Raw genomic sequence first — 266,989 nt, forward strand, 5'->3', positions numbered from 1 at the left:
CAAGCTGGAGACAGCACCTCCTCACTTTCCTGCATTTATAGAAGTAAAGCATAGAGGTCTTCAGCGCTTTCCTGGACCTATAAACCTTGTAAAAATATTTTTAGATAGCCCAGAACCAGAGGTGCAGGCGCACCTTGGAGGAGCAGGCGCGAGGGCACCCCAGCTGTAGTGCTCCTGTACAGCCTCTGCTCCCCTCCTCACCAGGGGCATTTTGCCTCTGCCAGCAGGCTGCCTTTCAGTGTGCCCTCACGCAGCTTGCCAGGTACTTGGCTCCAGAGCCATCCTTGAACTGCTCAGAAGACACCGACTGGCTGTGCCCTTGAGGAGACCCATTAACATCACAAGCTGGCTGAGCTACTGCAACAGCTAAGGAGGAGTCTTACTCTTCATTTTAATCTTGCTAAGGAGTTTGGTTGTTTTAGCTTCTTATAATTTTGCTCCACTATGGCAAATCCATGTTTCTAAGTAAACATATTCCTTAATCCTGAGATCTTCTGTGGCGCTGAACCTGACTTTGAGTAATGTAGCAGGGGACAAGGCTTTGTAGTCCTGCATATGGGATGAACCTCACAGAGGAGTAATAGCTTCTCCACTGGGGCTTGTAGGATGATCTGGGAGACTTCACAGACTGACTCTGTGTGTGCAAGAAGAAATATCTTCCCGTGGTTAGCACTAGCTGGAGGAGGTCTGGCATATTGCCAGAGTGGGCACCTAAACCCTATCGTTCTCCCACAGGTCTGTGACCACTTCACTGGAAATTTGGGCTGATCTCCCCAGGCAAGATTAGGCCCTGCAAAATGACAAGATCAGGCAGTGATCTGATCAGTCAAAGCAAAGCTGTGCCTATGGTTCATACCAGAGCTAGAAAGCAGAGAACTGGGGGATTCTGCCCTGACATCTTTGGTGTTCTCATTTTATAAAAGTGTACTACTGCATGGATATCAAAACCACACCATGAATTTGTGGTTTCCTGTCTACCAACAACTTCTGGAACAATTTTTACACTCTTTCCAAAAGTGAACAACTATATTGGCAACCACAAAATTAAAAGTATCCTTCTCTCCAAATAACGTAGCAGAAAACACTATAAGGAGCTCAAAAGATTGTATGTAGATGGGGCTTGCAGTAGCTAGATCTCAAAGCTTCTCTTACAGTGAGAAACAGAGACTTCTCTTGCAGAAAGAGACAGAAAGGTCTGTCCCTCTTCATTTGTCTTTCCCCTGTCTTGGCTGGCCCATGAACAAGGAGACGGAGCAAAAGATGCACTGCAGGGGACACAGTCCTTTGCAGAGTCTCTGGCCTCTGTCTTGAGGATTAATTTCCTATGACCAAAAGCAATGTCAGAGAGTCTGTCATGTGGCAGGTTGCCTGCGGACTGGAAGGAGCAAACCACTGCTGTAAAGCATCTAGCTCTGGGCTTACTTGTACTTGGACTATGTCTATACTAGTAAATAAACAGGCCAGGGTTCATGAGGCCAAGTGGCAAACAGAGCTTGTATCCTTATATACTTATAAACTTTCTTGCCCCTCAGAAGTGTGGTTCCATCCATTCTGCATTTTGGAAATGGGACTAAAACCATGATGGTGAGCAACTGGGCAGCACAGAAGATCATGGAAGTGTGACCAAGCGCAGCCCCAGGCCCTGTTTAGCTCACTCATAGAGACGAGGCCTTAGCAGCTGCAAAGCCTGGTGCTGAGGGATGCGAGCAGGGATCCTGCAGCTGGTCTGGCTGACGCAGTTGAAGCAGTGGCTGTTCAAAGTGCTCAACCTCCCTCCATCCCCATGCGCCTCAGCAGCGCTGCCAGCATAACTGCATGCATTATTAATCCCTGGCCCAGATCAGCCAGAGTAACCCAGGTCAGTTTAAACAGTTTCGGTAGGAGGTTCTTCTAAGATCAGGGTCATTCAAAGAGATGGAAATTAAGCATTGCTTTTACGGTCAGCGATGATGACAGAGCAGGCTGCAGGAGGGGAAGTGAGAGGCTGCCAGTAAAGAGGGTAGGGCTTCAGTTCAGTCTGGAAATCCTCGGGGGAGGAGCAGGAGGTAGAGGCAGAGAAAAATGGTTCTGTTTTTTATATTGCAGGGCCTTTTGCTACAAATTGTAGCACACCTCTATATCTTTCTCAATTCAGTACTCACAACTGCGTGAGCTTGGCAACAGCCTTCCCTTGCTGCCAGCCACTCTGGTTTTCAGCCAGGGTTGCACAGATCAGCCTAACAGTAAATCTCAGAGACTTCAAGAGCTACAAAGCGTAGGTCTGGTGCTGTCCCAGAGCTGGGGGCAAGCTGCCCTCTGGTTCTGCAGAGTCTGCGGAGCCCCAGCTCCACTGTCAAGCATTGTCTCTCTGTTTGGCTTGCGTTTTATTTATGAGAATTAGCCTGAAGGTTGAGAAATTGCACACGGACTGGCCAATGTTTGGGAGCAGAGTTGGGCAGAGAGGGGATTATGTAAAGCAGGAGTCACTGGAAAATCAAATAAAAGAACCATCCTGAAAAATGGGTTGCATAATACTAATAACAATGAAAAAAAAACAAATCTGGTCTCTGGATACAAGCCTCTATGGTCATTTTCTGACTCCTGCTCACCCAGCCCTCGAGGAGCTGTGCAGACACAGGCGATTAAAGGGAAGGAAAGGAGACCGTTTCTTCCCCAGCGGAGCGACAGCCGCGGCAGCAGATTCCCGCAGCAGCAGAGGGGCCGAGGGCGAGGAGGGCTGGCATGGAGGCGCCAAGGTGCGATCACCCCGCAGAAGGCCGTGCATTGTGCGCGGCATAGCAGCCTCACCGCTCAGTGCCAGCCGGGGAAACAAATGCTTTCCCGCTGTCTCCTGGAAATGCTTCCACCGCTCCTGCTGCGTGAGTCTATTTCAAAGCCGACTGACTTTTTGCCCTCTCTAATAGAGCTTAAAATGTTTCTGTTTTAAAGCCCCCCTACCCTGACCCTCAACTCGGAGGCATTAATATTGCAGGTTTGTGAAATGCCATCAGAGTATATGGCAAATCAAAAGGATTAGGAGGGTGAATGGTATCTGAGGAGGCCGTCAGGGTATTAAGATTCTTCCCCACAGTGCTAGTGAAATGCTATAAAACCGCAAATCTTAAAAGGTATCGGTTAAAGCCAGCAAAATCCTCTTTGGAGCCTGACCGCTACAGCTGTGGGGCTAAAATCCTGGCATGCAGGCCTTTCCCATCCATCCCCGTTTTTTTTTTTTCCTTTTTTTTTTTTCCCCGCTCTTCTTTTCAACAGCTCGGTCTGCCCCGAGCCGCCTGCCGCGCCGCGGGCTCCCGGCCCGAAGCCTCGTGGCTCCAGGCGCGGAGGATGCTCCAAACGCCGGCGAGCCTCCGCTGATGGAGCTACTGCGCGGCCCCGGGCCCGGCACCGCAGCTGCCCGCCTCCCCCCGCGGCCCCGCGCGCCTGTGTGTGCGTGTGTGTGTGTTTAGGAGGTGCCGTTTCCCACAGCTCTGATCTAATTCAGCTGTAATTCAATCTCCGTGTGACCAGCCCTCAGCCTGCGCTCTCCCACCCGCCGGCAGACTCCTCTCTCACAGGCTGTGTGTTACACATTTACACTGTCAATCTAACAGACTCCCCTCAAACAACCCCTCTGTATAGATTTACGGTGTCAATCAGCCCGGCTTTGGGGGCTGTCTGCAGCAATAACTCTCGCCACTACCCCCGGTGCACGGATCCCGGTCCTCCCGCCCCCCCAGCATCCTCAGCGCTTGCAGTATAGTTACCCTATACCTGCCACTCAGCCGCTGCAAAAGGACTTTTGTTTAATGGCATTTGTGTGCAGCCACAAAGAGTAAAGGCAGCTGAACCAGATAAGACTGAGAACCTGAAACAGATGTAAAAGAGATCAGACCTAGTTTTCTGTGGATCTTCAACTCCTGTAAAGATTTATGACCCCTTTTAACCCCATTTTAAATAGGTTAAACTGGGTTTGTTTTATATGGACAAAATGAGACTGGCACTTGTATAGAAATTTACCCAGAAGAATAGATTGGCCCCTGAATTTTGCTCCATTCCTTATCACTAAGCCAACCCATTCAGCCACTGTATTGCTTGTCGTTTGAACGCTTTACTGTGATCTCATTATAACTCACATCCTCCAAAATATCGCAAAGCTACCGGTTGACCTTTCACCCCTGAAGAGTCCTAATTTTGGGTTGGCAACTCAAAGCTCCACAAGTAAGGCAAAGCAGACAGACAATAGCGGAGGCTGAGGACAGGGAGCCCGACACAACAATGAGCCGTCCTTGGAATCGCTCAGCCCTAATTGTCCTACGAGACACAATCATGGGAGACTAAGTTGGGATCATTTTCTTTTGGCAGACAGCTTTGAACTCTGCTTTTCACTTCCTGCTTTGCTGTTAATTATAAGTTTCTGCTTCTTCCCAATGACAGATGAATACTCCAGGGGTGAGAAAAACCAAGGGTACAAATTCTACTCAGTTAACACTGTTGAACCTCCATTGACTTGCACCCAAGTGGCTCCAGATTTACATCAGAAAGCTTGAATTAAGAGGACAATATAGCTTAGTAGTTTGGCCAGTGGTTTGCGCAAAAGGCGCAAACTGGTCTTCCTCGTAGAAGGTTTGGCAAAGCATCACGATGCTCACTACAGATAACAGCATTTCTGCTCATTTGCTACCACAGCGCTGCTGCTCACATCCTCCAGCAGGCACCAACAGCACCAGTTTCTAGAGGATCCCGGGGTTTCTTTCTTGAGGGCTACACCAAAGTAGGAGCCCCCAGTAAAGCCCGTCTGTTGCTGAATGTCACATCCTTGCGGCTGGGGTGCATGCCAAGCTTTGGCAGGGGAGTAGTGCTCTCCAGGCTGCGTTTTGGCAATTGCTAGCCAGCATCCTTGGGCTGAGCTTCCTGTGGGAGCCCTCAAATGCCTGCACTGCCCAATGGAAGTGACTGCATGGATCTGCAGCCCCCTTACAGCTGCAGTAGGTTGCACATAACTGTGAAGTGATTAAATGGTTTTTTTTAAACAACATTCAGAGTTTCACTGATACTGGGAAGGGGGCGTTTTAAAAACAATATTGTAAAAGTGCTTTTCTCACTGGTCACTAAAATGGAGGCTCAAAACGTAGTAGATCTAAAACCATTATCATGAGAAGAACCATGTCAATTATTGTCCTTCCATGGACATTGCTGACTCATCATAGTTTTCTAGTGTGCTGAGCTTTTGAAGCAAGCAGTAAGAGGGGAAACATTATATTTCATTTCTGTCATATAGGGCTTGTTCCAAATCCCCTTGTTTTCCCTGGTTGCAGGCTGTTGGATACAGAGGTAAAAGAGGAAAGTCCTCTAACAGTGAAACAAAGAGTGTTCGACTTGTGGCAGTGTCTCCACACACACCTGTGCCCCAAAGACTCTCACAACAGCATCAGAGACAAAAAAGGCTTTGCTGTGCTCAGAGGAAAATAAGAAATGCGACCACCCTGCCTGGAGGGGAGAGAGGGAGAGAGAAATCATATAGCTGGAGGTTATGTCTCAAATCAGTATTAACAGGGCACAGGCTACTTCTTCTGGAGAAGAAGCAAGGAACCACACAGACAAGAAAAGACGTATCATAAACTAGAAACGGAAGTCTCCAGTTTCTCCCACTCCTGGGACAGGTATTTGCTGCTGGTCTCTTCTGCCCAGCACCTTGTCTATGACTGCAGATGCCAGTATTTTTCCCTATATTTTTCACATGCAGAAGAGGTTTCAGCATGCTCTGAGGGGGCAGAAAACCACGTGTTTGTCACAGCTGCCAGTGCTACTGGTCTGTGTCCGTCAGCAAACATCCTGTCTGGGGGCAGAGGAGGCTCTACGCTCAGGCAGCTGCTCCCCGACGGGGCACGGACCTTGCCAGGAGGTCCCACGTCTGGCAGGCAGTGCAGAGCCGGAGCAGCGTCCCAGCTGCCTCCTGTCCCTGTGGGGCTGGGGGGGTCGCAGTCCTTCTGGCAGCGTGCAGACAATGTCCTAAGGGCCACGAGCAGGAGGGTGCAAGGAGAGCTTCTTGCTTCTTCAGCGGGAACCTAGATAGAGCTTAGCCTAACTCCTTACTCCCATCATCTCTGCCCCAGCCTGCAAATTAACACCATTGTCCTAAATCCACAAACTAAGCAGAGGAAGTTGTTTTTATTTAAAGGCAACATAAAAGGCCTATAAAAAGAGTTAAAAGCCCCATATAATTATCTTATTTCATTTTATTTTCAGTCCCATGGTATTAATTAAAAAAACATTATCCAGCTTGAAAATTTGATTCCTTCTGCCTGATATGGGGAAGGAAAGGAATCTCTCTTGAGAAAGGTCTCCAGAGTCCTTAATCACCATTTAGGGGCCCTGTTCTTTGAAGGGCCATAGAGGAACAAAGTGGTTTGGGGATTAGCGAATGGCTTTTATTTCTTCCCTAATGATGAGAAAAGTGCAACGAATGCCTAGGGCAGATGATAAATTGATTCAGAATATGTTGCACGAGTGCCCTTTGCTAAGCTAGAGGATCAGTGTCAACAATATAAAAAAATGCCTCTGTTTGCTCATAAGAAATAATGTTTGAATCATTAAACAGTAGAGACGGTATTGGCCATATTTAACTGCATCGTACCTGCAGCCCCTTTGCAAATATCCCCTTTGAAGTGACATCAAAGGGTCTGTGCACATAAGGAGAGGCTGCAGCATCCATCATTTCATTGGTTATTCACAGGACTGCGGAGCAGAGCACAACAGAACTGAGCTGCCTGTGCCCCACAACCTCATTCAGGGATGGCACTGAAAAGAAAGGCCATCCAAAAGCCCCTAAGACATATTTTTTTCCATAGGAAAGAAGAAAATACACTGGGTTCCTTTCAATGTTGTCCCTAGACCACTTTGAGCAGGGGCTTCCTTCAGTCATGGGAAAAACAAAAAGCTTGGTTAATTTTAGGAAAATATATTTTTTAAGTAGATGCTCTGTGGCACTTTTCTGAAAGCATCTGTGGTGAGGGTGAGGAATCCAGGACTGAACCAACATCCACGGAAGTCACTGGAGGCTCTCACTGATTTCACAGAGTGCCCAGCCAGGCCTGAGGTTTGAGTCAAGACTAACAGGAAGCGGAAGTTAGAAAACTTGGTTGGCCAGAGAGATATGAATCAGGAGCTGACTGAATGGAAAACAACCAAGTCTGCAAACCAGAGTATAAAAGCTTTTCATTGATAAGGCTGAGTACAGTTCTGTCTCAGAATGTAGACAGGACTTACCTCTTGAATAATACTGCAGGATTTAAGGAAACCTCTTTTCTTCTTTCTTTCTTTTTATAGACTTTTTTTCCTCTTTGCACAGACACCATATGAGTCCTAGAATTCAGGCTGTCCATGGTGTCTGGACAGGCAAAGATGGTTCCATGAAGCCTTCTTGACTCCAAGGAGAGCATGGGACTCACAGTGTCTAGAAGTGCCAAGACCATTCATCTGGCCAGTGGAGAAAGCAAAGATGGGTTGGAGAAAAGTGCAATGTTACTGAGCTTGAGACATCACAGTAACGCATTGCTTTTTAACTTGGAGGAATGGTATGAGTTAGTTAGCAAGTCAGCTGTAAAAACCTCTTGCAATGCACCATCCCTGCTTGGGATGCCTTCACTCAACCCAAATCACCAGGTTCTTCCATTATAGGCAAGCTCCTATGAAACTCCAAGGTGAGGACGCTTCCTTGGTGTAACTCTCCTACCTTCAGGGAGGAATTTTAGCCATGCAACCCACTGCAGAGCCTTATTTATATCAGGAATATACCCACACATGAATATACCCATGAAGGAGCTCTTGGAATTGAAGAAAAAGGCAGATATGGAGCTCTAATTACCTCCTTTGAAACTGGTGAGATACTGACAGGAACAGCTGAATACCATCCAGTCAACAACATTGCCAAAATTTTCCTGTGTTCAGTGAAGATCAAAGACAACAGCTCCTGTTCTCGTGGAATCTCAGTCATTTCTAGAGGGACTAGCCTATTTACAAATTTGTCTAAAATGAAGAGACAGTTGTTCAAAGCTGACACGGATCCTGCAGCTATCTCATTAGTGTAGCAGATGAACAGCAGCCTGTCCTGTGTGTAGCTGAACTCTGGCAGCGTGCTGGGATCATTCTGCTGCTCTCTTTTTACTTTCTGCACTAAACTTGTGACATGAGATTGTCAAGCCATCAATGACTGTAGAACCATCTTTGCAGAAGTAGCTCTTTCATCCCTGGTACTTGGACTAGATCCCAGGTGATTACCTTGCTGCTGAAGTTTTGGTCACTGCAAAAGGATACATTATTTGCAGCTTCTTTGTAGGACAGTGATGTCTATTCACAAAAACTAATCTTGGATGAAGCGAGGGGTCTCATCAGACAGGAGGTTAATGATATGTGCTTGTTCTCCCTTTCCATTGATAAAAGAGGAAGTAAAGGAAGATAAGATGTTCAAAAGTGCAGTGTTTTTATGTCCAGGGCTATGCATTTCAGTGGTGTCTGGCATCCTCCCCCGACTTATTGTGGCCATTTATAAGGCTCTAAAGCACTTTATGAGGAAAGACACAACCTAAATACATACTACATGATTTTATTCCACAAGATATTTTTAGTAAGTAACCCTCACCACAGATGTATATTTAGTATAAATGCTTTAATATAAATATATTTAGAATAAATACTTTTTTAATGTAAAAACATTTTTATGCTTTTTATGCTCAAATGATTTCATAAGATGAGCTTGGGAAGGATGAGGAGTAAGGCAAAGACCTCAGGATTTCTGAGATAATTAGTAATGTTTTAATGATGAAGCAGCATGAATAAAAGTGCCAACAGTTTATCTCCATGGAGACAGATAAATTACCTGCTACTACAGAAAAGCAACGGTTAGCACCTTAGATATTTGTAAGGAATGAAAAAAATAATGATAGGGGAAATGCTCCCCAATTAGCAGAAGGGAGAGAAAGACAATATGTCCTAATGGAGAATGAAGATTAGCAACATGGTTTGCTGCACATTACATGAATACACAAAATAAATGCTAAACTAACATTATTGTCTGCATTAAAATGCCTATACTATGTAGAGGACAGAGAAATGGATTGAAAGGGAAGATTACTGAGGTATTTTAAATATAAGGAGCTAGCAAGCTTATATTTGCTTCTCTTGTATTAAAAAAAATAAACGAGTGTGGGAGCAACAGCTTTTTGTTAAAGTTGAAATAAGAAGCAAATACTTTGACTAAGTCAAGGAAGAGTAGAGATTAGGAAAGTATTGTGGTCAAGAAATGTAGGGATGGATGCAACCTCCAAAGAAGCTGAGGAGAGAAGATTAGGAGATGGTTTTTACATATGCCAAGAATGTAAGACTGCCAGTCTCTGCATCTATGGAAGGGAACAGCAGGAATATGTATCAATGGTTCAAAAAGTCTTTTACAAAAAGAAAAAAAAAAAGGGTTCAAAAAAGGTTTCAGGCAGCTCCTGAAGCCTTTAGTAAATGGTTGGGTGTGCTCCTGAGCTGCTGATTTCTGGAAGTGTCAACCACTAGTCACTTTCAAATATGGGACTGGGATCTATGGACTTTTTGTCTGTCCTAATGCAGTTGCCCTTAGAGTCCTACCTCAGGTACCCACTTCATAGCCCTACCCCAGCCATGCACCCCATGAGGCACTGCATGGTGGGGCTCAGCAACAGGTGGGAAGCCTCTGGGACCAGCAGCTGAATCCTCCCCCACATGCCTAACTACCACTGCTGGGAAGGAAGAGGGAAGGCTTCACCATGAAAAGCAATGCCCCAGCTTATTAAACCCTCAGGTCAAGGGAAGACTAAGAACAGAGACTTGATTCCCAGAAACAAATTTCATTGTGGTCTCCTCACAGGCCAGAAAAAAAGGGAACGCTACCCTTCATCACGAACAAAGTGGAGGGTGTCAGCCTCAAACACAAGCAGCCCCTGCGGCACAGCCAGAGACAACTCTAACTTTGGAGCTAGTGTGAGGAAAATCCTTCTGAAATGTAACAGTGAACACTGGAAGAACACATTGCAACTAGTCAGAAAATCTACATACACCAAGACAGAATGGATCCAATAAGGAAAGTGCTACTGAAATTAATTCTAGTAAAGTGGAGAGAGGGAAGAGGGCAATAGGTTCAGTGTTGCTAAGTAAAGATGTGAGAGATTAGGATGAGCAATAAGCAGAAGGCCCTCCAACTATAAACAAGCTGGTAAAAGAAGACCATAGGAAAGCTGTACAAATAAGCAGAAGTGATTTTAAAAGATATTCAAAGGAGCAAGAATAAATCTTGAGTACAGTCCTCCAGATAATGCTTTTCTGCACCACCGTAATGTCTCACCAGACATTCAGAGAAGGGCACGCTGCCCCAGCACACACTGTCACCTCTATCAGATGGGCAAGGCCATAGGCTGGCATCCCTACAGAACAGACTGAGGTTTGGATCTCTTTTCTGCAAATGCTGGAGGTTGCATGAGCTTTCACGGAATAAATATAGGAAACATTTGACTAAAGAAGGATATCACAGGCATTTCCAGGGCATTTGGGTTTTGATTTCATCTGAATGAAAGAGAAATAATGAAATAAAAAAGAGAGAAGCCAGTTTTACTGTATCTTTTACTAGTTTTTCCAAATGATATTTATGCATGAACAGGTTAATAGAAGATGAGCTGGGGTAGGACACTTTAATGTGTAAGCTACCCATGTTTCATAGAGAACTTGTCAGCCCTCCCAGTCATGATGTTTTATGTATTTATATAAGAAAACATGAAGTAGAAAACCCTGCAAAAATTTTAATCTTCTCCTAGCCAGAATTGCTGCAGAGAAAAAGAGAGAGAAAGATGCTTTTTGTTTATTTCCTTTGGGGAGAAGATCAGATACCACATGGTCATAAAGACCTGAATTGAGAGCAATAACAATTCCCCTTTCCCAAAGAGCTTACAGTGTGTGTATGGGGGGGGGGGGCTCTTTTTGTGTGTAGAGGGGGAAAAGAATGGGATAAATGGTCTTTTCATATCCAGAAATGCTTTATTTTCTTATGAGTCATAGCTGGTTTGAGTAAGTCTTTCTAAATACCTCACATTTTGGCTCTGGGCACAGAAAGCCTCTGTCAGAAATTGAGTTTCTTAAAGTCACTCTGAGGATTTATATAAGCTAGGGAAACTCGTAACCATTTCCCACGCCGCAGACACTGTTCCAGCTCGTTGGCTGTAGCAGGGCTGGGGATCCTATAGACCATAGGGACCATTCGGAGGTTTAACATTTGCATGCAAGCCTGCTTGGATTAGATCAAAATGATATGTTTTTTGAAATGTGAGCAGTGACACAGGAGCCCATCTGTACAGGTGGAGATTAGCTGGTACTAGCAACAGTTTTGGGGGGTCTGGGGTTTGTTTGTTTTGTTTTTATGTAGAAAACATCCCTAGGGATGCAGAGGGTGGCTGCTTTTAGGGAAGTCTTTTGTGCCAGCATTTAAACAGGATTTGTTCGGGATGCTCACACTTAATTCATAGGGTTTCACATTTTCAGAGTCTTTTTCAGTCCTTTACCTAAGCCTGAAAATTTTCAATTGTTTCCTCAACATTTCAAGACTGGAATCAAATCCTGTCTTTGGGTGGAGATATCCTCTGGGCCAAAATATTGTTGCCCCCTCCCCCTTGAGCAACCTTGCTTGCTAGGACATTCAGCCTTGCCAGAGCCAAGGCTGGTAGACCTGTTATGTGGGTACGTGGCCAATTTCAATCTGAGGATTTTTAGAGCATGAGAGAAAGCAGCAATGATGGGAGGCTTTGTAGTCCTCTTGGTTAACCTTCCATCAGCTGAAAGTATTTTCTCATCCATCTCCCTGCAAGTGGTGGAGGAAGAGATGTGGGAAAAGCCTTCAGCAGTACTAATATCCGACACAGCTTTTGTTACAGCATTTCTGGATCACTTCACGTGTTTCCTTCTTATCACTAGGAGTCATGCCTGAGAAATGGAGAAGCCCTCAAAGAAAACCTGCTCTGACTGGCTTTCTGGAGGCTGTCAGATTTGCTCTGTGTTATTCTAGGGAAAAGAGGGGATTTTCAGGCAGAGACTTTGGAGACAGTGCTTTGGATTATGAGAATAATTTCCTTACCCACTGCAAGAGCTCTGCATCTCCCCTTTGGTCTGCTTGGCTTGTTCCAAAGTTAAATAAGAATCATTAAAACTTCTAACACTTTGTTGCAAACCAAGTCTAATGTTGAAGCAAGGCTATCCCAGAGAATTTTATTGAACTACATATAAAAAGAAATGATACAGTCAGTACACTACTAGCCCCACATTGTCTGTTTTATACTAAAATCAGCTTTCTCCCATCTATTCATCTTCTAGTGCACTTTGAATATATATATCGACATATCTCCACCACAGAAATGATCAGGAGAGGTTGTCCTGTTGTTGAGACACCTTTCTCTCATTGTAGCCACAGGTCTATGACTTGATTTATTCCTGACAGTTTGTTCCACACATACCACATATTCACAGCCATTAATGAGCCTCTTTCCTATTCTGAATGTTACTTGTCACATGAGGAAGGTGAATCTATTCTGAAGGGAGTCAGGAAACAGTCAGGACCAAGCAGGAGAAAGCCAGAGATTTCTTAACAAGCAATGGCCACACGATGCAGCCTACAAAAGGGAGACTTCAACAATTATAATGAAAAATCACAGCCAAGACACAGGTCAGATCTGAATTTACCTCCTTATCTCACCAGGCTGCTCTGCAGCTATGATATCATCTAATTTAAGTCCATCGTTCCCTCGCTTCTCACACAGCAATTAGGCCCCGGCGAGAAGCTGAAGTTAACCGGAAGGGCTCAGCACAGCCAAAAGGGAACTCTGCGAGGGGGCATTTGCTCCATTTGATCAAACCAATTTGCTGCCAGGCCACTGTGTGTGTGACACACTGCAATCCCTTTGACCTGCATGCCCTAAGAAGGCAGTCCTTGAGTTTATTAGGATATTGCATGGGCCAGTCACGCTGGTATTTAATTGCCAGCACCCTCCATAGTAGGTGCCTGTGCCTGTACTGCAGCCGCAGTCACATTTCCCCACCTGTCAGCTTAACCGAAAAACAAGCAGTGGGACTCCTCATCCCGCAGGGCATCCCACTGGAAAAAGTCCAACCAGAGGAAGCAAATTGCAGTTCAAACTGGGGCCTTCTGTGGCTGCAGTCTATGAGGAGCTGTGCTAAATCTGCCTCTCTTGGCAAACAAATTGTTCAGCTTCAGACCTGTCAGCAGAGTCAGGCAAGCCTCTAAATTATTTCAGAAAGCAAAAAATGTCTAAAATTAATATAATTTGGAGACCAGATTTGCCAGAAATATGAGAAGAGAAAAAGGAAATAGGTTTTCATAGTACTGAGGCCAGTCAATGATCATCTTTTAGGAAGACACCAGAATGCCATGGGCATGTCACAAACCTCCAGCAGTGCTAGTAGTTTCCTACTTGACTCCCTTGTGGAGTCAGCTAAGCTCCCTGCATTCCCATTCAAATGCCTCTTTCATGAAGGTGCATGACAAATGTCTGTGCAGGCTGCGCCCTCAGCCCACAAATACCACTCCTTGCATCTTGGTCCCCTATTAAAGGGACTTGCCCATTCTCAAACTACCCCCCTACTTGCCTCGCCATGCCGGAAATAAGGCTCACTCTCCACCCTTAACACCCCTTTGAATTAGGGAAGAGACCATCAGCTGAAGCTGGAGCCACATTCGGTGCTGGGGAAAGGAGGCTGTAGATTAGAATTTCAGAGCATTGGGAAAGTATCAAGGGCTGTCTTAAATAGCAGCACTAAGCACAATGCTTAATTCAAAGCAGAATGGCGATAAACCTGTCCTGTCAGATCACAGCTTGTTCCCCATGTCCACCTTCATCTGGCACACCAGTCCAGTCCCTTCAAGTTTTCCAGTCATGGCCCAAAGGCCAGAAAACAAGCCTGTGATAAAACAGATCCCCACAATGCTGCGAGCTTGTGGAAAAATCTGTGGTTGGACTACAGCTCCTGCTGGACTAGTGCAGTCTGTTGCGGTGGTGGTGGTGGCGGTGGTGGTGGTGGTGGAAGTGGCAGTGGTGGTGGCATAGGATTGCCTGAGCTTGGGCGTCATGCGATCCAGGGGTGCTCTGGTGGGAACAGAGCACGGCTGGCACAAATGCAGGGATTTAAGTCAAAGAGGATGTCAAGAAATTGTAATGCAGCCAACAAAGCCTCTGGGAGAGCTGGTCTCCCCCACCATGGTTGAGGGGCAGCACTATAGGTTGTTTTGGTATCTGGAGAGGGGGAAAGAGCAAGGCAGTAAAGTGAGAGCAGAATTAGCCACGTCAGGAAGTGGGAAGGAGAAAGAGGCTGTGGCTGAGCCCGAACGACTGCTGTACTTTTCTGTTCTTTCACTCAGTTCCCAGGCACGGCCTAAAGAAATCCTTCTCCAGGCTCTGCAAGCTGACATACTAATCAAGCTCTTTCACATCCATCTGTTAGCATGCACAATTGGAAAGAAATTTCAGAAAGATGGAGTTAAACTTGATGTAAACCACAAGAGTCATATTTTCTATAAACCTCCCACAAAGCATTTCCAACCTAACCTAAATTTAAAATTGCCAACTCTCCAGATATTTTCTTGAAGTCTTGTGATAATGGGTGTTTCTCCTAAAGCCTCAGCTCCCAAATGGAAATGATTACGTGAGAATATTAGCTGTCATTAAAAAGTAAAATTCTCTCCCTCAGGGCCATGAAAGAAAGCTTGAAACAAGGAAGCAAGTTATCGTAATGGCCTAAAAAATAGAAGACAAATAAAAAGAACCCCACAGTAACTATTGTCTCTAAGATTTAGCACAATTCCTGATTTTGTAACATCTAGGGTTAGCAATTAAGTAACTGCATGGCCATGACTCCATTTTCAGGTGAGCTGCCCTGTACTACCAAGAATTGTAAAATAATAATGTATAAACTTTTGTTTGGTAGTTGTTTCGTGGTTGGACACCTTTTTTTTTGGGGGGGGGGGGATGCATAAAGGTAGAAACAGATTCAGCAATATAAGTGTAAACACACACACACACACACACACACGCAAGTCAGATTCCAGGTTTCCTGGTGTAGACACAGTCTTCATGATTTCAGTTACGCTGATGGGAAACCCAGATAAATTCATCAGCCTCACAGGAGTCCCACGATAGGTATTGTTCTGTTACAATGGTGCTACTAAAATAGGATGCAAGGATTCTTAGTTTTCTAATCACGGTATTACGAATAAAGGTTACACAGCAAAAAATAGCGTGTGTTTATACATCCCCTCCTTAGTTTTCTAAAAACTGAACTCCAAATACAAAAAAAAGCAATAGAAAAAATAATTTAATCCACATCCTAATGTGGAAACACGTTCAAAAGGAGCAGAAAGAACAGGAACTACATCTTAATCTTGGCATCTCTGTTAGCTTTTCATATACAGATTTAGCTTCAGTGCACACTTAAACTTTTACATTTTATTTTTGAAAAAATAAATATTTTACTACAGTACAGAAAGAACTGCACCATTTGACACAGGTTGTTTATATTCTTTAGATCAATGCTACCATTTCTTTCGAATTTAATTGCAATACTGCCTGAAAGATCAAAATTCGCAGGACATTTCCAGTTTGTTCTCAACCATGAATAGTTTGAGGATTCCTTTTTGCCAATGAAGGAGAGCATTTTTAGAACAAGTACATAACTGACTGTTGCCCAGATCAAGTGAAACACAGAGATAGGTGCTGCATTAATGCACTGGTATTGTTTTCTTCAAGATTGAAGTGAACTATGGAAAAGGAGTAGGAATAGAAATTCCAAATTGATCAAAAGGGCAGTGTTTTGTGACCTTTGAAATAACATTGCAGAAATCCAACTATCTCATAAGCAAGCAAGAAACACAGCATCATGAACAACCTCTGCATCAAGCAGATCAGTCCAAAAGTTCATTTGGAGGAGAAAACATTGTTTTAAAGGTTTTTGAAAGCAGATCACATGTGCACATACACTGTTAGGCAAAATATATTCTGAGCCTTTTCTCTTAACACTTTTCATTTTCTAACTAAGATAATTGAATGACTCAGTGAACATGGCTGGCATTAAAATCTTGGGGGAGGGAAAAGCAGAGGTAGCAAGCTCTAAATCCTCTGCCAAATCCCCTTTTCATAATTTATAGTCTGTCACCAGTTTATCACAGAGAACTGTCCCTCTTTTTCTCATTCTACAGGCTCCTTTCCCAGTGGACAGTCCATGCCAGCTGTCTCGGCAGCAGGAACGTCCTTTTTTTCCCAAGCCTCGACCTGTGGGAAAATCTTCATTGGCCAGTAATTGATTCCACCCTGCCAGCTCCATTACTTTAGTCTACAGTCAAACTGCCAGCAATCTGGAGACAGGCAGCCGCAGCCCTCCCCGGCTCCCACTATTGAAGCCTGCTCCTACCAGTGCTGTTAGCTACCGGGTCCCGGAGTTGATGTGTCAGCCCGCCCTGCAATTAGCACTAATCTGAAAATTGGCCTTTGCTAGCAAAGCCAAGCACCTGACAGCTAATTGTTTATGTCAGATTGATGTGCATTTAATATGGAAAGGTTATTTATCAAAGGGTACTTTTTTCTGTTTGTCTTAGAGCAGGCAGAATTGCCACAGGCACTTAGAGCCCACAAACCAATAAAGATCTTATACTTCATTTAACTTAAGAAGCCTTCTAAATACCCTTTTTAAACTCTCAGTGTAGTGCAGTGCAGTACTCATCTATTTATATTGCTTATAAAGAAACTGCTGCTAACCAAGCAGTTATTGTTTTTAGTCTCTTTTTTTGTAATCAAAATATTGAGAGGTGAAGAAAGGTTGATAACAGAATAGCAACTGCCAGCCAGCACTGGAATTAAAAATGCACTAAGTTTTGACTCATCCTCAAAGTCTTGCCAGTCTTTCCTTATACCAGGTTACTTTAGTATTTACAGGATTACCTACACTTTCCCTCACTGCATTGTATCATAGAAAACATGCAGGGTAAAATATTGGTCGTGCTGAATTTAGCACAGGTTTTGCCACTCTCTTCAGCAGAACCGGGACGTCACCGGTGGTAATGAAGAGACAAAAGGATGAGGTTACCCAGGTCCTGATCCGGTGATCAGCTCACAGCAGGCTGAGCCTCGCACCCACATGAAGCCCCGCACGCTGTGGTGGAGCTGGCTGATATTCATCTACTGCAAAATAGGGTCCCTGGTCACCCAATGCCTCATCTAAATGTTTCCCAAGGTTGTAGTGCAACCACTAGACTGAAAACAGGGTGCACTACTAGCATTACAATTGGAAGCACCTGTCTGATGTTGAACAGATTACCATTTAGCTGTGCTGTAAATAGCTTAAAAAAGCAAATCCGCCAAGTATTTGACAAGAAGCATGTTTGTTCTGATTGGGCAAGCACATTTCATGTTGTGTTAGAAGTCCTCCTAAAAAACATTAAGTGTTTGCAATTGCTCAGAGGAAATTAATATATCCTACCCAGAGTCCAGGAGGTCAACACAGGATAATAGTGGTGTACATGCAACTCTAGCACACAAGCAAGAGTAAAAAAAAAAAAAAGAAAAAAAGAAAAAGATGCTTTTAAATGAAGCAAGAAAGAAGACAGTCTCCAGTATGGAAAGAGTGTATGAAAAGTAATAAATCAGATAGGACACAAACACAACAACTGTTTGATACAAATCATATTCTGACAAGGAAATGAAAAGTATCAGTGTGATTTGTATGAAACTCAGATTCATTCCACAGATGGAGGAAAACAATTTCCATGTATTTCAAATGTATCTTCTTTTTAAATGAAGGTGGTCAAATATTTCACAAAGTATCTGTTCTCTAAATACTGTATTTTAAAACAGAGAAGTACATGATTTATAGTCTTCCCCTAACTTCCTACCATAAAAATTTAGGCTGAAAACATCCAAATATGCAGGATCTAGAAAGGACTTTCACACAAAAACCTCTCAAAAGAAAATATTAATTAATTTTCATTTCATCATTCATTAGTCTTTGCCTGGATACCAACATCTATGCATTACTTCCAATATTAAGTTTTAGTCTCTACAGTGATATGTCTAATAAATTCGATAAATTAAAAACTTGGAGGTGAATTAAAAGCACAGTCAAGTTTACTCAGAGCAATTAACTGAGCAATGCGAGCAGAAGAAATGGAGTTGCCTCTGAGGTACACAGCTTACTTGGTTTGGGTTTTGGCGCAGGGAGGAGTTGCTTTCAGAGCTACAGTTGCCCATGCTCTGGCTTCCAGCAGAGCTAATGGCAAAAGTCAACCTTAATCCTGTATGATCAGGATTAAGAAAAGCAAGCTGCTAGGCAAAACTTTCTGCAGTATAAGACCTATGGGTTGCCGCTCTGCCACTTTCTAGCCAGCCTGGTCTCACCCAGCTGAGACCAGGGAGGTCACATCACCTGCTCTGACGGGCCCAGACACACTGAGCCTCCCGGGCAAAAAGTCCAGGGCCACTGCGCTTTTTAGGAAGAGCAGCTCTAACCAGAGCAAACATCACATTTGTCAGCACCGACGCGCATGAGCAGCCTCATGCTCCCCGGCCCGTAGCTGCAGTGCGCAGCATGCATAGTGCAACGGGCGGGCGGCAAAGGCTGGGTGCATCCGGCGCAGACTGCAAAGGCTTGTCAGCCTGCTGCAGGAGTGCACGCCGCCGACACAAAATGCTCCATCTGGCACTGCTGCAGAGAACATTTACACTAAGCAAATGCTTAGTTTTAAATATATGCTTAAACCCCTCTGGGTTGGTGCTTGACGGGGATTTAAAGATGTGTTGGAAGTTTTGGCAGCACTGGTTTCAACTTGGCCGGCTAGGACATGTTGAAAGCTACATTACTGCATCCAAACTAGAGTTCTGAAATGTGTTAATTAAGACAGTCTGTTACCAGCCCTTTCCTTCCTACACAAGACAAAACCCGCCAGGTTATAAACATGTCTGAAGTGATTCGTATGTTTTATTGCTTTCCTGAATATGGATCAATTTTAACACTTTTTATAATACTTGTAGCCTAGCCAAGACAAAGCCAATGACTTCAGTGTGATCTGAGCACACATTTAACGTCCTCTGTTGAACAGGGTCCTAGGACAGAAGAGAGTTCAAGAAGTCATCTAGCTTATTCCCTGTCTCAAGGGAGGAGAAGTGTGGGGTAGATGTTTGCATAAGAGGTCCTTAAAGATTTTCAGTAACTAAGATTTCACAAATTCCCTCAGGTAATTTATTCTACTCCTTCATTTTCCTTACTGCTAGTTCTTATTCTATAAGGCTAATACAATTCTTCCTTACTGCAGTTTAAGTAAGTCTTTTTCCGTCTTCCACAGACAAGGAGAATGTTGTTCCTAGCACCTGACAGTTTATGTATTTGAAGCCCCCAACACCTTCTTTAGCTTAAACAACCTTGATTCTTTCAACATTTCCATAGAAATGTTTTCCAGGCCCCTGAGCACTGTTCTCTTTTGCACTCTCTGCAGCTGGCCCCCATCTTTCTTCAAGTACTGAACCCATAACTGGAACCAGTGCTGAGCAGAGGGGAAGGCTGAACTCGTATGTCCTACAAGCTCTTCTCCTATTACTTGGCCGTGTAGGACACTTGACACTTGCCTTTTCTGCAACAATGTGATAATGCTGAATTTTTATCTGCTGCAAGTTTTTTTCGCAGAACCATTGCCACTGCTCTATCTGCACTTCATTACTCATCTCAAGTGTAGAGCCTTGTACTGGCTCCTGTTGCCTGTAGCATCCTTTTCCTTTTTTTTGATATTTGCCTTCCATTTAATGATATAATATTGGACTCTGCTCCTACCCACGGACACAGGGGCATGGTGTCCCCAGCAAGGCAAGCAAGTGGGTGTACAAGGTTGGAGAGCCGCTGGGCTCCCTGGTGCTGCCCCACCGCCCTTGTGTAGCACTGAGGTTTTAGGGAAGATTCCCACAACCACAGCTATTCCCTCTCCTCCCAAGGGGCAGCCTCACCTCACCTGTCCTTCCCCCCTACCCTGATATCTCTCCACAGAGTCTCACATCACGGGGACCAGCCTGCCAAAGGAAATTTCCACCTGGACCTGCACCCCCTGCAGAAGTCCCAGTCCAATCCGCATTCCTGCACCGCTCTCCTGGCAGGTGGAGGATGGAGCTGCTGCTGAATCTGTCTGTCGAGCACACCCAAGGCACAGGCTCCTTCCTGCAGAAGTTTCCGACACAACAGAGCTCTCGAGGTCCTGTCAGGCCTCTCACTTAGTGAGTCCAATGGCCTGACTGGGGAAGCACCACGGGGGTGCAAGCATGGGGTGGCAGCCCCACCTACTATGGTGTCCCATATGTGGTCAAGTATCCCTGGGCCCATGAAGGGGCTCTTTTGGAAGGTAAAGAGAGTCTTGTTTCTGTCTTGGAGAACATGTCCCTTCTGCAGAGCTCCAGGGCCACAGTCTGGGCCCATGGGACCCGCAATCCTGAGAACTGCAGTGTGTGCTTGAAGGACAAATGCAGGAGCCTGGCTCTCTTCCACCTTTGAAATACAGCAGAGTTAAGAGCCCTGTTCCCTGCTCTTGCACCACTCAGTCAGCAAGCATAGGCACTTCCCTAAGGGACTGCAGGTGAGATTCATCCAAATTCCTCCATGACAAGTCTCCCTCTTGCCCCAAAAGATGGCTTTGATGATGGACTCTTCCAGCATCATTCTTGTCTGCAATTTACACAATATAAATGTTATTAAAACACCTATCTGCATGCATCCTGGTATGGTATATAACAGCTGCTAGTTCAGCAAGAGTTTCAACAAAAATAAAGGAATTTTTCATTATATAAAGTTTTCTCTTACTCAAGTATTAATATCACTGGATAATATACATCCCTGTAATCTAGAACAAGGGTTTACTTCTTAGGATGTAAAAGCCTCTCTCTATCAGATGGGAACACATATGTGTCCTGGTTAGCTTATATCTTGGATTACTTAAAAAAGAAGGAAAAAAACACAACCATTTCATCAGCTAAAATGAGAAAAAGATCTCAGCATGTCCAACCAAAACAATGACTTGATGCAAGCTCAAGTATATCAGGTAAAGCTCAGGGGAACATTTTAAATAAGGAAAAAGAGTGGAAGTGAAAAAAATATCATCATTGTATTATTCAGTAATGTTCCTCTACTAGCATTAACAGCTTATCTTGCCATCTAAGCACTTGTAGATAACAGACTCAGTTTTATGTTGAGTACAGGCTGTACCAAGTCACTAAAAACCTTCTATTGTTAAAGCTTATGTAAAATGGTCAATCAAAGTGTCACTTTTTCCTGCCCATCCCCCAAACTATTATGCTGCCTAGTTCCTTATAAAAGCCATGCACAAAGGAGGAAGGCTGGGAGCAAAGCGCTGAAACATAGAAAACTGCCCATTGCAGATCTGACACATGCATGGAAATCAGGGCACTGAGGCTCCACAGAGCTAATTTCAGAGGACTGCACTGCAAGGTCACCGAAGTGAAGAGAGGGAAATATCTCAATTAAACTTTATCAGTGAATTTGCCCTTGTAAAAAAACTCATGTTTAACAACATGCTCACTTGAAGAGCTGCTGAGGTCCCTTCCACTCCTTAGCCAGTGCAATAGGTCCCAACTACAACACAGAAGTGGAAAATGTAACTGGAATAGGCTCAAGAGAAGTAAACTTTCCTAGTGTTTCAAATGAGATTTCTAGTTATCTACTCCAAATCCATCTTTCTGAAATAAACCATGCCAGATCTGAGTAATGACAAATCCTGAGATTTGATAACGGAATTCAGAAAGTTGCTTGTTTTTCTTTTCAAGTAGGTTTCCATACACATTGTAGTGCAATCTTAAAAGACCTCTCTGAGGAGACATTGACCACCCCAAGGTGGTGGCTGCAGTTGGGAGCTCCATGTTCAGTGTTTGAGTGCGGCAAGAATTGTTTCCTCTGAAACACAGAAATCCCACAGGCCTCGTGAGCAGCAGAGCCTTAGAGACAAGTTCCTACTAGTAAGGCCCATGCAGTCACCTCAGCCATAGAGATACCAGGAGACCCGACAACTGCTTTGATTTAGGAAAAATTACTCGGAAGAGGTGTGTGTGCCAGGCCTCAGAAAGGCAGGAAGCTTACATAAACAGGATGTCAAATTCAATATGTTGCAAGCTTTTTTTTTTTTTTTTTTTTGAATATGTATATTCTCCTTCACACACAGGCCAGCACAAGCAAAGTGAATTTTTAGGCCAACCGCAATGCCTAGGTTAAACTTTCCTAATAGATAGGTACTAAAACATTCCTTAGGGGATACAATGCAGATGCAGAGGATGGTGGGGTTAGATAAAATTCAATTTTAACCAATCTCAGCTGGCTCATGCGGCACGTAGGATGTGGCCCACACACCTCATCCAAGAGCAGTTACTTGGCTTGGAGTACATGACTGAGACAAAAACCGTAATGCTGGCTATCCTGGGTCAGACCAATATTGTCCAGCTTCCAACCATTTGCTGCTCAGATTTTCCTCAGCCAGCACTGGCTTCTGTGCATGCAGAGACCCTTGAAGGCTTCCTTTTCCTTTGATTTGTCCAGTCCCCCTCCAACCCACATAAACTTTTAGCATCCCCGGCATCCCACAGCAAGGAGGTAACTACACGTTGTCTGGAGGACCTTTTTTCTTCCTGCTTGTTCTGAGCATGCTGCTTGCTGGCTTCATTCAGTGCCCCTTATTTTTTATCCTGGAAGAGGCTGTAAGCAGTCAGTCCCTCTGCACTCCTTTCAAGCCTCTCATGATGTTATAGACCTCCATCATACCTGCTCTCAGTCATCTCTTTTCCTCAGCACTGGAAGGAAGGGAACCTGGTGCATCCCGCACCGAATGCTCATATTCCTGGGAAAACTGAGCAAGCAGGAGAGTGGGATACATTTGTGCAGGGTTCAGATAAGCATTTGATAAGCATTTGCTTAACATACAAATGTTTATCACATTTCAAGATAGACAAATCAAGCAGAAGTTCTAATTAAGGAAGGGACCATATGACGTGCCTTCCCCCCAGCAGTGATTTTTCAAATTTTTTGTCCAGATTCAATCACCTATTCTAACCACACAGATTGACACAGAGGGAGATGGGTAAGATGCTACTTGTGATTTGTGGCACAGAGTAAATAAACGGAGGGAACAAGGAAAATAGTTCCTACTTCTCAGATGTCCGAGAGCAGATCAAGTCTAAATGCAGCTTATATCAACAAGAACAGCAAACCACCAGCGTGTCTCATTTTCATTTGATATACATGGGAGCCTGACATAGATTTAAAGGAAATGTGTGTATCACTGCACCCTATATGTCTCCCTATATACAGTACACACATGCACATAATACCCTTATTAACGAGGATATCTACATCATGTACTGGCAAGTAACGGAGTTTAGCAAACATACCTGAAATATCTCAAATGCTTAAAGATGCCCAACAGGCTCAACACATCATTTCCAGAGGTTTCCCCCTGCTCGCCCCCCAGCCCTCCACATCCCTCACCCATTCAAACTACAGTTACTCCTTTTGGCTTGCAGTCTCAAGCACTCATCAGTTAGGAGAAGATGACTTTAAAATCTACCACTTGTAATTGCCAGCCAAAGCAAAGAGCCAGGGATTGCCTCTCCCCGCCAAGCGCTGAAGAGCTGCTGAACTTCCCCTGGGCCCTTGCTGCCGTGGGGCTGCAGGCATCCCCGCTCACCCACCGGTCTCTGCTGCTCCTCTTTCCCCCCTGGCTCTCTCCCCAGCGCCTGGCCTCACTCCCTCTTTCCTCCCACCGTGCCGTCTTTCCTTCCACCCTGCCCTCCCAGCCTTTCACAGAGAAGAAAGCTTTTGCTCCTCTTTGCTGAATCTCCCCCTTGCTCTGAGCTTTTCTGCTACTAATCCAGCATCCCAGGCAATCACGAGGCTCAGAGCACCCACTGCTACAGCAGTTGAACAGTAGCTAAAAATACCCGGTAAGATGGAACTGCTGTATTTTGGAGTATTTTGCCCCACTGCAAAAACATGATTAACCCACACAAAACTGCAAGCTAGTAAATACATGTGGAGGAAGGGAAGAAGGAATGAGGCAACAGACAGTCTTTTGGTGTGATGACCCTCCGCAGTGGCGCTGGGCGCGCGCCCAGCCCTGCGCTGCGGTGCGAGACCTGGGGGCAGCAAGCCAGCTCTGCCTCTCAGCAGCCAGCATGAGATAGCACCATCACGGGAATTTGGGGCAATTCAACTCTAAAATCACAAAGAGGTGACCGACCAATGGCTTTCCCGTAAATGAAGGCTGAAGACCAAATATGCTCTGTAGAGAAATATGAAGGCATTAAATAGCAGAGAGGGTACCTGAGAGATTGCACAGGATGATCCAGCTAACTAAGAGCAGGGACAACGGATTGGAAAGGAGAAAAAAGAAAAGAAAAGTTGGGCTCTCATGGAAAAGCTCCTTGACCGAGAAGGGGAAGTCTCAGCTATGTCTCAGCCATGAGGTGAGAAGGGAGGTGGGTGCTACCTTGCTGTGGACATGTGAAACCGGACTGAACAAAGCATTAGAGGCTTCAGCACAAGGGCCCCGGGCAGCCCTGGCATGCGAGCCCACCTCGAGCCCGCTGCCTCTGATGACCCCAATTCCCTGAAACCAGCCGTGCACTGAGGAGCTTTTCTTCCACAAATGCCTGGCGCCCACCCCAGAGCCAGCAGTCGCACAAGCCTCGCGGTCCAATTAGGCCAGCAAGTGGCCCAGCTCCCCCGGCGCAGGAGCGTCTGCTGGGGTTTCTGGGGAAACAGCATATGGGAGTCACTTGGTTTGCCCTTGTGGTTCAATTAAAAAGGCAAAAAAAGCAGCAAAACTGCTTTCCCATGGGGAAGGGAGAGGAGGGGGGGGGACAGTCTCCCTTGTAGCTGCCTAATTGCTCGCAGGGCGCCTGCACTAGCACTGTCAGCGCAAACTAGCAATTACAATTAACGGGCCGTGGCAATCGGAGCCCGGGTCGAACATAGGCGGCGGGTCCCACCATTTGTGCGCAGTAAATTATTCAGGGCTGTCAGCTGCTCAGACGGGAATAGGCAATGTTGTGGTTAAACGCCGGCCACATGGCTAATTGGAGGTGCGCCTGCCTGCCCCGGCCCCGGTGCTCACTCAGCACCTCCGCGTCGGCGTGGGCAGCTTGCACCTGCGGCACCAGGGCGGCTCCGGAGGTCCCCGCGCCGCCTGTGGTCGCCTAGACCCCGCGCCGCGCAGCAAGGCGAGGCAAGGGCGCAGCATTGCATTGAGAGCTGGTGGGATGCTGTTCCTGGAGCAAAAAACACCCGGAAAAGTCCTCAAAGTCCAACAGAGGCTCAACTTTAACTTTGCAATTGTGTTATGCATATACTGGAAAAAACTGCAGTTCTCATGTTTGCAAACCTGACAGCTCTTTAGGCTCAAATAGGCCTAAATCAGAACTCTGAAGAGCATATTAAATTACAAAGCACACTAATAGCCTTATCTTGAAAGATGAGCACGCCGTGAATACCTGGCATGACTGATCACAGACTTGTGCGGTTGAATTAGACGTGCACTGCAAACATCCCCTTTTGCTAATCTGGCTGTGAGAGATGTATTTTAAGGTACTGACCCTTGTGCAAAAGATAGTTCTTTCAGAATTACCCTTTAGGGTGGAGCGAAGGGAGACTGTAAACACTCTTAAGCTAAACTACTGTATGTCAGGGGCACAGCACAAAGAACAGTAAATGTGTGTCAGATGAGAGTAATTTGAAATGTAATGGGAAAAAAAATGGCATGGGCAGTTTTCTACCCACATCTCCATCCAGTCCTTAATCACTACTTTCCCAAGAAGAGAGAGGACAGAAAGGGAAGTGAAACAAGCATAACGTTTTTTTTCTGGTCTCAGAATGACCAAGCTGTTTCTTCACTAGCACCTCGATGTGGACAACCGCAGCAGAATCCATTCATTCACATTCAAATCAGACTGTTGGTTTACACAGAGGTCTACATACATTCATTGGTACGCAGCCTCAGGGGGGATGTATTTCATGTCAGGAGCTTGAAATGGTTCAGAGGTGTCCCACACGGCTCAGTCTCCCAGAAGCCCCTTTACCCTTGCTAACTATATTCCTCTCAGCAAACATACTGGACTGCATTATTGGCAGCTTTCCTGGGAGCGCTTGTCTTAGTTTCTAATATGCAAGTTTTTTAGCTGTAAGAAAATATTTGATTAAGGAATATACATAGGAAGATATAGGAATTCTTCTGAGAAAAAGAAAAAAAATGTAGATCAACCCTCAGACTTTAAGAATTTGAAATTTAAAAAATGAGAAATAGAAGGGGAATGGCAACCCGTGATACCCTGTGAAAGCACAGTAGCATAGCCAGGGACTAAAGTCATGACAATGAACAGCAGAATGGGCATTAGGTCACTTTGCTAAACAAGTACCTAAGCTGAACCTATGGGCAGAGTGAGGTGCCTCAGTCAGTCCAACCTCTTCATCACTGAGCTCACACATATTTGAAAATGCTGGGTATGCCCCATTTGGCTTGTCTGTATTTAGGATGAGTAATTAAGAGAGTGTGATTGTCAGAAGGTCAAGCTATTTCAGATCTACGAAGACTTCAAATCTACTCAAGTACTCAAATGTATGCACTGAATAGTCCCATCACAACCAATGGGCCATGTAGCTGCATGGAAATTTAGACAGCAGTATGGGTTTTCGCCCACCAGAGCCATATTTTTATCCTCATTGAGGACCAAAGTACTTATGCATATATACACTAGCTGAAAAACAACAGAGTGATCCTTTATGACAGTATGACTATAATCTAACTTGACAAATGCAATTGTCAGCATCCCTTAAAGTAAATTACAACTATGCCCCCTTGGCTAAATCCTGAGCCCATTCAAATAACAAAACAAACTGCCCTCTCCCAAGAGTTGTGTTCTCTGCATTGTGTTTTCTGACATGCTTTCCCACCATCAACCTTTCATTCTGTTGAACTAATTTATATTGTAAGCTCCGGAAGGCAGGGAGGATAACTCCCTTTCATCTGCTGGGGCAGTGCGTGCCTGCCCTGAGCAACAGCAATAGAGGGGGCATATCCCTGCAGGGCCGGCAGCACAGCTCGGTGTTGAGAGGATTGAAGAGAATAATATGCTATGCACAGTTATGCTTTTCTACAAATAACAGGTAATGGGAGCTGGGAAAAGGTGCTCACCGACCAGCTCTCTTAAGAGCTTGTGGGGCACCGCTGTGGTTTGCAGCAGCGGAGCACCGCAGTGCTTGGCTGCAACACCCGGTGCTCCACCCTCGCTGCTAATATCAAACAAGGCGTCCAAAATAAGGTCAGAAACTTTGCAATTGAGCTTGGCTGCTGCACAGCCCCTGGAGGAGTTGTTTGGTTCTAGACCTCCTCCACCCTCCCCTCCAACCAGCTCCACAACATGCGGTGCCACGGTTCCCCAGCCAGCTCTCTCAGTCACCAGCAGTCCAGGCAGCCACTGTCTAGGAGTGACACAGCTGAGTTTTGGGTCTTTCCAGAGCTTTGAAAAGAGATGCAGTCAGGTGCTGCCAGATGCACTGCTGTGATACGGCCAGCAGGACACTTCTCTTTCTGTCTAAATGGAAGAAATAATAAGCCTTCTACGCCCTGTTTTCTCCACGCAGTACCAATGACCCAGTAAATGCACTTTTGTGCTATATCCCGGACACTGCACACTAGGCTGGGTTGCACAAGGGACGGTGCTGTTGGTCCACACAGTTTTATGCACTTCAGAATCAATCCAGGGACATCTCATGACCTTTTAATACAACTTAATAAACATCGAAAGATAACAGTACTTCATTCTTATGGAGACAAGACCCCTTGCTCTGAGCTTACCACTTCAGCCTGGCTTTGCCATACAGCAGGAGTAAAATGGCCCTCAGGGACAGGTAATGGCTTCATCTCAGCAAGACTTCCCATGTATCACGTCCTATTTCCACAGTACAACTGCAGAGTGGATAAAACCTGAGATGAGCAGGAGGTTTGTTTGTTATGTTTTCACTTTGTTTTCCGCATTTTTCTGTATTCTGACATTTTGTTTTTTCACCTTTACCTGCCTTCTGGTTTGGGGCATGCTGAAGATTTGTGGGTCAGTCACAGAAATGTGCAGAGCTGTATTGACATCAGTATAACTCACACAAAATTAAGCTCCACAGCCTTGCCAGTGGCTAAGCCAAGGCTGTCTGGGCTGTCACAGCTTGGATGGATAGGATAGTTCAAGGGAAATCATTCTCATAATTGGTGGTGGCAATTCATTAGGTGAACTCCTCTTTCTATGTTGACACTGGATCTCAGCCCCAGCCTATATGCATGTGCTGGTGACATTTTTAGGGGAAGAAGAAAGGTCCTGCTCCCACGTACAACTCGTTTCACCAGGAGACGGGTTGGGCCAGCCAAATCCCATCCCTGGCATTGCATCCCACCTCCTGGGCATCCCTCCAGCTCAAGTCGGGCAGTGCTGCCTGTGGGTGTCCTCCGATGTGCTGCTCCGTTGTGTTGTTCCCACCGCGGGGGAAAAGGCAAGTGCCCTGTGCTGGTGCCAAAAGCACCTTCCTTCATCCTTCCCGTTCCCTGCCCCTGCACCCATAAGCACATCTATCCAAATGAGCTGCCAGAATAACCATCCTTAAACTGTATAAACTGCAGGGGTCCTTTTGGCCAAAGTTTGTCAGAAATTTGCCCGGGAGTGAATTTCCAGGGTGGCGAGGCAGCAGGGAAGCCATGCAGCAGCAGCAGCCTCATCCAATGGCTCAGCAGGGGCCAGGAGAGGATGTGTGTCCATGGCTGTAGTAGCCTGCCTGTGCCTTAAGGTATCAGATGTTGACCTTGAAAATCATCTTAGATATAATCCTCTCCTGCTCATGTGCTTCATGTGTGGAGCTTTTAACAATAGGATAAAATTCCCAAGGACTAACAGGTTTAGTCCCTCCTCTTGCAGCTGCAAAACCCAGTGGCAGCATTTGTCAGCCCACTCCGCTCCTAACTCAGCTGACTACCAAAATGTATGGCAGAAACAGAGCCTGCACGGGCAGCAAAAACAACCCCCGCATGCTCCCAGGGAGTCACCGCATCCAGAGCCCTCGGCCAGCAGCCACAGCTCCCCGCTCCTGTTAGCAGAGGCAATGAAGGAATCAGTTTAAATCCTTCTTCCTTGTCCTCAGAGCCAAGGATAAACAAGAAAGTCTGAGAGTCTTAGTGTGTTCAATTACCACTTCCTTTAACCCGTTAGAGGTCTCAGAGGGACGGTGCCCAGACCCAGAATGAAGGCATACGGCATTTCGCCACGCAATCTAAGCAGAGTTAGAAATGGGAATCGAGAAGGCAGAGATCGCATCTATCCACATAACTGCAAGGTCTGATCCTGGTCCAAGCCAGGAGGAATTCGTTCGTCTGTCCTGGCCCTACAGGCATTACCCCCGCGAGCCATCCCAGGCCTCCGCCGACAGCTGGGCAACAGCAGCACCAGAAGCCTTTCTGCTCCCACTAACACAGGCAGAAGACTCAGAGGGTGCCAGAGCCCAGTGGGTCGGACCCAGGTGCCAGCGACCGTGAGCGTTCACACGTGCAAGACCACTTCTCATTACTACTGTTTTCAGAAACGTAAAGCATCAGTAGGACAGAAAATAACAAGTATTTTAAGTTCTAAAATAAGATTGTAACATGCTGTAAATTAAAATAAGCTGTATGCAGCAAAATAAGGAACAACAAAGAAATACAATCAGGGCTCACATTCATGTATGAGTGATCACTCTCATGGACAATAATACAATTTCACACACACAAATTAAACAATCTATCTGATATGAAAGATCAGACCTTTCTGGTTTTGTTTTTTGTTTTTAATAAAGATTTCCAAGGTGCTGAAACTGTTTATAATGAATAAAATAAAAATTCCCCAAGAAATTATTGGCATGAACTTTGAGGGCTCTAAATTAAGGCAAGCCTAATTTTCCAATTAGGCAGCTTGATAGGCAAGATGACATGTGCGGCGTAGAAGGGCAGGCTTTAAACTGCATTTTTATGAACATTTCTCATGACTACAGCAGCCTTTCTATAACTAACAGCTGAGGAGTGCACTTTCCCATGCCGTCAGGGGTGAGGAGGTTACGACTTAAGTATTGTGGCAGTTGTTTTTCACACAAGACTCCAGTTCACTGCAGCTCGCTTGAAAGAACCCAGCGCCCTTGAAAGAGACGGGCACCCCCGCGCCTCCCTTGCGCGCGCGTGCACACACGCGCACACACACACACACACACACACACACTGCTCTCCCTCCCCTTTGCCCAGCCCGACGCCCACCACTTGAGTGGGCAGCTTAGTTTAACCCGCCATTGAGCCGGACAACTTGCAACACTAATTGGGACCGTTTTCAAAGTCGTTCAGTCGGTAAATGAAACTTCAGCTCCCCTGTGATCCCGCATGCACAAAGAAGCTGCAGCCCGCGCTGCAAAGGGCACAGCGGAAAGATTTCAAGCAGGCGCTGCTCTTTCACAGCTTGTGCTCTCCAGGTAGCTGCCTGCCTTTGGTGGCTCCGTCTCTTGCATCCTTGCTGCTCCCACAAAGGGAAACCCCGAGCGCTCGCAGGCCCCCAAGGCCAGCCTTGGGGTGGCACGTCCTCACCCTCCAAGGCTGGCCTTGGGGTGATGCGTCGTGGCCTCTGAGGACATGCTAACAGCTTTTTGAAGACCTTGCCACCCCAAATCATTAAGATCGCAGTGGTGGGTCTTCTGGGGGTGAACAGGGATTTCCTGCCAGCACACAAGCTGCTCGATTGTAGTCACTAGAGACAGCAAAGTCTAGCATTCATGGCACCAGACAGCAAGAATGAAGTCACACACCACCTTCTGCTGTGCACTGTTGTGATTTCGAGCAAACCATAGCAGGCCTATTTAAATGTCCTCTTCTGGTATGCTTCGAGCAATTTAACACTAGTTCTATGCTAGCTTGCAGGGAGTTGGGGAGAGCTCACCCAAGTGCTTCTGGCAGATGGGAAAAGCAGAGCACAAAAATACTAGTATAAAAATAGTATAACATTTATTATTTTATACTACTATAAAAATAATGATATCCACCATACCAACAAGTTGTCCCTAGGGTGGACTAACATATCAACACAAGTTCTCCCCCTCACCCCAGGTGAAACCATCTGTACCATTAGGAGTGGTGCTGCCTGCACAGCCCATCTCTGCAAGGGGGTCTGCAAGAATAGCCTCATCAGTCAAGGGCCATCCTCAAAAACCAGCCATGCCAACTGAAAGAAGCTTGCGGCAGCTACATTAACAAAATCGCCCTTTTACTTGGTGTGGCTGAAACCAGAGTCCACGCTGATGCACACAGCATAGTGTGTGGGAGCCTGAATCTGAAGGAATCTGATGTTGTCTTTGCCTGAGCCTGTTCTCTGTTGGCTCATACACACAGTAGGAATAAACCAGGAGGGACGATTCATTTTGTGGAAGATAGCAGTATAACACAGTAGCCACAATCATCTCCCTTCCACTACAGGGCAAGGGGAGGCAAACTGAACAAACAGCAAACCAGCCACACGTCTGTGCAGAAGGCACTGATTTACACCTCAGCCACTTCTGGAAAACCCTAATACCCTGCAGCCTTTTAGCAATTGCATTCCAAAATGAAGATAGTACCTGCCAACCTCAGGAGCAGATGATCTCCGTGACAGTGTGTTTAGAAGAAGTTTAAAGTTTTGAGAAACTTGGGAAAACAAAAAGAGCCAGTGCTCAGACTGAGTGGCTTCAGAAATAAGATACCAACAGATATTCAATATGATACCAGTACACTCATTTGTCAGGATGTTCAAGATGTATCCTGAACTCTCTTCTCCGATGTCTCTGTTTGGATGTTTTGGTAATTGGCACATTAGTTTGTGGCCTCTAACTTTAGAAAGTATTGTGCTTTACTTGCATTTGATTTAGTCATTTTAAAGAGAAGATGACAAATCTTCTTCCTGGGAATAGAAGTATTAACCTCTCAGCTCCCTTATCCATGGTCTGAGACCATGAAATAACAAGTTCCCGTGTGTGTTGTGTCTTAAACACAAACCAGATCTGAAGCTAAGGAGAAAAGTAAAGATTTCAACCTTTTTAGTTGTTGCATGAAAGAAAGGCAGGTAAAAAGGAACTGCTATCTAACAGAGCTGATTAATGAGATGTAAAAGAACTACTGAAATAAAGTCAGGAGAAAAAGGACTTCTGTTACTACTTTAAATTTTCAACATTTGCCTGTAGCATTTCCAAAGATGACATTGAGCACAAGTATCACTTCTCAGAAGTAAATGAGATTTTTAGTGTTACACAGGTAAACTGCTTATAATACAAAATGAATTTCTTTCTTACACTTTCAAAATAAGCCATAAGAAACCCTCCATTTGCTTATTAAGTCAAAGCTTTATGTTTTCTTTTGCAATTGGACCAGGTGCTCCCTACATTAACACTTTGTCACTATATTCCATTAGCAAAATGGCCATTTTTTAATAAATTATCAAGATCCATATTTCCCCTCATCATGTTGTACAAAAGATATGCTTCTAATTAAGTGAAAAGTTACCAAAAATATACTGCTACTTTCAGAAGTTATCCCAAAGCTGCAGACTGACTACAGTATCTATCTCAAAGGGCATATATGCCTGGGAATGATTAATCTGTTTAGGAAGTTTAACTCTTGGCTGCATTTTGCACCCAATGTATTGCAGACAGGCTGAAATGTTAACAAATGGCTGATTTCCTCATTATAGCTGCAGTGTAGAGTTCATCAGCGTGCTTAATTCTGATTGAACAAGACACAGCCCAGAAGGAAAGAAGAACATTTAAGAGTATTTAAGAACTTACTGATGTTAGACTAATGCAGTCATACCAGAGATAATATTTATTTTGGGTTAAGGCCAGATGACAACGTAATAGCCTCATTTGGGCAGTCTACACCCTTCATATGTGATAAACACTTCCCCAGAATGCATAATTATTTACTAAAAAACACATGTAGAGTGCATGCGTCTATCTAGCAGAAATGGTGTCTAGCCAAAACAGAAGACTTGAAAAGCTTTCCCAGAATAAGGGAATAATGATGTCACAAAAAAGCTTAAACAATAATTTGCCTGATTTATAAATGTGACAGTGTTAAGAAATGAGGAGGAACCCAAACTTTCCAGAACGCCCTAAATAAAAGTAAAATGTTAAGCTTTCTTTTCTTTAGAAATGAGTTCAGTGCCAAAGCTTTGGTAGCAAGATGCTAAGTTGCTCTCAACAGGCAGGTCTGATTTCTTCAGCATTTCTTTTTCCCCATCTCATCACCTAAAGGTGGAATATGGAAGGGCAGACAAGCCCAGGGGAATTTACCAGGTCCTGTTATAGCACATCAGCCATCAAAAGAACATTTAACTATGCTCTTTTTTCTTCCAAATCTACACTATGATAAAGCTATTTTGCTTTTCCAAGTGTATATAAGGTGTTTTAATGTTCTATTCCTGAAATACAAATAAAAGGTACAACTTTAGGAAAACTTATTGAACTGGTCATAACAAGACACAAATAAAACAAAAGCCAAAGTATTTGTTAACCTTGCTTCAGCTAAAACCCAAACTGGTTTTGATTCAGTTTTTATGAAAGCTAGCTTCTGCTCACAAGCACATCTGTAAAACCAGAAGGCATTACCAACATCCAGGTGTAGTATTTGGATGTCCTGCCAGAGGAGTGAGAAGTGGATGTGGGGTAAGGTGAAATTTGGGAGCATTTCAGTTACCGGCCTAGAAAAAGAAAGTGCCTGTTCTTCTAGCAGAACACATGGAAACTGTTAAAGTTGCATAAAAGTTGAACATTCATACCTGCCCTCAGCTACTCGCCACTGCATCACACAGCTTGCTGCTGGCCCTGCAAACGCGGTGCGCGGCAGCTACGGAGGCCGGGCTATCAGCGCAGTCCCTGCATCTCTTTCGTCTGCTGCAGATGAATTTCATGCTACTCTCCAAGCATAAATTTTACACCATACCAAGTATGAATTACAACTGGTTGAAGTAAATCTGTCACAGTTATCCAAATTGAGGGATTTGCCAATTAAGAGATGCAGGCAGGATACAAAGCAGTATCTGATAGAGGGAAAGACAGAACTGAATTTCTGCTAATGAGCTAGGGTCTGTGCTGTTCCTTGAGAATTTTCAGAGCAAAAAGCCTTAACCTCATACAAAAATCAAGAGAGTTATAGAAAAAAAGCCTCTGAAAAGCAGATCAAGAAACAAAAACTGAGATCTGCTAAAACCAAATGTCTTCTCAGCTGTGTAATCCAGAAAAAAATGAACTGTTAGATTAAATCCATGTGATTTTTGATGATGACCTGTGATAAGCTGATCAGAGTAAGACAAAATAACAAAATTTAAAAGAAAAGCACAAAATGTTCTGTAGAGGAATTCCTCATTTTAGCAATCAGCTAAAACTAGGCATAGAAGTCAGCTTTTACCAGCCTAAGAATTCTCAGCAAAATTATGTATTTATACTTACAGCTATACGATTTTAAGTGTCAGTACACTGAATCAGTGGCATTGCTTTGGTTAACGTAAGTAACACACATAGCATACTTAAGGAATAAGAGTGTTGCTGTGGGCTAGGCACAGTGTCACAGAAGCTGGTGGCGTGACTATTACCCTTCCTTTATGTTAGTAGAAACAACTGTCCTCCTATATGAAATAATAATGACCTCCAAACAAAAAGCCAGATTCATGCAACTGCCCAAACAAAAGCACATGCAAGGCCACTCAGGAATCTGAACTATGCGGATGAAGAGACTTCACTGTGTATTGTTCAAGAAGAACGGGTTGGATGCATACATGTGTGTGTGTAGCAGCAGAAAAAGCAAAGCAAAGGGGCAAAAAGGCATATGGCCATGAAGTTAGAATTCCTAGGGATAGATAGATGAGAAATGGCAGAAAAGAGGTTACTTTTGTTAGAATTATTCTGTGTTCAGGGACACAGAGCTTTGTAAATAAACTGGAAGGCACCAGAAATACCTGTTTGCATTATCAATTTCTCCTCTTACAAATGATTTGAGTCAGAAAGGAGAACAGCCTTATAACTTCTGCAAGACACATTGCCATGCGAGTGTGCCAGCCTGCTTGTTTAATATTAAACACATTGGTCGTTCCTTACACCACATCAAATAAAAAAGCATGTGCATTCTACACAGATTCCTTGGAATATATAAGTATGACAAATATAAAACACAAATTATACAAACAACCTATCAAGGAGACATTTCAAATTCCCTGCCCTATCATTCTAATTCTTCATTTGGGAGGCACATAGAATTGAGACTATGTGTAACAAGCATTGGCTACCCCAAATGGAGGCTCCTCTACTGGGTGACTCCTGTCTGAACAGCCCTGCTAGGAGGATATTCAGAGTTTAGAGGTCCCATAACTAACTGCCTTGAAAGGTCACCCAGGATAAGCTGGGGGCATGAATAAAGAGTGGTTCTCCACAAGCCAGAAAGGCTAGCAGCAGGCTTCAGCCTGTGAAGGTTCAACCACACAGTTAATGTCAGTGGAACTTAAAGTGTAGGAGACCAGCTTGAGCGCCTGCCAAGTTACTGCCCTCAAACGAAGGCAAGCTCACTTTGTAAGACTGTGTTGGTTCATGTGAACCTGTGGATTTCCAAATAAAATACTAAGCTGGTTTTGAACAAATCAGATTATACATTTAGCAATCACTACAGTCTTTAAAAGCCACTTCTCTAAGGGTTATCCAGAGGAAGCTTTGATAAAATCGATATATGATACTCTGCTGTAAAATAAATCTTAATATCATAGTATACCCCTGAAAAGTTAATGCATATATTTTCTCCTGAATCATTCTTGTTTAAGGTTGATCAAACATGTAAGATGGGTTACTTTTAACAGGAAGGATTATCCTTGATATTTTAAATCCTTTCTGGTTTCTTACAAAGGCCTTCTTTTTCTATTTCAGTGGTAGTATAACTCTTTACCTGGAGGCTAACACCCAACGAAATTTATGTTCAAACTCCCCTGACTAAGATCACTGAGATGAATGCGCAAATTAAGGCAACAAAATAAGCTCACATGGCTCGTTTCCTCTCTCTTGCTTGGAGCCCTACTGATTTCAGAAACACAACTTCAGTTTGCAAAACTATGAAAGGATCTGCTAAAACATGTCCATTCCCTTCAGAAAGATTATACATTTTCCACGTGATTCCTCCTAGTATTTTGGGCAAATAAATACCTTATTTTAAGACATTCTTCTTGACAGATAATGCATAAGATGTATTTTGGAGACTATCCATAGCTGCTGACATCTGCACAATAACTGTTTTCTCAGTGTTGCAGAAGGGCAAAGGAAGGAAAGGAATCGGGTCTTTCTTTGGGTAGGAGAGTAAGGAAGAACCACACGATAGTATGATAGGCCTCTGGTTCTAGGTGAAAAGGAACTTAAATATAAGCTTTGATTTCCCTTTTCCTTGTGTATGCTTTCAAAGGAAAGAATAAAAGAAGACAACCTTTAAAGTAAAAGAAAAGAGAGTGTTTTTGGAAAAGATCTCTAAAAAGATTAAAATCTGTTTAACCTGTTATGTATGACAAAATTTTGTTCAACCATACAAAGACTTTTAAAGTTGGGGTAGCAAATTTCTGACTCACAGGCCAGTTGCAGCTTAACAGAATTATTCACACTTTCTGCTCTCTGATGACCTCTTATCTGAGTATCTAGATACAGATATAGATCTATATAGGTCTATATAGATATACCTATAGATCTATATCAATATAGGTCTATAGATATAAATATAGACAAGGAAAGTGGTGTGTGAGTTGTGGCAGCTGAAGGCTGGCTCTCTGGTACCCTATTTTTTATGGATCCCATATCGCCTCATGTGACTGAAATACAGAAATACCTAGTCATGAGACACAAAAAGAGCTATGCCATCCTTTAGTGCCTCCATCACTGCTCATGTTGCCTGCTCCAATGGAAAGACCATGTGGATTTGAGTAATACATGCTTAAGTCAACGCACAATTTGCTAGATTATTACAAATAATTAGAAATGATTGTCACTGCAGGCTGGCAAAGCATATGACCTTAACAATTCTCATTTTATTCCAACATTTAAAAAATACATTTTAAGATTTAAAGGCTTTTTTTGGTAATCTGGCAGTATAAATGACAAATTTCACTTGCCCTCACCACATCTGCTAGGCACTATACAGGCGCTATACAAATGAGTATGCAGAATTAAGACTTGGATATACCAGAAATCAAAAGAAAAGTTCTCTGATAGCAAATGTTCCAAAAAGATGTGGAAACACCAGAGCATGATTCATTGATTGTGAATTCAAATATCCATTATCTCTATCTTTCTTAACTTTACTTACAGAAATCCAAGGACCTACACTTAGCCTACTACATTCAAATGGTTTCTTTTCATTTATATTCATGACCAGACAAAATTTACTAACACGCATTGGAAATGAGAGCTCAAATTAAAGCAAAGAATAATCTCTGTTTCTAAATGTATCACCATGACGGAGATAAAAGCATGAGGTATTATAACAGAGATTAAGGGCAGTATCTGCCATACAAATTCTGCACCGTAACTTTGAAACCAGGAATCCTCACCATTGTTGGTATGAAACATCTTACTTGAAGGAGCAATGCAACAGCCAGCTCTGGAATTCCTCCATGGAAGTACAACGATTTTGATCAACATTTCTTCAGGATGGGAGGACAAACTTTGCAATTCTTTAAGCAAGAATATGCAAACATTCAGCTCATGTTACCTAAAGAAGCTTCTTCAGATGTAAATATAAAAGCATATGGCTAGATATGTGAGTGAACAAAAAATGAGTAAGAACCAGGTACCATGTACTTACTGTCTTTTATTGATCTCACTATTTACATAACCAAGAGGAAAGAAACTTTTCATTCATTTCCCGAGGGAACATTTCATTTGTGTAATTTGCTCGAAGCATATAGAGTGGATTTATTTACATGAAATTTACTCCTTTTGCTTTGTTTGCTTGCTTTCCACAAGCCCTAAAAGCACTGCATCAGCTTCCAGCAAAGTTGTATCAGTTGTTGCGCCCAAGAATCTAGATGTGAGTTCAAGATCCAGCAGTCTCAGACGTACTCGGGATCCTCTCTGATATTTTCTGTGGAGAAAAAGGGAGAGGGAGAACAAGATAAGCTTTGATAAGCAACAGTCTTGCATCTTCTGAGGCATCACTCCTGTCTGCAGACTGCAGTAGCAGCCCCATAGAAAACAACGTGTTATAATGGAATTTAATCATAATGCAGCAGCACTAAAACAGTGAACTTCGGATACAAACGCAGATTAAATTCTGAGTTTCCCAAACACTTCAGTGTTTGGTTTTATGACTTCTCTTTCTTTTAAATCATTCACTTTCATGCATATAGTATTATCCTGTGAGCCTTACTTGTCATTGACAACAGCTTCCACCAAAAGGAAAGACAAATACTAGACAGGAAAGCTTTACAGGTTAGTGATTGAGAAAATATTTTTAATGGACCAATAACCCTACACAGAGATCCAAGGACATACTCTACAACACAGCAGAGCCAATCTTTGTTGATAAAATCCTGTCCATGGAACAGCAGGCAACAACAGATCCCACTAACAGAATGGAGGCTCTACAGAAAAGCAGCTATTACATAGGAAACTTTTTTTGTCTTCTATCAAAATATGTTATTGTATAATCTGGTATCCTGCACACAATTATCTGCAAGACAATGTATCATTAAAGGGGAGGACAAGTCATCATTAGATCACTGGTGACATTGCTATTATCAAAAAAAACCATAATGCCAGCTAACTGTGGCTTGTATTCCCAGCTCTGGGCCTCAGGCAAGGAACTTTTCTTGTCTTTTTCTCTCCCCAAAAAGTGCATATTGTCTGCAACTTTTTTAATACATATAATTAAAAAGAAACCCCACAACTATTCTAATGAAACATTCCGCCTACAGGGTTGGGGTTTATTGTTTTACTCTTCTTTCTTTTGTTTTCCTTTTAAGTCAGAAGGAGATGTGAGTGCTCAAAATGTTTTAAAGTTAGACTGTATTTCAAGCTCACCATGCCACATTAGTGAAGATTTTTGAAATACTAACATCTTTTATAATGCACTTGGAGAGCTACTGATCAAAAAGTGCAGCGTTAAAACTGAGGATTATTCTTATTTTTAAAGTTTGAGCCAAACACATTTTTCCTTGTTAAAGAAAGAGCTGGAAATGTATCAAGCCTGACCATCCTGAGCAAAAGCAAGAAAATAACCACTGAAAATAACCAGCCTCCAGTTACAAACTGGAGAAAACAAAATAGAGAAGTTTGTTGCATGACACTTCCACCTTGTTCATTTTCATCTCCAACTTAGGCAGACAATCTTTGTCATTTGGCAACTGTTTACTGACATGGAGCAAAACCGAACTGGGTCTGAACTTGCTTCGGCACATCAGCCAAGATCCCGTTGGAAAACTTAACATCTTAAGAAAAGTTGCTGGATTTGCACATGCTTATTTTTATTTTCTGGCAATTCTATTTTATATTAACTTCCCATGGTTCTTGGTTATCCTGTGCAACATAGTCGTTATATTACAAACAGAAGAGGAAGCTTGTTTTATAGCTCTACACTGAACAAGCAGCTTCAGAGGGTATTTGTGGGGCGAGGGTTTCTGCAAAAGTTTGTCCTGATAAACCCTTTCTCAGTTTGTATGAATCAACACAGTGGAAATGTCACACACTTTCTTAAAAACATAAAGACACTGATCTGTCCCAAAAGTGAGTAAACAACTGCTGCAGTGAAGAGTACGGCACAGCTAACAAAGACAGAGACCGGCTTGTGCGAGGTTATTACTTGTGTAGCTGGAAAGGATGAGTTTTGCCCCTTTCTTTGTGAACTACTTGCATTTCCCAGTGGGACAGTTTCAAGACTGATGATAACAACTCATGAAAGGTAACACGCAACGTTTCTGAGGACTAAGACAAGGGCAAAACAAAATCAAAAGACAATGCAAAAGACCTTGAAAATGGAAGGTAGCTTCTGGGATTTGTTAGGCTTACTTAAAAGAGAAAGTTCCCTAAAGAAGACAGGATGCTTTGAGATAAGAAGAGGAATAAAGAGCAAAGCTCTTCATTCCATCCAGCAGCCAACAGCTGAAGAACCTTAAATGAAATACAGCTGCTGGCTAGTGATTTTAGGCATTTGAGCGTATGGGACAAACCTACAGAAAATTCTCTAGTATGAATCAAAACATCTAGCCAGTACCTTTGACAGCTACCGGCAAGAAAAATTGCCTTAGCATCCAATCATAAATTATCCTGATCCCTAATCCTCCCTTTGGCATAAATTAACAGACTTTTCAGCCTCTATCTCTGAGTGCAAGGAGTGGATGGAGAGTGAGCGAAGCCAAATTTAAAAAATAAAAGTTAGAAAATAGTTTTGAGGAGACGGCAAAAGAAGAGGCAGAGAAGGAACTCAGAGGGAGAAATGGGCTATGGAAACAAAAAAGGAGCAGGAGCAGACACCTTATAAAAAGAAAAAAAAAGAGACTACAGAAGATATGAAGGGGGGGATAAGTGATAAGGCAGGTGACAAGTAAGCGTGGAAAACAGTATTGGCATATTGTCTAGAAAAGAAAGAAACTTCCAAGTAGAGCCACAGAAGAGAAAGTCACTGAAAAGTCAAGATATACTACATAAAACTATTAATGCTTGAGTGACATTAAATTCAAATCTGTAAAGCACAGCATTGCTCTATTTAAAAAAAAAGGGGAAGGACATGTTTTTAACTTAATAAAACTTAATACTAGAATTACTGGGTTTGTGATAAATTTTAAATCCCAATAATCTCTCTGCCTTTTTCTTCTCCTCTCCTTTCTCCTACAGAAAAAAAAGCTCACCGGTACTATAAACTAGAATGCTATTGTGAAAACTCTTCATAATCCAACACGTCTACAAAATATTAATATGAATGAGGTTTACACTGAATTAGAAGTCCCCTCTAGATATGATAACAACTACTTGTGCAGAGTAGGAAAGATATTAAGAGCTACATATTTGTAACCAAAATACAAAATATTACTTTCATCATGCAACAGTTCCTTTTGGTCTTGTTGCTAGACAATAGTGTAAGTGTTTTGCAACTGAATAGAGGAAATTAGTTTTTTTCTAATCAGAAAGTGTTATACAGCACCAGGAAAGCCTCTGAGGAAAATCTGTGAAGGAACTGTACTTCTTATGATTAATAAGCAAATTTAATGCATAAATCTTAAGCACAAGTCCCCGTATTTCATAGCATTAGAAAGACTTTTTGTTCGTTGTGAAGTTTGTGAGAACTTTGCTCAAGTTTCCAGACATGACTTTAGCATATATTTGTAATGCAAAAGCCAAGCAATTGTATTTTCATAAAAGCCCCACAGTCTTAAAATGTTGCTGCAGTAACTCAGACACAGATTCCAGATACTTTAATCATACTTAATCCAATTATTAAAGAAAATTTTTCAGTCACTGCACACCTGCTTACAAATGGATCCTGAAGAACATCACTTTCAGGAGCTGACACAACTGTCTGTTTGTGTGGATATAAACATTTGTTGTTGTGACAGAAATTCCTTACAGCTAAAAAATTTTAGGATAAATGATCAGAGGAAGAGGTATAAAAAGTAGAATCCTAAATACAACTCGCAGTGGTGGTCTGTCCAACACATTTTGAAGCCAAAGGAAATAGTAGGTTGCTCCAGGCATGGTAATCGTATTCTACCCATGGCACAAAACAATTCATCCTTAAACAGATGAAACTATCCTATGTTTAAAGCAGAAGCTTTAAGCAGGGCCCAGAGACAAAGCAGGCATTTTGTGAGTTCCAGAAACGGCGCTCTAGGAGATGCACAACACCCGCGTAAAAGGAAAGAGACTGTCGTCCTCATTTTGCAAAAGCACTTGCTTTATTTTTACGTGACAATGCCAGCATTCAAGCTCACCCTGTGTCAGGAGGGAAGGCAGGAACCCTTAACCTCCCCGCAGCCCCCAAGCACTTCATTTGTCAAGGACACACATGCTTTTCTCCTGCCACTTCTCCTATCGACAGGTGACAGTATTAAATTCACTTGGAAGTAAACAAAGATAGTTTGGTTGCAAATATAAATTAAGGTACAGGAATCTGCTACAAAACTTTAAAGAATGTATTTTGCAAGTAGACTCAAAGCTTTCTCCACTTCTTTATTTATAAAACGGTTATCGGAGAGGCAGTAATGGAAAGATAGAAATGAATTTATGGAGGTAACACATATGGAATACATAATTCATTCAGGCCCTTGTATCCCACAGTATTTCTACACATAACCCAAATCCTACTGTGAAAGCTTTCCTCTTGTCTCCTTCCTCCTGAATGGCACTACCCCAGAGCAGAGCTGGCCTCTCGAGCCCCCTTGCTATTCAGTTATACTTTATCAACATCCTAACAACCTCAGAGCAGGTTCTTTGAAAAAAAAACAGGAGCTCTATTTTCTTGCCCAGAGCCTTGAAAACGTAAACAGAGAGCTGGGGCTTAAAGCCCACTCACTCTTTTTGCTAACAATCATTTCCCCACGAGAGCTATCCGTTTTAATCCTTCGGGCATGCCAGTTTTGGGTGGATGGACACAGGCTGACGTCCCGCTTCGGAGGCGGGGGTCGAAGGCGATGAAGGCAGGTGAGGTTGCCTCGGCAGGCACCCGGCTGCAGCCACCCGGCTCCCTCGTCCCCTGCCGGCCGTGCTCTTTGCATGTCTTGGACTACCACCGTGAAGAATTTGAGAAGAAGCCAAAATAAAGCCTTTCTCATACTTGAACCTTAAGTCTGTACAACCATATTGATTTAGTTAAAATGTATCAAAAAGCATGCCGTATATCTTTGTTAATGCTGCTTAAAGAAACTTTAAAAGCAAATCAAAAAATTAAAGTCGATGTGCTGTCCTTACATTAAAAGCAGAGCTTTTTTTCTTTGTGTGTAAATATCAAACTACTGTGTCTTAATTTACACAGAAAGTAGGTCCTTGCTTTGCGGAACACACATAAATAGCTTATAATGTTCCCGTCTAAACTTAAGCAGCTCAGAATTTTCTTTCTAACTATCTCCCTTTCACTGAAACCTGGTTCTTAACCTACCCTTTCACTTCTGCACTGAAGCTGTAAGTCTCTTAAAACTTTAAAGGAAACAACAACAAAAATAACTTTTCAGTCAAGTTCTCAACCTTTAATTTTTAATAAGCTTTAAATATTAATAGACATTACATTTTAATGCCCCCTTAAAACATACATATAAACAAAAAAACTGTAGTATTTTTACAAAATAAAAAAAAAAATGGAGGGGGATTACATGGAATGCTATATTTCAGCTCTTGCTAACTTTCCAGACAGCTAGGGGGGATCAATCTTTTTTTTTTTTTTTTTTTTAAAGTCATTTCAGTCTACAGCAAAAGGTTTACAAAGCGAGTAAACTTGGAAAGCAGTGAGCATGTACAAACTAGGAGGCTGTAAGTAAAAAATTTTTTTTGATTATAATTATACTGTTTGCTACAAAGAAAACAGGAGAGTAGTTTTGCAGGTGTGCAATTTCACATGTAGGGGAAGCACTCTTATTACTAAATGGCATCAGGAGTTTTATTCAGACTCTAAATTACAGGCATTTTGTCAAACTATCCAATATTTAAAACTGCATGCAAAATTAGCAAGCAGTCCTTTTTCTATTAATAATACTCAAATTATTATTTTAAAGTTAATAAACCTTTTATTCTTGGAAATAGAGCTACAAAAATAACAACACAATTATAGGAATGGTCGAGTCTCACCAGGTGTTGTTAAATATTTCCCCATCATTTTAAAAGTGCATTCAGAGATATCTTTCTATTCCATACGACAAAAATATAAGACCACTGTTTTGAAAGACCAACAGACTATCTTAGCTTACATGCATTCTCTTTTGTTACTGCTTTTCAATTTCCATTGCTTTCTTTGGAATGATCAGCTGTGAAATTTAAAGCTAAATGAGCTAACTCCTAGGGCTTGCTCTGACCACTCTCACCCACCCTTCATTCCTCCATACCATCTGTTCCACACCTAATAAACCTGCCTGTCTGTATGGAATAGGAAGACAGCAATCAAACCTGTTTTTTTATTCCTATACCGAGGCCATGATTTAGAGAATTTAATTTGGATTTTTTTTACATTTTTTTCATTAGTATTTTTTACATCTCCTAACCCATTTTAGTGATGACTTTCAACAACAGAAATAAAAGGAATCTCTGGATGTATCATCCATATAATATATATTGATATAAAGCAATCCAAAGATAGGGTTAGAGAGAATCTACAGAGAATGCCATTAGAAGCCTTGATTTCTCTCATTTTTGTAATGTGAGAATTTCAAAATATGTTTTTCACATCTATTAGTCAAGAGTTTTTATTTCAGTATGTTAACATAGTACAGTACAGAACAGTTTAAGATTCTTAATTGTTTCTTATCATTCCTATTTTTAAGTGGAAGACATTACATTATCAATCTCATAAAAAAATACAACAACAAAGATGGTCATTAATTAAATTTGACAATCATTTTTTCTCCATTTTTTCCAGATTTTTCATTCACCATTTTCACCACTGCTCACACTCACTAAATATACACATCTGTAGCTCCTCACTAGTAATATAGAAACTCTGATGCAATACTAGAGAGCAAGCCTACCTCTAAATGAACCTACCCAGTAATAAAGCAGTGTAAAGCAGCTGTGGTGAGACGGACTTGTGTGTGAAACAACTCATTTCGTTTCTCAAAATGTTTTGAAGTGTTCACAGATGCATCCTGAGCCTACAGCGGTCTCAACTTTAGCAGCAAAGGGAGGCCACATGGCTGGCTCAAGCAGCTATCTAGATATAGGTCCCAGCTGACCAGATCCGTACTTCTCTTGTACAGAACACTCACTGCTGGCTTAAAGGAAGGGAATACAGTAAGACTGCACCAGTCTCCAGCAATCCCTCATTCACTGCCAGTGTACAAACATCTCTTGTTTTCCATAAAAATTCTTGTTTTCCATAAAAAATATGGATAAGACACAGATTAGCAGATTGCTTAATCAAGTTGAAGGCAGGATAGGCAGACACAGCAATCTACAATCTGGTAAAGTGGACTTACTCAGGCAAAACACACATTCTCCATCTAGCAAGGGTGGAACAGCAATCCTGCTTACAGCAACTCTGAATACAGGAGTCTTAATAGACACACACTCAACATGAGCTCCTGTGCAACACGGGGGCAAAAAGACCCAACAGTAGCTTTGTACATATAAACAAGACAGTGGAAAGTGGCAGCAGCAAGGTAGTGTGAACTCTGCAAAGAATGGAAACCTGGACAAGAGAGATACTAGAACAGCGTGCTGTGTGCTGCTGCCTACCTTTTTTTAAAGGCAGCTAAAGAGAGGACTGAAAACAAGCAGAAAACTGAATAATCACTTAAAGATCCCAATCTGTTAAGCTATTAAAAAAAAAAAGACTGAGTTATCTATACCTTCACAGCAAGAAAATACTGATATAAAAGACTCTTAAATCTATCTGGTAAAAGCATATAATGGCAGGAAACTGAGGTCAGACAAATGCAAGTTGGAATAACCTTTTTATCAGTTATACTGATTAACAACTGGAACAAATCACCAAAAGGAAACTCTTTAGCCATTGATGGCTTCAAGTGAAGAGATGTCAAAACAAATGCTTTACTTCGCTTCTAGGCTACCTGCTGAAATTTCATGTCTCCTGATCCAGTGAAGTTCAGAGAGATGACCTGAAGGTCCCTTCTGCCGTAAATTCTGTTTCTGTGTAATTTATTATCAGCAGCCAGTCATTCAAAAGAAAGATGGATGCTCTAAATAGGATTTTCAAAGCATCCCTGTTCTCTGCAATCAAATACTTCACAAAAATGCTCCAAGGTTGCTGGTGACATTCCATCAGAAAATATAATCTTTTTTCTCATAACTCATCAACCCATTGCCACTTCAGCTGTATTTGTTTCCCACTCAATTAGTTTGTTTTCATCTTTCCATGAACTAAGCAAGCAAATTTCTTCTTCTGATTTCTTCTAAGCATTTACTGTTTCTGACATTTGCTTAGCCAGTTTTCAGAATATTTTTGCTCCATATGCCATGATAAATGTGTCAAAACCATCCTTTTATATGCAAAAAGGATATACTCTGCCAGATAAAAGCTCTTTATCCATCTCAGGTTCTTAAAAGTGTTAAGTAGAGTGCTTAAAACTCATATGAAACCATCAGCTTAAACAACATTCATCAGCATACAGTGCTTTCTAACAAGAGCACCTGAGGAAAGCCTATGGCAAGCACTATTAAAGCCAATCAGTGTTTTATGCACCTGAGGAAGTCCAAGATAAGCCCTGCTTCGTTCTGACCACTGCTAAAGCAGAAATTTGACATGAATCCCAGAAAAAGTTTGGGGGTATTAGCTAGATCCTGACACACAAAAAACATTCTGGAGCACTTCAAAATATGCACAGCCAGCCAGAGCTTACAGAAACATGCACCCACACAAATGTCACTGCATGTTCTTAAAATCTTCCCAACGACTTTCAATAATACTACCAAACAGACTGATAAGAGTAGCAGAATTTGGGGGTCACCCCATGTTTAGAGGCTATAGTGCTATCTCCATTTATATTTACAGAGCTGACCAAAACTTAAATGTACTGGTCAAGCCCTGACATCGTCATTCGGTGAGACTCAAAGTTCAGGAGACTTGGCCTCTTTATCTGTGCTTCCGTTGCTGGCTATTAAGATGACTGGCAGCTAATTTATAATTCAACAGACACCAGTATAGTTGAAACATGGAAATTTTCAAGTGTCGGTAGCTAAAACAAGGTAAATACAAAGCCTTACAACAATTTTCATTGTTGCCATGCAAAATACCTGTGCAAACCATGGTGAAATCACTGTCATTCTCTGCTATTATAACGGTATCAATCAATGGCATTTGTTTCTAAGACAGAAAAAAACCACAGTCAAAGGTGACAAATATTTAAACCCAAATTCTACTGCACTTAATGTGGACATTATGACTCTAAGCAGACGTTTCTGTTCATGAAGAACTTCCAAAGTGTAACATGCTTGCTTTCAATTCAGACAAAATCAAAGTACCTGATACTCACAAGAACAGACAAAAAGTAATTTTTGCTACAGCCTCTGCAAGAATCAGTTTGCTTCATAGAAAGCTCTTCCTAAAACTTTTGGGAAAGCATCTTTCTTTTTAAGAGAAAGGATAATCTATATTTTAAAATGCACTTCACATCACAAAGATGAATGCTATAACCTTTTCTCTACGGCACGGTGAGGTAAGCTTTGACAAATGAAACCTGCAAAAGGTGGCTCCTGTCATCTAAGACTTGTATCAGATACAGTTATGCCATCATACAACAATCTATGCCTGTTCCTTTCTTGGTCTATAAGATAAAACATATCCTTTAACTTGAGGAAACATCACTCCAAAGAAACTGAATAAAGGAAGCTGTGTCTTTAGCTCAGATTGTCTTATATTTTTTCTGCTAAGTTATGTAAGAAATTATTTTGATGAAAACATTGTTTCAAAACTTACAAAATGTTTAAAAAATAAATATTATGATGTCTTTAAATAGAAAACAAGATCCCCAGTTATACTACAAAAGATTAAAAAAAAAAACGCCCTTCATGCATTATGGGCACCAGAAGCCAGGCAAACTGCTCAAGACACAAAAGAGAAAGGTACTCAAGTGAAAAAAAAAATCAAGCAAAAGATCCCAGTGTTCTGGATTAATTCCAATCAAAACTCTGAACAGAAGCATGCTCTAGCAGATAGTCATCTTTCTGCAGCTGACTCCCATCACAGGTCCTGTTCTTTCTCTTACTCACTCTGGGAGCTTGTCTCAAGTCAGATACTCTTCAAGTATATAGTCCTAAATCTTCACTGCTCCAAATTTCAAATACAGTCTCTACAATATTGGTTCTAGTGTTTTTCTTGACACACAAGCTCTCAGTTTCTTTCTTTTTCTACATTTCTCCCTGTTTCCCTAAATCCATCTCCTCATCTGATCTCTCACCATCCTCCCTGGGATCTGATCAGGCATTTCCAGTTCTCTTTTTCTAACCCAGAAAAAACTGTTACATAATTTTTTTTGTCTCCCTCCCCTTACCTACTGCCTCCTCCTTTGTTCCTGGTCCCAACCTATTCATCCAGACATACTTATCTCATTCTCCTTTCAGTTTCTTACCCCATCGCAGTATACTCCTTCACCAGTACCAGTTAAATTCAGTCCTCTTCTTTTCCTTTCAATGCTTCTCAACTCTCTCACTCAGCCAATTCCATTCCCTTTGCACCAGCAATCTTGGCAGGTCTCTCATAAGGCGGCAAAAGTAGTGAGTTTTGATAATTCGGACATGGTATCAAAATTCAAATCAGCCTGTCTCTCCCCTTTACTGTCCATGTAATTATACTAGATAAGGGAGCAATGACAATGCATGAAAAAACCTGCTCAGCCTACGTGCTCAACCCTCAAGCTTGGAGAAGCTGTTACAGAGGAAAAACTTCAGTACGCCAGGATTATTCATGCACTGTCTGCAGGGTTTTGCACATGTGTCTTCTATTCCTGCTCCAGTGCTCCCATCTGAATTGATGGTAAATACTTTCCATATCCTTTCTTTGTCTTTAAACCCCAACATAGATACACAGTTGGAATTATTCTTCTCTTGGGAGAGCTGGACTGCAGAAGACTGGGGTGGTGATGATGACTAGAATGGCTCATCTTGTGGCAATGAGTGCTGCAAACCATACGAAAGTAAGGACTGGCATATCCAACCAGACTGAAAAGGGAGTTGCTGAACATCTGAAGCAGATACTCAAATTCTCAGTTGCATGTGAATCCAGTAGGAGAGCTGGGAAGGCGTCTAAAGGGAGGTTGGGGCACTAATAGTTGAAGGGTCTCTAACAAGGGAGAATAATCAGAGAAAGACTAGGAGGGGTGAGGTAGCTCTGGAGGAGAAGCAGATTGAGAAAAACAACTTTGGGGAAGATGGGTGAAGCCTTTGGAGAACAGGGGGTTGGTAAAAGTTGGTGTGCTTGAGGGAGAAGGAAGCTCTAAGGTAAGAGGAGCTGGAGTTACCGTACAATTCCCCTTTATCAAATAACTAAGGCCACACACTGAGGACCGCTCCTCCCAAGGGACTGCTGAAAACCACCAGTCTCTTCACCTGTCCAACAGAACCTCCCTAGTCGCACGTTTTCCCCCAGTTCTCCTTTATGGGTATTGGTATTTACATAGCCCTATCCATAACATCTGCCCTCTGGCTTGCTCAGTCACTTTTCTGTTCACCTGTGGCACAAGCTGAGTTGCATTTAGACAATACACAGTTGTTCTATAAGATGCAACATATGCAGATTGCTCAGACAACAGCATGAGGCTCAGAGAAGAAGAAATCAAAGATTTTAGCTTAGAATATCTGATAGTATCAATATGATGGCTAAAGACTGACAAAGTTAAAAGCAGTTAAAACAGGATCTTACACAAAAAAAGCATTACCATAACAATAGATTATTAACTTTACTACTTTAAGTGCACAAAGACCATATTGAAGCATCATTGAGCGTGCAAATCTCAAATAAATACCTGTATTTAGAAAACAGAGAATATTACCCAACATTTTAAGGTATGTCAAGTTACACTTTTTTTAGTTTCAATTACTTGTTAGTGTGCCTTTAATCTGAACGTCCTAGGAGCAATCTTAGCTCCTTATATTTTGAATGCACAATACAGATTAGTACAGAACAGACTTTCTGATGAAAAAGAGGTCATGGTGCCCCTGTAAAGGGGACATTTTCATATTTCGTCAAGAGCATTTCTTTGTAAGCTAGCTAACACTTATATTATTACTCATTCAAATGGCTTTCCTGATTAATAAAAGCCTGTTCAGAGAGAACATAAAATTTTTACAGGGAACTTTAAAAATACAAATTGTTTGACACTGTCACTTGTATTTTCAAGAACTGGCAAGAAAGAGTGCGAAGCATGGGACAAAACTATCCACAAGGCTGTTTTCACTTTCTTCTAAAACTAACATTAGAGGCCTTAACTGGAGACAAACAGTTCTGGGAAAGATATGTTTTAGATTAAAAAAAAAAGTGTTTCATGAAATAGAACAGGAAAATGCATAAAGAACATCTATGAAGAACACTGTGGCTCTAGATAAGGCGCTAGCAGTGAGATAGCTCACCCAGCAAGGCACCGACCTGTTGCACACAGTGATGTCAGGAGTGAGCAGAGACTGCTAAGGGCAACTTTTGGAAATACTAAAAGGAGAAAAGGCATACAAATAGCAGGAAACAAGGCACAATTAAAAAAAAGATATGAGAAATGACGAAAATTATTCTAATGCTATAATGCTTGAGGTTACAGAAATACAGAATCCGTCACTGAGTGTACCTGTCAAGAGGAACTTAGAAGGAACAGCAGAAAATTTAGTTTTGGAGGCAATAAAGAAGGAATGAGCAGCTGGATATCTCAAAAGAGGTATGAAGGCAAATCTGAAGTTGCAAGTTGGAACTAGACAAGGACGGACTTAAAGAGGAAGCTAGAAAAGAAACTGTGTCATTGGATACAGCAGCAGAACATGTCTTGGATTATCGAACCAAAAGGGAGCAGAAGTATAGGAAGGACTGCAAAAGGGAATTCTGTTCAAGGGACACTGACTTCTATAACAGCAGAAAGAAGACCATGTTCATATTTTAAAAACAGGGGGCTAAACAGAAAAGGGGACTGAAAGAAGTGGGAAAAGATTAGAGTAAGTATAATCAAAGCAACTCACTGAAAAGGGAGAGAGAAACAAGAAACAGGCCTCAGGGCTGAAAAAGGTTGTATAAGAACAGTTAAAAGTTGGTGTATTCCTAACAGCAGAACTGGGTGCAGTATATGAAGAACACCTGGAAATGAATTAGCAGTAATTGCCATGACACTTTATAAGAACCACCACCTTCCCGATCTAGTTGTTTGGATAATGCATTTTTTATAACCACTTACTCATCTTTTGTTGCTTACTGGTCGATAGAGAAGCACTGATAAGTTATCATTAAATGTAATACAAAACATCAAGTGAGAAAACAAGTAATGAATGAGGCTGTGGTTCTTTTTGCATAAATGTGGAAAGATGAAAGCTCCACAGAATATTAAATCATTTCATCTTTCTCCATAGTAAGGAAACCAGTGGTAAAAAAAGATCTGGGTAAAGAGGAAGAAACAGAGCTTCCATCATTAGAAGAACAAATTGAGAAACAACATAATTGAAGAATTGTTATCATACACACTCAAGTAACCTTTTGTCCTCCATAGTCTTACCTCCAAACTCTCCCTAAAACCAGCTTCTTCCAGGAAACTTTAATTTAAAAACCTTCTTTTCTGAGCCATTTTGAAAATGAGCCATGCCTCATTTTATCCATCTTAAGTTGTGTAATCTTTCAACTGGATCTGCATGAACAGACCTTCCAACTCAAAACATATTTATTCTGAGGGTATAAAGCTGCCAACCAAAACAGTTAAAGTCAGGACAAAATCTGTGCATATGGAGATAAAAAATAAAGTGGTATGGACAAAAGGAACTTAATCAAGACCCCAGCTGACAGGTCTATGTTTTTCTTGCTCAATATCACCAACAACAGAAAATATGGATTCAGTGCTTTAGGCTGGCAATGTCATCAACTGCTTCCAAAGAAACACAGTGTTCTCTGATATGAGAGGTTGTAATGCAAGAACTAATTGGAAAGGGCTTTTTTCCTTTTCTGTATGAAAGCTTAGACATATACTTAGGGCTATTAGTTTCTAATTTTGAGTTTTTTTACTTAGAACTATTACACAGAAACCCAGAACAGATGTCCTAAAAATGATTTAAAAGAAGGCATGTATAGTGTCAGATCTTCATACAATTAAAAAATAAGAGCTGAAAGCTCTACCTTCGTAGCCAGGCCACTTCCGTTAAATCATTAAATAAGGTTATTAAAACTACTACTCAATGCAGCAGAACTGCTGCACATGCTTGGGACAAACCCCGTGACCGTACAAACCATGCCAACCATACCTTGCAGGACTGCTTGCCAAGGAGAGTGTGTTATTAGCCAGGCTTGGCTCAAACAATTCACTGCCCACAAAGCTACTTTAATGTACTGTCTCTATTGAAGAAGAAGGAAAAAAAAACCCAAAACACAGTAATCCAACAATACATTACGATACTTTCCCATCACTGCAGCAATTCCCACCACAGGCAACACTTTGTCTCCAACAAAGAAGCCTCACATTCTGCGCCTGCAAAAAAACCTATCCATACTGTAAGGATGCCAAGAGGAACATCTGTGTGCTCAGAACTACACAAAACTGGCTTTTTGTGTGTGCGCATGTGTGTGTGCGCGTGTGTGTGTATGCCTGTGTGAGAGAGATGGGGGTGGGAAGCTCATAAACAATAGCTCGTGTGACTGCCTGCTAAGGAAATGCTCTTTCATTCCCTTCCTCTTTCCTTTAATTTATTTTTTATTTCAAACAAGGGAGTCAAACAGCCACAGCAGTTATCAACGACTTCTCCGAGTACAGTGAAAAGGGTTAAGTTTCTCCCATGTTACTGGTTTTAGCCTAGATTTATTTTTACAATAAAGAATTTCTTTAAACGTTAAGCACATATACGTAATTTTCAACCAAATAATCTGAGGATTCTGGGTCTACTTTTCTATTTAGCACAACTTATTATGACCATAATGTAGATCACAGCCATTAAATGCGGAACTACAGATAGTAAAATGTCTCCTATAATATGGATACATTTGTGGGGTTGTGATTATGAATATGAATCATGAAATTTAAAGGAGAAAAAAAAAAGACAAAACCCCACAAATCCTGTTGCCTTTCTGAACGTTGGGTCAATCATTCAGAGAGCAGCATAAGAGACTATGAGCCAGGAACTTGCAGGACTGCAAAGTTCAGGCTGTAACGCAATAAAAAGTAGTCCAACATAAAGTGCTCACAGAATGGCCCTCTCACCATGCAGGGCAAAGACCATCCCTTGGAGTTGAGCATTTATATTTTCTTTTGGTAAGATCTAACAAATTATTTAAATAATACAACAAATCTTTGTCGATGATCTTAAACTTGCTTTTTTCTTCTTCACTTTAGAAAGTACTTTCTGGTCATGGGAATTGTCCTGGCCCAGTGACTTTTAAATATGACTTCTCACTTGTTTACGTTCCAGGCTACATGCAAAATATTAGAAGAAACTAGAAGTTTTTCCTGGAGCTCTGCTTACTAATGCCATATCCTTACTTTCTTCCTGCCCATTCTCCAACGGCTCCTTCCTCAGTCTCCTGGGTGGTGCAATCTAATAGTCTGACAGAGATCATTAACTGAGACTGTTTCATGCCTCATCTTTAATACAGGCATTACCTTCAAAACTGGGAACAAGTGGTCCAGAGAATCAATTAGCAGTGACTGATCTGTCTCTCCAAATATTTGTAACTCATTAACCATGGGTCTGAAATTACAACCCCCCTTACTTTGGGGGAAACGGAGATGGGAGATGTAAATCTGGAACAATTCTCAGCTTTTCAATCAGCCTCTGAAATGCTCACCTTACTGGGAACTTGCTCAAGTCAAACAAATACCTGTTGTACGTCAGACAAAGAATATGACATTTGTTGCTCTGAATGTGCAGTGTTACCTTCGTGAACCTTCTCTAGAGAGGAAAACAAGTTTTAGGAGCTCCTACAACTCCTGTCAGTGGGGAAATGGAACAAACCGCCTCCACTATGCGAAAGAGGTACCCATTGCATTTTACTCTGGGTTTGGAGACACCGGTCCAGCACTTCCACTTTCGGAGGTGCAATACAGAGATACCTCACCTCAGCCGCACCGAGTGCAGGTCTAGCAGGGCCCATTAGCTCTGTCACACCACACGAATGGGCACACTTTCTGCAGGGCTCCCTAGGTTTGGAAGCAGTCCAAGCACCCTTGCAGTGCAGATTTTGACTACTAAACCATGCCAACTGGTTCTCTGTGGTGCCAAATCGGATATGTCTGTACTAGACTCCCAAAATCAAGAGCTTTGAGGGGCATGATAAGAGTGGCTTTTCAGGGAGTCAGCTAAGGACAAGTAGGGCCTTGTTTAGCCTGGCCCCTGCCAAGTTTATATTGCTTATGCATTTCTGCACTAGGCTCCAATTTCCAGGAGGTCATATTAGACCAGGCCTAATGCTACTCGGGCAGAGAGAGCCTGCTCTAGTTCAGCATTTCACTTTAGTGACTATGCCCTGCTGGAAGGCAGGGTGTCCGGGGCCATGGCACGGCTCTTCAGGCGGCACAGCATGAAACCAGCCCGTGTCTGACAGGGCAAGAGACGAGCTGCCACTAAGACGTCCTGCTGATGGCATGGAACTGCTTGGATGTATTTGCTCTGTCCTTTTTAGCACATCCTGCTATAGCTGTGTAATCTTGTGTAATGGAATAAACTGGATATTTCCATCCCAACTACCTTGGACTAAAAAACAGAGAAAGAAGTCACTACAAGTTTCTATAGGTGGTGCCATAGGATACAAGCACTCAGTGAGAACATTACTTCTTAGCTGCTGCTAGTACCAGTTCCTGGTAGGACCGGTCATCCTGGCCTATTTCCTGCACTAGTGGAGAAAAAAAAAGAAAGCTGCTGGATGCTGCATCTCTTTTTCACTCTGTCTGCTATCACTGCTGTACATTTTGTGCCTGAACCTTGCTCATATGCAAAAAAGTCAAATACCCTGTACCATGATCTCCTTAATTCATCACTGCAGTTCCTTTGTAGTGCATCCAAGTCCTGACCTTTAAGCCCTCCTGCTAAATTGCTTGCTACTTAAGAAAATAAAAGTCTGCATCCACTTTGCTGGCATAAATTCTGCAAGGATCTTCCCTTATTTGATCAGAATTTATTTTCACTGTGGCGCTGAAAGTTTTCCCCAAATTATCTGCTAAATCACAGGAACGGACTTAAAGCTCCTCAACCCCATTTTTCTTTTAAAAAGTATCTGCAAAATACCAGACATTTATGTTTACATCCTTAAAAACACTGAAAAGATATTTCAAGACTCCAAAGACTTCAAACGCAGTTATAAAATACACTGTGTTTTTCTATAAAACAGGGAAACATTCGTTTAGCAAACTAAAAATGAATGTTTAATATGTTCATATCTAGTTACTGAAAAGTTTTGTATTTTAATGGGTTTAAAACTTTTGGGGAATAGTAAATAAAATAAGTCCTGCCAGTGAATTATTGCAGACTTACAGGTAGTGGAACAGATGAACAAAACTGAATGGCTTTGGAAATACTTGCAGAGAAGCACAACACATTTACCCATCACCCTTCCATACACTTCTCTGGGTCAGAGGCCCCCTTGTTTTCCATTTTTGATCTTTCAGTCTCTTTCCTTTCCCAAGCTACTTTGAAAACCTAAGGCTGCTCAGCCTCTCCCCCTCAGCTTTCCTAGGACCTGCTCTGAAGCCTACAGAGTTGTCGTAGAGGCTGTGAATCCCCTGGCTTGGCAGTGGTGAATTATCTCAAGAGAGCTGAAAGAAAAGGTTGCACTCCTTTGCAACTCTTGTCTTTCTTCTGCCCTGCAAGTAGAACAGTCTGTGAGGCTAGTACTACCTGATTTTATTAATCCATATTAATCCAGCATAAATCTGAGGTGCTAAAAGGACAGTCTGACCCATCTCCCTTCACCCTCGCCTGCTCACTCTTGATGTTGCCCTCCTAACAGCACAAGCTCTCTGCTACCAACCAGACCAAGGAACTGATCAGTGGGAAAACTAACCAAAGCAAAAAAAGGTCAGTTTTCTTTTGGATCAGCTCCCCAATCTGGCTCAAAATATGGTTGCACAAAGGAGAAGTGCAAGCAGCTGAGGATGAAGTGGTACTAGCTCTTTTTGCAAGAGAAAAAATTTGCCAACGTGGATTCTACCTGCTTCTGTTCGCAACAGAAGACAAGGCCATAAAGATGATTTGGGACACGTGATTATCCCTCTATCCACTACTGAATGAGATCAAGAGGAATCAGTTAGACAAAGAACAGAATAAAAGAGAAGAGGCTTTGCAGATGTAGCAGACTGGAGGGATTTCATTAAAACAAATGAAGACCAAAAGAGAATTTATGATTTAAAAGCCTAGAATAAAAAGGACACCTGAAATGTTAGAAACTAGTCTCATAGTAAAAGCAGCTCTTGACTTATAGGCCAGCTTTGTAGTAAAGATTCAGCAATATTACTAAAACAAAGAATTGTTTTGTCTCAATCAATGTTCAAATAAGTACAGTAATTGAAAAGGGAACTACTTATCATCTTCACCTATCTCAGAATTCAGAGCTTGTGGTTATATTTGTTAGCAAAATGAAAGAGAGCAAGATTTCTTCTCTACCTTTTACTTCTTAAATTTTTCTCTCTCTCTATCGTTCAAGAATTTCAGCTCCTACTATTGCTTACATTCTGGTAAAGTATGGTCAGACCCGATTAATCACGATAACAAAATCCTATTCTCATTTGTGAGTAAAACTAATTGTACTACAGTATTTCTTTCCATCATCTTAGAAGGTGCCTTAAAGCTTTCCCACAGTATCAAGTTCCCAATACATACACACACAGAGTGCCTAGGTGACAATTCATTCCACTTTAAACTACTTTTTCAAACAAACTTCTCCAAACAATGTATTATCTACATTTTAAATGAGGGGTGAAATTCTACCACAATTTCTGTAAAAAGCACAGGGAGGTTTATTGTACTTAACAAAAGATTTAAGGAAAGTATTGACAGTAAAGCAATCTCTAATACTCCTGGAGTGGAAAGAATTGTTCTAAAAGTTTTCTCACAAATAGAAAAGGAAAAAAAATATATATATATAATTGATTTTGTCTATTAACATGCCAATCCCAAAATACTTTATTCACTCTGAAAAAATAATTTACATGATATTTTAAAATATCATGGCTGTAGCACAGGAAAAAGCTTTCGAAGCTGATGGTGTTAGTCGTAACAAGAAGGAATAAAGAACATAAAGACAAAACCAGGCATTCAGTCACCGAGTTGTAATCAAAGAGGTCAAATTAAGTTGCTCTCACACTTGGGAATAAACTCAGATTACTTGACTGATAAAACACCCACATAAACCAGAGCACAATTTACCACCAGGAAGCAGGTACAGGTTTACGTTATTACAGGACTGATGCTCAGGATTCGCTCAGCTGTTTATCACTTGCAGAAATTTAACCTGAAACCAGGATACACACTCTACTTCCTTCCACAGAGGCATATGTTTCAGCAGTGTTACCCCCACAGTACATCAATGATTATGTATCAAACACTTAAATTTGACTCCAATAAGGCTGACAGAAATTCCGCACCACATCTATCTATCTGCTTCTTTAAGCATATTGGACCATGCCTCAGTCTTACCTTTTGAATCTCGTCTTAACCGTATCTCACATTTTTTCCATTCAAAGTATTATTAGCTATCTGTACTTAAGTGAACTATTAGAAGAAATTTAAAAGAAAGCATTCTGGCTGAGGTGAAGTTATTTAATCCCAGTACAGATGGATGCATACAACTAATACACAAAGAAAAACACTTTAGTTAAAAAGTCAGTATTTATTCCACTCCATAAGTAAAATGATATTAAAAGGAAATGTTTAAATATGTGAATTACCTTTCCTTTTACAACACCTGATCAATTTGTTATGCCTTTCATCTATGGGCAGAATACTTAAAATGTTGTTTACTAGTGACTAGTCTTTGAATAACTGATCAAGCCAAATTGTCTTAATAATATTATGTGACAAAATAGTTTAGGAGTAATTAACTAAACCTTAACACATCACTTTTTGCTCAGGAATCATTTTCATACATGGGAAGTCAAGCTATTCATTTAACTTACAGGATTTTAGCAACATGCCGCACTTACAACAAAACAGCATATGAACAAAAGAATGAAGGCTCTTCCTCATCAAAAAAATCAAAAAGAAACCACAAAAATGTTACAGTTCATCTAGCACTGCAATTATTGTTAGATAGGATGTGGAAAGCCCTGGCAGGATGTATCAGTCTGCGCATTGGACTCTCTGTGCTCCAAAAGCAATTTTTGATGGACAAGAGAAGCAGCGGAATTTTTGAATCCCTATCTGGAATTAGCAGCCAGGTTCACCTCTGCAGAGCTGAGGCAATGATAAGACAGCAGCTACTCTACCGCTGCAAAAGTGATAGTGAAGTGGCTCTGAAAAGTCCAAGGGTTCCCCTTCACCAAGTAAAAAGTTCATTCTTCACACTCTTGTCATGTAATGATACAGAGAACAGATTTACCTCCAGATCATTATTTCAGTGCTCTCCTTCCAGCTTTTTAAGGTGTAATTCCAATGTTTCACCCTTACTTAATAAACACAATGTATTTTGCCTGATGGACTGGAGAAGAGACTGGGGAAATATCTACTGAATGTCGAGAAGTATTTACCAAATATTCTTGGAATGTCACTATCACAGTTAGCAAATCAAATAAACACATCCTCATCTGAGCCTTCTGAAATATCAACCATCTTTCTGATGGAAGAAGAACATTCGTAACATTTGTGTCATTTTATATTGCAGTACAAGCAGTGGCTGCAACATACATTCTCTGTTACGCTCTAATATAACAACAACTAAGGTAACACTGGCTAAAATATCTTAACATAATAATCCTTTGTAGCAATTTGGATTTTAAAAAGTACAAAAAAATAGAAAAAAATTAGGAAGGACTAATCAAACTAAAGAATTTAACATTCAAACTCCTGGATTTTTTTTCTGGGTATGTTCCTGGGATGTTGCAAAATAAACGCTTCACAAGAAAATGCTTTGTGCACTGATTGACTGTATGTAGGTTAGTATGACACTTTTAAGCACAGGTAACTAACTTGCATATCTAATAAGGCTTAAAAAAAACGTAATTTCTCATTGTAGCACTATATTAATCTTAAAGATAAAGATGCCATCTTCCAACTCAGGAGAGTGAAACTGTTCTAACTCAAGCTGCTAGCATGTGTCCTACAAAGTGACTGAAAATTTTTAACTCTTAATTATGAACCATTGAGAGTTTTCAACACTATTTTTTCCTGATTTCAATATCCAAGTAGTTTCTATGAAATGACTGATTGATATATGCAGTGGTAACAAGATACCTTCTTAAAGACTTTCCGTTTCAGGAATAAACTGTTTTGTGCATTTGCACACACGCAAGCAGAAAAGCAATGACAGAATTTAATTGAACTATACGTGTGTGTAGGCTTGTACCGGATACTGCTGTACCATGGCAATAGTACCAGATACATGCTGTACCATGTTCACATGTTCCTGTCTTTAAATTTATTTTTCTAATGTTTCCTGTCTTAAAAAAGAAAAAAAGGTACAAAGCTGCAAGCAGTATATTCATTCTTAGGTGAACAACACACATTTTTTTCATAGCATGTATGAGCAACAGACAATTAGAGGGACAGACGTTGGGAACACCATCATGTTATTTTGTTGATAAATAGTACAAGACCATGTTGAGCCAGAAAATGTATTCAAATTACAGTTTAGCAGAGCCTGCCAAAATACTGTTTAGAGCTACTTCTTACATGCACTCCAAAACTCAGTCTCTTCCAACAATTATCTAGCAAATGGAAAAGAATGAATGCTAGGAAGACAGAATGAATGAAATTTAGGTAACAGAATCAATTCTGGGCAATAGTTGCATCAATATTTGGGCCAAATACTTCCCATCAAGCTCCAAATTATTTCATGGTCATTTACAAATGCAGTTCAGCAGATTAGTCTGAGATTGAATTTACAAGTATTTCTCATCCACCTGGGTCACTTGTAAGAGAACGTAACATTCTCAGGGAAAAAAAAATCCAGTATTTTATATACAGCATGCAGAAATAATTATTTCAAGAATTTTGAAGTGATTTTTGGTGCTTCTTCTGTGGAAAAGCTGGATTCTCTATAGTATTTGTCATAGTGTGTCTCGAAAACAAGTCACCTCTAATGACCAGCCACTTTTTAAAATCTTGACCCAAATCAGAAAAATCAAAGATGCAAGAAGACATCCAGCCCTACCTTTTACACTGAAGGAGATTATCCCTGACAAATATTTATCTAAACTGTTTTCAAAAACCCTCTATGGAGGAGAGAGTTTTTAAACAGCCCTTAGGCAAGTCCTCTTAGAGTTTAAGTATCTTAATGTTAAGTTTGTTTACCTAATATCTAACATAATTGTCTATGCTAATTGTATAACGCAAGACAATTTTTTCAGTTCTGCCTTCAGCAAAGATCAGCAGATATGAATGAATCATCTTATATATTGAAAATAAGTTCTGAATATATGCACAACCTATTTTAATATTAAAATGCTTTTAAAAAAGAACTGACTAAAAGCAGATACCTTCCATATCAACCCTTCCTTTAATACTTCATTAATTCTGGTATTTACACCATGAAGGAAAATTATAAGAAAGTTAAGGTGGCAAAAAGCATTCAAAAGCTAAAAAATGAAAAGTAAGATTCTCCAGCATCCTTAATTCAGCCATAAGTTCAAGTTTCATTCAACATTACTGCTATAGGAAGCCTCCTGTAGAGCTGAAAATAGAGCATAACTTTTCTGAATCCCCATTCAGTGTGCTAATTCTCTTCTTCCCTAAAAAGAATCAGCAGTACTACTACCTGCTACTCTGGGCTCTGACAGAAATCAACATGTGTAAACTCTTCATTATCCAATTAAAAAAAAAAAAAGATACTTGATTCTTTAAGTTTAAGATTGATGACTGACATAGTGATAAAGGGACCATGAAATGCAAATTGCTATTACACTGTCCAGGAAAAAGAAATACAGAGCCTGGACATCACTGTTCCTGACTTACTGTTCATCCTCCTTCCCTGGGCTTTAGGGACATGAGTTTCCACTGCCACAGCTCAAGCTGCCTTTGGTCTGGGAGAACAATCAATAAGGACTAAAGGGTATTGAGAGCTCTCTGGCGATAGAGGAGCTGATGCATTCAAGAATCCCAGCCAGGAGCCCCTATCAAATCTCAATGCATGTCCAAACACTTACTATCTTGGCCTAGGCACCTCCCTGATGAAGGTTATCCTTGTCAAATTTCAAGGTTTTTCCCTGAAGCAGGGCAGGATAACTACTCCATAAAAAATACCTAAAGCAACATATTTCCAGAAATGCTTGAAACATCTCTGCAACAAAATAATGTAACTAGAAAACTCTCAGAAAAAAAACACAGTGATAGATAATTTAATCCCAAGCATTCAACATCTGACAAAATTCCGAGTGACCAATAACAGGAGACACAAAATAAAATATATGAGGCAAGCTCACCTGGGAAGCATCACAGTGCCTGTGTAGTACTAACAGATGCATTCATTTAACAATTGCTTGCTAATAATGTGTTGCACTGCAGAATTGCTTTGCTATGGGAACAACTGCCCCACATCACAAGAACCTCATTTGTACATCAAAGTAGAAGTTATGCTCAGTGATAATGCCAAATAATGCTTCTTTAAATATCTGCCTAAAAATAGCATAGAACAATCTTATATTTTGGTCTGATGACATCCGAAAGGAAAAGAGATTTTCCCTATGGTGAAAAAATGAAAGAAAATATTTTCACTTTGCATATTACAAATATCATAGGACAATACAGAAACTAATTGTAGCTCTATGGCAGTGGGAGGAGGTGGGTGTGAAAAAGAGGAAGACTACTTCTTACATGCACTCCAAAATCTCTCAGCAACATCAAAGGAAAGTCTGCCACATTCTTCAAGATGGTGTTTGTTTATGCTACTAGAGCAGCTTATGGTGTGTAGGCCTCCCAATCACATGAAGGAATGCACTTTCATCAATACCAAGATCCTCTCATGCTTTTCTATTTACTCCTCAAACACCTTCTTTATGGCCTCTAGGCCTCTATTAAAGCTTGCAATAGACTCAAAAAGTGCACAGTACTGTGCCATTGAAGTCTGATTTGCCCACTGACTGGCATTATCAAGCAGAAAAGACCACTACAATAGAATATTAAATATCTTCTTGCTCTCTTTCTCTCTACTACTCCCCTCTTTCAAGAAAAACCTTGGTGTTCTCTGCAGAATTTTGCTACTTCATTCAACACTGTCCACAAAGTCTGAAGTAGCTTAGTGGTGGGCTTTGTGTCATTCACTGATGATGGCATGGCTTTATGTCACACACAGCACTTTCAGGCTTTTCACTAATCCCCATTCTTCTTTTCTTCTAAGCTTTATGTTACTTGAGAATTTGACAGGAGGAAGTTTCATATGGACAAGGCTTTCCACACACAATCTGCTATTGGCTGCTGATGACCAGATCAAATACAGCAGAATGGAGCTTTCATCTGTCAAAGGCTGCACGAACTGTAAGGTAAGCTTTCATTCTTTTCCTATAAATAAGGGCAGAAGTAAAAGCTCCAGGTTCAGCTGTGCTTGGGACTTTTAGCCCCACAGAAGTGCATTTAACAAATAGCCAAGAGTGGCAAGCAAGAATGGCGACAAACTATTTTCCCTTTTACCTGTATCATCTGTATGAAAACTGTAGAAAATGCTGAAACTCTTGTGAACAGCACCCTAACTGTAGAATTAAAGGAGATAATATTACAAGATTTTAAATGCAGTACAACACCTCAACTGGTTAAAATGAAGCAATAAAAACATTACTGCTAAAAATTCAAGTTACCCTGCAGTGACTTTGTCACCAGCCTAAACCCATAAAATGCAGAAGAAAAAGAAGCTAGGTAACTTCAATGTACTCAATTACTTCCATTAATTGTTTACACTTCCTAATGAAATCAAACAGTTTCGGAGCCCTAAGCAATATAGCTTGGAGATGAAAAAGCAGGCCATACCCTCCTTGTTTTGAAGTCTCTCTAGCCCTATTAGCTGTTGCTACTAGGAAACACCCTTCCTCCAGCTGTAAAGACAGCCGAGCAGCTGCCTTAACAACCAATGCCAATTCTACATATTAATACATAAGAGCAGCTGCCTGCCTGCCTATGCAGCTGAAGAAAAAGTGCTAGAGGCACAGGCCAGTATCTAATACTGGCACTGATTGCAAAGGCAGCTGTTCTGTTCATACAGCTGCAAGAAGAGTGCTAGGTATCAAAGTTTGAGGAGAAATGGAAGATGGAATGGCTGAAGCTGTGTAATCATAATTCCCAGAATTTATAATAGATACTTGCATCCTTATCTCTGATCTTCAGTTGCCCATTTGTGAATTGGGGATAATATGTCCTTCTGCTCACAGGATCCCAAAAAAATAAATTCATTTGTGACTATGAAGCACATTACTATAATGATGAGACCACAGCAATGCCAAGAAGAAATAAGTCATTCTGTCTTCCTACCAGAATTTACTATTTATTTCACTATTCAAAGTGAAAGGAAAACAATGAGCTATAATGAGAATACATATTATTGAATAGCTGTTCATTACATAAGTACCATTCATTCTGTGCATTAAACAAACAGATTTTGTTAGCTAAAATTAAAATGAAAACTAAGAATGGACAGGCAACTTAAGCACTTTTCAGCTTCTGAGTGCTAGATTTTGCAGACAGTTCTAAGGGTCTTTCCCCTTTGGTTGCTTTTCAAGTGCATGTTTGCACATGAAAAAAGAGTGCACTTACACACAACACACATATCAGAAAAATCATGCCTTGGTTTCCCCGTTCTGATTCAGCAGGCATATGTAGTAGCGTATACTTCATTGCATAACATAAAACCATGGGGAGTTTATGATACTATCTTTGGAAAAAAAAACTCTATTGATATTCTGTAGCTAACAAATAGTGAGTAAGCTATATTCTCTTATTTCTGATACAGAAATTGCTCAAAATTACTAGTGCAACAGGCTTTCAGATTCCCTTCTTTGCTGAGAGAGCGACTACAGAGTTAGCAGAACTGACTATACTGTTACAGCTGGAAATGGAGAAGAGGGAAAGAGGTGCACAGAACTGAAAGATAACTGATGTCTCTCAGAAAAATTGAATCTACACTGAAATACAATTCAGTATAGCAGACACAGGAGTGGGCCAAAACACAGAACAAGAATTAGAACTGGAGGGAAATTTGGGGGCAGGAAGACGGGAAGGGATGAGGAACTTTGTACACCGCAGGTTCTTCCAGCGTAGCACCACATCTTAATTTCCAGAAGGAGAACAAGGGGGCTGCTCCTGGGTTAACAAGCTCCGATTCAGGTGCCAGGAGTCTAAAGTACCCCTGTGGGAACCAGCACAGGACTGGAAAGACTGGTAGGCCAAACCAATGCCATGCAGTCAGGTATCTCCGCATCAGGCTCCTCACATACTCCACAGTTCCCCTATAGGGAACCAACACTTCCCCTATAGGCTCCCCCTATTCTCCAGAACATCCCAGACTTTAATCACCTTGAGCTGACTGTCCCTTCTTCCTATCATTTTGGCTCAATTTCTGAACAACTGTCTGGGAGAAAAAAGCAACCTCAGCCACTTGGAAGTCGTACAAAATTACTGGCCATGCAATGGTATAAATGCAATTTAACAGCTACTCTATTCTGCCTGCAGCCGTATTAGTGGCCAATACCTGCACACCGACTTAATAGAAACTGTGTCCTTCAGTGGTGCCCTTAAGAAAGAAATACCTGATACATAAAAGAAATTGGCTACCTTCAAAACATCAGAAATACTGTACATCCTCTAGGATTATTCAGTATAATATTTTTAAGAAAAAATAAATCTATCAAGAAGCTTTTTGGATAAAGAAGTCCTACATTTTTATTCAAACACACTAACTAAATTTAGATGACAAACAGAAGAAAAATATATGGAGAAAGTGAAACCTTACATTTTTACAGAACAGCTTTTCCAGCTTATGTAGGCTTTAAAATCTAAAGTTCGAATACTAAAAATGACACACGAAAAAAAGTGATCAAAGCTACTTTGCAGATACTTAGTGTCCCCACCTTGGTGAGCAGTAAAACAGCCTCAAGCAATTTTACTGTAAAATCACTGCCTAGCAAGTCACCTCTGTAGGCTGCTGCCTCAGACAGCTCACAGCTGCTTGCTGACACATCATGTAAGCTACTTTGGCTGCTCTTCACCTTTGACAGGAGTCTCTTCTGCTTGGGTCAAGTCCCACATGCAATGATGGGATTCCACCCAGTGCTGACACCACAGCGTAACACCATGGAGGTGTGACATTGTTGGAAAAAAATGCCGTATTTCAGATTAAACATTAATATTCCCTTGCCTGCATGCCACTCAGGAATACTATTACTGCAGATAAACTGGCTCTAATATAAATGCTAAGAGCTTTATACAAGATATTAGTGAATACATGGCCATACTCATGGCCACCTACATGCCACCTATGTGTAACCACTGTCCAAACAGTGTGGAATTCGTTCCACTGAAAAATCACTCCCCATCAAAACTCTGAAGGAATACAGACCAGACAGAACTAGCACATGGCATAACCAAAGTAACTCAGATTTTTTTGTTTCAATATCCTGTACTCCAATCCTTTTCCTTTCTTCCCCCCTTCAACTGATGGGGGGGATGATACAATTTTATGTATTGTATAAAATGTACATTTAAATGACTGGTACTATTATGCATGACCATAATGTACTGTTCTAATATCACCAATTTTAAAATTGGTGTCAAATTTACTTAAGTTATTAAAACAGCTTTTCTGTGTGTTGCTGGCAATGTTTTTATGTTTCATAACTGAAGCACACAGTAAACAAAACACTCAACACATGGGCCCAATTACAGGCCCAATTATACACAGAACTCGAGTTGATAATTAGTGCTTCCTACTCAATTGGCTATCATTCACGCAACACCTCTAATGAAAGGGAATACATCAATTTTTGATCCAGTGTGTTTAAGTTTATCAATACCCTACATGCAACAGTAAAATTAATTCACTACCAATAATGTTATCTTCCACTGCTTTAATAGCCAAGAACTTTCTTGCCTCCTCTCTAAGATTCCAGTAAGTAATGAGATTCTTCTGATTTCCTCCGAAAATGCTGAAGGCATTTCTTTCTTTCTAGGATGCATCAGTTAGGTGGAAAGCCAATATTAACTGAAATAGCTGAGGAAATAAAGCAAAAACTTTCAAAATTATCTAATTAAAAAAAAAAAAAACACAAGGGAGAAGATATATAACAAGCTACATGTGCCAATTGAGAATATCAGCAAAGTTTTCTCTAAGCTGAATGCCAGACTCCTAACAGGGCAGCCAGCAAGTATCAATGCTAAGAAAAAGATTATTTCCATCATTCACTCAAAACACCAATGAGCAAGCTGGAGTTTAGTGTATTTTAGAATTTTGTTTAGTTTAGTTAGGCTTAAAGGGAAAATGGCTAAAATATCTCCTGGTAAGTAAAGTTCCTGCAGAAAGTGCTGAAGACTCTCCATTTGATTTCCATCAGAGAGAAGACTCGAGTATCATATCTATAGTATCTCAGACACAACAAGAGCAGTTGATATGGAATCGGAGGGCATATAGGATGTGGAAGAAATAAGAACAAAAATTTCTGCCTATCTCTAAAACAGTGAATGTCAGCAAAATGTCCAGTCCTAGAAAGTAAAGCCTCACAGAAGAAATGCTCCCATATGCTCTGAAGACAAGGACCAAATCCATGAAGACAGTATACACAGGCAATATGCACATGGTGGAGAAGATAACAGTCTTAATTATGCTACGAATAAAAGAGTAATAGTTTATTACACCACTTCTTACAAGTTGTCTGCATTATATTCTACCAGCAGTGACTACGACCAGTACACAGACTGTGAGAAGAATTTGCCTTTCTCCATTTTGTTTCTCTAGGTACTGTATGTTTCTGTGTATCGCAGAAGAGTTCAATACTCTAATTTAGCTTTTAGTTTTCCAAGATGAAGTAATTAAGGTTTTAACTGGAACCTTTTCCTACAGACAGTTCTTAAATAGAATGAGCCCACTGATCAACTGCAACCAGGCAATACTGTTATTATAGCAAAATCTGTAGTTTTTCAAAACATGCAATAGAGTACATGTCTTTATCCAAAACACTAAAAATCCTGTTTTCTGCACCATTGACAGTATTTTGATCTCAGCATTCAGCAATATTTGTTATCTCATGCAAAATACCAATCATATGTTTAACTCTAGCAACCTAGTGAGGCATGACAGAATAATTATACATGTACATCTATGTAACATGTTACATAATGTAACATTTGCAAAAATAAATACTGATAAAAGAATGTAACATTTAAATCTCAATTAAGCAAGGTAAGAATTTAAACACTAATGAAGAGATCAATCAAGTTTTAAGCTTTTCTTCTCACTAGCAGAAAGAGGAAAATAATCCTGTTTACAACCTCCATTACAACACAGTTCTGCAAACACTTAGAAAAACAGAGAGGAAAATGCTTCACTGGCTCCAAGTTGCTCTTCAATTTGACTGTCAGAAAATGGATTCTGGGAAGCCATAGTAAGGGTTATGTCATTTATCAGAAAAATTCTTTTCAATTGTGATGTGAATCACTAAATCTTAGCCAGGAAGAATAGTGTCTCCTTGTTAAAAGACAGAAATAATAAATCCAGTTACCTCCAACTCCTGCCAAAAGAATCTGTAGTCATGGGTGTCTTTCCATTTCCATGCCTTAATTTTTTCTTCCAAAAATAGGAAGAATACTTTATTATTGCAGTTGAGAAACATGTTTCATTACTACTTATTATTAACATTCCTCTTGAGGATCCCAAAGTAAGTGACAGAAATAAGTAATCTGTTACCACAATTTGTACAAGGACACATATGTCTTATTGATGGTCCCTCATACAAACTAGAATGTGTACATGTAACAGATTATTTCCGCAATAGTATCATCTGCTCTTCATACAAACCTAAGATCATAAACAGGAACAAGAATTTTATTACAAAGATGTACAGAACAGCCAAATGGTACAATTCCTACCCTGAAAAGCCTACAAACTTATTTTTAACAAGAGAGTATATTAGTCTAAAATGGCAGGGCAGAAGGATGCATGAAGATGAAAACAGGGTAAGCAGGTCCCTTGAAACATGTTAAAAAGTACAGATCATGCCAATTCAGAACAATTTCAACACACAATAAATGAGGAGCTAGGTTCATTGTAGGATGATCCCTACCACGAGGGGGTTACAATTAAAATGGTAGGAAAAAAAACTTCCTATGAACAACAGCCAAAACAATAAAGGTAGGAAAAAAGGCAAAAGGGACAAGGGTCAAAAAAACCCCCAACAAATTGTTCAGTAGTAAGGGTAGTTGGGCATGTGTCATTAGGGTTCCTCTAAACACGTATATCATGTATTTCTGTATTGCCCCATGCAATCACTGATCGTCTAATGTGACCTAAATATTCAGCAACCTATGGAGTAGCCCAGTCGGCTCACTTTAGTCTCCCCTCTAATCTCCTGGTGGGAAAATGCCTTTGGCAGGGAACACCAGTCTCCAGGGCTTTGGCGGGGTGGGAGCCCTAGCTGCAGATAAGGGCTGGTACACGACCGTGAAATGTGATGAGTGTTACCACATTTCAGCTGTGGTGCCCCTGCTCCCACCACCAACAGTGCAGCTCAGCACTGCAGCGGGTGAAAAGGTTTTTACACTTCAAACGCAGTTTGTTTTCTTACGGGAAGCCTGCAAACAAAGAAGTGGATGTCTATACATTTTGTACAGTTTAAAAGCTATTCAGGAAATAAATGGTTTTCAGGAAATATTTCAGCATACAGCAGACTCACAATTCACAGTAAGACACAGTCAATCCCAGAGGAAAACAGGAGAGATCTAACGCTTTTATCTATAATGAACTCTCTAGACTTGGCTTAGGCTAATAACAAAAATTGGTGAGGCAGGCTAGCTTTCCACATACAACAGTACTTGTGTCTTTCTAAGTCTCCTCATGTTCCTATGAACCTCTTATTTTGTGGTAGAGAACAACAGCATATTTGTTCACTTAAGCATACTTTTTCCATTAGGGATGGAATTCTGATTCCAGTGGATGTCTCAAAAATGATAATATATAACAAAACAGTCTCTTTAGTTTGGGATTACTGCCTACGGAAACTTTAAACTTTACTTCCACGTACCAAAACACAGACCATGTAGAATATAATACCAGATGCAATGCTTAGATTACAATTCAAATGCTTGAAATTAAATCTGCTTTCACTAAAACAGCACAATAAATTAGCTGCTTAGACCCCAAACTAAAATTAAAAAAAAAAAAAAACATAAAACATTAAAACATGCAAAATCAGAAGCAAAGTCCATCAAGCCTATGGCAGATATTATTCATAATACTTTGGATGCCAGCCTTCACCAGACCCTCCAGTACATCTTCTCCAATTCCAACATGTGCTTGTGTCTCTGCCTGAGATAATTTCTGATAGTGGGCAAACTAATTAAACATTCTTCAGAAGCCACGGAGTTGAAGTCACAGCGTACCGACTAACCGGCGCAGCTGTCAGCAGAGGCAGAGCGGGTTCCCATCCTAATCCTGCTCTGACCTCAGAGCCGAGCCTGAGAACCTGTCAGAAAGGTGCTCTCACAGTGCGAGACAGCAAGCAGCAGCTGCTTACGCTCAGCAGGCTGCAGCCAGCCTTTTTTTTTTCTCTCTTTTTTCCTGTCACTCTGGATACACACCGCACAACGCTCGCACACACATCCTCATTCCTTCGAGAAGGAGCTGCCAAGGAGCTCAGTATTTCTCAAGTTCAAAAGCTGCTCGAGCCCAGGTCTAGATGAAACCCAATGTTCTCCAGGCAAAATACGGACTGAAAACGTGCAGCCACCTTGCACATGGGCTGAGGAGCATGAAGGATATATTTAAAGATATATTTTTCAAATTCAATTAAAAGCGGGCATTTGACAGTGTTCATTCTTTTATGCAATTAACAAAAGCATTAAGCTATTTTTTTCTTGAATAAAAGGACAATTAACTGCAAAAGCACATCCATAATTAAAGCAAAAGAAAGCCTCTTTAATGCACTAGTTGCTAAAACATAACTATGTGGCAGAATATCTAAACATCCTTTATTTAAGGGTGTGATTTTTAAATGCAAATTAGAAACCAGAGAAAGCAAAGATTTTTTATATTTTATTTTTGAGATGCAATTGCTCTATGAAGATAATGCACATATTAAACCAAAAGTGACAAATGACAGGGCCAACAGAGAAGAAACCCCCCCAAAATGCCTCTGAATTAGGCATTCATTCAGACAAACAAATCTCAGCATTTCAGCTAAGTCTGGCCTGTCCACAAAGACTCAAATTCCTAAATATTTTAAAGGACAGCAATATTCTATCTGCAAATCAATAAAGGATGTGGTTTATCACTACCATGCACTTGTCACCATGCTGACTCTCTGATCCCCAGTGATCTATCTCCTCATGGCATCTTAGAGCTGCCTAATTTTCTGAGAGAGAAAAAAAGAGAATGGAAATATGATTGCTGCTTATGGAAGACTAATTCTGAAAAGAAGAGGCTGAAAAAGGACATGTTTTTATATGAGTTACTAAAATACAGTTCAGAGAATTATTCAGCACAGCAAATTGCTTCATCAGTTTTGCTTCATTTGCAGTTTACTGCAGATTCTAGTACAATGCACTGCAAAGACCTATTCTCATCATCTGATCAAATAAGAAAATAAGTCACATGTATTCCACATTTTCCTTTGGTACCATGATCCCATCTTTTGCTGCCAATTAAACAATCTGGCAAGTTTTCTTCAGTTCAGTCCTTGCACGCACAAGGAAACACTGGACAAACCTAAAGGCTTTGCTAATTTGACCCTTGTGTTTCCTGGTTTTGCAAAAGTATTGGCTAGAAGAGTCAATACTTGTGTCAGTGAAGAAACGCTTCTCCGTTACAGACGTAAAAGTAACACCTGTACTACAAGTGTCACAAAATTTAGAATAAAACATATTAAAATTCATAACCACATATTGAAAAAATACCCTATCATGAGTGATACCTGCCTGACCTCAGAAATAAATACATCTTCACTACTTTTAGCCTGGACAATCAAGATTACTGCTTTTTGCTGGAGTCATTTTCAGAGGCTTTGCTTTCTTACTTTTTCTCTCCTCTAAGTGATGGGAATTAAAGACAGTGTTTGGATACCAACTTCTTCTTTCTCTCCTGTGAACAGCCTTCCTGTTTATTTATGAGACTATATCGAACCAGCCAAAGACTCAATTTTCCAACTGTCAGGGTAATAGGAGACAAGTGAATATCAGACTTTTGGGCAACAGCAACATCACTTCTCTGGGCATCAAGCTATTCTTGAGGAAACTACAGCTGTAAATGCACCAGTTCCTTGGCAAAACTGTTTACCATGAACACATCAAACCTATCCTTTGATCATCACACGACCTTGTAAAACATAGCCATCATATTCCAAGCTCTTTGTCCCTTGGACTTAAAGGTATTTCAAGACACAGAGCTGGGATATACAAAAGATCTAGTATACTGATTTCTAGTTTTTGAATGTATTTTTGCAGCTCAAATACATGTAGTTATGGACTACAAAATGAAAATTTAGATCCTCAAGACACTGACTGTTTTCTAAGGCCAGTGCATAAGCACAAAAAGAGTGCCTGCATCAATTAGGAATCACCCCAAAGCACACCACTGTGTTCCATTACTTCAACTTGGGCTCCTTATATGGAACAAACTTAACAAATCAGACATGAATTAAAATCTGCAAAAACAAAATTCCATATGAAATTTTACCCCTGGGAAAAAAAAGCAGAAACAAAGAACGGATTGCATGTGACAGATGTTAGTCATGCTTCTTACTGTATTACTGGAATGTGCATGAATATATGGTGATGGGTGCAATAGATAGAACCTAACTAGAATCAAATTCCACCGTCTTTACAGAAAGACATAGGAAAAATTTTGCTTTTAATATCCAAAGGGTCAATTGTGATCATTACGCCATCTTCTCTAACTAATATTCAAAATGACTAAAACTTCAATGGAATAAGTTTACAAACTATGAGGGGCTGAACCTAAATACACTGACTGCACAATATGAGCCCCACTGCCATGAACAGTCCATAAAACATTTATTAGAACTCTGTGTAGAAAGTTTTAGGCTTGGCAACAAAAGTGAGCAGAGATAAGCTCTGTCAAATAAAGAATTTTGCTTGTCATAAATGAGAACTCTGCATGAAGTAGGCAGACATGTTTGTTTCTGACTTGGGATTTTTAACAGCTCTGTTATTATCTGAATTACAAGAAGCCATTTTTATGAATCAAAATTCTGACTGTAGCATCTTTTCTTTTTTCCTTATCCTAGAAAATTACCAAATTTATTGATATGAATATTGGGGAAAGAGCTTATATTTTTGTCAATACATGCCACACAGTTCTTTATATAAAGAATACTTCCTGCTGTGATAAAAGCTGACTATGAAACAACATTTTACAAAATGACTAAAAGTTGTACCTTCAAATAAAGAAAGAAAGAATGCCAGAATAGAAGATACTCCATTAGAGAAATGATTGATTGATGGATAAAATGGTATATCTGCTGGTCCAGGTGTCTGACTTGACAAAGAGGCTGTACCACTGTTCACATAAATATAATCATTTGTCAATTTATAGCTGACAGGTGCCAATTTCAAGCCCAGTTAAAACAAAAGCATTCTTACCAGCAGTAGTTCTACGATGTAATCATCCTATCAGCTGCAGGGTGACAAAAGCTAAATAAACTATTCAGGTACAAGCTAGCCACACAGCTGGACTATATGTTATACGCATTAATTGACAATTTGCCAAGGTGCAAAGTTTTCAGTACATTTAATGTTTTAAGGGAGAAAATAACTGATTTTTTCTTGAAGGACAGCAAGTGTGTTTTTTTTCTTTCCAAAGTTTAACCTTCTGAAACCTGATTTCCCATTCATGGTATTGATTGGGCTAATTGCATTTTATCCTCCTTCCTCCTCAAACAATACCAATTTCTTATTTCATATTCACATAGAAAGAGTAGCGTTCTTGTTCTCCATCTGCTGGCTCTGCAGTTAACCATGATTTCCAAAATACTGACACAGCTGATAAGGCCACAAGGAAGAGCAAGGAAACAAATGAAAAGGTTTTACCCCCCACTCTTCACTATTAATATTTGATGAAGTTGTGTCTGTAATGAAATAAAAACAGACATAACAGAACCAGAAATCATTCTGAAACTAATCACAAAATATGAAGATGGCTTTATTACTGGGCTTTATTACTGCAAAGAATTTGCTGCCTTAATCATATTCATTTCTTCTGAGTAAATTCAGCTTTAACATCTGTTAATATTGGTATTTATTTATTACATCACTGTTTTCACTGATCTCACATTACTCTAGCTTATACTGTCATTGCCAGTAGTCCTTTCATGTGATCCACATTTTAATTTAACAAAGTTATCTTCAAAATACCCCCCCACACCTTCCCATCGTATTATAGAGAGCTAGTATCCAACCAGTTTCTGTCTGACGGAGTTTCTAAAAAACAGTACAGTAAGCTTAAATTCTTTAAAAAACTGATAAATTAAAAGTTGTAGATGCACTTGCAAGGGTGCAAAAGATACCTTCCGTCCTTAAAGACACACATATTCAAGCACACACATGTGCACACACACACAGAGCAGGATGTTTCAGAAGATGGCATTTTGGCAGGCTATCCTAAAACTGCAGGTAGCATTCAAATTTTTTTCCCTCCATTTATCCAATAACCTATTACGTGCAGCACGATTAAAGTTCCAATAAAGTTAATGGGACTAACTCATAAAATGACTTCTCAAGTTGCTCCAAATAGTCCTATGTCACACAACATTACTCAAACTCTGGACAAAAACAGCCCAATTGCCAAGAAAAACGTTACTCTTCAAGAACACTAGCAATGATTGCCAACATCCCACTGACTCCCTTGCAAGTCTTCACATACCTCATTACCCACTCACTGAATTTGCCCCAAATCTCCAGCTCTTCTTCCCCTAGCCCAGAGCATTGGTTACATTACAAGACTGACAGGGGCTGGTCAGGATGGTGGTACTGACAGCCACTCTGGCTCCTGCGGGGGGATGAAAGGCCGTCCTTAGACACCCTCCTGCCTCTCCTTTCAGTAAGGAACTTGAGGGAGATTATGTAACTGGAATCAGATGGCCTGGTGTGAGGCTGAAAGGAGCACGACTACAGACCAGTAGCACTCCAATGAAGTCTACTTGAATTTCCAGAAGCTTTCGTGAGGTACCTCGCCAGATGATCTTAAAAAAATAAATGAAAAAAAAATAAAAGGCTAAGTTGTCATGGGATAAGAAGGATAATCATGACACAGGTAAATAAAAGGTGAAAGACAGAAGATTAAAGCAAGACTAAATAGGTTAATTTTCTCAATGAAGGGAAATCATCAGTGAAGTCCCACAGGAATCTATACTGCAAGCTGTATATAAGCAATCCCCCCAAAAATGAATAATTAGGTTACAACATTTGCTCATAATACTAAGTATTTATGTTAGCAAAAATGAAGCTAATTTCAGAGCTGCTGTACCTCACAGAACTGAGTGAACAGGATATAAAGAGACAAATGAAATTCAATGCAGATAAATATGAAGTGATGCACATGGGGGCGGGGGAGAATCCAAGCTCTAGATACACATTGCATAGATACTGAACTAATTTCTATTGCTCAGCAACAAAATCATGTGGTTACATGAGATTAAAGAAAACATCAACTTCCAACTCTGTTTCAGTCAAAAAGCAAATCAAATGTTTGGCTTTAAGAAAGAAATAGAGAACTAAACCAAAAATATTTTATGCTACTATACAAAACTGTGACCTTATAAAGTGCTTGCTGTATTCACCCTCTCCTCTAAAAGGATATAGGTAAACTTGAAATGTTCAGAGTACAGTGAAAAAATTAAGACTGTTCAGGCTAAAAAAAGAGAGGACTGAACAGAAATACAGTAGAGGTCTCTAGAGTCATGGGAAGCATGCAGTGGATGAAATTGTTCACTGTTTCTTCTAATACAAGAGGTAAGGGGCATCAAATAAAGCTACTGTGAAAAATTAAGAAAAAGCAACTTCATTTATCACACTGATACTCTGCCATAAGAGATGGTGGATGCTAAAAAACTTGAGAGAAATTCAAAGAGTGTTTCCCTGGGGCAGGGGAAGTAATCAAGGGTTGTTAAATGTGGAGATATCACCTCTTGCTCAGGAAGTCCCTCCAGCCACAAGTTGCTGGAGGCTGGAAGAACATTTGGGAAAGCACTGCTATCTTATTGCCCTGTCCCTATAGCTTCCCCAGGCATTTGCCATTGGCCACTGCTGGAGACGAGGTACTGCATGAAGTATTTCTGTCTTACCCAATACAGCTGTTTTTCATTCTATGTTTCTGTCACGATAAGTGATGGGCAACCACAATTGCAGGCTCTTAGGACTACAAGCTCAGCCTCTGAGGAGGCCAGAGGGAGATGTGAACAGGAAACTGGAGTCCACAGCTTGAAATTCCTTGCTTTAGTCTCAATTCTATATTCTGCATTCATTTAATAACCAGTTAAAAAAAACTCAATTATATTCAAATATATACAGACATGACTTAAATAGTTGTGATGAGAGAGAAGTAAAGTCTCTAAAAGCTACGCTTATATTTAAACTAAAAAAAACTTAAAACTAGGAATCTCACTTACCTGAAAACTAAACCTACTTACTGAAAAGGAAGACAACAGATGCCCCAAAAACTCACTCTCATATAAATAATTATAAAACCATGTGAAAAAACATTGTTTTAAAAATATCGATGGAAAAAGTAAGTCTGAATCTGAATTGAAAGTAATTCAGCAACGAGTCGTTCTTCCTTCCTTCCTGGAATGTAACCTTGCTTTAATTTGGTTAAAGTTTTCATGCTTGTACAGTGTCTTTCATTTGAAGTAATAAAAACCTAAGAAGTGATTGAACATTACATGCTGAACAAACTGTTATTCCTTTCATGCATTTATACTTATTAAAATGCATACAACTGGCTCAGCACTTGTCTTAACATAATTTAATCAAAACCAGAAGATTCTACAAGAAAAATGTGCATTTTCTACTGCTGAATAGCTGTAGGAAAGAGAGTTTTTCCAGAGCTAATCCTTTTATATTGAGGGAAACCCACAATAATATACTTTATTCATTCAAAATGCATCACAATATTGTGACTGACTTTCATCTGACATGAGAGGAGGTCATGCTTAGTATCAGTACTTCAATGAATTAAAATTGGGCTCACAGAATGGTCTGAAAGGCCACAAAAGTTTCTTTTGACCAATGATTGATCTGTAACGACTGCAGGATATCACAGTTACTTTAAGACAATGACAGCTACTGTGGACTCTCCCTAACAAAATGTAGGCAGACTGATGTTGCATTCCAGATCCAACACATTTTATGACATCCAAGGCAGCTTGATTTGTCTAATCACCAGGCCTAAGAAATCCTCTAAACAAAAGAATGGATTCACTGAATTCTAAGAACATTGGAGGTGGACAGGGGTGAAGGAACGAAGGGAACTGTATAGATTACCAAAATGGTGAAAAACCAACATGGATCAAAATAATAAAACTAGAGAAAAAAAAATCTGTTTTTTAATTTTCTGGAAAATTCATTCCTGATCCCACTAATAGAGTATAAATTTATGCATCTCAAACTAATAACATCACTTATTATTACCCCTAATTAAAAAATGGGTTAAAAGTAGATTGGGGAACACAGAATCCAGGGCTGGAAGGGAACTCAAGATGTCACCCAGTCCATCTAGCAGGACCAGTTATATCCACGTCTCTCCTTTCTGATGCCCATTACCTGTTCCTAAGAACTGCCAGTAGCTGAGAGTCCACAATCTCAGGAAACCTATTATCACTAGCAAGGTTTTCTAATGCCTGTCCTGCACCTTGCTGCTGTTTAAATCCCTCACTTGAGGTCTTTTTTTTTCTTTTTTTTTTTGGAGAGGGGGGGGTGGGGAAGAGCCTGATTTTCTTGGCTCATATTTAGCTTCACATCTACAATAACATCCAGGCTTTATTTGGCACAACTGCTGCCTACTATCTGATGCCCATTTGCATAGCTGATTCCTGCAACACTTTTACACAACACTTTGTACAGTGCCTTTTGACTGACTATCTATTTTTTCGGGCCCTTTTCCCAACCGGTGAACTTAATTCTGAAATCTACAGCTATGTTACAGTTTCAAGCAATCTAAAGCTGGCCTCACAGTGCCTCTCAGCTTGGGATCACCTGCACGTTTAATGCACGCAACCAGAATTCCACCAGCCTGATCATTAAGGAAAATTCGGGTGGCTACCATTAGACCCCAGACAGCCTCCTACGGAAGCCAATTCAATGTATCTTTTCATTTAGACAATGAACCCCTCACTGATAATGATACAGTACGTTTTTACAACCAATGCTGCACCTTTTGTATATCTCCTGCCTTCCTAGTTGGCTTACCAGAAAGCCATTCAGATGGCACAAAAAAACACTTACTGACATCAAGCTTCAAACATGCACCGTTTCTCTTCTGTCCACAAAGCCTGTTAACCTCTTTTAAAAGGAAATTATATTGATTTTACACAACTTTTTAGTACATCCATAGTGGCTGTTACTCATTCCCTTGCTTTCTTCTAGGTCTTTGTAAGATATAAAGCAAAGAAGGAAATAATTTATTTTTATAAAACAAAAATTAGAATTAACATACAGTAAGAAAATTATACCTCTGAAAGTTTACGGTCACCTGTCATATGCTGAACAAGATTCTACTGTATTTAAAAAGTGAATGTGTTAAACATAATAGATTTCCCTATCTTTTCATACTCCAGCCCTTGAATTTTGTTTTTCTTGCTTCATATATCAGATTTTAAACAGAAGATAATCTAGACAGGGAAGAGTTCATTTTCTTTGTGGAGAGGAGCCTGCAGCCAAAGTACTATATAAAATACCGTGTAATTAAACAACAAAGCTGAAGAACACGTATTGATTTTCTTTTTACCCTTGAATTCACTTCTGCTCAACATTAACTGAAGTCACCTGAATGTGATACTACTACAAAAACCACAACTCTGCATAAGGGCCAGATCTGCCCAGATTTATATGCTGCAAAGCCTCACTGACATTGAAATGGTGCAATGACATTTAAATCAGAACACAAGAACAGCATCCTTCAGTGTTTAAAGTACTTGAGTTTGGTCTGTAACAGATTCACGCTCAGTTACACTTCTAGACATATTTATTCAATTAGTCTTTGAATTGCATATAATACATTATAACATATGCAGGAACCACCAGGCTTGCTCTTTGGTCATAACCTACAAAAGCACATTGCAGAAAGTACACAGGCTCTTTCCCAACAAATGTTTGCTGATGTCAGACATCCACACTGCACCCAGGATCTTGATTCATATTTCATTCTTGCAACCTTCTGTGCCCCGTTTTACCATGCCAAGAGCATCTGAAGATGGCACTAAGATGTGTTTCTCATCCCCCATTAACTTCTACACACATGTACAACAACACTTACACAAAGTGAAAAACATGAAAGTGGCCTATACTCTTACTAGGGCACAATTTGACCATCACAGTCCTCTGTTCAACTGAACTTGAAGTAAAATTACATAAACCAAAAAATATTTGAATCGAATTTATACACACATCATTTTCAGCCATTTAATAATCATAATTCAAATAACACACAACAAAACAATTCCCTTATAATGCATATAATAAAATGAGAAAAATCTACTTCACAGACACATAAATCTAAAAGCAAATACTGTTTTCAAATACTTACTTTACATTTCTCTTCAAGACATTTTAAAACTTAACCTCATTTCTTAATATATTTTACATGCTAAGGCTCAAATGTGAAGCTTTCTCCCTGGCTTATAAGTACACAAGCAAAAGGTTTTACTAAAAAAAAAAAAAAAAGAGAGAGAGAGAGAGATAGAGACAGAGAGAGCGACATTAAAAACTGAAAACATCAGTGAATATATAGCTAATTTTCAAGTAATTTAGATAAGGAATTTTCATTGTTAATATTCATTGTACATTCCAATATATATTTTCTCATGGTAGATCTTAATTGAGCCTCAGCAGTTCTTATAAAACAACTGCTCTCAGACAACTGGGTCAAGCTATTCTTTTTACAAGTGTCTAAATACAGATTTACATGGAGCTGTTACATTCCTCAGGATAAATAAACATTCATTCTTGTAAACTGCCTATAGTAATATAATAGAATATTGACTTCACTGTTCTATCTAGCTTTAAAATAACTGCACAAACATTTTGAAAAACAGAGCATATCATTGACTATCCAAATATTTATCCTGGAAAAGAAATGAATAAAATGTAAACACACAATTTCTAGAGCATAATTAACTTGGCTGTAGCTGCATGTACCCAACAGACACCAGTCTGGTCAGACGAAAAAATTTTCACGCTCAAGGACTTTTCCCCTGCTTTTTGCCCTGCTCTTTCTTTTGTAGAAATGCCTCATGTTTTCGCTTCAATGGGCAGGGAAGAGAGGCTCCAACTGTTCATGGCATACAACTAACTGCCCTTGCTACCAAACCACAGAAGATGAGTTAGCTGTCTCAAAGGCATAATGCAGGTGGATAAATCCAGAGAAGCTTAATTTCTTATACTCTAGTTAGGTACACTAACTGGAAAAGTCTTAGCTGCCTTTCTGTTATTCCACAGGAGACTAGAATTCTTTATTACCTGTGCTTATTATAAACTAAAACAGATCCTCTCTGTCAGCAGAAGGTAATCCTTCTTTAGGTAGTGAAACCTAAGCTGGTGTGCTGCTCCTCCCCAGAGAAGGCATTTCCCTCATCATGGTCTTTCTCTTCTGAAGCAGTCTGCATTATAAATGAACGTTACGGACACAGGTCCTTTTCTTGCTTTATAAGGTGGACCTTCACTGATGGAAGGATTCTGACCAGTTCCTTTGAAGTGATGCATGATCCAAGGCAAAAAGTCAAACTTGTAGGTAGAAAGCATAAAATGGGAAGTAATCTTTTCAGGGTCATTACCATCTTATTCCAAGCAGGTTTTTAGCACAGCAAACTGTGGATTGTAACTCAACAGCTGACTTGGTAGTTGTATGAAGACATGTCTAAAATCTACTCCAACAGTGCAGCAGAGGTTCATCATGACACCTACCAGACTGGAACATATGGAAACACCCGCACTGGCACTCTGTAGTCATTCGAGAGGATAGTGTGGAGTTGGGAACTTGAAAAATGCTCAGGTGAGGTGCTAAAGTAATAGATTATTGTTATGCACAAAGATAGCATGGATTAAATAAGCGATCAGCCCCTAACTAACTAGAAACTTCCTTTCCTCTACTACTATTTGCCACAGCTAAAGCTAAGGGCTTCTGCTCTGCAGTGACATGCCACAGTCTACTGTGATGTGATTTACTATGTACTACACAGTCCCACTGAAGAGAACAGGGTTTACCTGGAGATTTAAAGATAGACATAAACATGGTTTTGATTCAGTCTTGTTACCTATTATTAAATATTCATACTACTAAAGATTATTTTTGGTACTAAGGTTTTGTAGAGTCAGACTGCAATGCATTATTAATGTTGTCATACCTCAAAAGGAGATGGCTTTCCAACCTTCACAGACTTGATTTAGGCACTTAATTTCCACTGAAATTCAGTGAGAGATGGAAGGACTTAACTACCCTTTGTGCCTTTGGAAATTTCCTCAAACCTACAATGCTCATTTTTCTCTTTTTCAGATATAGGTATGTGACATGTCCACACTCACACTCTAGATATAACCTTACAACTTCTATTCTTTAAAAATGTTTTGTAAATTTTTTTTTTTGTAAAAATGCATGCTTTTGTACACTTCACAAATACACCAGATTGAGGAGTAGCACTTACCCTACAGTCTTTCTAATGTGCCTATACACACACAATGTTATCAGCTCTCAATTTTATCACAAGCCTTTATATACCTGTATTTCTTATTATAGGCTCCAGCAACCAAGTCCTGCAATTATAAACAGTTTTCTTGTTTACTTTTTAAATAACAGGTTTTGCTTTTTGTTTATTTATGTTTAAGCTGTATCAATCTGTCAATCTTGTGACAATACATGGTTAACTGGGCCACCTGATGTTGTAATATTTTTTTTCCGATCAATTGTTACTCCAGGACTGTAAACAGGCTATAACCTTGGGAAAGTAGTATCTATTAATAATTCTTAAAAATAAATCAACATTCTTCAAACTAAAAACAAACAAACCCCAATAATTCCCTATTTGAAAAGCATCACCACAGATCAATAGTTTAAAATCTTCTCAGCCTAAAATCTTCTCTTGATTTCCCATTTAATGGCAAATATTCTATTCATTCTCTACAGTCTGCAAAAATATATTTGCTCTACAGCTTTAACTAGCCTCTCCTTTAACTGCAGGCTGCTATGTGCAGTGATTCACTGAAAAAACTACATTTATTGACAGGTATCTCCCCCCTCCCCGCATCCCTGCATCCTTTCTTTTTAGGGATACAATGGTGAAGCTGGATGGGAAAATGCTTGGCTGCTTTGTTTCAGGTCTGGACAGCATCTTGCTTTCCCACAACAGGTAGGCACAAGCACAGAATGCTGCTGAATGCACAAGACCTCGCCAGAGGCTCCAACCACCAGCTGCTGTCTCAGGCACAGAGTATTTTCTACTGACCGTGGCTCTTTGCCAAGGTCTAATTAAGACACTTCAGAATGTCAGTGTGTTAACCCTCTACTGCACCTACCTTCTCTAGAAGAAACAAGGGCATATGCATCTTTCTGGAAATATCTGAATAGCTATGTCACCAGACTTGTGAAGCTCCAAGCCCTCTACATTTTTACCTCACTGATTCTTTACGTGAAGATGAATTAAATGGAGAGTTGGTACTATGATTTTATAACTGTTTCTAAAACTGAGTAAGTACTCCTTCTGCACAAATTTGGTGTGTACTTCCATATTTATTCTCCTTCTGTTTCAAAGAAGGACAGTAGCGTCTCAAATTTTCAAAAAGCAACAATTTCTCAAAAAATAAAAAAGAACGAATAGGCTTTGCAAATTCTTTGCTCTCTGAATAGTATTTTATTTCATTCTTTGAAGGCTGTACAGATGAGACTTTTTCAGGAGAGAGACAAGGAACTCTTAAGGAACCAGACTTGCACATCTGTTTTACAAGAGAGATCAAATGTAAAAACAGCATTTGCTAATCTATCAGTACTATCTATTCGTCTCATGCAAAGAACAACAACTACCAAACTGAATGACAGGAAGCTGTGACAAAAGTCACAGTGGGTAAAAGGAAGCTCATGTTGAGATTGACTTGTACCTTTTGTAATATATATATATTCATGTTTCAGAACCCTGTTTAACTATCGCATCCTGCATATATACTGAAACTTTCCCTAATGAAAAGCAGTACAGGTCACAATGTGACTGAGCCATAAACTGAAATCATTTGATTCTAGTAACTGAAAAAAAAAAAATCTAAATTTGAACATAAAAAATGTTTATATGCAACAAAAGCAATACAGAAAAGCAAACCGTTCTAATTTAAGTTACAAAACCATAGAATACTTAGTTGACTAGCCAATTACTCTCATTTTATGGGCTATCAGAAGACATCCATAATGGATGCTTTAATTACTTTTGGCCAATAAATCTGGATTTTACATAGTCTAAATGAGATCATTTGTAATGCAGTTCCACTTCTTTGCTCTTACTGTGCATTAGCTCCCATGGTAGGGAAAAGAGGACCGTATTCCAAAGCCATTACTGATCTGATCCTGGTAGTGCAGATGTTCTCCTCTTTCATAGCAAAATTCTCTGCTTTAGACAGTATGTTAATAACTAAAATACCTGATCTTCCTTATATCTCTGTTTCTGTAAAGCAGCATCTGAGCTCTTCATTTCAACACATCTAGAAAGCTACACATTACATAAGTATGCTTGTAAGTTTGTCCCAATACGAGATAACATTCTACATTTTTAAACTGCAATAAATAAGGTACCTAGTGGGTTTAAGATTTACTTTCTTCTTAAGTTAATAAAAAAAAAAAAGTGCTTTGTGCTCTTTCAGTCTTCTGCTTTCTGAGATAAACACAGCTTTTTTACTGAAAAAATGTTTATATGAAAATTGTAGAAGGTTCAGTTATGTTGCAAGTTCACAGAACCACAGATCATTTTCCACAGGCTGTACAAAGACAAATCATACAGGGGAAAAAAAGCAGTAGTGAAAGATTAGTCTTAATCTATAGGTATCTTCCATTCTTACATTTCTCTGCTGTACTTTATAGCTGTGATCCACAGAAGCTGTTTATCAGAAAAGCACACTGTGCTATTGGAACATAATTTCCAAAACTGAAAGGGTATGCCCTGGAATATATTTTTAGAAAGGTTATTTCAGTTTCCATAAAGTTCTTTTGAACTCACAGGGGCAACACGTGCCAAGTGTACTGTTGTTTTTACACACAGATTATAATATCCTGGGGCCCTTTGCTGAAACAAGCCAACTAATTTCTGTTAGAAAATTATTTTTTTTTTATGAATCACACTTCATTTTCCTCTTAAGAAAAGTACACAAACTATGCCCATTTAGATTATGGCTAAATAATATATATAAATATATTCATGGCTGCTTTTACCACACATACCCATTTCAGAAAGAACATTATTCGTTACCATTTCAAATGCATAAAGGGAGATGTTGATATAGATGATAGAAAAGTAGACAGATGTCACACTGTGAATTATCTCATATATGCTAACAAACTAAAATAGAAGCACAAAGATATATTAAAATGTAATTATTATCTAATCCATTATATAAGCAAATATCTTAAAAATAAAGTAGAATTCTTTGTAAAGGTATAAGGAATTACTCTTAGCTTTTTGGTTGACACATGCTGTTATTCTGAAAGGTAAAGGAAAAGCTGTCACCAGCCAATCAGAGACATCTTGTTTCCCCTTTAACACTAAGCATTTCAAGTATTACTATCTCAAAGATAAAAAAAAAAAAATTTCAAGTGGAATTCTTTATGCTTTTTCTTGTCTGTTTTTACTTCTGTAAACTATCACTGCTTCAAAAAATGAATTAGATCAATAAAATAATTAATAATTTTTCATTGTGGGATAAGCCAGGAGCCCACACTGAGGTTGTTCTTTGAGAAGAGTAAGCCAGGACATTAGCTAGCCATATTGCATATGCAGGGAATTAGTTTTCAGTGCATATGCAAGAATCCTATCTTTTTCCTGTTTTGTCTAAAACCATAAGAAGTTTGTCTATAATGCCTTGTTTGCTGAAATATGAAACAAAGCTACATATACCATGGTAGGGTTCCCCATGATTAGATTGATATTACTACCTTAAGCCTCCCTGATTCAAAGTTTTATGTCAGCATAGAAATTTAGAAATACTTCAAAATAATATAGTTAACAGTCTTGAAGTTACCTGCATGATCCAATTCATTGAGTTCATAATTATTTCTGTTTTATTTATATCTTTTCTATTCTATTTCTATCTTGTTTTCAACCTTCCTTTCATTATATAGCCCCACCTTTCAAAGGTATGAGAATGCTGCAGTCAGTGGTTAATACCTATTTCAGTAAGTTTGATGAACAGATAAGGAGAAGAATTCATCTTGCCTCTTCGTAAACGATAATCTTATAACTTCTTTTGAGTTACCAAAAGCGACAATTGCCATTACAGCAGAGGTATCAAAGAATGCATGCAGCATCAAAATTTGAGTAACTGAGTTAAAACTTTGCTCAAATTTTAATCACTAGGTAATCCAGGACAAAGCATATTTGACCAAAAAGCTTCTTGTTCTCTGCTGGGATTTCCTATTCCAAGTTGTTCTTGACTTGGAGTGGAACAGGGTTTTTCAGTTCTAGAATTGAAGTATTTTTAAGAATGTAAGGCCTTTACAGACTTTTACAGGATTAACCTTCAGTGTCACTTATCTCCTCTACAGCAAACTCAACTGAGGAAAACACTGTTTTAGAAGGACTTATAGGGACTGGGGACGAGTCCTTTAGATAAATATTATTCTTTGGTCTTCACCTTAAAGTAGGAAAAAGTGTGAGCACTGAAGAGGAAGTACTGCTTAGAATATTTTCTTTTTTTTAAGCACAGAAATCAACAAATGGTTTGGGAGAGAGAGCTACATAGGTAATCCTGAGAAAGAATGGTAGCTTCCTGGGATGTGTACTACTTTTGTAAAGTTACAATTCTACCAGGGAATCCACAAATAGAATTTTCAGCATATCTGGAAAAATTTTCTGTGACTCTCAGGAAGCAAAGAGAATGTATATAGACCAGGTATATCCTAGAAAAGTCTTTCTTATCCTAAGAAAGTTTATCCCTTTCTACAGCAATTAAGTAGCCTCAGAATCAGATAATTTTAAGAATTCAAGCCTAAATAATTTAGCTCAGTCTTCTGCTGGTAGGAGGACTTCCATGCTCTCCCTATCTGAAAAAGATGCTATTTCCAACTCTTTCTGGATGCATTTGAAATATTTTGGGGTTTGGCTCTTTGGCCTTTGCTTCTTGCCTAATAGAATCAGTAATTTTTTATTCTACATAGGCCTGTATGGAGCATAAGAGGGTAGAAAGCAAGCAAGAAAATGGAAAAAAACACAGAAAAGTTCTAAGTGAAATAGAACCACATTCCAGAAGCTTATCCTCAATAAGAAGTTAACAAAGAGAAGAAACTAATTGCACAACAGACGCCTGTACAAGACAGAATTTCAGAGATCCACATTACAAGCAGGTTCCTGTGCCTTTGAGGAGCTTTTTTCCCTCCCTGTCATATGAACGAAGAGCCAGACCTTTATTCAGAATCAGTGGACGTGTCTTTGTAGGAGAAAGTTTCACACTTTCAGTAATTGCAGTTGTACTGTAACTGTGAAGGATCTATTATACATTTTCCATAATACTAGTCTGTAGCACCTAGTCTCCCTGTTGCATTACATTTCATGTTGCACTTCAGCTCTTCAAAATAATTGGCTCCTAAGAAATGACATTAGGGTATAAATGCAAACAGAAGTAGCTAACCATTCATTCCTGCAAGAAATTCCTTAAAGTAGGGGTTTATCTACAGGCTGCATTCCCCTTCTGTCCTGCAGTCAGGGCTGCCTAGTACTGTGTGTGCTCTCAGCTTGCATGTGCTATGAAAGTCACCAACGGCTGTGTAACCCTCTCCCCTAACTTACATAGTGCTTGTTGTCCACCATATCCTTGAAAGTCGTACAGTTCAGAAAAGCACACTGTTTTAATAGTTATTTATGTATATATGTATAGACCTCTTCCCTTCCAACAGAAGGGGGGGGGGAATGTGTTAGACTAATCTACATGCAAATACTATGCATCAGTTCCAAAGTACATTAAAAGAAAAAGCAGTTGCCCTAAAATAATTTATGGCCAGCAATGTTTTATTACCCTTGTATACTTACTGCTACATTTTGAAAAGTTAGCCTACTGTTAATAAAGACTTGTTATCTGGAAATCCTGGCAACCCAGCCTCAGAGGATGATAGCCATTGTAAGCGTCTCAGTAAAAAAATCAGTTAATGCAGTCACTGTTTGCAGAGCTGTTCTGCACACAGATTCTGGAAAACAGGATCACGAAAATATTTTGCCATCTCTCCTGATCCAAAACAGCTAAATAATAACTGGATCTAGGGTCCAGCTAAGCTTGGAGTTATGGGGAAAATGTGATGTGTAAGGTTGAAGAAATGCACAAACAACTGATTGGATTTATTTTTGCCTACATGGATAAAGTATCCACCTTGTCGACCTGTCAGTCTCACTAATCCACCCTCTATTTTCAGTTAATATCATTAAAGTTCAGTCTTCAAGAGCCTAGACACAGAAGAGAAAACCACATATACTTTTTCCGTGGGGCGGTAACCAGATGTCAATAGCTGCAGCTGTGACTACATAATTACCTGTTTGCATTAACGCAGACCACAGTTTAGATTTAATAGGTCAGATGACAATGCAGCAAAATGCATTTAGCCTATGATTACCCCTTTTCAAACATTCTCTCACTCGCAACTTCGACCCTGGGAACATTGCAGGCACAGACTTAGGTCAATAAGAAACATTGGCCGGCACAATAGGCCTTGCCTCAAACAGCGCTGTTGACAGACACCAGCACAAAGGAAGTGAATAGAGTCCCCCTCAGTTCTCACACAGAGCGAAGAATGAGTCAGTGTACTGCTGCTTTGGTGCTCTGTTTGTACAGTGTATACAGCTTTTGTCCTCCGCCACTGTTCTCCGCTCAATGGGGGCTAAAGAGCCTAGGAAGTGAAGGCGGAAGAATGGCTCCGCGTTCTCCCTCGCAGCCAACAGCATATCCATGTGCACATGACAGGTCAAACGAGAAGCCTAAAGTCACTGGTCAAATATCTCCCACCACTCCACCATAAAGCAGCACAGCAATATTTCTTGTTTTGACCTCAGACCAACTAGATTCGTAACAGCATCCTGGTGGAGACAGGCTGTCAGTTTTTATTAGCATACTTTATCTCCTTTAGAAGAAACATCCCCTTACCCCTCAGTATTACCCAGCTCACTGCTGCAACTTCAACTATCAGGCAAGCAAACTGAACCCTCCATATGGGAGTAAGATAGGGCCACCTTCCCTGGGCAGGCAAATCAAAGACAGTAACAACGTATTCATCATTCTAAATTCCCACTGCAAAGACTTGTAACAGAACTGAAAAGAACAACTATAGCTGTACGTTCATGTTTCACACAAAACAGTTGTAGAGGCATACAAAGGGTCAGGGAAAGATTATCGTATATATAATATTGCACATGCATCTCTATATTAGCTACTCATTAGCACAGGAAAAGGAAACAATTCATACAGATTACTGGCTATTCTTCAAAAAATTATTTTTGTCAACTTTCACCTTAAGTAAACAGTACTTCTAACACTTATAATGCTATCTTTATAAACATGTTTAAGAAACGAAAGTAGCCCCTTTTTTAAACAATTCTGGCACAGAGTCAAAACTGTTACCTTCACCTGCTTCATATACTAGATTATAAAACAATATACTTAGTTTATTCTAAGGATCGAAGTCTTTGCTTGTAAAAGGTATTTAGACTTTGGTATGATTAGCATGAAGATTCAAGTGTAAGGGAATTAACAACTCCTCTTTAACTCAAACAGATAATACTATGGATAAAGTTATACATGATCAAGTTTGAGTTAAAGACCTGCTTAATATGATTTAAGACTCCAAACTGGTAAGAAAGAAAGAAAATGCATTTTAAATTGCACAAATCCCTGGATTTCCGTGAATGGAACAAAGAACATTGTTCATTTTAACACTAACAGCCAAGACAGTATAAATACTCTTTCTGTTGTTTACTCTTTCAATTTTATTTTTTAAGTTCCAAATACTGGAGTCCTGTTATTACCCAATAATAAAAATTAATCACATACAGAAGAAAGCCCCAAAATATTAAAAATGGATGTTTCTAATAACCGAAAAAAATTAAATCCTACAAACTGAAAGCTTCGTGATGTGTGAGCTACTCATAAAGACTTTTGGAGTCAAAAGCCATGACTTTTACTCTTGGCAAATGAGTTGTGAGCAAGTAACCTGAAAGATATGTGAAGACAATCACCTTATTTTCAGATATTTCATTTAAAACAACACAAGAACTTTTAAGTTTTATATTTACATATATAAATATATGTATATGCCTATATGCCTATATGTATATGCCTCATTTAAATAAAGCAGGCATATCTGCTTTGAACACTAGCTCTAAGACATATGATTGCACTTGAGTAAACTGGCACTGAACATGTAAAGTAGGCAAACGTTTGCATGAATGCCAAAGTATGCCTTCAAAACTACCATGAATCTGATCAATGAGAATCCCGAATGGACATTTTTAGGTCATTCTTTCAACTTCTATCAGGGCTATTACACTCCTTTGATATATTTAAATACCTATAGCACAGAAATATTCACATATAAAAGGGTGATAAACAAAGCAGGAAGAATTAACGTCTAGCACAATTTTTATAATGAATTGGCAAGTCACGAAAGACCTTCAAATTAAAGTTTGTCCTATGATCAGAGCAGAAGAAAACAGAAACATAAACCCTGCTGCATCAACTGTTTTAATGGAGTGCTTCTAAATCACTGCAAACTCCTTTTAAAGACTTTCTAATTTTATTTTTGTTTAGTTTAAATCACTGCTGAGCCAGTGAAACCTAGCCTAACCTATTCCAGGCATACATTCCTTTTCACTGGCTTACTATAATTTATAGTTTTAGATAAAAGCACAACTGATTTCTGCTGTAAACCAAGCCAAAGCTTAGCGTACTCTTAATATATCTTGCAGAAGCAGAGGATCAAGAATCTTCACGTTACAGCAATGTGTAATTCAAGTAACTGAAAGACCCCAAAAGGGATATTGTATTTTCTGCCACACATCATTGTTGCTTTGTATCTCATACAAAGCTGGCAGGAGCGGCAAAGCTATATCCTGCCAAGCAGAGGATCACAATTTGTTTACAGAATTCTGTCTGGAGGAAGCAGAGAGCATTTCATTCTGATCTCTAGCAACCCTTTCAAGACTGCTGCCAAGAACAGGCTTGAAAGGCTTCAGAGGGAGCAAAATCTAGTACTTTGCTATTAAAAAGACTGGTCGGATACAGGGCATCCAAAGATGAGTGACAGGAAGTAGGCACTGCCATATCTGAAAGATTAAAACACTTTTAGATAACTTCAAATGTATAAAGTTGTAGTAGTAAATGTAAACAAACTCAGTAAGTGGAGGACAGATTAGCAACCAATTTACAATAACCACTCAGATTAAGATCTCTACACAAATATTTGAAGTTAATGAGTACAAATTACAAATAAATTAAATCTGTATGCTACTTGTATTTCCCTAAAATGTACAGAAAAGGCTTAAAAAGTTTGACTGGGACTTCATGTTGTAGAGAACTATAGTTTAAATATTTTAATTTTTAAAATTAAGACTCCACTACTTCCAGAAGATTTCAGAAGTGTTAAATGTATGCTGTGCATTTTTATAAAGACGTCCTTCTGAAATATTTTGGAAAAGTCATTAAAATTGTGTATGTGTTGAACATGCAAGACTCTGAACGAGGTTAAAAAATTATTTCAAGTGTTTTGCTTCTACTTTCTTTATTCTTTTTTAATGTTATCACTTGAGTATTTCTATAATAACAGAAGCGGATCATCATTGGGTAGAATTATTACAGTATCACTACCTTCTAAAAGGTACTTAGATTTATACCAGCTGTGAAACTTGTTAATAAGATCTCATTATCTTCGGAAGAGCCCACTAACTATGAAAATAAAGAATAGAACAAGAGTTTTCATGGAAAACAAAGAAGCAAGCAGGCAAATCCTTCATTCCTTTAAAAATCATTAATAAAAGGAAAATTGCTTAAGCCCTTTTCTCTTGCCCTACTAATGTAAAGTCACCAAACATTAATAAATGAAACACATTTTGCATTGCATCCAAATGCAATGGTTATTTCCCTAGCTTTATAGTAACTCAGTTTCTCAGTTAAGTAGGTATGTGCTCACACAGGAACACCGTGATCAAATTATGTGACTTTTCCATGCGATGAGAGCCTGCCAAGTCTCAAAGCAGTTCATTTGAAATATATCTGCAGTATTTTTCAGAATAATTCCTTGGGATTTGGGGGGTGGGAGGGCATTATTATTTCTCACCCAAGCTGGGTGGCTAGATTTTCAGTTCTTTAGATAAAAATAAATTGTTGCAAAATGCTAAGAAAGAAAAATGGAAATTTGACTCTCTTGACAATTATCAAAAAAGGACAAAGTGGAGAGCTTTGGGGTTTTTTTTAGAAAAAATGTTCCTTAATTGACTATCATCATACTTTATATTTCAGTGTCTGTAAATCATGCCTATGCTCAGCAAGTCCACAAAACAACAGCAACTTGGATCTCTGCTGGCTGCTCTCGTTCCTAAAATGCTGACAGAACCATGGCAGCAGCGACCACACACAGACTGAAGAATTTAGTAAGGCAAGTTTTAACAGCTACTGAGTACTCTTAGAATAGTAAAACTTTTTTTTTTCTAATAAATAAATGAGTCTTTACTTAAACTGTACTTCCTCCAGTACAGCAACAATACCTGCCTAAGATTTTAAATTTAATCTTGCAAATTAAGTAAAATTAGGCAAACAAAAACAATAGTAGGGATAGCACTGTCAGAAGTTCTTTACTCAGTAAGGGAGATTATACATACCCTAGGTGTTGCTTTTAGTTCTTCTGTTATCTCTGTTCCTTACCTCCAAAACATTTGATATAAAAATCATATTCAATTTCTATTCCAATCCTAGTCCTACACAAATGCATGTGAAAACAAAGGCAACAAGGATACTGTGGTGTTTTTGTGAGCAATTTGTGAAGAGAAGAGAAAAGGAAAGGAAATTATTCTTAGATAATAGACATGCAATAAAATGCTGTTTGTTTTTTGCTTCAAACTACTTTTTTCTTGTTATTCAGAATTGATGAACTGCCTAGTAAGAGCAAAGAAACTGAATCCCCTGCTCTGAAACACTCAGCCTTAAAAGACTTATCTTTCTTAGAAGGAATCTACCTGCTTTTGTGCCCTGTTTGGATCATGGCATCTAAAAAGGCTGATAAAGAGTTAGAGAAAATGTCAGTGGAAGAAGAATATCCTTCAGGGGTTCTGTGTGGAGGAATGACAGAACTAATTTTATCTACCTTTTGGACCTATTCCAAGGGGTAGTCAATGCCCACTACTCTCTTTGATGGAACATCCCTCTGTACAGACAGTTGACTGCAAATACAAATGCATGACTAAATCATCAGTGACCACCACTTTTGGTCAGGCAGACAAATCTTCTACCAAGTTATTATCTTAGAGTTACAGAATAGTTGAGGTTGGGAGGCACTTTTAGAGACTGTCTAGTCCAACCCAAGCAGGATTAGCAAGAGCAGGCTGCCCAGGGCCATGCCCAGTCAGGTTTTGAATATCTCTAAGGATGAAGACTCCACCACCTCTCTGGGCAACCTGTTCCAGTGTTCAGTCACACGTCCAGTAAAAACATTTTTCTTATATTTAAATGGAATTTCATGTTTTTCAGTTTTAGCCTGTTGCTTCTCATCCTGTCTCTGGACACACTAAGAAGAGTCTGGCTCTGTCGTCTTTACTCCCTCCCATCAGGTATTTATACCCATTGATAAGATCCCCTGAGCTTTCTCTTCTCAAGGCTAATGGATCCTGTTCTCAGCCTCTCTTTGTTATGTCAGATGCTCCAATCCCTTAATGATTTTGATCGCCCTTTGCTGGACTTGCTCCAGTGTATTCATCCCCCAGTATGCCCATGACTTTCTAATACTGGGGAGCCCAGAACTGGACCCAGCACACCAGATGTGGCCTCACCAGTACTGAGTAGAGGAGAAGGATCACCTTCCTCAACCTGTTGCAACGCTCCTCCTAATGCAGCCCAGGATGCCACTGGCCTTCTTTGCTGCAAGGGCACATTGCTCGCCCATGTTCAGCTTGTTGTCCACCAGGACCTCCAGGGCCTTTTCTGCAAAGCTGCTCTTTAGTCAATTGGCTCCCAGCTTCTACTGGTACATGGGGTTATTCTTCCCCAAGGGCAGGACGTTGCATTTCCCTTTGCTGAACTTCATGAGATTCCTTTCAACCCATTTCTGCAACTTCCCAGGTCCCTCTGAATGGCAGTGCAACCATGTGGTCTACCAACAGCTCCTTCCAGTGTTGTATCATCAGCAAACTTGCTGAGGGTTCATTCTGTTCCATCGTCTAGGTCATTAATGAAGACATTAAACAGTACTGGACCCAGTACACCACTAGTAAGTGGCCTCCAACTGGACTAATCTTAATATTATAAAGCAGACTAAGAAGAACAAAATCAGTGACGTGAGTCTGCTGAACATCTCTAACTTTGCTACTATTAACATTTTATCACAATTTTATGTTTGATGTCTGTCTTAAAGTCTTGATTCTTTCAGTTATGCTATTATCCAAGAAACTCAATTGCCTTTTAAAAATTGTTGGTTTAATTAAAAATTACAAGACTGCAGAGTAAGAAAAAATTGTGACGTGAACCCAAACACTAATGAACCCAAGAAGATATTTAAAAAAAAAGCTTTTTCATACCATGATTGGTTTAAAAGCATCATGATTTGTGAGACGCTTGACTCATGATTTCTGAACAACTTGAGGTCGACATACTGTCTGCAGAATGTTCCGCTAGCTGAGTTAATTCCCTTCTTAGACCATCTTACTGAAACTATTCCAAAGGGATGAATAATTACTACTCCATGGTTTAGTGTTATATGATAGCACTAGTTTTCCTGAATAAGATCTATATCATATGAAGACATGTAATTCACATTTAGTCCTAACTGTAATTAATTCAATTTCTCAACCTAGAAACTAAATAGCTTCTGTCTCTGGGCAAGTCTACACCTCTCAATGGATTGCAATGCAGAGACCATAAGCTAGCACAGGCCAAGCTAGCTCCCAAACTGGAATCAAAGGCCCCATCAGTGCAGCACTGCAGCTGAACTAATTCATTATGCTAAGAAGAGGGTTTAGTGCACAGTTACGCCCAATCTAATAAAGCAGTTATATAGCTTCAGTAACCTGGATTGTCTTTTCATCTAGCACTTAGCTATGCTACAGGAATTGGTCAAACAGATCATAATCTAAGTCAGAAACATCTGTGCCTTGCTCTGCTCTGGGGTTTAGTCAAGTCTGTGCTCCTAGAAAGTAAAAGAAAGATGTCTATTTTCAATTAGCTCTACACCTGGCATGTTACTACTTCATCAGCTATCAGCCAGGAGTCACTAGCCACTGAAACATGTTGGGGAGGGTTAGGTTTTTTACTAAAATCATTATCTTCCGCATCTGGAATGGCTGAAATTCCTAGAACATTATCTAGCTATTGAGGTAATTAATTATACTTCACTAAAATATTTCAGTAAGAGAGCTTCTCCTTGCAAGGAAACTGCAAGGCTTTCTCAAAGCTGGGAAAAAAATGAATTTCCACATAGACTGCATAAGAGATTTAAGTCATATATTCTCATAAATTTCAAAACAGAATATTAGAAAATTTTAATTCTTCTGCCAAATCATGAGTTTATAATTCTATTTCCTACAGTTCTTGACATCCAGCACCTGAAGTAGGGCAAAAAAGAGAGTTAACCTACCTCATCTTCTACAGAAAACACTCAAGCCTTCAACGCAGTAATAAGTTTCCCAAGCTTTATTTTCTATCGTGTGTGTGTGCACGTCCACATATGAGAAAAAGTGTGGCTTAACGAGTATTTACAGACTTAGACACTGCCAAAAAAGCCCCAGGCCACCTATGGACTGCTTTGTTCTCCCAAGACTCTTTTTATACAGCATATTCCATCTCCCATATATCACAATGCCCTTGGAGGACAGAGCTGGCACAAAGCTTTCATTGGTGAAAAATGTTACTAGTTTCTTTCAAAATCCACCAAATCTCATAGCTCTCTGCTACTTTAAACTAATGACAGAAGTGAAAACAATGCTTAAAAAAAAAGTGATTTGCAGGCTAGCATGCACTAGTGTGTCAGAAATCCTAGGTCTGTAAGGTACACTCTATACTGCATGAAGCGCAGTGGGTATCATTAGTATGGATGAACTATACTTCTGATAACCAATACCTGTCCCATGCTATTACATTAACTAAAGTATCTATGATACAAAATTTACAATATCGCCCAAAAAATGTTTACAGACTTTGGGCTCCACGAACTCTGGAAATACAGTCTTTTTGTATTACAGAAATACAAAAAAACAACACCCCAATTTGTGGTTGAAAATAACCACTGAAGAACGAAATACAGTGGGTGGCAAAAACAGTCACAATTGTAAAGTAACCAAGCAAATAATAAGCTATGTCTATAGGGAATAAAAATGCTATAATTTCAAAAATGCATGCTGCTATAAATAAAGTTAGAGGTTATTTGCTGAAGCGCACAGACTAAGTTTGCAATCATATGGCTAGTTTGCGTACGTGTTGTTAAAAAGAAAAGCTGAAATTGTTTGACAGCAGACACAGTGGCACCGCATGCATTGTTTGGGCTAGGAGCAATGGCAAATTGCACTATATAGAAGCTTTGTAAAAAAAGAGAGCTCACGCTACCTCCTTGAGTTTAGCTGTCTTTAGCATAAACAATAATGCTTCCTTTTAAAGTTGCAGTGTTGGCATGTGGGAATAGGGCAAAAAGATCAATTCTGCTTACCACTTCTCCCTGGGATTAGAGCAAAGTTTGCGACCAAGGGGTGACCAGAGTGCCAAAAACCATGTTTGCTGATGATTAGTGCCAACCACCTTGGTCTTCAGAAAATTTCAACATGACATTCTTGTAATTTTAGTCACCAAGAAAGACTGTTTTTCACAGTGTGGACACCAACTGTCTGATTATGTTTGCCACAAAAGATACAAATTGGAAGACATTCAGGAAAGTGCGTGTGTGTTTTGTTTTATATTGCAGCACACTTGACCAGGTCATAATTACTCAACAATTCAGAATAGAGATGGTCTAAGTTCATCCTTCAAATTGCAGAGGAATTTTACCCTCCATTATGTAAGTTCTGACCTGATGGGCCTCGGAGGATGAGGAGGGCAAGGGAGAAGTGGGGAAGTACCAAGATTGCTTCCATTTGGTATGGCTATTTGACATCACAAATGCGGAAGTCAGCAATGTGGCACTGATGGACTTAAATCATTTGAAGTTATACCCACAAAGAAATCACAAACTTACTTAGGTTGTTTACCTACATCACCAATTTTTTTCGATAGTTAAGAAATACTTAAAAATATATATATATAGTTCATGATGGCAAAGGAATAGAGCAAATTTTGTGTGCATGGCCAGTTAAGTTTTCATGATAATTATGTAAGATGATGTTAATATGTATTTCTGTAAGCTATGCAACTGTATGTTTGTATAATTGTATAATAATTGTATAAAACTTGTATAATATTAAATAGATATAATAATATAAAAGTATAATTATAAATATAATTAAATATTAGAAATACATATTAGAGATCAGTATTGGGGAAAAAAAACAGACAACAAGGCTGGAAAGGGTTCAAGTATCAGTACAAACAGCAACAATGGAGCACATGAACAAGACAATGGCAGCAAAAGATGGAGGAAGAAGGTATTTTATTCCACCAAAGAGACTGGTTCCATATTTTCTGCATCTTATTTTAAAAGTTTTTTCTACAGCATAGTTACTATTAGGAAGACTTGTGAGGAAAACAAGCTAGCTACTGAGAACAAAAGCTACAGCAGAAGTTACCAGGAGGGAAGGCGCAAAGGAAGAAAACACAATTTTTATGCTGATGAACTATTATCAGCAATAATCTGAAAACACAAATAGAATGAGGAAATGATGTTAGTATAGTCATTATTTTCATTTTTCTCACTTACCAAAAGCGGTAGTTAAAAATACTTTTCAGCAGTCCTTGAGCCTTTTCTATGCAAGAACTACACCATGGAAATCAAATGCAATTCTGTACACTGACTCAGTAAGGTGTTCATTGTATCAGAGCAGAAGCATTATTAGTGGCAACTACTGCAACAGAGATTAAGTCCAATTTTTTATTGCTGCCCTCCTTTAAAGGCTTTTTTCTTTCTTCTGCCATATTTAAGATGCCACTAACTCAAACTAATGAAAAACTCCTCCATGCACATACATACCATGTGCAAGCTACTTTTTCTAGATTATTTTCCTCTCAGATACCATCATGAATTCAGTTTCAGACAGAGAAAAACTATGGCAATAATCAGTACAAGATTTTCAAGTGCAAACTAAAATTTACGTTAATAAGTAACCATAATTATGCTAGGTCATTTCCTGATGAAAATTTGAAATATCTCAGTGTTAAAAACAAACTACTTTCAAAATGCTTTAATAACAAAAGACATTATTTCTACAGGTTTTCAGTCCCTGTCAGTGACCTGTTTTCTCTGCATCCATAAGAGACTGAAAATTGTATTTGCAAAAAAATCACTCTTACACTGTTTGTTAGCAATTTCCTTCTTTTCCCTTCAAGAATTGCATATTACATATAGATGTTATTTTGCTGGCAACAGATAGCAAAAAGGAAATAGACTACTGTAAAACAAACAAGCAAAACAAAAGTCAGTATTACTGCAGCAAGAAATTTTTCCTTTATCTATCACATTAATTACTGTTTTTAGCAGGAATAGTTCCATCAAAACTAAAGTTTAACATGAAAGCCGTAAGATGTGCCAGGCTGCCAAAACAGCGTGATTTCCAGTCAACAGCTGTACAGAATATGGAAAATAAAAGTACTTAAAGAAAAATATTATTAAGCCTCTCCACTGTCACTACATCTACATCCTATCAATGGCCCATACTGCTACTAAGGGAGACTTTGCTCAGTTAGTTACAGACTCCAGGTTAGGTGTGAAGCCGCTGCTCACAACTCCTATGGCAGTGAAGGAACCAAGCACTTTTGGTATGGCGGGGGGGGTGTCAGGTTTCTCTATTGGGGCCTGGCTCCCCTGGGAAAGCCCTCATCTTCCACGTTTCACCTGACCCATGTGGGGCTCTCTGCCTTCCTCTCCCTCTGGAGCAAGCCTCTCTCTGTCATCTTCATATCTGTCTACATAAGGGTTTCATTATAGCCTTCCCCAACTCCAGACACATACCCTTCCTCTTCTCTTCCACCCTGCCCCCAAACCAGTATGCTTTTATCCTCTCTCCCTCCATCCACCTATTTACAGGGCACCTTTGTGATCATCCACTTGTGATGACTATCAAGTTCTCCTTTGCTTTCATGCTGAAGCTCTATTTTCTCCTATTGCAAAGGCCTGGTGTACCGCCCACCTCCCTCCTTCCTTCTTTCATACTGTTCTTATCTCCCAGGCAGAAAAGAGGTAAGTTACTATAATATCGATATTTTAAAGTAGAACATGATACATCACTATGCATGCCCAGTTAGACACAGACAAGTCCATGGGACCAGATGCAAGGCATTCAGTGGAGCTGGTTAGTGTCACTGTAAAGCTGCTCTCTACCTGAAAGATCATTATGACTGGGGGAGGTTTCTCATGACTGGAAAAAAGCAAACCTCACACCCACCTGTGAGAAGGGCAAGAGTGGATCCAGGGAACTACAGATCTGTCAGTTTAACTTCAATCCCTTGGAAGATTATGGAGCAAATTCTCCAGAAAACCATTTCCAAGCACATGAAGGAAAAGGTGACTGGGGACAGCCATAGATTTATCAACAGCAAATCATACCTGATCAACTTAACAGCTTTGCATAACAGGATGACTGGCTCTGCGGACAAAAGGAAAGCAGTGGAGAGCGTTTACCTTGACTTTAGCTAGGCTTTTGACAGTCTTCCATAGTATTCTGATGGTTAAATTACATAAACATTGACTGCATAAGCAGACAAAAGATGAGTGGAAACCTGGCAGGATCACAGGCTCAAAGAGCTGTAATAAGGAGTAAAAAGTCCAACAGATAGCTAGTCACAAGTGATGTCCTTTGGGGACTGATACTAGGGCCAATACTGTTTAACATCTTTATTAATAACGTGGATGATGTAATGGGGTGCTCTGTTAGCAAATTTGAAGATGACATCTGACCAGGGAGCTGGCAGGAGAGCAGGGATGCTATTCAGAGGGACTTTAACAGGTTGGAGAAATGGTCCAACACAAACCTCATGAAGTTCAGCAAAGACAAAGACAAAGCCATGCGCTTGGGATAAACAACCCCATCCACTGGTACAGGTTGGGCACTGACTGAATAGAAAACAGCTTTGCAGGGAAGGACCTGGGGGTCTGCCTGGACAACGAGTTGAACATGTGTGATTAGTACGGCCTTGAGGCAAGGAATGCTAACTGCGTTCTAGTTAACTGCATCCTGGGCTGCAGTAGCAAGAGTGCAGTCGGGAGACTAGTAAGTAATTATGTCCTTTTATTCAGCACCTGTGAGACCACATCTGTAGTTGTGTCCAGTTCTAGGCTCTGAAATTAGTTCAGCAGAGAGCCACCAAGATAGTCAGAGGGCTGGAATACACAACATACAAGGACATACTAAGAGATCTGGTTTTGTTCAGTCTTAAGAAGGGAAGGCTAAGGGAATTTATTCTTGCCTCCAACTACCTAATGTGAAGGTACAGGGAAGACAGACAGAGACTCTGTATGTATCCAGCAGTCCACAATGATGGGGTGAAAAGCAACAGACATAACTTGTAACAAAAATAATTCAGATTAGATATAAGGGGGAAAAAAAATCATGGTAAGGGTTGTCAAACACTGGAACAGGTTTCCCAGAGAGATGTGGAATCTCCATTCTCAGATATTCAGAGCTCAACTGGTTGTGTCCTTCAGCAATCTGATCTAGTCAAACCTGCTCTGAATGGGGTGTTGGACTAGGTGATCTCCAGAGGTTCCCTCTAACCTATATTATTCCATGATTTTAAGATAGAATGTATTAATGCTCACTCTCCTCTGAAGCAACTAGGTTTTTGTGCTTGTTTTTTTTTTTCCCCCCACCTAGAGACAGTTACTGATATGGTTGTAGGTAGTAAATATGCCGCCTTGTATGAACACAGAGCACCGTATGCTTCACTTCACTAGTGTTAGGAATTGTGTGTTTCCGCCCATGTGTTCCCCTCCAAAAAGTATGCAAGTAGTCACATACATCCATTCTACACATACCTTGTGGATTCAGTTCTTTGAAGAGGCTTTACTGGGTATGCGCCTGTTAAGCGCACAATACCAGCCCAATACACACAAGTTCAACACCATTCTTTGCATTTGGAATAGCTCTGTCCTAACTGCTGCTAGTCTGGGATTTCTAGAAGTGCAGATGCTTATCTATTGGGTATATATGGCAGATTCCACCAAATGTCTAGAAATCCCATAAAACTAAAATCTTAAAATAAATTCAAATAATTTCCAATAAATTATTTGGGAAACATCTGGGAAAGCCAGGAAGTACCACAGGCTGGCCCTTTCTTTGCTGTTGTTTGCCCACCTCCTCCTCCAAAATAGCAGAGTTCAAACCCACTGATTCTTAGAACTTTCCATGAAAAACTGGAACCAAAGCTAAACATGAATGGTCAGAAGTTAGGCTACATTCAAGTGTCAAAGTTCAATATGTGGACTTGCAGGTTGAACCAATTATATCTTGCTCTAATAAGCTTGGATATGCTGTTCTTTGCTTTTATCCTAGTCACATTTTACAGGTTTTGCTTTGGAGAAGCTGGAACACAGGATAAAAGATGGACAACTAAAAGACATACCAGATACACAAGAGGAGGTAATGAAAAAATAGGTGAATAGAGAGAGTAACAGAAAGGACAATAGGGTCACACGTTATGGTGTGCAGTTACAGCAGTTTTTTGTAGGAACAAAACAAACAAACAAAGATTTGAAGCAGAATGTACTAGAAAAGAATGAAATCTTCAGGATCAAAAAGAAAACAGGGACCCAGCAGGCTGGCATCATGCCCAGAGGTCTTGCCAAAGCAGAGGCAACAATGAAGACAACAGATGTGTGATGGACAGGCAGCCACAGTGGCAAACTTCTGCCTAATATTGCTGTGAACTTTAAAATAAGGTGCAAGTTTAAGTTTAAAAGTAACTGTAATCTGCACTTTACAATGAATAAAGTGATCCACGCGTACTGTATGAACGAATGACTGGAAGCATAGGAGAAAATTATTTTCCCACTTCTCCGACTGCCTGTTAATAACAGTAGGTTTCTATGGGATACTTCTATATATATTACTTTATGCTACTTTCCAGTAGCATAAATTACTCAGTTTGCATGGGTTATGAATGGCACTAGAGTTAATTAATTGGTGAAGTCTGATGATCTCTCTACCTATACCTGGGGCACAGGAACAGTGATAAGTATATTTACTAGTCTGTCACGCACCACCAAAAAGATCCTGCTCAGCTGCAAAACTTGCCATATGCTCTCCTCCTCCTGTTTAACTGGCAGGAAAGACAGAATTTACTTTACAGCTCCTGCTAGTAAAAACTGTGAAGTGTTCTGTACCTCTTTATATGCATGATACTATAAGAGTTAAAACAACCATTTATAGTAAAAGCAAATTATACTTAAAATTTTTTTCACTTCTCTGGCCTAAATGGATGATGTCTTCTTTTTCTAAGGTAACTGATGAATCAAGCAGCTACCATTGATCAAGCAAAAAAAAAAAAAAAAAAAAAAAATTGAAATAATTTTACTAAGAAAAGCCACTAACAAAAGAAAAGACACAAAGCATTAAATAGATTAATGAAGTTCAGTCAACAGGAGTACCTACAAACATTGACAGAACACCATTAGCTATAAAAAAAAAAGCTGGCTCCTGCCAGTTGTCTGGTCTTTACTTAATTTTCAAGTAAAGCGTTAGAAAGGTTATGTCTTTATCACTGTCTCTCTAGACCTTTCCATAGAATTTACCACATACAGACAACTTTCCCTGTGCAAACATCTTGGCCACACAAAGGTAACTTACTCTATGCTTTGTGTGAGGTAGTTCATTCTAGTTGAAAGACACACTAATTGTTAAAGACGCATACTCATGCAGAAGCATAATGGAGTAGTTAACTCCACATTCACCCTCTAGCTTAATGCTAGTGAATACACAGTCCCAAACTGGAACTAAACCAAATGTTGTCTTACCAAAATCCTCTCTCCCATGCAGAGTATCTTTCTCCACATACATCTGTTTTTTGAATTTTTTTTTTTAATCTTACAAATCTTTTGAAGTTTCACCTACCACTATTAAAAAAAAAGACAGACTTAATGAAATGAGTCTACTAGAAAACAGCCAGACTCATTTACATTACATAGTCTAAAAAGATGCTTTTATTTGAATTCCACTTCTCCCTTATCTATAAAATATTCTTAAAATAGGAAAAAAAACAAGAATTTAAAATGTTTCCCAAATAAAATTCACCCTGGCAACCATTCAAACAGCATAAATATTTTGATACAATTTACAGAAAAAACATTAGGTAATGTTTTATGGTGCTCATTAAGCTGTCATGTTCTAAATCACAACTAGCATCATATGATTTCTCCCCTCTCTACTATTTAAGTTTGGCAAATATGAGCTGTATAAAAGGTGTCAAGTAAAATTGCCACAGGATATACTGGAAATCCCTGCACCAGCTGCACACTCAAACATAAAGGAAGTGTCCTTCTGATCCTATAACCTGATAATACTGGAGTTGCTGCAGGGTTACAGCAGTCTTTGAAAATAAAGCTTCATTACACTGGCATGGGAAGGTGCAGTTTAATCCTCTTTGGAAGCTGGTCCTACAATCCTACATTTCAGAAAATTGCTGAAAGCCATTGCACTTTTACTGGGAATTGGTCATTAATCATACAGGTGCAGACCAAGCAACAGGCAGTGTCAGCACACCCCCTTCCCACACTTTCTGATTCTTAAGAATTCCATCCGATAATGGCAGAAACAGGTTATAACAGCACCTTTCGCCATGGATTAAAGTATTGCTCTTTTGGAGCTCTCAGACAGACAGTTTCTTCTTTAAAGTTTTATTTTCTCAACATGTGAAAAGAAAAAAAAAACATAAATACCACTTTTTTCCTCTTCAATATTTGAAAAATTATTTTACCCATATTTTTCTAGAGACCCTTTCTTCCATTCCTGTAGATGCTGGGTGATTTACAAATTTGCTATACATTGTTGGCATGAAACAGATTTAATACAGCATTAAAATGAATGCATCAAGAAATATGTTTTTAATAATTATGGTTTATTTTCACATATTAAAAATGACCCTGCAATCATATGGATAATAAATACTTGTGTCATACTAAATAAATCCCAAACCACAACCTGCTGTTGATACTTACACATTACATGAGAAAAAGCAAACTGTATTATAGTATCAAACAGAATAGTTGTTTAATTCTGGTGAGAACTCCAGAACAAAGTCAAGTGACCAAGGAAGGCACACATCCTTACAAAGTTGCCTCCTTACTTAATTGACAAGAGAGGGTTTTTGTTTTTCCCTCATTAAAGTCTCTAAAATAACATTTTGGTGGAGTTGCTAAATACCTGAAAAGGTATCACAGTTAAAACCAAACATCAGCATTAAAATACAGGTAACTAGGACAGCTATGCTCTCAAGACTGACCTGGCATCATGAGTTTCCATGTTTGAAGATCAAATTTGATTCTTTTGCCCTGAACTGAAGGCCTTCAAGAAATCATCTGTTATCCGTAAGTTAAAACGTCCTTTCTTCTCCTTGGCACAAATGATAAATAGTTTGCAAACAGTAAACAGTTCTACTGATACTGTGCAAGTAATAGATGAGTATAAAGTCACTTTAGTCAGCAAGTGGATTAACCAAAATAATAGAAACAAATCCTTATTACGTTCACCACCGTAAGGTACAGATCTAAACACACACTGCAAACGCTACTGAGTTACTTTTGTGTTTTGGGAGAAGATACTGCGGTACTGTTTTCATCTTTATTTTGGTTATCCAAAACTATTACTGTCTTCCAAACAGAAGTCTGTGCATCTCAGTTAAAGATGTATGAGCAGCCAAAGACACTAAGCCTTCACACTTACTAAGAGACCATTATATGAGAAGATTGTATTTGTTTTGATAAGGCAAACTTTACTTCATAAATCAGTGAACCACTGTCTTTACCAGTTAAGCAGACTAAAGCAATTGTACAAGCGAAGGCACATCTTTCCCACTACTTTTTAAATAAGCAGTGAAATCCAAACCCAGTACTATCTAAATACTATTGATAACTGCTGTCTAAACTAGCTGCATGTTTCTGATTTTGGATTCCAAAGTTACTTTGCAAACATGACACTTAAAATTCACTTAGCAATGGACTGGTTCAACTATATGCTATTATGAGAGCACCTCATGACAAGCTACAATCTAACAACAAATAACAAAAGACTGCAGCAGCATTTTTTGGTAAATCCAGATAAAATTTTAGAAATTCCAGCCCAATCAGAAACAGGTAAAATGAACTGGAAAAAGGCAGCAAGACTGATTTAAAAATTTTCCAATAGAAATACTTAAGTATTAGGTCCACAGGGCTTTTAAACAATTGAGAAGTCAGAGACAAATTCAAGCTCCTGGTCTTTGAGAGGAAAGGAGATTTGAATCGGTCTCCTACATCCCAGATGAATACTGTAAATCTATCAGAATTAGAGAAAGTATCACCACCACCACAACTTCCTCAATGTTGTAAATGATGCCTGTATCATTTTGTGAACCACCTTTAGTTCCAAATTTTATTTCATTAAAAATGCTGACACCATTTATTTCCCTCTCTCCACTGCCACCCAAAAGAGGGGAAAAAAACATAAGAGAACCTTATTTAAATCTACTTATTTTTATCATCAGAATAAACAGCCAAAGAATTATTGGCATGGATCCTCTCAGTCCCGTGTTTACCTTCAAGGTGTTCAAGGGGCAACTTACTCATTCTGAAACATCTGCTACAAGGCCTTAAACAGTTCCGACAATAGCTTGGTTGGGTCTCATTTCCCACAATAACACTGTAATGAGCACCCAAAGAAAGAAATACAGTATCATGAGACTGATGAGAGCAGAGAAGTGAAAAGAGGAGCACAGGCAGACCAAACACTTCTCTGCCTACAAGTCTTATTAGAGAGAATGAATTCCATTGAAATACATTTCTTTCCCACACTTCATTTTGTCACCCAAGTACCGCAGAGCAAGACAACAAAATGAGATGCTAACAGCACAGGAGGAAACAGCAAGTGCTGGGCTCAGCATTCACAAGGTAAATGAACCACTGTTAGGAACTTAAAGACAATGCAAGAAATGGCCTGCTCCCCAAACATGGGACAAAGCAAGCAAGCAAACATGAGACAAGATAAAGGAGGTTGCACTCTATGCAAGGAAGGGGCATAAATGAATGTAGCTTTGCTATGAAAAGTGCAAAGAGACAGTTGAGAGTTATGGGTGAGAATCAGAGGGGAGACCAACAAAGACACTGTCATGGTGGATGTCTGTCACAGACTGTCAGATCAGGAAGAGGAAGTGGATGAAGCCTCCTTCAGACAATCAGAAGTCTCATGATCATAGGCCTTGATTCTCACAGGGGACTTCAAACATCCTGACAACTGCTCAAAGAGCCACAGGTGCTGGACAGGCTGACTAGGTAGGTGCTCTCCTGGACACATTACTCACAAACAAGAACAAACCGGTTGGGAACATGATAGCCAATGGGAGCCATGGCTGCAGTGACCACAAAACAGTAGAGTTTAAGCTCTTAAGGAAAGTCAGAAAGACAAGTATCAGAATGGAGACCTGGACTTGAGGACAGTAGACTTTGGTTCATTCAGGGTATTCAAGAAGCTGTCCTGATGGGCAAAAGGTGCACAGATTGATCCGTAAGAACAAACTCCTCAAAGCTCAAGAACAGTCCTTCCCCATGTGTAGAAATTCAAACAGGCCTGGCAGAAGGCTAGCTTAGCTGAACAGGGAACTTTAGGCTCCTCAATTGCAAAAAGGAAATGAATGGTGACGGACTGAGATGAATACAGAAACATTTCTCAGGCATGAAAGGATGGAGTTGGGAAAGGCAAAGCTCACCTGGACTTGAACTTGGCAAGGGATGCAAAGAGCAACAAGAAGGGTTTCTACAACTACATCAGCAGCAAAAGAAAGACTAGAAAAACATTAACCCAATGCCAAACAAATGTGACAGGAACAAAAGACTCGGGGAAAACCTGAGATGCTCAATGCTTTCTTCATTTTGCTAAGATCTGCTCTCAGACTTCTCAGCTCTTTGTATCTAATGGCAAAGTTTGGAGGAAAAAAGTACTACTCACAATAAAGGAGGATCAAGTTACTATTTAAATAAGTCCATGGAACTGGATGGAATCCATCTGAGGGTGCTGAGGGAGCTGGCTGCTTTCATCAGAGGGAATTCAGGGAATTGGGGGAAGTTCCCCCAAAGACTAGAAGAAAGCAAATACTACATCCATCTCAGTAATAGTATGAAGGAGGATCCATAGAAACTACAGTAATCTATCAGTCTAACCTCAGTTCCCAAGAAGTCTGTGGTACAAATTCTACTGGAAGCCATGGCCAGGAATATTAATTTTACTGGGAACAGCCAGCACAGATTTACTGAGGTCACAACATGTCTGAACAACCTGATTGTCTTCTCAGTTGAGATCAATGGCTCTATGGATGAGAAGAGCAGTAGATGGCACTTTTTGAGCACTTTAAACATCAACTCCTGTAGTAAGCTGGTAAATCAGACTGGGCAGATATCGACAGTACAGGCTGACTACAAGATAGGTTAAAAAAAAAAAAATTGACTGGGCTGTTGGGCTTAATGGGTAATAGTCAGCAGTTCTAAGTACAGTTGGCACCAAGCTACCAGCTGTGTTCTCAGGGTGTGAAACTGGGGCCAGTGGTGTTGAACATCTTCCCCAACAATCCAGATGAGATGATGGAATGCACCCTCAGCAGGTAGGCAGATCATGAAAGTAGTCAATACACTGGAGGGCAGGACTGCCAGTCAGAAGGATTTTGACAAGTTGGAGAAATAGGCCAACAGAAACCTCATGAAATCCAACAACAACTACTGTGAAGTCCTTCAGCTGGGACTGAATAACCTCATAAAAGCTGGGAACTGACTGGCTAGAAGGAATCAGGGCACAGCAAGTTGCACATAAGTCAGCAATGCACCCTTACAGCAATGAAAGCTAACCACACACTGGGCTGAATTAATAATAGCATAGCTAGTACACTGAGGGAAGGCTGATCCCCTCCACTCAGCACTTCAAGACAATATCTGAAGTACTGTGCCCAATTTTGGCTCCCCAGTACTAGAAAGGCATACAGGAGTAAGTCCAGCTGAGGACTAAGATTGAGCTGGAGCATAGGTAGAGGCTGGAGAACTGGGTTTGTTAAACCTGGAGAACAGATGGATGGCAAGGAGATGGAGGGAAACTAAATGCAGTCTTCTACCACAAAAAGGTGGACCCAGACTGAGCTATAGACTCTTCTTGGAGCTGCACAGTGAAAGGAGAAGTAGCAACAGTCACATGTTGCAAGATGATAAATTCTAACTAGGCATAAAGAAAAAAAATCTTCATCTTGAGCGATTAAGCACTGGAACAGGTTGTCCAGTGAGTCCTTGGAGATTTTCACAACTTGACTGGATGAGGCCCTAAGGAACATCACCTAACTTTGAAGTTCAAACCCTTCTCAGAGGACGGCTGACCTGAGACCTCAAGATACCTCTTCCAATGTAAATTATATGACAGCTGAATGATTAAAACCAATATATTTCCTTTCATATCATGATCTACTTTAAGCAACGACTTCAGGCTTCTTCCTGGTGTTTAGTTTTTCAGGAATACACTAATAAATATGATATGACTCAAATAGAACACAATTACCAAAACACAAAGTCAAGAATCTTAAAATCATACATACAATTGATATAATTCATTTTATAAAACAATTTTTTTCCACATCTTCACTGAATTCTCTTTTCCTGTGCTTTATAAAACAAGTCACTGCAGTAGTACTGTATGTCCAGACCTCCCACTGAAGTCAAGCTGGCAAGACTTGAGGACTCTCTTGAGGATGCTCAGAGCACCACACCTTTTGTTTTTGCTCAGTCTGTAGCCTAAACCAAAAATTACCTTATGTCAGAAGAACAATGTCTGTACATCTTCTGTCATGCACAACATATTATCTACTTTATAGCTATCAATCACATTTGCTTTGAAAGATAAACCTGTCAGAAATGTGTGCTGTGAAAGGTATAGCCATCCTATAGAAATGGTCAACCCTGATATTTAAGAAAGCTTAAGTATACAAATGCTCTGATAAAATATTATCCCAAACTTGTGCGGAAATGTCATTATTTCTAATAAAGCTTTTTAAAAATAAACTATTGTAGAATTCTTTATCACAGGGTTTATATTTAATGTTTTAGACACAGTGATGATGTTACAGACTAACACAGGTATTCTTCCTCTCTCAAGGAAAAAAGGGGGAAAAAAGATGGAATAAAATATTTAAAGGATAGGAATCAGTAAAATGGTATTTTGCCAACATATTAAGAACTAAATGTTAAAGCATCCTGAAGACAAATTAAATAGACCAGAATTTTTTTATTGTTCATACAGATTAACTGTATGGGAAAGCAAAGTGTTACTGTTATGAATCAAACACCAGTTTAAAGCCACATTTAAAGGGAAACATAGTATCTTATTAATCCTATAAATATACTGTGCACAGTATCTTTAAATAACACATAATCAGAAGGTGTTAGAGAGTTTAGAAAGCTTATAAAAGTGATTTCCACCAGAATTTTTTCCTTGCTTATCTTTTACTTCTTTTACTATTACATTCCCCAGCACAACAGTTCTAGTTCAGAACAGTGCAATAACACCACTTATTTATTAGTACAATATTAATACAAATAAAATGCAAACTCCCCGGTCTGTCATCTCACGTACATATTTTAGCTTAAGATGGTTCCTGCCCCAGAAGGCTTACAATTCAGAAGGGATTAGAGTTACACATTCACAAAACCTCCAAATATTTCAATAACGGTCATTTTAACAACTAAGATGATAATTTCTCCTCTTCAGTGTCAAAATAACTACTGGCCAGAAGGTGAAACCTACTGCACAAGTGTAAATGAGACATGAGACAGAGGTATCCCTTCAGGAAAAATCAAAACTAAAAAGCAGAGCTCCCTCTCCATTGTAGTTGCTGCAAAGAGTTTGCTTCTAGGATGCTGTCCTTGTACCCATTTGGAGCTCTCCTTCTACAATCAGCCTCTAGTATTCACCTGTATCTCAAAAGCTCAGCTTCAGTTTAGTGCTGAAGGAAAAAAGAAACTTGACCAAATCATTAGAGACATTTAAAAATCTAACTGCTATATCAACACTTAAAATATCCACTGGATAGACACATGAGTACTTCTGTGGATCTAACACTATTCCTCAATCTCCTTAGCTGCTCTTGAGAGCTGGGTCTGTGCTACTCTTCCTTCTCATAACCATGTGTTTTTGGATATCCTTCCTCATGAAAACTCCAGGATCTGTCCAAGTTATGAACGAGGCTGGGCACAGAGCTTGCCTCTGCAGACTCAAGAAAACAATAACGAATCAGTCTGCATTCTGTTCACATTTGTAATGCTCTCTTCCTGAAAATCACAAAGAGGAGAGGCTTCTCTTCCCAAAAAGGAATATTAAGTCCATTTTACAGAAGAGATGGATTAGATTTACTACCTTCACCATAAAAAGCTCACATTTCTTTTAGAGCTAACAGCTTCTTAAGCTCAGAGGATTTTCTTATCTGTAATTGAAGCAGTATTATAACTAACAGTTTAACACTTAATCTAAAGTTACAAAGACATAGTTATTCTTAAGAAGGAAAAATATAAATTAGCTGCGTTGAATCAAACAGCAACAAAAAATAAATCATACATGAACACAATGTCAAATTCTGTAACAAAATTATTCAGTCCAACTACTCATTATTAATTTGCAGCCAATATGCATTTCAAAGGGGAAGAAAAATTCTGAGAACATGCATATTCAAATTAATACAAAACAAAATATCAGCAAATGACTTTAGACCCATAACTAGTGTTTTGCAAACAAATCACACTTTAAACAAAAGTAACTTGCTTTGGCCTTTGTAAGTTGCCATAATGTAGGTATCAGTAATGTAAACCTGAAAAGGAATTTGCATTTGATATGATTTCTGAGCTAAGCAGATCTGTGTGTCATAATACATTCATTCAGCATGATATTTTAACTTCCATAGTTTAAACCATACAATTTATAGAGCTCACTCCAAAAGACTGAGTCCAATTATCTAACCATTTCAGTTTCTCCTTCACATATTTTAATCGCTTACCATAACAGCATTACTTACTTTCCATCTAATTCCGGTCTTTTGCACACACAGGGAAACTTGCCACCAAAATCTATATAAAGATCATCATCCACAGTATGGAATATTTGACCAATGACAACTTTATCTTTGGCAGGTCCCAGTTGAATTAAAGGAGAGCATCTCAACATGGATGCAAAGGATTCCAATTTCTCTGAAGGAACCTACAAGAGAAGCACATGTTTTATAAAACATGCCATCTGAAGGAGGAATTTAATAAAATTTGTAACACATAAATAGGTTCCATTCACTAAATTACAAGTCAAGATTTCATGTCTCTGGACCATTTTTAGCAAGTCTTCAAGGGAAGTATCTTCCAGATCTGGTATACTTCTCCAGTCCAAAACATTTTACACATTAAAAGCAAAGCTTTTATTAATTCAATCACACAAAAAGGTAACAGCCAGCACCTTCGGAGTCTTCTGAAAACATCTGCAGTTCTATTATTGAGTAGGTAATTTGATTTAAAAGTATATTCATTAGGAGATGCTTCTGCAAAGAACATATCTCAATCTTTATCTCTTCAATGAGAAACAAAACAGAATTAGTACTTTGTTGCTATTCATGAAGCTATTTAATAATGAACAATATTTAAATCTTCATTTTACAGAACAAATCTATTTTGCCAAAGTAGCAGAAGTGGAATGTTCACACAAGACTGATCTCTAATACATAGAAGAAAATATCTGAAACCCTCACTTTTCTCATTTTTCACTCTACAACTTTGAACAAAGCATTTGAATTCAGTAACTAAATAAAAAAATAAAATGCCAGTTTCTTCCCATAAGGTTTTGGGAAAATGGGAAAACACAAATCCTCCTGCCCTTCTTCATGGGGACATCTCTCTTCTCCCTGATCTGAGAAAGACCATCACAGGCTTTCCATTATATGTTAGATTAAAATACCGAACTATAGCAAAGTGAGACTTATTCTTATATAGCTTCCTATGATATACTAAATGTGACTACTTTTCAGGATTACCATCTTTGAAATACAATTGGTAAAAACAGCCTTCTAGCAGGTAATAAGTCAAAGGCAACACACATTTTAGAAGCAATGCATACCTGAAACCAGAAAGTGAACCAAAGTGAAACATTTTATAGATGAATAAACAAATTCACAAAAAGAGAACCTACTAGTTTTCCTACATATTTAGAAGTAATTAACTGGAGAGAATAATTACTTCATGCAAGATTTCAGACTATTTTCAAGCCAACAAAAGAACTAAACAGAACAAAACAATCAAGCAATTAAAGGTTTAAAGATTTGCTTGCTACAAAATAAAACTTTTCCAATAATTTACTACATTTTATCAGAAAATCTCAAAGAAAAGAAATATTAATGAGAATTCTAATGATGATTACTATTTCTATTAAGTTAATCTATGTTCAGCACAGCATGTGAATTTGGCAGGAATTCATGGGCACTCAATTTCATATCCAGAGTTCATGACCTTGTAGGCTTTGCTCAGCAGAGAGGAACCTGGGGCTGAATTCACAGCATGTGCAAGTTTAACAAAATCATATCTGCCTCATTTGTGAGAAAGTGCCAGTAATCCAAAAATTGTAAACAAAAAATCACAGATTTTCTTAATACTTATTATGTCCTCAGAGGATAGTCTAATATAGACTATTTCTGCCTAATTTTCCATGACATCCTAGTGCTCAGCAGTGGGAAACAATCGCATTGTGCTGAGGATAACCAAGTGACCAACTGAGGTATGAGCAGTAATGTATTTTAGTCAGTCCAGGAGACTGCAATACACAAGAGGAAAAGTGAAAAACACTGGGAATTTCTTTCCTTCCCGATTTAAACTATTTAAATTGAATAACTATATGTTATTTAAATCCAAGAATCAAAAGCATGTCTTCTTGGATAGCAGAGGAAAGACATCTTGTATATCCCAAAAGATTATTTACCAAATTTGACAGAATTGATAAAACAAACAAAAAAACACCACACATTCTCCAAGACTAATCTAAACAGATGCTGAAAAAGCATCTGCATTGTACATGAAGAGAGAATAATGTCATCATCTTCCCTTTGTCCATTTAGAAACTTTTATTCTTGGGGAAGTCAAAACAAAAGATAGTTTTGAATTCCAACTTTGCTGGAGCAAACAGTGTGGGTTGTTCTGACATGACAAAACTTCGGGAATTATAAATCTGCTGGTAAATCTGCTGCTTCAGAAACTGAAACTGTTAATTATAGCATCCCAATGACAAGGACTGAGCAAAATGCTTTCAAACAAACATATATATAAATATGTAAGATATAAATATATGTATCTATCACAAAAAGAAAGTAGCACCAGTGGTGGTGATCCATAAACACAGCAGTAGGATTTCATACGGGAGATCTAGTATCAGATAAGCTTTCAAACCCAGGAATTCACAAACGAAGTCTAAATTCAAATACACAAAAATTAATTGTATACAATACACTTTTCAGTGCTTCAAGAATAAATGCCAAATAAGACAAGCAATAAGAGAAAGTCTTTAAATGAGATATCATATGAACTGAGGAAACAGTAGCAATTTAGATGTAACTAATTTAAAGTATAAGCCATGTATAAGCAAAAAAAAAAAAAAAAAAAGCAAAATTCAGTGGGTTTCCACTGACTTCCTCATTAGGAACTCGATGGAGTTTTCTGAATTACCTTTGGAATCCAACTACTTGCCCCTAGAAAGTAAGAAATACTGTTCCATCATCCTGTACACTCACAAACATTGTTTTTAAAGATGCATCTCATCTTAGTTATACCTTGGCACTCAATGCCAAACTACAGGGGTTAAATACAGCAAAACTCCACGTTCATTTCTCTATCCCCTGTTTCCAAGTTCTTTTGCTGATCATTTGATTCCTTGCTTCCCTCAGCATCATACCCTGCTTCACCATCCTTCAGTCGTGACTAATTTAATTTGTCTGAGGAAGATGATGATGACAATGAAAACAATCATCGAGAAAGCGGCAACAGGAATGCTCATAGCTCAGGAAGCAGCCTAGTGCTACGGACAAAATCAAATTTTCCAAGAATTAACACCAGAGACACTAAGTCTCTGCATGCAGAGACTTAATACAAAGTTTAAATACACAAGGACAGCCTATATGATGTTGAAGATGGAGATGCAAGTGCTATTTACTTTCTTGTAAGAATACTTTTAGGCTGGTCTAGTTCCCAAACTAGATCACCACAGGACCAGGTGAGTGCCAGGAACCACAAAAGAGAGAGTGAGAGCGCACAGATGTTGCTTGAGATTAAATTTTTTTTCTCTACTTTGTGAAGAGAGATACATTAACATTCTAGGGATTTCCTGCTTTTATCACCTAAAAAAAATGGGCCATGCTAGTTACTAACATCACTCTCCTGTATCTCCCTGGAAGAAAAAATATAGACACTAAGTTCTCCAATATACAAACTTGCCTGTGAAGTAATCGCCGTACACAACACAGAAGTGCTTTCCTTAAACACTGACAGATGCACTTCATTCCTTACTAGTACAGAGCTTAAAGTCAGTCACATTTGAATGCTAATGTACTAAGAATCCTTGGGCCGTTTTTCATTGGGGACAATTTCTCAAGAAGTCATCAGGAATCTTTTATAATTAATCATAGGTTTACAAGTCTGCAGATTTCTCCACTCTGCTTCCTAGAAGGAAATTTTCAAGTGTGAACATCTAATATAAGCATACAAGAATTCTCAACACACTGCCACCAAGAATACTTCTGTAGACAACAGAAAGCAAGCTAGTAATTTTTCTAGCTTTCCACATAACCTAAGAAGTTCTCGTTAGACAGTAATTTATCTCAAGCTTCTTTAAAGGAAGAAATTCCATTTTGAGGAGTTTTTCCCTCCAAGATTTCTAAATCTCCTTTATTGCATTCCACACAGTGGCCCCACCAAAAACAGTAAGACAGTGAGATAATATGGCAATATACTTTTGTATTAACTACATTTTAGATTTCTTACTCTCAAAGACTGTTGTCCATGCAGCTGTGATACATAATGCATCAATAATACAGGTCGAGTGGCAAAAGTTGGAGAACATTACAAAATTCAGAAGCACAAAGGGCACATTCTTTTCAAACACCTGAAGCATAAAGATTTTTTTTAATGCCTACTTGATTTTCCTTCTGATTTCTAGGGCTTAAAGTTGTTCACAACTATTTGGATGCCTTCCACTTTTTGTGCACACAATTCAAAAAAAAAAAGGTAGCTCTTTCAAGACCTAGATATTCTACAAGGCAATACATATTAAACAGAGAGAGGAAAAAGTTATAGATTTAAACCCATTAAGATCCAAAGGAAAGAATCAACTCCAGTGAAGGAAATTACTATACAATTTCTGGAGCAAAGCCTGTGACTTGTACAAGCAGGGTGGTCCTATCCCACCCAGTGAGCAACAAGTCTTAAGAACCCTAGCTATGTGTTTTACGTTTGCTTGCAAAGACAAGTAGTATGCATGTTGGAATGTGTGTGATATGGATGAGACATGGATAAACGAGATGAGAGACTGGTAATCAGACTGCTACAATTAGGGAGTGAATGACGTATAAACGTCAAGCAACATGCGAAGAACGCAACCTCCTGTAACTATGGAATTAGTCTCCTCAGCACTGTCAGTCAAAGCCAGACAGATTTTTCTTCCCTGAAGTTAGCTACAGAAAACAACAAAACAGGACAACGAATTTGCAATAGCAAGTTAACATGACGCCAGAGGGGCTAACAGCACAATGGCTTGGAGATTATTCAAAACTTGACTGAACAAGGCCCTGAGCAGTCTGATCCAAGCTGGCCCTGCTTGAAGCAAGGGGCCAGACGAGACAACCTCCCGGGGACCAACCTATATTACTTCGAGACTGTAAAAAGCACAAAATAGGGAAGGTAGCTTGCTGTAAAAGTTGTTAAAACAAACAATACAAGAGCTCTTCTCTGAGTTGGTATATTGATAAGGTACATACTTCAACAATCAATTGAAAAAGTTCATTCCTATCTACTAGTCCACTAACCCTTATTTTTCCATTCATTGCTACTATTAAAAATGTACACTATTACTTATATTTAAGTCTAAATTGCAGGAATTTTTAAAAAGCTATACAAGTTACAGCAATTCATGCAGTTCATTTTTCAAAAAATAAAAACACACTAGAGAGATTTGGTAACAAATAAATGCAACAAGTTCTACTTTTTGCTAAAATATCTTCCCCTTTGAAATCAACTCTGCCCCTCAAACAAGGAACAACCAGACATTCATTCCAAAACTAGCAATCTTTACAGTTCTTAGAATCACAATCTTCAAATAATATGAATTGTAACTGGAATCTATAATGTTAAAACATGCTTGGCTCAAGCACCTTGTATCAAACATTGATTTTGCAAAAAATCTCACCTTAAAGCCAACAGGAGCAACACAAACAGATTTAAAGACAATATAATACAAAATCTGATGTCCAACATATTTTAGGATGGAAGGCTATTAACTATTAATTAGTATTACAAGTATTACAAACTCAAGATTTCTCCTAAACACAAAGAACAAGCAAACTGTTTTCACCACCATTTTTTCCCTGCACATTTCAGTTCTGAGACTGGGGAAAAGAGCCAAGAGGATCGCTGAGAGGACTAATGTATGATAAGCCACTGAAACTTCAACATACAAGACCTACTGCAATTATGGCTCAGAGTTCTACAACTCACTTCTCCAGGTGCTGCCTTCTTTTTATAGATTAAATTATTTGGTCTAATACTGAGGATTCTTTACTGAAAAGTTCAGTCTTTCTTTTTCTTGTTGCAGAATATATTGCTCCAGATTTTAGGCCTCACACCTTTAATTCATCTCAAAACAAAAATGTGCAGCATTCTCTCCCCTAGACCAAATAAGTTCAAGTACCTTCACCTATCACCTCCAACTTTGAATGTTTTTGTGATTTTTTTGTGACTAGCAGCAACCAGTGATTTTAGATCTTTCTTAAAGCAGAAATTCTACTTCCTGTACAAATAGGAAGAAAAGATTAGAAAAAATATTTTTTAAATTAAGAGCTGACACAAATGTTTATACTTACTCCAAAATATTGTCAAACTCTAGTAAGTGCCTAATCTATATTTCTTAAAAAAACAACCACATCTTGCATCTTCAGGTTGATTCCACTGTACAGCTATCCTCTACCAAGACCTCATTCTCTCTAAACCTGCAGAGCTCTTCAGACCTGCATTCATATCCTTCTGGACTCCTGGTCTAAAGTAGTTCTACAGGTTAGCAAAACAGGACAAAAATGCTCCCAACAGCCCGCCTTGGCTCTTTAGATCTCTCAACTCCACACACAGAACAGGCTTACCCCGAGTCATTTTTTTTCTTGGAGATATTTAAAAGCTGTCTAAACAGGGTCCTGGGCAACCTGCTCTCAGTGACCCTGCTTGAGCAGGGGGCTGGACTGGATGATCTCTAAAGGTCCCTTCCCACCTCAACCGTTCTGTGATTCTGTTTCTCCCTTCAAATTTTCAAAATATTATCCTATGATTTACATATGTGCTGAGATGCAGAAAATGCCATCGGTAATCACATCAATATATAATACTCGCTAGCTACAGTACTATGCAGCCTGTTCCTTGGCAGAAGGTTTATGCTCACCATTCCTTTTTTGGAGAACACTACCTATAGCTCTGTATGCCAGGGGCTCACCTATTTGCTTATTATCAGCAAATATATCATCAGGAAATAGAAGTAAAAACTCAAGTATACTTGCACTCTGATGCAGTTGTTATATAGAGTACATGACTTGCTTATATTTTGTAGTACTGGGCACATCAGAAGTTTTGGATGACATATGGCTCCAGAACGCCACTCTAGCTTTCAGGTGAACAGTAATGCAAGGAAAGGAACCATCTCTTCAGTGTGCTTTTTTCTTCCCCATCTCTACCATTTTAAAAAAGACATTATTAAAAATGTCAAATTAGTTGTTAACCTCTTGATATGTAACCAGCATTAGTCTCCAGTAATATTAAAGAGGATGATTCCCATATTGGCAGCTACTATACTGTATTCACCCATGCAGAATACATACCATACACACCACCAGCCTGACACTCTGGTGACTAACAAAGGAAGATGTTTGACCACTATTTATAGCCTTTTTCAAAACCTAATGTTTAATTCTGTAATACAGAATAAGACTAATATTAAAATGCTATCTGTTACATTTTACTAAATGTTTATGGACAGAGCAGACACACATGAAACTATGCACATAGAAAAAACACTCACAAAGACTATTCCTCATACAGCTCTCCATAATGCAAACTAGGTCACAAGTTTTAGCTAGCATACAAGTAATTAAATACAATTGCCAGCAAAAGGCACCTATTAAACCATGTAACAGCTCAACAAAATCCCACTTACACCTATACAGTTATAATAGAAGACAGCACAAACTCAAAGAGCTTTTTCTTGTAAAGTCTACAGTGAGTTCCGCAATTTTTTTCCCATCATAATATAGCTCTTTTTCCTCCCTGATTAGTGGTCTGAGGTTTTGTCCTATGAAAAAAATATCAAACAATTGAAGTTCATACTGTTTCCCAACAGATTCAGCTTACAAGCCCAAATGGGCAACCACACAGACAAGGAGGATCTTTTCTGTTTCCTTAAAAGAAGAGTTTTTTCCATTTTATTCCATACAAACAGATAATGGTGAGGAGCTAATATATAGTTCTTCCTAACAAAGGGTTTTGAAAATGACTACTGTGTAAAGCTGAAACAAAAGCAAGATTTGTGTTATTTAATAAAATTACTGAAAGAATATGTTGCAAAGGAGAAGCATAAAAGAAGGATGCCTGACTAAAAACAAAAATAAAAGCAGTGATTTAGGGAAAAACTAAGATTAATGACTGCAAAGTCACAAAGGACAGTTCTGAAAGCCATAGGAGAAAACTGGAAAATTCCTTGCTAGAAAACAAGAGGATATTTATAAGAAGTTTCATGCAATTCCTTTTCTTTGCAAAGACTGTTGCAAGTCGCAATTTCTGTAAGCACAGCACTTGCACACCAGCTTATATTATGATGATTTGAATTCTTTAAGGAAAGTATAACTATAAGGATTCTAATATTACTTTATTCTAATATTAATTAAATGTCTACAATACACACAGTAAATATCAAAATAACTAAAAAGCACTATCTACTATTACAATAGATTCAATGCCAAACACATTTTTCATTCTGGCTTAAAAGTCTCCTGTGTTCTTCTGAACATAGAAATATGTTCTGAAGACATGGGGACTTAACTGGTAAGGAAACAATAGTATTTCAAAAAGCACCAACAAACAAAAGCACAATAATTGCAGCGGATACCATATTCATGAACTACACCTCATGATCTGAACTGCACCCTCAGTGGTAGTGAACACCAAATTATATAGTTTTAGAACCTATCTTTTAAAAGGCAAGTTTTAAAGAAAGCAGGAGAAGGGAAAAGAAACCACAACAATTTCTCAATAAAATATGGTACTACAAAACCAGATTCAAGAAGAGCACAGTGAGTACTGAAGGCTTTTTCTCCAAACCTTTAAATTCTAAAGAAAAAAACTTAGATTTGACAATTTGAAAAAGCAAAGAAAAAGGGTTCTTTTTGACTAGAATAATGTAGAGATTGACTGCTGTTTTCATTCTTAACTTTTTGAAAGTTTATATAAACTTAATAAACTTCCATATTTAAGGTTTTAATTGTCCATTGTTATTTCCCATCATAAACTTAAAGACACAAGCACCCCCAAAAGAATAGCCAAAAAGCAAAACAAATTCTTCAGCTGCTCCAACCAAGAGTGGGACATCCACACATTTTCCTCAGTACAGAGAAGAAATGTGGTTTTATTTTAGAAAGCAAAACAAACAAGTCTTTAGCCAAGAAGGCTGGAAGGAAAAAGCTGAAATTAAGCATTTAAGAATCCCTTGGTGAGAAGTGGTGACTAAGTGTTCTGGCAAAGTGTCATTTAAGTTTCACTGAAGGTATTAGGATATTTGGCAAGTGATTTGCTGTGCAAGTCCAATACTACTCTATAAAGAACTTTTCATTAAATCCCTGTCTCCTAATTTTTTTTAAAATATTTGCAGGATCAGAGTTTAAAATTAAGTAGCACAGCTATGGAAGCTAACATAGCCTTATATTCACCACTAATTTGAAAGGTAAAAGCTGACAGTGAGTTTGCTGCATACAATGCGCAAGAAGTCCCAATGCTGTGACCTGACTTGTGAGCGTATATCAACTGAACCCTCTAAAAGAAGAGCATCCTCTCCCCTATGGAACTGCTAAGAAAGCGTAGTCACCCTGTAAGCTTCCTGTGCATCTTGGACAAATCAAGCTGACAGGTTTTAGGCTTTAGACAAGGACTAAACTTCAGTTATACTTAGAATAGGACAATTCCTATTTTGTAGCTTTACCCAAACAAACAGGAAACAAATATGGTTATAGGAAGTTTATAAGGGTAATATTCGTCACATCTGGCAGAAAGAATTGGAAGATTTTGCACAAAAACTTGGCTATACACAATTTTTATGCCAATTCGTACATACTGAAATGTTTTAGCATTCATTGCAATGCTGACTGAAAAATATACTATATTCCAAAGCAGCTTATTCTATTTTTGTATACAGAATAACTTCTCATTAAAAACCTCAACTGAGCAAAGAACATGCTAACAGTCACAATACATTTGTGGAATTATTGTCCTCTTAATAATGAACGATGTAAAATCCTGAACTAAGCACGTTTTAAAAAGAGATGCAAATAACAATTAATACGTCGCACTTAACCACTATAATACCATAGTAAAAACAATCTTTTCTGTCTTTCCTAATTATATTTTTCAAGTAGGATGATGCAGATCTCTTAAAAATCATAGGAATACAATTTGTACACTGTGTGTAATATGCAATAGGTTTTCCTGAATGGAACTTTAAATATCAAGACTTCTTTGTTGTCTAGAAAGCTTTTCCCTAACATCATTAATGGCATCTACAGCTTTCACCTATTTGAAATGAGATGTTGTTTCTTAGACTTATCTAGATATTGTTTATGAACAGTTTTTCTAAACCCATGAAACAGAACAGCATAATTTTTTAGAGTACTTTGTAAAGTGATGTAACACATTAGTAATGTCTCAGTATATGCTGCTAAATCAACTGTAACAATACTGTTCATAAAACAAATGTATTTTTTTTTAAATTAGCAGGCTACCCAACTTTCTATGTCTTATAACAAAGGCATTGCTATCACAGTAAATCCAAAGGTTTGTGATGCCTTAGTCAATTCTGGTTCTGTCTGACCATTAGCACAAGTGCCAAAGATATATTTAGATTCGTTTGTGTCTGGACTTTTCTGTATTATATGTAGAGATATATACAACAATATAAATTTAAAGCTATATGGCTTTTTCCTGTGACTTGTTTAAGCAACTGTGCTTCGAAGGAGTAGCATAACAAACAACACAGATGAGTACATCTGGGGAGGGGAAAGACATAACAGCTGGATCACAACAAAAGTAAGTATCATAGTTGCTTCTAGATCCTTTTCTGAAACATCTCACGAGATAAACAATTGCCTTTTAAAAATATTAGAAAGCAGTGAAGTCACAAAGGGTTCCCCGTCACTTGTAGACTCAATGCCAACTTCCTCATGTTTGTAGTAAAAAGGTTTTTTGGTTAACTTCACATTTTGATCAGATAGTGCAGAAACTGCAAAACAAAAGACTTCAAAATTTTTTTTCAAATGCAACTTACAAAATACACTGTTTACTAGCCAGAAGGATCATTTTCTAACATTAAGCTACAAATTTTATAAAGTAATATATAATTTGATTACAATCAAGCTGCTTATTTTTCTTGAAATTAAATAAAATCTACACATAATTAAAAAATGGAATATCTATATATATATATATATATCTTTCAAAGACTACTTTACAGCAAGAAAGTTTAGAACATCATGACAGTATCAATACAAGATTAACAAATCATGAACTTTTCAAACAGGAGGGAAAAAAGAACAGATGAAAATAGTGAGGTGAAGAATATAGCACAGATGAAAGTGAATTGATGTTCTGCTTTAATGAATATAGGGAGAGACAAGTCTTATGGCAATTACTGCATCATCAGCAAGAAAAGAAAGATTCAGATCACTGAAAATTATCTGAACATTTTTACTACTTCATGTAAAATACAGAGAGGGAAGAAAAACCCAAGAGTTGATGCCTGCATCCCCTGAACTTGTATGTCCATGGCTTTTTGTGTTCCTCTCAGCTATCCCCCAACTTATACATACTCCTCCCTCATGCCTGCACCTGTGTTCCTAGAGGACCTGGGATGAGCTATGCAAACAGTAAGTTTCCCATCAACCCAGCATGTTGCCAGCCACCCAGAGGAACACAAACATCAGATTACCCACAGGTGTGAGCATTCCCAAAGTCAGAGCTGGCAGAACACCCAAAATGTCTAACTCCTCCCTGCGGTTTAATTCTGAACAGAGATCATCCAGTCTCTAAACTAGGGAAAGCAGGTGATCCATGGATTGTGTCAAGGAGAACATTTTAACAGAGCAGCACACAGAGTCCAAAGAACAACATGTTTCAAGCCCAGCATCTATCTGTGCAGCTACATTGTTTAGACAGAACTCTTGAATTAATTTTCCGAGCAAAGATATATCTGTGTCCTTGCATTTTAGGGACAGCAGCAATCCCAAACAGCAACCTGAAGTGCAAGGAGGCAGGGGTATCTTTGTTCATGCATCTCCACCTCAAGTGGATGGCAAGCATACTTTCCAGTTCCTGCATCAGACCTATACACCAGACCTATCAACCAGATTTGTTCCCAGACCACACAAAAAAACCCCTATCATCTGTAGCTACACAAACACTGCTTGCAGTGCAGCATATCACCACTTATCAATGCAGTTTCACCATTTATCACTGTTCTGAACCTTCCAAATAGACCTTTTTTCAGGCTCCTCAAGGACAGGATGCTGTTTCAATAGACACAGTAAGAGAGTAATTTGGACCTGCCACAGCAACAGTGGATGTAAATATCCTGTTGATAACAATAACTACTAGGAAGGATTAAATCCCAATTTAACCTTTACATTATGGTTCCAGGCACCTTTTTCCAGACATCTCACATGAAGTTAATCAAAAACTGCCAAAGGATGAAGCTGACATTCACTTACTTTTCTGGAGGAGCTACAGGTCTCTCTGTGACACTGGTAGTCCCTAGACAGTTTGCATTTTAGGATGCCATCTTCTGACAGCCAGTTATCGAAGCCACGTCACATACGCCAACCACTCACAGCAGTGCCAAAGAGATCATTCATAGACCTGGAGCTATCCGAACTATCAAGTTCCAGAAGACAACTGCAACCCATTCCTTACCTGCTATGGGCTTCCTCATGCTGAGGATGGAGCTTTGCAAGGTGCTATGGGCTTTACCACACAGCACGTTGCAGACCCACTGCTCTCTATACAACTCTGCTTGATTTTACCATGTTATAATTATGTCTTCAAGAGGGGCAACACACATCAGATCTCCGCAGTCTACCAAGAACGTCCAGAGTCCCATCTTCTTCATTTCAGAGATTGCTGCTGAAATACCATTTGATTGTTACAAAATTCTGCCATATATGCCATAAGCTAAGTAGCTCATCTGACAGACCCAGCTGGGCCCACAGCTGGAACTAACCAAAGTCAAAAGAGCCAAGTTTTGGTGTCTCAGTCAAAGCGCTCACTAGTTAAAACCATTCCCTCGGAGAAACTTCAAAAGGACAAACAAGTTCATTCCCACCATAAGGCAAACCAACTCTTAGAGCAGATACAGCCGACAAGGTGCTGAGAACCTTGCAATACCGTCCTGGTCTAGGCATGAACCTGGATGCATTAGCATGCATTCACAGCTTAGCGGGGGTAGACCTACACTAAGTTTCTCAAACGCAGTCTTACAAACAGATAAAGTAAGCCAAGAGAAGTTTCCAAATAAAGAAAACTCATTCCAGCTCCTGCAAATTCCACAAAAGGCAAGCTGTGTTCCTAGCTAGTCGGCAGTTTCAGTTACCTGAATGCTGGCCAGAAGGTAATCTATGTAAATGAGAATAAAACCTCTATGCTCATTTATAGTTTGTTTGTTTTTTTTAACGCTATTACATTTGCAATCAAAACAAAAATGTTTTCAAACTATCTATTTAACAACACCGGTAAAGAAATTCATCCATACTGAGATTAGAGGTGCCTTAGTAAATATCAGTGAAGTGGCAATGCCCTATTTTCTATAAAAAGAAAGATTTTTGTTCTCAAATATCTGCAACTTCAATAAAATTATGTTCATGCCTTCTACATGTTATCTGAGGTGGAAAAACAGATTAAGAGATATATTTCTCATCAACAATTACTTTAAATATAATTCTGAATTTTTCTATGCTTAATTTCAAAACATCCAGTGTTATTTACACATTATTTAAAGAGGTTACCAAGACACTGCATAAGGAATATAGATACATATCCTTTATAAGGAATATTAATGTAACTTCCATAACAAAAGAGCAATATATTCCTTTAGAAACCCAAACATGCAAGTAATAGTTTAATCTCTCCCTTAAGGCAAGAATAAATGAGATAACTCTTCATATCACCTACTCAAAGTTTTTATTTCCTTATCTTTAAGAATACTGATGTTTTCTTAAAAAAATAGCGACAAGAAGTTTAAATGCATGGACGCCCTTTTCAAGTTCTTGAATCCTTTTGGGAAAGAACCTCTGACAGAATAAGTTAAAAAATTGTAATTTTGAAGGAATACTTTCTCATCTCTGTACATCAGGAATTAATCACTATCATGTACTGATAGTGATTTCCCCACTGGAAATTCATTATTTCATAGATTACTGATGCTTTCTTGAGCAGCGTTATAAAATTGCTACAAAACAATCTACAGATCAAACTACCTACTTTTCATACAACAATCCCAAGTGCTTGGGCATGCACATTATTATACACAACTGTCTCTAAGGTTACAAAATGAGTACTACAATCACATAAGTGAAAATGAATTAAACTGCATCTTAAAAGAGGAGATACAATTACAGGGTTTTTTAAAACACTCATACATGCATAAACTTGAACAATTTAAATACCCAGATTCAGAGAACAGAAAACATGATCCACATGATAAATTCTGTTCATTAACTAAAAAAGAGCTGCGACACTAATGAGAACCACTACCAAATACAAATAATGCATTTCTGGCAAGATTAAAATATCACAATAAAGAATGAAGATTAAAAGGTGAAATTTTCAAGACTCCCTAAACAATTCAGAAACTTGGAAACAGGAAGCATAGAACTTGTCCCTTCAATGCGAACTGAAACAAACAAACAAAGTGTCTTCTTAATAAATGTTTTCCTGTAAAACATGTTATTGGAGGAACTAAATAGGAAACCCTTCAAATATTCTATACTTTTCTTATCACATCTAGGAAGAAATGATGCCCTCTGCTGCCCTACAATTAAAAGTTCACATAAAGCCAAGTAAACCAATTTCTTGTTCAGCTGTCTCCCCCTAGTGGTTATACAGCTCTCACAACCTAACCCACTAAAAAGGCTGAAGATAAGAAAAAGATTACATTTTTAAATAAAGAATCAGTTTTTACCTTTTTCACTTAAGTGTAACATGGACCTGATATTTTGTATCCTACTACTGGACAGCAAGAAGAGCCCAACAGAGCACTTCTATCACATTTGCCACCTACTGCAGACCAATGGCAAAGATGTCATTGTAATTACCCATTTCTGCCTAAAACAGACATTTGCCAAACTGCAGTCATTCACACAGTTTCTAAAACTTTTTTTTTTTTTACACTATTTAGTTCACACAGCAGGAAAAGATGTAATTTATTCTTAATTAGTTACTTCATTCTTACATTTTCTTCAAATGCTGGTCAAAGAATCACAGAATGGTTGAGGTTGGAAGGGACCTCTGGAGATCATCTAGTCCAACCCCCCTGCTCAAGCACGGTCACCTAGAGCACGTTGCACAGGATCGCGTCCAGGCGGCTTTTGAATATCTCCAGAGAAGGAGACTCCACAACCTCTCTGGGCAACCTGTTCCAGTGCTCTGTCACCCTCACAGTGAAAAAGTATTTCCTCATGTTCAGATGGAACCGTCTGTGTTTCAGTTTGTGCCCGTTGCCTCGCGTCCTGTCGCTGGGCACCACTGAAAAGAGTCTGGTCCCATCCTCTTGACACCCTCCCTTCAGATACTTGTACACGTTGATAAGATCTCCTCTCAGCCTTCTCTTCTCCAGGCTAAACAGGCCAAGCTCTCTCAGCCTTTCCTCATAAGAGAGATGCTCCAGTCCCCTAATCATCTTTGTAGCCCTTCATTGGACTTGCTTCAGTAGTGCCACATCCCTCTTGTACTGGGGAGTCCAGAACTGGACGCAGTACTCCAGATGTGGCCTCACCAGGGCTGCGTAGAGGGGGACTAGGGTAACCTAGTTAGGTACATAGTTCAATAACTGCTTCTCTACCAGTATCAACAAAAATTATCATGCCCTTCCCAAAAGGAAAAGTTTCTTACTTTGCTAGGCAGACAGCTTCAATATACATATATACAATAAAGATAATGCCTAAAGCATTTCCCTTTCTTTTAAAATAGTTTTCTTTATGCAATTCCACATAGGGAAATAGATAAACTTGTTTTTTTTATGTTGAGTTTAAAATGTATAAGCTTAGACATCAGTAATATGTAGCAGAAAAAGCAGTAAGAGGTAAGCTGCCTGTGGTAGACAAGGTTAACCATCATGGTGTTTCTCAGTACATTTCATTCACCGTGGCACTAATTTTCTAACAATTTTAGCCAACTTTTCAGCATCTGCTCTACAAATTTCACTATTTTCAAAAAATTTACAATAAAACCATGAACTGAAGATGAAAAATAGAATGCAAAGTCCTAAAAAAAAAGGATACCCGCATAACACAGAGTAATACCAGGCAACTATGAAGTAAGGTCAGCAGTACACATACACTGCTGTGCCTGAGAAATTACCTAGCAAAAAGCATCACCATGCTTTTTAAATTACCTAAAATGAACACACATCAATATACCCATTTATCAAATTTCCACCATACATAAAAAAATAAATCACTGCCTATCAAATATCATAATATTAATGCAGTTTCAAAAATGTGGGGGGAAAAAAGCCTTGCTATCCATGAAACCAGTGCAGAAAAATCACCAAATTTGTATTTTTTTTTTTTCTTAAAGAAACAGAGACCCTGAGGACCCAATTAACATATCTGTGCTCCTACAGCCAGATCACCAAAAACCTGAGGGCATTTTGTGCTCATCTATTCACCAGCAGAGATAAGGAATACAAGCTTTGCTCTAGGTGTGGCTCAGCTAGGGGCTGAGCAAAACTACATTCCTCCTGCTGAAAGGAGAAGATCTTGTACATTCACATGGCACTCCAGAGCCACTTCTTTCTCTCCTAAAAAGAGGATGTTGCTCCCCTTAAAATGATCCAAAGGGGCTCTCTAATGCTTAGTTTCTCCAGCAAACAGCAGTACATCCTCCCATCAGGACTGGCCAGCTTTATGCCACATTAGCATCTGGGCTGCTCCCTGCTGTACAAAGTTTACATGCCAAATAACGCACTTCCTGGCAATCAAAAATAAGTTGGAATTGGTGAAAAGGAGATTTCAAGAAACCTTGAAAGAACCAACAGCTGCAAGTCCAAGCTCTTTCATTTTCCTCTTGTTTCAGTATCCCATCTTCCCACAGCTAACTCACTCTCACCAAAACCCACTCCTCTTCCACACAATCTTAAACGAAAAGGACAAACAATGAATAGATCAATCACACTTGGGTTCTCAGAGTGCTTAGCTAGCCGGACTGAGACCAGCACAAAAGTAGACTCAGGGCAATCCTACTCCATCTCACTGTTATGTTTCTAACATCACCATGATATCACACATAAAGATATCGTCTTTCCCCTTGTTCAAGTGAGAAAGGAATTCAGTAGAGGGTAGAAAAATCCAGATTTGTTCCTGCTCTTCAATTTACACTCATTTGATTTTATATTGTATTATATGTATTTATACTTATATATGTATTTGTATATATAACTACATTTGAAATTTATGTTGTAAAAAAACAAAATTGCTACACAACATTAAAATTCTGAGTTTTCTTTGAGAAGGAAGCTGCAGACCTACTACTACTTAATGAAACTCAGATTCTGATATGCCAGTGTTGGTTCAGTACATATACAGAGCCTCTAAAGACTTGAAGATAGAATTAGAAAAGAATAAGTTCCTAACTTCTCTCTTCAACAGAAAAAAAAAAAATCAGAAAAAAAAGAGTTTGATATCTTCTACAGCTAGATCAACTGGATCCATTCTTAAACTCTTCTCTGTACATCTACTTTAGGTTACCATCTGAGCCAGAATACTGGGTTAGATGGACCTTCAACCCCAGCACAGTCTTGTTAATATGGATATTCATTGGAAAAGAGAGGATTAAAGATTACACAGAAATTTGGGATATCATGTACTGGATTCAGTGACTGAAGACATTTCTAATTCTATATTCCTAGTACTAAGACAGGCCTGCGATACTAATTCACAGAATTAATCTCACTATCCTACCTGTCATGATACTTATCCCCTCAGTAATCCCAGTACCTGATAGGTCATATAGAACTGGAAAAGGTACAAAGAGTGACAAGGATGAACAACAGTGTGCAATTCGCTTCCACATGAGGAACAACCAAATAGATGAGAATTTTTCAGCCTGGAAGAGATATTCTGGATTAGTTAGTATGTTAGTACACATACACCACTTTCCTTCTGTGGTTCCTTAGATGTCTGTTACTGCCCACTCTCACAGCCTATCCTGTAGGAAAATCGGCATAACAAAATACATGCAAGATCTTACAGAAGAAGAATTCACAAAATCTCTAAGTTGATTTTACCCACTCATATTCATTTATTCTTTCGTAGATCTCGTTCACTCTCACTCTCTTACCCACATACTCACAAGCACCGAAAAGCGTGTACAAAAGTAGTCTGGGCAGGATCACACAGGGGACAAAAGATGCCAGCTTTCAAGGCCTCACCACACCTCTGGGGGTTCTTCTTGATTGGCAATGACAACTAGTCTTTGGACAAATGTTTTATACCTTTTAGGAGTCAACAGTTGTTCACAGGCTTGTCCTTTGCTTCAGAATCTTGCTTACTTCAGCTTCAATAAATATTAGGCTATGTTGCTGCTGTTTCTCCTTGTTTGTTTGAAATAACTGTTTTCATAGTGGAGTAACAGGAAAAGGGATGGCATGTAAGATATGCTGCACCCTTCTTGCCATCCTCCTGTTGTTAGGATGCAAGATCTGTTCTTGATGAGTCATCTGTGCTGTGGCCTTATCAGACTGAGGGCCTTGACATAAACATCACAATCCTCGATTTTACTGCTAGGAACAGTGTCCTGGGGAACTGTTTTGCCTCATTCTTTTAACCCCAGTTATGCTGTTTCTTTCACATACTCACATTTCCATTCATGTTTCACTTGTATCAATCTTAATATTTCTGTTACAAATCTTTGTAGTACTGGCCCAACAGGTCTTCAATCAGACCTGCACTTCTTTTATGAAAAGTTTTCTGCATTCTCTCTATCTGTACACAAAGCCAGGACATAATTTTGCCTGTACATCTGTGTCTTGTATTCTAAACATCAAAAACTATTTGTGCATTTTCTTTAAAAATGAGTTAGATGTTTGTAGGAATACATTTAAAAAAGTATAAAAATGTCAACATTTTTATAAGATAATTACTACACACTGTGAACCAGTAAGAAAGGAAATTTAAAAAAAAAGAAAATTTGATAATTAGCAGAAAAGAAAAAATAATAATAACTATTTTATATTCACTGTGAATATAGACAGGTACACAGACTATTATGGCACAAGAACTATTACGGACAAACTTAACCTTTAAAAATAAAACAACACAAAACAAAACAAATACACTAGTCAGGAACACTCTGAACAGAAAAAAAGAAAACATGACAAAAATCATATGCGCCCCAGACATTTAGGGCAAAAAATGGAGGAACTGACTAGATTTCAAAATTACAGTAACAGAATAGAGATGGAAATGTTGTAAAACAGAAGAAATAAAAGCTCTCCCCCATGAATCTAGTATTACCTTGTAAGCTTTTCTGTTTTTTTTTTTTCCCTAATAAAGTATTGCAACAACAGTTTGGCATCATCTGAAGAAAAAAAACTGCTATAAAGATATAAAGCGTGAGATGGAAGAGAAGTAACAGAACAACGTTTTTATAAACATGACATCATTTATAGTGATCAAAGCATCCCCCCAGACTCCCAAGTCACACTCGCGAGCAGTCTTTGGCTAAAACAGAAACGATAAACTGTTTCCAAACGGCTGAAAGTTGGGAACGCACACAGGGAACACAAGCCCGCCTGCCCTACACGCCTTCCTAGTCATCCCTTCTCAGCTTTCTGCGAGACGGGCCAGACAGCAAGCCAGGCCCAGCGGGCGCCCGGGGCGCCCGCGTGGCTCAGTCACTCGCCGCAGTTGAAGCGGGCCGCGCACCCGAACTCCGCCGTCCCGGCGCCCCGCGCGCTGCCGATCGCAGCGGGCGGCCGTTACCCCAGCGCGACGCCTCACTGAGAGCGAGCGGGCGCGCGGCCGCCCGGGTACGTGCGAGCCACGTCCCAGGCCCCGCCCACCCGCGCGCACATGACGCCGGGGGCCCCACCCCCGCCACGTGACCGCCGCCCTCCGGCTCGCCCTCACCTGCTGCGGGCCGGCGGCCGCAGCGCTGGCGGCAGCGCACGGCTGCTCCTCAGACCGCTGCCGGGGGGGGCCGGCAGCTTGCGCGCCCTCGGAGGCGCGGCCGCTGCACCGCCGCACTGCCGCCAGCAGCCCCCGCGCCCCTCTCCGCGGGGCGGCGCGGCCCCAGCTCGGCGCCGCCATGATTACCCGCGTGGGGGGGCGGAGCGTGAACTCTAACCCCGCGCGGCGCCGAGGTCACCAGCACGCGCCGGGCACCGCAGAGCGCAAGCGCGCAGGGCCCAGCTGCGGCGGGGCGGGGCAGACGGGGGCCGCCGCCATCTTAGCTGCGGCGGGAAGCGTGCGGCGCTCTTAAGGCGGCCGCGGCAGAGCCGCCCGGCTCTGCTGCGCCGTGGGGGCGCCGCTCGGGCGCTGTGGCTGAGGGAGCGGGCCTGGCCGCGACCCCTCCTTCCCCCGCCGGCCTCCCGCTGAGGCGAGCCCGAGCTGGCGGCGCCAGGCCAGCTCCAGCCCCCAGTGCCGCTCGTACGAGCATGGGGGCGGCGGCAGGGCAGGGCAGCGCAGCGCTCCCGGCCGCCTGCTCGGCCCGGCTGGGGCACCCGGGAAAGCTCACCGCCGCCGTGTGCCCTGCGCAGGCACCAGGGCGAGCGGGGGAAGGAGCAAGCCCAGCGGCCCCTGCTGACCGCGGGGTTGGGGCTCGGCCGTGTGCAGGTGGCGGAGCCGGCCTGGCACGCCGAGACGTAGAAACGGCGGCAGCCTTGCCTCGTTTACATGGAGGTGTTTGCAGTGACATTAACCTGCTGTGGCCTGCCCCATCCTTTAAGGTAGAAGTTATATTCCAACAGCCACTATAAGGCTACTCACACTGAAGAGGAGGTTGCAGAAACCCAGAGAAAGATGCTGCAGTTTGCTTAACTCACCTTTTGTTTCCCTGGCTGTAATAGGAAAGCAGAGTTTAATATAATAGAGACCCACTGATACAGCCATTTGGTCCGAGGGAAGAAACAACAAACCCACTATCTTCCTTAATAATCAGAAAGCTGCACTCCAGGGCCAGCAGATGTTTAAACAGATGAAAAAAGAACCCTTAAAGCAAGGATAACATCCCCCAAGGAGCTGCCTTATGTGTTGTTGATCCCACAGTGGAAGAGCTCAGTTCTTACTGTGTTGGTCAATTATCACCTTCATTTCTTTGCCAACAGTATAGCTATCAGAGGCCGTGGGTACGTTTCTGTAACACACTTTGTGAACTTTTAAAACTAATCCGTGCAGTTTATATATAGAATAGCAACTAAAAGACAATATAAGCCTAGTCTCTAGAAATACCAAATTCATCCATGCACAGATTAGATCTATATCAGCACTATGTTGATGGAAACCAAACTGAATTCAAAAGACTGTTTTGATTAGAAATAAATTACTCTATTTACATAATTCTCCAAGACAATACATTCCTCACATACAGGCTTTTATTAAGCTTCTCGTGTAATTAAGCATATACATTACATCTGACATGCTAACAAAGTTGTCAGGAGCCAGTACTTCTTTTTCCTCCAGACATTTGTGGTAGTTGGAGTTTCATGGATTTCACACAAATATTTCAAGAGTTGTTTCCAGTTCTAAGCATGGTGATAAAACATTTGCCAAAAGTTGTAATCTTACAGACACCATGTGCCAGAAACATACAAAATACAAGAATTTTCAAGAGTACATACAGTGGATAAAGCAACAGGTAGAAGAGCAGATCTTGTAAGATGTCTATGCTGCAATGACATGGTGCACCTCTCAAAATGGATTTCTGTGGCCTTACGCAGGAGTAGGGGCACAAGTGGTGCAGGCCTTTAACATTTAAAAAAAAAAAAAAAAGACTTATGTAGCAGAGCTACATTTAGATTTTAGATGCTCAGTCTACAGGGACTACAGTGAAACTTAACATTAGCATCTGAGAGCAATTGTTTTGATGCCCAAAAAAGAAAAACTAAAAAACTTTCATGGTCAGGCATATGCCTACATTCCATGCTTTGTTAGTGTAAATGTGACACCATCATGTGTGGTTTAAGATGAATCTATTCACAACATATCAAAAGTCTCAGACAAGTGTATCTTTACACATTAAGATCATGTACAAAACATGAGAATGGAAGGCTTATGGTAGACCAACTAAACCAACACTATTAGGCATCTTGCTTCCATTTGCAATGGTCAAAAATTTCCTAGTCTGATGATCCACAGAGAAATCAGTAAGTTTCAGGTGTTGTGTATTACCCTATCCACATCTGTTGTACAAAGAAAAAGCTCTTAATACAGTATATTCCTACATATCTGTAATCCTGCTGTGAATAACTTAAGTAAAGCATGTTGAAGCAGCAGTCCTTTCTTTAGCTGGGAGTGATCTTCCTAGTTTGATGTCCCATGTAGGCAACACTTAACTGAAATAATCACAAGGGAGTGAAGTAACAAGCTTCAGTTTGGCAGAAGTAGATTTATAATGATCAAGTTGAACAGTAGTTACAGACTGAAAAGAAGTTATGTATCCACAGTATATGTACAGTATAATTAACTTCTCCAAAGAGTTTTTTCAATGCTATATTTTAAAGGTTGCCTTCAAATTAGGGATAAGTCCTTTAAATGCTTGAAAGGCATAAAAATTCCCCTCCCCACACAAAAACCCAAACAATGTATTTTAGTTTCAAAAATATTTTGAACCCACAAACAAGCTTGATATCAATTAATCTGGTAAAATAGCTATGTGCTAAATAAAAGCACATCTGGTGGAAAGAGCGCAAAGAATGTTACAAGTGTACTTAGTTTTTGCTTGCAGCATCTGGCAGTGGGTAGCAGGACAGAGGCAGGAATCTCAGTGGGTCTCCTCCTGTGTCTGTTCTGCAATAGTTTCTGTGGCACTAGCATTGGCGGCAGAATTCAGAACTTCTCCAAAGTCTCCCCCAGCAGGTTTGCTTCCTCCAACTTTAGACTAGAACACAGAAAGAGTCTCAACATAAAATTGCAGTTATTTAGCACACGAAGTATGGCTAACTATATAAAAACAGTACCTCTGCATCAAGAAGTTTAGTATGTGTTTTCAGTAGGGCAGCTTTTCCAGGACTGGACTACTTCCACAATAACACAAAAGACAAGTCTCGAGTATCAAGTGCAGAAGAATCAGTAGAAGCAGCTTAACATAACAGCCTCCCTTTGGCCTCAAGATACACAAAGCATGAAGTGGCCCTAATTGTAATGAGCCTGAAGCTTGACACATACACTCAGTTAAAAGTGGATACAGGTATGCAGCCTTTCAAGCCATTTAGACTTTGAAAGATGCAGAGTTAAAACTAACTTCCGTACTGCCCCAGAAAGAACCCCTGAACAATCTTCAGTCTCAACAACACATCTTGAGTTCTCTCTCTCTCTTGAGTGGAGTGTATCAACTACTCTACTTTGTCAGGTAATGTGTTTGCCTTTTCGCTTCTCAGTACAGTACCTACTCCATGGGACAGCATGAATATTAGGGCCATCTAGTCCTCTAGAGGATTGTTAGTTCCCCATGCTATTGCTTCCATGCTTCTCATCCAACCCAGTGTTCCCATGAGAAAGGACAGTCAGATATGGTTCCTATTACACGTATTGGCAATTTTTAAGGTGAATTTTTATCTGAAGAAGCCATTAATGATTGTTTCTGGCACTTAGGGCCTTTTGGATTTGAAATTTACTCACAGATGCAAAGACCTTACATATTTATGTCAGAAGTGTAAGACAAACCTCCTATATTCCTCTGTAAAATACTAGTCCTTGGGCAGGCTTGGAAATAAAAGCCTAGACCATTCTGGATATATAATATTAGGTATGTTATATTAGCCATTTGTGTAGGTTAGACAGCTATTAGTCCTTTTAGTTAAGGGCATCCTCCTATAAGAGGCTCAGGATGCCTATTTTATGTTCTCAAATCATTAGGCAGAGAAGCCATTTCCACAGTACTTAGAAGTCATTTAAGCACTTTCAACAGTTTACCAGTAACTAAAAAAACGGGTATCCAGAGTCCACTTAAGCGTTTACTCCACATATACAGATCCACAATCATTCAGACATTTTAGTAATGCTTACCTTTAAGTTTTCAACTTTTTCCTCAAACGATTTGAAAGTTGAAGAATTTCTAGGGACGACAAAAAAAAAGAAAGAAAGAAAGGAACCACAGAATTAAAACCATGTCCAGTTAGTCTATAAATATCAAAAGACAAGGAAACAGTTACTTTTTCAAAGTCAACATGCATTTTATGTTTTCAGCTTTTTTCTTTGTTTTTAAGGGTAGCCCAAAAATAGTTTAGATGCAAATCTCCAAGAGTACTACAAAATTGAACTTCAAATATACTCAAGTCACAGTTCATTTTTATATTTGAGCCAAACTACTCAAAATAAAATAGAAGTCAGCACTGTAAATAAGCTTTGCCAGTCTCAGTGGTAGGATCTTTCATCAAAACACGGAAAGGAGAACTTAGCAAGTGTTTTAAGTTTAACTTAGTTTTGCTGCCAATTTCATAGGCTTCTCACTTAAAGGATTTGTTTCAGAAAAACTCAGTCATCACTTCTGGTTACCCTAGTGTATTGCTGAAGAAAGTTTGTTATGATAGAGGGTTTTGCTTGTTATAGGAAAACCAGTTTAATTTAATAAGCTATGAATTCAATTAACAAACCACAGTTCACACTGGTATTTTCTGCTAACATGTTAAAATCAAGGGAGACTCCCCCTTGCTTTTTAAGTGCTGGAGACAGCTGTGATCACAGACAATAAAGCATTGCATCTGAAGAGCAGCACAGCTCAGGATTTACAATGCTGAGGGCCAGTGCAATCTTCTTAGGGTATGAAGAGTTGCTATATGCTCCTACTAGCTATCAGTATCATTTGCAAATTTGTGCAATAGCTTATGCACCTTAGCCTTTATGCAGAATGGAGAATGCTTCCTTCAGTGGACCAGGAACTAAGGATTCATAGCAGACTCCACAAAGTATTACTGTGTAATATGAAAGAAAGGAGGCTTTTTTGAAAGAAGTCTTAAGCTTCCCCCCTTTCCCTTGCTTAGTATTTGTGTAGATCACCCACATTTAGCAGCTCTCATTTAGGAAAATGCAGAGTTAAGAGTAATCAGCACATACATCAAACCAGACTCTCTCAGGGGACAGGGACACAGAGCCAAGCAAGAGCAGAGAAGAAGCAAGCACTCAAAGTCAGCAAGAGACTTTTTGTGAAACCTCAGTATTTCCTACTTGCTTTCACAAACAGTTCTAAAATAGATGCTAAGTCTTCCAAACTTGGAATCATCTAGTAGCCCTACATTTCCAATGGGCAGGGAAAAGCTGTTTCAATTCTTAGAACAGCAAAAAAAAAAAAAAAAAAGTACATTTAGTTGCAATCCAGATGTGCAATAACCACTAATATTAAAGCAGAACTAAAACAAATTTTATCCTATACTTTAATACTGGTAATTCATTACAAATAAATTTTTATTAATATTTGTTTATTAGATTTCAATTTGATTTGATTCCACATGTGAAAATAAACAAACTCAACATGAATTAACATACATTACCTCATAATAGGCATGCTAATTGAATGTTGTATGGAGCGTATACTAAATGCCAGCATTAAGAAAAAGAAAGCAAGAGGTTAGTTTATATGATTGACTGTGAAGAAATTTGCTTAGAAAGCTGGTTCTGGATACTACTTTCTAGTAAATAGCAAAATATTCTTATATAGTAACTCCTTGTTTTTTTGTTTTTTAATTGCTTGGCCATGCACACACTCAAGCACAACAAAGCAAAAGCTGCAACAACTTCCTGCCCCCAAGTGCCATGCTTGTTAATAAGTTCATACCCTGTATAGCTGCAACAGTCTACTTAAGTTTTTCGAGCAATGAGAAGCATGCTACATTTCTAGTTTTGACAGTATCAAGTAGAAAGTGAATACTCAAGAGTCTTATTAATCAACTAATCTTCCCATTAGAAAAATTACTCCTACATTTGGAAGGCTTCTAGCCCCAGTACAGTATAAATTTCCATATTCATTAATACAGATTATCTAGAGCAAGCAGTCATATCAACATCTATTCAAAATCAGGTTAAGCGAGGGGAAGCTGAGGGGCAAGAGATTGTTTGTTTTATCAGACTGTCCTGGTCTCAACGCTGTTCTTAAATTTATGGAGGATCTTTGTAACCTGCCAATATTGCTAGACGCTTACTGTTTTTTTTAGTTACAACACTATCTACTCCTATAAATTGAGTGGATATAGATTAAACAACTCCCAAATAGCTTCAAGAATGCCTGAAATCTAATTTAGTTCCATATTCTGGAAAATCTTTATTTACTCTAGATACAAATTAGTCTGTTAAATGTTTCTTGTCGAATACTACAAGAGCAAGTTAGAAAAACTGTTATCAGTTTTTCATAACCGGGCTTTATAACACCTTTCAATAGAATCCTTGGCCAGCAATCGCTGGGGGCAAGGAAATCTCACCTGTGTTGCACCTCCAAAACTCAAATTAGTATCTCAACGCAATGGAATGTATGTTCACACAAGCAAAAAAGGCTCCATGTTCATTGCACATGGAATTTTAAGACATTCTTTCAGCAGGCTCAGCAGCAGAGTACAGGAATAAAAATCATCGATACACGTAAATGAGTCCCCTTATGGTTGGGTAGCTGAATGCACAACTTAAGATTGTTTTGTGGGTACAATATGCTGGCAATCAGATACTCAAGTGCCAAATGCTGGCCTACCACATATCAGTAATATCTAGCCATGTTTCACCCCTTTCCCCCTCACCCCATTCCTGCTGCTTTTCATCTTTCCCGACCATTTGGCTTCCATGAAGTTTTCCAGAGCGTGCAGAGGATGACTGTCTTCAGGAGGGTCATTTATATTCCCTGTTCTGCACTGCGGACTACTAAAAATTGTCATTTTGCTATGTGCCAAGTTTTAGTACAGAACTAGGTTGATACTACATAATTTTATTTGTCCAGTCATGGGCAGCCACTTTCCCTTACCCTGCAAGAAGGGTTGTTAATGTTTAAGACTAAAGAGGGTGAAGGATACCTATTTTGCCCTCTATATTACAATCTGCAAACCTGCTCATACAGAAAAGCAGCTACCTATGATATATTGCAGATCTTGTTCCAATAGCTGTCTAAAGAAATTTAATTCAATCCCATATAGATCATTTAATGGAAAAGCTATTTTTATATTTGTGAAGAGCTTACTTTGTTGTACAGCTTATGTATACTCAGAATCCGTTTTGTAAAGTTTCACCATAACAGAATATACAGTTTTAGCACTGACAGATTTGGTTTGCAAGAGAACTGTACTAGACCAAGTGCACTGCAGCTGATTCCCCCATCCCCCCCCAATCAAATCACTCATTCTGAAGTAGTGCAAAGAAGCAAGATTTAGGTTTTATAAAACTTTACAAAGAAGAGAACTCCATTTTTCTTTTCCCGAATTATGGAATGCCACATTAAGGCACTCACTCAACTAGGCCATAAAGCTGGGCAGTTTGAAGACTAGAAGACCATTTTACAACAATCACAAGCAAACCCCTAGCTTAAAATGAATAAAAACAAAAAGAGCCACAGTAAGTTGCTCTCCAGCTTTCTATGTATTTTCTGTTGCATTAAAAGGTTTGTAACACTTTACATGCAAGTGTTTTATAGTTACTACACTGACACACATTTTGAAACTGGTCAGTTAAAGTATGCCAGAGTCCCTGCCCAGCAAGCAGAGGCTTAAAAACTCATAAGCATTAGTTAGTTGGTGCTGTTAGTTAAGAGTTAGGTTTCCAGTTGATAAATGATGATATTTAGGAATCAATGATCACATCAGGTTTCCAAAGCAAGCAAAGAAAGTTATTCTACAATCTCAGAACAGGGCGAGGATGAAGACTTCAGCTCCATAACTCCTCCTGCACTGCATTCACACTATGTGCAAAATCCTAATGACTACACAGAAGTTTGCTCAGAGCCGCGTCTTGGTACTTCTGCTATTTCCCACATTGCCTACACAAAGATGGCTAGCTAATCAAGACGTTCATACAAAGGAGAATAAAGGTATTAAGAGAAACCTAGTAAGGGACAGAGTTAATTTTCAGCATAACAAAAAGAAAGCAGAGGAAGCATGCACAAAAAGAAAGCAATAATGCATTAACTTTGCACTATGAGTCTTTTCTCTCCTTCTCTATTTGATTACTTTTCATTTTCCCAGATCGACTAGTGGCCTTATTCCCTTTTACATCTCCCTCCAAAATCACTTCACAGGGCACGAAGACCTGCATATGATATTTGCTGCATGGAATATTTGGAAATAGTCCAACACAGAAGAAATGTCATTACAGCTGAGAAGTCCTTAAGCTAAAACAGTAAGAGAAGTCATGATGAAGAGGCCACATGAGAGTTTAATAAGAATATTCAGTATTTTTTCAAGTAAGTACTGGGCTCATCAGCTCTTAGTTTCTTGTGCAGCCCTAACAGGAGACACCAGTTTACTGGTCACATAATCCAGGGACCTAAGTTCACCGGTTGTTCGGAGGTTTCTAGCTCCGGCTCAAGTGCAAGTAAGATCTAGAACAGTACTAATTCTCTCCAGCCCTCCCCTGAAAAAAAAAAAATTCAGGAGCAGTGTGGATGTTTTTATTTACAGCCATACCTAGAATTTCCATTACTATCATTCTCCCCGAGAAGCACACCAACAATGCAACTCCTTTGGGCCCTGTGCTCCTTACACTCCCTGCTACTCCGCGGCCGAGTTTCTGGTGGAGAGTACTCAACACCAACCTAGCCACTAACTTGGGTAGTCAAGATACTCTCGTTGGATGTTGAGGTATTAAATTCCTGAGACCAGAAGAGAGCTTTGAGTCTGTGCCTGCTTGCTGGAATAGTCTGTTACTAGTGGGGGAAACACTATAGCCTTAAGGAAGAAAGGTGAACCCTATTAAGGCAGCAGTTGTTCTCTGCATCCTAAAGGAATAGAGATACCTTCCAGTCTCCCTCTGTCATGTTGATGACAAAGGGGGGGTATTTCAGACAGGCTACTATTCTTGTACTTGAGCAAATTGAGCTCACTTCATAGAATTTCTGCTCAGCACAGAGCCAGAATTCTGATACTATCCTGGGCTGCCCATCTTGCCCATCTTCCCAGATTCTGCCTACAGGGCTAAAGCTCTTAGCTTATATTCTAGGAGCCCAATACCTACATCCTTAAATATCTTACTGCTGCTTTTAGCTACTTACTGGGAGGATACAAATAAGATGGAGCCAGACTCTTCTCAGAGATGCGCATAGATAGGATGAGAGGCAGTTAACAGGAATTGCTACTCAAGAAGTTTCAATAAAATAAGAAAAAAAAAAAAAGAAGGATTGTCCAACACTTGAACAGGTCACCTAGATAGATTATAGAATCTCCATAGTTGGAGAGACTTCTAACTTACATGGACAAGGTCCTGAGCAACCTGATCTAGTTAGACCACCGAGTAGGAGGCTGAACTGGATGACCTCCATCATTCCAACCTGAGCTATTTTATGATTCTGTCATCTTTCATTCTACTTAACTCTCAGCAAGCAGCAAGAGGAAAGCCAACTTCAGAGACAGTTTCACACTGGCCATGTAGAATGCGATGAGATCAAGCTAGTGGTAGGACAGAGGCAGGAGAAGGTATTAGAAATGGAACACTCCATATTAAATGCAGCTCTTCTGATGCCTGTTGACTCTCATGGCAACATTAAGAGTGATTTGGGTACTTTTTTTTTGCAAAGTCTGTCAGAATTCAGATTGTACTTCCTTTATACACACTCCCTTTATACACATATGCATTTGGATAAGCGTATCATCCTTTAAGCGCCAGTCATTACTCCTTTACAAGCATCAACTTTCAACTTGCAGCCTTAACACCATAAGCCACGACTTACACGCTGTTACAATTAACTACTGAAACCTTTACATTGAATATTTGCTTAAAGTAAGAATAAAAAAGGCCAGGGCACACAAGGTAACTGAACTATTCAGTATCTGGAGCTGCTAAAGTAATCGTTCAAAGATAAGGACAACTTCACAGGACAAACTATGAACAGAGAATGCATGAACTATTTTGCACTTACACTCTGTTAATTTAGATTAGAGCCACAGTGCTAAACAACTGCTGTAATAGACACCAAGAGGGGAAACTACTATTCTATCAAGGCACAAATACTGTACAGACAAAGAAAAGAAGGAATTCTGCATGCCATTGACCTCAAAACTGTGTCCTGTCTCTTTACCATTTTAACGGCTTCCTTTCTTAAGAGAAAGGCCGTGGGAAGGGGAAAAGGAGAAAAAAAAGGGGGGGGGGACATATGGGGAGGGAGGGAGAGAGAGAAAGAGAGAGAGTGTGATCCACAGAGAAAGCGTGCAAGAAAGAGCACAAGCACGGGAGAGCAAAACAGAGAAAGCAAGAGTGAGCACAAAACAGAGAGAACGAGAGTGTCATTGATTACATATTCTCAAGATTCCATGTTCTGGGATACTTACTAAGTAAACATGAAGAAATATCTTCCCTGACATTAAAAGAACTACAGTTTTACATTTCCTAACACTGGAGAAGAAAGTTACTTTTACAGACAAAAGTCATTTAAAGATTTTAATGGAGACAGTCTATCTACATGCTTTGTTTTAGTAACAATTCCTGTGCCCACCTTACCTAAAGGAATGTGAAAATGCTTGCAGTCTGCACAATGCCAGAGTAAGCATTAAAGAGAGAAAGGAAGTTCTGATAAATCTGAAGCAAAGTATTTAACTGTGTAACTGCACCTCAAAGTGTTTTTTCATTAGACTTAGAAAAGCAAAAAAGAGGTTAATGGCAGCACTTTAAAAACAGAGGACTGATTTTATTACATTGTTTTCCAATGCAACAGTTATAATGTATGATTTTTATTTGTCCAATAATTGAAAAAATAAATTTGATCCACTCTTCATGATAAGTTACAACCAGAGATGAGGGGTTTTATATGTTCCAAAAGAAAGACTTATATAATCAAGCAAAAAAAATGTAAATTAATCATATGAATGAATTGCATTCAGGAAGACTTTTCATGAAGCTCGTAACACATATAGTGCTAAAAATGACCACCAAATTTGCCCTACTTTGCATAAAGGGCTGTGTCATTTGACACAGAAGGTCGAACTAGTTTTTGTATGCTAATACATAAGAATTAACAAGTGCAAACTGTAATAAAATCAAGCCATTGCTATGAGGTAGAACAGCATAAAAAGAAATAAACATGACTTAAGGAATCCAAACACGCTATACAGGACACATCAAAAAAAAAAAAAAAAGTTTAAAGACTTTCAAAGTTCAAGTGTAGCATTCCACAGCCTGAGAAAGCCAGAGAAGAGAAATGACGATGCTATATGCAAGTACAGGTGAAGACACTGCCACCTGCAATGCTACCAGATCAAGCAGAGTAGCAGTGGAGGAAATAGCACACATTGTTTCTCTTGCGCACGTAAAATACACACCACTCAACTCTTCTGCGTAAGTGAGGACACACAAGCACGTTTTGCAGCAAGTCATTAAGCACTCCTAAAACAGATGCTGAGGGTTCTTGATAGATTAACTTGTAAAAAGCTAGGTATGTTATCAGCATGGGCTTATTTCAGTGATTAGCTGTTTAAATCAAAAATGCAACTACTTGGGAAAAGCTGAAGAAACCTACTTCACATCTTCAAACTTCTTGGTTATGACTGAGCCAACAGATGAAAAAGCAGCAGACGCCTTCTGACCAGCCTGAGATAGGGTTTCTGATGTTTTCTTGTATCTGTGTTCAAACAAAATTAAGTCTGTAGTTATCTTAGTAGAACACATAAGGAACCTTTTAGTGTACTTAAATTTGTATCAAACCTAAACATATACTTCAGATTTTGGGGGGACTAAACAAGCTACAAAAGAGATTAGATTCAATCCTTTCAGTCCCTTTCAGCTACAGTATCTCTGCCACCTCAAATTTCAGATCAAATTCACCGACATCCAAGTACCACCCCACCCCCAAAGCAATTGGAAGCAAAGATGCTCTAATGTCACTGGTATTTTATTTATCTGCAAATCATTGGTGCTTGCAACCTGCTATTGTAGAACTTTTAAAAATTAAAAATAAAAAGAAACACCCTAGACACGCATAGGAAAAAAGAACAGAGGTTTATGTTTTTGTGTCAAGTATCTCAAATCTTATACAGAATGGTTTTGTCAATAAACTTTACCATAACAGTTTTCCCAGTAAGAGGTACATCTTCTTACAGTCTTTAAAAGTCATTAATTGCAGTAAGAGGCAGTTCACTCCTGTCTTTAAGCTAATGGTTTTATTTGGTGAGAATATTAACTGTGACTTCGTATTCTTCCTGCATGAGCTCAGTTTACCATAATTTTTCAGTTTGGAAGAGAAGGGATTGTTGGATTTAGGACACCTTGAGCACTACTTGAGTAGTGTTTTGTTCTGTCAGGCAAGAAGTGTATTAGAATCTCTCGTATTATAGTCCCTCATTCTTATTTTGCACAAGATGACATGGTTAATAGTAGCCTTCTTGGAATAAGGCTACAATGATTTATCCAGGTAATTTTTAGTGGAGCTTAACTTTGTATCATCTATCTATCGTCATCTAGTCCCACAAGAACAGCAGGTTTAAACATGACACAAGAACTACACAGTTTTCACCTCAACAGCTGAGACAGACTATCATGAACTGGTACATACGCCGTGGTTGATGTGACATCTTGCCAGCTTTTGGTGATGTTCTGCTTTAGTTCCTGCAATGAGTTAATTCCCAGCTTCCTCTTGATTTCTGCTAGATGCTTCTCTTTGGCAGCTAGCACTTGTGAGAGTGTCTGGATTTCCTCTTCTACCTATGGCAGCAGAGTTGATGATAGAAGTAAGTTAAATGTTTGCTTAGATCACTTGTTAACTACGTATTTATGAAAGCATCTACTAAGTTTCAGTCATGGAGAAGCTGACATGTTTCTAATATTGCTTCAGTTACTTCAAAATTCTGAAAAGGAAATTCAACGTACTCTACAACAAGAGCCAGCTGGTCACAAAGAAATATACTTGCAGCTATTCCTGTTACTGAAATATCCAAAAAGAAATTGGTAGCTCTAAAAGACAGGGTGATTAGAGACAAGATAGTTGTCTAAACCAGACAGGGTAGTTACCTTTTGATAGCTTTAGCCTATGTGAAGCTCAAAGATTAGTCAAACCTGTGACCATCCTCAAGGCTATATTTTTCTTTCAAGTCAGAAGAGATACCAAGTTAAAACAGTGCCAGGAAGCTCAGAGCGTATCTGTTCCACACACAAGTTTTGTGTCCTTACTCAAACAGAAAGGTTCTTTTGTGGCTTAACCCAGCAACTTTAGGCTGGATCCAGTCATGGCAATGCCTTCCCCAGTTTTACAGTGCCATTTTGCGGCCTGTATAGATGTGACAAAGGCACTAAGGCCACATGTATAAAGGCAAAGGCATACGTCCAGCCCTACTTGCTCATCCAGACTGGACCACTATTTTCAGGATGGCAGGCTGACCATTCATTTAAACTCATTTGCAGGAATAACAGTATTTTCAATGCACCTTTATTTTCAATGCCTCAGTCCAGCATGATGGTCCAGCAGGACCAGACTTCCCCCACCATCTTCAACTGATTGGTTTGGCATGGAATAATCCTCAGCACTAAAACAAACACTGCATTAAATAGCTATGCTGGCATTTCACAGTTGACCTTGGTACACCAATCTCAGGCATAAGTTCTGTCTAGTATATCCTTTAGGGTCCTAAAGTCACACAGAGCTACAAAAGAGAAAAGCCTCTCAATGCAGCTTGAGTTTATCAGCTTTGAAATGCATGTACCAGGTTCAAACATTTAGTTCTCCTTTGAAGAGTGCTATTTTAACTTGCTCTTAAAAGTTAATTTTTTTTCTGCTACTATGAATTATGGATAAGAATAGTTACATGGTTAGCCATTAGTGTTACCAAAAGGCCCAGACAAGAAAGAGTCTCAAGGGGGGGGGGGGGGGAATGGGGGAACTGTTACCAGCTCGGACAAGAAGGAGTCTCAACAGGAGCCTCAGACAAACATACCCAAGGACACCGGTGCAGCTGGGACTGATACATCCTGAGAAAGTACAGATAAACCAGCAGAAGCCAGTTGGAGCCAAGATTAGGACTGAAACAGTTTTTCCTCAAACAAGGAAGCGGGCCAAGTTGAGACCATGTATGGAAGAGTAGAGCAAAGTTCATGGCAAGATGCTGAGTGACACCTCTTCTGACACCACTAGGGACCACCAGAGACCACCAGAGACCCCCACAGAAGACCCCCAGAGACTCAGACCGCATGCGTAATGATTATGTAAATGCAGTAATTAGTTCTAGGAAATAGAATGAATATGTATAATCATTCATGGAAATTTAATGCATATGCACAGAATAGAGCAATATAAACTTTAGATAATGCGACACACGGTGTGCACGTTGGGTGAAGCTATCCCCCGTGTACCCGGTGCCGTAATAAAGAGAATGCCTGCTTCTTAATGCTACATTGGTGTTAAGGAGTTTTTCTCCTGATTTCAGTGACATTAGCAAGGCAGTGCACACATATTACTGCAAAATGTCCTTCATGCAAATATCAGGTTCAGTCACTCCACACCAGCTGAGACAATACTTGGTTTCAGCTTCCAGCCTTATGCTCTTTGATAGCTTATTTATCCCCTTCTCACTTGAGAGAAAAAAAAAAGGTTAGACATTTATACACTTTGGTTAGAGTTTTGTGCGCTAAATACTTCTAGCTCAGTTTCCATAGGAAGAACTGGATGTTCTCTTCCCTTTGCCACCTACCATTTCTCTCCCCCAATACACAGGAGTCCAGTACCCAGCTTTAAACACTCAACTAATGAATATGCAAAGCATTAACTCTGTGTTCAATCATTTCAATAACAGCATTACCCCAGATTTTCCTTATCAAGACCAGCTTGAGAACTATTTCCAAGAGACCAGCAGATTTACCTTAGCAAGTTCTTTTCTTAGTTCGTCCTGTTCTTCTTCCGACAGCGTTTCTGACATACTAACCGTAGCAGCAGCATCCTCTCCAACCTCAGGTATAGAGTCAGTTCGCAGCAGTCCTTGAGGTGAATAAACCATTAAAGGTTACATCATCATGTGTTTGCCAAACAGACAGCAGCTAGATGTTAACATACATCCTTTTTGTGCCAGAGCACAGGTGAAACAGGTGAGAGGACAGCAGAGTCATGGTCCCCAAGCACTCTGGTGCGCAGGAAACAGGAAGGCATTGTACTGACTTTCTTCTACTGAGTTGCTTTAAAGCTCAGTGTAATCAGCTTTAAAATCTCAACTTTGACTATAGAAGGGAACTGGAAACACGCCGAAAACAACATGGCCCACTGCTTTGATAGAAACCAGGGCAACAGAGCACTATCTCTCAACCAGTGGTTCACAGGCAACCTCTGCACAGGAGTTTACGTGCCTACTGCTCTATCTCGCTCAAGCAGCATGAAACTCTGGCAGCGTTGGAGGCATTCAACATCAGCACAGAAGGCTCCCTCCTTCACTGCTCTTTGGATCAGAGAAAAATGCCTGTTCTTAGCATACTGCTAACTGAGAAAGGAGTTACACTGCAAGTATGAACCTGCCATCACACCCTGCTCAGCCTCTCTGTCCCCAGTAACTGGGACCATTGCGGCTAGCAAGGCACAAGTACTGCAGAACTAGAAGAAAGTCACTGCTTTCCTCCTCGACATTAAGGCAGTTCCATTTGAAACACCTTTTAATGCAGTGAACAGATTTTCCAGCAAGATTTCCCAATTCGAATCTTCACAGCTGAAACTTAAACATATAGTTTGTCAGAATAAAGGAAACTGATCTTAATTTGCAAAGACAATAATTTGCAGAAAGACTGGATATTGGAATGGTTCTGCAGTCTCCAGACTAACAGACTATTCAAGAAGTAAAAAGACAACAGAGTATTCAAGAAGTTGCTTTACAATTAGTACCAAAAAAACTCCCAAACCTTCAAATAGAAGAAAACAAACAAAGATTTTTTTCATTTGTTTGGAAGGAGAGGGGTCTGTGTGTGTGTAAAAATAAATAAATAGCTAAACAAACCAGGAATGGGTTAGAGTTACATGTAAATCAATAATAAACCAGAAGTGGGAGAGTTGCATGTGGATTTTTTCCAGATATTAGCTAGTCACTCTGTTAAAAACAGGCTGGCATTGAAGTGTTTACAGTGAAACACGAGAACAACCATTTTCTCTATCCCTTCATATAGTTAGAAACACACTTATCCAGACAAGATGGGAACATGTTAAGTAACGTACCCTGACTAGTCACTATAGCAATTAACTAGACTAAATTCCATCCTCATTCTAGCAGCTTTTGCTGGCATTGCATAATACCATTTGGTCCAAGAATCAGACAATCCAGTGAGCAACGAAACCACCACTATGATTTCATTGTTAGACTTGATATCAAATAGCTACAACACAATCAGCTGAAAAGTCTGGAAAAAAAGATTTTGCCAGTCCAAAAATTATTCTATGAAACATGTTCCTAGCAGCTGACAAGCCTGAAAAAGGAGAGTCCTTTTTCCTTGATTCAAGTAAAGCTTGGTTCCACAAATTCTTTCCATAATGGTGTGTTTTCTGCCTGTATTCGTATCCAGAATACCTGTCCTCTATAAGGATCACACTGCTACATGGACAGAACACTTTTAAGCGTTAAGTTAGCCATGAAGGATACTGATAAGCAAGCATATAGAAATAGAAAAGGACTTAAACCCCATTCTGCAAGCTTGCTTTTTTTTTTTTTTTTTTTTTTTTTTTTTTTAAATGAAGTCTATACCACATTTTTCCAGAGATTTATGTCTGTCTTCTGGACTAACATAACATAGTTTCTATAGGTTTTCTGACACACTTTTATGACAGGAATCTAGGGAGAAAAGAATGTTTTAAGACTAATGCCCAAACCAAGCACAGCACTACAGCACTGAACACAAAGGATTACTGCCCATGTCTACAAACTTTATTTATATATTCCATTAGCATATTTCCTTAACATCAAGCTGTCAAAAATGCCTTTTTTTTTTTTAAGTTAACTTGCTGTTTGTGCTGTTAGTTACCATAACTGAAGGAAAATGGTAACAATTCCGACTGCGTTTTTCCCTGACATTCTAGAGTCTCTGGTCCGTTAACCTCTTTCTGAATGCTGTCCTCATTCTAACTCTGCAACCCCTTTAGGGACTACAGAACTTGCCATTTCAAAAGTGATTTCAGAAGGTTTGCAAGTACCAAAGATCACAGACTACAGAGTATTAGCACGTCCAGCTGAAAGTCTGTTCAAACTGGTTATGAAGAGTCATCTGGATTATCTCACTAAAAATAGATCAAGTGAATTCAGCAGTAGGAAAACATGCTGGATTGTCTCCCATACTGGTAGTTTCCATTTTGGGAATATATCTTATTTTTGGAAAACTAGTGTTTTAAGGGAGTTTATGCTGCTTGCTGCCTACACTGACCTTAAGATTCAAAGCTAAGAAGCTAGGGAAACACCTTCCCTTCCCTTCCTATTTCTAGATCCTTTAAGGAGGAAATCACTGCTATTCGGAGTCCTCCATGCCTCACCTTGTATATCTCACCAAGCCTTCCTCTTCTTGCCATCCTCTCCCCACAGTTTCACAGAAAGTGAAATCCTGGCTTTAAGCCAGCTTCCTACGGAAAGGTGCACGGCACATCTTGGGTATTTATGTGGGGTGGGGGGCAAGAAACCAAGCAAAAAGCAGTCAGCCGGTAGATGGAAATAGTTCAGCTCAATCTGATATCAAAAGAGCATTTGTCACGTATGCTCTTCTCTTTACTCCTGCAGAACACCTATTATTGGGTTTCAATTTGTTACCTTTCATTGCATTATTTCTCTCACATATTGGAAGTAGCAAACCACTTCATTTAGTAGTTTGGTATTCTGACGGCTGTAACCAAGTTAGCATTTCAAGTCTCTTAAATGGAATGAAAATTCTGTAGAGGGAAATCCAATATTGGGAATACTATTGTCTTATCTAGTTTTAAGGTCAGTTTTTAGGTGCCTGTACTAAGACTGACATACTCTAGCCCATCAGTTTATTAGATCTACTGAAATGAACCAAGTAAAGGCATTGAGAATTTAGTTGATTAGAACTCTGAAAAACACATTCCTGAACTGCCAGGGAAATAGAATTTAACCCCCCATCAGCCTGCTATGGTAGGCAAAGTATTAGAGCCATTCAACTTGCACCCAGGTTTTCTGGTCTGGAATGTGCTTTGGGTTTGGTTGGTTGGTTGGTTTGGGTTTTGGGGGTTCTGTTTTTGTTGGGTGTTTTTTTTCCAACCCAAGTTCATGCTCTATTTTGACCTGAAGTTCCTATCATTTTTTCTGGCCTGAATTCAAAGACTAGCAAGAAACATCAGCCATTCAAGGAAGCATTGGTCATTTTAGATGAGCAGCATTTGGAGGGAGAGGGTTAGTCTTCATAAAACTTAATCTTTAGACAGATTCCTGACAGATGCTTGTGTCAGGCAGAATAAATATTTTGGCAATCAACATACAGTTGGCAAAACTAAAGAAAAAAAGGTGCTTGCTAAAGTTCAAAAGTACAAGCTGTTACAAGTTTTTAAGATCATTCCAACACTTAAGCAATCGCAGGAGTGACAGCACTACAGAGCATACTTATTTTACAATATATAAGAACAAATGTAAGTGCTTCCCATTTATCTAAGTGAAAAAGCCAGAGTCAAACAAGTATTTCTTCAGTTTGGGGAAGGGGAAGAAAGTTCTTTGGCTTCTCCCAAGTACAGGATCATATATTCATTTAAAGTGAATACAGAAGGGAAAGACCGGTCTTTATTCTGACGCATTGCTATCAGATCCAAAGAACTGCTTCTCCCTGTCTAGAAGAGGAGGGCGACGCAGGAATTTAAGGACAAGCTGACTGACCACCACTCCGCAGAGACCTGTCGTTCACTTAGTTCACAGAGCAGTTTTAGCTCATGCAGGGCTTGCCCAGGTTATGCACGTTTCTTTAGAGATCTCCAGGAACAAGCCCACAAAAGAGGCAACACCTCTGTAGCTTAGTTTTGCTTTGTTACACTCAAGACAGGGTTAAGCTTCCTCTACTTTTTAGAGAAATTATGGAGAATTAGGTCCTGGAAAGCATTACATGCAGTCCTATCAAGGAAGATAATGTCCATTAGCATGGAAAGGAAAGACTGCTGTTTTGTACAGCAGCTTATCAAGCAGAAACCAGCATGGTTAAGCATTAGATGGATGCTGCTGCGCTATAGCCACTGCCTCAGGGGGCATGCATTTGCAGCCCTAACATTTACAGCCTTTTAAATGCTAGGTGAAACGAAGTAAAGGTTTTAAGGGTAATTTTGTAAATCAGTGACATTTTTAATACTAAGACAACAGCAGATATTAGTATAACTTCAGAGCTCTAAATATTTTAAAATATGTAACTCCAACCTAAAAAAAAAAAAAAGAAAAGCTAATAGTCAAACTAGACCAATTATCTCAACCCTGCAGAAATTCTTCCTAATTTTTTTGCTCACTTTGTTTTCCACAAACAGCCTTTCTACTAAGTTAAGAAATAAGAACTCTGGTAAAGCTGGTAAATTTATATCACCCGAAATATTACCTACATGGCACACTACATCTATTAAACTACCAGAGTTAACAGCAGGCCACCTTTTCGCTTCATTTACACCTGTGTTTCAGCCAAATCGTACAGCTTCTTAAATTGAGAAGTTCCTTTTCACAGATACCAGCCAGTAAACTTTTCACGAGGATGTTTCTAAAAAGAAAGATCAGGAAGTTACCAGAGTTCTTCAGTACTGGTGATCCAGGCGGAGAAATGTTTATACTGGGTGACAGGTAAAGATAGTTTCTGTTCACTCCAGAATTGAAATCAAATGGCGACTTGTAATCCTCATGGAGATCCATCCCGGCAAACTCAGCGGGCATGGCCACGCTCTCCCTCTGGGGAAGGATTCATCTCGGCTTTCGGCAGGGGCCTCCTTCGCACAGCAAGCCCCACAGCGGGATGCACAAATCCTCCCTTTCCTCACAGGATGCACGCTGTATTTTGCTGAATTTTATGCTTCTGTCAGGTTTGATACAGCCATCTGGCAAGTAATTTCTTAACCATGTTGTCGCTGTTGCTGTTTACATGGCACAAGGTAAAGTTCCTGTAAATTTATAACTGGGGCTGGACTTAAACAGACCGTTCCTTCAACAAACATTCGCAGTACATGGCTCGTAGGCTTCCAGAAAAGTCTTCGTCCTCCGCAGAATTACATCAAGAATTTTCAGTCATTTAAATTTAAGAAAAAAAAAAGGTCAGCTGACTGCAGCTACACCAGAATATCCTTAATCTTCTAGGACACAAAAGGATTACTAGCCATAATCTATCCTGTATACCATCTGTGTAGGACTTTTTCCTCTGATTAATGGAAAATTCTGGGTGTGCAGCTCTTCTGTTTCTCCAGCTGTTTCTACCAGCATAATAACTCCGAGCCAGAATCCGGTCTCTGCTGGCCAAGTATGACACCCTAATGTTACCCCGGAATATGACAAAGCAGCACTCGTCTCTGAAGGCTACACTATAAATACTACCAATAGTTTTTTTAAAAAAAGGTGCTAGTGTGCATTATGGTATTTGCCCATGAGTCCAAAATATCAGGGTATGAGACTTTTTTTTTTAAGGAAAAAGATTGTTAAACATCCCTATGTCCTTGGTGCTTCAACCAGAGTCACTTAGAGGCAGGAACCGGTAACACCGGAATGCATGTTCCTGATGAAACATATTTATGTTTTGACACGTATACTGTGAAGAGAGATCAACTTACACAAGCTATCTGACTTCATGCTATGGGTTTAATACTTAGCCCAACAGAGAGCCTGGGAAGCTGAAATGCTTCTTACCTAAAGGAGGCATTCAGCCCAGTTTTGCAGTGCTTCTCTGCATTTTTTTTTTCCTTCCAAGATCAGCTTCTTTCACTGAAAAAATCAAGTATACTAACAAGGTAGATCACCTTTACAGCTAAGTGATGATTTCCTTAACTAAACTCTACCAGCTCCACACCTTCACCTGGGTTCTTCAGCTGCATCCTGCACGCAGAAGTGCACAATCAAATGGGAGTTAATCTCTTCCTCCGTCATAAAAGGGATGTTTGAAGACAGAGCTGATGGTAATCAGACATTAAGCCACCCCCTGCGCAAAGCCGCAGTGGTGAAGCAGCCTTGCGGCACACCTGAGTAAAGCCTGGGCACTGCGTTCCTTAGGGATACTGGAAGAAACTGTTCTATTTCTGAAGTTTTAAATTCCCATTTCCACTGGAGTCAGCGTGGGCAGGAACAGACCTTCAAACTAATGAAGGAGCAGCTCCTTCAGACTGCAAACCTACATTGGTTTCTGGTGCAGATTACCTGCAGGTTCATAAAAACAATAAGAGTGAAGAAACTTGAAACATAGTTCTCTGCTATATTCCAAACCCACTCAAAGGAAAAAAAATACAATGCCCTTCTGCATTTCTGACCTGCGGCTGTGAAATCTGCCAGAAATATTGCAAAGTTCACCTGATAAAGGTCAGAGCTTTGGTCACTGAATCTACTTAGAGTACCCAGAAACAGCAGAAAACTAACACAGCTAGAGCAATATACTGCCAATGTTCTCCATCAACCAAGCATGCTAATATGAATAGCTACTGATTTTGTTTTGCAGCTTTCCCTCATGTAACTCAAGAGGCATAGACTACCTTCTGTAGGCTCACACAGTAGTTGCACTAAATGGATTAGACAAGGTGACAAATTATTAGATGTGGCATACTAGAAAAGCTGAATATTTTCTACCACCACTTTACTGACACAGAAAAAGAGACCAAAGTTGTTCTGAGTCTCATCTGAGAAGATGAATCTCCCACCTCAGACTTTTCACAACCCTGGAGAGTCATTGAAGGTAACACTGCTCAATGTTGGCACATTACAACAAATAGAAATAGCTATTAAAGGAAAAAGAACACCTTAGGAAGACTCATTCATGCCTCCTAGTGATCAGGAATACCTTATCCTGGCCAAGGGCATTTCCTGGACTCAGGATTTACATTCCAGTTATTTACAGAAAACTTCCTGCATTCAATTTTGCCCCATACCTTCTGTTCCAAGAATCTGGTACTCTTCCTATATCTTTACTGTGCAAAAGTTGGTTTTAGGTCCCTCGAGACATTTAGGCTGCCAGTCTAAGACCAAACACAGTGCTTATGGGTGAAACACTGAGCTGGCCTGTTACGGCCACAGGCAGAAGTGTATATGGGCCTAACTTTCCAACACGTTTTCTGTGTAGTCTGAGACAGGTATGGGACAGTACCTTGCAACTTGTACAAAACTCAAGTTCACAGGGAAGGTTTGCTGGGATACAAATCTAAGCCTCTGTGCGAAAAAACGCACTATAAGGAGAAACACCTGCACAGTACAGGACTGCAGCCTATCCTTCCAAAAAAAAACAGCTGCAGGACAATTCTAGGTTACCTATCATTCCTAAGTCATCCACTTCAGGGAAGACGAATACTTCATTGCCATCCATAGCAGTCATTTTATCCACTTCTTCCCCAGTAGCTCCCTCCTCCAAGTACCCAGGGACTCAGGGCAGAGCAAGGCAGCACTCCTCCCTGTACCTCCTAAAGACAGTCTGAATAAGACAGATCCTGTTAGCTACTGGTTTGGTGCATTTTGGAGGAGGAAGGAACTTCGCCCCGGGGAACCTTCCAAATTAAAGTAATGGTCCTGAAGAAGCAAAGCAAGGTTGGGGTGCAGGAGGGAGAAAAAGAGATAGCAACCACAGGGACTCAAAAGCAAGGAAAGGTTTTGTTCTGCAGCATGAAGCTTTTTGATGAGTTTATTCGTTCCCCACAGTCTGAACACTGCTAGACAATGGCAGGAATCAAGACTGAAGTTTTACAAACAACCCTACCATGAGGCCTTTCTAAAGCAGGGCCCTCCCATGACCAAAATATCCCCCTGAATAGCCTTCGTCTCTCCCCACCCTTCACAGTAATTCAGAGCACACAGAACTGGCTCAATATGAAATTGAAGCTGTTAAACCATTCCCCGTTAGATATATCTTGCTTTTCTGCTGCAATACCTGAACTTTAGAGCTGAAGTTTAAGCTCAGACTTCCATTATTTGACTTAGTTATTCTAAATGCTTGAGTATCTTTGGTCTTTGCCCGGTATAGGAAGCCCACTTCCTACAGTTGTTACCTAGATTACTGCAGGTAGCAGCAGCAAGCCAATACCTCAAGATATCGTAAAGCCTAAGAAAGGGGCTTACCTGCTCCAGAGACAGGTAGCAGTGGGCTTTTGCTCACTATGCGAGAGAATAAAACTGAAGATTGCGCTGTATAAACCTCTGCCATTCCAGAGCTAGTACTCATTCCTCTTTAACAGGTCAGGATAACTAAGAGCTCAGCACTTAGTCATCTACGCCGTTTTAGAAGCTGATGTTGGAAAGATTGACACGAAGGTAGATTACCTCTGTCAAGGATGATTGAACCAATTACTGACAAGTTCAACTGAATGTCACAAAGTGGCTCAGAAAGGCTCAGCAAGCCTCAGCAAAGCATTACCACAATTCTTACCATTAATCATAATGTAATCCCCTCTGTTAAGGCTAGGGAGCACGTTCTAAGCTTTGCCAGGTAAGTATTTAGCTAGCACAGATTGTGCATGTCATGAATCATAAGGAAGGGAACTTTCTGCATAGCTAGAAAAGCTGTTAGAATTGAACAAACACTGTTAACCGGATATTTGCCTGCCTAGTGTCAGACACTGCGCTCTTTCTTCAGATAACCACCTGCTACCTAGTACTATAGTTCCAACATTAGCCCCTGGCTAACTAGCAGCAATTTAAATAAGACAATAGCATTAAAACACTTTGATCTTGTTGGTGGCTAAGCAAGGATAAAACATGGTGGTAGCCTTGCAGAGAAACTGCTTTTCACGCATGCTGAGGCCTTGCAGAAGAAGAATGGTTTATTTGCATACAAGAAAGTTATATCCCTCTTTCCCTAAAGAAACCCAGCTAGTGTAAAATCAAACTCCATCTTTAGCCTTTGAAGAAACTAAGCCATATATTCAACAGCATTTCATACAGAGAGTTAAATTCAAAATGCCTCAGAATTGGAGGAAAGCAGAGGCTACCCTAGGACAAGACCCAAGTTTTGGATCTACTTTGGATAAAGCCACTTAAGCAAGCAATCCACAAAATCCATGCCTCATCAAATGAGTTCTCCTGCCACACAGGATCCTGCCTTCGTCGTCTTGTATGCCCTGTGTTCATGTCATGTTTAAGCACAGAAATGCCAAACTCATGTAGCAGTGCACATACTCAGGGCAAGCCCTAACTTCATGACTTCAGCGCTTAGCTCAGCAAGCAGAAGATGATGGGGGCAAAGGTGTAGATCTGGGGGCAGAAGTTGTCAAAAAGGAAGAGGAGGAGCTTGCTTTCCCTCCTGCCCCTGGCATGGTAACATGATTCAGTCTCCTATTCCAAGGATGATAGCTAAGATTCAACTTCCTGCTCAGGCTATAACTGGTTTGAATTTGCATCGGCTGCTTCTGTAGTAAGGCGACAGGCGAGACCAACAGGACCCTTCCACAAACAGCCATCGGGATGAAAGTTTCCGGCCACATCTTCCTCCTACACCCATCTTTCCCAGGTAGGTCCCAAACAGGCAGCAACAGTCGGGTGCTTGTCCCCACTCCAGCTGAGCTTTATAGGGCATAAGCCATTTTAAGGGCTATTAAGACACTTAAGCATCTTAAGCCAATCTAGGTTCTATAGTATCAATTTGATCTTCAAGCTCTTACCAGTTTACAGATGAGCAAAGGCTTTCATCACCTGCTCCAATGCCTTAAAAACTGCATTAATTTAATGTAGAAAGATACCATGAAGGAATAAGCCAGAAACCCAAAACACTAAGCCTTATATTAGTGCATTCACATTCCAGTTTACATCGTGCTCTGCCCCCCTCCCTTTAACAGCTGATAGCTCTCTTCAGCCCCCACAATTTGCTCATGACACAAATGGAGCTGCACGGCTACAGCAGTTGTTGAATAGTAGGAACACAGGCTTCTGCAGCCCTATTAGTAATGGTCAACAGACTTCGGCATTTGCTGTTGTCTAGCAGAGCCCAATTCAACACCACCATATTAATCTCATTATTTCAGTCTCCTTGCATGCTTTCTCTGGATCAGCTCTCCCTTATGTAACAGCCTTGACCGTATGGCTCTTTTTATAGAAGTATCTTCTCCAAAATTTTCTTAAGACTAAACTCTGCCTTTACTTACACCTATTTATTTATTACTCCCGGCATGTAATGCCTCATCCTAAAACATGAAAGCATTTGAGTGTTAAGGATTACTAGGTTGCTAGTGCTGCTTTTTTCTCACACCAGGTCTGAGGATGTAAAATTTCAGTCAGCTCACACATGCCTTGGTGAAGGGAGCAGTTCTCTTCTCTCCTCCTCCTTTCTCACAATCCAATTATAAACTCAAATTTGCTCAGATCTTGTTTGTGAAGGAGTAGATCCACACTCCAGCATATTTTGCTGCTAGACAAATTGACACCACAATACACTTACTTAACCCATTTATCTCAAATAGAAGTCTCTATACTTGCATAGGTTCTCCACTACCTTTGAAAGATAGCTGCTCTAATATTTATAAAATTTTTACCATATGGCAGGAATGCTGCCTACAGAAAGTTTTGCATCTCAGATATCAAAACAGTCACATTTGCCCATTTCAACAATAATGGGTGAAAAGTCTTTCCAATCTACAGCAACAGTCCAAGCTGAAGGAAGCAGTAGCCAGTACCCCAGAATCAGTGATCTGGAATCAGGTTAACGACTGGCTGCGCCGCTGGTGTTGGCAACAGGGTTTTGGTTTCTACGACCATGGGACCCTGTTTGAAGATCGACAACTGATGGCAAGAGATGGGATCCACCTCACGAGGCAGGGCACGCGGGTCTTTGCCAACAGGTTGGCCAACCTGGTAAGGAGGGCTTTAAACTAGGAAAGATGGGGGAAGGGGAGAGTTATAGTGCCAGGGTAGCTGGCAAAAGACTGCTCAACTCAGGATGCCTCCAGCAGGTGAATGCAGCCAGGGAAGTGCGCATGGGATGTGGCTATGGAGGATCCTCTTGTATCCCTCCTGGGAAACCTGCATGCTCAATCACCTCCCTGAAATGCCTGTACACCAATGCACGCAGCTTGGGGAACAAACAGGAAGAACTAGAGATCTGTGAGCGGTCGCAGGGCCATGATCTCATTGCCATTACAGAGACATGGTGGGATAGCTCGCATGACTGGAGTGCTGTCATGGATGGCTACGTGCTTTTTAGGAAAGACAGGCCAGGAAAGCGAGGTGGTGGAGTTGCTCTTTATGTGAGAGAGCAACTGGAATGTATTGAGCTGTGCCTAGGGGTGGATGAAGAGCGAGTCGAGAGCTTATGGGTAAGGATCAAAGGGCAGGCTAGCATGGGTGACACTGTTGTGGGTGTTTACTACAGGCCACCTGATCAGGAAGTCGATGAGGCCTTCTACAGACAGCTGGAAGTAGCCTCACGATCCCAGGCCCTGGTTCTCATGGGGGACTTCAACCACCCTGATATCTGCTGGAAAGACAACACAGTTAGGCACAAACAGTCCTGGAGGTTCCTGCAGAGCATTGGTGACAACTTCTTGACACAGGTGGTGGAGGAGCCAACAAGGAGAGGTATGCTGCTGGACCTCGTACTAACAAACAAAGAAGGACTGGTTGGAGATGTGAAGGTCGGGGGCAGCCTTGGCTGCAGTGACCATGAGATGGTGGAGTTCAGGATCCTGCGAGGAGGCAGCAGGGCACCAAGTAGGATCGCAACCCTGGACTTCAGGAGAGCAAACTTTGGCCTCTTCAGGGACCTACTTGGAGGAATCCCATGGGTTAGGGCCCTAGAAGGAAGGAGCATTCAAGAGAGCTGGTTAATATTCAAACACCACCTCCTCCAGGCTCAAGAACGGTGCATCCCTATGAGTAGGAAGTCAAGCAAAGGGGGCAGGAAACCTGCATGGATGAGCAAGGAGCTCCTGGCAAAACTCAACCAGAAGAAGGAAGTCTACAGAAAGTGGAAAGGGGGACAGGCCACTTGGGAGGAATATAGGAACGTTGTCAGAGTATGCAGGGATGCGACGAGGAAGGCTAAGGCCCGTCTGGAATTAAATCTGGCTAGAGATGTCAAGGACAGCAAGAAGGGCTTCTTCAAATACATCAGTAGCAAGGGGAAGACTAGGGAAAATGTGGGGCCTTTGCTGAATGGGATGGGTGCCCTGGTGACAAAGGATGCAGAGAAGGCAGAGTTCCTGAATGCCTTCTTTGCTTCAGTCTTTACTGCTCAGGCCAGCCCTCAGGAACCCCAGACCCTGGAGACAAGAGAGAAAGTCTGGAGAGATGAAGACTTTCCCTTGGTGGAGGAGGAGTGGGTTAGAGATCATTTAAGCAAACTTGACACCCACAAATCCATGGGCCCCACTGGGATGCACCCACGAGTGCTGAGGGAGCTGGCGGATGTCATTGCTAAGCCACTCTCCATCATCTTTGAAAGGTCATGGAGAACTGGAGAGGTGCCTGAGGACTGGAAGAAAGCCAATGTCACCCCAGTCTTCCAAAAGGGCAAGAAGGAGGACCCAGGGAACTACAGGCCAGTCAGCCTCACCTCCATCCCTGGAAAGGTGATGGAGCAGCTCATCCTGGAAGCCATCTCCAAGCATGTGGAGGACAAGAAGGTGATCAGGAGTAGTCAGCATGGCTTCACCAAGGGGAAATCATGCCTAACCAATCTGATAGCCTTCTCTGATGGAATGACTGGCTGGGTAGATGAGGGGAGAGCAGTGGATGTTGTCTACCTTGACTTGAGGAAGGCTTTCGACGCTGTCTCCCATAGCATCCTCACAGACAAGCTCAGGAAGTGTGGGCTAGATGAGTGGACAGTGAGGTGGATTGAGAACTGGCTGAATGGCAGAGCTCAGAGGGTTGTGACCAGCCGCACAGAGTCTAGTTGGAGGCCTGCAGCTAGCGGTGTCCCCCAGGGGTCAGTACTGGGTCCAGTCTTGTTCAACTTCTTCATCAATGACCTGCATGAAGGGATAGAGTGCACCCTCAGCAAGTTTGCTGATGATACAAAACTGGGAGGAGTGGCTGATATGCCAGAGGGCTGTGCTGCCATTCAAAGAGACCTGGACAGGCTGGAGAGGTGGGCGGAGAGGAACCTCATGAAGTTCAACAAAGGCAAGTGCAGGGTCCTGCACCTGGGGAGGAATAACCCCATGCACCAGTACAGGTTGGGGGTGGACCTGCTGGAAAGCAGCTCTGCGGAGAAGGACCTGGGAGTGCTGGTGGACACCAAGTTAAGCATGAGGCAGCAATGTGCCCTTGTGGCCAAGAAGGCCAATGGTATCCTGGGGTGCATCAGGAAGAGTGTTGCCAGCAGGTCGAGGGAGGTGATTCTCCCCCTCTACTCAGCCCTGCTGAGGCCACATCTGGAGTACTGCGTCCAGTTCTGGGCTCCCCAGTACAAGAGGGATGTGGCACTACTGGAGCAAGTCCAGCGAAGGGCTACAAAGATGATTAGGGGACTGGAGCATCTCTCTTATGAGGAAAGGCTGAGAGAGCTGGGCCTGTTTAGCCTAGAGAAGAGAAGGCTGAGAGGAGATCTTATCAACATGTACAAGTATCTGAAGGGAGGGTGTCGAGAGGATGGAGCCAGACTCTTCTCAGTGGTGCCGAGCGACAGGACGCGAGGCAATGGGCACAAACTGAAACACAGACACTTCCATCTGAACATGAGGAAAAACTTTTTCACTGTGAGGGTGACAGAGCACTGGAACAGGTTGCCCAGAGAGGTTGTGGAGTCTCCTTCTCTGGAGATATTCAAAACGCGCCTGGATGCAATCCTGTGCAACGTGCTCTAGGTGACCGTGCTTGAGCAGGGGGGTTGGACTAGATGATCTCCAGAGGTCCCTTCCAACCTCAGCGATTCTGTGATTCTGTGATCAGGTAGTATACTGCATAAGCTTTGGAGAAGTCAGGGAAAACTGTACAAACAGAAAAGAACATTTTAAAATAAGATTAAGATACCTCCAGAGTGAAAGGGCTGGCAGGTATGTTTTATGGGAATTTGTATTTAGTTATTTGACTTCAGCTACTTATCCCAGTTATGTTGCCATTCTCTACAGAGATTCTGACCCCCAGTTTAGAGACTGAAGCAGTCAAAGATGCTACAGAAATATTGCTGAGTTGCAGCTAGAAGGTTGGAAAAGATTAGGGAGAGAAGACTGTAGTGCAAGATGGGATCTTTTTAAGCATAGTTTGAGTATGTAACCTTGCAAAACTAATTAAAAGCTTTACTAGAATGAATTTGATTGGAAAGACTCCCAAGTTCTCTCAGAAAACAGCCCTGATCTTTTGCACTCTTAAAGCAAATCTATTCTTTCAATGCTACACACCAGGGACTTCATTTCTGAAAAACAGCTCCAGAATAGCCCACAATTCCAGCTCCACACCATCAGATCACACCATGAAAGTGATACTGGACATTTTGAGAACAAACTAGATTTGATTACAAATTAGTTTCAGTCATGTACTGTGATATTTGAAATGCTAATCACCAAAGAAAAGCACTCTTCGTAGTGTTAGCAATACTTTATTAATGATACCTCAAGCACTGAAAGAGTGTTTGGCGGTACAGACTAGCTCCCACCATGTAATTACCAAGTCTGTGTCTGGTTTTAGCCCTGCACAGAATTTACATCACTTACTACAAAAGACATAACAGGGAGCAATATGAAAAGCACATAAGCAACTAAGCAGTGCACAATTTAACACAATGGGGCTTAGGATAGGAATTTCAAACTTTCTTGCAAGCACAGCAACAAGTGAGCTACTCAGTTTTGAGGCTCATTTCTGAAGCCAAGAGAAACGCCACAACTCAGACCCAGAAGTAGAGATCCTGCCTGGTGGGATCCCTCACTGCCATTTCACTCTTATCGTTCAGGTACTGCAGTAATTGGGCACAGTTACCTTGCACAGCTTGACCATGGAGGTGGCTGGGGCGTATATAGTCTGGTGAGCTTTGAGAACATGATAACCATGATGGTATTTAGATCAGTGCATTTTTTGAGGTGCATGCTGTACTTCAGTAGCTAGTAATTTGTTTGGAAGCATTACTATGTAGATTAAAAGGACAACTGTATGAAGTCAGACTGCTTACTCAGATCTCTCAAGGTTATTAAAACTGCAGCACTGGAGAGTCTGTCCAGGAACACAAGAAGTCCTGGTGTCCTAATCTGGGGGAGGAGCGTGGCAAGGCTTTGCTCTTGTAAATTAGATTTGCAAATGCCTACTAGATGACAGAAAAAAGCTCAATTTTATTCCATACTTTCTAAACTGAGGTATGAACAGACACTTCATGGTAGACCTAGCACTTCCGCACTTCTCCACAGTGCACTGGGGTATTATGATTGCTGACAAGCAAGGTAAGAGCATCTATAGCAGCAGAGACTATTTTGATTTCTGTTAGGGGTACTAAGGTAGCTGACCAGTCTGGTTGTGCCGGATTCTGGCAAAAGAGGCCTGTATTTACATAAAAGGGACTGGCTTATATTGTGTTCAAGACATCAGGAGTGAGCATTCTCTTGGGCCCAATGTGTGATTTCAGACCTTTAGCAGAAGTAGCTCTTGGCAAATAAGTTTTAGAAAGCCATTCACTTCTCCCCGAATGCCCTTCCCCAATCCAAACATAATTCCCCTCCCAGAACGCAAATGAATTTACAACTCTTCAGTAGGAAGAGTCCACTCCTGTATATGGAGAAAAGCTTGGAGTGTTCAAATAAGATATATGTGTCACTATGCTGAAGTTACCTTATGCTCTCTTTATAGCGGGAGCCTTTCTCTTACTCCTTACTCTACTGATTAAACAGAGCCTAAGGAAACTAGGCTGAAGTGAAGCCTTTGAATTCCCTTCTCAGTCTCCTCATTTCTCTCCTTCTTATCTTTCACTTAGCCCACTGCAGCTTCCTTTATTCCTCCAGCAGCTTTACCTTCAGCAGCTGTCAGCTTTTCCCAGCAACTCTTCTAGCAAAGCTCCCTGATCCACCCAAAAGCTGGCTCAAGAACTTCCAAACCCAAATCCGTTCAGCTAGAAATATGTTAGCTTGCCCTTTGAAAGATAGAAATACGTTAGCTCGCCCTTTGAAAGTGCTGGGAGAGCCACCTCCGTGCTCAGTGCAGTTGTTTTCAGCATTCTAGTGCAGGTCTCCTAGGAGCAGCCAGCACACAGCAATAAGCAGGCAGGCTCCCCCTACAACTGAAGTGCAATTTGTTAGAGACACCAAGGTTACCACCAAAAGATAAGGTATAGAAAGTGCCATCCTGACAAAACAGTCTTCTCCTGTTGACTTCATTCCACCTCAGAACATCCCTAAAGCTAACGAAGGAAACAGAGCTTCCTGGCTGTGCTCTCCTAAGGTCCCACATGATTTTTCTAAATGCAGGCAGTATCCAGATACCTTCATACCTGGCTACCTCACTACAGATTTGATAGGACTTCTTGCAAGCATCAATTTGACTTCTGTTGTTAACTATAAAACACACTCATCAGCGGCATCCATACAGAAGCCTGGCAATGAACCTTATGCCAGGTTGTTTGAATACCTGGCATTTTTTCTGCCTAATCCCCACATTGGACTACCCTGTTCTCCTCTAGGCGCACAGGATCAGCTGGGTCAAAACAGAATCTAACACTATATTAGAAGTCAATTGAAGGTACTTGATACTAGCTATTACACAAGATATTTTTTGCAAGACACTGCCTTAACACTTGATTAAAGAGCCCTCTATGAGGGCATCAAAGAAACAAAACAAAAACTCTCATGCATGTATCTTCCAGAATAACTTGAAATCATTTGCTACCTGTAGCACAATTTTCATTTCAGTAAACTACAAAAGCAAGCAAGAGCCCAGGCTTCTAATTTACCCTTTTCTTCCTGAAGGCCAAGTTTATGTTGCATTATATTATGTCAAGCTGAATTATGAAAACATGGAAATAAATTTGAAAACCTGCAGCTGAATCTAGTCCTTACTGTACAACTCTCATATGCTCAAGCTCTTGGGACACTAGTTACTTTGAAGTGGTCCCTCTTGAGAGGCATAACTCTTTCCGATTTCTGAAGTCACATAGCTTCTTTGAGGTCACAACATGCTCTTGGTGACTAAAAAGCTGTAAAAATGTATAGTTTTTGCCAAAACTTCTATACAGAAGTTATTTATTGCACAGTTAAGTTGAATGTTTGCTGCAGTCTGGCTCCTTTTTCAATTATCCACTACAGAGATAAGTTTCTTGCTTAGTAATTCAACGTGTTCGCCAGCTAAGCTGGCAACCAGCAAATCGATACAACTTATTTTCTCCTTCCCTCTCAGGCCTTGACCAACCAAGCGCACGATTTAGACAAGTGCTGGAAAACAAGTGAAATCTGTTTTTTGTTTTTAATGGCATAATGATTAATAAAGTATAATTGTCACAACACAAGCAACCGCAAGTAGCGTGCTGCATAGAAATCCTATTAACATCTTTGTTCTTTGCTTATTTGAGGGGATAGTGTGAAATGTCCATGAAGCTGTAAAACCCTACCTACCCAGCAGTGGAATTACACTGTCACAGCTAATATACACCCCATATATGCCCCAACAATCTCTCAGGTCATAAGAATCTGCACCAGGTCTCATGATCCCCTTCAACCAGTCAAATCACATCTTTACACTAGTAATGCTTTTTGCCACAAACCCTTCAGGGAACGAGCCTTCCTTTGAGGTACTTTAAAGCAGGCAGTAGACATCAAGCCACTTACATAGTTTATCCAAACAGAAGAGCCCATAGAAGACATATGGGTTAATAAACACACTTTCAGGCAGTTTGCACATCACAACTTTATGCTGAGTTCATGGTTTACATCTAGTTAAACTCAGCTTGAGAAGGGCGTAGTGAGCACCCGACCTCTATGGTATACGCCATGTTTCATCTATAATTCCTACCCACTCCATGCAGATTTTAGGTCAGTCCATCTATACCTCAGAAGACAAGACCTAACACTGAGCATTAATATCACACCAAAAGATTACCAGTACCATCTCTGTACTGCTGCACAACCCCCCAGCAGTACTACTGACACAGCACTTCTCTATTATCGGGCATCTCTCATCTGAAAACAGACGGAGGAGCTGTGCTGTTCTCTCTGCAGCATCAAGTAACATATATTACCTATTCCTTTAGAAGTCCAGGATTTTGCCAGTCATCTATGTGACAGCATCAGTGTGACACTTGAAGCATCCCATTTCAGATGGAGTTTGGCTGTTACTTGCCCATGTTACCTACCATACAGCATAGCCAGATGGGCAGCACAAACTGTCCCCATAGTTCCAGGCTACTACGGACCAAAGGCTGTTACTGGCAAAGTGACCTCCAAATCACATTCTGCTGTGGCTGCAAATTGGTCTCATGCACTAGATGTGTGGCTTGAATCCTTCTGCACTGCTCTTAATCTCATTGAAGGGGCAGGAAGGAGAATCCTGCAAGTGTACATGGAATAAACCAGGAGCAATTCACTAATAATACAACTGCATTGAATGGCTTATTTTTACATAATGCAGTCAATGCACCTTCCTTTAAAATAACATGACCACTGAAATTCCCATTATATTAATAAGTACTTTGAGATTTTACCTGATTGATTTGTCCCTGAATGACTTTTAATGGTGCTTGAGCTGAGTAAATCTTGTTAAGAGACATTTGCTCTTACTGCAAGTCAGACTAAGACAGTAAATTAAATGAAATGGTTAGCCTACAGAGATATTGCTGTCACATGAATCAACAGACAATCATAAAACCCTAATCACTCCAAAAGTGGAAAATGGTGAAGAAAAGGGTCAAGGAAGCTTGTCCAGAGATAATCCTTAAAAGCCAAAACTTTGGTAGAAATTTCTAGGTCCAAGAAGAGCCTGAGCACACCCCCTTCAATTGGATTTGACTTTGGACAGGAGACATCACTTTTTACCTCTGGATGACATTACAGGCAATCTATATTTGCTTTTTCAGGACTTATACAGGAAACTCTTTCAGATCAGAAGAGTACTGACCCCAAGATTTCAATGCAGTATTAACGTATTTATGCATGATCTAGTTCTGTCCATCCAGCCCAGCCCATACAAAAGTAAGTTTTTCCTAACATCAGTATGCTTGGATAAGCTGAACCCCAATCTCCTTATTTGTATTTCAGAGAAGTGAGCAGAGCAAGTTAAAGCATTTATTTTACTAAAATATACTGAAATATAAGAGAGCAGATAACAGCTGGAAAGATATGTCTACATGAATAGAGTTAGGCAGACATTTTCCCTGAATCTGGTAATAGCTGATGTGGTGGAAACCATGGGGTAGCGGAAAGAAGTTCAATGGGTAAGAGTGTGAACAAAGTGTCTTCTAATGAAATTGAGCTTCAACTCAAAGTTTAGGGGAGAATTGAAAGGGAAAACAAAACAAAACAAAAACACCCACACTCCACTGCTCCTAGTGAGCAGTAGGTCCAGAACTGCACTGCACCGTTTCTACAAGTTGCCACCTCACACTCTTTGAACTGGAAGTGAACATGACTGCAAACCCTAAAGAATAAAGCTCTTCTGTGTTAATTAAAGTCTAAATTCAGCATTATTCCCTATCACACAAGCTCACCCATCACACGTCCAATGATACAACTGCAAACTTCAAAAAAAAAAGTTCTTAGGCACTCTAAAGATCAGCCATGCTCCAGTTTAAGTGATCCATTCTCTGTAATGGATTGTCTGCTAAACTCTCCAACCTTTATACTTAAACAGGTGGTCCAGCTGATGCCCAGCAGGTTACTGTTACATCAGGTTTGGCACATCATAGCCCTGCCATCAGGGCAGAAACTCCTCAGAATAATTCAGAGCTTTAATAGCTATTAATTATGCAATTCACAGTTTTTCCACTCTACATTGCCAGATAAAAATTGGATCAGGATATTAAAGAAGGGGCAGCCCAAGCACTTGCTTGCATACTGGTTGTTCACAGATGTCAATCCTCAAGGGTGCACTTTAACTACTGAACTGTGATAGAGCTTTATTGTTAGAGTCATGACACCTGTCAGAAGTGTTGCTGCCGCCAACTTGCACGATGCAGAAATAAAGCCTCTAGTGACATTGTTCATAGGCTCAGCAGTATCCCAAAGACATGATATTACTAACAGTCTCCTCCTTGAGCCAAGGGAAATTCTGGGTGAATTTAGCATCAAAGTCTTGAAACAGACAGACTACAAAGTTTGATTATTTTACTTGACAGTTGCTTTACCCTTGATTTATCAGTTCTCCCTCCCCAAGAGCTCAGAAAGTTGTATGAGTTCCACTAGATGACCTGCTCAAGTCTTCCTTTGACTTCTGTATCACTCTTCCCATTCCATATTTTCAGAATGAGAAGTAGTAGTTCTCCCCATTCATACTTTCTCAAAAGTGTCTTGAGCAGGAAAACGTTTTTTCATTGGGAGTGGGGGGAAGTATGTTTCTGTGATCTGTCAAGACGAAGCTTGTTCTTGAATTGCAAACAAGAAACGAGCATATTAAAGACTTCGCACAACAGCATGCTAGAATGGAATGAAAAATGACTGCGAGTTTACTCCAGCAAACCTCTCTCTTGCCTTTTACTGCAAGAATAAATATTCCATTTACCACTGCAGGAAGCATTCAACATGTTGTTCTGCAAATTCCACTTACACTCAAGTTACTTTTCTTCTTATATGTTCTCCAAAAATCTCTCATGCCAGAAAAACCTGCTCAGTGACAGGTGTGCAAGTCAACTGAAACCATTCAGTTTCAGAACATTAATTCCACCAGTTTGCACTTGCTACTATTCAGAAAGATGCAGAAACTAATTCTTTCCTGCTCACTGCTGCTCTTGTCAACTACAGCACTCATGCAGGCCTGCATTCCTCACAGAAAGCTATCAAAGCGGGATGTCTCAAACACCCTTTTTTGTAAGAGCGACATAAGTTTTCCAATTAGAAATTCAAACAGTGCCCATGATTTGCACTAGCCATCTATAAATTTAGCAGTGCATGCAACCTGCAGCACAGAAGCCTGTGTTTTAAGCAGTGTACCCAGACAGGTATTAGGCAAAAGGCTCACAGGCTGTCACTTCCAGTTTCAGAATACTTACTGCATTTACTGCCAAACTGCTGAGCTCTTGCAAACAAGTGTTCACAACCATGGACTTGCAGTGAAACCTACTGAAGAAGTACCCTCCTGCCATACACACACTAGCAAAGCCATGAAAGAGTGGGCAGGCAGTTTGTGCATTACTGCATCAGCCAGCAACGTCCTACAACATAAGCAGTTTCTCTTTGGCAATTGTTACATGCTCACTGAGCTTCTGTGTTGTTTCTCCATTGATAGGAAATACAGCTAAACAAGTTTAATATGAACAGCAACACTGGCTGTTGGAACTGGGCAGCAAAGGATGCATTTGCAGTAGATACTTTGCTCTGAATGAATTAGCTGTTAGAGACTATGTACTCTGAAACTGAATTCTGCTTCTGACACTAAATACTCAGGGATTCCTCCAGAAAAGAAAAGCCATAGTTGACTAAATATGTACAGGTTAACTCAAAAGGGGACTTCATTCTGAAAGCAGGACTTGTTCTTGTCTAGGAGTCAAGGCCTTCTTAGATAGACATTCAGTCACAGCATTTTACTTCCCCCCCCCCCCAAATGTTTACTACTACTTGCTTAGTGTCTGCACCTGTTCTACCAAACTGAATAAAGTGATAATGAATTTTCTAGCAAAACACTGAACCCAGGAAGGACCATTACATAGACTTGCCTGCAGTCGTGGCAATGCATCAAGATCATTACCTAAAGCTCAAATAACAGTTCACAAGATACAAACAGACCTCACCACTGTACCTCGGCATTTTCCAGAAGTGTAATGCACTTTTAGAAAGAGCTAGTATTTAAGACTGACTCCTAGGAAAAAAAAATAATAAAAATAATTGTAAATTGTAGCAGTGGTGACTTATTCCTTCCTTAGAGTCTTCAGATGAGGTTTAAAGCAGGTGCTCAGAATACATCTTTACTACAGTTAAGAACCGATTTATTGAAGAAAAGAACAGTTAAGTCGTCTCCTCCTTCCAAATCTTAACATTCCAGTTATACGACAGTAGTAGCCAGCTGGAAGCTGCAGTACAGGATTTCAGAGTCAAGCTACAAAACTCCAAAGGCAAGTTCTAGAGAGCCTGGGCACAGGGTCCTCCCACACGCGGGGCTTGGGTATACTTCCCCCCGGCCCTGCCAAGCTCCAGCCGAGGCCTGGGGTGGCCCTGCACACACCCCCTGAGCAGGGGTTGACGGGGAGGATAGTGCACAGGGGTTTGAAACAGGGCTGAGCGTTTGGGGAAGTAGGAAGCTGGACCCGACTGATGATCCAAGTCTTCCTCTTATGTAACAGGAAGATGAGCAACTCCTGATGGCCTGTCAAGCAGCAGCACAACTCCCAGCTTGCCACCTCAGACACCCTACTTGGCCTTCATCAGATGTCAAGACAGCTATCCCTCCCGGGTCAGCTGCAATAACTTGTGTTCTCCACTCCTTCCAGTGACTCAGAAGGAGGTGAAGGGCCCCAGGGCACGCTCCAGATACTGCTTAGCTACAGTGTCTAAGGTATGTTAGCTGCATGGGGCATAAAGGGCTGTCAAAAGCTAGAGAAGAAACCCTCAGAGGACATAAACAAATCCCTATCTGACTGGTGCTGAAGCTGAAGCGGTCGTGGAACAAGAGAGAGACAAGAACTCCCTGCAGCTGCAGCCTCAGGACCAGCTCTGGTAGAGGAACATTCCCTCAGCTCACAGGAGTGACCCTAGGTCCTATCCCAGGCTACGTGAGTTCTACCCCGAATTCACCTTGCTCAAGGCTCCTGGTGCTATCTAAATTGATTTTCACAAGCTAGAAATCAAGAAACCTGCACTGAACTGGAAGGTGGGGAGAAAAATAGGCTAAAATAAGAAACTCAGCTGCAGAAATGTCACTTGCTAATCCATTTCCCACACATCAGATCCTTTGGCCAGCATTGTAAAGCAGGATGCAAAGGGAACAAAAAGGAAATAGAGGAGACATCTGCACTCTGCAAGGCATGAGGGATACCAAGATTGAGACAAAAGGCTCAGAGCCTGTACCTCCTTCCGGGGAACAGTAATCTTTCAAACAGCAGATCAAGGGTCTATCTTTATATTCAAAATCAAATCCTATCTAAAAAAAGGTTTTGGAGCATAATAACAGAGAATACAACACTGCAAGTGGCTTGTCAAGAAGATGAAGCACACAGAGAGACTGGTGGTTTAAGAAGTCAAGGCTCAAAGCAAAGTACATTCTGATAAAACAGCTTGTTTTTCTTCCCCAAGACAGGGACACCTGACAACAGGAAAGTCAATACCTGAATAAGGCTTATTCTCCATCCCTGTGAACTAGGCTGTTACTACTTCTGATGCTCATCTCTGAAAGCATTTTGGCTGCTCTGCGAGCCTCTTCAGGGACTACCTAGCACAGATTTGAGTGGTGCTATGGAAACAGCATGCAGCAGTTTAAGCCAATCATGCTGACTGAAGCCTGTCTATGTTCAGACATAAACTAAGCTTTGTAAACAGTGATCAAAGAGCACAGAGGAATTAAGAAGAGTGAGTAATTTGGGGTTTGGGAATCTTTGCTGCTTCCTTTTTCAGCCTGCTTATTGATGCTCCTCAGGAAACTGCAAGACGCAGGCAATACTTTTAGGCTTTGCTGAAGGGATTTGGCTTCTACAGAACAGTGACTGGAAAGCCAATGCAAGCTGTTAGAGCCAGCCAATGCAAGCTGTACCCCTTTCACACCTCAGCCTTTCTTTTGGGTCAGAAATATGTTTCCTGCTGGGAAGACAGCTTCTTTAAAGATGCCTTAGGTCCTCCTACAACTCCACTCACAGGCGCCAACACAAGGAAGCAGGAAGCAAGCTGCATGAGCACCCTAGAATATAGGGGACCAGAAGAAGCAAGTTCAGGGTAAGGGTCTTCTTCAAAGGCAGCCTTGCCTTCTAACAGCTGCAGAAATGTAGACTCCAGACTTCTGGAGACTAGGTTGCTATAGAGCACAGCAATGAATATGAGACAGCTATGACTACTGGAAGGATTTCAGGTTTTTCTTTTAAATTCTGCTACCCATATCAAGCTAATCAAGACTTTCTGACACCATGATATGGTACACGTTTAGGCAACGAGTAGCTGAGGAGAGGGATGAGTAGGATTGTTTTTTGTTCAATTTAGGACTCCTGCTATTAGTTTAATTAAGGTACTTTAGAAAAAGAGTAAACAAAGCAAAGCAGACTAGAGCAAAATCCCTGACGCACACAGCTGAAACATGCAGCTTTGCCATGCTAAAGAAAATCTAACAAGCACTACTTAAAATGCTTCTCTTTCAACATTTTCAAGGTTTTTATCGTGAATTGAGATCACCGCCAAGTGTGGGCTCTGATCCTAGTGAAGCACAAGGGAAACATCTGCCTGAAAATACCAACTCCAGCCCAGGTGGTGTCCCCTGGCACATCTTTTCCCTCTGTCCCAGGCTTAGAGGGCTCTGATGAAACTCCACTCCCCTCTAGCTGCTAGAGAGGGGAAAGCATAACAGGCAGAAATTTGCCATTCTGCCTTTCCCACCACCCACAGCAAGCTGCAGCCACTCCCCAGCCTCCCTGCTACCCTAGTAGCTACCCTAGTGCCATTGCTAGTAACAGGCCATAAGCCTTGCACTGAGTTTGCAAGGCCTCAGCACTACCGCTTGTAAGGCTTGCTCGGTCTGAACTCTTCTTGATCTGCCACAGCATCGTTGTACTCAGTTTAGCTGTAGCAACAACGTTTCTAATTGAACAGGTGGCTATGGCTAATCTATTTTACATTTGTTTATCTTCTTGTATGGTACCACTATGGTTTTATGACTCTCACATAACAATGTAGACTACAGAAACACAGGCCTGCTATGATAATAGAGGCCTCAAGAAGTAGAGACACAGGAAGCAATGGCTGAGGAGTAGAGGCATGGGATGGTAAGGGATGTGGTACAGGCCTGATGCTGGAAACCCCACAGCTATAAGCAACTCCTTGGTGGCCTGTTAGAGAAATCGGATCTGCAGTGGGACAAGACTGGTTTTGAAGGTAACAAAGAGAACAAAGAAATAGTATCTAACATACACAAGAGGCACTACATATAGTAAATTTGAATGTAACATGCAGACCAATGAAGAAAGAGCAGCTATGTAAAAGCATGTTAGCAAACATACAAAAAGGACCCCCAGTGGATCCTAGAGTGAGGAAGAAGCCACCATCAACATCACATTCCTCTCAGCAAAAGACCTCCCGATGCTGACAACTCACTGTAATACCCCCGCTACCACCACCAGAATGGCACTATCAGCCTTAGGATCCAGAGGAGCAGGAGGGAGGATAAGCATAAGTCCAAGAAAAGGGGTAGAAACTAAGTGTGCATAGAACAATTTTAGCTATATTATTACCATTAATGAAAGTTTTTGTGCATGGAAGTATTCTTTTTCTGTAATAATTACATCTAGACTAATAATGATTATTGAGTTAGATGATTAAGGTTTCAATTACACTAACAATAAATTCTTGGCTATATTTTTTATATACACCTACCGCCCACCCTTTTTGTTAGGAAGCAAGCAATAGCACAATGAGCATTTCTGTAATATTTCCAAACACAAGCATTTACTAGTAGCCAGCTTGCTCCTTGCTGAACTTCCCATCTCTCCAAAGGGAAACTGCAGATCCTAGCAGTTGTCTGCACCTCTGCCAGAGATAAGTGTTTTCACAGGAGGGCAACAGCAGTCACTCTAGCTAATGATATGCTTCTGCTGCACTGCTAAAGCTGACATGCAGCTACATGTTCATTCAGCTCCCTTAACTAGGGGTAGAGGGGAAGGAAGAAGAGAAGGAGGAGAAAAGGGGAAGAATGATATTTAACCTTTTGGAGAGAAAGTTACAGGTAGCTTTGCTGCTGCTGCAGACCCTTGAAGAATAGAAGGCTGGCATTGAAAGTCTGGCCTCTGATCTGAGGGTTTTTTAAGATAAAGCATCCCAATCTCTCTGCCCGATATACACACCAAATACAAGGGGCTTTGAAGATGCTCAATACCTTTAACGGGAGGGAAAGCTGTCCCTCTAGAGTCTTAAATTGAAGCTGACACAGAGCGACAATTCTGGCTGAACAGCAGCATTTCAGTTTAGTGCTTAATCTCACTTAATGCTTGCTTTCCCTTTCAGTCACCCTTTGTTTGACATTTTTCTGCTTACTCACTGCAGGATATTAAAAGGACAATGGTACACACCTCCTTTGCTCTGTAGATCAAACCTCAAACCAGAATTATAAAGACTCCAGCAGAAGCAACGGTGGAATAAGATGAAGCAAATCAAGGTAGCCTTCTCTTAAAAACACAAAAAATCCCACACCTGTCAGATGTTTGTTGCACAGGGTTCAGCAACCTAAAATATTGTTCTCTCCTATTAAACTAAGATTAGAGCATTCTTTTAAAAAAAAAAAATTGTCTCTCCTTTGAAAGCTGGTCAATGAAATGTTGGCTTTCAAGAAGAGTCCCTGCTGCTGTGGAAACATCATTTTTGGAAGAGATAGAGCCAATAACCTCCCCTACCAGCAGTAATGTTCAGCACCCTAAGGAATTAGGGATTCAAACAATTTAACTCACTGACTTTACTTGGACCACTGGCAAATCTAGTCCCTTGACTTCATATGAGACTTCTCTATTTTGGCTAGGGGGCTCCCTCATCATGGAAACTGCCCAGACCACTGTGCCTGTTAAAGAAGCAAATGGCTATAAAGGAACAAGACGGAGCTTCCCTGACACCCCAGCCTTTATAACAGGCAGGAGAGCCACAGCAGCTCTTTAGCTGCTCTCACCCAGCAGAATCGGCACGAGGCAGAAAGCACCAGGAGCCCCAACACCCATTTCTCTCACCACTCATGAACACAGTCACTGCTGGGACTATGCAGAGATCTGACGCACGAAGCAGAGGTTGTTAGTCAAGGGCTACCGTACTTAGCAACAGTAGAAGACAAGAAAAAAAAAAGCATATACAAGATAGAGTGGAACAAGAAAGTGAGTGGAAATAAAATTCTCAAGGCAAACGAGTACAGCACAGGATTATCACCAGCACCTTTCACAGCACGGAAAGCTGAGTCTAGATCCTGGTTCCTTCCAAACTCAGACAAGAGGAAGAAAACAGGCATGAAACCTCAAAAACCAGCTAAAGAGCCAGTGTCACAGGAAAAGAGTAAGGAAGTCCAGTTTAACCCGGCATAGTCTTCCTGCCAAAGAGGCACTTGATGAAGGCTTAAAGCGAGGTCAGCTGATTGCACGCACAGCAGGGGGAGCGAAGAGAGGGGGAAGAAAGGAAGACAGCCTCGACTACGGCTTTTTTCCACAGACCTTACAAGGAACACACCACTTCATCTGACAGCAGAAGATCAACTGCACTTACTTTATCCACAAAGCATTCGGCTCAAGCGGAGAAAGACACTTGTCCAATATATATATATATACTAGCACTGTTCTGAAACCAGTGCCGAGATAGTTTTTTGTTTGTTTTAAACCAGCAAGGTCAGACAAAGCCTAACAGGAGCATTACTGGAATTGCTACTTGCAGCAGTGTCCTGCACACCCACAACATTGTTTTCTCCAGAATTTAATCCCTCATTCACCAATATCTCTGTCCCAAGTTGAGATCAAGTGAGAGCAAGTGTAAAACAATAAAATATTGTCCCCTTCAAATCCAGACAGGTCTCTTGTTGCTTAGATGGGCATTTGCAGAGGAAGAAATTGGAATTCACAAACTACTTCACAGGGTTTAATAGTGCAGAAAACACAATACAGAACAGACAAGACTTGCATCAACTCGATGTCACCGGGATTTAAAAAGCTCTAAGCAGTTGCAGCCTGGCCTTGTCGGAGGATCAAAGGAATCAGATTCATGGCTAAGCTTTCCCTACCCGGAAAAGTCTGAAAACAGACTTTACTTTCCCTCACTGGACAAAGGCTTTGCTTGGTCATGTGCGTGTGGGCTGCAGCACTGGTTATATGGAGCAGGGACGGGCTACCCGTCACTCAAGTCACTGCTATGGACTCTCAGTTCAGTGAACTAACTCTTCCTTTACAGTTTCAACAACAGCTGTCTCAATTCCACTCTTACTTACTTACCAAGTGTTTGATTTTACAACTACACAATAAGAAAAATTCTTACCTACATTATCGTAAGTAACAGGAGATAAAGAAAACAAATACAGCAGTAGAAAACGTTGTACCTTAGTCCAGTAAGACAATGGGGGATTTCTTGTCCTGCTGCCAGCAGCAGTTCCTTCTGCATAAAAGGAACACAAAAGTTCACTTTATCAGCTCAAGAAATGCAAGTCAAGGCTCTCGGGGAAAAAAAAAGGATTACATGCTCTCTCAAGAAAATCATGCAAAGTGTTTTGGGACTCCTAGGTCCAGCAAAAACAGATGACTTTGAAAGACACCAGGTTATATAAATGAAGAACTGCTTAACTATAAGAGAAACCATCTAATCATGAAGTCAGAAATCCAGTATTACTGGATAAAGGTCTGTCATAGCAGGCTAGTTTCCATAGTCTTGCCTAGGTTCATTAGGCTGCTCAGCGTTACCTTCACTTCATTCAGAGCACACCAGCAAGCTGCTTCTACACTGCTGGAGCTGCTCCATACTTACACTTCAGTGGCAAGTTGTACCAGCACTGACAACAGTAACAGTGGCAAGACGCAGAGGGCCTCTTCTGCGAGCAAAACCAGGTACAGTATTTTTTGTGAAAACGCCACAAGACAGTCATGCAACTTCAGATATTAGTCCATGCAGCAGCTAAGTCCACGTAGTAAAAGACTAGATTTTTGTTCATGGCAACTTGACACAAAGCAATAGAACAGGGGACACCTCATCTCAGGAAAATTACGTCCATTTGGCTTGAATTGACACTACTGCTTCAGTTGTTGTAAGCACAGAACAAGAGACGCTGAGCCTTCCACAGTGGCTGGCAAAAAATTGCACACCGAGCACCATTTGGAGGAAAACAGACAGATCAAACAACCCCTAACTGAAAATGAAAGCCCTTCAAATGAAAAAGTGATCAGTGATTCTGATGCTACCAACCGTGGGCTAGTAATTTCCCTGCCATTTTTCCCAAGAAGGGCTCAGCCAGCCAGAGACTGTTTCTTTACTCACATGGAAGAAAAAACACTGAGCCATTACTGACCTCTCAAGAGAAAATGAGGACTGTATGACAACTTAAATATGTTATACACCTGGAGGATTAGCCTTCTGTAGTTTGGCCACAATCTTAACTATAGTCTAGATTTTCTTCCCACCTCCTTTGTAAATCTACCTTTTGCTAGCTGAGGAAGCTGTTGTCATGATTAAAAATGAAGTACAACCTCCGACTCAAACTTTTGAAGAAACTAATTTCTGGTTAGAGGAAATAATCTGGGATGTTCAAACCATCCCCAGAGACAGGGCTGTTTTACTGGCAGAATGAATTTTAGCAAAGCATGCAGCTTTAGTGAATAATACCATATTATGAGGCAGAATTTACAATCCAAGCACTCCAGCCTGCTAATGAGATACGATTTTGAGGGCTTAACAATTAGCGAACTACAAGCCATTAACCAAATAAGCACTCATGTGTGTTGGCTATTCTAGATTCTTCTCCATGTAACTGTGGGCCTTCACCTTGCCTGAAAGAGAAAATACTGAAATCACCTCCAAAAAGGTGGGGGGGGGGGGAGGAGGAAGGCTTGCTCCGTAACAATGCTATTATGTCCCACTAGATATACTATTCTGATATACTACTTAGGGTGCACTACACTCTTTATCCAAAGTTGTACTTATGCAAAAATGAGTTCACTAGCAAGACAAGCTTCTAGAAAGAGTCAGCACTGTCACTGAAGCTTTTGAAGAGACCCCAACATCTCACTCTCCTTTTCCATTAGAAGTTGTCCAAGATCCTACGACTGCAACAAAGGTATTCACCTTTTAATAGACTCAAATCCAAATAAACTACTCTTGAAAGAACTTTGAGACAAATACTGAAACCATGATAGGCTTTCGATGCTCAATATACAACATTGGCTCTTACCAATCTATTAGTCAGAAAAACCGCAATGTTTCTCTTGCTAGAGCTGGGACAACTTGCCCTGACAAAATAAGTTTTATCTGGGTTAACATTCCTCCAATTGGAATTAAAATTCAGGTCGAATTCACAGTTGTGCTGTTTTCTGGCTGAATAGTTCTGTTTGCCATTCTCCATGAATAGTACTTTTTCATATTTAAGATAAATACAAAATAAAGTCTTCCCAAACTTAAAAATAACTTGGATTAAAATTCATCAGTTTCTCTCTCATTTGAAGAATCATCAGCACTTCAGAATAGTTGAAAGCACCTCCCCAAGGAAAGCTTCACCACTTCACCACATTATCTGCTACTCCAAGAAAAATAATTTGTCCATTTTCTCCATATACAGGGAAATTCAGAAGTCATTTCCAATTGTATTAGTGCACTGCAGCAGCCTCAAAACACTTAAACCAGTGCGCAGACAGATCAAGGTTGCTACCTGAATCAGCTCACCAGGCAGTGCAGGACGCAACTGAGTGAAGTCTGGGGGTTACAGTCCCAGAGCCTTGCACACCTCCACTACTGCCACTTATACCACAACCAGACAAGGACATACTAAGAGGATATACCTTTTATGAGAAAAGCTTTGAAAGCAAGAGGTCCTCCTCAACATACGTTTGGGTTGGCCCGCATCAGACACCAACTATTCTCCTGGGCAACAGTCAAGATTTTTTTTTTTTTTTTAAGCTATAAAGTTTTAAAGAGAGCATTGCCACCATGACAGGTAGAAGGACAATCTTCCCCCATGCAAAGCCCTGAAGCACCATTGCCTTTCACAGCCTACAGAGACCTGCGGGGGCCCTCCACAGACACCACTCCCCACCAAAACGAAGCCGCCTGCTGCTCTGAGCCACCCTGCTATGAACAGCGCTGGTCAAACACAAGTTGCGCGCTCATAAAATGGCAGCTCTGTACTTTTAATTCATGGTGAGCGCAGGCAGTTTGTTCTTTGCCTCCAGCTGCTGCGGGAAGTCCCGTACGCGGTGCCGGCGCCCGAGGCCCGGGGAGCGCGGCGAGGGGAGCCGGCGCCGCTCGCCAGCGGCCGCCAGCCCGGGCTGCGCCCGCGTCTCCCCGCGCTGGGTCAGCACCCGCCTCCGCACCAGTTCCGCGTTTTCGGTGCAAGTGGTGTAACGGGAGCGAGGTCTTGCGACACCCCGCGGACACCCCTTCTCCTAAGGGGGGCCAAGGGCTCCGTCACCAGGGGCAAGGCTGCGCTGCGCTCAACAGCGCTCGCATTTACCAAATTAATCGGATCCTCTGATATCCACCGCGAGAGCTCCCCCGTGAAGGGGGGCTTTTTTTTTTTTTTTTTTTGCTGGCTTTTTGCAAGTTATTTTCCCGAGACGAGCGGCGTGCCGAGCCGCTCCCGCGCCAGCCCGGAGAAGACGCGCGCTCAGCAGCCGCCGCGCCCGCGCCGCCACCCTTCAACCCGGCGCCCGCGCACGCCGCGGCGGGGCGGCCGCGCAGGGCCGCGGACGAGGCGGCCGCGGGCCATGTGCCGCGCCCCGGGGCGGGGCGGGGCGGCGGCGGCGGCAGGGCTCCGCGGCACCGCCGCCCGCCCCCCTCCGTGCCCCCGCCGCCCCTACCTTGCTCCCTGCCGGGCTCCATGGCGGCCGCGAGCGCCCCGGCTCCGCCGCCGCCTCCCTGCTGCGGGGCACCCGGCACGGCCCCGGCTCGGCGGCTCGGCAGCCGCCGCCCCCGCCCCGCCGCCGGCTGGTTGGCGGCGCCGGCGCCGCCCGCGCCCCGCAGGGGGCGGATCGGCCGCGCGTCAGCCCGCGGCGCCGCCCCGCGCCCGCAGGTGAGCGGCCGCGCCGGGCCCGCAGTGGAGCCGGGCCGGGCCGGGCGGGCGGGGCGCCCGCAGGCACTTCCGAGTCGGAGAAGCTCCGTAAAAGGAAATAAATTAATAAATAAGTGAATTGGTAAATAAATACATAAATTAGTAAATAAATACTTTCAGCCTACTCGCAGTAACAGGATCAGGCCCTAGGTTTACGTATTCCCCTCTACTATATATGCCGTACTGTCTGGGATTTGTGCACCCAATTCCCTAAGAGCATTTGTGCTCGAGATTATTCCTCCGTTTGTGGTGGCAGCCGGTGGCAACGTGCCTGTGTCCTGCTGCTAGAAGTACCTTTCCCGTTCAGGTGAGGCATGGTTTTTGTTTCCCCCCCCCCCCCCCCCCAACGCATTCCTACTGAATTAGCTGGAGCACAATGGGGAGCTTATACCAGTTTTTGTGTCTTCCCCGCACCCTGCGGCTTGTGGCCTCCAGCAGCTGGCGTAAGGACAGCTGACCCAGCACAAAGTTTGTTCAGAAAAACAGTCCCCGATCCAGCAAGCTTTATATGCTAAAATTTTGAAGAAATTGGAACTGGCAGAGTGAATTTGTAGTGGATCAGTTCTTTGCATCATGTGGCCGCAGCATTTTTAATCCAGTATTAGGAGTCCTAAAGCTGGATTTATTGGCTTGTCAAACCATGGCCCAGGTCTCTCCAGCGGTAATTCTTTCTCTTTACCCGAGTCCTTATATAGTATTTTTCACTCCAGCGTAATGTCTCACTATCTGTAAAATACTTCCGCGCCTTGGATGGTATGCAGCTGTAATGGAATATTGTGAATTTTGTTTATTGACATAACTTTACCCAGGCTGGATAAGGAGAAGACATGGAAAGCTGTTGCTATCTCTATTACCATACTATTAGCAGTAACGGACTGCATAATTATAAAAACTAAACATATCCATTTGTGCTGTTGTAAAAGCTGCCTTTGTCACTGGTTCTGCCTTCTTCTATTTTTTATGCATTTGCTAGTAAAACATATGCATACTCACAAACTGCACAATGTTACTGAAATTAAACTCTGATTTTATTTTAGCCTCAGAGATTCCCCTGTGAGACTTGCTAGCACTTACAACAGGCAAACTGGTGCACTGTGGCTGCATTAAATAGCACTAACTGCTGAAAAGAAAAAAGACCACCAACTCCCCTCGATACAATCTGAGCTCTTTCTATTAAAATAACATAAAGTGCTGAGAAGTTTTCATTATGCAGTCTGACGAGCAAGCTGCTTTACAGGACTATCAAGAATATTAAGCTATCATGTATCTTTTACCCACCCTTTTCTAATCCCTGGTCCCGACATCTGTGGATTTGTTTGTTCAAAAAGATCGATGTTTGCACAGAATGAGTGGCAAGGCATACATGGCGTGGGGTTTGTGAATAGGCAAATTGTCCCCAGCGTTCAGCCTGCACAGTCACATGGTGGAGCAGCACAATAGAGAGTCAGGAGGTGCCAATTCAGGACGTCCTTGCTCTGGATAATAACATCAAATAGCATCAAATCCAGGTATTTCTCAAAGTATGAGGCAGCTGAGGAACATGCGCTTCTGCTAGGGTAAAGGAACACTTGCTCATATTCCAGAATATGCATAGTTGCAGCAAGAGGCAATTACAGTGATGCCATAAAAACAGCAAGTAGATAAAGCAAGGTATAAACATGCAGGGATGTATTCTTATCTCATAGCACAGAAATTTAGTTTAACATGATTCTTAGCACAAAAACCTCATCCTGCATATCTCAGAGTTTTATAACTTTCAGTAAATAAATTTGAACACATATTTCAGAAGGTGCATCTGGTTTTATATATAAGAGGGAAAAAAAATCCCCAGCACTCCACCTGAAGTCCCAAGCTTTCCCATTGAGCAGCTGATATTTTATAAGTAATCTTTAATCTGAGGAATATCAACAGCATCAAAACTGGCATCCCTTTACTTCACAGCTGCTTTACCCTAGCAGCAGCCCTGAAGTGTCTGCCAGGAATCAACCCGCAGAGAAGTGAAGCAATCAGCACCTCACTGCTTCTTTAGGATACAGGAATACGTGAATCAGCCGACGCATCCAAAAAATAAGAGCTGGTGATCAAGACAGGACTATTACCTAGACAGCTGATTCAGTAGCCCTCTGCCAGCTCCCATGGGTGTGAGGAAAGCAGCTGCTCCCAGCAGAGCACCCATGACTCACTCACGGCCCTCCCCACTGAGGAATGCTCTTTCCATGCAGGTGTAACCTTAGTCTATACAGTTGTATGCCAATTTTTTTGAATCTCTCTCTTTAAGCTTAGAAATCCCCCCTGTCCCAGGTCACCAAGGCACTCTGCAGTTGGATTTCCTTAGCAGCTGTGGCCTATTAGCAGCCTCACTGTACCAGCATTCTTTTCTAAATCGTGTATAAAGTAGCCTTGACCCTTTTCATCTGTATAGATTTCTCTTCCCTTTTGTCGACTTCTGACTGAACTTGAATTCTTTTGATAACGAAGTAATTTTCTTGTGTTTTGCTTTCAACCTTCACTTTTTCTTAATCACTGAGAGCCTATTCACAATATCCATAGTCAGTGTCTGTACAGTCTCTTAGCCCAGCTTCATATGGGTTACCTGTAGGATCTCAGCCAAATCAGATTCCCAACCATCTTCTCCAGAAAGAATTTAGATATGAAATAGACACTGAAAACCCTCTGCCTTGTCTCTAGATACGATGATATTCCCTTTTCACATAGGGGTCCAGACTAGTGAGGAGATGGAATTGTTGTAACGAGTGTCTACAACTCAAACTAATGCCTATTAAAAGTAGTGTGAATATTGCCTAAAGGCTCCAACTACAGTCAAAGAATATAAACACATAAACCCAGAAGAAAAGATTATATCTGCCCTGAAGGTCTTATTGTCTTTTTGAAAAAAGACAGAAGTGAACAAGGACAATGGGACTAGCAGCGTGCTGAGCCTGTGACTTCTCATTTCCTCCAGTCAGTTATAACATTATTAACAAACATGTAAGTTAATAGATGGCAAGGCTCCTCAAACTTGGGACTACCTATCTAAATCTGGGACTTCAAAATATTTTGTCTTGGATAGGATTGTGCCTGTCCCATGCAAGTGTCATTTGTTGTACAGGAATACAAACAGAGTAATAAAACCAGAAGCAGGTCATGTAGTAATGGAGTAATTATATGCAAGATTTCATTTCATATTCACAACACCTGAGCCTTCCCAGTGCTTTGCCTTACAGACAGGCTCAATCTCCTGCTTCAGAATCAGATCACAGTTTTAAAATATATTCCCCCTAAATCAGATGTTTATTGCAGATAACGGTCAAAGCAGTCAGAAGTGCCTAAAGGCCAAGGTTTCCAAGAATTTGTACTTGCAAGTTCATCTAAGAATCCAGACATCCAGATTTAAGACAATGAATTATTTTTCAAAAAATCTTGCAGCACTCCAGCTTTTCTGCTGTAGTTACAAATGCAGTTATACCCAAACAGGTATCTTGTATGTACACAGAGATGAATCTGATGATGCTAAGTTGTACTGGTTTGGGGTAGCTGTTGTACTGATGTAACGGCACATACAAACATGCTCATGCAAATGTAAGTGTGCTGAGTGGGCCATGAGTACCAAGAGGGCTAAGCCCCAAAGCATTTTAGACCTACATCCATGGAAGTACTTAGGCCATGCAACACTAGTCTGGAGACGGGTTTTTATATTGTCCTTCTGCTTGTGGAGTTCACACTGTCCACTCAGTTACCTGGATTCCCCACGCTGTGGGGGGAGAGTTAGGTACCCCCAAATGGGACCTCCAAAGGCTCAATGAGTCACAGAACTCACAAAATCTAACCAACAGAAAGTGCTAAAGAAATTTGTCCTGAATGCTTTCTCTTCCCGAGGCTGTAGTACTTGGCACAAAAAAAATCCTCTGTTCATTCACAACCTTGAGACATCTCCTGGGAGAAGTCTGTGTTAAGGAACATGTCCAGTGTTTTATTCCAAAACACAGCAAGAGAGCACAGTCAGCTTGGCTCCTTTGCAATTCAGTGGCTAGCAAGACTTTGCTAACTCAGACTTGAGGCCAACTCCCTCTTCTTGGGGAATTAAGCTCTATCTCCCATAAGTTTGTTCCAAGCTTATGGGGAAGCACCCTGCACTAGGGTAGGATGGCCTTCAGTCCCTCCAACTGAAACTGTTCCATGGCATACATAAAAAAAAAACTCAGGGGGTCAAAAGAGGCTTTTTCCTATTAAAATTTAGCATCAGATGAGATGTCTGCATTCTGCCAAGCACATTATTATATACTCAGTGTGATACAGCCAAGCACAGGAGTTTCTCCTTCCCGCACAATAGTTGTGAACACGGCAGTATTCACACTACTCTCAGGCTCACCTCATAGCCCCTTTCTCATAACCTGCTGCCGGGTTGGACACTCTGCTGCAAAATGCAAGTTCAAAACCCCTTCAGCAGAAGGGAGAGGTGAATACTGAGCCACCACTGGCATGGGCAAATAAGAAATAGGTAGATACTCAATTAACCTATACTTCTCATATCCTAGGCGAGTATCATTGAGATACTAGAAAAAGAGTGCTTGCCTTCACCCTTCCATCCACCCCCGTTACTTTTGCCTGGCTCACCAGCCGTGCCCCAAAAGCACATATCAGCCACAGAGGGGTGTACACTGGGTCAGCAGTCCTGTGCAGCCTGCCCTGCCTGAGGCATGGCTGCAAATTCCCAAAAGCAGAAGTCCACGTGCCCAATTAGTTTTATTGTCAAAGAGAGCAGTCAGCATGCAAGTGCTTCTTCAAGGTTGGGTAACAGCTGAGCAGCAGGTCAAAGAATTTGGACTTTGGTACATATAGCCTGCTAATTAGCCTTTGTAGAAAATAAATCCTTCACATCCGTTAGTGTCTACAGGCCAGCTTAAAGATTATATGTACGTAGGGTATGTACTGGGATAGATAAGCAGATGCCTAGTGGGATTTTAGAATTCCATGGGCCCCTATCTCCCTAAAAGGGAAGCTCTGCACATTGTTGAAAATCCCTGTGGATGCCTTTCTACCTCTTTAAATGCCTGAATGTCTCCAAGTTCAAGCTCACTCTTGCAAATGGGAGTTAAGTGCCTGAATTACTTAAATGCTTTAGAAGAAAGTTACCCTACAGTTCTAATCAGTTGGATGTCAATCCATTTAGAGCAGGGTTGCTAGCTGAAAACCTCAAGGTTATTTTGGAGGCGTCTCTCAATAGATTTCAGAGTCTGACATTGTGAAGCTTCCCTCGGCGTTACACAGTGGTCATTTAGCTGTAAAACAGTTACTTGTAGCGGACAAATCCCAAAATCCCTGCAGGAACTAAACCTTCTATCAAAGGATCAGGCTTCATGAGACCAACCTGCATGAAGCTCATTTCTGGTGAATAACATGACTGTGTGCATGTAAAAGGCTAATAGCTCCAAATTCATGCCTCCCATCTGCAATAGCATTTGACGCCCACTCTATTTATCCCACACTCACTGACAGCTGTACAGACATTGGGGAGGGGGAAAAAAAATCCCCAAAACTTAAGCCTGCTGCAAAGGCACTAGAGGGAGTGGTAGAGCACCTCACTCGTCTGGTATTTCTGCTGCTTGCTGAATATTTCCCGATTTTCCAGTGAAGGAAAAGCACCTATGTGCTTATTTTAATTAAGATCCCCAAAACTCCTATTAAGGTTTGTTTTGAATGGGATACAAGAAATTTAGCATAGAAGCACAAATGCTGTAAGCTTTACCATGTGAAAGATACGGTGCAGCTATTAATTTTATCTCAATGGCACTTTTTTTGTCCCTTTGCAAAAGTTACTGAAAACTCATCTGAAAATACTCTGTATTTCTCTCTTTTATTAGCCCCCCCCTTTTCTTCCTCTTGTGAGGAGAAGAAAATGTTTCTAACTTCACACTAATTACTTATTCTTGTGTCACAGTTTCCTTTGATAGCATTTATGTTCAATTATAGCTCCAGGACAAATGTGATAAAATGTTCTCAAGCCTGTGAGATATTTCCAGTTATGTCATAAATATATTAACTGGGGAGCACAGCACTTTCATTGTCACATGCACTGCCATCTGCTATGAGCACCTTTATTGTTTCAGTAAATATACTGTATGCCTGTGTCAACTAACTGCTGCTAATGAGTCAGTCATAAATACACCATTCCAGAAAATGGACTAGATGAAACATTTTCCCACTCTAGAAATTGCTAATGAGGTCATGTCTTCAGTAACTCATTATTAAACTATTTTTAAGGCTGTGGTGCTGTACACTTAATACATAGTAATTAATAACCAGAGGATCTAGGATTGCTTTCATATTGTAGTTAGCTTTCAGTATACTCTTGTGAGATTACTCGGTACTACCTGGTCCACTTTATTAGTAGGTAGACCAAAACACAAGGTTATAAATAATTTGCTAAAAACAAACAAAGAGCAGTACTAGAGCCAGAATTAAAATACAGTAATCATGTTAAAAGGATACAAGGAAGAGAAGAGCAATAGCCCAATTCACCCAAACTGTTCTGAATTGTTTGCAGATTTTACAAGCAGAAAAAAAAATACTACAATATCCTAACCCCTTGCATAACACGAGCCACAGAACTCCAGCCTGTAAGTTCTTCCTGTAGACATTCTGCTTCCCTGCTTTGCAAATAAAAATAATCAAGCCTAATAGTTCCCTGATAATACAGCATCTTTTTAAGAGGGGCAATCTCTGTTTCCAGATTCTAAGCAAATCAGTATTTTCACTGATAAGACATTCCACTGACCTGGTGAATGTAAAGTGAAAATCAGAACAGATCAGACCTTAAATGTTGAGATTAAAGATTCATTCATCTCATTAATCTTTAACTAGTAACACTGGCCACTTCCTGCTACAGTAAGCAGCTCCATCATATCTCAATTAGAAGTACATTTCCAACACATTTGTATAAGATTTACAAGACCCATAATTTGTATAAATTAGTTTCTCTTCAGACTGTTGTGAAGACAACTAAGCTACATCTCATAATAACCTTTGGTTCCTACCTGATCTTACAAAGCTCCTTTTGAAACTCCTCACAAAATCCTTTCTTGAAATTTCCCCAAAGTAGACAGACTATGCTTCTAATTTCAGAAAGAACTAAACAGATAAACTGGACCGCCTCCATTCCTTTTCTATTTAATTTCTATTTATGCTAATTTATCTATTTGTCTAAAAGCAGCACACACATTACAACTTATCTGTGAACCTGAACTTCCACCAGGAACTCTCTGTTATGGGTCACCTACTTCCCTCTTCAGCAACAGCAATGAGGCACACATGTGGTTCTGCAAAGTGAACCACTTGGGATCCCCTGCCTGAATGCATGTCTTTTTCTTTTTTCTTCTTCTTCTTTTTCTCCCATCAAAGAGAATATCCTGGCAGTTGTTTCAATTGCAAAAGCCCTTATATTTTTTGCCTGAATTATACAACCGTGCATGTGCTAAAAAGAAGCATGAATGTTTTCTTATTTGTCCATACAATTCTTGAGGCAGGGTGTGTGTAAACCATGATAAAGTAAATACAAAAAACTGTATTGCTGGCCAGTTACAAGCAGTGTACATGCAGTTATCTGACTTGTAGCCCAAAGGAGGACTTTTGCCTCGTAGGGTAGTACTCTGCCCTCCTACAGCACTTGTTGGGCCACATATAGATGTTTACGCCCCCAAAGCAAATTTACATGTCTCTGCTGTTTCTTTCAGCTCAAGATGTGCATGGTTCATGCTCTGAGGACTCCACAGACTCAGTCCTCACCACAACAGTGACAGCTGTCCAGATCCATAAATGCAAGCTGCCTGCAGAGCTGTGAAACCTCTGTGCCTGAAAAGTCCCCCTACTTTCCTGAAAGTGTATTTCTGCATTGCATATTTTTCATTTCCCTTGCTTCACTGAATAACTAATCTGAGTTTTTGGTATGGATCCAATTAATATCTAGACTTGGTTTCACTAAGGATTCTGTCCCTTTATGGTTGAAGTTGTTGTTGAGTACTCCTAGCATGCTGTTAGCAAGGTGGCCACCTCTCAGTGCTAATTGGAAGTGGCTGAAAGGTAAATAATGCAGAGATCTTTTCTGGATGCCTGGTGTCCAGTACAGTAGGGGACAGGGCTATAGTCTTGATGTCTTTAACCTCCTTGTTTCCCACTGTAATGTAGACACACACACACTCGTTCTGCCCCTCATGTTCATACTGCTTCACCCTCTCCTTTGCATGTCCGTCAACTCCCAGCTGCCCCATCTCTCCCTCTCACAGCCATAAGCGTGCTTGGTCACACCAGCTCACTGTTGTTCTTACTTCCCTCCCCCTCAGACTCACAGAAAGCAGCTTTGTGATTTTGGTCAGGGTTCCACTGGGAGGACACACCAATGCCAACTACAACTTTGACCACAGCCTTGCCCTTTTTTAACCTCTACCAGGTCCAGGTAGGTACATTGGGCTCCTAGCATGGATCAATGACATGTTACACCTACTGCCACTTGCCTCGCACTGCGGTAAGGGCTTACTACCAAGGGCGAAATTTTAATTTGTTCTGTAAAGCTGTGTGACCGTGCAAAGCCAGGTAAACAATAACATCCTCAGCACTAAGTAAGGAGGTCTCAGAGAACAGCCGGTTGCCTGTTCTCCCCTCCTCCACTTAAAGAATTTGGTGCATGCTCCCTTCCACCCGACCAGAAGGAATCAGTGCGAGACAGCCCCCCTACACACGCAGATCTCAAGGTGCTGTCGTTCGGGAGTGTAAGAGTGTGAGTTCAAAAGGCATAAGACAGCATGTCCTACAGTTCACCTCCCAGCGCGTCCATGATAATTAGTTATTTAATCAGGGTCTTCACAATAGCTATATGAAGTAAGTTTTGTTTTGCTCTGAAGGAAACAGGCATCTGAATGGTTTTGTTGCTCAGCCTGTAACCAGTACTGTCTTACCTTGGCGAAAAACTAATATTTGCAGTTCTTCTTTCTGAACACTGGAATCTGTATTTTTATTTCTCTTGTTATGGCAGTACACAATGGTGTCTCTAATGTGCTTTCCAAATAATATATTATCTACTGCTGTTGTCTTAAAACAGCTTACGATAAAATCCATAGTTTCTTTTCAGCTCTTCTGTGCTTTATCTTGAAGGTTTATGAAATAAATCAATATATGTCTCAGTGTCTCTAGCCAATTTCAGCATTAAGAGAAAATATCACAGATAGCAGGCCTAATTTTCATCTTGTGTATACCAAAATAAAGTCAGAATCAGCTCACTGAAGTGAAGTTTTCGTTGGTATTAAAACAGAAAATGAGAGGGGAATCAGGCTCTTGATATAACATGCATTTTATGAAATTAAAGACATGCTGCACATTCTTTTTCATTATTGAGCCGAGCAGTAATAAAGAGGTTTATTTAATTGTGAAAGAGCAATTAACTTTTGAAGATGAGTTTCCTGCTCCTGTGAGGAAGCTTGATTTTGTACAGCATATTTCTTTCAAACTAAAGCCTCCAAGTGCCTTGCAGTATTAAACATGTCAGCTGAAGAACTAAATAATAAATAAGGCTAGGGGAAGACAGACCTTTTAGCAAAGCTTCCTCTGTCTTTAAGTGGTCATGTCTTTCAAATTTAAAGAGGATGTACACTTCCAAAAAAAAAAAAAAGAACAATGCAAACTGGCTGATGACAAATACTTCACCTGTTTACACACTCCATCTTTCTGCACATGAGGTGAATACATAAGAGGAGGTGTGCATGTTTTTGAAGCACTGTGGCAGAAGTAAATTTACACATGGATGACTTCCTTAGCTTTTATTTGCCTAATTGCTCGGCTCTTCCAACGACCTGTTTCTGTAGTAACTGCCACATCGCACTGCAATTACACTGTCTCAGAGTAATTGGGCACCATTTTATAGGCACGCAAACACATTTATCAAAGCTGAGGAAAATCTCAGTGCCTTCAGTGTGATGTTTATGGCCTTCCCCCAAGAGTACCTCTAGGCGGTGTAAAATAAATGTGTAAAGGGGTCTAGTACACCAGCCTGACCCACAGACAGTGAATTCCTCTTTCGCTGCTCATTTTTCATTGCTTCCAGCCTCCCCAGCCCACATACCATAAGGACCATTCACACAGAGAAGACAGGAATAAAGGAGAGGGCAGCAGACCAGGGAACAGCAATAAATCATTAGCCCAGTAGCTAAAGGAGGGCACCCTTAGGTGCATAATACATGGCTATGACAGGGGACAAAACAGAAGAAGAGAGAAAGCTCCAACAGTCACTGTCTTCCTTTCCTTGTGAGGCTTTTTACATGGCTCTTTACTTGTATTTTTGTCTTCATGGACACCAGGTCCATAAATACTAAAAGAATTTGGCAGGAATGTACTCTTTAATAGCCTTAATGTAATTGCATCTGCTGGAGGAGTGAGCAGTGCAAAGTAGCCAGGCTTACATGCCCTCCCTCAATAGTCTTTCTGCTATTGCCACTCTTGGAGACAGGATAAAATCTCCAAAATCATGAAAATGACTTAAAAATGGTGTTTGATATCATTCTGATTCCTTCCACATTCTTTCCAGATCCAGAAGCTTGAGGGAGTGCTCTGATCATGTCCTCAGATTCCTCTTTCTGTCTCCTGGTAGGCTTTAATGACACTGTGCTGTCTGATCTAGATTGCTTGCACACTAGAGTCGGAACAGCTTCATTAGCTCTACACAATACAGAAAAGAAGCAAAAAGAGGTGAATGCCATACATAATCAAGGATTGGGAGAAAGTGGGATGTAGAGGGGAAAAAAAAACAAAACTATGACTCACACAGTAAAATTGCAAGACCTGCTCACAACAGATCTTATGCCTTCTGATCCTATATTTAGAACTCATTTTCCAAATCTTTTAATTACCATTTTCAAATCACTCCTGCAAGCTCATTGCTTTTGTCTCTCCTGGCACAATGACATCAGGTTCAAGAGGGAAACAAATTTCGTGGGCCTAGTCTATCGAGTTACCCTATTGGCGTCCTTCTTGTTGGCCATCCTCCCCTTGTGTCATGCCAGGCTAAGGAACCTGCTATACGGCACCACGGTTGTGACTGTAGGTCCGTACAGGCCAGCTCTAAACTACCCAGCCCAGGAATATTCAGTAGCTGTATATAATATGGATGTGGAGCATGGAATTGAATGCAGGTTGTAAAATCTCCTCAAGGAGCAGCATAAATATGGAGTCCACTGTGAATCCCACGCTTCCACGGCTATGCATTATCAGTCCCTAAACTGGCTAGTCTGAGTATGCCTACATGAGGCACAGTTTCAGCAGTGAATCCAGTATCCTCTGAGTAAGAGCTAGGTTTACTTTTTGTGAGATACATGTTGCAGTAGGGGATGTCCAGTTAATCCCCTCATAATACATCACAGCTGAGTTGAGACAGAATTGAGGTTAATAAAGCAGGTCGATTTGAGAGTATTTATTCAAAATAATGAGAAATTGAGTGACAATGGTGGCTCTGAAGATTTGTTCAGTACTTGCTATATCAAACTGGAAGGTAATCCCTGTCTCATATGGCTTGGAAATTCATAAGTCATGTACCTTTGCTCGGGGTCATCCACAAACCATGAGTGGTAGATTTGAGATCCAGGACCCCCCTTCTCTTCCTGCTCTGTTCCATAGCATCCTCACAGGCACCGAGAAGTAAATCATGTAAACAGCGGCAGTTTGCACGTTGACTTTGCTTCACTAGAAGCTCATGAGGATATTTACATGTGACATTGTCTGACAGTTGAATAATACTTTTATTAAAAACTTAACTCAGCTTCTTCAGCCCGCTGACTCCGCTTTCCATAACACTCTTTATCAATGTCAGGAAGCTGTCAAAGGCTGTAAATGGTGTTGAAGGAAAGTGCTAATGTCATTTTCCCAAGTATCTGATCTACATAATGGCAAAATATTAATACAGAACATTAATGCGTACGAAGAAATCTCTTGTTCTAAAGATGCAGAGACTTTACCTTAACTGAACTGTTTAGAAAATGTGGGCAGATTTTCAGCTAGCATGAATCAGTATAGTTTATATTGACTTCAGCTTAAACAAACTGTCTTTCACTGGGATGCAGTATAAATATTGACAAATCTGCCGTTCCTCATTTGAAGCAGTGAGCTGGGGAGAAACAGCTTCAACACATGCCGTCAAAGTCCAATTCCATCTCACTGAAGTTTGGAGGTGGAGGAATAGTGAAAAATAACAGTGAACAGAGCTAACTTCGTTGCTGGAAAGGTGAAGGAGCGTCCGGGCGCGGCGAGGGCCGGCTGCGCCGCAAGGGGAGGAGAGCCTGGGGCCGGGGGGACCACGGGGCGAGAGCAGAGCCCTCGCCAGCAAGGTGCCGCGGGGCTGAGCAGCAAGCGCAGGTGAGGAGCAGCTCCGGGGACAGCAAGAGGGCTTGGACCAGCCCGGTGGTCACCCAGCAAGTCCGCAGCGACTGGGCAGGTCCAAGGTGAAGCCGGGAAGCCAAGCCGGCGGGTATGAGCCTGGGTGCAGACATAGCTGCGGGGAAGCACAGGCAGGGGCCAGCGGCAAAGCCTCAGCAAAAAGGCAGGTCCCAAGAGAGAGCAGGGGCAGGCCCTCGCCTCTAGCTTTCCTCCTGGCAGCTCTTATCAGCGCAGGAGCCGACCTTGGACTCAGCCAGTTAAACTCCTTAACTCAGCCGGCTGAACTCCGGAGGGGGATTGTGCCCATGGCCCTGGCAAGGAGATTTGATTTTTCCATCCCCATTCAGAAACATTATTTTTCTACCTAATCTCCTGGAGAACTGTATCTCATTAGTATGAATTAAAAGTTTTCAGAATCTTCAGCTTTGCAGACTAATTGCTGAGTGACTTAGTGATAAAAGGAAGAAAAAAGCATATTTTAATTTCAAGACTAAAACTGAGGTATTAAGAGAAGACAGGTTTAGATAAGCTACCGGGAAGAGCTTTTTAACACACTATTTAATTTTCTGAAAAGATGGGCAGGCTTTGCAGAGAGTATTTGCCCAGGAGTTGCCCTTGCAGATTAAAATAATCCATTTAGAGAAGCTGGTCCAAGCTTGGTAAAAAAAGACAAAATAAATGCTATTACTACATTTGCTGCCACTAATAAACATATCTGCCTGCTGATGTGGACTGTTTAGGGGGGCAGTGTTGTTAATGGGGTTTTAATGCCAAGGCAGGACAGGCCTCTCAGGTAGGTTTGAAGTGGATGGGCTGCCCCAGCCCCTTGGATATTCCCTGCTTGGGGGACCCTGAGGAATGGCTCCACCCAACAGAGCTGGGGCCAGATCCAGTGGCACTGGTAAACACCAAAATGGAAATGCATTTGAGGCAAGCTCTCCCTCCCCCTTCTTCCATGCAAATGATAGTGCCTGTAGAAATAGGCAGAAAACTTCTGATTAATGCTGTGCTTTAATTTTATTCATTTAATGCTATGCACTGGCATAAATGGGAGGGGGAGAGAAAAATGCTCTCTAGCCCCCAGAACCTGTGTATCAAATCAGGATTCTGGTGAGGATAAGAAATAGTAAAGGAGAAGGGGACAAGCACATGGAGCAGGAACATATGGTCCAATTACAGTATTAAATACACTATTTTTCCAGTGCTTGTCTTTTTATTTAAATATTGGCAGTTTGGATGGGAGAGGTCAAATGTTGCAAATGAGATGGAGCCTAAGTTATGTCTGGAGTAAGGAGAAATTAGGGAGTGTGCAGAATCAGCCAGGAAAATCCTGACCCAGAGGTTAATTTTGACGTTTTACAGGACTCCTCGTTGGCAGAGGAGCTCCCCCGCTCCTTGTCTGCAGTGGCTGCCTTGGGAAGAGAGAGCAGCCCTTGCAGTTGTGGAGGCCAGCAACGCTCTCCAGAGCCATCAGGCAAGAAGGAATTTGATGTTCATCACCTGCCCCTCAGGATGGGGAGAAGCACTTATGGGACCTGGACACCCCAGCAAGGAGCTCTTTCGGCTCTGGTACCCTGGAAGAGCTTCAGGGGCTGCCGTGGGAAGCAGCCCCATCACAGCAATGAATCTGCAGGGGTTGAAGGCCCAGGGCTTGTCCTTTCCACATGCAGTTCTTGACACTGGTTCGTGCTGGAATGGGAGGTCAGAGAGGCTGCAGGGTTTTCGCCATCCTCTTTCCACTCGTTTCTGAACATCTAACTACAGACGCCCACTATCAGTTCTTTCCCAGCACTAGCTGGTACAAAGCAGAGCCTGAATGTTACCATTTGACTTTCACATCCTACAGTGGTCCTTCAGCTGTGAAAGTTGAGATAGATATTTGATCCATACTGCTCTACACATCAGGTGAGAGGGAACTACAAACTTCTAACTATAAAGTACTACAGCTTAGAAATATTTCAAGAATATATATCTAAAAAAATTACATGAAATGATCAGCGGGAGAGTGCCCAACTTTTCAGTTTTTAGTCATTCACTGAGTTAGACCCATACTTCTGTGTACAAACATTTAAAAATGGACTGTACATATTTAGTGATTCAACAGTTTTCTTTCCATGGCTTTGTAACTTGCTGTGGGAAATGAGCCGTTTGATATTTTCTCATTCTAACTCTCACTTATTGGTCATCTGAGCAAGATTCAGTTGTGGCAAAGAGACTTTACACTACTGAAATTCACATAGAGATTACAAGAAGAAATAATAGACAAAAGTGTCTTTGGAGGGACTTTTGCACAGTTATGTACCCTTGAAAGAAACTATGTGTTGGTCCTGCATATGCCAGAATGGAAGTTCAAATGGGTTTAATAAGAGCAAAAAAAATCACAATAATTTTTGTGCCAGGGTTTCATCTTCTCACAGAACAGATGCTATTCCAGCCCATAGCAGAAAACAGCCATCCTGAAGAGAAGGGAAAGGGAAAGGGAAGGGAAAGCAAAGCTATGCTGTAGATCCTGCCCTGGCTTGCAGCTGGACTCACCTCTCCACACCTTTCAGAGCTAATGTGGCCAGAAGTCCAGTGCTTTGTTTCACTAGTGGGGACTGACAAAGGAATCAAGACACCATTTCCCACTGAAAGTCAATGGGACCTGGGCAATCTGATGCTTTGAACTTGAAATACTCCACTTTGGGTATCCTGCGTGCCTTACTTTGGATTACAGTAGGCCAGGGTGGCTTCCCCAAGGTGTTGAAAAGAGGATTTCCATGGGACTAGAGCAGATCCTATAGAAAACCACTTCATGGACCAAATGGCTGGCCACCAACTCTTGAGCGAAAGAGAGTGGAAAGGAGAAGACATCTCAGGCAAATAATTACTAACAAGTAACAATGTATTCAAGTCATAGAAAGGAAGAGACTGCAGGAATCCCTCATTCTACTTGACCTAAATATGCGTGTATTCATTCTTTGAATATTTTATACTGCTCTGGCTTGTAGCATGCTTTCCACTGCTGAGCCCTGGTTTGAATGTTTTCACTTCATATGTAATTTGCAATAGCTTCAAGAGAGAAAATGTAATAAAAATATTTTTAAAGGAAAAAAAGATCTCTTAAATGAAAAATGAGTAAAACAGGGGCATTTCCACCCCTAGCATCTGGGGTGACAGATGGGGTGGTGAAAAATGTGCCTGCAGGGCAAAGTCCAGCACCAATCACTTTCCTGCTCACAGCAGACGCTTTCTAATTTAAAGCACCGAGTGCTATGCACTGTGGAGCTACATTTTTATAATTTATTATCCCTCACGCTAATCCTGCATGTAAATCATGACAACTGGTGAACACATAACAAAAGGTGTAGACTGCTCTGCCCTAGTAAGCAGAGTTAGATTTAGGAGGTTCAGATAGGAGCAAACTTTTACATGTCACCTTAAAAAAACCCAAGTTTTCTGTGTTAAAATATCCCATCAGCCCACTAGCAGCCTCTCAGGGACAAGACAGAAACTACTGTATGCAAAATAGAGAGAGGGAAGTTTTGATGAAGAAACTGCTTTCAGTATCATGTCTCTAAGAATTTCTTACAATGAGCTAGAGAAACCAATTCAGTATTAGAAGAAAATAGTTGGATGGCTACTTTTTCAGTGATAATTTTAGGTCAAAAAGGGAAAGCTTTCTCCTTTTCTTGAATAACTGCAGCTATATTAGCAGGCACAGTGATGAAGCCTTCCCTTTGCCATTCAACACACAGATGAGCAAAAGCCATCATCTCCATCAAAAGTTTCATATCTTCCTGAATTAGGCTTCTGCCTGAGATCAGATGGTTCACCCCATTGGAGGAGTCTTTTTCTCCCCACTGACTGACTAAAAGAGAGCCTAGATGAACTACTTATGACCAAAACATCTAACTTTGTGATGTCTAAAACTAAATGAGATAAATCAAAGCATTAATCATTTGCATTAAGCAGCTAAAATAAGCAGTGTGAATTCCTCCTGAGTAATACCCAATTTGACTGAGTAGTATCTGTGAACATTCATACTTTTCACTCATCAAACAGGAGCCTGCCCTCTGATTGCGAGACAGGCTTATCTTCAGACATGACAAAGGCTCAGAAATCACTCAGAGATTTCAGAAGGGAATAGTGTGCAAAAGCTGTTCTCTAGCATGCATGCTTAGAGATACTGAAACTGTGGAACAATACAGCTAAGAAGAATAAATGCTCTCAATGCACAAATAAGTTACTGGGTGTAAGGATAAGTGGATGCTTTAACAAGATATTGCATTGCTGTGGGGATAATTCTTGGATATTTCCTGCAATGTGTGAGGAATCAAAAGCAAATGCCAAAACTGCAGATTCTTTTTGTGGACAACTGGTGTGCAGTCATGTACTGAACTTGGTCATCCTCAGCAGAATGTAGTTATGTTTGTGTCCACTTTTGGGGACATTAGCATACACATTTACAGAAAGCTCTTTGCTTTGTTTGGGGGAAATGAAAACAGGAGCTGCTGTAATACACTATGCACAAAGGAAGTATTTCCTAAGTGGTGCCAATCAATAAATGATGAATTGCTCTGGGCACATATCATCGTAGCAACTGTGCAAATCTTAGAGGAAGCTTTTGCTTAAGGATATGTCAGTGAAAGCTGCACACACAAAGTGTATGGGATCTGTACGGAAAGGCTGGCGGGAGGCATGTGGTAGAGAGCAAAAATAATTAGAGATCTGGGGGAGTATCAAAAAAGGAGAGGAAATCTGAGATGGACAAAGATCAAGTGAAAATTAAGATAGAAATAAGCGGACAAAATCTGGGACATCAACTGGAATGAAATAAGGAGTGGATGTTGATGAAAGAAGACAGAGAGAAAACTAAGTTAACTTGTTTTGGCCCATTCTCTGAGAGTAGGAGCAATCAGCTCATAGATTTATTGCTAGTCCATCTTCAACATTTATCCAATGTCAGACTGTGATGATAAACATTATTTTTGGCAGAAAAGAAAAGAAGGATAAATGTTTGCATCTGATTAGAGTACTAAAAATAACAGAAAAGACTGCTTGCACATAAGGCTTACTAATTGTTCTGGGGGAGGTGGATTAATGGGTAGAGCGCAGAATAAGTGGTCAAAGGTACCTGAAAAGTGTGGTTTACTTCTGGACTTTATGTACCACTAGTATACTATATACAATACCACTTCACAGTCTTGGGAAATGGTCTAGAATTCCCAGGTTTGGAAATCACTTGCTTCATCATTACTAAAAACTCAATCCAGTACCATTAATTTAATGAGTGGCTTGTGTGCTGCTAGATGCAGACATTTCCTTTTATCAGAATAATGACTTTCTACTATTCTTTCTCAGTTGATGGGCAGGCACTAAATGGATGACAGTCACCTATCCACAGTTCACTGTATGAACCTTAGCTAGGTTAAAAAATTAGAAGATTGCATTGCCCTTAAGTCCTTCCCCAGCCTTCACTTGCAGATGTTTGGAGCAACAGTATCATCCAGTGGCCAGAATGTTAATTACATTATATGACGGCATTGCACACTGGCTGCATCCTCTGACTGCATCATCTTGACAGCAATAAAAAAAGTAGGCGAGAGCAGGCTTTGAAAAGTAAGCATTGTGCTTCTATTGCACAAAATTAAACTTACATGCATTAATATTAATACGTAAGTCTTCTTGATAGGTTGGTGTGTTTTCCTCCCTGTGCCTGTGATTGGAATAATCCATTGCACTGACTTCAAAGTCTGTAAATATCACGACTGAGACCTCTCAGCCTGGCCGACCGTGGGTGCACAGAGGTGCTGTGCAGCAGGTGGGGTTGGAGGACGAGTGGGAAGACGGAGGATGAGAGGAAGCACAGTGGCTTTGGGGGCAGACAGTTTGGGGGGGCATCCTCCCCATCCCCACTCCACACACATACACACTCCTTATCTTCACCTGGGCTGGCGAGTGAGAAATAGGGTCAAAAAACGTGAATCCCACACTGAGAGGGCAACACTCGTGCGAGCTCTGTGGACTACAAGAAACAAATGGCCTTGAATAAAGGTGCCACATCCAATCAAGGGCACGAGGAAGGGAGGTAAGCGCCTGCTCTCACTCTGTAGGAGAGGTTTCCCTAATTGCCCTGCAAGTGAGGGAGCTGCCAGGTGTTCATGGGGGAGAGCTGGGCTGAATCTGCCCAGCAACGCAGGTGCTAAGGAGAGAGCAGGGAGCAGGCTGTCTGCTCAGGAAAACAGGAGACCTTGAAGACAAGGTGGCTAGACCAGGATATCAAAAATTTAGCAGGTGGTGACTACAATTAGACGTCTAGGGCTAATTTTATCCGTAGAACTGCAATTAAAACAAAACAAAACAAAAAACAAAAAAAGCCCAGCTTTCGGTGCCCCTGTGCCACGCTAGCATCAGGGCGGGAGAATCCCGGGAGCAAGAGTGGCTGCAGCTCTACAGGTCTCTGGCTGCACGCAGACCTCTGCCTTTCATGAGCGAAGTGCTCGGGTCCCCCCAGTGCCACCAGGCCTGTTTTGCTGTGCTCCCACAGTCTCACAGGGTGCAGTTTCCTCTGTGACCTTGAGGCCACAAAGCCTGGCTGGGACAGTTAACGATTCTCCGAACCCCCTTACCATCTCTGTGCTCCTGTGCAAACATTAGCCAGGGGAGAAGGGAACAAGCTGCCGGGGTGGCTTTCTCTTTCTCTTCCCTCCTCTTCTTTTAACTAACTAGAAGTCGACTGCAGAGATTTTGCACATCTTCTGCAGTAGGGCTTGCCCTAAGTGCTGGTGAGAGGAGTTCTCCCTCACCATCCTTCCTGCTCTGTGTGCCTCCTCCCAAAAATGTTAGATGTTGAGGCATATGCAGGGAAAATTAGCCCCCAGGGCAAGTATGTTATTTAGATTCCCATCTGCCTTGCTTGCCTGCCTGGTTGAATTTTGGACTTATTTCCTTCAGTTTCCTATTATCTGACATAAAATAGGTGCATCTCCAGGAACAACAATCTTTTACAGAAGTACTTCTCGCTGCTTCCCTGGAAAAGCGTCGGGAATTTTTCCCAACATATATGCACAGAGTGGCGACTGTCACTGTGTTGGTGCTGGGCCCTGCGTTGTTCAGTGAGTCTCGGTGGGACACGTGGTGCAGACAATGGCATGCCATGTCTTGGGGACATGCTGAAGGGCTCTACTCTCTCCACTCCATGGGCCACCTGCTCAGCTAGTCTGTGACATATTCAACCTGCTAGCAGATGGTTATGGGTGAGGCAGGTCTTCATGCTGTGATACTGTTTGAGCGGTAAATGCCATCACTTGTGTCTCCTGCCCTCTCAGGTGTTTTCTCTAATGGAGGAAGTGTGAACTGATACCACACACAGCAGGCAGATGTAGTTACATGACCACAGGGTCATGTGAATCTGTGACACACTGGGTAGTGCCGACTGCACCAACGGAGCCTGAAGCACAATAACCACTTTTTCCGCTTGGTAGATATTAAAGACTCAGCCTTCCTACACTTATCCTGAGGCACCGTGTTTCTCTCTCCTGCCACAACCAATGAAACCTGCTACTGAATCACAGAGAAAAACTTGTTTAACTTCTTTCTGAAGCTGAGACTGAAAGTTCCTGGGAAACTGAGCAGTACATGGCAGCTATTAGCAGGAAGATTAAGGCAACAGAGCAATATCTGTTTCAAATCGTAATTGTGCCTTGCCTTCTGCACAGCACCTGGGAAAGCAGAGAGCCTTGCCAGGGCTGGGAGATGGATGCTCAGTGCCTTTCCAGAGGTTTAGGTGTCCCTTTTGAAAAAACGACCACCTGGGACACATTATATTGGATGTTTTGCACATGGGATACTTTAAGAGAAGGAGCCTATGCTTGGAATAGGCAGGTGGAAATCTTGTTTGCTTTATGAAATCATGCCATGGTGGTGCATGTCTCTTGGCTGTGCGTATGAATGGTCAGTGGTGTCTGCTGTGCTTTTGGTGCTCCGTGAATATTAAACATTGGGGTACAGGCCAACGTAGGTTCATTATCCATACAAAGGCTGTCCTGTGCATGCTTTATGGATCCTGTTTTGGAAACCCAAATAGTTCACAAGCAAATATGGCTGAAAATATTCCTATGTTTAAACAAAACACAACTTTAGTATCCCCCAAGTGCAAATATTAAAAGAGCAAGCAGCAATAAATGTGCAAGCACTGATAACATGTAGAACGTGGAAACAGAGAAGTTTAAATTATTGGATAAAAGTGATTTATACTGAGACCATGGAAGTGTGGGAGGGGGCTCACAGATGCAATGAGCAGCTTTTTCTCTCTGAGACTATGCAGGGATCTCTTGTGCCTGGAGCAGCATAGGTCTGAGGGTTGACAAGAGTTGGCTCATTCCAGGTGGTTTAGTTTCTATGGTAACAAAGATAAAAATCACATCACATCCAATGCTGGAAAGCCATGTCCCAAGGACGCTGCTGCAGATTTGGAAGACCCTGGAGGCAGGGAGTACTTTTCAGATGCATTCCTCTCAGGTTTCTTGAAGCAGGAAAGCACCCTGGCATGAGCATCTGGTGTCTAATGGGCTTCACACTAGTTGCCTGCTGCTTTTCATTTTATTTATTTTTGGCAGAGGCTGCATTGGTTCTGAGGCCCTAGGACTAGATATTTAATTAGCAGGATAAGGGAGGGAGGTCTAAGACATCTGCTGGGTTAGAATTGCTCATGAAGACAGGCAAATGGATGTTAGATGTTTACACTCTGCAAGCTTTCTTGCCTGTCAGACACCATATTCTGAACCATGTAACAAATAGCAAAGAAAGTGCACTTATAAATTGTCATCAGAACCAAGCACAGTGGGGTGCTGCTGTTCATCATGCCCATGCCTCCTGTCAGTGTGCTTAGCCAATGGATAGCCCAGGCACCTCTTCTGACCTAGCAAAAAGGAAGATCTGAATAGCAATGAGACCGCCTTGCTAAGGCCCTCTCTGAATCTGAAATACCGTTTCAACTCCCCCGTAGCCGTGGTCAGATTCCTTGTCCTACCCATCCTGTTTTGCAAGGAGTTCTGGAGTGCGAGGTGTTTGCAGCATTTGTGCTTTGCAATGCGCTCTTTGCCTGTATTTTGCATGTTAGCAAAATAAGGCGCACAGTAAATTTGATGCTACATAGGAAAGGCTCTGCTGTCAAAAGCTTTTTAGCACAATGAGATTTTGACAGAAAGCAAAATGACTTTTTAAGATTTATGAAGATAACAAAATAGCCCTTATTTCCCACATTAATTCCCAGCACAGTCAAATAGCAGAATTCACAGTTCTCTTGTCAGCAAACTCATTTCAAGGTCATTTGGGTAGAATGAGGTGTGGGTGTTCAGGCTGGTTTGTTCAGTGTTTCCCAGCTGGTCCCATCCTCCTTTCTGTCCTTGAGTTTCTCATTCATGTCTGAGATAAAGTGAGATTCCACACTGGTGTCTCATGCCAAAGTCCTGTTTCAGGCTGGAAGTGCTAGTTTGGTCTTGTAACACGGCTGTGGGCCATTTTCCAGAATTGTCTCAGGCATGTTTAGATGTAACCAGAATGGCCTGTTGGTGCAAAGTGATGTAGGAAAACAACTGGTAGTCAGACAAAATATTGTGGTTTATAGGTGCCAGATAAATGTGTTCACTCTTTCCAACATAAAATTATTCTCAAACCTAATAACAATAAAATCTCTTGCCAGCTCTTCAGTTCCATCAATGTGAGGACATGCACACTGGCTAAACATACCTCCTCTTCTAAAGTGTAAAAGTTTTGGCCCAGTACAAAATGCTTTTAAAGATAAGCCCCAGGCCTGCAGATGGAGTAGTAGAGCCATTACATGTAGTATCAGAACCTCGTGACTCCTTCAAATTCCTGCATATAGTAAATACAGCTGCCAAATACAGCCCCCCAAAGCTTGAGGGCAGCTGTGGTCTGTTAGAAAACCTGCTACAACTAATATTAAAGATAGAAGAACCAAAAAGAAGAAACAATGTCTGCAAATATTACAAATACCTTCCTGAACTAGATTCTTTATCTAAAAGCCTTGGAAGTAACCTTTTAATTCTCCAAGGTTTAACACTGTCCCCAAAGTAGTCAGGGGAATGGGACACTAAGGATTTATTCCTGTCTGTGATTCAACATTATGTGCAGAGGTTCAAAACCCTTACACAGCGACAGAGTGCCTGCCAAGGATTTATAATGCTTGTAGAGCTGGTTTAACTAGACTGGCAGAAGCTCAAGGTTTTGCTTTTAGGACTCAAAATTGAGTGTTAACTCTCTGCAAAGACATTTCTTCAAGAAAGAAAACTCCATAGTGCAGATTAAGCCTATTGTTTTTGCTTTTATGGGCAGACAGTTCTTGACTCCGTGTCCCATTAAATGTATGTGAAAGGGTTCCATGAACTTTTATTTTTCAGTTCATATATTCATCACTGAAAAGAAATTAAGGGTGTAGGGGACCTATGGCAGAAGCTGATAAAAGCATGGGTGATATGGAAAATTCAAAGGGGGACAACTTTCTCTTGCAACGAAAAAACTGGGAGTCATCAAATGAGATAAAAAGTTCAAAACAAAGGAAAGTACTTCTTAACACAACACAGAGTTAAGCTGTGGAACTCCTCGTCACAGGACACTGTGAGTGCCAGAAGTTCATAGAAGTTCAAAATGCAATCGCACAAAAAAAGGAAGAAAAAGCCACCAAACGGCATTAAATGCAAGTCATGTCTTTTAAGGTAGTCCCAAGCTACAAATGGCTGCAGGCCAGGGAAGTACTTTGATGCAGTATTTTTCCTGTTCTTATATTCTTCCCTAGGCATCTGCCAAAATCCATGTTTTACTTTTGGTAGAGAAGAGGAAGGGGTGCAAATGAGGATCAAAGGATCAAACCTTTAAAATTAATGAACTGCAGAGCAGGAGCATCCTCAACAGTAGCCACTGCTCCCTGACAGTGTCCAGTGAGCAGCTGGACACTACCTGCTGGTGCTACTGGCCGCGGTTATTGGTTTCCCCTTTTAGGATGGGCTGATGCCCAGTCCTAACAAAATTAAGTGTTCTCTCTTCCCCTCATTCCCCTCAAAAAGAAGAAAAGCTGACTCATGGCAATGCATGATAGATGACAAACACTGGGAATTCCCTAATTTCCCTTCTCCTTTTTATTCCCTAATTGACTGAAATATCCTAATGTCCTGAAATATACAGCTGTGAATCCAGACAATTTTTAAAAATATGGGGGTTTTTTTGGGGGGAGGGGAGAAAAAAAGCTCACCCTAATGGTCACTGCACACTTCTCCCCCTAGCTAGTGTGTTCACTGAGACCTGGACCTGAGAACTGAGGTAACCAGCAATGGTATGTTCACATTATAATACATATAGGACATTTGGTCTGTCTCCTAAAAAAGGGGGGATGAATTACTCCAACTGCAATTCAAGAAGTCTTCAGAAACGTTATTACACATTACTAGCCTTATTCCCTTGCCGAGACTGGTCCTCGGTTGTTCTTCAGGATTGAGCTCCACTACCTGGGAGCAGGAGGTCAGCGTGCACCTCCCGTAGACTGAGCTCGCTTATGTTTATCCGTGTTGCAGAGGTATGCTATGACCAAGCAGGAATGGGCCCTTTCTGTACAAATACCAAGTCTAGATCCCAAAAGCTTACAGGCTAAGTAACAAGACAACAGGTAGCCTATTGCTTCAGGCCAGTGCTTCATATAGGTGTCTCCAAGAGCAGAATTAGGCTTGAAATATTCAAAACATCTATGGGAGCTGGCAATGAAGAAAGAGGTGCATGACCTTTCCGTGCGTAGTTCAAGGTGACTGTGCAAAAGCCGTGGTGTGTTTTATCAGAGGAGGGATTTCAGCTGGTATCTGTGAGTTGCTGCCGAGAGAGCGGCTCTCCCTTCTCCTCCCAGTCGTTTGCAGCTGTTTTGTGCTGTGCCCGCAGACCCTGCCTGCTGTGGGGGTGCAACGCATCCAGAGCACATTCCCCAGCTTCTCCCCTTGGTGCAGCAGAGGCTGTAGCTGTCAGATGGAGGTTATTTACTCTCCTTCCAGCTCTGCAGAGATCTCCCAAAGTCCCACCAGTCCCTGAGGTTTCTCAGGGACCGGCTCACCAGCATTGCTCTGGAGACACTTAAGATCCCAAGATGTAGCTAAAAAGGCAGAATTTGGCTCAGTATCTATTTTTGCTCCTGTTCCTTTTCAAGAATATAATCCGTTAAATTAAATCAAGCATTTCCTCCTGAATAAACAAACCACTACATATTTTCCTTTTGCTCCAAATGTACCATTTAATTACAACAGAGGAGGTTTGGCAACTTCAGCTAAAGACTACCACCCAAACAAACAAACAAACAAGCAAACAAAAACCTACAGAACTCCTCAGAAGACTATCTTTATATAAGGGACTACTTTTTAACCTACCACATGGGCCTTAGGTATAAAGAACCAAAACATCAGAACAGACAAGAATGCATATTCTGAGGCTAGCAATATCATACTCAAAAATTACAATTTATATCAGCAGGGGAGAAACTTCAAAGAATCTGATGAAGTTCACTGCACAACCCCCAGACTTTGAAATACCCCCCAGAACAATAGCTGCATTAAAGAATATCACTGTTGTCTGAGTAAGCTGGGATATTTCCAGGTCCACAATTTTTTTCCAAAGAACAGATGTAGATATAGATATTGTTTGCTTTAAGCAACTCTTTCAAACCAACAACATTTGTTTTGTATTTTTGGAATTCTGTAGAATGTGTTCCAAATCGAAAGTTTTCTTTAAAGCTCAGCTTCCAGAAATTATTTGGTTATGAGGAATTTAAGCTTTTGCTTTACAATAAGATTTTAAAGAAAATTCTCCTTAATATTTGAGGGAGAAAGCCTAAAAATGTGAAGCCTCAACCACTAGAGTTAAAAAATTTAAATTCCATAGTCAGAAAAAGACCTTATATCTCCATTTAGCCCTCCAGATTTATTTGCCAATCTTTGGGAGCAAAACTTATGGGCTTTTGGGTTCAGCCACAGTGTACTTGAACTTAAAACTAAGGCACTTGCCAATTCTGTTTGAAAATGATTTTACACATTTCCAAGAGAGTTACTTATTTAAAATAATAAAAATAAGAAATATGTTTTATGAAATAATGAAGGAGAACATGCAGACTATTTAAATGTGCATAACAGTCCATGATATAATTCTTAGAATACGTATTCCTAAGTGCTAAACGACATTCCAAACCAATAAAAATGCAATAAGCTCTGCCATTATAGGGAACAATATTTTTCTTTTTTAGAGAATACTATTTTAATCAGACCTTCTTTGGAAAGTGTTTTTAGTCATTTCAGCTCAGTCCTGCATACTACCGACCCAGCAGGGCCCAGCTCTTTTTGGAAAAAAATACTTGATAATCACTGGTTTCAGCCGCCATCATTTCCCAGAAGTGTTTACTAGGAAAAAGTCTTTAAATTATGGCAGTGGGTTCCCTTTAAGTTTTTTTTTTTTTATTGTTCGAATTAAATTGTTTGCATTGCATGGGTAAACATTGCATTGCATGTGTTTTGTAAAATAGGTAAAAGAAACCAAAATTATAATTATGCATTCCTGATAATATATGCAGTAGCAGAGGAGAAAAGTAGTAAATTATTTTGTTAAGTCCCAAAATATTAAGGCAGAATTGGGATGATTAACCACAAGAAATAACAAAAAGAAATATGAGCTACTTTAAAGCTCAAAACAATCAGCACTTTAAAAGGCTGGCCTTCACATGAAAGAAAAATTAGGAGAAAACAGAACTGAAATTCTTTTTCTTTGAAACACTTCCAGTAAAGGTGACTCCCTAATTTTGTCTGCCAGAGATAAGAAAGTATTTAGTGAGCTAATTAACCCACCATTCCCATGAAAACCATTGCAATGTAAAATTTCCGTATTTCCCCCGACCCCAGAAGGCGAGGAGGCTTGGCCACCCTGGGAATGCACTGGGGCCACATTCCTGCTCCCCAGCAGGGCAGGAGCCATGGAGGAGCCCCATGGCCATGTAGGAGCCCCCTGGCCATGGAGAAGACCCACGGCCATGGAGGGAGCCCCACAGCCACAGAAGAGCCCCACAACCATGAGGAGCCCCAGGGCCACAGAGAAGCCCCATGGCCACAAGGAGACGTAAGGTGGTGGAGGAGCCCCATGGCCATAGAGGAGACCCACAGCTGTGGAGGTGCCCCTTGGCCATGGAGCAGACCCTTCACTTTCCTTGTCCAGCTGCACCAGAAACAAAGAAGGAAGGAGAGCAATGAGCAGAGAGAGGGTAGTGAGGAGGATGGAGGGAGAAGGTCAACTCCATAAATAAATTCAATATAGAAAGATAGAAGGGGGAGGAGCGCACATGCTGGAAGGCAGCTGATGTCACTCCAGTTTTCTGTTTATGCTTTCTTTCACTTTAAACCTGCTACCTGAGAATAACTTCTCTATGCAAGCATAAGAAGCAGAGAGCTGAAATCTGTAAGAAGTAATTATTTTTATTTGAACTTTTGAAATACCTGGAAAAACAGACAAGACTGGGGTTCAGAATATCCCCCCTCTTCACAATACCGCAGCTGCAATACCACTGCTGCTCTGTGAATCAATATGTTCTCCATCATCTGCTCTCCCCTCCACTGATTTGTTTGGCCATCTGTTAACCTTGCGCCCCCCCTGATTTAGCTCGTCAGAGCCGCAGGCTGGAGCCGGGTGTGCGCGGTGCCTGCACAAAAGGCCTGTTAGCCCCACACAGCCTTCGAGGGCGTGTGGAAAAGGAGCTGAGAAAAACGTGGAAACAAATCCCCTTCAGGCAGAGAGAAACTGAGAAAGGCAGGGATGCACTGAAAAAGCAAAACAGCAAAAGCATTATTAGAATAAAACCATCTCCAACATCCGTCTTAGCAGGAAGGCACCTGGAAAGAAAAGCAGCGTTTTTTTCCCAGGAGCACCCAGGCAGATGAAGGTGCCCCTGGTAGTGCACAGAAAACACAGGTAGGAAGGGCAGTGAAAATGCTGAAAATTGCCAGGATCTCAGAAGCAGCTGTTGCATTCAGCGAGTTTAGGCCCAGCCGCATTAAGCCATGACGCCCATCGGGCCCCAGCAAGGCCTGGGAGGAAACACAGATCCACGAGGGGAAGGTCTGCCACCGCAGCCGAGGGCACAGCTCGCCAGCCTAGGGCAGGCACAGATCACTGAGAAAAAAAGGGACGGGACTACAGAGTAAAGCCTGGAGCCAACAGAGAGCTGTGGAACAGAATAACAGGCTTTTATTTGATAGAGAAATTTGCAAACAAACCCATGCCCACGTGAGAATTTAATTCAGGGAGGGTTATCTTGTGTAATATAATGTGTTCACAAGGACTGCAAAAAAGGAGTAAAAAGCTATACTAAAAACAGCAAAAAAATTAAAAAGCCCAGAGCAGATGAAAGGAAGAAAATGTCCCAGCCCTGAGGGCCCCCCAGCCCTTCCTGTTCCTGCCCACCCCCCAGCCCCAGCCCCATCTCAGCCCAGCCTGGGGCCATCAGTCGCTGCCCCGCGATGCTGCAGCGTCCTGAAATGGCAAACAGACCCAAATAGGCTGAGTCAAACAGAGAGATTTTGACTAACTCCTCCCGGATAACCCGAAATGTGAGAGCTGAGTTCCCATGTCCTCTCCTCCGCCACCAACTGTTGCTCCTGGTATGTTCCTTCCTCACCGTATCCCTTGTCTTTGGAATCAGATTTTGCCCTCTGTCGAAACGAAGCTGACAGTCATCTGTGACAGCTCAATCGTTTGGTGACTAAACTGGAGGTGACTAAAAAGATGGCAGCACATTTGATAATGAATTTGGACTGAAGGGAGAGGAGGGATTTTGACACTTACTTCAGCATAACACTATATTTTGACACTTTCAGGCCATGAATGTCCACAGAGTAACCTACAATACCGTAAGCCCCAGATAGTCTGACAGTTTTGGAGCGACTGATTGGACTGAGCGTTGTGTTTTCTTCAGCAGTGAGCCTCAGCACGGGAGGCAGAAGTTGTGTCTCATCTCGCTGCTGTCCTTTTCCACTCTTTTTGGATCTGTTTTTCTTCATGGAAACAGAATTGCACACTAGCTACCACAGTGGAGCGCCAGGTAATTTTTACTCTTTTCCTCCTTCTCTAACCCAGAACGGTCATTCCCAGCAATAACCACCCAAAAGGCTATGCCAAAATAAGCTTTAATATTCTTTGCAGTTTAAGACAAATGATATGAGATTTTGTTGAAATGAAAGTGCTGCTAAATACTTCCAATTATCCATTCTAACTGCCTTTTCTTTGTCTGCAGGACTTTTAATGACAGGTTAAAGATTTGTAATGAGTTGCCATTCCGAGACTAAGCAGCTTCTCATCCTTGCATTCTAAATCCCTAATAAGCATATTCAACCATAGCAAGATCACGTTACCACCTTGGACTCTGCGCCCCATTTATTCTATCAAAGTTGACACAGCAGAACATGCCTGAGAGATTCGGGAAGTACCATACTGAAGTCTGATAGAGGATCAAAGAGGATAATAGAGCAGGAATATCTGAGTGAGCACAAATGAGGGTCTGGACATCTCAGGAGAGGTTGCTCCAGGGTCATGGCCAGCAAGTCAAAATTTTATTTCCTAAAAGAATATATCAAAAACTCTGCTCTTTTCTATCTCTTTTCCCTTGTCTGAGTTCTCCTATTCCATCAGTCGCATCTCAACTCCAAGTATTTTTTCTTCTTAACAACACCCTTTCCTTGGCTATTTTTTTCTAAAACCACAGTATTATTTCTCTGCAAACAGAAGCCTTCAGCCTCTCTGGGAAAGATTAGTAAAGATGTAGCTTAAATTGTCAGAAGTGCTATTTCATTGGTACAGCTAATACCAGCTTCCCCACTAAACTATACCATCAGGATAACTTTTATTACTGTTGTGTAAGTCTACACTGAACTTTTTGCAATGTAAGTGTGTCAATTAATATGCTGTTTGGGTTTGTTTTTCTTTTACACTTTTAGCCATAGCCGTGGAGGTACAATGCTGCTAATCAAGCTATATTTCATGTTTCAAGTTTTAGCCTTGCTATTCTACCCCGTCCCTGAGGTTTTTGAGTTTCCTGTACCCCAGAAGCACGTGGAGCCTGGCTCTCTAGCATTCCCCACAGTGTAAAGGGGGAGGCCTCATCCCTTCCATGTCACATGTGCTCTGAAAGTAAACTTTTGCAACAATTAAAGTACAGATCTCAGACAACAGCCTCCTTACCAGCTCTAATTAATCCCCAGACTATATAGATCAGAACCTGTGCAGTTAAGAGATGATACAGTTAAAGACCTTATCTAGCAAGTACAAAGGAGCCATAGTAAGGCTGCATGAGCAATAGAAAGCTATTATCTTTTACGATGTCCAGCAGTGGGGGGAAAGTAGTCACTTTGTCAGTGGATTTTCCAACTGTACCCTAAAAACTTAAATTCTTTTTCTTTGTATGTTTGTAGATCTGTACTTGAGCCATTATATCACTTCCCTCTTGTGCCCGAGATAGCTCTAAAGAGCTCCAACTCTACAACAGACCACAGGGCATATATCCTTAGTTGGTGCCTGCTGCCCAGCTTTCTCTGGAACTTGGCTGGATGTTGTCTCACCCCATAGGTGATGTCCTGACCCAGCTGAAGCCTTGCCATGCTCTGCTGCAGGTGGCTCTGTTAGTCTCTAGACCTACAAATACTGTCAAACAGATGTTTCTATCTGCTTTTCCCTTCCCATCTCCCTGTACTCCATCTCAAAGTTGGCAGTTATGGAAAGAGAAACCTTTAGAAGTATTGTGAATACAGAGTACTGGGTTTTCTACAGAAATCAGAGGGGAAGGTTAAAGAAGAGGTAAGTTACAGTCCATACCTCATCAAGCCATGGTGTACTCAGGTGTTAGAAAGACTGGTTTAGATGTGGGATGTAATTTAAAGGTTGACTTGTTAGGCCCCAGGGCTTCCAAGAAACAAGAGCTATAGTAGAAGTTGAGCTGTATTTTCCATGAGAACTTCCCCACTTCCAGTTCTCTGAAGCTGAATAAATCCTCTCAGAAGTTTGTATTGGCCCAGGCTTTGGGCTTGGCACAATGATTTAACTTTGTTTGCTGGTGTGGGTTTTATCTTCTGTTTGTTTGTGCAATAATTTAATGGCTTTGACTTTGTAACTTTCAGGTGCCTGAAGTGCTGCAGCAGATGGACACAATAACATTTTTATTAGAAAGCCTTGCCAGCTTGGTTTTTAATTCAAACCTTTCTAGCTGATGATCTGTGGTCCTAGAAACTGAAATCTGTGTCCAGCGCATTTTCTTTTTTATGGGTCCAAACAAGAGGACAAATCCCACACCTTCTCTTCAGAGTCAAACTGTGCCTTTGAGAGCCCATGTAAAAGCAGAGCACCATCCCTTTAGGAAAATATAACTGCTATGTAAGGGTGTATTATGGGTTCACCACTATACCTGCTTCATGAAGGATATGAGCATCCAAGAGCTAGAACCTGCCTCTTTGCTTGCAGGTCCCTATACAATAATCCTCATGGGTCATCCGTAAAATCAGTATAATATGTTCCCCAATTTTAGTGCCAAGGCCTGTAAAGGAGGTGCTGGACCAGGACTGCACAGGGATCTACACTGTTCCCTTACTGGCCTGGTGTAAATGATAAACTTCAAGCTGCAGTACTGGTTTTATGCATGCTTTGTTTGCTAGAAATTCTCTCTTTAAGCAGGATCCCAGGCAGGCCTGATACCACAGTTCCCTGCTTGCCAGAGACTTTGGGCTGAGGGAGAGGAAACCCAGCACTGGATGACTCCAGCTACTGTGATTAACTCTGGGAGATCCATGCTGAATTCTCCCCAGTCCTACCCTGCAGACCCAACTCCAAGGAGATATCCTGGGCCTCCAGTTTTATTCAGACCTCACTTTGGCTTCTTTTACATTTAAACAAAGTTTGCTGAGCTAATACTGTTACTTTTTCTAGACTAGCCAGTCCCTTTTCATGTAGGCAAGGAATTATTGAAAGAGTTATCTTGTCAGCATAGCTGCTACTAGTTTTCCAAACAAAATGATTTACACCAATAAAAGTATTTTTTCATCCAATAGAATCTCAACAACTGCAGAGTTTCCCAGCCTCACTGCATTTATTGGATATATCATTTGTCTACATACCCACCACATAATAGTGTTGATAAACATTTCAGTGGTAGACTCAAGCCTCAGGCAAGTCTTGCCATGTTTAGCAGGATACCTGCAAATTCTCCTCATAGAGGTTCCTGTTCATTTCAGAAGAGATTGTACTGGAAGGAAGAATAACAAATCAGGTGAGTACATTAAGATTCCTCTCTTTGTGATTAACCTAGGTACCATAAATCCTCCTATTTTTTTGATGAAAATTGCATATTAGTTAGTATTGCATTAGAAAGCTTTGACTCTTGAATATACTGACTTCAGTTCTGTATCTGGCTATTTGGGTTTCCACAATAATGTGTATTACTGAAGACAATCTGCTTAAAATACTTTTTACACTGTTACTATAACTCCTTGAAATATGGATAATATTTCTGAATGTATGCAAATTATGTAAATAAAGTAGAACACAATTCTAAAATGAACAAGATACAGTGAGAGGACAAAGATAATGCTTCACTTTGCTGGGAGCTGCTAATCACGCAATCAGGGAACTTGGTAAATAGTGATAGTACCTCATGCTTTGAATTTTTTCCAAACTTTATTTTTAACTTTTGGCACACAATTGCTTAATAACAACTTTTTACAAGAAGGCACTCATTTTTAGTACATGTTAACATTTCACAAATACAAGAGCACAGAGATTCCTTCTAAAATTTCTACTTGAAAGAGAACAAGCAAAAATCGTTCAACTGAAGACAACAGTAAGCCTAAAACCAAAGATTAGTGAACAACAGGAAATAAATTAAACACTGGGTCAGCATATTCCACAACGTTGTGGTACAATGTAACTGTGTCATAGTAACCCTGACCTTAGCATTTGTCAGTGTTCTTGTTGCTTTGTCTCATATTCCACGGTGATATTTGCTAGTAATGCATTAACAGAATTCACATTCCCAAAGCATGGAAACATTTTTTTTTTAAGTTCCCAACATTATAGACATATCTTGAATCAATAGAGCTGGCTACTTACTGTGATAATCAGAAATACTGTGTAAGGTAATTGTTTCACAGCAAATGACTTTACATGATTTGATGATTGCTAGGTCCCGAACATTACTCTTGCTGTCAATCCATTGTGATTTGTTGTCCATTTCTACCTTATTTATCATCACATTATTGTTCCAGGGTTCTTCTTGATCTTTGGTTTACAGAGCCCAGCTGCACGTTTTTTTGCTGGCAGTTTAAAAAATTATTAGTTTGAATATCAGTTTAAATGCTGTGCCCAGAGAACATCTTTCACCTATACTGTTTTGGGGGGGATTCCTGAATGGTCCTTAAGTTATCTTTCCTATGTTTCAATCTTGTGGTAAGTCAATGGGAGTATGTAAGTTTAATTCTCCTCTCTGAACTAGTAATGATTTGATTTTACTTCATTTCCAAGCCTGGCTACAAATATATAGCACAGCATGTCTTAATTGTACAGCTGATATTTATTGAATGTGTGTCAGAATATTTTGATAATATTTTATTATTCACTGCTTGTGCTTTCCATGTTTCTCAGGTTTTAAGGGTCATCAGATACAACTGCTTTTGGATAGTGGATAAGGATAGTGCTAGCTGATCAGTATTTCTTTATATGGTGTTTTAACTTAAGCATTTTCATTCTGTTAATATTTCCCAAAAGAGAGTTATACTTTGAAGATTCAGGCTGGAGCTCTCAGGCCTGCTCTGGGTGAAGAGAGGGAAGAAGTGGCCACAGATCAGCTTCCTACATGCCTTGGCCAGAGGTGCAGTGGTGGAAGCGGGCTTTGTCCACACCGCTGAAGAGCAGGCAGGAGAACCCTGAAATGACTCCTCCACATGTGGCTTGCTGCCCAGAACTCCTGTGACACATCTCTGTCATGCCTACAGAATGGTGGTAGGTTTTCCAAACTGATGCTTCATTTCCCTTTCTAGTGAATGAAATTTTCTTTGTGTTATGAACACTCCCAGCCTATGTTTGGGGTGTTTGACCATTAAGGATGCCCAGGTAAGACAGGTGTTGGCATTTGTTTTGAGACCTTTGAGATTTTTTCTTTCTCCCTAAATGAGGCCTCTGTTTCAGCTGACAGTCCAGCTGAAGACTTGCCTATGCCTCAGATGCTTGACATTTTTTATGGCTAAACCTCATTTTACATGATAGTGATATATCATCAGATTACTGAGCTTTTTTTCTTGACTTCTGTACTTCCTGTTTCTGTTTCTAAAAGTCATTTGAAATGTTGTTGCTGATCATGTTTTGGTTATATCTGATCATATCCCTGTCATATGTTCCTCATATCACTGTAACTGACTAAGTATGAAACTGAAAATCAAGTTTTTTCTTCTTCAAAGTGCACCTTTAAGTGTCTTTATCACACCTTTTTATTATTCAGAATTTTAGTCTTACCTGCAATTTACTGTTCCTTTGTCTCTCTTTGTTCTTTACATGGTTTATGCAAGTTGCAGGCTAGTGCTCAAGAAGGGCTTTTCCTACAGTGCAGCCCATGATACTTTGCGATTCTTTGGACTTTGGGTTAAGCCTGTGTCTCTTTCCAGTGAAACTGTGACATAACTATCACCAACAAAGTGAGAGAGTTGCATTCACAGCCTCAGATGTCCCCATGGCTTTGATTTCTATCCTTTTTTGAAGAAAATGGTGTCACGGTCATGGTCTTACAACTTTCTGGCAGGATGGGCAGCCTTCACCCTCTGCTTCTCCCCTCATTCCTAAAACAGAGACACAAAGCTGCTCAAAGAACTCTTCTTCCAGGCACATCCACCAGGAGTCCCGGTCTTGTTGCCGCTCGTTTCCTGCAGGCTTGGTACAACTGCCCACTCCTGTGAGGGATGATGCTAATGGGTGAGTTTCACTACTCAGAGACCTCCAGCTGACAGGCAAGTCTGTCACTAATATAACATTTTACATTCTCTGCCACGGTCATTAATCTTGCCATAAATGTAGCATTAAGCAGGGTATTAAAAATGGACTTTTTATTTATATTATAAACAGAAGATTTATTGCTGCACATACTGAGACCTTTACGGAGTGGTGAACAGCACTATCACTGCCCTTGTAGAAACAATCTGAAGGGTCAATGCGGGTTATCCACTGAGGACCTTGTGGGGAACAGGACCTCCATCAGCTGTGCTGCTCCCTCAAAGCTCATTTAGGGAAAAGGGAAACATCCTTCTTGAATGTGTGTGTCGGGGAGGAAAGGGGAGGGCCCTCGCTCCTTCTCCAGCCCCCCCGCCCCGCTTCATTTGTCCTCCTTCCATGCAGTGAGCAGACTTGGATTGTGTCATGGCATAAGAGCCTGTCCCACTTCATGCCTTGCAGGCAAGGGTTTGTTACTAAATGCACTTCCCCATTGCACTGACACCAGCCAGGGAAGCAGAACACAAAACTTGAAAACATCACGCCGAGATTTGACCATAAGAGGGCTGAATTTGAGCCAGCTGAAGTACACCTGAGAGGAGTCTGGCCTTTGCTTCTAGGGCCGTAACTACATGACTGCAGTTGACAGGAGATAAAAGTCTGGAAATAGCTGCCTTGGGACATCTATGTGAAAATGAACATCTGGTCTTGAGAAGGAACTACCCTGAACTGGACCCAGGTAAAACTTCCCAGGTTAAAGCTGATTTATCTCACTTCAAAGTATTATATCATGTGGTCATGACTTTTAATTTTCTTTGAAACAGCTGGGATTTTCCCAAGATAACCCATTCATGGCCAAATCACAAGGGTTATATTTAGCGTTATACTAAAAGTGAGCAGGCAGCAATATTCCTTTAGAACATGTATTATGAATGATTTATGCCTGTAATAGTTTGCAGAATCAAAGACTAAAATATCCACATATTTGCCTGGGGTTTGTCAAGAGAGCTCTGCCAAGCATATGCTTTGCATAGTGGCCCCTGAAACAACCTGAGCTACATGACTACATGACTATTTAGCATGCATAGCTTTGGTCTGTAGCTTTAAACAAAGTTTTAATTTCTGCATGTTTTCTGAATACCAAGATCTTGACAGTTCTACAGAGCAAAAGCCTGGCACACCAAAATGGAAGTGCACCCAAGGAAACCTCTTGCTAAAGAATAGTGTTGTGAAGAGTCATTGGCCATGTCTATAGTGCTCCAGTAGGTCATACCTGAGGCACCCTTTGCATGCTGCATGAAGAAGCACTGAACTTATGCACCCACTGCAGACCCTGGGCACATCCCACACTCTTTGGTGTAACAACTTTCCTATAAGTCTTTGCAGGCTGCCCAGCAAGGCCCTTCTAGCATCATCCCCTCCACCCCTCTGGCTTATTCATACCATGCACATCAAGTGATGCCACTGCGCAAGGGTGGGCAATTGGCCTGTGCCAATACCACTAGGTCCTTTCAGCAGTACAGGGGAGCAGGGAGTCTGGGAGATGATGTCTGGATTTGCAGCCTTCCACAAAACCTGAATGCCCTTGTAACTCCATACAGCAGTAAGTGAATAAGCAGAAAGCAGTTGGAGCCCTGTCCCCATAATGCTGGCTGTGCTGGCAGGGATGAGGGAGCTGGGTGCAGGGCTGGCAGGCAATGTGCCGCTAAGGGAAGTGTGAGGACAACGGACTAGGCAGGAAAACATTCTGCAAAGACCATTCCCAACTGGTCCCTCTCTGCCTTGGCCCTTTGCTTGGAAGACAGCACTCAAGCCACAGCTGCGGTCCCTGGAAGCCCACCTGAAAGGCCACAGTGCCAGCCTTTTGCAGGGACTAAGGCCCAGGGGACTAAGGCTTTGCAGGGACACAGGCTGAGAGGTAACCAGGACAGGCTGTGGCAGGCCCTGGTGGAGGCAGGGACTGACTGCTGAGTGGATGTGCCATATCTGGGCATGGACGGCAAAGTGTCCTGCTGTGTTTGTTCCCAAGATAAGACCCTGCCATCCTTACACCGCCTGCCCTGAACTGTGTTTCTGATATGTGCTGGCAGCCCATGCCGGGCAATACCAAGCATGGGAGTCAGACAGCTCCATGTGGATGATATGGGACTAAGCCAGTATCTCAGCTTGGGAGCTGGTAGAGATGGAGAACTGAGCCAGCGAGTGGACATGTGGGCTGGAGCAGGAGTAGCAGCTAGGATCTACATACCACAGCAATGCTTAGTAGGCAAGTAAAGAGCCCTGTTGCTGAGATTTCCTTTACCTGTGCAGTGTATGTTTGGGAACACTGGTTCAGGGCTGTGCTGGTGCCTGTACAAAAAAGAAGGGGCAAGACAGGCCTGCCTCCCCTGTTGGGCAGAGAACGGGAAGAAAGGCTGGGGGAAATGGCTGAGCAGGCACAAGACCCACTTTGTAATGTAGATGCTGAAGAAAAAAAAGGTATTAAGCCTATGCAAGCACACAATAGTAGTCATCTAGGGGAGTTAGCTGGTTGATGTTAACACCAACCATTAACAGAGCACAAATCTGTCTAGCAGCCATCTATCAGGTAATCAACATTTTGGAATTTAGCTGCCAGGGCTGGAGCAGGGTCTTTAAGCAAGGAAAGGCATACAGTGTTTGAAAGCCAAAGAGGAGGCACAAGCTACAAATGTTATGAGTGTGTTGCTCACTGAACAGTCTTCTGCTCATCACTGTGCAGGACTGAGGTAAACTTTGGAGAAAGCACATCTTACAGCTTTTCCATGATGACTTCGGTGTGAGGTTCTCTGGTGCACAGGAGGCCTCCTGACAGGCATCCTATTATTAGTGTTACGCTATTGTTAGTGAAGCAATGAGGTGAGCTCTGTGGGTGAGAACCCAGCTTATTACCTGTGCCATGAAGAGGAATAGGTGCACTGGGGCCACCTACAAATATTCACCTTCAAGTGGTCTTAAAGGTCAAGACCATGTAGACTGTCAGAGAACACTAAAAGCTGCTCAAAGGCACTGCAGCAGGAGGATCGTGGGGGTGCTATAAACAGGCTGATTCCAGCCCTCTGCTATCATAGTAACCACATCATATAAGTCCTTGCACAAATTCAGCAAGCTTACTTCTAACTTAGCTAGATTTCTGTTCCCACCCTTCTGTAGTAAAAGGCTGCTGCAAAATATGTTAAATGTCATGCCCCCTAACAAACAAATCAAACAAAATCGACTTTCAACAGGAAATTCTGCTCTCCCACAGTTGGCTGAACATTACATTTAGATGGACTACAACTCCAGCATCCTGCCTGCCCAGGGAAATATGTCATCTTCAAGGAAGATCATTGTCACAGAAAGCTACCCTGATGGCCTCACTCCAAGTCATTAAAAAATCTTCATTTAGATCAATGACACACAACAGAAACACATACTTGACTTGCAAGGTAGCAGACCTCATAAGAAGCAGAGGGTAGAGCAATCAATAGTTGACTCTGGAAATGTAGTACTGGTGTCTCAGACATTGCTGCTTGGCTGCTTACTGCTCTCGAAAGATGAACCTGGACCTGGATGCGCAACCAAAAGCTACCAGTTACAAAGCTAATGTGATGTTTAAAGATGGATTGGTGATTTCCTAGACATAACTGCTATGGAATCCAGCTCCACCTGGTGAGATGCCTGAGGCTCACATACAACATCGGGCTGATACAGTAAGAAGCAGTTTTCTAGCATACTCCTGTTATACAACTATTTTGTTTTGGTCAGACATTATTCAGTGGCACTGTGGATATATTTCTAGCAAGAGGAGAAAATGATTATATGACTAAGGTGATTCTTGGTTGTTCAGTCCTGTTTGTTTGCTGAGAAGTGCAGACATGCCTATGTCCCCAAACAGCCTGGAAACAAACAGTGAACAGCTGTGCTGCTCACTCTTTCCAAGACTGCTTTTCCACTCAGCTCTCCTTGCCCAAATTTTCTGTCTCCAGGAGCTCTGTCTCAGGGCAACTCTCTCCATTACTTTTTCTTATTTTTCCTGGCTTCCAGCCTCTAATATACTTCCAACAGCCAACCTCCTTTTCTCAGCATTTGCAACTCATTTCATCAGCTCATGCTTTAGTTCCTGATATGCCTTTCATGCCATGTATTATATAAGTTCCTACCATTTCTAGTTATCATGGCCCTCAGAGACATATTTTTCTCTTTCCATTTAACTTGGAGAAACCAGACACAGCTTACACACTGGTTTTAATGAGGTCTGTGCTTTCTATCTGTAGAGAGTTTATTTGACTTCACATTGAAATGGCCCCTATTAGAACAGTAAGATTGAGTTCTAATTATCTCCGTGAATGGTAACTAAAGGCCAGACCCAACAGAAGAACTCAGGAGAAAGTTTAAAATGGAAAATTATTGTGAAATAAGAAGAGCTATGTATTTGCTGCATATTAATTTTTCTAAACTTCCTCCTGTGTAGCTCTTAACATGCAGCGAGTTCAAAGAAGTTTATTCAGTTTTGAAATTTCAGGTGCCTAAAATTATATTCAAGTGGAATTCAAGGTTGCAACCTGCTCCACCTCCACAGCTCCACCTAACTGAGGAGATTCCTAATTTCAGGAGTTGCCTCCATTTTTTGCCTGCTTTATCTTTCCACAAAAACCTGAAGGGCTGCCTGAGAGCATGCCCTGATGTAGCTCAGCCTTGACAGGGGAGAGAAGCTCTACACCTACCTAATACTAAAGCATCTGGGCTTGAGAAACCAGGTTCTCCTCACCCATACCCATGCAAGGGACACCATCTGCTCTGAGCATGCCTCACATGCCTACAGGATCGGCTCCATACAAAAGGCATTTCCATTCCTCCTTCAGAGCACATTTCTCTGTGCAGAAGAGGATAACTGGGCCAGAGAGAGAAGAAACAACCTGCCAAGCAAGGCCATATAAACACTTTGAGCCCAAAATTGCATACGTAACTCTGATTCTCTGCATTAAGCAGAGACATTTGGTATATAGTGTATTGATACTGCTAATCTTATACACGTATCTAATAAATGCCTGACCATACTGGTGCAAGGTAATTTGTATTTGCCAGAAACATGCTATTCCAAGTATTCCTGTGTTATCAGATTGCTGACAGAGTTTTAAGGGTTGGTGATTATGCAGCTAAGGCGAAGTGAAGCAGACACCAAACTTCTGAAGATGTTTTTCTTACCAGTCAATAAAGTGGTAGTTCTCACTGGCCTTTCCATAGCTAGGAGACCTGTTATTCACTAACTGTCAGCTATCTGCTAATATTTCACTTACACTTTACAGAGACGGATTTAACTCTGTGTGTGTGTGTGTGTGTGTGTGTGTGCGTGTGTGCAGTCATTTGATGATTTTTGAAGAGGTTGATGAAATTGAAAGCTAGTTGTAAGCCAAGGGCCCCCCGCCCCCGCAAAAAAAACCTTCAGCCAAAGCAGTCTACAATGACCTAAGAAAAGGGCTATGTCTGCATCACCAGTAACGCAGCATAACAGGAGCAGTTCTGCAGAGCGAAATGGTGCTAAATACGTGACCTCTATATTATGCGCCTTTCAGGAGGGTTGCTTAAGATGAGGTCTAGTTTGGTCCCATGGACTGAACTCCTGTTTGTGGTTGGGGCACATCCGACATGCTCCTGGACTGCACCTTCTGCTTTAGTTTAGTCTGAGAGGAGTCTCATTACAGACTCTGAGCCTGCTCCACCACATGAGCCAAAGTGCACTAAATGGGGACAGCTGGGCAATTTGTTTCAAAACACATTCATGACCTAGAATGCTAATATAGATATGGGCAAATACTTGAAATAATAGATTAAATTTAGACTAACTGAAGCAAAGTTTGCCCTGCATGAGGCATAGGAAGGCCAAAGCCACAGGTTCACAATAACTTGCAGCTGACCTAGACAAGTGTACATTTTCTTATGAACCCCTTTTTGCACCCCTTTCCTTTTTTCCTGACACACCACAAAGGAAGCTTGGGTGCCTAATTCTGCGCTGTGGATCTCACCAAAAGAGCCATCCATCTAGAAGTTAGACATTGCAATGCAATCTTACAGTATCTAAAAATAAGCAATTTTGTGTTAAATTAAATATTACCCACCTCATACTTTAAAGAGGAGAGAGCCAGGTTATGCTTTCAGCTACTCTGAATGCATACTGGAGCAAGATTTATCCTGTAAATATTTAAATAAACCATATTCATTAAATTAGTTTTCCTGCCCCCTTTATATTTACTTCTATTTGCTATCTGAAGTTTCATTATGGATTCAGCTCAGTTTTTCCCTGGAGGCTGTAGCCACAATAATATTGTTTGATGTAAATAGGTTGTGGTGACTGAATTTTTTACTCCAGTAAGCATATTGCTTGGAACATGCTGCTCACTCCCATGGTCCAAAAAACTGTGAAGGGATGACTCATACCTGACAACTGCTACTGATCTCATTTCCCTTACTCAAACCCCACAGTTTACGTACAGTCCTTTTTTGAATAGTAGGATGTGTGAATGCATCTTCAGTCTTTCTTTATCCAGCCTTAGGAGCCAAGAAGGGATTTTCTTTCCTTTCTGTTAGTGGACTGGTGCTCATCTCACTAACAGTGAATCAATTTGCAAGAAAGTAATGAAAGTTTTAACTTCAGTTTACCCCTGAGCAACTGCATGCGATATTTTTAGAACTACTTTCTGAACATTTTAAAGATAGATGGCCAGGTGGAACTACACTAGCCTAGATTTTAAGGAGTTATTTACGTGGGTGCATTACCCACTCTAAACTGGTAACATCCATGTATAAAGCTCCACATGCACATGCCACAGTACCTTCCTGGAATGTAACTAGATTATTATTGTGGACGACTCCTGTTAAAATCAGTAGTAATGTTTTGCCCCAGATATGTTATGGTGCAGTAATCCTCCTCCGGTGATGTCTATCTGAGTGGTCCTCCAGTTGTCTTCCCACTAAGTTTTTGCACCGTGCGTGACCGGCTGGCATGCTGGCCTGTGCACCTTCCTGCTCCAGGGTCACAGTGACTGAAGTCCCTGCGCTGTGCAAATGCTGACCCAAATGCAGGTACACACACCTGCTTCAGGGCAACTGGACCTCGTCTTCTCCCTTGCCCAGTATTTCTGTGTTGTGTTTCCACCCAGAACCACTTGGAGGCCCTCAGAAGAGGAGGTGATCCAGGGAGCTGCACAATCCCAGCTGCAGAAACAGGTATTTGAGAGAGAAGCACTAAAGAGAGCAAGACCATAACTGGGCTCCAATGCAGTGCCATAATAAGCAAAGGTCGTGAAGATGACTTAGAAACCAGGAAGAGAAAAGCTACTTATGGCATAGCCCATATTATGGGTTGGACAGGATTTATTGGCATGAGTCACACACACTAATCCTCACCTCAAGCCTTTCACTCGCACTGAGCATTTACTTTTCAGTCTCTACTGTCATCCTACAGCTAAGCAGTTACTTTCTATTAAGATTTCAGTAAAATCTTTAGCAAAAGCTTTCATCATCCAGTTCAGAAGATGGTAAGCAGTCATGCCACCAGGTCAGCCCTTTTTCATTAAGGGAAAGAAAAGAGAATTCATGCATTTTTCAGGCAAGCTGCATTAATATTGTTAAGTCCACAACATGACTAACTAGACCTTGGTTCATAACAGGAAAATGCTCATTTCTACTGATGAACTCTGAGGCCTGATACAGGGAGAAGTCATTGAAATTATTTCATGGGGTTACACACAAGCAAAGTCATCAATAAGCTCATGAGGAGGTCAACAGACCTTATTCATGCAGTGAAATTTATCATTTATTAGCATAATTCTCCATTAGCGTAACTCCAACAGTTGATCTCCCCCCAATAATTTATCAGTGGCAATTGGCAGCAATTAAGGAAGCTTGCCTGAAAAATGCATGAATTCTCATTTCTTTCCCCTAAGGAAAAAGGGCTGACTTTCCACACAGCAAAGGCCACACGCTTCTGAACAGGGATCTCTTGCGTTATGTGCTGACCCTGTGGCATTCATGCAGGTTTCTAGAAAAATGTTGCTGTCATTGCCTGTCATGCCAGAACCATGTCTCACCCACATCTGTCTTCTTCCACTTCAAGATTAACTTGGTTGTAAAATATGCAGAAAGATGTCAGAAAGGGAACAAGAGAAACATGCAAAAGGACTGGTGAGCAGAGTGGGAAGGGATAATGGTTTGAGACACCTGAAATTATGAGAATGTGCCAAGGAAGGAAAAGAAAGAAAGAGCCACACGGTATTCTGCGGTGGGCCCAAGCTTATACCTGAGCACAAGTTCATCTCTTGTCCATACTGCTTGGAAGCAAACCTGTAACTTAGAGGCTAACACAGACCCAGCCTAGAGAGATGAAAGAAAACCCCCATACTTTTGCAAAAGCTAAGTATATACCCAATTGAAAGGTGGCTTAGGTTGGGAATGCTGGCTACAGCTGTACTAGTAAATTAAACACACCTGAAACTAGCTCTATCAGCTGAGGCTAGCTGTGCAGAATGATTCACATCCAGGCTGTTAAACTCTTACTACCCAGATCATACTATCCAGAGCTATAGGTATTCTCTAGCAAACCATGTGAATAGGTAGAGCACATGGCAGTGAGCAAGTTCTGTATTGACTGGCTCCTTAAGTGTGGACCAGGAAATATAAATAAAGCCTAGGTGACTACAGGCAAGACCTTGTTGGCCCTACAAGGAAAGAAAGAATGGGAAAGAATGGGTAGGAGGAAAAATAAAAAGACAACAAGGAGAACCTAATGCAAACAATGTGAAAAAGACTCAAGAGAACCGGTATGAAGCTCAGACTTTCAAAAAATATCAGCAGAGGCCATGGTGAGAGCTCACTGCGCAAAATTGAGTGGGGAAAGCCACACTTAAAAGATTCATGATGCTATTGGAAGAGATTTCCCTGTCTCATAGTGTTTATTAAATATCCAATTTTAGAACAGTGATAAGGTCGGACATCAGTACCCAGCTACTAGGTTAATATTTAATATTTATTGACCCCCATTCTCATATATCAGTGGAACATGCTGGAAACTGTCATAAAAATTAGATGGAGATTTGGTACCTAAATATGGAAAAGATTAGTGCAGGACTAATTTCTTTAGTGCTTGAAACTGAATTTATTTGCTTCTCATCTGCAGCTTAGTAGAACCTGTAGGATATGACAAATATTTATTTTCAGCATAACACATTGCTGCAAGTACAGAAAGGTTCTGCCTGTTTTGCAGCGCGCGCCGGCTGCTGTGACCATGGCGGTGCCATTCAGTGCAGACAAAGAGAAGACAGATAAGCAGACGGAGCATTTCTTTTGGCTAACACTGCCAGATTAGAGCATGTTCCCCTCAATTAAAATATCCTCATGCTAAACACAGGTCTTGTGATCTGCTTTAAAATGTTCTGTAGCAAAAAAAGAAAAAAAAGAATGTTACCTATCAGTATGGCTTCAGTTACTAACAAATTAATGAATACAGCATTATAGATACCTAATTATTATTAGTTAAATGTGATAGCAACAAAGTGCTATACACATACACTGCCCCTAACCCTACTATGCTACTGCTGTTTGCAGAAGTTGTCACAAAATGTGGATGCTGGGTGAACAATCACTTGGCCTCTTTTTCAGCCTATCTTGGCTTTCGACATGCCTTCCTCACTAAGCTTCATCATTTCTAGCTTTGGATTTCAAGTGAGAGACGTGCGACTCTTCCTTTCACTTGAACACTTAGAGGCCATTGTAGGGTTATCAATTGCCCTCATTTCAATATTGTTATGTCTCAGGGAATAGGGAGGCCCGAGGAGAGGGAGAGAGATGGGGGAACGGCCGGTCGGTGGAGCAGTCACAACACATAACATTTATCGATTAAGTTTGCCATCTTATATGGGTGCGGTTTGTGGTGCCCCAAAACAATTACAATAGTAACATCAAAGATCACTGATCACAGATCACCATAACAGATATAATAATAATGAAAGAGTTTGAAATATTGCAAGAATTACCAAAATGTGACACAGAGACACGAAGCAAGCACACGCTGTTGGAAAAATGGTGCCGATAGACCTGCTTGATGCAGGGCTGCCACAAACTTTCAATTTGTAAAAAACAGTATCTGCAAAGCACATAAAGCTAAGTGCAATGAAATGAGGTATGCCTGTATGTGAAAAAGCCTATGAACATGAAAGCTTCAAGAAACTATGAAGATGAGACTAATGAATCATTATAGTATAATTTTTTTTTTTTTTTTTTACGCATGCTAACCTTATAAAGACAGACTGGTGTAGAAATAAATAGTGTGCTTCAGTGTGGCAAAATGAACATGGAGGTGGTACATACATATTAGTGATCTGCAGAAGAAGGTGATGCTGAAAGCTGAGGTGGCAACATTTGCCAGATGACTATTTTTGTACATAGGTTGACCTTAGATAGGACTAATTTCTAAATGAGCTGAGAGGCCTGTGTGAATCACAGCATGATGAGAGACTGGAAAGGTTAACTTGAACTAAATCCAAAACTGTAATAAAATAAAATGCAAGCATTCAGTTGAATGTGGTGCTTGAAATAAAGCCATACTGGGAGACTTTCAAAACAGTGTCCTCCTCCCCCAGGATAGACACCTTGTACACAAGCTATAGGCACTTCAGGGCTGAGACTGTTTCCATTTAGTATTTATTTAGAACCAGGCTTAAAAGAGGCTACACACCTTTCTGAAGCCCCTAAACACTTTTACAATACACTATATAACATACAGCAGGAAATTTTACCTGGATAGCTTTCTCATCATACTTGGACCTGAAGCGGCCATTCCCTGGAGAGGTATTATTTCAGGCACATGAAACATATGGACCTTTGGTTTCTCTGCCCAATGATGACGATGATGATGGTAATGATAATGATAATAATAACAAAAATATCAATAACAAAAACAAAACAAGAATAGCTTTTCTCTCATCTTTGTCGATTCCTCCTCTCTACGTTGTATTGAACAAGACGCAGGAACAGCATTGCATGAGCTACGTATTGTTACCCTCTCTTCTGCATGCAAAACCACCATGCAGGCTGAACTCAGTTCTTGCAAACAGAGCTTGTGGAAATGCTCTTCTTTGAACTGCAGCTCTGCTGCCAGTCCCCAAATGCAATGGCATCATAAATAGTAGACACAAGCACTTACAATTTGCCCTGATTTCTTGTGCGCTGGATCTTTCATCTCAATGCCAGAGCAAAGGAATAGATATGGGCTCCCAATTGCACATCACTAATCAGGAGAACCTGCCCATCAGGTAGCATCTCCAGCTTCTAGAATAAATTTTGGTTGCTCCTTCAAGGAGGATACCGCCAAAAATGACAGCTGCTCTGGAGCCAGCATTTCCCTGGCTGAGCAAAGCAGCCTCCTGGTCAGCAAAACAGAGGCCAGAAGGCCCCAGGCCTGCACAGCAGTGTCCTCGCAGCGTGCTCCGGAGTCCTTGCACGAGTCAGAGCAGAGGGCTTCTTCGCAGTTAGACATAAACATGCACAATTGCTCCTATCTCAGAAATACAAAATACACAGCGCCTGTGTCTCCAGCCTGTGATTTTATAACACCCCTCTCTTTATTTTATAATTATCTTAAGTCTCTGCTTTCTGGAAATAACCAATTAGATGAGAATCTCAGCTTTCATTAAATCTTATTTTCTTCATCTTCACTGAAAGATTTTGAAATATGACATCAAAGGCTCAGAGAAGTGAGGACAAATAAACCCAAAAGTTCTTCGCATGTTTAAGAGCCTAAATAACAGTTTTGAGGTCTGATTCATTATCTGGGGGTGTTTGAGGTTAGAAATTACGAAACCAACAAACCTTTCAAGTCAAACAACTACAGCAGCTCTAATTACTGGGAAATTTGTACAGAGGTCACATTCAGGTTAAGCACATCAGCCTTGAGGCTAGGTACAGATATATGTACATATATACATATATATATGCATGTATACAGAGTTTTTCCTGGAAGGTTACTTTTGATAAACCATCCTTGAATGATCATTTAAGACTGAACAGGCTTAATCATAATTTTACAGTCCAGGTAGGTTGTATGGCAGTAGTTACATGCTCTCTACAAGTTTCTGTAGGCAGTGCAGTACTGGGCCTAGCTGGACTCTGTGTGTGCTTGTGTGTGTGTGTACACAATTTACATGGCAATGAGCCCCCACCTGGCTTTAAACAATGGCCATTGTCACATTGTAAAGGTCTGCGAAGTGCTGATTTACTGGCCCATTCTGCAGGGCCTTCTTCCCCATCCTGCCCCTTCCATGCAGAATGGGAGCTCCCAATGTCTTTTATTCCAGGTGAGTGCTGATAAAACGTTGTAAGGTTAAACACTTGCAACAGAAAAAGACAAGAGAAGCCTACCACTGATAAAAGACAAAACCACCACATATACTTAACTGGGCTAAGCTTATCTTGTTATCTCTTAAATTAGCAGAGTTCAATCTAATTAAGTGCTCACATGGAAGAACCCCAAGTTGTGGTGTGACTAATCAGATTGAAGACTCTTCTAACCACAGCCTTGATAGGGCTCTATTGTGCTACAGGCTGAAAGAAGATACAATTCATGCCCCTAATAGTTTACAATCTAAGGCCTAGTCTGCTTTCAAAAGGGTTTGCAGGCAGAGAGTCATTTTATAGATGCAGTTTGTACCTTTAGAAGGTAATTCTGCTGGATTATTACAACTCTTAAAACAAAATCATCTTATACCTGTGACTTTTTTGCTGTTATCAGCTGCATTTACTGTGCCAGGAACTGTTGACTAATATACTTAAACTGATAAGTTATATTACATCCATGGCAGAAGTTTCTGTAGCAGATAAGACCTAGGGAATAAAACTGTATCGAGGTTTATACAGAGTAGTCGATAGGCTGCTGTCGTGGATTTTTCCAAAAGAAGAATCACTCAAATACGTAGTACAAAGAGCAGACTGGGATCCCAAAGCTACAGGCCAGCAGATTCAATAGCCAACAACAGGCAGGGGAGCAATGTGCCTTGCATTTGTATCTGATCATTATTACTTCCTGCTCCATATAACCGGGCCCCTTATATCTAGGTGGCTTTTTATGTAAGCCTATACCAAAACCTTGAATTCACACATCGGATCCAACAATAAGATGTAAGTAAGTGCTCTGTCACCATGCCCCAGGCAATAGGTTTACACCTGTATAGATGGTTATAGCAAGTCTGTTATATCCAGTCATATTTTGTACTATCAGTGAAGCTATCTGCCGCTTACTGGGTTTTGATACTTCACTCTAAAATTAGCTGAAGTGTCTTGAATGCAGCATGGGCCTGTTATTTCTGTCCAAGTCTGAAGACAGTGCAGGTATTCATAAGCAAGTATGACCAATGTAAGTAAGATACAGTCCAGTGCTAATGAATGTCATCTGTGGTACAGCAGCAAGCTTCTCCTGACAAGTTACTGGAATTTGTCGTCTTGACTATGCAGAAAGCGAGCCCTAGCGAGGGTGGGAACCAGCTCACTCCGCTGGAGAGGAGAGCAAAGTGGAGAGGAGAACGAGCTAGAAAGGAGAACGAGCTGCTGTATTTCTCTCCGTTTGCCTGGAGGGGGGGAAGCCTGCAAAATGAAAAAGTCCACCAGCTCCTTCATTTGAAGAAACGACAAAAGGGGGGGGGGCAGCTGAAATTGAAAACAGCTACAGCCTCCCACACTGGTTCACCTCATCTACTAAGGGGGGAAAAGGGGGGAAGAGAAACAGGCATCTGGTCTTCCTCATTGTTGTCTGTCCTGCGAATTTCAAAACCTGTGAAATTCAGGCCTGGGAGGGTTTCTCCCAGGAAGCTGGGGGGAATCACTGGGAACAAAGCCCAGCTCAGCACACAAAGGGACTCCCACCTGCAGAAAAGCGCGGCTATTCACATCCTTAAGTAGGCGAGAAGGTGGCAACTCCTTTGTACCCCGTTCGCCCCTCATTTGGCTGTCACAGCCGGAGGGGTGCAAAGCCCTCGGCCTGCCCAGGAGGCGAGCAGTCCTGCTTAGCCATCCCCATAAACCCGCACGCCGCGACTAGCTGCCGGCCTGCTGACGAGCCTCATGTGCGATCAGAGGGAGCAGCGCGGTTGCTCTTTGGTCTCTGCACGCTGCTGAAGCCCCTGGCGGCCCTGAGCCCCCCCTGCCATGCAGCGGGGGCAAGAGCAGTGTCACAGTGTGGGCTTTGCTGCACAGCTGGGGCAGCGGTTGGCTTGCAGGGAGCAGGGGGCAGACAGAGGAGATGGCCAGGAGCTGGGCCCCCACCTTGCCTCCTGTGTTTGCTGGCCCCTTCCCTCGGGAAAAACGAGGAAGGTAGGCACGCTGGAGTACCAAGGGACACACACACACACACACACACACACACACACGGAGGGATGGTGTTACCAAATCGCAAGAAGAGCATATGGCTAGGGATTTGAAAACTGCAGCAGTTGCCACAGCATATATTATATTATGTACACACACACACATATCTGTTTCTTATTTTTAATCATATCTATGAGATCACTCCTCCCCCTAAAAAAGAGGAGAAAAAAACAGATCAGATGATATTAAGAAAGGGACCGTGTGTTGTGTCAGCTGGAGCACATGTACCCAGTTCCTTTCATGGTGGGCACATAATCGGACAGTCTCTCCATCAGTATCTCTGGTATCTGTAAAGCAAAATAGGTCAGTGGAATTTTTTACCCTAAATAAATTACTCAGAGGAGCTGCCTAAGGAATATGTGTGCCACTACCCTCTGTTGGATATGAACAGAACTGCTCAGCCATGGGCTGGCAGCTCTGCTGCCGGCACTGAGCATCACCGGCTCCATGCCCTTGCAGAGGCTCACTTTATGCAGCGTATGAGACACTGGGGAGCCTCAGGGAAGAGTGTGTCTCCTACACTAGCAGCTATTACTGTCCTCTTTACCTGTGGAAAGCTGACCACAGACACAAGTTAAAACCATCAGCTTGCTTTGGAGCTCGAACCTTGAAAAGTCATTGTCAGATTCTGACGGGCTTTAAAGCAGATGCTGTAACTGTGCAAGCTGCTCCCCACCAAATGCATACAACACTATTGCAGATAAAAAGCATGTCATGAATGAAGTACGGTAAGGTTTCAGCCGTTTAAAGTCTCTCAGTGTTTAAAATAACAATGCAATTCTTTTTAGATTTACCAAAGCATGGTTAGACAAAGAGTTGGTGCCAATAATAAATTCATGTGTTTTACGTTCCACTTTTAATAGAATGAACCTTAAACTGCTGGCACAGGATAGGTCATGTTCTTGAGAGATTAAGATAAAACTTCCTATAAACTGATAACCCAGAGGCAAGACAGTGTCATGACTGCCTCAAAAAACTGTCCATCACCACCAATCAGCAGTAGTCCCAAAAAGCTACTGAGCCACAGACCTGTAGCAGTTTGGGTAGGTGGTTTCCCAGAAGTGCTTCCAGTGCACTTATGTGCTATACCAAAGGGTGCCTTCAGCCCTGATATTTCTGATATTTCCCCATTTATTGTGAATGTGTGTGTTGCCACCACCAGGAGCTCCGGCTGCTGCTCAGACACATGAAGCTGAGCAAGACGATGCCCTGACAAAGCAGCAAGTGATGTTAGAGGGCAAGAAATAACACTCTTCGGCTGCTGGAGAAAGGCGAGAAACCTCACAGCACTTCAGAGCAACTGTTTTGTTTGGCACTAGATAACTTGGGATAAATCCTCAAAAACCCTAGCACCTCACAGAAGCTTCCAGAAGCAGTGAGAATCTAGATAAATCAGGCTTACATTAAGCAGTTTTAGCTCCAAACACAGGCAAAATAAGCACTTGCAGAGAGCTATGGACTACAGCTATCCCTTTTGCCTATTCCAGCATCTCAGAAAGCCAGGTGTCTATGGCAGACACAGCCTGACCCCTTATTCAGAAATAAGAACAGTAATATTCAGGTTTGTGTATAATGCTGAAAAAAACTTGAATTGACTCCTAGAATAAATTATTTCCTCTCCCATCACCAGAAGGTTGACCAAAATCATAGGCCCAGAACATGCAGGTAGGTAGCTCCTGGTGTAGCTTTACTCAAAAGTAGGAAATGAAACCAAACCCAAAATCATATTATAGGCTTGGAAAAAATACAATCTTAGGAAAATGTCATGTGATATATGTGGATTCAACAGAAACTGGGGATTATTTAGCTCCAGATATGGCTACCTAAGTTATCTTTGAAAAGCCGGTTACAGTTAGATGTAAAAGCATGTGAGTTTCTCCTCTGCCCTCCCCAATGCAGATAAGCGATCAAAACAAACACATTTATCTGGGGGATCTGTTAATCCTCTGCATAAACATTTCACCATGCAAGTTATAGTGAGCTTAGTGTTCCCTGAGCATTGAGAAGCTTAACGCTGCAGTTCAGTCCTTATCCTATGAGCACAAGCCATGTTTGTATGTCCTGAGGTTACCCAGGGCACGGCAGTGGGATAAGTGCAATATTTGGCCGCTCTCTGCATGAAATGCAATGCAGACTCCCCCACCCCCCAGCTTTGCAGGACCTGAGCACCAGTGCACTAAAATCACCGCTTTGTGAGCACAATAAAAGCCAGTAAGTAGAGAGAGGCTGACACAGGCTTTGAGGGAGACAAGAAAGATATATTCACTCTTCCTTAGGTTGGTAAGAATATTCACGTGAATTCCTTTCTCCCAAACCAAAGGTGCTTGTTAGCTCGTTCCCTCAGTGCTCTAATATTGGAGCAACAGAGCCCTGGGTAGCTGCCGGGCAGAAAACAGTGAAGTTGTCTGGCCCAGTCGGAGCACTTGCCCTTAGGGCTTCGCTGCGAGAGTCAGGGAGGGAAGGTTTTGCTGGTGAAAGGTAAGCAGAGCTGTTTCAGAAATGCTGCCAAACCTGAAAGCATGGAGGAGCCTACGCAGAGCCTACACTGCAGGTACAAACTGCTCATGCTTCCTGCAAGTTTTGAAAGGTGAATAAAGAGTGTCACCCTCCTGGGAAATCACGGCACCTCCCTTTGCAGCCTTCACAAGGGACGCCTGTGAACCTGCTGCCTTGTCAGCGTGCACAGCACGCCCACGCACTGCTCACCTGCAAGCCTCCCTGGCTCTTCCCCTGATTTTCTCAGGTGCACAGATTCATCCTGGATACATGACTTAGGCAGCCCCCACAGTCTGCATCACCGTCATGACCAAAGCTGAACAGGGAAGAAAAGGTCACCTACTGAATGGAGCCGGCAGGCCCAAGCAGATTTTATTTGGAAGCACATTTCTCCGCTCTGGCCCCAACCACATTAGTCATTTTTGTACTTTGTCTTGGAGGGGACTGATTTTGTAAGTTAGCTGCAAAGCAGTGGAAGAAAAAGGAGCATTTCCAGAATATAGGAGTGCACTGGCATACACCCTCCAAAATGCAAAGTTTTTTAATTCTGAAAGAGACCCATAGAGAAGCTGAGGGAAAGGAAAAAATCAAAGACAGGGTTTCCCTGTATGCCATACTGGAAGAGATTGCAGATATTGCCGTAGGTGTTACCCAGAAACAAGGAGTTGAAACCTGGTAATCACCTGTGATATAATGAATATGAAGTCAAAGAGGTCAGTCACCAGTTTAAGGCCGTATCTCTGTCAATAGTCACTGCTGGAGACAGGCTACAGGGATTAGACGCTTCGCTGAAACCATTATGTACCTTATGTTCTATGTTGCCATTTCAAAATAAGTATAATCTTTGCGAGGAAAGATATTACAGAGAAAGCACTGAACTGAGAAAAGGGAAAAGAAGAGCTAAGTGGCAGTGGGAGCTAATCTCCTGCATTTTTCTGGAGACACATAGGTTGCATGTGATGCCCATGAAAGGTTGAATCAGCTTTAAGTAGCTGTTAGGTAAATCTCTTCTCCCCTCAGGGTACACTCAGCCAGTGGATTGGGTTTGGCAATCAAAGGCTGCTCTCTTATGTTCCTTTGGATGAGGGTGTTATCATCAAGATCTCAGTAGGGAGTGGATCTTCTTCTGAATAAAAAAAGGAGACTTGGCTTTGATCATATGGTCTGAACTAATTTTCTCTATCGAGCAACTATTTGCTTTTAATTTATCCCTGCCCTCTCCAATGCCATTATCCCAATCATAGCAATGTTACGTGACATTCTCTTAAATGCCTCTGCATAAAGGTAAGTTATTTTCCAAAAGTAGGAATCTGACTCCAAGTCTGGGAAAAGATGTAATCAAAAGCTTTTAAGATACCATATATTTAGTACTTATTAAGCAAATTTCATTTATAGATACCAAAGGTAGTTGGTGATAATAGGTTTCTTTATCGCCATTTTAAAATGAGGAAACTGAGGCAGTGAAAAATTAAGTGACTTCTTCAGGGCTATAAATAAAGTATTGGTCAGGGCTAGGAACAGATACATTATTGACCTCCAGGCCCAGGCCTCTTTAGTGTCTTAACTACTTTTTCCTAACAAAGTTCAGTCTCCATTGGAGATCATAAAATTCTGTGAGAACAGATTTCAGCAAGTTTTCTGTAAGCAACAAAGTAATGAATCCTGCTTTTCCTGTGGATTTGCCTCCAGAATGCCAAACCTCGCATCCTAACCAGACTCCCATGACACCCCCACTCTTCCCCCCAGCTCCCTCCCACATCTTCCACTGGGCTTGCTGGACTCCTGCTCAGGTGGTGCATGTGTCCTGACCAAGCAGCTGGGACCTGGGGCTGGCCCACCATCTGGCTCTGGCATGCCGGGGTAAGGGGCTGAGCTATAACCATCTTTCTCCTGGGGAAAGACGTGACTTTGGGTCTCTCTCTCTTCCATGCAGTAGCTGTCTCTCATGGAAAACTCATAGGAGCTTTGTCTCTTTGCATATCTTGCTTTGAAATGGGTTTGAATGTGGTTCAAAAGTAGCTGGAAAAAGGGGGAGAAGTGGCAGGCAGAGGGGAAGCAAAATCACAGGATCCAGCTTCCTCTGGAAAGCAGGAAAAGCAATCAGGCTTTACCTAAAGCACCTGCCACTATCTAGAGCTGTGGAATTAAACGTAGCACAAATTTTCCTGTTCAGCAACCTGCTAAGTGGAGCATTTCAGAAATAGTGGAAATTACTAGTACTGTTCCTGTTTGTTTTCCAAGAAATCACAGCAGGGATTGACCTACGCTACGGTGCTCCATCATGGGTGTTCTTCAGAAATGCTCCAGCTCCCAGTGCCTGTGCGACTGCAGGAAGGTCCTGAAGCCATGACAACCCTCAGCCACCAACTAGTGGCTCAATGATGACCTTATTTCAGCAGGTACCTTGGGGCAGGCTTCTAGCTGCTCTGAGGTTTACATCCAGATTCATAGGAGTGGCACTACAGCAAAGTGTGCTGAAGACCAGGATTTAACAGAAGTCATTAAAAGGCTGTTAATTGCATGGTTGTTTTCAATGCTGTCCATACAGTGTTTTGTTTATTGGCTCAGACAAGGTACTAATAGGATAGATATAAAAGGGGGAAAGTGGTCCAGATTTATCAGCCTGCTCTATTGCATTTACCCTACTCCAGTGGATTTTGCCTAACTCTGAATGTGACCATGGTTCCAACAGGTCATATACCTCCTTTAAATTAAGTGTATTATTTTTATCTATTCCTGGTAAAGGGTTGGCGGTACTCTGATTTCTATGTACCTTGTACATCCTATTCCATGTGGTTAAATATCTGTCTGAGGCTGCCTGTTGGAAGAAGCACAGCCCTGGCTATCATGAAAGAACAAGGCCGTTTAAAACAAGTAACATGGCCTGAGCAAGAAGCCTCAGATTTTTTCTCACGGCATCAGCACAACCACTCTTCTAAAGGCTTTCCTGTCCACATCAAACTGAAAAGAGCACACTGTTGACAATCTAGTCCAATGGTAGAGGCTATGCCATCTCAGCCATGTTTCCTGAAAAATACTGAACTTCCTGCCATAGGATAAAATCCCCATTTCCTTCTTTTGCCCATTTCAGTAATGATTGTAATTGTGATAGCTGGGGGATTGATTGCTGAAAGCTTCAAAAATATAAAAAAGGAGCTGTGACCTGGCACCTCAGAAGCTGGGATCAATGAGGAAAGATCTGTACATAGAAGTCAACCACAGAATGACTGAGAGACATCTCTGTAAAACAACCACAAAAAAGGCAAACCATGATCTAATGAGGTATGTTCAGGAGAAAAAGGGGAATATAAATACCATACTGCAAGACCTTGCTTAGACATCCTCTGAAATCTTGAGTATGACTCGTTTCGCCAATACCTAATATGGTTTCAAACAAGACCATATAAAGAGAAGGACTAACATAACTCTTCGGGCATGGTAGCAGAAACTCCAGCTTGCAGGCAGAATAAATCCTTAAACTGTAATCTGTACAGCCTGGCTACAGGAGGTCCCCCCACCCTCTCTTTTTCTACTCCTTTTCCTCATGTTCTCATTTGTTCTTCCACTGCCCTCTTTTGTCTCTCCTCTTCCCACCCCACACTAGGGCCGTCTCCAGCAAATCATGCTGCTCTTCACTTCCCACTCTACCTAGTGCTATTCCCCACGAGGAAATGAGGCACCCACACAGTAAAGTGAGCTCCATCATGCAAAGGGACCAGTTTGGAAATGAGATTCAGAGAACAGAGAGTTTAGCAGACTCTGCATGGGGCTGAGGGGGACACTTGGCAATCTTATAAAGCCGGATGGTGCTGTCTGTGCTGCTGCATGAACATAAAGCAGCGACTGAAGTAAGGGATGTTCACTCCTAATTCAGAGGAAAAATTCCAGTTCAAATATCAAAGCAAATATCAAATTTAATCTTAAAATTATCATAACTTTATGAATGTGATGGGGTTGCCCATGATAAAAAGGGACTAGATTCAGTGACGGAAGTAGTCCCTTCCATTTGCATGTTTCTTCATTGCCTCTCACTTATTCTTAACATCCTCAGATTTGGCATCTGGGACGTTACCACAGGAAAAATTAAGCCTTCAGTTTAAGAGGCGCTGCCTCCAGTTATTCAATTATTATGAATAAAACAAAACAACAACAACAACCCAGCCTTGCCGTTGGGCATAGTTTGTTTTTTTTTAGTCTAGATACTTCTCTGATCCTTTTAACAATCTTGATAGCAATCAGCTCCTTATTCATCTAGTGCTTTAAAGATCATTAGTAACCTCTTGAATTGCTCCCACTAGAGCAGAGATCCAAGTCCCCAAATTATGTAGTCAACTTGGGCTGTATTATCATAGTTGGGAAAGGAAAACTTCAGTAACAGCTCAAAGTTGAAGACACCCTGTAGAGAACTAAATTATGGCTGAGTACAGCAAAGTTCACCTTGCAGGAGACAGCTGCAATCCCTTGACCCATCATAGCAGCTACAAGTGGTCATGACAGATTCAGCAGGACCCATTAGCTGTGATCGGTTTCAAGGGTAATCTCTAACCTTAGAATGGCTTATTAATGGCTTATATTACTGTATAGCCCACTGCCTTTGAGAATCTCCATATCAGAAGTAGAATGGATAAATCTGATATATCTTTCCACTCTGAAAAATAGTCTGTATTAGAAGTGGAAGAAAAACACTTAGAATAATTTTTCCAATTACTTTATTAACATACTGCTTTTTTTTCATAAAACATTTGACAGCTATGGCTTCTTACATATCCCTTTCTCACATTTCCTCTTTGCAAATTTAACTGCCATTTTAGCAACAGTTTGTGGCCAAATACTTGTTTTCATTTCCTTTTCTCTTATAAAAACTAACGTTGGTTTGTAATCCAGCTTACTTTTTACAAAAGAAGGGGAATTAAAAGAAGCTGGAGGCCCCAGGTGATCTTGAAGTGCATTTCTTTATGACTGCTTCTGTTTTCTTAATACCTCATTCCTCCTATTTACATACCTTCCCAAGTATTTAACAAAAGAGGAGTAAGGCAGTGGTTTGCATAGCATTTGCTTATTTTTCAGTTTTATGCTTCCTCACCATCCACATAAGATGTAGATGAGGCATCAGCAAAAAGCCAAACAGAGCAGCTTTTGGCTTAGACATCCTGAGCTTGCCACAAACTGAACTCATATATCCTTTTTTGCTAAAGTATCTTGTGAACTAAGGTGGTTCTACTTGTTGGTAGTTAGGCAAATTCTTTACCAACATTAGTAAGTGTACATAGTACACAGATCTTCTGTTCACTCTCACCCACCACAGTCATGTAAAGAAATTAATTACTTTCATTCATTCACTGGATAATGATTTACTGGTGATGAATCTTTAAGCCGTTTGCTGCCACTTACTAGATAACTAGACATCCTGCTTCATAAAAGGGAAAAAAAGATCAGAAATGGGCTTGTGGAGAAATTCGCAGTAGGCATTGCCTTAAGCCTGTACCAATGTAAGAAAAATGTCAAGGGCGAAATGAACATTAAAGTTGTCCCACTCACTGGAGGCCAAGTTCTTTGTTAATAAGTTACAACTATAAAATGCTTGTAAACCATACCACCCTCTCTCACTTCCTCCTTCTCTGTGCTGCTCTATGCTGGCTAAGTATAGCTCAGGGAATCAGGAGCCCGCAATCCGAATATCTAAATGAAAAGGAAATTGACTGCATTTGCAGGAGACTTAGAGATAAAAGTAATACAAACTGGGAAGAGAAAGTGAATTTTCATACCTCTTTCATTTTATTTCCTCATGATTTTATTTCCTGATGATCCTAATACTGATAGTATTGCCATTTCCTTAACGAATTGGGAAGTTCATTTTAATTTGGTGTATTCTAAGCGTTTTAATACAGTTAAAAAGAACAGTAAAGGCTGCAAAGCGAACTAGTCACAAAGAGGAGAAGCCAGGATTAAGATGATGGAAATGAGAGTGTGTATTTCCATTATGATGTAGTCTTTAGTCACACGAGAACATCCTGTTTTGGTGGAATCCTTGTCTAACAGGGAACTGGATGGTGAGGCACAGCCCAAGAGCATTTGGTTTCTTCACTTTTCAATCCCCTTCCTTTACCTACTACACACTATTGAAACCCTGATCCAGAGGCAGAATTATTAATTTCATCTCAGGCTGCTCTGTAGAAGTGTTATCATATTATCTAAACACATCACAAACACAAATTAATTTATTTTTCTCAGTGCTTCTCTGGGAAGAAGAGAATTGCTGTGAATATCTCATTTCACAGCTGACAGCTGAGACACAATCAGCAATGCCCACAACGTTTTCATAAATCAAGCAACCAGCTCTCAAGCAGATAGTCTGAAAGCAAGAAATACTATCAGCAGCAACTTTTGAAAAGTCTGATTTTACAGCTTGAACAAGATTTCTGCGACACAGCCAAGGATAGAGTACAACTCTGCATTGCAGCATCAAAGGTTCCCTTTCTCAGCTGTGCCCCTTTCCACTCCTTCAACAAATGAGGCCAGGGTCCAATCATTTCCTTCACTGAATAAACCTGATCCACCCCAAAATAGGTCCATGATGTCCATCAGATGAGCTGGGATCTCAGGAAAACACCAAGCAATTACATACTTGAAGTCTACATACCCTTCTGACTGGAAAGACAGCAGATGTGGATAGTAGCTCATGGGCAACAGACCTTGGCATTTCCCTGCATCTCACTAGTCGAAACTCTAGGTTGGCCTTTCCTATTTCAGCAGCCTAAAGACCTTCCTGACAGGCCAGGAAATCCTAGGCCTTGCTCCCCAGTGACATGACCTAATTGAAGTGGGCATGTAAGGATGATCTTAGGTTCAGAATGTCCTCCAATCCGTGCCCATATACAACCGCCTTAGAATAAACCACAAAGCATAAAAAGTGGGATACAAAAAATGATGACTTTGTGGTTTAGAGCTTCCTGTTAAACCAAGGGAGTGAAGGTACAGATTAAGTTACTTTGCCTTCACAACATGACCAGTAATCCATTCCTCTGTATTGTTTTCTCACATCTCACTGATTCATCCATATTTTAATTCTCTCAACACTTTTCAGAATTATTCTTTGCCGTTTTTAACAGCAGAAAAAGCTGGAAAACAAGAGAAATCTTGCTTCTCTTAGGGGTCATCCCTTAACAACAGAGCTGTCTCTAGTTCTATTAATATACAATTTACCTAAGCAAAATGTTAAGAAACTGCAAAAACCAAAATATTCTGATGGAGAAGGAAGTGTGAAGCCTATTTTAGCTAGACTTCTTTCAGATATCATCTTCATCCTCATCAAGCAGAAAAGCATTCTAATGACATAACCTTGGGGGTAAATCATACTGAATTTATTATTGTTTCATTTCTTCATTGCATGGCCAATTTTTTTTTTCTTTTTTAAACTGCTTCACTTTTTCTGTTACACTTGACTGCAGGGAGGGAAAGCAGCAGCACGGTGCTTGGTTGGCGCTGTGCGGTACGGCTGGCTGTGAACCGGCGAAGGTCCCGGCGGTCCTCACTGCGGCCTTTGCAGCTCTGAGCGAGAGCTCGCTGCAGCAGTGAGGAGCTGCCTGTGTGGGCAGGGAGGCAGCGAGGAGCCCTGGAATGTGGTTTTGGGCAGGGAAGGTGGGGAGATAAGTACAGCCACAGCCGCCAGCAGGCATGTGGGAGGAGGGAGGCTCCTTTTTCTCCTTGTTGTGCCCAGCGCAAGGACAGCCTGGTCTATAAACAGCATTGGCTCATGGCGGTTGTTTGGAGAGAAAACGCTCCATGTCCATTGATGAGGAAGGGGATGTTTGAACTTTGACTGTAGCCACAGCCGGTTTTAATGTAGTGGCTGGACTGTTTTCCAACCATAATGTGGAGCAGGTCTTACAACAAGACAAGCTTTATAATTCGTTGGGTGCAAAAAAAGCTGCATGCTCACTGCATGAGATGTTGCATTTCATGCCTTACATTGACCTCATTCATAATATGTGATCAAAAAGCACTATAAAGAAAAAAACAAGGAAACCCCAAATGCACAACCCTCCTAAATGGTCTGTTCACTTTGTTTGTTGTTTTTTAAGTAAATCTTGAGTGAAAAATGAACTGCTGCAACTCCATTGAGCTTTAATTTTTCCTCCTGCCAAAGATGTCATGGAAAAATGATTCTTACAGGCAGAAGCCATGGTGTCCACGGGGAACAATGTGTCCATTGCTACTCCCTATCTGTGGTACCCTTAGGAAGCATGTTCTGCCAACAGATGCCAAAGGTAAACTCTGCCATATGCCTGATACCACATCCACTCAGTTAACACATCAGGATCAACGTAGCAGAGAAGGCACATATTAAAGTACACAGGCACAGAAGAAAAATGGTGTTGGAAACAACCTACCTGGTTAGGGGTATCTCTGTGCATTGGCTGCGTTTCCATTTCAGATTATTATGCAACTACAGTGGCATATAGGCTCAGGGACTGTAGGAAAGATGCATTACGTGCAGAAATCATGTCCTGCACTGCTGTTTAGAAGATGCTCGAGGGAGCTGGAGTCTGCAGTGGTATCATACAAACCACCTGAAACTATTTCAGAACCGCATATGGCCTGAAAGCTACAGCCTGTCTTCCTGTAGCTTGGGCGTTGGTGGCTCTCTAGGTATTAATAAAAATGCAAACATTGAATTGGCTGCCATGGTTTGGCTGATGGATTGTGTACTAAAAACCCTTGACAGAGGAAGGTCAGCATGGACTAGTCTGGATTTGGATCTGGTTACGGACCCCTTTCGAGCTCCGGATGCAATTTGCCGTAAAGCTAGAAGCAGAGGTCAGGCTTTCTTAAAGCCAGGCTCAGGTTCATCTGTTTAGCTGCTCCATTGTAGCGTGCCCACAAGACTTGGACTCAGACCGCTATCGGACAGGCTCTATTTGCTGGCTGTGCAGGGGTGATCTGCACATGCAGTGCATTGACCCAACACAGCAGGGGGACCGCATACTGCATGGCTGCTCTGAGCCCGGACAGGACTGTACCTACGCACAGGACTGTACCTCTCAGCACCGCCAGACCACTTCCCATGCTCCTGGGCTTATCTGTGGCATTATGTGAAGGAGAACTTTTACAGCAATGGGACAGCAATGTGTTTTGCTCACCTGTGCATCTAAGGCTGTGATATTTGTCTTACGTTTTCTACTTGAGATACAGCTTTCCTCCAGCAACTGCTTTCCTTTAGTTCTAGCTAGGTTGGTTTGACCGTAATAGATGAAATATAAACAGAAGTTATCACTTCCCAAAACAATTCTTTTCTGTCTTACTGGCACTCAGGGTTTCTCCCTTTCAAACAGCTTTCCACCCCAACTTGTGTATACTCTCTTTCTTGCAAACACATGCGTACATGTATTTATTTGTATGCAGACACACACATGCAAATACACACACACGTATATAAAATATATACAATATATACACAAAAATTCCCCATAGTATTCACTAAACTGCAAATGATAGTTCTTTAATACTTGTATACATACTGTCCATTTTGCAGTAGTGTTGAGGGGTTCACTTAATTACTGTTGGCATAGTAATTTTTATTTTCTTAGATTAGATTTTGAAGCTCCTTCTCTTTGCAATTTTGGATTAGTTTTAAAGTATCAATAAATGTTGAATGTGCAATAAGAGGTCTGCATAGTTCCATCTCTATTCTTTTCAGCTCTTTTAGAGAAATAAAATCACTCTGAAATGTTTGAACTGTTTTACATTCTGATTGTTATTTTTTGTTTTCCTCCTTTTTTCCTTGCCCAAGACTAATTCCATGCCTGTTTTTCTTCCATAGAAAGTAAATCTATTAGAATTAACATTTCAGAGCAAAAATGGACCTATGAAGATTTTGCATATTTCTTCTACTCGTGAATCCTTATGAATTCATTCATTGTGTATTTCTGCAAGTTATCAATTCATGAGAAATTTATTGTTATTACAGATCTGCAAGGTAATATTTTAATTGACCAACAGGCCACATGCCATTCCAATGTTCTTATACTTGAGTGTTAACACCCAGAATCAGGTTTCTATTGCACGTGTGTGCAGTTACACTTTCTGCAAATACTCTTCTAAGGACAGATCTATTTCTTCACAATTATTCTCAAGCCTCAAATTTCGTAGGGAGATGTACAAGAGGAATACATGGCTATTAATTTAGGCATTGTCTTCTCTGCAAATATTGGTCATGTTTATTTTATAAGAAATTTCATTAAAAAATGAAAGCAAAAGAGGACCAATCTCTAAATAAATTTATATCACAGTTTGAATATATGTGTAGAGAATGTTTTTGTAATTGTGTTTTTTACAAATTGAAAGTTTGTGGCAACCATGCATCAAGCAGGTCTATTGGCACCATTTTTCCAACAGCGTGTGCTTGCTTCGTGTCTCTGTGTCACATTTTGGTAATTCTCGCAATATTTCAAACTCTTTCATTATTATTATATCTGTTATGGTGATCTGTGATCAGTGATCTTTGATGTTACTATTGTAATTGTTTTGGGGCACCACAAACCGCACCCATATAAGATGGCAAACTTAATCGATAAATGTTATGTGTTGTGACTGCTCCACCGACCGGCCGTTCCCCCATCTCTCTCCCTCTCCTCGGGCCTCCCTATTCCCTGAGACATAACAATATTGAAATGAGGGCAATTGATAACCCTACAATGGCCTCTAAGTGTTCAAGTGAAAGGAAGAGTCACATGTCTCTCACTCTAAATCCAAAGCTAGAAATGATGAAGCTTAGTGAGGAAGGCATGTCGAAAGCCAAAATAGACCGAAAGCTTGGCCCCTTGCGCCAAACAGCTAGCCAAGTTGTGAAGGCAAAGGAAAAGGTCTTGAAGGAAATTCAAAGTGCTACTCCAGTGAACACACAAATGATCAGAAAGCACAACAGCCTTATTGTGATAGGGAGAAAGTTTTAGTGGTCTGGACAGATGATCCAACCAGCCACAACATTCCCTTAAGCCAAAGCCTCATCCAGAGCAAGGCCCTGACTCTCTCCAGTTCTGTGAAGGCTGAAAGAGGGGAGGAAGCTGCGGAAGAAAAGCTTGAAGCTAGCAGAGGTTGGTTCATGAGGTTTAAGGAAAGAAGCCATCTCCATAACATAACAGTGCAAGGTGAAGCAGCAAGTGCTGATGTAGAAGCTGCAGCAAGTTATCCAGAAGATCCAGCTAAGAGAATTGATGAAGGTGGCTACACTAAACAACAGATTTTTAGTGCAGACGGAACAGCCTTCTATTGGAAGAAGATGCCATCTAGGACTTTCCTAGCTAGAGAGGAGAAGTCAGTGCCTGGCTTCAAAGCCTCAAAGGACAGGCTGACTCTCTTGTTAGGGGCTAATGCAGCTGGTGACTTGAAGTTGAAGCTCAGGCTCATTTCCCATCCCCAAAATCCTAGGGTCCTTAAGAATTATGCTCAAACTACTCTGCCTGTGCTCTATAAATGAAACTGCAAAGCCTGGATGACAGCACATCTGTTTACAGCATGGTTTCCTGAATATTTTAAGCCCACTGTTGAGACCTACTGCTCAGAAAAAAAGATGCCTTTCAAAATATTACTGCTCATTGACAATGCACCTGGTCACCCAAGAGCTCTAATGGAGATGTACGATGAGATGAATGTTGTTTCCATGCCTGCTAATATAACATCCATTCTGCAGCCCATGGATCAAGGAGTCATTTCAACCTTCAAGTCTTATTATTCAAGAAATACATTTCGTAAGGCTGCTATAGATAGGGATTGCTCTGATGGATCTGGGCAAAGTAAATTGAAAACCTTCTGGAAAGGATTCACCATTCTAGATGCCTTTAAGAACACTGGTGATTCATGGGAGGAGGTCAAAATACCAACATTCACAGGAGTTTGGAAGAAGTTGATTCCAACCCTCATGGATGACTTGGAGGGGTTCAAGACTTCAGTGGAGGAAGTAACTGCAGATGTGGTGGAAACAGCAAGAGAACTAGAATGAGAAGTGGAGCCTGAAGATGTGACTGAATTGCTGCAATCTCATGATCAAACTTGAATGGATGAGGAGTTGCTTCTTATGGATGAGCAAAGAAAGTGGTTTCTTGAGATGGAATCTACTCCTGGTGAAGATGCTGTGAACACTGTTGAAATGACAACACAGGATTTAGAATATTGCATAAACTTAGTTGATAAAGCAGCGGCAGGGTTTGAGAGGATCGACTCCAATTTTGGCAGAAGTTCTCTTGTGGGTAAAATGCTCTCAAACAGCATCACGTGCTCCAGAGAAATCCTTTGTGAAAGGAAGAGTCAATCGATGCGGCAGACTTCATTGCTGTCTTATTTGAAGCAATTGCCACAGCCACCCCAGTCTTCAGCAACCACCACCCTGATCAATCAGCAGCCATCAACATCGAGGCAAGACCCTCCATCAGCAAAAAGATTATGACTCGCTGAAGGCTCAGAAGACGGTTAGCATTTTTTAGCAATAAAGTATTTTTTAATTAAGGCACGTACATTGTTTTTTTTAGACATCACGCTATTGCGCACCTAATAGACTGCAGTATAGTGTAAACAGAACTTTTACAGGCACTGGGAAACCAAAAAATTCGTGTGACTCACTTTATTGCAGTATTTGCTTTATTTTGGTGGTCTGGAACCGAACCCGCAATATCTCTGAGGTATACCTGTAGTTCTTAACATCAACCATGCTGCTGATCACTACTGACTTGCTCTCCTGTGCCCTTGGTCTTGATGTTTCCTATTTATAAGACATCTCTGAAAGCTTAGGGACTCAGGTGGCTTTTAAAACACCTGCACGTGACTGCTTGAACAAGATTCTTTTCTTCTCCAGAGGTCATTTCTGCTACCCTGAAAATTCAGGAGTACTGTAAGCTAAACATGTGAACCTATAATAAATACAGTTGTTCAGAAGGAACATCAACTGGCAGTCCAACATTAGAAACACAGTTCTGGGCAGGCTGTGTAAGGATGACAAGGTCTTTTCTTGGGAACAAACACAACAGGACACTTTGCCATCCATGCCCAGCCATGGCACATCCACTCAGCAGTCCCTGCCTCCCACCAGGGCCTGCCCTGGTCACCTCTGAGTCCACATCAGGGTACAGAGATGTGACTGGGGTGTCCTTATGCCTCGGCCAGCCCCAACTGCCCTATTTCATATCAGCCAGTGCTCCAGTCCTTGTCTAACTGTGAGTTTTGCAATGCACAAGGGCTCTTTTGATTCCTACTTCTAAGGGTGACTCAAGCTGCAGGAACTTAGGCTTAAAATAATTCATGCTCAGTTACCTTTATAATTTGTCCTTTAATTAACTGATGCATGCAAAAAACCTGTTCTCCTAGCTATTCAAAATGTGGCTATTCAACCTGAATCCACCATCTTCTATTGTATCAACAGTTACCAGCACAAATTATTGCAGCTACCTGACTTGATCAGTTTGGACAGAAGTGAAGTCACTGCAGATAAAGGAATATTGTTTCAGATCAGCCTCTCATGTAAGCATGATCATAGATTTAAGGACAATTCAAAACTGAGTCCCCAGAATGTCATGGGATACTGAAGTCTATTAGTTACTAGTTATTAGTTATCCTGAGCTGATGAGACTGGTTATCTTGAAGAACAAACAGGTACAATTTATTTCTGAACTCTGGTGGGAGTATTTGCCAAAACATGTAGACCCAACACAAACTACTGAATAGTAGCATACTTGGATAATGGACTTGAGACTCTTCCTTCAGGATTAGTTGGAGTCTTCCTTTCCTCCTTTGCTTTTGTTCATTGTTACTGAATGTTGTTAACTGGCTTTTGGACAGTGTCATTGAATGTTGTTAATTGGCCATTATATTTAATTCCAGAAATTATTGCATTACACTTATGAGTGAAAAACTTATGATGTTATAGTTTCATATTATATTTTCTTCAGCAGCAAAACCGGCACATAGGCCTGTCTGGAAGTGCCCATCCCCACCTCCACACTATATCATGCTGCTTTCACAGTTGTGCCAGTACGGCCATTTGCAGGGCTGCTGTGTGAATCCGATCAGTGAACTGACCTTGGTTAAAAAACCTCCTGCAGAAACCAAAACAAAACATATGCAGGGCTGCACCGCTGACAAAAAAATTGTAATGTGAAACTATGGCCTATTTCTTTCAGTTCTTCAAATATAGAGCTGCTCAGAAGCATTTGGTCAAAAGTTTTTCCGTTGAAAAGAAGTGTGATCCACCACATGGATGAATGGTGTGGACCACAGATATTTCTGTGACATTTTTCAATAGAAAAGTCTGAAACATCAAGAGAAGGTTCATCATTAGGATCATTTTGATTAACTTCTTTTTGACTCTTGCATTGTAGTTCTGTTAACCTTTCTGCTGTAATAGAAATTTTTTTAAAAAAAATTGTTTTATTGCTTTTGAAACGAAAATTTCAATGCTGTTGAAAGGAATTGTTTTAGCAACCCCTCCTTCAAAAAAGTCCTTGAGGAATAAAATACTCTGTTTCACTACTGTGGCTCTGTTGCAATTCTAGTTCAGTATGGAAAAACTCAGCATGTCAAGTTTTCATACGGAACAGAAATTCCTTTTCCTGATTGGGGTTAATTAAACACTTTGGGGTCTTTCAAAGCAGAAAAAAATACATTTATAATGGCAAGCAATGAAAATGGTGATTCTTATTGGTATTGTTTTGAACCCTTTTTTTTTAACTTGTTTTTCCTTAACATTTTCCTTCTTCCTCTTTCACTTGTCTTGTGGACAGAAAGCATGAAAACATGACAAGTATAAGTTGGAGCTGACTTCTTCCCTATCGGACCAGCCTTACCTTGAGGAAATCTTGAAGGTTTGACAGAGATGAACACACAAGGAAGCAGTACTCCTCCAGCTGCTTCCCTACTGCATCTCGAGTAGTCATTGAGGGCAAGGGGGATGGTCACAAAAAAATGAGCCCAGCCTGACCTGGAGATCTTCGCTCCTCTCATCAGTGTGACTCCTCTCTTCAGAGGAATCCCAGCTACTTTAGATCTCATATTCTCCTAAAATAATCCCAGGTGGACTCCATACCTCTGTACTCCAGAGTAACCCAACTACAGTCCCTAACTCCTACCCAACTCATTCCACCTCTCCTCTCAGAAAGGACTCAGCCCTCCACCTGTCCAACCATCCAGGCCCTAGCAGCACCAGGGCTTTCATCCACCCACTTCTCCTCCTGCTGGCACCCACAAATTCTCACCATTCCTCACCCAGGCCTTAGACAGCAAACAGAAAGCACAAAAAATCCAGATGTTGCACCCACTCATGCACCCCCCTCAACGTGTCCTTCAGTCAGAATATCCAGCATATCCAGCAGAAACCCTATACCCTTCTGCTTGCCCAAATGTCGCAGCTTTGGGCAGCCACCTGCCTACCATGGCTCTGAAAAGATATATTTACTGCAAGCTGAAGCATATGTTCATAAAAGTTATTTGCAAATACACACACTGGTTCATTCAAAAATGAACATGAAATGCCACATGGGGAACTGCGCACAATTTAGCAGCCAGATAACTGATGTCAGTCTGCCTCTGCAGATAGCTGAAACAGTATGTCAAAGTGAACTGTTCTGGTCACCTTAACTCTGAAAACTGCTGCCTCCTTAGGGCTGATGAAGTCATAAAATGGGAGTGAAGCCCAGAGATGGCAAGGGCCAGGTAGGGCACACCAAAGTCCAAGTAGGCAGTGCCTTGGGCTTTGTTTTGCTTTAATTTAGACTTGTTGAACTTGGTTTTCCACAAGTTGTGTTTCCTTTCTAAGATGCCTTCACTCCACCTAGTTCTGGATAAGAAAAACAAAACAAACAAACAAAAAAAAACAGATCCAAAGGCCAGGCTTTTCAATGTGTATTGCAGAACAGGGATTCCTCCATAAAGAGGACTGACTGAGTCTGGAAGTACATCAACAGGGAAACAAGGAACTTTTACTTTCCAGCAAGAAAAACCATCTTGCAGAGAAATATTTAACTGTCTCAGCTTCTTTCAGACAGACAGTCCAATGTGGGTGAGGATGTGCTTATTTTGGCAAGACTCTCCTGAACTGAACTGTTTTGTGTGTGGTTAGGAGTGCTGGATGCTAGCTCAGTAATTTGCTAGTGGCATCTTGTGGTAAGTAGTTCTTGCAAGGAGGTTGACTAAACAGCCAAAATGTAGGTCACTGGTGGGTGGAGTTCACAACCTCCCAACTCTGCTGAAGTTAGGATGCAGAAGTAACTTCTCCCACAGAGTTTGAAAAGCTAATTACTGATGAGGGCTGAAAGATTGGCCATTAAATATAAGCTTTTAGGGTGGGAATTTAACTGGTTATTCACATATCTGTAATGCTCTATAATACCCAGTCTGCTCTTGGCTTATCTGTTTTTAGGAGAACTTCAGGCTATGTCCAAAGAATTACTTTACAGGGTTTAAATGTTCATGGGATTTGCAATTAATAAATAAAACAAATTTTGTTGAAAAACGTTGAAGTTTATTAGTCATATTTCTAAAGTGTGTCCTTCCGAATGTGCTCATGGCAATTCAGACTGATCTTCTGATTCTCAGGCTCCAATGGCCACTTGATGGTCAGGGCTTGGCAGCCGTGGTAGGAGCAGCCAGGAAGTTCTCCATACCTGTCTCAGCTGCCTGGCCAGACATTTAGCAAGGGCAACTGGGGGGAAGGCACACATTTCTCAAATGACTGTTTAAAAGAAGTTATACAGCAAGGTACTAGTCCCCATCCTTCCTGCTACACATCTTTCAGCAAAAAAAAATAACCAGTTTTCTAAACAAAGAAGCCAAAACAACACACCCTTTTATGTATGCACACCCTCCAAAGCTTTCTTAACTCCAGGCTAAACTGCTTCTGTATATCTGCATAATCTTAAACCTTAGCAAATTAGAAAATAAATATATGTGTATGCATTTGAACTAGCATATTCTCCTCCAGGCTTTCCTCTCTGTGTAACTGCTGAAGCTGTCTGACAGGGATATTCCTTGGAGTCCCATCACACAGATTTGTGGCAAAAAGGCTTCAGCAGTCTGTAGTACAGACGTGCCATTAGGGTTGTCACTGGGATGCTTTGGGTTTTTTTGGTTTTTGTTTTTGTTTTTTTCTGTAAGAAACAGCTGCCCCTGGAGAAAATTGCTGTGTGTGAGCAGGTCTCCCCTGTGTACAGTGGCTGCACAGGGACGGCATGCCTGTGTACAATACCTCCGATACAGCCATGCAGAGCTGCTGCGAAAAAACAGTCACTTTAGCTATCTTTCTGCCAAGAGTAAAACCAAGCAGGCCAGTTAGAAAGTGGCCTACGTGATGTCTGTGAGATGTACTGGCAGGATCCATGAAGCAAAGCTGGTGAGGCTATCTGGTGTTTAAGGCTCTAATCAAGCAGGACTCTTATTCCCACCAAATAACATAAAGAGAAATTTGTGCCACAGCTTTGTGCTGGAAAAGGATTAATTGTACACAAAGGTATTTTATAAAAAGGAGGCATTACTGGCACCAAAACCAGTACTACGTAAGGACACGTTTTAACATAAATGCCTGTACTTTCTGCTGAATCCAAGCTGTCAGTCTGCATTAGAGATACTCACCCTTCAGACTAGTGCCTTCAAAGGGTAGCGATGACCAGTTCATGGACCCCCAAAAAGTTGGATTTAAACAGCAACAAAATGAGCAGTGCACACTAGCCATGTGGCTGGGGAACTAATAGGTCGCTAACCCCTCCAAAACTTTACAGGTAAAAACACAGGTGTCCAAGCAAAGGTAGATACTGTGGGATGAGGCAGGTTTGTCATCACTTGGATTTAGGCAACCAAATTCCACCTAGGCTGCACATTAGGAATCTAATTGTTTTGGGGGATCTGAGTGTATGTGGACATCCCTGAATTTACACAGGAAATCTGTGGTGGAGTAGGAAACTGATCTCTGATTTTCCAAATCCCAGGCCAGTGCCTTAACCACGGACTCTGACGACAACTCTGAGCTCATATGGGTGTTACTGTGCCATTGCTATTTACATCACTGGAGTTTTTCCAAATTAGCACTGATATGAGAACAGAAATAGGCTCTTCCAACACAAAATAAACATGAATAGCCTGTAAACGTTAATGATGATACAATATAAGTGTCACTATTCAGTCAGCAGAGCCTCCCACCCCCAAATGCTTACAGCTGGAGTTTATTTTCCTTAAGATCAAACACTGATTATTTTAATAAGCTTTGTCTCAGTAATCTATCTTAATATTATGATTAATCTCTGAAAATTATGCTAGATTAACACCCAAGAGTAATGGAAAGACTGAGGTAAATGTATTCAGAACAGAGTCCTTAAGTTTAACATAAAGCTGTCTGCTGTCAGAGAAAGGATTTCTATTATAAACAAGTATGTTATTATTAATGTTCACAAATAACTACCTAGGGATAGCAAGTGGGCCTCTTGCAATTTCAAAGGTTAAGTAATTAAATCATGCAAAAGTTAAGGCTTTAAATGTAAAATTTATTGGTGCTTCTCATGCAAAAAGTGGATAAAAGTACAGCAAAAACCTGAAATGCTCTGCCTCTTCTTGTCTCCCCATCATCATTGTTGGCCCTCCCAGCCTTTGTAGTTGCCCTGCCTGTCCATTCAGTACATACATGCCTGGTCAAAGATTGACTCCAACAGAATCAGATTTCATAGGATGCTCTGGTATCTAAAGAATGATGCAAGGGTGAGACAATGCACAAAAAGGAATTTAAAACTGAATGAAAAATAACAAGAAAGAACATCTTCAGCCTCAGAATGCACAGTGTGAAAAACAAGTAGGATACAACATATTTTATGTATACATTTGTGTTCCATTAAAATGATATTCAGTAAAGTACTTAAATAAAAATGACCTCAAAGGTGCCTTAAATAATGATGTTTTTGCATAATAAACTGCAGATATTGAGACACTGCAGACTTTTATTGAGCTGTAGCCAAGAAGACATTTGGATAATACACATAGAATATTTTAAGCATAATATTCCTTAGCAATGTCTTTTTTTAATTTCTGCTCTTTTCATTGCTAGTATTTCATGAATGGTTAAGCAGGGAACATGGCTGTGTGTGATACAGGACAGTGATATAGGCATGAATTTCTACTTCTGTTGTATGGGGTAACCATGTACTTTTATGTTACCTTTCTTTTTACTACCTATTTTGATCAGTGCCACAGACAAATTATTCTTCTGTGTTACTTACTAGTGACAAAGTCCTATAGAATAGGGATAGGAGATATCTTTGGATTGTTGTTTGCTATGACTCTTTGTAAGTTAATTAAAACATTCATATCACATCATTAATACAGGATTTCCAGTGTGCACTGATAACTTTCAGTATTCAACTTTGGTTCCTAGACTCCAAGTACGATGATTTGACTGTTATTGTGCTGTCAGTGCTGCCATATTTAATCCACTTTGGCACTGGATTTCATACAATCACAGAATCGCTGAGGTTGGCAGGGACCTCTGGAGATCATCTAGTCCTAGATGATCTAGTCTAGGTTTCTTTCTTCCTTTCCCCCTTTACATTGTAGTTCATATTTCAGATCCTAGAGGAAACACATTTTTCAGACTAGAAGACTACTCAGATATATCTGGTGCAGTTGAAATTGTTGTGAAAACACACTTCAAGTCTGTATTGTGTTACTTATGTCACAGAATCACAGAACAGTTGAGGTAGGAAGGGACCTCTGGAGATCATCTGGTCCAACACCTCTGCTCAAAGCAGGGTCAACTAGAGCAGGTTGCTCAGGGCCATGTCCAGTCAGGTTTTGAGTATCTTCAAGGATGGAGACTCCACAACCTCTCTGGGCAACCTGTTCAACCACCCTTAGGGTAAAAAAGATTTTCTGATGTTTAAAAGGAATTTCTTGTATTTCAGTTTGTGCCCATTTCCTCTTACCCTTTCACTGGATACCACTGAGAAGAGTCTGGCTCTGTCTTTGTTATACCCTCCCATCAAGCATTTATGCACATTGATAAGATCCTCCTTGAGCTTTCTATTCTCAAGATTTGTTTCCTTTCAAGAATCTGGTGCTTTTCTAAATGCTGGCCCTAACTCCAGCATGCATTTTAGTTTCACAGGACTACTCTTCTCAAAGTTACTTGGATGCATTAACACTTGATGGGACAGCAGTACTATCCTTGTTAGCACCTTGCAGGATCAAATCTCAAGAAAGACATGATGAATAAGAATATGCTGTTTTAACAAAGTTTCTTTTCCTACTCACTCTGGAGCCCATGTGTCTTTTCAATACAGGAAAGGAAACTGCCTTCCTTTTGGCAAATTCTGTAAGAAGGGTTCTGTGGGAAGGAAAAACAAGAGGCGGAATATAGATGCCACTTCATCATACTTTAAGCACTTGGCCCTGGGAAGCAATCCAATCCATATAACATATTGCTCAAATGCTCTATACAATCACTGGAGAGTAACCAAGTTCAAACACTTCCCCCTCTCCTCTGACAACATAGCACAGACACTATATGCATCTCCACCAGCAATTCACTCTGCTTGATTTTGTTGTTTACTTCTTTCACTAGCAACATATGGAACTATGAGAAAAGTTAGTTCCTTTTCTCCACTTAGCATCAGGTGCACAGAACCTCCTTGGAGGATGGGTGTCTGAAAGACCACCACTGGATCTTTTATAGTGTTCACAGTCATCCCTTGAGGCCCCATTTAGGCGTTAGAAGCTGTATTTTGAAGTATCCCTGTAGTCCACAGACTCTGAATCCCCTGTTGGAAGAGTGCTTTAACTACTACCCTGGGAGGATACTCTGGGTGAACATGCTCTTTGCTCACCTTTGGAAGCCAGCCAGCAATTTAAATCTGAGGGGCCAGGTAAAAAGTTGGTATCAGGGATACTCACCATAACCTGGCAGATAAGTCATTTTGCTTACGGCAAGGCAGAATTGATGTTTAGACCCCACTTTCTACATTACTACAGGATAAAAAGCTTGTTTCTCTTCTTCCACCAACACAATGTCCTGTTCTCCAAACACAGTCTTAAAAACTCAAAGCGGCCTCAAATCCCCACCTCCAGCTGTCACTTTTTGGCTATGAAACTTCCTAGCATTATACATCAGAGGCTTCTCTGCCTTTTTCTGCTCCCAAGAGCTTTATAAGCTACACTGACTCAGTAAGACCCAAGCTATTTAAAAACATTCTTTGGATTGCAAGTTTAGGCACTTAGAAGTTAGGAAACACTAGATCTGTGCAATCTCAATTCTGTTCTCTTTTTCATTCATTCCATACTGTCCAGTCTGTCCTGTCAATGAGTATGTGAGCTGCTTACTTTAATTATGGTTCTGACATTAATGGCAGCACCATCATAAGCATGCACGAAGGAGAAAGACTTATGGTGAAACAAGCAGTTAAGTCATTTCTTCTTCGAAGCACTTGTCTTTGCAACCTAAATAACAGTAAACCAATCTTCCTCTCTCCCTTCCTTCTTCCCTCCCTCTATTCCTCCCTTCCCTGACAGAGTAACCCTCCCCATTGCCGGACCAGCAGAATTTGGAGCTCTGAACCTTGAATATTGCTGCATAACGACAATAATTGACAGTTAGACCATTAACTAATACCAACTAGCAAGAAGGAAAGTTGTATTCTCAAAGCCATGGAAAGGTTACAGAGGCCAACACAGAGATTGAGGCCTGGCACTCTTTCTCCCATGTGCCAGGCAACTTCTGCCATCTGTGTTGCTGCCAAGCTACTGGATGATAAGGTACTACGGATATGGCAGTTGAAGTTAATCTATCCATTTCTTTCTGCTTAGGAGCTGAAGGGCGAGAGAAGGATTGGTGCCTCCAGTATCATATTATTCCTGGAAAAACCCTTAGATAGGAGCATGTGGGGCGTGTGAAGGAAGTAACTCAAAATATCTCTCAATCTTTACTTTCTTTTTGCTTCAAAATACATTTTGAGTCTCTTTATTCTACATAAATAAACCCAGTGCTTTATGTTTGGAGAAGAAACACATATTCAGTTGACAAGAAGTAACTTTTCTCAGTACAGATTCCTGAATACTTATTTTCCTCAGTAAATAGGTTGACTAGTTTGGCTTACAATTAAGTAAAACCAGATATTTTAAACACCTTCCTATCTCACGATTTTGTGGGACATTACAGGTTAAAGACTAAGATATGTGGAAAGCCAGAAAGATTTTTACAACAAACAAATGTGGTCCCAGCACCCACTGTTCATTGCATTCATTATCCCACTTCCCCAAGGGGTTCCATTCATAGTGCAATTACTGAAGTTCCTTGTCCTGAGGATTTTTCTATCTTGATTGGCTGACTTGTTTAGATAAAATCTTAACATAGTTAAGGAAAGGTACACCTTTCCTGAAGAGTGTTTTGTCAGCCATGTGCTATCTGCCAAGCTCAACTGCAGGGCCCAGCCATCAGGAGGTCACAGGCATGCAAGCAACCACACAATTTTGCTTACATATAAATGATGGTGAGTTGTATGCTGTGTGCTGAGAGAAAAGGATGGAAAACACCATCAAAAAGGCTTAGCTTTTGATTGCTCCTTTGCTTTCAGGTGTATCACACACATCAATGACTCCATGGGATGGTTATTCCATTGGGAGGGCTCCTGCTGCCAGGTCTCAAACACATCACAGCCATCTGACTATACATGTAGAAGTGGTGCAGAATCTTTCTACCAACTCAAATTTGTTCAAAAGAAGCTTGAAGAGGCAATTTTGTTTTTTTTGTTTGAAAAGACTTTTTCCTGATCAGATCTAATCTGTTCTCCTCCAGACAGCATAAACATTGCTGTTCTGGGTAATTCAGCAGAAATACAATTGTGATTTCACATCTGATCTCTGTTAGGCTTGTAGTGGGTAGTAACCCACAGTGTGAATGAGTGGAGCCATGCCCTCATATACAGCATAGTGTTTGTACGTGCAAATGACTCAGAGGTCATGAGAAAAGCTCTTATTTCCAACTCTTCCAACAACTGGACAATTCAATGATCACCTTTGGCAGGTCACTGAATCTCTTCATCTCCCTTTCCTTAACTGCAAAATGGCAATGATAATTACCTTTCTGTGTAATGAGATATGGATGACAGATAGGAAGTATTGGTATTGTCCAAATAAGTCTTAGCTCCTCAGTGTAAATTCACATCTATAAATTTGTTCAGAAGTACCTTGTTAGTTTCAGGAGTTGCAAAAATGTTTGCTTCTGCTGTCACATATGTGGGAGTAGGTCAGGATTAACTCTCCTGAAGTTAATAATAAAACCAGGCTGAGTAAGTGCAGAATCAGACCCGCCCAGTAGTGAAACACCCCAGACCCACTTTCACAGGAGCTAAGCTTTCTTGAGCCATTTTCAGCACTATCATAATCATCTGTGACAAAATACACCTCTGTTTCAAGTTTTCACTCCTTCAGAATCCCCACAGATCTAACATTTCTAAATCTGATCTGTTTCCCAACTCAACAGTTTAATTTTCTCACCTAGGAGAGCAATTAAGTCACAAATCTTTATGTACTCATTTTTATTCCCATGCACAGCTACTTTGCAACAGGAAGCTTTCAAAACCTTCACCAAGTGGGGAGGATCCCACATGATTCAGTTCAGTCATTTATCTATACAGTATCTATTTTACTCAACTATTACAAGGTAACATTGAGTATGTCAGTGTCAGTGACTACAGGAAAGACAGAGAGCACCATCTCTAATATCTTTCCTGTCCACATAACCTTACTGTCTTAAGTCAACCAGTTCTGTCGCACATTGTATCTTCAAGGCTCCTTTTAGGAAGTGGGAGAAAGTACTACATTTATCATACAAAGCATGTCTGACGGAATCCGTTATCAGGCCTTCAACCTCTCACTCAACAAGAGGAAAACTTAAAAGCGTAGATTTAGCCGCAGCTAAATTACATTGCTTCAGAGAGCTGAAACATAGCAACATAAAATAAATAAATCTCTCATACATGTCTTACACAGCATGTGGGGCCTGAATAGTTTATGTGTATTGTATGCCATCTCACAAAATAGACAAAATACTCTAATTGAATTTCTATAACATTTTTATGCTTCTTTTACAGGTTTCCTATCCAGCTTGAAGTTCAATAAAAATGTCTTTGCTTTGGGGGAAGGTGGGTGTCTTTTTAAGACTGTTCAGAAGTACCTAACATTATTTTCTGGGAACAATCCAGGTAGTTCTTTGCTCTGGATTCTCTATAACTCGTAAGGGAGCCCTCAGCATACAGTGAAGAAGTGGGAGTGCTCCAGAGCACAGATGAGCAACCACAACCCTGAGCCAGGGATGGCAAATCTTCACGGTGATTGGCATGAAGAATATTTGAGGAAGGATGGTATCCCATCCTCACTGAGACCAGTCCCAATCTGCCAGTGACAAAAGTGGCTCCACTGCCCTGCTATATGAGTAACCACAGCAAAGGCTAAAGGCAAAGGATGGCAATCCAGTCCTACAGTAGAGTATCATTCCAAATGCAGTGGGGTTTCTGGCTTCTCTGCAACTTGGAGACCACCACTGCAGTAATGCTGATATTTTATTCAGCCTCTACTGCTGCAAAGAATTTAGGTTTCAAGCTGCTTTTCCCTCTTTCTCTCTCAGCTATGTTCCAGCCTTTGTGCCTTCTGCACTACAGCTGCCAGGGTGCTGATATGCAGGAGTTCACCCTTACCTCACTTGCTCCAGTGTGTATGCATGGGTTCCCACTAAAGTAAGTCTCAGTCCAACTCACCTGGCCTCTATTATGCTATTTTGTTTACAGTGAGTAAATAATGCAAGGGAGCTTGAGGTTTTTACATTTTGAACACGGCTGCACAACAGAAGAGCACTGATTGAATAAGTTTGTTGATTAAGACTGAATCAGTTAGTACTATGCTCTCCATTTGCGTGCATGGGAATTCTTGCCTTATAAAGTCCATTTTATCTCCTACCCATGCACCCATGCAGTGTATACATAAGGAGAAAATGAAATGTTCCAGGCTCTACTGTCATCTTATGAGCAAAGCAATAATATACAGCTCTGCATCTTCTCTTCATCAAATCATAATCTTCAGTTTTGTTTCTCTCCTAGTACTTAGCTTCAATAGGAATGAGGGTGAACTGCTGCACAAAGCTTGACAAAAGCAGAAATAACACTAACCTGATGAGCAAGCTGCAAAGGGAAGCAGAGTGGGATGGTTTTACTCAGTCTTTGAGTCACTTGTCATGGCCATTTTTTGCTAAGACAATTGCTGGTTGAGGGTCTTTGTAAATAAGAAATGCTCTCAAATTCCTGGTAATAGCAATAGTCTGTATTAATTTTACAATATACTGACCATTCGTATAGTCCTTGTAACAATCAGCTATACTTTTGTCATCTACCTGGTAATAAAGCTGTACAATTTGCTTGAGGGAATTATAGTTGAAGATTACCCTGAAATTGCAGCCAGAGCAGGTCACATCTTTCTCCTTACAAATCTGCAATAGCATAGAAGACCAGCATTTGACCCTCAGCAACAACTCGTTATGTATTTCATACTAGGAGAAAGGCAACATAACCACAGGACTGACATGCTGGACCTCAAACTCTAACTCTCTGAAACAGCTGAAAGCAGCACAAAGGCTGCTGGCATGACTAGAAATTAATCATATGTGATTTCTATTCAAAATGGTATCACAGCTCAGCCTGTTAACCAGGGTGCGACTAGTTCTCTGCCCCTTTCCTCCCAACTTGTGGAATTAAAACGGCTTGAAAGAGAAACCAGGCTTGAGGGCTTTAACGCAGTGCCTTTTCAGTGAAAAAGATCGGGAAACTCTTTCCTCCTTTACTGACAGAAACACTAGGAGAAACCTGTTTTGGACAGAAAAACATCCAACTACTGGTGGTAAAGAAATACTTCTGTTCTATCAATCTGTTGTCATTCATTCCAAAAAAATGTTGTAAGCTCTGTGACCTAAACTTCTCCCTCGTAAACAGGGATTTAGTCTAAATACATATTATACCCCTCAGACATATTGCTTTGCCTATGCCAACATATGTCCTGTATTCAGTTCTAATTATAAAAGTAATGACCTCTTCTATTTATGGAAGGGAAAGCTGGTCATGGAGGCATTCTTTTTCTTTTTGGCTACATGAGCCCTTCAGACACAAGTATGCTTCTAGATCAGTTGAATTATGCCTAGAGCCCAGCTTTAGCTTCAGCCTTGTGTTAACTGATTCCTATTGAAGCAGTTTTTCTCAGCCCATCAGCAATGCAGAATGTTTCTACATTAAAGTTTTTTTCACAGCAAAATGCTACTGTAACTTCCCATATACTCCATCCTATCACAGAATCACAGAATCGCTGAGGTTGGAAGGGACCTCTGGAGATCATCTAGTCCAACCCCCCTGCTCAAGCAGGATCACCTAGAGCACGTTGCACAGGATCGCGTCCAGGCGGCTTTTGAATATCTCCAGAGAAGGAGACTCCACAACCTCTCTGGGCAACCTGTTCCAGTGCTCTGTCACCCTCACAGTGAAGAAGTATTTCCTCATGTTCAGATGGAACTGCCTGTGTTTCAGTTTGTGCCCGTTGCCTCACGTCCTGTCACTGGGCACCACTGAGAAGAGTCTGGTCCCATCCTCTTGACACCCTCCCTTCAGATACTTGTACACATTGATAAGATCTCCTCTCAGCCTTCTCTTCTCCAAGCTAAACAGGCCCAGCTCTCTCAGCCTTTCCTCATAAGAGAGATGCTCCAGTCCCCTAATCATCTTTGTAGCCCTTCGCTGGACTTGCTCCAGTAGTGCCACATCCCTCTTGTACTGGGGAGCCCAGAACTGGACGCAGACTCCAGATGTGGCCTCACCAGTGCTGAGTAGAGGGGGAGAATCACCTCCCTCGACCTGCTGGCAACACTCTTCCTGATGCACCCCAGGATACCATTGGCCTTCTTGGCCACAAGGGCACATTGCTGCCTCATGCTTAACTTGGTGTCCACCAGCACTCCCAGGTCCTTCTCCACAGAGCTGCTTTCCAGCAGGTCAACCCCCAACCTGTACTGGTGCATGGGGTTATTCCTCCCTAGGTGCAGGACCCTGCACTTGCCTTTGTTGAACTTCATGAGGTTCCTCTCTGCCCACATCTCCAGCCTGTCCAGGTCTCTCTGAATGGCAGCACAGCCCTCTGGCATATCAGCCACTCCTCCCAGTTTTGTATCATCAGCAAACTTGCTGAGGGTGCACTCTGTCCCTTCATCCAGGTCACTGATGAAGAAGTTGAACAAGACTGGACCCATTACTGACCCCTGGGGGACACCGCTAGCTACAGGCCTCCAACTAGACTCTGTGCCACTGATCACAACCCTCTGAGCTCTGCCATTCAGCCAGTTCTCAATCCACCTCACTGTCTGCTCGTCTATCCTGCACTTCCTGAGCTTGTCTATGAGGATGCTATGGGAGACAGCGTCGAAAGCCTTCCTCAAGTCAAGGGAGACAACATCCACTGCTCTCCCCTCATCTACCCAGCCAGTCATTCCATCAGAGAAGGCTATCAGATTGGTTAGGCATGATTTCCCCTTGGTGAAGCCATGCTGACTACTCCTGATCACCTTCTTGTCCTCCACATGCTTGGAGATGGCTTCCAGGATGAGCTGCTCCATCACCTTTCCAGGGATGGAGGTGAGGCTGACTGGCCTGTAGTTCCCTGGGTCCTCCTTCTTGCCCTTTTGGAAGACTGGGGTGACATTGGCTTTCTTCCAGTCCTCAGGCACCTCTCCTGTTCTCCATGACCTTTCAAAGATGATGGAGAGTGGCTTAGCAATGACATCCGCCAGCTCCCTCAGCACTCGTGGGTGCATCCCATCAGGTCCCATGGATTTGTGGGTGTCAAGTTTGCTTAAATGATCTCTAACCCACTCCTCCTCAACCAAGGGAAAGTCTTTCTTTCTCCAGACTTTCTCTCTTGTCTCCAGGGTCTGGGGTTCCTGAGGGCTGGCCTGAGCAGTAAAGACTGAAGCAAAGAAGGCATTCAGTAACTCTGCCTTCTCTGCATCCTTTGTCACCAGGGCACCCACCCCATTCAGCAAAGGGCCCACATTTTCCCTAGTCTTCCCCTTGCTACTGATGTATTTGAAGAAGCCCTTCTTGTTGTCCTTGACATCTTTCGCCAGATTTAATTCCAGATGGGCCTTAGCCTTCCTCGTCACATCCCTGCATACTCTGACAACGTTCCTATATTCCTCCCAAGTGGCCTGTCCCCCTTTCCATTTCCTGTATACTTCCTTCTTCTGGCTGAGTTTTGCCAGGAGCTCCTTGCTCATCCATGCAGGTCTCCTGCCTCCTTTGCTTGACTTCCTACTCATAGGGATGCACCGCTCTTGAGCCTGGAGGAAGTGGTGTTTGAATATTAACCAGCTCTCTTGAACACCCCTTCCTTCGAGGGCCCTAACCCATGGGATTCCTCCAAGTAGGTCCCTGAAGAGGCCAAAGTTTGCTCTCCTGAAGTCCAGGGTTGCGATCCTACTTGGTGCCCTGCTGCCTCCTCGCAGGATCCTGAACTCCACCATCTCATGGTCACTGCAGCCAAGGCTGCCCCCGACCTTCACATCTCCAACCAGTCCTTCTTTGTTTGTTAGTACGAGGTCCAGCAGCACACCTCTACTTGTTGGCTCCTCCACCACCTGTGTCAAGAAGTTGTCACCAATGCTCTGCAGGAACCTCCAGGACTGTTTGTGCCTAACTGTGTTGTCTTTCCAGCAGATATCGGGGTGGTTGAAGTCCCCCATGAGAACCAGGGCCTGGGATCGTGAGGCTACTTCCAGCTGTCTGTGGAAGGCCTCATCGACTTCCTCTTCCTGATCAGGTGGCCTGTAGTAAACACCCACAACAGTGTCACCCATGCTAGCCTGCCCTTTGATCCTTACCCATAAGCTCTCGACTCGCTCTTCATCCACCCCTAGGCACAGCTCAATACATTCCAGTTGCTCTCTCACATAAAGAGCAACTCCACCACCTCGCTTTCCTGGCCTGTCTTTCCTAAAAAGCACGTAGCCATCCATGACAGCACTCCAGTCATGCGAGCTATCCCACCATGTCTCTGTAATGGCAATGAGATCATGGCCCTGCGACCGCACACACATCTCTAGTTCTTCCTTTTTGTTCCCCATGCTGCGTGCATTGGTGTACAGGCATTTCAGGGAGGTGATTGAGCATGCAGGTTTCCCAGGAGGGATACAAGAGGATCCTCCATAGCCACATCCCATGCACACTTCCCTGACTGCATTCACCTGCTGGAGGTGTCCTGACTTGAGCTGTCTTTTGCCAGCTACCCTGTCACTATAACTCTCCCCTTCCCCCATCTTTCCTAGTTTAAAGCCCTCCTTACCAGGTTGGTCAACCTGTTGGCAAAGACCTGCGTGCCCCGCCTCGTGAAGTGGATCCCATCTCTCACCATCAGTTGTCGATCTTCAGACAGGGTCCCATGGTCATAGAAACCAAAACCCTGTTGCCAACACCAGCGGCGCAGCCAGTCGTTAACTTGGAAAGTTTGTCTCCTCCTCCTCTCATCCATCCCCCTCACTGGCAGGATTGAGGAGAAGATGACCTGGGCTCCCAGACCCTTGACCACCATCCCCAGAGCTCTGAAATCCTGCTTGATGGTCTCCAGTTTGCCCTTGGTGTCATTGGCGCCCACATGGAAGAGCAGCAGTGGGTAATAGTCCGAAGCATGGACGAGCCTTGGCAGTCTTTGCATGACATCTCTCACGCGAGCCCCCAGCAGGCCACAAACCTCTCTAGACATGAGGTCAGGTCGGCAGATAGATGCCTCCGTCCCCTGTAGCAGGGAGTCCCCCACAACAATCACCCGCCGCTTCTTCCGTGAGTTCCGGCAGGGCACAGGGTCTGTTGTCCCAGGTACTTCCCTGGCAGCCATGCCCATCTCCTCCTCATCCTGGAGGGCACTAAACCTGTTCTTCAGCTGCAAGTCTTTGGGAGGAGTAGGAGCCTTTCTCCTCCCACGAGCAGAGACCAGTTTCCAGCTGCCTTCTTCTACGATGTTATGATGTACCATTTCACACGGCACAGAGCCCTCCGGCAACTCCACTGCTGTGGGGGGTTGGGACTCCCGAAGCTGCACAGTCTCCGAGAATACCCTGTCTATCTCTTGCTCTGCTTCTCGGATGCTGCGCAGCCTACTGACCTCCTCCCGTAACTCCCTTACCTGATGACACAGCTCGTCAACAGCAGCACACCTCCTGCAGGAGAGCTGGCTGCCAGCCCAGGCCTCCCGGAGAGGCCCCAAGCACTCCCTGCAGCCTGAGACCTGTAGAGCTGCGTCTACTGTCAGAGGGTCGGTCTGGGTCGCAGCCTCTGACACAGCAACTCCAACAGCCACTGGGGAACGCGTTGTGCGGCGTGTCACGACCATACTTGAGGAAACCTACACCACAGGGAACAGAAACGAAGGTCCCTTCACGCGCCCTTCTGCGCGAACTGCTGTGTCTGTTCGCTGCCTCTGTTTGCTGCGTTCTAGGCCTGGCTCTTATATAGGCCTGGCTCTTATATAGGCCTCTCCCTAGCACTGGCTAAGAGGGTGCTTGACCGCCCTAATCAAGGGCCACTGGGATCAAAGGCCCCAACTCCCTCTGGCCAGGGGCAACCAAGAGCTCGTTAGCAGCAGCCACTCCTAGCTAGAGCTTTTCCCACGAGCTTTTCCCAGGAGAAGTCAAGGCCTCCTGCAGTTGTCCTTGCCTCCTGCCTTGACTCCTGTCACTCTTGAGACAGGGCTGTTCTCAGTGATTGATACTTGGAATACATAGAAATAACAGTTCAGAGGCCCTCACAGCTTATTATGCCTTTGCTGGTTTGCATTTCCTAGGTCAGGCAGGAAGTTTACCTTCATACCCTTATGCCTTCATATCTTTGCCTTAATTCCTAGTGTGAGAGGTGGAAAAAGAGAAAATTGAGGCCAGAAGGGTCCTACTCCTCACAGATATTGAGGAGCAAAAAGACTAGACCACAGGAGTAGAGTTGAAGGGAGAGGAGATCTTTACATGACACACCCTTAAATGTACCACACTCCTAAAAGACTGAGCTTGGGAGAAAACCATTATATTTATATATATAAAACATAAATATATATAAAAAAAGGAAAAAACCTTCAGGGCATTTATAACACACTTAATACCTTTGAGGTAAGTAATCTCAGAAGATCTATGGGATCTTTAGCCATAGGGATGAGAGAACCAAGACAAAGCTCCTGATTTAAATTTATTTTGCAGTTGCTTTTTTTTCCTTAAAATAGCCATGTCTGTTCTGCAGCCTAGCAAAAGACCAGATAGCAAGTTCTGAAGGGAAAAGAAGATAAACAACAGTGGTTTAAATTAGCAAACCACAGATTGATAGGCACATAGACATCTATAGCAAAAGTGTAAGCTCTAAGGAAGAAGCTTCAAAAGGCAAAAAAGTCTTTTTGCCAGAAGAATTTTGCCAGAAGCAGAGTAAAGACTTGCCTGCAGCCTGGAAGAAAGAGCTCAGATCAGGAGCACCCAGTTCCACACAGCTGCTATATTTGCAAGACCAAAACTATTTTTTGCTAAAACCTTCAGGTTGATGTGGGATCTACAGTTACAGCCCAGGCTTTGCAAAGAAAATCTAAGCATATAGGCAGGTAAAATTCACCTCATAGAATGCGTAAAAAAAGTTATTCTGGAAAAAAAAAAAGTTTGCAGTCATTTCAGGTAGCGGGAAGGGTTGAAAAATGTTGTCTAGGTAACAGAGAGTCAATTCAGTTGCCTAAAGAAAGGCATTTTAGTGCCCTTGAGCTGCCCCACAGAGTCCTGTTTGACCCTATCAGCTGTTGCAGTACAGCATGGGTCTTAGGCCCTGCACTTTACCCATGAGTATATGTGGATGTCTCAAATGCCATCTGAGATACTCCAGGGTACCAGCTACTTATGTCCAAGAAACTGATGCTGAGCCCTAGGTCTCATTAGCAGAGCACTCATGGTAGTAGGACAGGAGTCCATGAAGGCAAAATAAAATTAGAAGAAAAAATACATGACAGTACAGAAATTATAGAAAAAAATTCACAAGTAGACAAATACCAACCTGATAAAATCTGATACTACTAAATGCGACTTGGAAAGATTAGAACAAAGACCAGGATCCAATGCTGTGTATAGTATATTAACGTACTAAAAAAAAGTATTTGGATCCATGATTTAGGATCAATGCAGATTTGTTCATTGATGAGGAAAAAGAAGTTACATACTGACTCTAAGTTATTATTTCCTCTATCCAGGAATAATATTACAGAGCTGATAAGCACATAATCCATATTTTAGTCAAGGCATTTGTCAGAAATAGTATATCAGTAATGGTAGTGGTAGACAATGGACCACAGCTTGATTCCCTTGAATTTAAAAATCAAAGCCTTTGCAAACCATTCAAACATTTTACTTCAAGTACAGGATATTCAGACTATAAATGTCCTGTGGATAGTGGTGTTAAAACAGCTAATCATCTAGAGCCATTATAGCATGCAGATTTTTAGGAAAGCCAGATGTTTAGTGAAAAATAACCAAAAAGATGTAGAAAAATTCATAAAGAAGAAAAGACAGGAATATTCAAGTGCCAGCAGCCTATAAAATAGCCCAAGGAAAATCTGGAGTAAGTTAGACCAAAGGAATATGTGTGAAGGGAGGAAAAGAGAGGGAACATGACCACACAGACAAAACTTTGCCAGTGCAGGCTATTCTGAAGGACTAGTTATAAATGTAAGATGGGATCTGTGACAAAAGAGAAGATTGTCCAGCTGAGGAAAAGGTGGACAAAAGCAACCCATGCCAGATGGTACAAGCTAAAGAGTTATGAAATATATGAATACATGAAAAAGAAAATTTATCTAAGGAAGAACTGTAAAAGAGATGCAACCACATCATCAGAGAAATATTTTGAAAAAAATTCTTGCTCAAGGGGATCTCCAAGAGGAAATGGCATGAAAAAAAGCTTGAATACTGTGAAGCCCCAAACCTGAAAAGGAAGGAAGGAAGATTAGGCAATGATTACTCAGAGTAGGAGAGATTTTTGGAGAATGGAAGAGCTCATGATTTGGTTGCATGAGGAAGACAGGGCAGCAAAGATTCGGATGCACATATAAAAAAGTTTAAAATAATTAAAAAAGCTTAAGAGTTTTTAAAAAAGCTTTTATTTATTTTTTTTTAAGGGCAAGACTCAGGAAAAAAGAAAGGTATAAGGATATTTGTTGTCCATGGAAAAGAAAAACTGCCAAAGGACACAAGGGCCAAGTTCATCTTTGTATCTGACTTGAGCTTGCCACAAAAACTAGAAGATACTGGGGAGTCTATCAACTGTCCTAGCAAATGGACCACAGGAGCCCCTTCCTGACAACGCTCCTTGTGCCAGCACCCCTTGCAAGGGACAGACTCTTACAGAGACTGTTATGCTGACTCTGCCTGCTGAAGACTTTATTAGAAGAATTTCTTAGGCAACTGTAGCTGTTTTATGATTATTCATACAATAATGATGAATATGGGAGTAGGATAGACAAGTAAAAAACAAAGAACAAAACCTATGTCATAGGCCATAAACAGCACAGGGATCAGACAATGAATAATAGCTAAAAATACAGCAAAAGGCATCTGCACAACAGAAGAGTAGAAACAAAGGAATGACCTTGGAGAACAGTGAAAGAAAGGTAGAAAAAAGTTTGCAAAGATAAGCTGTATCACCATTAACACAGCTGGTATTACTATACTTCTTAGCCAAAAAAAAAAAAAAAAAAGCCAAAACCAAACCTGCAAAGATGGATTTGATTTGAAGAATTAGGCACTAGAGAGAAGTCTGGACTTTCTCCAGCTGCATTCAACAGCCAAAGGTGTGAGCAAGATGAAAAGCAGAAACCAATCAATGCGAGGGAGTGTCACAGATGCCAGAACATGAAACAAGAAGAGCAAAGACAAAGATTTGCAGAAGTAACACACAGAAAAGTTCACAATCAACTCACCAGAAACACACCTTACCTCAGATCACCATGTTATTTATAGGAAATGATATGACAATGAGGTTGATAGAATATTTCATATGGAAGTTTTTCCAGTGTTTGGTGTCACCTAAAAAGAGCTAAACCAAATGTATTTAATTCAGTGGCCAAAAATGTAACATTCTGAAGAAATGAGGCATTTTGCTTGTGGCCCTGCAGGCCACACACCCATAGTGCAGACCATGAGCTGAGTGCTAACATAAAAATATTTTACCAACTTCTCAGAAGACATTTTGCAAAAGCCCATAGTGAGAAAAGGAAGAGGTAGGGGAGAGATTTTCTTTCCAACCTTAGCTCCTACTTTCTTCCTACACAGATTTATTTATTCTTTTCCACACTCCTCTAACGAAGATGTGACTGTGGGAACCTCCTCTTTGCAGGGTTTATCAGGTCAGTTTAGCAAGCACCTAACCTTACTAAACCATACAACAGCTAGCGTCTGCCATAAGTCACAGTATCTACTGGGATTTCTGGAGAAAGTACCCACGCTCACCAAGACTGAACTAGTTTATGTTATGTGCTGTGAGAGAGCCTGTCTACCTTTGCTGATCCCAGGGCAGAAAGGTCCTCTGCCCACCAGCACGGTTTGCTGACATACGCCACAGATTCATGACATCTCTTCTCCCTGCTGCCACACATGGGTCCACAAGAGGACGCTCATTTGCTCCTGCATTTAGATATCATGTTAATTCATAAGAATTTAAATTAGACATACAGGATGCTACAGAGTACATGTCAGCAATGACACATGATCTCTGAAGGCAGACTTTGATGATGCAGTCATGTAGGATGGTTGGCGATGTGACAGACTGAAGACAGCTGATGTAGGTTGTGAGATTTTTGTCCATGCTAATTCCCAGCTTTGGTGCAGGGTCATAATCCCAAAGAAGTCTGAGCCCACTGTCCTGCAAACTTGAAAAGAGCTAACAGCATCTCCAAAACTTACAGGTGAAGTGTGTAACCCAATCATCCAGTCTCAGAACATGTTTTGAGGAACCCCATCGCAACTCAGAAGCAGCTTGCTGTTGCTGTCTGGAAGCTTGCTAACCCAAACAGCCACAGCTCAGTGGCTAACCAGTTCAGTCTTGGCAAGTCAGCTGTGGGTATTATGGTGGAATACCACGGTGTCTCTTTTTAAAGACACAGATCTGAAAACATGAAATGTAAGCTATGTAAACACCAACGTGTGCACTTTATCCTATGATATAGATGAGGATATTGAGTAAGAACATCAGAGTAAATATGCAAGTCCACATGCTAAGTGACTAAAATACCTCACGTTCACTGCAGAGTAAGATGCACACAGTGATCAAAGTGCAGCTGAGCCATTGCCAGTTTACATCTTATCTTGTTTGCAGTAACTTGAACAGCTGCCTATATTTCAAGCCACTAATTGTATAATCGGAACAGGACACTAATCTGCAATTTTATTTCTATTGACCCTGATGGTAGATCTACCAAAATGAGATCCTAAAAAACAACAACAATTATTATTTCCTGGGAGAGAGATATTTGGAGGGAAAAGGAAGCAGGGACCAGCAAAAGGGTCTGTAGCCTTCTTCTCTCCCATTAGCATCATCTGATTTAACATGCAGTCCCAGACATATTATACTAAAACATTTTTGTGACTGTGCCTCCAGTGCAGATAGTAGCTGCATTCAGCCTCAGTTCAAAGGACTGAGTCTGTGTCTGTGTTTTTTGGGTTGCATACACTGGCCAAAAGCCTTCCGGTAATAAGTGAGACACCACCTTTGCTGATAGGTAAGGGATAAAGAGTAGGGAAACCTTGTATGATTTTAATTTCCTATATAGCTTGACAATATGATTTTTTTTAAGATAGGGTAAAAACAAAATTACATTAGATTTGCAGGAACATTCAGCAACAATTCTCTTTTCAGAAGTCTGAAGCAAGATTTCCACTGTGCAAAATCACACTACTATTGAGTATCACTTACAGATTAGTTATGCAAATATAACTTTGATTAGACTTTCAGGAACAATCATGGTTATTGTAGTTCATATTATGTAGTTCTGTCTTCAAAGCACTGCACTAGCATAACTTAATTAATTCACTCAAACTAGTAGAAAAATTCATCACGTGCATTTGTTAATTAAGAAACAGACCTGAAGAGGGCTAGAGGTGATGTTCTGGCCAAGAATTTTAGAAAAAAAAGAGAATAAGTTGTTTCTAGAACAAGCATTTGAGCAATACTGAAACTCTCAATAAGATTCACTAATTTCTAGACACATTTCTAGAAATACTAGACTGTCATACTCCTTTTATTCATAAATGTTTCAGTCCACTTTCCACCACAGTTTAATATCCTTTTACTTTCAAAGTTAACAGCTGTTCAGAAACAAAGATTAATGCATTCAAGATTTAAATAGATCATACTAACAGAATTAATCTTACTTTTTTTTCCCCACATGAACATTTGGTTGTGTCTTCTTTCTATGTCTGTTGTAGATTTAACATTTTGGCTTTGATGCAAAACATGCATTATTTATGAAAGACTGGACAAGAGGCAAGTTGCTAGTATGCTTTTTGAGCTATTGCTCAAAATATCGTGAAAATGTGACTAAAATGCCCTACTTCATACTCAGATCAGCTTCAGTATGAGCATTTAGTACCTGCAAAAAGTTAAGTAATAGGCTTATATGGAAAATTTATCAAGGAAGATCTTGTTTTACATCAAGCTAAATTCAGAATCCACATCCCATAGGAAATTAGGAAATGTCAGTATCAGTTTTCATCCTGTTTTATCATCCCAAAGAAAGTTGACATTTCAACATTTCCTACGTAAAACTAGGACTAACCACTACCTATTCATTACCAAAAATCAGACTTTAGCAATAGATGTAAATTCCATTGCAGTTTTATCTATTGTTACACTGGCCAAACAAGTTGTTCATATTTTTCACTACTGGTTACCTCTCCCACACTCAAAGGTATCAATGGCCCTTTCATAGTTCAGGTCAAGCCCTAGAAGTCACTTGGTATTAGTAAAAACGGACCTTTCAGCAATCCCTTGAAACAAATTACTCTGAAAAGCCTCGAGTGCATAATAATTCCCCATTTTGCTCATACGCTGCCCCAAACACCACCTGTTTCACACACTAGCATAATAAATCCTTCAACCGACCAACTCGTTCTCATAGGCAAGCACTGCCACACCTCACCCCAGAGGTCCTGCAAGATAGCTTTCCTGCCTCCATATTCCACAGCATCAACCCTTCTGCTGGAAGACCTACACTCATGAGCTTTTCCGGGACTACCCTCCAGCATTTAGCCTACTCCTGGCCAAACTGGCACTGGCCCTGGATCTAGGAGCCCTTCACAAGCTTTCTGCTCAGCAGTTCTTCTCTTACTCTTAAGAGTACTCAGCACTTTCTAACTCACATCTGCTCATCCATCTGCATTACAGATCTTTACAGTACCTGACTGAAGAAATTTGGATACTATTAGGAAGCAAATAATTAGCCACAGGAGCATCTGATTATTTAAAGACATATATCACCCTGGGAGACCACAGAACACAAATTCCAAAGTTTTTGATGAGGAAACATCATGGTAGAGAATCATGTTGAAGCAATGCTAAAAAATCTTTGTTTCCATCATCTCAATATTAAACTTTATCTTCCCCTTGTGGTGAAGCCTCATAACTTGAAAGAGCATGTTATTGCAAGCACCAATGCCCTGTTCTCTCCTACAGACATGGCACACTGGTCACACTACATCTTCCAGAACACACCAGACAGGGTGGTCAGAGGGAAAGCAGTGTGCTAGAGAGAAAGATGTAACTTCCAATGAACACCAGCCCAATGGAGAAAGTGTGACAAAACCAAAAACTTCCTATAAAAGTTTCCATTTTTCAAAAACTGCATTTTCAAATGTGAAACAAGTTCCTAGCTTGCTCTAATCACCTCTAAACCCTAGACTGCTTTCTTGTCATTATCAGGAAAAAAGCAAAGTATGAAGCAGCTAGTCTCTTCTCATTCCTACATCCTTCTGCAAACTAGATCCTGGGTGAAAGACTTCCTGCAAATGAGGTAGGAGCATGCCACCTCTCTTTTCTGGTACTTCCCCTTGGGAAAAAAGGAGA

The 266,989-nt window shown here is 41.2% G+C and overlaps 1 protein-coding gene across 2 annotated transcripts; it reads right to left on the minus strand.

The window, feature by feature from the left end:
• Window positions 1-37,957: 37,957 nt before the first annotated feature.
• On the minus strand, window positions 37,958-177,354 carry TPD52 (tumor protein D52). Of its 2 annotated transcripts, XM_067290575.1 has the most exons (7): window positions 177,235-177,354; window positions 145,233-145,348; window positions 142,937-143,085; window positions 141,905-142,006; window positions 134,278-134,326; window positions 110,326-110,507; window positions 37,958-38,248 (listed from the first exon to the last, which is right to left on the minus strand). In XM_067290575.1, exons 1-7 carry the CDS (start codon window positions 177,254-177,256, stop codon window positions 38,095-38,097), a joined length of 774 nt encoding a protein of 257 aa, XP_067146676.1. In that variant the 5' UTR covers window positions 177,257-177,354; the 3' UTR covers window positions 37,958-38,094. The 2 variants fall into 2 exon arrangements, with proteins under 2 accessions (XP_067146676.1, XP_067146675.1); XM_067290574.1 differs by lacking the exons at window positions 37,958-38,248; window positions 110,326-110,507 and adding an exon at window positions 131,628-133,150.
• Window positions 177,355-266,989: the final 89,635 nt, after the last annotated feature.

Source organism: Apteryx mantelli, chromosome 2 (assembly GCF_036417845.1).
Source record: "Apteryx mantelli isolate bAptMan1 chromosome 2, bAptMan1.hap1, whole genome shotgun sequence".
Lineage (NCBI taxonomy): Eukaryota > Metazoa > Chordata > Aves > Apterygiformes > Apterygidae > Apteryx > Apteryx mantelli.

Bases quoted from the DNA above. Each gene is read 5' to 3' on its own strand.
- TPD52 (XM_067290575.1), bottom strand. From the start codon at position 177,256: ATGGAGCCCGGCAGGGAGCAAG. The intron at 145,349-177,234 runs GTAGGGGCGGCG...ATTCACCTCAAG, and splicing joins GGAGCCCGGCAGGGAGCAAG to GACTGCTGCGAACTGACTCT. The intron at 134,327-141,904 runs GTAGGTTTCTTC...TGTCGTCCCTAG, and splicing joins AAGAAGTTTGAAGATGTGAA to AAATTCTTCAACTTTCAAAT.